General features: G+C 34.0%; 16 protein-coding genes and 1 non-coding gene across 47 annotated transcripts in view; 10 read left to right on the forward strand and 7 right to left on the reverse strand.

The window, feature by feature from the left end:
* The first annotated feature begins 1,814 nt into the window (after positions 1-1,814).
* Positions 1,815-3,239, forward strand: Cox5a (Cytochrome c oxidase subunit 5A). The gene is made up of 2 exons (XM_070301824.1): positions 1,815-2,120; positions 2,834-3,239. The coding sequence occupies exons 1-2, from the start codon at positions 1,919-1,921 to the stop codon at positions 3,082-3,084; spliced, it is 453 nt and encodes a 150-aa protein (XP_070157925.1). The 5' UTR covers positions 1,815-1,918; the 3' UTR covers positions 3,085-3,239.
* A 432-nt stretch (positions 3,240-3,671) lies between these two features.
* Ewg (DNA-binding protein Ewg) lies at positions 3,672-16,541 on the reverse strand. Of its 4 annotated transcripts, none has more exons than XM_070301760.1 (8): positions 16,455-16,541; positions 14,697-14,964; positions 12,841-12,965; positions 12,142-12,567; positions 11,516-11,821; positions 10,525-10,665; positions 9,291-9,438; positions 3,672-6,394 (listed from the first exon to the last, which is right to left on the reverse strand). In XM_070301760.1, exons 2-8 carry the CDS (start codon positions 14,848-14,850, stop codon positions 6,063-6,065), a joined length of 1,632 nt encoding a protein of 543 aa, XP_070157861.1. In that variant the 5' UTR covers positions 14,851-14,964; positions 16,455-16,541; the 3' UTR covers positions 3,672-6,062. The 4 variants fall into 4 exon arrangements, with proteins under 4 accessions (XP_070157861.1, XP_070157843.1, XP_070157871.1 ...); XM_070301742.1 differs by having other exon boundaries at positions 15,986-16,499; XM_070301770.1 differs by having other exon boundaries at positions 11,618-11,821; positions 15,986-16,495.
* On the forward strand, positions 15,885-24,449 carry Coq7 (ubiquinone biosynthesis protein COQ7, mitochondrial). 3 transcript variants are annotated; one of them, XR_011447376.1, is made up of 8 exons: positions 15,885-16,766; positions 18,301-18,455; positions 18,538-18,998; positions 19,072-19,559; positions 20,496-20,959; positions 21,133-21,391; positions 21,462-21,748; positions 23,547-24,449. XR_011447376.1 is itself a non-coding variant. In XM_070301806.1 (3 exons), the coding sequence occupies exons 2-3, from the start codon at positions 18,305-18,307 to the stop codon at positions 18,969-18,971; spliced, it is 585 nt and encodes a 194-aa protein (XP_070157907.1). In that variant the 5' UTR covers positions 15,887-16,766; positions 18,301-18,304; the 3' UTR covers positions 18,972-19,058. The 3 variants fall into 3 exon arrangements, 1 of the variants encoding a protein (XP_070157907.1); XR_011447375.1 differs by having other exon boundaries at positions 15,886-16,766; positions 19,069-19,559; XM_070301806.1 differs by lacking the exons at positions 19,072-19,559; positions 20,496-20,959; positions 21,133-21,391; positions 21,462-21,748; positions 23,547-24,449 and having other exon boundaries at positions 15,887-16,766; positions 18,538-19,058.
* Positions 17,345-24,100, reverse strand: Shf (WNT inhibitory factor 1). Of its 2 annotated transcripts, XM_070301782.1 has the most exons (6): positions 23,619-24,100; positions 23,134-23,376; positions 21,695-21,832; positions 19,405-19,557; positions 18,134-18,229; positions 17,348-18,031 (listed from the first exon to the last, which is right to left on the reverse strand). In XM_070301782.1, exons 1-6 carry the CDS (start codon positions 23,770-23,772, stop codon positions 17,805-17,807), a joined length of 1,011 nt encoding a protein of 336 aa, XP_070157883.1. In that variant the 5' UTR covers positions 23,773-24,100; the 3' UTR covers positions 17,348-17,804. The 2 variants fall into 2 exon arrangements, with proteins under 2 accessions (XP_070157893.1, XP_070157883.1); XM_070301792.1 differs by lacking the exon at positions 21,695-21,832 and having other exon boundaries at positions 17,345-18,031.
* Positions 24,450-31,412: 6,963 nt separating the features above from the next.
* On the reverse strand, positions 31,413-40,153 carry Nrg (Neuroglian). Of its 5 annotated transcripts, XM_070301852.1 has the most exons (14): positions 39,904-40,153; positions 38,882-38,957; positions 38,729-38,752; positions 37,818-37,950; positions 35,630-37,045; positions 35,076-35,536; positions 34,555-34,911; positions 34,192-34,447; positions 33,779-34,099; positions 33,473-33,692; positions 33,198-33,354; positions 32,844-33,116; positions 32,216-32,308; positions 31,864-31,953 (listed from the first exon to the last, which is right to left on the reverse strand). In XM_070301852.1, the coding sequence occupies exons 2-13, from the start codon at positions 38,934-38,936 to the stop codon at positions 32,217-32,219; spliced, it is 3,765 nt and encodes a 1,254-aa protein (XP_070157953.1). In that variant the 5' UTR covers positions 38,937-38,957; positions 39,904-40,153; the 3' UTR covers positions 31,864-31,953; position 32,216. The 5 variants fall into 5 exon arrangements, with proteins under 5 accessions (XP_070157939.1, XP_070157947.1, XP_070157959.1 ...); XM_070301838.1 differs by lacking the exon at positions 32,216-32,308 and having other exon boundaries at positions 31,413-31,953; XM_070301846.1 differs by lacking the exons at positions 32,216-32,308; positions 39,904-40,153 and adding an exon at positions 39,578-39,882 and having other exon boundaries at positions 31,413-31,953.
* A 1,161-nt stretch (positions 40,154-41,314) lies between these two features.
* LOC138936450 (scm-like with four MBT domains protein 1) lies at positions 41,315-46,324 on the reverse strand. Of its 5 annotated transcripts, none has more exons than XM_070301878.1 (8): positions 46,213-46,322; positions 46,042-46,103; positions 44,744-45,156; positions 44,564-44,653; positions 43,874-44,385; positions 42,803-43,653; positions 41,648-42,300; positions 41,315-41,544 (listed from the first exon to the last, which is right to left on the reverse strand). In XM_070301878.1, the coding sequence occupies exons 2-8, from the start codon at positions 46,085-46,087 to the stop codon at positions 41,374-41,376; spliced, it is 2,736 nt and encodes a 911-aa protein (XP_070157979.1). In that variant the 5' UTR covers positions 46,088-46,103; positions 46,213-46,322; the 3' UTR covers positions 41,315-41,373. The 5 variants fall into 5 exon arrangements, with proteins under 5 accessions (XP_070157979.1, XP_070158003.1, XP_070157986.1 ...); XM_070301902.1 differs by having other exon boundaries at positions 42,803-43,171; positions 43,295-43,653; positions 46,042-46,322; XM_070301885.1 differs by having other exon boundaries at positions 41,648-42,297; positions 46,042-46,324.
* A 541-nt stretch (positions 46,325-46,865) lies between these two features.
* On the forward strand, positions 46,866-66,661 carry Lerp (lysosomal enzyme receptor protein). 4 transcript variants are annotated; one of them, XM_070301962.1, is made up of 16 exons: positions 46,866-47,397; positions 47,669-47,888; positions 47,970-48,121; positions 48,417-48,688; positions 49,227-49,383; positions 49,488-49,639; positions 49,733-49,848; positions 49,938-50,179; positions 50,272-50,478; positions 50,593-50,736; positions 51,119-51,292; positions 51,579-51,756; positions 51,844-51,914; positions 65,760-65,895; positions 66,215-66,363; positions 66,440-66,661. In XM_070301962.1, exons 1-16 carry the CDS (start codon positions 47,341-47,343, stop codon positions 66,530-66,532), a joined length of 2,520 nt encoding a protein of 839 aa, XP_070158063.1. In that variant the 5' UTR covers positions 46,866-47,340; the 3' UTR covers positions 66,533-66,661. The 4 variants fall into 4 exon arrangements, with proteins under 4 accessions (XP_070158063.1, XP_070158069.1, XP_070158066.1 ...); XM_070301968.1 differs by having other exon boundaries at positions 65,760-65,886; XM_070301965.1 differs by having other exon boundaries at positions 49,233-49,383.
* Tl (toll like receptor) lies at positions 53,573-64,420 on the reverse strand. Of its 4 annotated transcripts, none has more exons than XM_070301923.1 (7): positions 62,793-63,630; positions 60,101-60,179; positions 58,773-59,001; positions 57,147-58,144; positions 56,740-57,058; positions 55,952-56,551; positions 53,573-55,740 (listed from the first exon to the last, which is right to left on the reverse strand). In XM_070301923.1, exons 3-7 carry the CDS (start codon positions 58,959-58,961, stop codon positions 54,607-54,609), a joined length of 3,240 nt encoding a protein of 1,079 aa, XP_070158024.1. In that variant the 5' UTR covers positions 58,962-59,001; positions 60,101-60,179; positions 62,793-63,630; the 3' UTR covers positions 53,573-54,606. The 4 variants fall into 4 exon arrangements, with proteins under 4 accessions (XP_070158024.1, XP_070158029.1, XP_070158017.1 ...); XM_070301928.1 differs by lacking the exon at positions 62,793-63,630 and adding an exon at positions 62,120-62,511; XM_070301916.1 differs by lacking the exon at positions 62,793-63,630 and adding an exon at positions 61,378-62,511.
* Positions 66,662-66,887: 226 nt separating the features above from the next.
* LOC138936500 (thioester-containing protein 1 allele R1) lies at positions 66,888-81,302 on the reverse strand. Of its 3 annotated transcripts, none has more exons than XM_070301945.1 (27): positions 81,209-81,302; positions 77,729-77,816; positions 77,206-77,398; positions 76,874-77,098; positions 76,486-76,736; positions 76,002-76,160; positions 75,611-75,782; positions 75,328-75,519; positions 75,149-75,250; positions 74,932-75,065; positions 74,592-74,712; positions 74,351-74,494; positions 74,112-74,231; positions 73,974-74,028; positions 71,661-71,880; positions 70,889-71,006; positions 70,510-70,696; positions 70,196-70,356; positions 69,977-70,115; positions 69,655-69,773; positions 69,443-69,582; positions 69,092-69,311; positions 68,598-68,975; positions 68,154-68,482; positions 67,692-67,863; positions 67,439-67,541; positions 66,888-67,311 (listed from the first exon to the last, which is right to left on the reverse strand). In XM_070301945.1, exons 2-27 carry the CDS (start codon positions 77,797-77,799, stop codon positions 67,106-67,108), a joined length of 4,431 nt encoding a protein of 1,476 aa, XP_070158046.1. In that variant the 5' UTR covers positions 77,800-77,816; positions 81,209-81,302; the 3' UTR covers positions 66,888-67,105. The 3 variants fall into 3 exon arrangements, with proteins under 3 accessions (XP_070158046.1, XP_070158040.1, XP_070158055.1); XM_070301939.1 differs by lacking the exon at positions 81,209-81,302 and adding an exon at positions 80,485-80,690; XM_070301954.1 differs by lacking the exons at positions 71,661-71,880; positions 81,209-81,302 and adding exons at positions 73,560-73,695; positions 80,485-80,690.
* Positions 81,303-84,075: 2,773 nt separating this feature from the next.
* On the forward strand, positions 84,076-89,972 carry Trf2 (TATA box binding protein-related factor 2). Its single transcript, XM_070305947.1, has 5 exons — positions 84,076-84,213; positions 86,057-86,345; positions 86,906-87,156; positions 87,399-87,493; positions 87,857-89,972. Exons 2-5 carry the CDS (start codon positions 86,064-86,066, stop codon positions 88,093-88,095), a joined length of 867 nt encoding a protein of 288 aa, XP_070162048.1. The 5' UTR covers positions 84,076-84,213; positions 86,057-86,063; the 3' UTR covers positions 88,096-89,972.
* A 2,396-nt stretch (positions 89,973-92,368) lies between these two features.
* Positions 92,369-96,370, reverse strand: LOC138937666 (centromere protein I). The gene is made up of 15 exons (XM_070304157.1): positions 96,194-96,370; positions 95,889-96,014; positions 95,604-95,753; positions 95,342-95,430; positions 95,042-95,172; positions 94,780-94,960; positions 94,572-94,684; positions 94,307-94,461; positions 93,960-94,160; positions 93,789-93,895; positions 93,349-93,537; positions 93,131-93,255; positions 92,947-93,064; positions 92,718-92,888; positions 92,369-92,437 (listed from the first exon to the last, which is right to left on the reverse strand). The coding sequence occupies exons 1-15, from the start codon at positions 96,246-96,248 to the stop codon at positions 92,369-92,371; spliced, it is 1,980 nt and encodes a 659-aa protein (XP_070160258.1). The 5' UTR covers positions 96,249-96,370.
* Positions 96,371-97,300: 930 nt separating this feature from the next.
* On the forward strand, positions 97,301-106,740 carry Ap-1sigma (AP-1 complex subunit sigma-2). Of its 2 annotated transcripts, none has more exons than XM_070302000.1 (5): positions 97,301-97,592; positions 97,671-97,849; positions 97,958-98,066; positions 98,180-98,317; positions 104,226-106,740. In XM_070302000.1, exons 1-5 carry the CDS (start codon positions 97,590-97,592, stop codon positions 104,268-104,270), a joined length of 474 nt encoding a protein of 157 aa, XP_070158101.1. In that variant the 5' UTR covers positions 97,301-97,589; the 3' UTR covers positions 104,271-106,740. The 2 variants fall into 2 exon arrangements, with proteins under 2 accessions (XP_070158101.1, XP_070158091.1); XM_070301990.1 differs by lacking the exon at positions 104,226-106,740 and adding an exon at positions 102,432-103,432 and having other exon boundaries at positions 97,304-97,592.
* A 4,297-nt stretch (positions 106,741-111,037) lies between these two features.
* Positions 111,038-129,093, forward strand: LOC138936542 (diacylglycerol kinase theta). 3 transcript variants are annotated; one of them, XM_070302012.1, is made up of 18 exons: positions 111,038-111,857; positions 117,302-117,381; positions 117,688-117,793; positions 117,943-118,163; positions 118,413-118,584; positions 120,832-120,975; positions 122,537-122,668; positions 122,757-122,891; positions 122,996-123,113; positions 123,231-123,418; positions 123,530-123,742; positions 123,827-123,961; positions 124,123-124,297; positions 124,406-124,725; positions 124,815-125,121; positions 125,201-125,360; positions 125,473-125,580; positions 126,707-129,093. In XM_070302012.1, exons 1-18 carry the CDS (start codon positions 111,722-111,724, stop codon positions 126,818-126,820), a joined length of 2,964 nt encoding a protein of 987 aa, XP_070158113.1. In that variant the 5' UTR covers positions 111,038-111,721; the 3' UTR covers positions 126,821-129,093. The 3 variants fall into 3 exon arrangements, with proteins under 3 accessions (XP_070158113.1, XP_070158129.1, XP_070158121.1); XM_070302028.1 differs by having other exon boundaries at positions 111,039-111,857; positions 124,833-125,121; XM_070302020.1 differs by lacking the exon at positions 126,707-129,093 and adding an exon at positions 126,001-126,562 and having other exon boundaries at positions 111,039-111,857.
* Positions 129,094-130,748: 1,655 nt separating this feature from the next.
* On the forward strand, positions 130,749-132,738 carry Dnaaf6 (Dynein axonemal assembly factor 6). The gene is made up of 3 exons (XM_070302137.1): positions 130,749-130,863; positions 132,008-132,216; positions 132,607-132,738. The coding sequence occupies exons 1-3, from the start codon at positions 130,749-130,751 to the stop codon at positions 132,736-132,738; spliced, it is 456 nt and encodes a 151-aa protein (XP_070158238.1).
* Positions 132,739-133,075: 337 nt separating this feature from the next.
* Positions 133,076-209,099, forward strand: LOC138936567 (cysteine-rich secretory protein 1). Of its 6 annotated transcripts, none has more exons than XM_070302083.1 (7): positions 160,115-160,443; positions 161,397-162,098; positions 192,064-192,161; positions 193,196-193,332; positions 198,856-199,001; positions 199,897-200,103; positions 206,304-209,099. In XM_070302083.1, exons 3-7 carry the CDS (start codon positions 192,080-192,082, stop codon positions 206,557-206,559), a joined length of 828 nt encoding a protein of 275 aa, XP_070158184.1. In that variant the 5' UTR covers positions 160,115-160,443; positions 161,397-162,098; positions 192,064-192,079; the 3' UTR covers positions 206,560-209,099. The 6 variants fall into 6 exon arrangements, with proteins under 6 accessions (XP_070158211.1, XP_070158226.1, XP_070158184.1 ...); XM_070302101.1 differs by having other exon boundaries at positions 161,434-162,098; XM_070302093.1 differs by having other exon boundaries at positions 161,446-162,098.
* On the forward strand, positions 136,365-136,437 carry Trnat-ugu (transfer RNA threonine (anticodon UGU)). Its single transcript has one exon. It is a non-coding gene; the product is annotated as a tRNA-Thr (tRNA).
* A 65,527-nt stretch (positions 209,100-274,626) lies between the features above and the next one.
* Positions 274,627-288,358, forward strand: part of Phlpp (PH domain leucine-rich repeat protein phosphatase) — a 65,371-nt gene continuing 51,639 nt past the window's right edge. Inside the window, exon 1 of the mRNA XM_070302044.1 lies at positions 274,627-276,354. Coding sequence (XP_070158145.1) covers positions 274,627-276,354 — 1,728 coding nt within the window. The remainder of the gene's footprint in view (positions 276,355-288,358) is intronic.

Below are 288,358 nucleotides of genomic sequence, written 5' to 3' on the forward strand. Positions count from 1 at the left end.
TAATAAGTAAATTTACTAGATTATTTTAGTTAAATTTATTTAATTAATGACTTACGCACTGCGAGACAAGAGAATAGTTTGGATCATATACTATCAACAAAGACATAAAGACATTAAATGATTTATTTTTTATAGATAGTATATGATAATATCTATTTTGTCTCTATTTAGTAAATGAAAGGCACCAATGTATGGTAATATTTACAAAATATATACTTAACTGGGAGAGAGCACTTATTTAATTGTATATACCTGTGTTATTACGGGTATCTTTAATTAGAAAAATTAAAGATTTATCGCCGCTAGGATATGCGATGTTCTTCAAATGTAATTGCGAAATATTTTTAGAAGAAAAATGCCTTTTTTATAGATGCGACGGAACTTTCCGATATTATTATTTATTTTTTCGATGTTAATGAAAAATATATACATATATACATATTTATATATGTATGTATGCATGTATGTATGTATGTATGTATGTATGAGGATGTGTATGTATGTGTATGTATATGTATACGTAATGCGCAATGTGTATGTGACTACGAGCGATATACCGAATCTCTGTGTGTGAGACCTATTTATTATTTATTTTTATAATAATAATATTCCTCGGTGTTTTTCGCACGCGGATATGCGTGTGCGAAGCGGTGCTTGTACGATTTCGCGCACGAATCTGATGTTGACTTGTAAAAATACTTTTATTTATGTCTTATATAAGTGAGAATAGAACAACGTTGCGTACGCGGCGTACAATGATGGTACTTAATTTAATAGAGTATCCTATTCCTATTCTGATTCATACCTCTGATGTGTTGTGTATAAATCTGTGTAATATATATATGTATATATATATATATATATATATATATATATATATATATATATATATATATATATATATATATAGTACTAGTGACCAATAGTCACGCATACATGCGACACGCATCGTCACGTAAGGTGTGACACGCGCGAAATTATGTACAATATATTAAGCGAGAAGTATTTCTTTAAGTCAAGTCAATTTTTGTATACATATGCGAGTACTCGAGATGCGTATTTAAAGCGGCCTGCGAGACGGCTTTTATATACTTTGTATAAAGTTGTATTCTATAAGTTCGCAGAAGGGAAAAAAATAGTCAATATACCTCTAATATACGTATAAATTGCACCATGACTATTACTACAAACATAGTAAGGATCTAATTATTTTTGATGTAATGAATTTTTTTTGTAACTGCGACCCTCTACTTGTATGATTTATAATCCAATTTTTGTAAATACAATAACATTGTAAGAAAAATCTTTGTATATTTTTATACATACCTTAAAAATGTTCAAACTGTACTAAAAAACATGTTGGCCTTCACTTCTCATAAACTCACTAAAAAAGTTTCATTAAGATAAATATCTCTTATCTTTGCAACTAATTATAAACATGTTACAAATTAATTATAAAAACATTTTTATTTCAATATTTTGGAATTTTTAATAAAGAAAGCTCGATTTTGTCAAGAATTTATTATAGAAAAAAGATACTTCTGTATAAATTACAAAAATATATAAATAATGTTTCATCGATTTGTACTCATTTAAAAAAAAATCTATTATTTTAAATATTACGATAGAGAGAAAGAAAAACTTAAATAGATATATTCTAATACGTATTTCTTGAGAAACTCTGAGAAGGAAGATAAGATTTCTCTGAAATCGCTGTCTGTATTGCAATTTCTTGGACAAATGCAATACTTGAAATGATTCGAATTTAAAAGCACGCGCCGGAAGTCGCGCCATTTATGCTGCGAACGACTCGGCACGTTCATCGACTTCCGTCCTGACCGGTTTACGCAACAGATCGAGACGGACGGTATCGAAGAGGAAGAAATTTTTGTCGGGCGAAGAGAAAATCCTCGAAAGGATGTTGCGCGTCGTAGCGTCACGCGTGGCTTCGGCGATGGTGCCCAGAGTGACGGCCACCAGCCTCGTCGGTGTACAGAGCACTAGGGCATCCCACGGTCCCAAGGAGACCGATGAGGAGTTCGATCAGCGATATGTCAACTTCTTCAGCCGCAACGACATCGATCACTGGGAAATTCGAAAGGCCATGAATGATATGGCTGGTAAGCTCGTGTCATCGATTAACGTTCCTTCGTAAATCGGCCAAAATGACATTTCTCTAATTATATTTGAACTAACTGAGACTTGATACTTAGTCTGTTTTTGTCGTGACAAAAATACTAGAAATGAATGAAAAGACGTCAATTCCTCTTAATTGCACTGCGTTATACTTCTTAAGTGGAATCTGCAATGAATGTCTTTTAAACAGCTTCTTTTTGATCGATTCCAAAACTGTTTTTTCTTAGATTTAGAGGGAGATCATCATTCATTGTACTTTTTCATTAAGTTTTCAATTAAAACGCAGTTAAAATTTATTTGGAGTTGCTTGAAGAATATGACTTTCACCTATTTTCTCCCAAGTTTTATTTTGCTATAAGCTCTTTATTTTCAATCATAAATTATATCTAAAACTCTGACCATTTTTATTGAAAAATAGATTTATTCTAAATTGATCGATCAATTCATGTTACCAAATTTGCTTATGATTATTGAAATACCTAATTTAGAAGAAAAAATAGAAAAGATAAAAGTTTAAAGAAGCATAGAAAGTGTAGCTACAATAGAAAGAACAAAATTAAAATATCAGTAACAAATCGCCATCCTTAATTATCTATATTATGAAATATAAGTGTGTTTATATTTTTATACTGTCTCGTTTTCTTGTTAATACATACAGATTGTAAAATATGTGCTAACAATTATATATTTGATTTAGGTATGGATAATGTGCCAGAACCGATCATTATATGCGCAGCATTGAAAGCTTGCAGAAGATTAAATGATTTTGCGCTCGCCGTAAGATTCCTAGAATCTATAAAAGATAAAGCTGGATCACATGCCGACAAGGTTTATCCTTACATTCTTCAAGAGATCAGACCCGTTTTGGACGAACTAGGCATCAGTACGCCCGAGGAGCTAGGTTACGACAAGCCGGAATTAGCCTGCGAATCCGTATACCATATGTAACAGGTTACAAATTATATTATAAATATTAGTATTTATATATTCTCTTAGCTGCTGCTTCTGGTGCATATGATAAAGAATAATTATCGGCAAGACAGAACTTTCCATGTATCTGCATTATCAGCAGCGTTGTTAAATAAAAAACACGATTGTCATAATTATAGTCTATTGTTCATTAAAAATTAAACGTGATTAATTATATTATACATAGAACTTGTCACAATTTAATTTAAGACTTGGTTGCAAAAATATATGATAATATTAAAAATATTTAAATTGCAACAAATAGTGATCATCTATTTTTGGTAAAGAAAAATCTGTACTAAATTGCTTCAAGACATTGTTGTTCAAATCACAAATTTCGAGACGTTCTATGGATTATTTAAAGATTGTCGGATTCGCCTTTTTTTTCCGGACGTCACATATGTTGCATTGTAAACGCGATTGAGTTGTATACAATTGTATTGGCCAATATTATTCATTAATCTCAATATTAAGTAATTAATTTGGAGGCAAAATTGAAATCATGATACGATAACATATTTACAAATTATATGACATGGAGATTGGAATAATATAGCAGAAAAGAGTCATGTACACATACGTCTATAATTATCTAAAGTCGTAATACATATTTTTTTTGTTTCTTGAATGACATTTAACTTAATTTATGCTCCGTGTGTGCTTTGTTACAAACAACAGAGGGAAAATATAACATGTTTATCTTACATATACATGGATACTGATATATTACATCATTAATATAGTGGCTTTGAATCTTAAAAAAACAACGCAACAATTAGTATCTAATCATGATACGTTTTTAATATAGTATTTATTTCTAATCTCAACTCTATTTCTCCCTATAATGTTATAAAAATCTCTTTGGTATTATTACACACGATTTTGAGAGCAGTTTGTTGTTTCAATGTTACGATCTTTAAGATAAATGGTCATTATGTAGTTTCCCAACTCAATTTACAATTTACACAATCAACATATACAATACATACTTATATAATGTATGTTATATACAACAGAAAAAAATGGAAAAGTAAAAAGAGTATAAAAAAGTATATATCATAATAGAGGAAACAAAATTATTACAAAAAGAGATGGTTCTAACTTTTGTCACCGCAACATTGAAACAAGATTGCACGCAAAAAATACACCTTTCATCGCTTTAGATACATTATATAAAAATGGATTGATGATTTAAATATCATATGTGACACAGTCCGACTATTTAATGTAAAATAGAATCCTTACTTTTGATTACCTTCAAGTGAATCGAAGGATAATATATATGTATATGAATCCTGGTTTTTACAATCGCATATTCTGTTTTAGAAAATTAGTACATACATACATTCGATCGTAATTTCGATAATTTTCAAGAGATTGACATTAAAATAATCCTTCATAGCAATATAATTTACTACCTTTTTTTTTATCGCGTTGATAAAAATCATACGATTTTACGATTGCCCTTATCGATTATGCTAATTAAAGCGAGTAGTAATAGTAGAAGTAGTAAGTGGTGCAATATAAGATTCTTGTAAAATAAGATTATGGACACACGCTTCTCTCGCGTTGGTGCGTATTGAAATTTCAAATCCATTAATATCCTGGTTTTTTTTTTGTTTTTTTTCCCCCGAAAAAACATACATCTTACATCCTATTTGTACCCGTCAGAAATGCTTAACTTTTTTTTTTTTCATTATCTCTACTATCGATTCTTTATGTATATATTACATATACAGGAGCTGTTTTTATTTATCTTGACCATCTGGACCCTCATTGCTTTTAACACGGTGCGAAAATTTTTTCGCACCATTTACAGAAAAGCAACAGATGTACTCCAAGCGTTCGAGATAAATAAAATTCTGTATATTGTTACATAACTCTGCGATAGAAAAAGAAAATGACCGGAATTTTCTGATGATCATACAATTCAAACACATATTACAGTTCGAAATATATCTCGAATTCAATTTGAGATCTGTTCTTTATAGGTGAACTGGCTGCACTAGTCAGAATTTATCTTTCTCCTTCCATGTAGAGAGAAAAAGAAAAACTATAAACTAATGCTATTAGTGCAAATAGTTCAGCTATAAAGAACTTTAATAGCTCCAATTACTCAAACAAATTGATCACGCGATTCGTTAAATCTGTGTCTGATAGCAATTTTTTCATTCACTTGTAAACATAGTCTCGATGTTCATAGACTCATAAACAATCAATTTTTTTGAAATCGAATTGCATGATTTTTCTCGTTTATTTAGACAACAAATATTTGTAAATAAAAAAAGCTTCATGCCTTTGTTAAATTTTGAAGTCAATTATTTTGTGCTAATGTGAAAATCGAAGAAAAGAAAAACTAAACATATTTTCTTTACTGCGCTATTATGGAAGCGGAGGAGCTTTCATGCTTGCCATGGTATAATTATCGAAAATAATTAAAAATATATGTCTTTGGCGTGTATATCAACCTGATTCTAAGACTAGACGAAAATATATGCTTGCGCAATACCGGAAAGCACGTTTGATGACTTTCGGTAGAAAAAACAATGAAAGATAGATAATGTCGCAAATTATTTGCGAAAACAGAGACAGGGCATTCGCCCAGTGCGATGCGATAGACATCTTTGAAAATTAATACTACATCTGAAAAATTGAATTGCAAGTGACCCTCAAGCATTTACGATGAATCTCGAGTACAAATACTCTAGACTAATCTTAATCAATATTACGCACTTGTCCATTCTCACTTTCGGATATAATCGCTGTACGCAGTCAGAGCAAGACACACTACACAAGTACAGTGACTCAAAGAGAAAAAAAGAACACAACACCAATCCATTACTAATTCTCTCACACTTTTATCTTTCTTCCCCGTGTATCACCGTGGTACACGCGCATACGTGCGCGGGTGATATGGAGCGATTTCGGATTAACTAGATTACACTTAAAACACGAGTTTATTCCGGGCTAGATACAGTTTGTTGTTGTTGGCTATCCTCGTCCTTAACAACCTCAGCTTGCATAGCCTTCGTCAAAACATTGGCGTCCTTCAACGATATTACTTGAAGGACTTGATGCTCTCCGGCGGCGTTTATCATAGTCATAGGATGACCCTGTATAGTGACAGCCTCAATGGTGGTGTCGCCGTTACCTGGCTCTACCTTGGGTACCTGTACCATCGGCGTTACCACTTGCATCGTTCCGTCGCTTTGAATGTTGGCCACCATAGTTTGATACATACTGGCGGACACTGGCACAGTGATCACTCCCGAGACTGAGACAGGATATCCTGAAACAAACACGCAGTTAACGTTCGCGTACTATCTGTGACCTGGAACGCGCAGTGATTTATATTGCACAAATTGTAAAAGAGAATAAAAAGAAAAAATGATAAACAAGTATCTCAATTATACTCACAATGCGACAAGAAGCTGTTTGCAAAGCACTAAAATCGAACCAACGATTGAATCTGTGCGTGATTAAAAATTATGTTGTTCGCACTACGAATTTTTTATATTCGGAACAATTTTAGTATCTATAGTAACAATTAAACTACTACTTCATTTTATACAATCGAACATGTATTGCATTATTTTAACCCTTAATTGATACATCCTATCTTTTTTCTTTAACTGATCTTGCGTCATCTCTTTTATTGTGGTAATTTTATTTGCGAAACGAAAAGAATATTAAAACGGAATTACTTATACTGCTATCGAGATGGAAGTATAGATGATATTATAGGTTTTACAGATTAGAGGATAAGGGAAATGACAATCTACTATGTATCAGTTAAGAGTTGAAACTTGAAAAAAAATCATAGAAGCAGAATCATATATGTTACGTATATATCGAACAATTTGAAGACGTAAAAATAATACCATTTAATCAATGTGGCATGTGTTAAAAGAGAGAAACAGATTTAATATTGGATACTTAATTTAATCCTATAATCTGATAATTCCCTCTTTGTCACCTTTTAACTTATATATTATAATAAAGAAATATAGTTAACGCTCTATCTAAGAAAACTAAGACGTTTATAAGGGGCAGCATAAGTGTTTAAGCTGTTTGCAAAAAAAAAAAAAAAACCTAAAATTTCAGGTGTCACATGAAAAATCTCGTAAAGCACATAAATGCCAACACGACAGACACATTATTTATTACAAGCAACTTAAACACAGAGACTGCTAAGATGTATAAAAAATAATAAAACATCAACAAAAGATACTCTATGTACAGCAAGTTTATTTTTCTTCATTTAATTGAAGTCGGTAAACCAATCTTCAGTGATAATGATAAATATAATAGTCGTAGAACAGTTTCTTCCATTATTGTGGCATCTTTTAGTCTTTCATTTTTAGCCATTTATTAAGTTGAAAATTTTAAGAATCCAATAGCGAAAGATATGTCTTTTCTTTAAGTGATTATCTGCAAATCATTTTTTTTTTTATTTGAATCGTTATTAAACTTTCTGCAGGAGAGTTCTTTGACATATATAGCTACTATAATAATTTCTTTTATGTACAAATGTGTGTTATACATGCATTATGTGTAATACATACAGAGTGGCCTATTTTATACAGGGTATATTTGAAATGATGCACTAAACTTTAGAAGCGTATTCTAGAGGTCAAAATAAGACTTTCTTTTCTTATAAATATGGGTCTGCAAACCTCTAGAATATGCTCTTAAAGTTTAATGCATCATTCAGATACACCCTGTATAATGCATTGATATTGTTCGAAAATCAGGACTTTCATCAAAAAATGTTTCATACAAAAGTTTTGTGATTTTGAGGAGGATATAAAATAATGCTATTGGTTTGATCTTGGATGAATATCATGAGATTATTTCAAGGTTATCTTTATTTTTTAAATGAAACTATTATTTATTTATATAAAAAATGAAGATGATTTTGAAAAAATCTTCATCCAAGATCAAACTAAAGGCAACATTTTATATCTCCCTTAAAATCATAAAACTTTTGTATGAAACATTTTTCAATGGAAGTCTTGGTTTTTGAAAAATATCAATACATATATTGCACATATACAAGGTGGGGCATTTATATTGAGACATCTCTAAATATCTAAAAAATAAAACAAGATAGAAAGAAATGTTTCAGACGAAAGTTGTTCAGTTCTAAGGGGGTCATAAGATGGTGCCATTAGTTTGACCTTGGGTGAAGGCACTTAGGAGATTTCAATGTCAATCTTGTTTTTTTAAATGGAAACATCCCAATTTTTTTACATAAATCGATTCCTTGCAATATTCTGTATAAAAAGTTATAGGGATATGATATCCAAAAGTTTAATAGTTTACGAGATATTTTATACTTTATTTTATTATTTTATTTCGACATAATTTTACATAAACTATGAAATATCTCATAAAATTATTTATTTTGCAATAATGTTCCTTTAATATTTTAAGCTCAAAAAATGAGACAATCAATTGGTGTAAAGAAAATAAAACAAGATTGACATTGAAATCTCCGAAACCTCTCCACTCAAGGTCAAACTAATGGCACCATCTTATAACCCCTTATGAACCGAACAACTTTTGTCTGAAATATTTCTTTCTATCTTGCTTTATTTTTTAGATATTTAGATGTCTCAATATAAATGCCCCATCCTGTATATACATATATATGTATATATATATATATACACACACACAAGAAAAACTTAATATATCTACATGCATATTACATATAAATAAATGCTATTCTTTTAAAATTGAGAAAATTCAAAATAAAGTAGCATAAAATAGCATAAAGTAACGCATAAATATGTCAAATAAATGATGTAATCTAAATCACATGTCAAAGTGCAGATATTTTTCTTTAATTAATATTTGAATACGGTTATTTTGTGAATCACATATAAATGCGCTTTTTGGATTCTTAAAGAACAAGATTTTAAATAAAGCGCTGTGCGTAGCTCCATTTATATAAAATTGCTATGTATATATAATACAAGGCAAATACATAAACTCTATTCCACATCATCCTACTCCGTAATACAAAGTAGTACAACACATATAGACATGATTACCGATTGGAGCATAGCAGACAGCATGCAAAGTAACAAAAAAAAAAAAGAAAAAAAAAGAGGAAACGCATTACTGCTCGATCATCTCCTGGCCGGCGACGGTGCAGAGCCTATAAAAAACTGTTTTACCGTGTCCATCTTCTCCAGTGAGGATGATTTGACCATCTTGACCTAATGTCGCTTCTGTAACTGTATTCAGATCAACGGCCACACTAGCACCATCCGTACTACCGGCTACTTCTGCTAATGCTTGCACTTCTCCTTGACTTGTATGGATCTAAATGCAATCGTAAACGAGATATATTTGTACTTGTATATTATGTGTGATTAATAATGCAAAAAAAAGATTTTATTCTATTTTTTTTTAAATTATACAACATATTAAGAATGTTATGAATTTTCTTGTTTCTAATCTAATTTTCACAAAAAGATAATTTTCTAAAAAATAATAGAACCCAATAAAATGTATATTTCAAAAACAATTTGGAATGTTTAAAATTATATATTTTATAAAATAAAATATTATATTAATATGCCTGCTATAATTCCATTTTCCTTTATATTATCTGAATTTTGATTTGTATTCTTAGAATGAAGGTAATCTAGAAATAAAAAATTGAAAAATTCCTTATAAATATCATGTTTAATATTTATATTGATTTCTCGTACTTCCATCTGTATTTGGTTCATATATAGCGGCCTTTACTTTTATATATATAAGATTTTTATATATTATATCTAGACTGCTAACGTAGTTATGTTTCATATGGTGGCATATGAAACAAGGACAGCTATTTACAATTGGATGTGTGTGAGTGTGTGTGTAGTGTAGTGTAATGTATATGTGAGTAAGTGTAAAAATATAAATGTGTATTTAATTCAACTTTTGTGTGTGTGTGTGTGTGTGTTCTGCCCAATTGTAAATGGCTGCCCTGGCTTCATTTGTCACATTGCTGTTAACAGGCTAGGTATAATATACATATAGAAGTTTGTGTGAGATACATTTATATATGAAGAACATATGATAAGAACAAGTGAGATTGATGTCTGATATTATTTTGTTTTGTTTTCTTAAAGGTCATATCAATATTAAGCTTTCTTTTAACGATGACAGTAATCAAACTTCAAATTGTTGGTGTAGAGAATATAATTATATGTGATTAAACAATTCAGATTATTGTATCTTTATGACATTTTTTACTCAAAGTGATTTCCCAAACAATTTATCAAAGTTTTTTACACTTGTCCCAAAACATCCTATAGACATTTTCAAGAATTCCTTAGAAATTAATGTTGTAGAATTTATAAGACATGCTATATGAAGTTTGACATAGATATCTGTGAGTTCCTAGAGAATACTTACAGTAGCGACTCCTTGAACTTGGGCTGTTGTACCATCAGGTAAAGTAATGATCGGTGTACTAGGATCCACTTGTATAATTGAAACTGTACCATCAGGATTTGTTATTGTCTGCAATACAGTTGTCGGATATTGGGCTGTCATCTGTTAAACAATTATAGATTAAATTATTAAATTCAATGTTATATCAGAGTTTCATTCCAAAATTTCGCGGATTATCAATCTAGCAGAAGCCAAGGTGACGAAGAAGTGAAGTATCGAAATTGAGCACAACAGATGTGTAAAAAATAACACCTTCAATATAAAATAACATAAGAATTGATCTTAATTCTATTTTTCTAATAAGAAAAACACAAATTATATGAAAAATACTTTTCTAAATACTATCTGAAATTTTGAAATGAATAGACTTTGCTATATAGATACATTATTTCGTATTTTCAGAATGACAATGAGTTGAGAACTCTGCTTTTTGAAGCAGGATTTTGGAATGCAACTTTATGTTGAAGAATATTGTTGAACATTAATTCTAATTACAGTTTAATTATAATTTGAATTACAAATAAATTCATTCTCTATTAAATATTCCACAATAGATAATTATATGAAAATTAAAATATTTTAACATATATCCCCTTTAATTATAACATTCAATAAATAGAGTAACAGAAAAAGCAATTACAACTCAAATAAGGGAAACCAAACACAAAGTGGAAATCAGAACGATATCGTTTTCTCATAAAGCATACATGTTCAAAATTATATGAATTCATTCTTTCTCCTTGAGACATAGATTATATAGAAACAACATGAATGAAAACCAAATTTCGAAAGATTAGAGATCAAGGTAAGAAAAATATTAGTGTTTTTAAATACCAAAATAAGAATGTTATACACAAAATTGAAATTGAATAACCAGTAATCGAGATATTGTTTCATGCAATGCTATTTTAAATTCTATTTTTATTTCTTTATTTACTCCATCCACTCCCACCTGAGTGGCAGTGGCAAGAGTTGTGGGAGACGCGGCAATGATTTGTGCTGGCGAAGAGTTTCCCTTAGATGAATCCGTGCTGTTGAGGCGAACAACTCCCACCGTCTGTTGCTGTTGCGACTGTCCTCCTCCACTTTGCCCTTGACTCGATGAATGTGACGGATGCGACGAGGAATGAGGCGTCGCTTGTTGTATCAGAACATTAGACTTATCATCTTCTTCACTAAATGCCGGCAGAAGATCTTCCCTTCCGTGGAATTTATAACAATTTATTACAATCTGCCGTAGTGCGTGAGTCCACGAGATCTAAAATTAATCGAAACAATAGATTATATTGAATAGATTGTATGATTGATTAAATTTCATTAAATCCTTATCAAAAATACATATGAAATAAATAAAGAATAAAATAGAATAAGAGGGATAAAGAATAAAATAAAAATATTATTAAGAAATAGAGATGTATTTCTTGAATCAAATTTTAATTTTTTCTCTAAAAAATAATGATTGACATTTATTTTCGTTTAATAAATAATCAAATAAATCTAGCAATATTTCAATTATTTAATTAAAGCAGTGATATCATATGGAGATAATCAAAACTGTTCTTATTGGTTTTCACGCACCTTCTGCTTTTCGTCCTCAGATCGCGCGTCCATCCGGACATTAGCCCAAGGTAATTCCTTGGGCCACCATGGTGGTCGTGTACTGTCTCTTCCCCAACCAGGTTTGCCTCTGCCAGTGGAATACTTTAGCATCAACGGAATAAAGGCTCTGAGTTGTGCCTGCGTCATTTTTTCTACCGGAGTTGGTATACCGTCGATTATCAACGGCGGTAATTCATATAGTGTTGGATCCTCTTGCAAGGGTGGCGGTGCTTGTTGTGCAAGGGCGTTCTCAAGTTCCTCCATGATAACGTTCCTTAGATTTTTTACTACATCTTCTAACGGTTTTGCTCCAAATACTTTGTAACTACTATTTGGTTTACCCGGTGTAGCCACTAGCACTACTGCCTGTTGTCCAACTCGCGTTGCAAATTCGTCAATGGTTTGCTGCAATAATTCATAGCAATAATATGTAAAATTATAAAATATGTTACACACATATACACACACACACACACACATATATATTAATTTATGATATGTATATATATAAATCAGAAAATATGATACATATTATAAATATATTAGCTTTTTTTATGAAGGGTCGAATCTTTATAAGACAGTATTTTATAAAAATCCTAGTCTTTTTGTAAAAAGACTTTATATAGAGCCTACAATATATATATATATGATCTAAAATAATATCCATATTATACTTACTCTAAGTTTTCTTAAAAGCCTATTTTGTTGTCTTTTTCTGATGCTGGGATTAGTTTCGAAACTGTGAGGTCGTTTCCGCTTTTTGGCTGATACAATGGCAGCAGCTGCAGCGACGCCGACTGGTCCTAAAGATTTTTTAATGCGGGAGAAACGTTTCAATTGTTACAGTTCTATGCCTTTTAATATGTCAATATAATCAAAAAGGAAAAAAAAAAAAAAGTTTTTCAAAAATATCTTTTCATTACTAATATAAAAACAAAAAAATATATTTATATAAAATGAAAAAGTTTATTTCAACAAATTACATTGACATATTAAAAGTAAAAGTGTATCTCTAACATAATCGAACAAAAATGCGTGAGCAAAAATGAAATAAAACGTGTTTGAAAAATCATAGAGAAATTGTGATTTAAAAAATAATTGCAACATAAAAATAATTGTCATTAAGAGAAAAAAGTTTTGAAAATCTATCTTAGCAAATAACAAAGAAAGAATGAAGTATCAAGAAAAAATGGAATTTTGTAGATGTATAAAAAAATCTTATATAGGATATTTCACATTGAGTCAGAAAAAGAAAATATACAGAATAAAAAAAAATATAGAAAAATATAGAATTACATTCACAGTTGAAACTTGAGATGGAAACACAATATGATGAACATAATTTGTCTAGATTGCCTCATTTTTTGAATTGAACTTAAACTATTTCCATTCTCATAATACATAATTAACACTTACAAAACATTGATGTATAAACTCGCATTAATCGCTTTTACAGTATCAGAAAAATATGGCATTAATATATGATTTTTCTATAGTATAGTTAATTTTTGAAAATTAAACTTAAATTGTTTCCAATCTTATAATACATTATTAACATTTACAAAACTTTGATGTATAAACTCGCATTAATCGCTTTTATATAAGAAAAATATGTATATAATATATAAAAATATGATTTTTCTATAGTATAGTTAATCAATCTGCTTCATTTTGAAATGAGAAAGAAGAATTGAAGATGATATTTTGATTTTCAAAATTTTTAAACTTCCATGATAAAACCACAAGTTTGTTTCAACCAGTGACGATGAATATAATCTATAATCAGTGTTGATAATGTAAAGCAAGAGTGTAATGTAAAGATACAGCACACAAACATTGTAAAATATAAATAAAAGCAATTGACAAATTATTTATATATTAATTATAAATAAATAATATTAGTAAAACTATGAAATATAGCATTGGGACAATATACATGCTTTACAAGCACATAATTTTTACTAGAAAGTTTTATTATAACTATCAAAATCTCGCTTTGAAAAAAATAATATTCAAATACAAGTCTTAAGTGCATAAATTTATAGAAGCGATTATATTTATTTAACATCTGATAAGTCTGATATGCAAGAGATAAGAGATTGTAATATTATGTTAAGTTACAAAAGAGATCTATGAGAGAGAAAAAGAATTTATCTTGAAAAAGATTAATGTAAAAAGATTTTATACAAATATATGTATTATTATGTATATATTATTATGAGACAATAAGTTCGATATTTTAATACATATACATATATAAAGGCATATATTATAATATATAAAGGCATTGTTTTTCCTTCTTGTATAGAGGCTATCTTTAATTGTACACAACAAAAGCTTCAACCCTTCTTACTTGAAGTTCACTGATCTTGATACGGAATATTACCCATAATGCTAAACGATGCCTCGAGGACATCCTGCTAATTGTGCTTGATTTGTAAATAAAAGTGATTAGGAATAGATCGATCACTGAGCAAAATCAAAAACTGAAAAAGCAAAAAATGAGAAATCACCATCAATGTTTTTTTGCCAACCTGCTGCAGCGAGCTGGGCTGTGACGTCATCGCCCATAGCAGCCGAAAGAAGATCTCCTTCCTCGTAAGTCTCTGACCCGCTACTAGGCTCATCATCGTCGTCGTCCGAGATTCTGTCCATTGTGCCAGTCTCTGCGCTAGGCAGAGACACCATCTTCTTCTCCTCGTCACCCGTTTTGGTATCTTGTATATTGAAATCACTCGTGATAGAGGAAGTCGTCGCGTCGTCTCGATTTGGCAGTTTCAATTTCCTTTACATCACCTTAGCCTGATATGTAACAGAACATCGTTCTTTTTTAAAAATTCTTATATAGTAGTCGTTGAAATACAGCAAAATTTTATTTGTTAGAACATTGGAGCTATTATTTACAAATATTATTCCATGCATGAGATGTACACGCGTTTCACATTACGGGAAAACGTCGCGTGTTTGGAGCATCGGTGAGCAAAATAAAAGCACGTGTATTCAGTTTCGGAGAAAAATATGAAGAAGTATAATTCTTTTGAGCATATATAAATATAAATATATACATATACATTATATATACATATATATATATATGTATGTATGTATGTATGTATATATGTATGTATATATGTATATACTACATATATACACATATATATGTATATATACATTTTGCACAACTGACGAGAGAACATCTGTTCCTGTCTGCCGTGAGCGACGAGACACCACTCGCGCGGAAGACTTTCGCCGCGATGCATCCTCCTGACGACGCGACTCCTAGGTAGCGCGTGTGCACCCTGTATGCGGCTCTCACGAATATCGTCGGCACGTTTGATGCTACACAAAACATAGTTGATCGGCGACAATTGCAGCAACGACGACTGCAACGGTAGCGGTGGCGGTGGCGGTGGCGGCGGCGGTCGCAACGGCAGTGTGGCGGCTGCCGCGTCTCTCCTCCTCCTCCTCCTCCACCTCCTCCACCTCCTCGTGACATCTCGCACGCAAAGTTGACAGACGGACAGGCGACAACAAGACAACGCGCGATAAAGAACGCGCGCGTATAAGAGGCGGCGAGAAAGAGAAAAAGAGAGAGAGAGAAAGATAGAGCGAAGAACGCAACGGGACAACGAGGCGGAGAGGGAGACGCGGGGATATGCGCGTTTATTCGGACCGATACTTTGGGGGGGCAATGAAAATGCGCAGGGCACACGCAAAAGAGACCACCACCTCCGGGTAGCCGCGGAGCTGCTCACGACGGCTGCTCGGTAACGCGGTAACGCGATGGAGCAGGCCCAGTGAAAATCGCGAGTTGCGTACGCACCTTGGTGTGTCCCGCGGAGTGGATGGATGGATGGAGATCAGGGAGGGCTCTCTCACACGTCAGGGAGAGAGCTCTCTTGGCGGGGAGGCAGCGTGCCTCGGCTACGCTCTCGCACCACGCCCCGCGCTCGCGCTTATCATCACCGTGGCCGGTCACCACACACCGCACACGCCGACGCGTCTACCTCAGGATGCGTGATGACAACGCGCGACAACGTTAGCCGCCATGGCCGGTATTCGGCGGCGGGCGTATCGATCGGTACCGAGCGGGCCTCCATCACCACCACCACACAACACGAACGGCGGCCACGGACCGGCCATCTTGGGCGAGCCTGCGCGATGCAGGCCCGCCCGAGCAGACGATGCGAAATTGCCCGGATTTCGGGAACGTCGCAGACGCCGCGCACGGCCCACCCCGACCGTCGGATTCTCGGCAGCCAAATTTGCGCGGCCACCGCGCCAGCACTCACCGTTTCCCCGTTGAAGATCCGCTAAACGCCAGCAGCGATCCGAGAGAACGCCAACGCCATATACATATATACAAGACTGAAGTAGCACGATTGGCGGGAATCGCTGGGGCACGCGTCATGGCGGACGGCGTACCGTCGCCGCCATTGGTCGGCGGGACATGTGACGCACGACTCGATGTAATGTCGGACAACATAACCTGTCTGCGCCCTGGCTGTGTATGCGATAGTGTCATCGCCCGAGAGAGAAACCAAACGATCGTTCGCCATCTCCGATATTTGATGACAATCCGATGATCGTAATTATTATCCAAGGTTCGAGACATTTATTCACGCTTTGCGGGCGTCTCAAATCAACGAGCACATCGCAATCATCCTTATCGCTATATTTGCCATTGTCGTATCAAATGCAAAGTTGACGAAGCTATCGATTTTTTTTTTCAATTTCTTTTCACATTTTTCTCAGAAAAATTTATCGCCGATTTTATTTTATAAGTATGGGAAATTATTTCATTAATTTCCCACTATTCTTTTCTTTTTTAATTTTGTTTTCGCTCTGTAAAAAAAAAAAAAAAATTGGAGTTCGCAAGTGATGAAATTAAGATAAAAAGATTGACCTTAGATCTTAGCCTAATTAGTATGCAAGAGATTATTTTGAAATGAGATTTATGCTACTGTCAGTATGATTCATATAAATGCGAAAATGATCAGAGTCGCTTCAACATTAATTCATTTTTTTTTTTAGAATTTATAATAAAATCCATTTTTGTATTTTCATCTATATATCCTAAAACATACACAGAGAAAAACAGCGTAGCTGTCAAGAAAAGAAGTCCATCACAGATACTATTACAATGCTGAACTATTTTATAATCATACTTTCTGACATGCTTCAGAAACACATTTTTTTTTTTTACAATTACACATCTACAATATATAACTAAACACAAAAATATATAACTAAACATATAATAATGTTATATAAAATATATATAGCATAAAGCAGCTTTACATATCACATCTCTGGAACAAAGTAAATCAGAAATTATAAATTTTACATGCATTAGTGACCAATTGAAATTTCTTGGGATCTAAATCTCGTGAGGCTTTTTTTTTGCACATACATTTGTACCTCGTCATTGTTTTAAATGAACAAGATTCTATAAATCATTCTTTAAATCATTTTAATATCACGATATTCTTTCTCTATCGATGCATAGGCGATTGATTCTTCGTATATATGTAATTAAGAATACATAAACATAATTTATCATAAGTCTGGAGATTTAGAATGAGACATTATTTTGAAAGTATTTAGTTAGTATAAAAAATAGCAAAGTATTTTATCAGTTTCTAAGCCCATGGTTTGTTCTTGTTACATAACTTTCCAAACCAACCAGGATCACAGAGACATGTGTTATCCGGTTGACAGGTTCCATTTCTACATGGTCTCGTACACGTCGATCGTTGCGGCGAACGTCTGCCAATTTCGCAATGGTTACCTTTAAAACCCTTTTGACATCTACAAATATTATTGCCCTTGCATTTACCTCCGTTCAAACAAGGGATGACACATTTGGCTGAAAAAACAAAGAGATATATGAATAAAATTTTTTTCATTCATTAGATTTTACGCATAGCAATAGTAAAGATTTCTCAAAGTGTACACTACTTGTACTCACAGAACTCGCAGTGTAAACCAAAATAACCTTTCGTACATTCGCAGACATCCTTTTGCACACATTTTCCTCCATTCAAGCATTTCTCCCTGCAGATACCTGAAATTTTAATTAATGTAGTCAGTTTTGATAACCCAAATACTTATTAAATTTTAATCCAAATTTTACAGAAAAATGTTACACATCAGAGGAGTGGGAATACGAATGGCCAGCACATCAGCAGCCACGAGCGCATCTGGGAAAGTATTGGATTCGATACTAAGGGTCGATCATGCTGGCGAATTGGGAGCGGATAGAATATACGCCGGACAAATGGCCGTATTAGGTATAATCGTTCCGAACGCACAAGAGAGATATAGATGTAAATTGAAATTCTGACGGAGAATTTTATATGCGAATATCTATAGGCAAGACGACAGTCGGACCGACGATACAACACATGTGGGATCAAGAGAAACGACATCGCGCCAAGTTTGAGGAACTAATTCGCAAATATCGAGTTAGACCCACTGCTCTTACTCCGCTGTGGAATATCGCCGGCTTCGCCCTGGGTGCCGGTACTGCACTCATAGGCGAGAGAGCCGCCATGGCGTGCACTGTGGCGGTGGAGACCGTGATCGTCGAGCACTACAACGATCAGCTACGCACGTTGATGGAGAACAAGGACGGGAACGTAGACGAGGAGATACTCGAGACCATCAAAAAGTTTCGCGATGAGGAACAGGAGCATCATGACACGGGTATAAATCACGGTGCCGAACAAGCGCCTTTCTACCAAGCTCTGACGAATATGATCAAGTGTGGCTGTAAGACAGCCATATCCATTTCCAAGGTGATATGAACCCGTTCACCGTTAAAGAATACCATTGTATGTGTAGATATTGTAATTTATAATTAAGGTAAGGATGTAATAAATTATCGACTCGAATTTTTTATAGCAGATGTGACAAGTTAATTTCACGGTGTCCTAATGATTGAAACATGTTTCAATCACTGATCTCTTTTCATGGACATGAATAGTTGATCTTCCTTTGAAATAATTTCAGGGGAATCTATTAGATTTTTTTGAATTTTATATATATAATATAAGATATTACAAAGAAGATATATAATTTCAAACTAAATAGAGGAAACAGACGTGAAAAAATCTTTTCTGCAATGTAATTTCAAGTAAATCTTTATGGATCTAATAAAATTAGTCACATGTACTAGGATGACAAAAGATTTACTTGTATAAGTGGCGTATTTATGTTAGTTTGTACAATTTGTTATACCTCCTTCACAGTAGGGTCCTTGATATCCTGGTGGACACGAGCACACACCCGGTGCCGTGCAGTTACCACCATTCATACACTTTGGATAACAGAGCGCTTTGTTACAATGAGGTGGTCCTAGATAACCGTCCGGACAAGGACCAGGATTAGGCTCTGTAAGAAATAACATCAAAATTTAAAAAAATATATATTGCTGTAGCGCACACACACGGGCGCGCGCGCGCACGTATTCAACAATTCAAATCTCTGTATAAATTCCATTAAAAACAAAGAATACTTCAATAATTGATGTCGAATACGATTTCGTTAATCCGATAAGATAAGATTGTTGCATGCAATCTCACACATGCAGATTTAATCGGATTCTTTTTTCAAAATCGTGCGATAAGCCACGAATTTTAGATCATAATATGATATATGTTTATTTAATGACTAGATATAAAAGCGAAAATTCAAAATCTATATAATCTTATTTTATTACTCGTAAATGAATATTCTTAATGATGAGAAAAAGAGAAATCCTTTAAGGAGAATACTCATTTAGCTTAATAGAATATATAATACATTCGCGAAAAAAGAAAATAATGACGCAAATTGAGAAAAAAAATGATTTCAATCTATATTTTTTAATATTAGTTTTGAAAATATTGCATGAGATGATTAAAATAAAGCATATATTTTATCTTATTTTTGTGACACACGCAAACCGTGATTTTTAAATCTTATTTTAAACATAGTCAACAACTTCGGTCAATATAAAAGATAATTATTGGTGTTTGCACATTTGACATGCTGTGCTCCGAATTATCAATGTATTATCACAAGAGCGATTATATATCGAGTATCGTATTCCGCCTATCTGAATTCGAGTAAATCAAAATAATGGCCTGTCATGTGGATCATTATATTTGCTGTGTTTTATTATTTCTTTTTATATTTTCACAAGATCCGTATGATAAACTCGATCAATCATTTTGATCGCATGCACATGCCGTAAATAAATCCCTTTCGGGAATTTTAATATTTTATCAACACCTTTATGTAAAATTTTTTAATATAATGTATATTTGACTTGATGATTGGCAATTTAGAATGCACATAGATCGAGAGAGCTGAGGATAATGCCAAGAAGGCCGAGTGGACTCGCATGTTCTTTAAGTAGGCAATTAGGCACTTAATTCATGATTCGCGGGCGAACAATGACTCGAGAAAGCGGAGAGCCAGCTAACGCTTAACGAAGTGCCGAGTAAAACGAAAAATGGATGCTAATGTAGAAGACATACAAGCACAAAGACGGTTGAATCTGGAATATATAAATATTAATATATTTGGGTGAAAAGATAAACTAAAGCGAGTAATCTTTGATCGTCATATGACAATTAATATTTCCCAAATTGCGAAAGTTGTGTGTCTCCTGAACATAACATCAGCGCAATATTTGCGTTATTTAATTGGAATTGAATTAATAAAGTAATTACAAACAAAGAATTGTACGTTTTAAGACATCGTTAATAGAATCTAGAACGAGTGGTTCATGTCTTCTGTTATACAAGAGGTAAGCTTCGCAAAAGCGGTTTACATATCTAATCTGCGATGGGTCCAAAACCATTGCGCGGTATGGCGCATCTGAGTTTGTGAAATACACTTAAAAACTTTAGAAAGAATTTGTTAAAAAAACATTTTAGAGAATTTTCTTTTCTCTTTTATAATACTAATCTTTTTTTACAGCTCAAGAATAAACATAAAAATAGCACACACACAACATTCAAGTATTTGAAAAAAATGTAAACCAAAAATGAATCGATTCGCTACTCCTTTCGATATTTTACCTGCGTTGGCATTAGACCAAGACCTCGTCACAATGTTCGAGGTTCCAAGAGCGATCTTTTAACGACTTAACAACCGTAAATCTCTCCGACACGCCATGGAGCGAAGATTCGACGCGCCTACTTTACACAATTATCGGACCCATCGCTGTGGTCAACAGGTAGGCAGATAGATGGGTAAGGGTATCGTTTTCTTATAAGATATCAAAATGAACGTTCACACGACTACAGGTACATGCAATAGCTATCGAAGAAGAGAGGCAATCGAATATGTGCGAACCGAATTTTACGTGCGCGTAAAACGACACGTAGCTTCGTCGTTTTCGGACACGTCCGACCATCCCTCTTCAAGCAACTAATCAAAAGAGCATGCGGCAACAAATTAGGCTGATGAATTACTGCTGATACAGAACTGTATGTGCGAGCGAAGAGGTGGTGATCGTGGGCGCGACTGTCGCACTCACCGCGCACGCTGCATTCTTTTCTTAAACGGAAACGTAGCGGCGTCCCGTTCAGAGGTATCCCGTTGCGCGACTCGATCATTAGACCGATCCCGAATTGCGCTATACCCTTGCCGGCGCAAGGTAGCAAAATACTGAACTCTGCAACGGACAAAAAAAGATTCATTATTGACGTGTTCGTGTATGTTTTAATTCACGCATGCACACGCTCGATTATTTATATCCAATCTGTACAAAGCGATTTATTTATAATTCGTGAATAGCGTGGATGGAAGATTCGTCAAATTCAATCAATCAGATTTCTATATATCATTCACGAATCGCGAATTACGAATCACAAATTGCGAATACGCGCATAGTCTGGCGCTAGCTTAAAAGAACAAAAGTATTGTACATTCTGTTTACATAACACAGAGATAATACATATGTCGCAGGTTTTATCGATCAAGTTATTCCAGCGTGTTCACAACGAAAAGTAATAACGATGTGAAATAATAATGGATCGACAATTTATCTAATCTGTTTATTATGAAGCATTTAGTATTCGAAATTGTCAAAAATAACTCGTACATGTCAGAATTTCAGATTAAATTTGAAACGAAAGATTTTTAAAACTAGAAGAGAATGCGAAATATATATATATCCGTGCAAACAAGTAAAATATTTTCGTCTGTTAAATATTGGAAGATTTCACGCGCTGCGCAACGAGACATCTTCACCTTTGGCTATGTAAATAAGGACTGTCGACGCGGTATTTCTTATGCTACGCCATAAGAGAGATTAAAGTTAATGAAATATTTATAATTTTTTTTATAAAGCAAATTCATATTGCTGTTATTTTAGAAAATTGTGAAACGTCAATAATACATTCTTAAATACAAATATTATTAGCTAAAAATATCTCGCTGCGCGATAAGAGCTAAATGTGCATCATATATAAAATCGAATATTCAACTCGAATCAAATATACTTCAACTGACGAACGCGAAAATGCTATTAAGCACAAACGCTACATTTCGTAGACAAACGCTTGACCGCAATTTCCACAATTATTCAAACCTTAAATCATTCTATTTCAAGGATTATTACCTCTGGAATGAAAAATCGCAGATGATTCTTTCGGTTAAGCTTTCATGAATCTTTTGCAATATTTCGTTTGCAAATTTCAATGTTTGTCACGAAATTCTGACGATATACATAGCATAGGAAAATATATATATATATATATATAGTATATATATATATATATATATATATAATTTTTCTTAAAATTTTTTATTATACATAAAATATATCGCGTGCATAAATTCTTACGCGTTATTTATATTTGCTTATATTTGCTTCATATTTCATACATGCAAATAAATATTTTTTTTTCACTTTAGTTACAACTTTAGTTACAAAAATATAAATTAAAAATATATATTTTAAATTTCTGTTACCTTTCGGTCTCTTGGGCACCCGTCCTTGCGTTTCAATCGTAATTGATGGAGTTTTCAAGATGCTTTCGTCAAACGATTTCAAGCGAAAAAAATTGTAATAATACTTTTTAGCCCCGGCCTTCCACGTAAAGTTTACATGCGATACCTCGCTTGGAATTATCGGCAATTTACTCTCAAATTCTGGATCCAACAGAGGACTGAGCACTCTACCCTCCGCAATAGCGTATATTTCCATTGCCAGTCCTAGATCATAAAAATGCAATTTTTTTTGTACATTGTGACATGTTTATTAATTTTATTATTAAAAAACAGCACGGAGGGGGGGGGAAGAAAAGTTATTTTATATGAGTAGTATTTAATTTTTCGACGGTATATTGCACTATTGAGCTTCATTGAAGATACATATATTTCAGGTATCGCGACGAGTCACCTGACAGAAAGATAATTGCAAAGGGAGAAGAGATGATCGCTCGAATAACGTGTACCGCTGAATATCTTGGTTTGCTGCTGGTCGATCCAGAGAGATATATCGGACTTTTGCGCGCCGTTCCCGGAGCGATGCTTGTGCCGGGCGAGCGCGTCGTCCAGGAGTAGAACGAGCGCCGTCGCCGCGGCCAGGATGGCCGCAGCCGATCGCATAATAATCGTCCTCGACGAGTGCCGCTCAGTGCCACCGCCAGGTGTTGCACGCACGACACCGGTATGAGGAGGAAGAAGAAGAAGAAGACCGCCCTTTTCCCGTGGCAGTCGTAAAAGAAATAAAAAAAGACAAAATACACAGGTAGATAGGTAACGCAGAGGGCAACGTTTCCCCGATTGCTTATCTCCTGCGAAAGCGGAACTCGCGTGCCGTCCGTTCGACGTGTGTGAAATCCCAGATTTCACGCCGTCACCGCGGACGTCACCTGCGGTGCGGAGAAGATCCTCTCCTATCCCTCCCCCCCCCCTCTCCCCGATGTAAGGTGATTTCAACGCGCGGTTGTCCACCCCCTCGATCGATAAGGCAGCAAAGGGAAGGAAGATGATCGCTCGAAGATGATCCCTCGCGTGCGTGCGTGCGTGCGTACACGCTTCGCGTACGGTGCGATGCGTGTGAACCGCGTCGCTCCAGCAGACTGACTGGCTGACTGACTGACTCTCAATGAGAGGGAGGCCGAGAGACCCCTCTGTGAAGAGCGAGATAGAGATCTCGCAGACGGACTCGGGGGCACGCCGGGGAGAGCGAGCTCGAACGTGCCGCCAGAATAAGGCTGCGTGCACAATGCCCTCGCAGAAAAGAGCATCACTTCGGTTTTTTACACACACTAATGTACGATGTACGCTTTTCATTTTTGTTACCATCTTGAAAAAAATAAGCCTTGAAAAATTTTAATTTACGCATATTAATGTATAAGTTAATTCTTAATTTTACTAAATCTTTAGAAGTTCATCTCTCGGCTAATATTTTCTTGTTAGTTAATATATAAGAATTAACTTCTATAAAGAATTAGTGGATTAATTCATATAGAATTTTGAATTATAATATGTAATTAAATGATATAACGCAAGAACGAGGCAAGAATTGTTGTAGAATATATCGAATTCCTAATATTGTGAATTGGGCATCCACAACGTCGCGGAGATAAAAATTCTCGCCGTTTATTTCAATTCACGTATTAATTTTTTCTAATAAATAAATCATTTTTAAATTGTGCTTTGAAATTGGAAACTTAACTTTATTAGAGTTGAAAAAGTACATAGGAATCAAAATTGAAATATATTAGTAAAAAAAAGTGAAAAGAGATCTTGACGGAGAGAATCAGTTTTTTAAAGTTTGGTTTAATTGCTGGTCTTCCGCGCCGTCTCTTCCATTATTCTCTATCTCGCTTTATCTCTCTCTTTTGTGTTCTCTTCCTCTCTTCCATTCTTTATATCTCGCCGACAATTGAATTTGACTTCCGCGTAAATTCATCATATATCGCATTTGCATTCTACATTTGACTCACACATTATAGATATATGTAAGTCGCTATAAATATATTTTCTTATTTATAAAATTCGCTTAAACTTAAATATATAGAGAAAACACTAAATGTACAAAGAGAAAAAAAATCTATCCTTCTTCTTGAAAGAGAAAAAATTGGGAGAGAGCATCTTATTAATATAAAATATCAATTTTACTTTACGGATGTTTCTTCTTTCAACTTTACTTTTTATTTTTGTTCTCGCATGATGCATTCATGATGTTATCACAAACTCATGATTTACAAGGCTCTATATATGTACGAAAGATCAATGACGAAGCGGAAGAGTTCGCCGGCTTTGATAATAAAATTCGCGTTCATCGATAATCGGAAATAACTGAATTAAATTCTATTTCTAGACGGATCTACCGAATCGCCAATAGACTCTCCTTTAAGAAGCTTCAATGAATAACCAATAGTAACCGTTGTATTGGTGTCGCGGAACGGGCTACCTCCAACAAGTGGTCCATTGTTATTCTACGTAGCTGAAAGAGGTTTCCGTCTTCCTCCTATTTTATCCTTCTTCTTCCGGTACGCGCAGAGTACGACCGTGACCATGTTGTGAATGGTCATAAATTCTTAAACGCACGCTCAGAAACAACGATGGAAGATTGCGAGACGTTGTATGAAATGAAAAACGAAGGAAAATATCTCGTACGGTATCTCTTATACAAGTACATTTCTTCGATCGATTTTATCTTTGTAAATTGTTTTTTATAATTGTTGCAGAATGAGCTGTATGAATGAGAAAAACCTAACACTGACTCTTACATTAATCGTGATTCTTTGAAATCAGAAGATCATAGGAGTTTAGGATCTCATTCTCTCTGCGAAGAAAAGGAATTAAAAATTTTATCGAATAAGAAATTCGTGTGGCGATTCTCCACGTATATACGGTTCTTTCGGTGCAACTCCGCCTGCCAACAGCGAATTCAATTAGGATTGCGCGGCGATCGTACAAAAACATTCGATCAGGAATAAACCGGCATCCTGCCTGCCTCGCGGACGCTCTTTTACAACTCGTCTCGCTTTCCCGTTCGTCGACCATATATATATATATATATATAACGCGTACGGGTTGGCGTTATCGATTATACGTTTTATCGTCGGAGACTCTCCGCAACAGATATTTCCGATAGGATGCGCAAACAATTTTCGTACATGTCATAGAGTGAACCTCGTTCAGCGCATTTTCTTCGTGAAAATTCTTTGATCGCAATTTTATCTTGTAATGTCTCTGCATCTTCTCGAAAGATAAATCTCATAATAATTTTCTCTAAATTCTCGATTGTATGTGATCTGAAACCGAGTAAGCAATTTTAAACCAGAGAATGTGAGAGTTGTATATATACAAAATATTTCTATACAAATAGAATATTTTTGTCTCGCTAGTTTAAGATGCAACTTTCACTATTTTCGAATGTACAATACCCGGGGATTTTCAAGATTTGAATATTCTTATTTTTGTACAGAGACTCGAGCGATCGAAGAATTGCCATTCGATGCATGCGCGGATCGCAGTTATATTTCTGCGGACGGCCCCGATTGCATCTCCCTTTATTCTCCCTCGATCTTTTATTCGTCTGTGGCGCAAACCGCGACGAGGGAGAGAAAGAAAAGATCCAGAGTAGCTCGCAGAAGATCGAAAGAACACAGACGCAAAAAAACCCGTCTGGCATAATCACATTATCGGTCACATCTTGCTCGATTTCTGCGTTCGCAGAATAGTTAGCGAACTTATCCAGGACGAGCTTCTGTTTAGAGAAAACAACATAATTATTCTTGAAAATAATTTTAGGCAAACCGATATATATATATATATATATATATATATATATATATATATATATATATATATATATATTATCATTTTTATAAAAATTAATAAAATAAATGATGTATTTTTTATACATAGAATATACGCATTATTTTTAATCTTTTACATTCTCCTTTGAATAGGATTTTAAATTATTTTGTAGAAATTAATATATAATAAACTAAATATTATATTTTGTTATATTAAATTGTGTATTAAAGACTTTATTGCCGGATGAAAATGACGAATGAGGAGAATTGTTATCATGATTGGATTTATTGAATGTAAAAATGGATGGTATGATACCTATAATGTAAGAATTGATGGATGGATCCGAACTACAATGATCCTCTTTGTAGATTTCCTCTTCGTTTATTCTTTTCTTCTTTTTTTTTTTTAATTTCATTGACATGAGTTATACGGGCAAATGTCAAGATGCGCATCGATGCGCGTATTGTGAATGAGAGAGTAAACTTAAAAGATATAATTATATTCGCATATATAATATAGTGATCTCCGATTTTGGTATCTCGTTGCTTTCACGAAGAGATGAGAAGATCTCTCTACAGGGTGATCCATCCAATCGCGCGATATTTGACAGCTCACTTGTGTGTTGTGGACGAAAGATGTTTGCACGACGAAAGTTAGGCCAGTTTTGTGCCTTCTTATATCAATGCGCAACTTTTTCTACGTAAGCAATTTTCTCTTCGAGATACATTCTAGTCGACTTAAATTCGAAGCGTTATCAAAGCTGGATGGAGCGCCCTGTGTGCGCGTATTTTTAGAACTCTGCGGTCTTTTAAATCTCGTAGAAAAATTATGTCTAAAATTGTGACGGCCGATGCAATGGAAATGCGTTCTCTATAACTGCATGTGTAATAAAACGGCGAAAAAAACACATCGGCACGTTATTTAGTAAATATCAAGATAATATATAATAAAGAACTCGCACGACGATAAACGGGTACACGTTAATATACGTCATTGAGATTCATCATCTCTACATCATTGATTCGTTTTACGGCGAACGATGATCTTACGACGTAATGCTTTTAAGTAACTTAAATTATATCGAAAGAGATTTGGAAGTACGTTAATGCGAACGTTATCAACGACTATAATACTATCTTCTCGCGCCTATCATTTAAAAATAGGATATATAATCTCGATATAAAATATAATATCGCGATCAATTAAGTTAATCGAGAATGAACACTTCATACATTAAGAAATAATTGAGATTCCAAACGAGAGAATGTCGCCGTAAAAAGAGTCAAGACTCTATAATATTTTTGGGAATAACGTGTGCGCGCTCGTTATACAATGAACACTCTTGAGTAGTAAATCACGAATCATTTCTTCCTTCATCGACACAATCTAATATCAAGCAGAGTAGTAATAGATGTTCCCTCGCTCTCCATCCCGAAGGAGACACGAGATGACGAGATACGTAAAATCGATGCAACGCATGCATCCGTTATCGACACGAAATCGCATATAAAGAAATGCAAATGTTTTTTTTTATACAAAGTACAAAATTATAAAAAAAATAAAGAAGAGAAATACAAATATTACAATGAAGAGCTGCTCGTGCGAAAGTATTTGGAAGTTTTTATACATGTATATACGTATAACATTATAGATTAACGAATCTAAATAGTTTATAATGTGCAAAACGAATGAGCCTTGTTACATCCCGCGATAAAAATGGAGAGGCTAGCGCAATAGAAAAATACTCTAAAAATGCGCTCTCGTGGTATGTGTTTTTGTGTATGTGTCTTGTGACTTGGACATCGAGATTACCAAGATAACTCTAGAATTTCATTGTCAATTTCGTCATGGTTATTGCTTGCGCGATCATATATCAAGATATTGATCCGAGAAAATCTTATGTGTCTATCTATTGTATATAATTGCGGTTTCGACAGTAAGTTTAAAGATTGTACAATTGCACCCTCACAATTATATCGACGATATTAGATTGTCTCATACTGTTAATATCGCAACCTTTTGCTTATGTACGTATAAAGCTATAGCTATAAATCAGGATTGAGTAAATTCGCAAATGATTACTTCACAAATAACGGATTGAATATGACGTTGTTTATCGCAGTACGCAGTCTTTAGCATCGTCACACAACCGTCTACAAGATTCATGCTCTCTATCTAATTAAGATTTCTTTTTGTTTTCAACATCAATAAATGAATAACATCATAACGGATGTACAATAATACGAAAACGCTCGTATATTATTACGCGATGTAAGCTAATATTGTGTAATTAGAAGAAAAAGTCTTAATCATCATGTGACGTCCAAGTCACTTGTACAGGATGTTCGGCAAAAAAGACCGTAACAAATATATTTTTAATCACATTAGGGAGAAAGATACTTTTGCATCCGGTATGTAAAAGGATATCTCTTATAAGAATTCGCGTCATGAAGAAAGACACGGGCTAGTCCTGTCTGATATCAGGTAATGATATATCATTGATATATCAAAAGTACTATAATTTGTGATTCTTTGCGTATCATACGTATCATAAATATTATACACTTTGTACCTATCTTTGTTTCGTTTTATCTTTGTACCTGACATATTTGCTCGCGACACTTTTGCAGACAACCTGTACACCGCATTTGACTACATTAACTTAACATTCATCTAAATCAATTTTTTGTACAAATTGTACTTAAAGGTTTAAACAAATTTTAACATCCCATACACTAAGTAATAATAATTATAGTTGCTCTGCTGTGATCGTCGCATCCTTTAAAAAATTACTAATAATAATAATTCATAATTAATATATATATATATATATATCTATATAATATCTCTTTCTCTTTCCTTTTCCTCTTTCTTTCTCTATATATATATTTATATATTTAATATCTTTATATATATATTAAATAATCATGTAGCATTAGCTTATAATTACTGGATAATAAAATTATCAAAAAAGCAAAAAAAGTAAACTTTCTCATAAAAATAAAAGGGTTTTCGAAGCATATTTCACATACAAAAGCAACAATTACTTATAGAGGCCTTGTGATTTTTGTTATCTACTTATATAGTGCATATACAATCTTTCCTCCAATATTACTTTATCCTTTACTATATCCTTCGCGTATGTCCTCACTTGTTTGCGCATATATATATGTAAATATATATGTATATGTGTTTGTTAATAATGAGAATGTAAGTGCATGACAACTGTAGAGATTATATTATTCGTTCGTTTAGATTTGGCCCTTTTTCGGCAGAGTAAAAATTGATCGCAGCTAAAGGTTCTTAGAATAACCGTTCATTAGAAGATTAGAAGATTAAAGTTAAAATCAGTCGAAGCCAGATTGCGACACTATTTTTTACATTGTTCGTCATTTTCAAGATTGCATGTAAATGTATAATAATATTATTCACTATATTCATATACTGTACGTTTTCTCGTTTCCAAATTTAGATATAATTTTAATTTATTCATTACAAAAACTTCAGGTATTATGTTCTTTTTATATAAGTTATATAGCTCATATTCACTTTATTTGTATATAAGATGATAAAAATTTTCTACTTACACTGTGCACCAATTTCATAATAAAGCTTTATTCGAATAAAAGCATTTATCGCAAAGATTTCGATTAATATGTTCCGTTTAAAGCATGAATGTCACTTTTAGGTTTAAAAAAAAATAATTAATTTCAGTATTATAAATATTTTTCAATATAGGCACTAAGATTTAATACTTGGTGAATACATTTCGATATATATATATAGTCACTCGAATATAATATACTACTAGAATAAAAGAATTTCTGTGTTAAAAATAGATTTTATTGACTATCGATATAAGTATTTAACTTTTCTAAAAGCGAAAAATATTTTCTGTTTATACTTATACATTTATTCCTAATACTTCTGTATATGTGAAAATGTTATATTTTTTTATTGTATTCATCTAAATTATTTCAATATTGTTAAATCTCTCTTTATGGACACAATTCAAATGAACATTACAAAATAGTTTTGAAGAGCAATTCGATAATTTAGCAGAAAAAAATTCCAATATGTGACAAAACCATTAGTAAATATATAGGTAAAACATCAAATTATTTGGAAAGCGCAAATACTTGTATCGGATAAGCAATAATGTTTACTCTTAGCAGAACCAATTTCCAAATCGTTTTTCCAATTGCAACACTTGACGCTATGTTAAAAGATATAAATACGTCGATAAATTTAGAAATCAACGCGCGTCATGTTGCGAAATATTGGATACTACATGCAGTCTTAAAAGTATTTCACAAGTCTGGAACAATTCGTATATCTTGTTACCAATCGACGTGTCCAATTCAATCTGGCTCTGTCAAATATTACGATCAATGCTAGAATAGTTTCTACGATACTATTTCCATAAATAGCTTGCACGCTATGAACATCTACAGTTTCCGGGTTTTATAATTAAAATAGAAATATGTTCTCTTTTGTGATGCATACACATATCAGCATTTTTGAGAATGGAATGAAGAAGAGAATAATAATCGTAACAAAAATTGATTCATTCTTACTACATATTCAAAAATGTTAAATGAAAAAAAGAGTTCGGAATGTTTTTTAATATTTCAGAAACTTAAAACCGTATCCGATTATTGCGCATCGAAAATCTACGGATATTCCGAACACGAGTGTAAAAAATAGTCACGGTTTCTTCTATGAAAATCATAAAACCCAAAACCTCAGAAACTAATTGGCAGTATAGTGTTGGACATTGCGCCCAGCGCAAGGTGCATAGCAGAGCTGCTGCAATAGCCAAGGATCGGGCAGATCCTTAACCGTAACGAGAAAACGTTTTTTTCTTTTTTCTTTTTTATGCGACTTTGATTAACAGTTGCGGATGTTACACATATGTGGCCATATTACCAGTCGGAATTGATGGTGTTTCCTCTGGCCTACCTTTAGGTCCGTATTGTCCGATGAAGGATCCATCTTCAGTGAAGCGGCCTAGAACAAAAACGAATTCCAAACTTTGTAGTAATTTTTATATTACTCTTATACGAAAAATATAGAAAAGATATAAACCTATGTGCATGTGTGCATATTAAGATTTTTTTGCTTTAAAATGACTAATGGCTGGTGCTCTAGAAATATTAGCATACAACTTTGTAAAATACTAAATGTGTCAAAAGTCCAACATTTATTTTTACTTCAAAGCTTAGATGCAATGGTTTAAGCATTAAAATAAACATGTTTGTGTCAAACTTACCTTAGACTAGAGTGGCAAATGCTTGTGAATTTGGTTCCTGCTTACGATGTCGGCCATATTGACCAATGAAAGAACCATCTTCGTTCATACCCTCTGTATTGATTTAAGCAAAACGTGTAAAGCAAATAAAATGTATAATAAAATATAAATTGAATATAACAAATTGAAAATAAAAGTTTAAGACAAAAACATATATATTAAAAAATGAATATAATCAGCTTATGCAATTGCAATTGCAAAATGAAATATATAAAAGAGAAAAGCATGATATAAAAAAAATTTCGTGACCATAATCTCAGCTGTGCTCACGTGAGAGATTGTTATTTCGTGCTATTTTTATATGAAAATATTCAAAAATTTGATGCATCTGTCTATATCACAATAAGATTTCAGTAATACATACCTATGCTATTTTGTTATTATTATAATAATATGTATGCAAATAAATCTAAGCAATCATCATATTGAATAATTGAAAAATTCGTGCATAACAAATATACTTTTAATTATATATCATCATCATCATATATATATATATATATATATATATGCCACAAAGATTTTTCTAATGCTCTAGATATTTCTGAGACTCCTTCATTGTGCAAGCCGTGTAAAATTCTATAATCACCTGTATCACCATCGCCGTACTCCGCCATGGAGTCTGTGTCGGATTCAGGATGTTTACCATCCTGATGAGAAGACGATGCCAAGGACGCACGTCCACCAGCCGATTTCGTATCCAATGGTTGTGAATACTCGTGGAATCCGCCTTCCTCGGGGTAATCGCCGCGTCCAGCGGCCAATTCTCGCTCGTGCACCGCATACTTTCCACCTCTGTTTCGTTTGATTACGCAAACGATTATCAGCACTAGTAGAAGGATAGCGATCGCCAGCATCATTCCTGTCGGGAAATTCGTAGTGGTCTTTAACATACGCCAGTTTTGCTAAAGTCAAATCCGATAATACACCAGAGATGCATTACCTATAAACCAGCCAGCCGTCGCGACATTCTCCTTCGGTTGAATAATGGGACCTTCGCTGCTCGTCTCTACCTCTTGAGTAGCGCTTTCGGTCATGTAATCTCCATCGACAGCAACAATCGACATCACGTAGACTTCACTGCTTTGAAGACCGCGAACCTGCGTGAATTAATCATTTTTTGTTAAATACGTACAATTTTTAATTTAACTTTATTTATTATTTCTTTTTTTTTTTTGCAATAAAGATTGTCATCATTATTTTACTCTGTAAACTTACCTCGATAGACTTCGACAGAAATTCCGGATCAGTCATCAAAGATATCGTTTCACCCTTAAGCTTATACTTAACAAAAAAATGACTGCCCGGATTGCCGTTCAGATTCGGTAGCCAAATCACTCTAACGTTTGAATATCCATTTTCCACTGGTACAGTTTCCCATGTAAAATATGGGACGTCAGGTCGTTGAGACGTTCGTGTCTTTTGTTCAATAAAATAGCTGCAAACATATATTAAAATTATGAGTATAATATTTATCGTCTTGTAGAAATGTTATTAGTATTTCTGTGTTCTTATAGAACTTACTCATTGCCTTCGCCAATTCTGGTTGTGGCACGTATGTGAACGCGATATATCGTGTCAGGCGCTAACCCAGCTAATTTGGCAGTTGTCGCTTCTGGATTCATAACATGTGGTTTCCTCTCGAGTAGAGTTCCTAATTTCGTACCATTCACAACTTGATAATAAATCCTATATCCGGTTAAAATGCCGTTTGGCTCCGCAGGTCGCGTCCACACGAGAAATAGAGCGCTGGATCCCATGGGAAATGCTTCTAAACTGAGGACTGTTCCTGGCACTCCTTCTGGTGTGTCAAAGGTCAAAGTCTCAGACGCAGGACCAGCGTATCTGTATATCCCACAAATACGTTATTATAATGAAATAGAACCATACGACATCAATAATTATCGAATACGTATATATTCAAAGTTTTTCATTACCTGCCATTGTAAGCGAGTATCCTCACATTATTCTTGCTGTACGGAACAAACTTTGTGACCAATGCATGAGTTTTGTTGCCGCGAATGTCAATCTCGCGCATTCCCTTTTCGCCATCCTTATCTGTCCACGTCTGAATCTTGTATCCCTGCAGCTCGCCTCTCACCGATTCTTCCGGTACCGGGCTCCACGACAACTGAGCAGTCGTGCTCGACTTTACTTGATTCAGTGTAAAATTACCTGGCGCTTGCAGGGGTACTGAAATGAAGCAATTTAACGATATTATATCGTATAATTATCGACTGCTAAATATAGCAATTTTAATGTTAATTGATAATAAAATAATTTTTCATTGTGGATTGTACCATCTTCTCCGGAATATCCGGTAACTTCTTCGGCCGTAGCTTTACTCTCTCCTCTCTCGTTTATCGCGATGACTTTAATCTTGTATCTCTGATATGTAGGTTGATTCTCCACAACCAGATTGTTTTTTCTCCAATCGTTTATATCTTGTATAGTCCACCTTTCGCCTGGTATATCTCTTCTATAATACACTCGATACATAAATCTTGGAGCATTGTGCTCTATTTGCGGCATGGTCGTCCACGAAATAACCAAATTTTGCGGTGTGATGCCTTTGCCCATGACATTATCCGGATTTTTATAAGGGACATCTGCTAAAGTGGTACAAATGTCGCTGTGCGGTGATGGTAAAGATGGACCTATTATAAATACCAATATATCAAAGTTTCTATTCTCTTTCATTTAAAAGCAAAATAAAAAGTTACGTAATAACATATAAAAATTAGCGACTAATTTAACGCATTGAATTATATCATTGCAATAGACATAACTTTTTAGTTTTCAAGAGTGATTAAAGTCTTACCTATCTTATTCCACGCGAGAACACGGAATGTGTAATTGGCCCACGGTGACATAGGCACTGAATATCTCTGCTCGGTGGCGGCAACAAAATCTTTGGATATCTCCCAAGTATCCGGCGCAAAGCTAGTGTTATATTGAATAGTGTAGCGCAGAATAGGTGCTCTGTTATCGCCCATAGGTATCCATTGAACGATGGCTTCCGTAGACATGCACGTGACACCGATTAACCTCGGTGCATTAGGTACATCCTGAACTATCAGCGTCGCCTGCGCTCTCGCTTCGTCCAAATCGGTGTGCGCGACGCAAGTATAAGTACCGGAATCCAATTCGGTCGTCTTTGTGATCATCAGAGAGTAATCGGAGCTCCGTATGAATCTCGGTTCCATTTCGAAATCTATCGGTTCACCGTTGCTTAGCCAGTCTATGATCAGAGGTAGACTGGGATCAGTAACAGCATTGCACCTAAACAAACACAAAAAAGAAAGATCAAAAACGAGATTCTTAATTTTGTATAATTTCAGGATTATAAATTTATTTATGAGATTTTTCTTTTACCTAAATGTGGCAGTGGCGCCCGCTGCGACTTCGTAATCCTCCGGCTCGTCCGTTATTTTAGTGTGCTCCTTCACAACCAATTCGGCGGACGCTTTCACTTCGCCAAATTTATTGGAGGCGTGACACGTATAAGTACCCGCGTCCAAGAATATCACGTTCTCAATCTCCAAATCACCCGTGTCCAAAGTCTTGTAACGACCACCAGTCAACTCCTGTCCGTTCCTTATCCATTTGACCTCGGGTTTGGGCGCGCCGAAAACGCGACATGTGATCCGCACAGTCTTACCATCGACTGTGCTCATGTCCGTGGGCGGTTGCGTGATGTCCGGATCGAGCGCCAACACGTTTACGTATACATCTTTGTAAACGTATCCCAATGAGTTGGTGGCGTTACATCCATAATTACCCGTGTCTTTCTTCACAAGCTTTTCGATGACGATAGAATTTGATGTAACTCGCCGCCTGCTGTTCGGCGGAGCCTCGGATATCGGTTTGCCGTTGTGTATCCATTTGATCTCAGGAACGGGCACTCCGCTAGCCTCGCATCTAATTTCCACGGTCTCGTCCTCCGCGGCGTTCACGAATTCCGGCTCGACCGTGAAATACGGGACGGCCATCACGTTCAAATTTATCGAATACGACTGGGCAGCGCCTACTCCGTTCGACGCCTCGCAAGTATACGTTCCCTCATCTTCGAAATTGACGTGCTTTATGACAAGAGACTTGCCGTAGTTACCTTGAGTTATTCTGTCGCTCGGGCTGATCAGTTCGCCGTTTTTGCTCCAAACGATCTGAGGCAAGGGTGTTCCACCGAATATACAATACATTTCTACTTTCTTGCCGCGCAAAGCGACCTCGTTTTTCCTACTGACATATTGTCTCTCGGGAGGATACTTGTTCTGGCCGGCGGACGCGCCTGTAGAAACTACATATAGCAAAACCTTATTGCCTAATTTGTATTCGTTTCTGAACACAGATGTGGCGGCACAGGCATAGTAAAAGTCATCCGAGGCATCACCCCTGGTAACATTGCTGAACCAGAGATTACCCTCCGGATCTAGAGTCATTCTCGAGTTATTGATCGACTTGATACCACCAGCAATATCCTGAATTAGCCAATAAACGTTTGGCTTAGGCCAGCCGTCGGGTGGTTGGCAGGTAAGTTTGAAAGGAGAACCCTCATTCGCGCTTACAGTTGTCGGATTTTCGTCCTTGAAAGAATTCAATTCAGCCTTTCGAACAAACACCGAGTTCGACGTGGCTATACCCCATTCGTTCTCCGCAAAGCATTGATACTGCCCTAAATCTTCATCTCTTGGTCTTGAGATCACTAAGGTGCCTCTACCAGGTTGTTGAGAAATGCGATCGTCATACGCCGGCCATTCAAAGTCTTTCCCATTTTTAATCCAACGATATCTATAATACAATAGTAAATATATAATATATATATAATACTTATGTATAATGTATATAAGTATATTAGATTGTATATTAATATATTTAAATAATATATATAAGTAATATTACACTGTGTATTATACTTGTATATATATATATATATATATATATATATATATATATATATATATATATATATATATATATATCATACAAAAATTACAACACTCAATATATTATGCATAAAAAAAAAAAAGTTACATAATAATGAGTATACTTGTATTCATATCATCAAATATCAAAGCACAAAATCAATTTTACAGTGCACAATAATAAATGTTTGACATTAAAGTTTTTTAAATTTATTTGTTTTCACGAATTTATTTTAAAAACTCTACATAAAAAACTCTGTTCACGTTCCTATACAAGACAGATATCTGTGTATTAGTGACGATTATTTCATACATCCTAAAGCTATGAGATCATCTTTGTAATTAATATCGGCCGGTTCTACCGACTGCACGAGATGAATAAGCTTGATTGCTATAAGTGCAATAAAACTTTATGAGTGAGAGATGTCTCCAAAGTACATTTTCCGTTCTTGAGAAACTTAGCGAGACTGTCAGGACATATTTACATAATAGTCATTTCCTTGATGATATCTTATTAAGCATTGTCTAATAGTGTCAGAAAACAATATGCTCAACTAGTGACATAGAGATATGTAATAAAAAGATTTGTTCTCTATATGTGTAACAAATAAGCTTTGAGAAAAGAAATAGATACATACGTTGGAGCTGGTTCACCCTCTGCTTCGCATTCAATTAAAAATGGTTTATCATTTTCGTTGATTTTTGCCTGGACCACTTGAAACAACTGCTCATCTGTTGGTGGCTGTTTAGATATCCGTGGCGGCGATTGAACTAATAATCGAAAAATGTGTTAGAGCAATCATGCCATTGGAAAAAAGATAAACTAGTAAAAAAGTTAAATAACATGTATAATGGTAATACAAATATAATCTAAAAAGAACAATAAAACACAAACAACAAAATACATTTATATTACTTATATTTAATACAATGACTTTGCTATGATGAATGATCCTAATGATTTTTAACTTTAGCTTAATTGTAGTAAGGAGCAACTGTAATTTACAGTATAAATTGTTTGAAATTAAGTAATATATATATTATGATAATAAAGTATAGAGAAAATAAAAGATCACGCACAGATACAAAGGAGGAAAAACAGAATATTAATATTCTTCAAAGTATATGTACAAAAATACACATACAGATACTTATTCAAAATAAAAAGTTAGTAAATAATTGTAACTGTAGAAATAATTCTACAGTTTGCGTGTGTATAAAAATGAAAATTATAGCCTATACAAAATACAATCATAATAATAAAATTCACAAAGAGAAAATTTATAAAACATTATTATACAATATCATTCTTTCTCTCATATGTTTTGGCAGTCAGAACAATCTGTACACAAATATGATTAAGTGTATGAATGTACATATATTATGAAGAGTGTAGATAAATACATGTAGATATGTGAGTGTATAAAAGCATAGCATCCCTATATAGAGAAAATTGTTTTGCGCAAAAATATTTTGCATAAATAAAAATTACTCTTATGTAACAGAAAACACAATTATTTATAATAATTTTTATAACAGTGTCTTTCACCTTCTACATAATCCGGGACACGTACTATAATTAGAAATTAAATGTTGCAATTTTAATGGCAAAATTTATTGCAATACCATAGAGTTTATATTATATTAACAACAATTTAAAAAAGTAACTTTAATAAATAAATACAATATAATTTCAACTCACTTATAGCTGATGCCCCCAGCACCAGTATGGAAATAACGTACACAGTGAGCTTCATGGTCGCAGCGTACTTAGAAAGCTAAAAAAAAAAAAAGAACAATTTTTGTTTATATTAAAGATAAATAAAAATCATTAAGAGAAGAAACGTATTGTGCTAAAAATTATTTTCTAAGCGATCAAATTTTTCCGATTTTACTAAAAACAATAATCGATCAAATGTTATACATGCCCTATAATATTCGCTAATGAATGTAATACTCGACGAAAGCGGCAACATAGTATAAGAATTCTTTTTAATTAATTACGCATCAATCCACGGTTATATACCCCGTACACTTTTGATATTGCGGTAAATAGAAAATTGCACACACGTACACATACTCACACATACCCATATATACATGATAATATATAACGCGCGCGTGCGCTTAGGCATATGTATATACTGCCGCAAAATCGAAGCTGACCCAATTATATCTGAAATTTTCAAATTTGCCGGGATGTTGTTATGAAACAACAGTTGCTAATAGAGACGCGTTAAAAATGGGCGTGTACCCGCGCCGCAAAAATTAAAAAAAAAAAAAAGTCGATATACGATACGTTTCCCACATATGTTTGTTACAATAGGCATGAGCCGATTGTCAATACCATCGAGGGGAATGACCTTAACGTTGGGAAAATACAAAGAAATTCGTCAACCTCCGTATTAAAATTCGTCTCGCCGACTAAAGCATCGATGACGGGACTCGTTCACTCGATGATCTCACTCGCTTTCCTTCGTCGCGGATCTCGCGGGACTCGTTTCGTTCGTCCTTTGAAACGGCCGTCCTTCGAAATTTTCACGATGAATCTTACGACGACGTAGGGCGCATCGTTTCGTCACGAGAGAATGCCGGATCTCTCTCTCTCTCTCTCGACGATACACGACAAAATGTTGCGGCAAAAAACGGAAAGGCAGGGGCAGCAAAAAGCGGGCACACCCGCAAGATTGCATTGATCGTCCAACGCCGTCGGTATCCACCTACCTGTCTCTCTTTCTCTCTCTCTCTCTTGTTCGTTTCCACGCCTGTCGTCGCTTTTCGTCAATCTCGTCTTGCCAACAACGAGATTGAGGCCGGTGATCGCTGATTGATATAATCGCGGATTCACCGAGATCTCGGGCGGCGCGTCACAGTATCCAGCACATCGTCATCACCACTAAGCCATCATCGAAAAACTGCGGAAACCACTGACTAACTCGGATACGTAACTCGCCGTACGGTATCGTGTTGTTGTGCGCGTGATGTCTTGCATATGGTATATGTATGTGTTGGGTAGAAGCATCGAATATATATATCGTTGGGACGCTATCCTATCTATATCAACGCTAGATACTGTAATGCTATCTTACTTATCAGCTGGAAGGATAACTTGTGGATGAGAGATCAATGTTTTATCATTAGAGATATTAAAGATCGACCGATGGTTAAAATTTCGTGATTATCTATGCGGCAATAATTATCAATTATATATATATATTTCGACTTGACTAAAAATTAATCAAGTATAGTGTTTCAACTTGGATATTAAATTACTGTTTTATATAATAAAATTGGAACAACTCTAATTATACTTGTTGTTGCGACCATAATAGTTTAAACGGAAATGGCCAATATAGCCGCGTAAACATATATATATGACATGTGAATAAAATATGTATTAAAAATATTTTATTATTATACTAAAGAGAGATTTTTGTCAGCGATACAATTTTGTAATCCGAATATTAATATATTTTTATATAAAAAATAAGATAAGATTTGCGAACTGCAGACTCATTATCTTTTTTTTCAAACTTTTGGCAATACTTTTTTTCTGTTTCATAATAAGGAGTAAATAAATATAAATATATTAATTTTATACACATACACAAATAATCTTATTTGCAATTTGTTTAACTTTTGTTTATCCCATGGGCTTCAAAAAACCGAGTTCGCTTGTTTTTCAGCAGTACAGAATGACAATAAAAATTAATAAAGTATTCTTCAATTTATAATTGAAAAGTCTTGAATGCTATTTTTAAAAACAAATTTAACAATATTATAAATTTAACATTACAAGTTTAAAAATAGCATTCAAGACTTTTCAATTATAAATTGAAGAATTATATATGTATAGTCAGGATAAATAATTAACGAATTTAAAAATAGCGTTCAAGACTTTTCAATCATAAATTGAAGAATACTTTATTAATTTTTATTGTCATTCTGTACTGCTGAAAAACAAACGAACTTGGCTTTTTGAAGCCCATGGAATAAAAAAAGTTAAACAAATTGCAAATAAGATTATTTGTGTATCCATATAAAATTAATATATTTATATTTATTTACTCCCTCTTATTATGAAAAAAAAAAAATATATATATATATATATATGTATAATACATAATGTGCAACATGAAGAAAAAAGCAAAATTTATTATACAGAAGATAATTACAGGTTTTATTGCTAATCGATTAAACAACTTGATATTGATCAGGCTTTACGTCATGAATATGTCGTAGGAGAAACGTAACTTTAACTTGTTCAACATGTCGACATAATTTCATAGCTAAACTCGTCCTTAATTTCATATGCTGAGTAAGAGAAGGAAGATTCAGCAGCAAAAATGCAAGACCATCAATTTCCTACAATTAACAGAGAATGATTTTATCATCAAATATATAAGTTATAATTAAATAATTAAAAGAAACTTTAATTTCTAGAATTAAAATATGCATAGATACTTACTTCTTCTTTGACACGATATGCGAGATCTTTACAGTCGTTAGTTTTTCTAAGATATCGAAACACATCGTCTACACTCCAATATAACGGATTCGAATCCAGCTTACGAGTCTTCGGTCGCCGTTGCGTCTTTTGCATTCTTACGTATTCAGCATCTGCCTCAGAGCAATCAGATTCTATGCTCGTGTCCCAATCTCTTTTAATTCCTCTAGTGACTCCAGAGTTTTGATTAAATCTCGTCATATGTTGCTTAGAGTTTAAATTAGGAGGACTGGACAATTCTCTGTCTTTTATTTTTCTGTCATTAAACGAACTACCAGAATCTTCCGAAGCATTGCTAGAAGGTATTTCAGTCTTAAAATCATCCGACTTGTCAGATTTCTCCAGACCTTTCTGTATCATGATATCTATTTCCGAAAGTGGTTGTCTTCCGTCGAATACCTCGTGAATATGACTCTCCGAGACATGTTTCGCCAGATCTAACGACATAAATGGCATCTCATCTTCCTGATCGTATTCTTCCTGAGCCTCCTTGTGTTTGTTTGCCCATCTGCCGCGACGTTTTCTACGTTTCCTACCCCAAGGTTTCGGCTTTTGCACCATAATACTTGTGTAACCTTTCGGTTTTCCTCTCTTTCCAGTCCCAACCGTTGCTGCTAAAAACACGAAGATATCGATAGAAACGCGCGTTCATATTAATTAATAATTATGGTATAAATACAACAATTATATACAGGGTGTACCTAAAATGATGCACTAAACTTTAGGAGCATATTCTAGAGGTCAAAATAAGACTTTTTTCTTATGAATATGGGTCTGCAAATGAACCCCTCTCCGAGTTTGGCAAATTAATGTTTTCATAATATATGTTTTTATTTTAGTGGCTTACTTTACTTCATGATTTACTAGGCTATACCAAATTTCAATCTTCTGCTATTTTTTTTCTGAAATACATCCAATTTTTAATTTTTTCCCCAAACTTTAGAGGCCTCTAGCTCGGAGGAGGGTTCATTTGCGGACCCATGTTCATAGGAAAAAAAGTCTTATTTTAACCTTAGAATATGCTCCTAAAATTTAGTGCATTATTTCAGATACACTCTATATACATAATTCAGGTACACTCTATACATATAATTTCTTTAGGATACTATTACTTACTATATTTTGTTTTCGATGTTTTATAACACTCATCCGGACATTCATTTTCTGGTATGTGCAACGGACCAAATAAATTTGGGCATACCATTAATTTTTTGCAAATACTTCTGCAAAAATCCGTTACCATGTCTCCTGATGTGACAATGGCCACACTCGCGCGATATGTGTTATTTTTGTGCTTCGCCTTTAAAACTTCTAAATGATATCCGGGATCTGGTTTAGAATCGCATTGCAGAACCTTCAAAATTCTAGCGCTTCTATATCCAACAGATACTATCATTGATAAAACTTCTCGCATGACCAATATAACTGGTCCAGGTCCTACTGATTTTGGAAGAGTCGCCAATTTTCCTTTCGAGATCATCGGGCCTGTGAAACATCGATAATTAAAATATATCTTCGGACACCAGAGCGAAGACCGTGGTTCGGATATCGGTATGTCCAAAGGATTGGCTTTCTTTTCCTCCTTTATAAATATTTCTAATTTCTTACAAATCTCAATGTAATTGTGCGGAGGTTTCAATGGATAGTGATTAGATTCACACCATCCTACAGGAAATATTTGCAAGGAATGCATGTCAACTATATGATCTGGCCGCAAATATTCATAATTATCTAATTTTATCCACAACAGATCGTCAATGATTTTAGTAATGTGGGCGGCGCATATTATATGTTCATGTTCCGGATCAACAGCCTCCAATCTCATTCCACATTCAAAACCCGCTTCAACGGCGCTCGCACGTTTGCTGAATAAATTTTCAGATGCTGCACTAGTGTGAAACGTTTCCAGATAGTCATTCCAATCAAAGTTTTCAGTCTTTGAAGTCCAACCTTGTGGATGAGTAATCCTGCAACAAATCAAAATTAAGAAAACTACAATATATATATTAAGATAAAAAAGAATTATACAGAAAGATATTTCGAAAAATATATTTTATATCTTCTATACATAATTATAAATAATGATACTTATATAGAATTATAAAATTATAATATAGTTATAATTACAGATTTATAGTATCATAAATGATTAAAAAGATATATTTGTACTATTTAGGTGATATTTACATGATATTGTGTTTTTGTGCCCACCCAATTGGAAATATGTACGGATGTTCTGCAGTACATAACCATCCATTGTTCTCTGAATTACTGGTCACAAATGTATCATCTGATTTATCTGAGTGTTCAATATGCACATCAATATTTACAAGAAAATATATATCGTCAAATACTTTTGTTACAGTAGCAGGGCAGATCTTTGTTCGATCTACTGGATGCAGAGCTTCTACTTTCATTCCAATTTTAAAGCTGTGTTTTGAATGATCTATATTATTATTAAATAATTTTTTCAGTAGTTCGCAATCTTTTGGTTTAGATTCCAACAAATCTTTCCATTCTTCATAAGTGTACAAGTCGACTATTGAACCAGGCGGTTCTAAGAACCAAGTGGAATTTGATTGAGATGCAAATCCATATGAATGTAAACGTTCGGATGTACAAAATATCCAAAAGTCTTCATGAAAAGAACCTGGTGTATCATATCTTAATAAAAGACGTCCTCCAACGTTTTCAATAATCTGTAAAAAAAATATAATGTTTATAAACATTACAACACATAAAAATAATTACTTTACTGTGTGTGGGTTTCTCTTATTTCATAAAAATTTATGTTATATGTGTGCATGTTATTTTTGTACTGTATTTTATAATATAGATTTAAATCTCTCTCCTTTCAGAAATTTTTGCAATTCTTACCGTAGCTACCCATAACTTATATGGATGCAAGACATCACTTATCTCAATTTTCATGCTTTGTTTTATTTTGTCTGTCATACTTAAGCCATCCTATGTAGAAAAAAGATGAGAGGATCATTATATTAAATTATTAATTATTTTAAAATAAAAAATTGTGTGAAAATATATTTAGTGTTTTACCCCTGTTAACATCTCTGATGGAAGTGTACGCGCTGTTGTTAAAAAATCACGCAGCTTGTCTATGCAATCTGGTGATTTCTCCAGTATAATGTCAGGTGGTTCTAATTTTTTATTATTTTTCTCACTCCAGCCAAGTTCATGACCAGCTTCTTTTGTAAGATTAAACCAAAATTCTAATGATCTATCATCACCGCCAAAATAACGCAACCGTAACAAAGGTCCACAAGCCATGACAATAGAGGCTACCCAGTATGATAATTCTTCTTGGCCATTTTTTTTCTGTATTGGTACCTCTAGTGACATACCTATCTCAATACTGTTTTGCAATGTCAATTCCACATGAGGGAACATAATTTGTGGAACTTCCACACTGTCTGTGGCATCAAGATAATCTTGCCAAACAAACCCATATTCTAAAATGTAAAATTTAATTCAATATAAACAATTTTCAATTAATTCAAAAAATTGATATAGCAAGTTATAATTTTTATTTTATCTTGACAAATCTTTTATTCTGACAGAAAAATTTGTTATGAAAAAATGTCTATTAAATAAATATATACTATAAAAAAAGAAAATATTTATTATTATATATTATTTATTAAGTAATACTAAAAATAAAAGAAAAATATATAAAACAATAATTTTATTTATATTTATCTTAATATAACAGCAATTTAAAAAAATAATTTTTTAAGAATTACTTTTTTATATACAAATAACATTTATTTTAATATGTTACCAAATTATTATTGTTAAAAATTATAGATTGTCATAAATAAGAATATTTGATTTACCGAATTATTATTTTTTTTTTATTCAATATTACAATGACGCGCAAAACGCCATCTTCTATATTATTAATAGAGAAGAGAATAATATGTAATATATATATATATATATATATATATATATATGTAGAAAGAGAGAAATGTATTTCTAAACATATAAAAACATAAGATTATATGAAATCAATGCATTATACACTTTATTAATTAATAATTAATTATCATAGCGTAGAATTCTTTCAGAATATGTAAATATATATATAATAAGCATATAATTTATCTCTTGAAAGTTCGTTTGAAAACGCGTTGAACTACCATGTTGTCTATATATATATATATATCTACCTTTATCAGAAACAATAGCGTTTAAGTTAACCGTGTAAAAAGAATATATGCGATAATTTTATACTCTTGCAATAGAATTCTGAAAGAACAACCATTTCGCATGCTGCGTGCGCGCATTCTGTATAAGCAAAATTTATAAAACGAACAAATTATTAAAATTTTTACCTCCATCCTGCGATTTTTCCTGCACTCGATTCTCGTACGCTTCCATAATTTATTTACATCACCTAATACACGAACGTGAAATAAATAATGAAATTATATTAATGGATCTTTAGCGGAGGGCACGCGATTTGCGTGCAAAAATAAATTGATTAAATCTATAATCGAAGTTACCCCTACGATTCTCCATGCGCAAATAAGCCCAAGTTTGCTAGCGAATTCGGTGCAATGATCCCAAATTATCGGACGCATGCGCGTCTTTCTATACACGCATGTGTACGCGCACGTGACCGTTTTCATAGACTCCATAAAATTTTGTGATCTTTTTTGTTACTATATTCATGCTGTTATTAAGTTTATTTTACTTTACACATTCTTGTTATATAATATGTTATTAATGTTAGTTTATAAAATTTCTCTTATTTAAGGAGAATAAAGTTCTGTATATATATATATATAAATATGTATACCCAGATTTTTTTTAAAGCGTTTAAAATAATTTATTTCTCGCGTTAGCGTTTATATAAATTATTATTGATTTGACGATTATACTAGTGGGGACTTATACACAGGCAAACTTGCGGTAGCCGCATAAATACGTAAGCCAAAAGAAATTGACCAATCATGTGGCTAATGTAAAGGATGCCATATCGTTACGTTTTCGTGCTAGATGTGTGATTGGTTCATGATTTCTCTGTGCACAGGTGCATTATATATCTGTCAAGGTATGGTGTGTGTGTGTGTGTATGTGTGTGTATGTGTGTGTGTATGTGTGTGTGTATGTGTGTGTGTATGTGTGTGTGTATGTGTGTGTGTATGTATGGTGTGGATGGTGTATGTAGTTAGTGAACAGGCCCTAAAATGCCCTAAAAAGGCTGCTATATATAGTTATCTTAGTATGAAGATACATGCAAGAACTTTGATGAATAAAATCGAATCCAATACAATATTTGACCAAATAATGTTATCACGTTATTTTTGGTGCACATAATTACATGATCGATGAGTTAGCGAAAAAGCAGCGCAAGTGGGGAGATTCTCAGTTTAGGGAAAAAACAGCTGATTTAAGATAACGGAAATCTTAGAATAGAGAATCTCAAAATAGAGAAATTGTTTTTACAATGGTAGCACGATAAAAAGAGACATGGCACCTTTCCCTCTCTGTCGCGTTTTTGCTGTTACTATCGCATGTGATACGAATCCTTGTCACTAGGAATTATCGATGATATTTTCATCGTCTTCATTCACTTTATGTCGCGTAGATATCGATCATATAATGGGAAAAACCTGATTTTGTAAACAATGTCAAAATTCAACGGATTACTCTTTCTTTACTCTTTATCGGCTGTTATCACTTCAGTACGTAATATTTTAATCGTTTATTTTTTAAATACATTCTTTTCCTCGCTATTATTTATTTTTATGCATTTTGATAAAGGTAAACAATTTCTATAATTTATTATTCAGAAATATATAATATATATTTGTTATTGATTAAATTATCTGTCAACTTTCCCTATCTATATTTTTAAATTTAAAAAGCCGCATTATATTCTTTATTCCCCTTTTAATAAGACTCTCAATTAAATTGTTGTCAAGTAAAAAATGATTAATTGTGTATACCTTACAGGCTTTAACAAATTCAACTTTTTGTGAAGTTCCTGAACATAGTTTAAGTCTTGTATATAAATTAACAAAATTATCATCAAACAAAGAAGATATCATTATCAAACATGATTATCCAAATGAAACAATACGTATGCAATTATGTTCTCCATTGATAAAAAAATGCAACAATCAAGATGGATATGCAATATGTTTAATAAAAAATAACACAGAAAAGGGAATAGGTAGTTTTGTTAAAAGTTTATATCTTATTTATTGTATTACATTATGAGTTTAAAAGCATTTGATTTTATTTATATAAACAGGAAAATTTCCTCCGAAAGTTCTTAATAACTCTGGCAAAATATTATTTAACTTTATCGGTGATAACTGTTTACTTGAAAAATATACAGTGAAAATTATTATGCAATGTGATTATGCTGCAGAAAATAATTCGTATCCTGAATTATTTCCACATGTAAGTAGTTAATTTCTTTTCTAGATATGATAGAGAAAGTACAAATATGCTCATTGAACTATATAATATACTGGAAAGTGCATAAGTAAGGATTCTGCTCAATGATTTTAAACTGAGAGGAATGATGTTGTTTCTGTTTCTATATTAGAGAGCAAAATGAAATGTTACAGAGATAGAAAACAAATCAGCCGTTAGAGATTGGTTATATTTATGATGATTCTTCTTCTAGTATGTTATATAATTCAATGATTGTAATATATAAAAATGAAATATATGATAATGAAAATATTTCTAGGAGGACGGAAAATGTAATTTATTCATGGTATGGAAGACGGCGTTAGCTTGTGCACAAAAATTCCAAACAAATTGTACAGTTGTCAATAATGGTTATCATTACGATTTAAGTTCTTTAACAAGGTCTTCAGATAATTATGTTATTCATATAAGCAATGAGAAGCAGTCACGTAAAATAGTGTTAAATGTCTGTCAATCTATAATACATCAATATGGTGCTATGTGTCCAATTAAGTCGGGCGCTTGTCTGGACGATCCTGAGAAACCAAATAGGTAGATTTAATCTGCAAATATTTAATTTTTTATTAAAATTAAATATAATGGATATATATATAACCCACTCCAATATACAGAGTGTCCGATAATAATTGCATCACCTTTCGCATGCAGGTAGAGCAGATTAAGACGAGTAGGAAAGTCCTCTACCGTTTTGCGATTTTCGCTTTAATTAATTTTTAAAAATTGGCCAATCTGCATGGGTATAAGTGCGCGGCGAGGAAAAATAGCTCAATTACATGGTTGTTCAGTGCGTGACGTTGAGACCAATAAGTATTTAATTATGTATTGTGCCTAGTAATTGCATAACAGTGGCAGTCTCTTCTTGCTGCGTGTTTATATATTTGTGCGAATTGGCCGAATTTTTAAATTAATTTTAATAATTGCAAAAATCGCAAAACGGTAGAGGACTTTTCTACTCGAACACTCTGTATAATCATGTTGTATTATACACAAATGTATAACTTTTTGATACAACAGCACAATGTAGTTAATCTTTTTTCAAAGAATAGTCGTTTGGAGTTCTGTATTGGAGTTTCAGGTATTCGAGTTTAGGAGAAGTACAAAAACCTCTTTTCTTCAAGGATGGATATTTACAAATAGAATATCAAGATGGTGCGCTGTGTGCCAAAAATATTAAGACTCCACATGTTAAAACAACTATCAAATTTATGTGTCATTTGGAAGCCAAAGTATAATAATAGATATTATATACAAATATAATATACACACACAAAATATAGTACATATATTAATGAAATACATTTGAAAATATTGAAATATTGTTATCATACAGGAGACTATTCCAGAATATATTGGAGGAAGCGATGATTGCCATTATCAATTAGTATGGTATACTGCTGCAGCGTGCAGTATTGAGTCTCTACATAACTACAGTGTCGAAACAGCAGGCAATTGCTCTGTTACGAATCCACTCACGAATTTTATGTAAGAATTCGATTCCTCGATCTTATGCGCGATTAATATTCATAAATCTATAATATATTTATATGATTTGACTGTATATCTTATACATGACAGATATAATATGCAGTCATTGATGAACAGAGACTATACCGTCGTAAATACAAACGGTATAAAATACAAATTCAGAGTATGCGAAGCACTTACAGATAACACATGTGGAACTGGAACAGGTACTATATATTGCTATTACTAATCGCGTATTTTATGATTTTATGATGAATCTAAATTTCTCTCACCAAATTATTATTCTTACATACAGGAATATGCAATTCAAAATACAATACATCATTGGGTCAAGCTAACACAAATTTGATATGGCAGCAGGGTGGCCCTTATTTAAATTATACTAATGGTAAATTATGCGATAATGGACTGCATCATTATACAGTTATCGGATTTTTCTGCGGTCCGGAAGGGTTGCCCAATCAGCCGTTGCTTATGGAAGAGTATCCTTGTCAGACCGTTATACATTGGAACATAGATCTAGCTTGTGAAAAAAGAGTAAGCATATTTATGTGTTGCATATTTAAGTCTGTTATATAATATTTTTATTTTGTTTTTTTTTACATAATGGAGAATTTCTTTCTGTCTAGATTAAATGTGCAACTAATAATGACGATGAAATTAACTTAACTCCTCTTATACAATCTACAAATAATTACATTGTAAAAGCCAACGGTACTGAATTCCATATAAATATATGCCGACCGCTAGTCCCCACTCGAGGTCTTACATGTGTACATGGTAGCGCTGCTTGTAAAGTTTCAGTAAATTCAAAGAATGAATATACCAATGAAACCGTGAGTACAAATATGATATATTTAAATAGTTATCACAATATTGTAATTAAAATATAATGTAAATATTTTTATAACAGTATTTCAATTGCTTTTATTAAAATAATGATTTAACAGAGTTTGGGATTTCCTGAGGATAGCCCCACATTAAATAAAGATCTACAAATAATATTACGTTATATTGGTGGATCACAGTGTCCAGAGAATCCAGTTAAATCGATATCTTCAAATTTCACATTTATTTGTGATAATAATAATCAGGTAACAATATATATAGAATATATACAGATTTGCTTAATCTTAATCTTTTAATTAGAAAATTTTTTGATATGAAATTAATTATTATTAAAAAATTAATATCTTTATAACTAAATTCTCTGAACTAAATTATGTAAAGTCTATTTGATAAGATAATAGTTTTAATTTAACTATTTCTTCAAAATTTACTTCTCAGAAGGTCTCTTATTAGTTTCTTTATAATTTTTGGTGCACTGATATTTTAACTATAAAGAAATCAAACTTAATATAATAAAGAAATATTATTAAGATTAAAATCAACAAAGTTCAAAGAAATATATTATATTTATATCCATAATAGTGAAATTTTAAAAACAATATTTTGCTAAAGTTTTTATATTTTTAGGGACTTCCAGTATACAAAACTTATGTTAATTGTACTTATGTGTTTGAATGGAATACTAGTATAGCATGTGGAGCTGTGATAGGAGGCTGGACGCTACCCTGTATTATAAAGGATGGTTTTCTATCATATGAATATGATCTTTCTTTGTTATATAAAAAAGAACAGATATATTATGTGAGTTTACAAAAAAAATTTCAAAACATTTTGAATATAGTATATTGTTTATGTAATTAAGTACATTATTCAATTAAATTTTTTTTTTACTAATATAAGGTCAACTTTATACTTACTATATACATTCAATTATTTCAAATATTTCAATTGTTTAATCTCCTAAATTTTTAATGTTGCCTTATTTGTGCATGCAAAAAAGAAATATATGTATGCATATATATAGTGTCTACTAATGATGACAACATAGGCTAGCAAATATTATCAGAAATAAAATTATAAATCGTAGGTGAAAGGCAAACAAGGCAAGGAATACAGTATAAATATTTGTGGTGGAGAAAAATATTGTAACGGATTCGCTGTATGTAACAGAGGCAATGGTTATGGATCACTGAAAAGTGTGGTTTTTGATTACAGTCGAAATGACGTAAAGCTCAAATATTCAAATGGCAGTAAATGTAACAACAGTAAGTTATCGATTATTTCGTTTTTCATTAAAGTATTCGTAATTCATTTTTCAATTGTATATGTAAATGTATTTTATATTCTAATAGGTTCCTACACATCTGAAGTAAGATTTATATGTAACGATTCCATAGGCATTGGTGTACCAAAACTATTGCTGGTAAGTGAAAATTATTCAGAATTTTTATTCAGTATGCAATATTCTCCAGTAAAAAATAAGAGTAATTTTTCAGAGATAACGCTATAAGATACACTTAAGAAAAAATAAAGATTCTCTTTCAGGAAAGAATTCTCCGTAGGAAAGAATTTCTTTCCTACATGATGAACACATATATCAAAAAATAAATTTTTATTTCGCATTTATTTTTCCACATAATCTTAGATTGTTTATTTGTTCTAATGTAATACGAGTTTTAAAATTGTTTCTGATAAAAACTCGTAAGCAATTTTAACGGATCGATTTACACAGCAATCAGTGAGTAAAAGTTGTTTGATTCAACATTCATTGATAGCATTTACTCTATAATGAAATTACATTTTCATTATATACTCTTCCATTAAAACTTTTTCTAGCTTTATTGATTTTTACTGACCAATCGTGAAATAAAATTATTACTACTTTTTTTTTAAGTATATCTTACTTTTGAAATTTTTTTGTGGTAATGGTTATACGAACATATGATGTTCAACATCTATCAAACAACTCAGATTCAATTATTCTCTAGTGAGAACATCCATTATATTATTTCTCACACTATAAGTTTGCTATCTTTAAAATCTAATATCTTTGCAATAAGTTCTCAAATTATAAATTTACACATAGACTACGTTGCGATATTCACTGCCAGTACTGAAAATCTATAGTGTATGCGACGTAAATTATAGATTTTCAATACTGGCAGCGAATATCGGAACACAGTCATATATACAATATATATACATGCATACATCATAAATACATACATACATATATATATACATTATAAAAGCATTTCGTCATGTACCCTGCATATATATTTTCAGATAATGAATTTTTCCTAAAGTATCAATGCATATTAGAATTGCAACGAATATTAGGTAACTATTCGGTATTCTGCAACATTTTTACTATTCGGCCGAATACCGAATAATTTTAAATGTAAAACTGGAAGGAAATAGTAACTAATAGATTGTTGCCAACTCAGCCGCGGATACGTAGTTTTAATATGGTCGAATATCTAACTTATTTATTTATATATCTAATAAAGTAAAATAAAACACATTTATTGTTACATAATGTATTTATCCGGGGTAGCGCGGTCAGGAATGCCGTTGCATTGTTTTCGAATAGTTTATGTTGAGTCGTTGGCACTAAAACCGTGTCTAATATTCGCCGAATATTCAGTTATTCGGCACATGATCTTGCCTAATATTCGGTATTCGCTATTCAGTTGAATATACTGTTCGTTGCATCTCTAGTGCATATATATGATATAAGACGCTACGTTCTATCATACAAAGAATAAAAAAATAATAAAATAAAGAATTATAATAAATTATACATATATAATCCTTAATTAGCATGTCTTTTGCATGTTTTTTAACATGCTAATCTTTTAGCATGCTAATCTTGCACAAACTTTTAATTACTTTAAAGTTCGTGAAAATGATGGAAAATATTATTGATAGTTACAATTAGATATTTCGTAAGAACAAATGCATAAACAGTAGTGTATATCAAATTCGTCCAAGAATAGGTATATGAGAGGATATTTAAAAAAAGCAAGGAATTTTATATTATATAAACATTCCTATTAATGCATGATATTTGCATAATGCATGACATGGAAAATATTTTGTAAAGAAAAATTACTTACAAATTAATTATTCTTTTGTTTGTCAGGTACTGTCTTAGTAACTTAAATTATATACAGGTTGTTCTCTCTATATCATTACTGCATCAGTATTTAACAATTTTATCAAAGAATCTGTTAAGGATTGGTACAGTAATGGAGATATGTGGAAAATTTTATATATAATAACTATTATATAAAAAATTATATACACATATAAATTCTTTATGCTCACTAATGCTATTGCACTATATATAAGTGTATTTGATATCTAAATAAGATGCATCATAATACGTCAAATAGAGTCACTGAGTATTTTCTTATACAAGCTATTTTTCAAAATTTAAAAGATATACTGAAAACTTATAATATATATTACATGATAGAATATCGCATATTAAAGTTAACACATCTATAACAGATATGATATTATATTATATGATAAAATATTAACAATAATATTTATAATATATATCGTGTTAAAAAAGCCAATTTATAACAATTTGCAATCATGATTTGGAATTTTACATAGCGTGCACAAAAGTTTAAATCCAAGTACACACATTCAAATACATTTCTCGAAAGGTATTTGAAGAGCTGGCAGAATAATATAATGTTTACAATAATATGCTTAAAATATATATAGAACATAATATTTTATATGAATTATTTAAGTGAGCTTCTTATTCCTGAAAATTAATATTAATAATTATATCAGGAATTGATAAAAAATATGTATTACATATTATGCTAACATTTATATATATGTAGGTTCATCCTAACATCAGTCAGTTATTTGTTATATTTATCTTGTTTTCTTTCTTTTCTCTTGTTTCTGTCTCTTGTTGTATCAAGTTTGTAATCTTAATCATTTCATCTGAAGATTCTAGATTAAGATCAAGTTTTCTTTCAGAGAAAAAAAATTCTCAAGACAATCTGGGAACATCGACACTGCGTCTATCATAGACAAAACTATAAATATGATCGTTCGTCATTATATCTTAAATTTTTATCCTTGTATCAAACAATGCACTCTTTATTATCAATCATAGGATCATGTTTGATTAAATGTTCTGGTGTAAGAATTATTGTTCCATTTAACTTACACGAGTCTTGCGGAAACTCGTTCGAAGGTAACTTTTCTTCCAGCTTCTTGTCGCATACGAATGTTTTAAATGTATCAGCGGGTGGCGTAGTGTTGGGAGGAGTTTCGGGAATCCCGATCGGATACATAAGTTCTTTTTTATCTCCGTTTGCTTGAATACACAGTTGATGATTCTCAAAGATTTTTCTTCCGACCATGCTACTCTTCCTAGGTAATTTGATTTGATGCGGTAACGCGTATCTCAATTTATCCCAGAACCAAGGATCTCCCCATTTGACGTAAGTATTCATACTTATGTATGCCTTCAATTCTGGATCCAAGTCATCCGTAGGACCGATATCGCCGTACAGGATCAATATAACTCGCGCTCGACCTTCGCTCAATGCCTGACTATGAGCGGCTCGAAACTCCATCCTTCCCCAGACACTCTCGAGAAAATTCGGCGACAATACCACTATCGTTCGTTTCGAATCCTCCACAGATCTAGCGATATTCGCTGGTATCCACTCGCCCGCCAACCAATCCCGATAATGAAGACACAGTTTAAATGGCGTCGGGCCGTTTTCCAATTTCGACACTAGTTCATTCACCACAAAGTCTTGATCCTTGTGCGAGTAGCTTACAAACGCATCGTATAATTTCTCTTTATCCAATTCCTCTTCCGTTACGAACCACAAACACCATTGATGCGCGAATAGCCACACTTTGATCTGTTGTTCATATTTGTAATAGAATAGTCCCGAGATGCCAATAAGCAACCCGATCAAAGCAATCGCTACGCTGATGCCCATAATCGCTGTATTGTCAAACGGACAAAATTCGATTGTGGTCATCTCTGATATGGTCTTATCTTTCCCGGGACACTTCACTTTATGTAGATTAGGTATATCCACGAGTTTCGTTTGAATGAAATTTAGAAAGTCCTTAGTGTTGCAATCGCATATCCATGGATTTTCGTGTAACGTCAAGTTTAAATTCTTAGAGTTTTTCAAGAACTTTAACACATCAGGATGTATTGTTGACATGTTGTTATTGTGTAGTTCCAAGACCTGAAACAGAGATTTCAATCGTACATCTTAATCGTATAAAACATAATATAATATTTTTTTATTACTTTATGTATACACAATGATCCGAAAAAATGTCAAAATTGATTTCTGCGAATCTTTATATTCTTTTTGTATTTTATATATCCTTGAATTTTCTGATACTTTTTTTATGATTCTTTGTTAATAAAATGTTGTGTAGAGATTTACACACCTGTATTGTATTGGGCAATTCGTCTAAGAAAATCTCAGAGATATTGTTGTGAGATAAAATAAGTTTCTTCATTGATTCACGTTTTAAATTTTTCAAATCCGGCATTCGCGTAAATTGATTATTCGCGAAATTCAATTCGAGTTGCCAAAAATCGCCAGGATTTTTTATATCGCTCGGAACACTAGTTAAATTTCTATGAGAGCAGTTGAATATAAATACGTTGCCATCTGGCTTTACGTGACAGTCGCATATTTTGGGGCACTCGAAATTTGTATCATTTACCGTGCACATTAATGATTCAGATTTTAACTTCTTAACGAGCACGTCCTTCAGCTCCTCTGGACTTTGACAAGTTAAATTTCCAGGTATTATGTGGAAATAATTTTGAACATTGGAATGCATTTTGCCTTCGATATATCGTAAAAAGTCATACAGTTCGCAATCGCAACTTAACGGATTGTTCTCCACTAATATTATCGTATCATGAAAAGCATGTTGAAATTCTGCGATTTGTTCGGCACTACGCAAGAATATGTGCTGTATTTTATTGTAAGTTAAATCCACTTTGATATCGGTTGATAAAAATTGCAAATCTTCACTCTGCAATTAAAAAAGAAAAAAATCAAAGATGTGTATGTATATTATTGTTTTCGAAAATCAGTTTATAACTTTGTCAATTACATTTTTACCGCTTTCAAAATTGTGTGTGTGTGTGTGTAGAGAAAGAGGGGAAGGGGGGGGGGTAGATATGCGCATACGTGTATGTATGCTTTCCCCAAAACACTTACTTCTATAGAGGATATATTATTATATCTGAGATCCAATATTCGAAGTTCCAAATTACTCCACGTCCAATCACTGAATATTTCCGAAATATTGTTATTGGCTAAATATAATTCCTTTAAATTGATGCAATAATGAAAAGGTGACTTGATTCCATATTCATCATGATACTCGAAAAAAGTAGATCGTAACGTAAGACGATTGTTGGAAAATTTAGCAATCTTCAGTTGTTCTAAAGAAGTAAAACTATAGTCGGAAATGGTCATCACTTGATTTTCTTCTATATTTAATTCTTCCAATGCATACAATCCGTCGAATACATGGCTGCAACATTAAAAAGAATTGACATTGATAAAAATATAGAAAATATAAAAACATTTATTGTTTGTATAGTAACAGTATATAAACGTACTTGGAAATAAAAGTGATGCGATTTTTTGATAAATCCAATTTTATCAATTGCTTGGTATTCAAGAAAATATAATCAGGCAATTCTTCAAGATCATTGAAATTCAATTTCAATTCTTGCAATTCTTTCAAATCTCGGAATATTAGTACGGGTAAGAATTTAAGATAATTTCGGCTTAAAGTGATATTGGTCAGTGAAAAAGATCCCCAGAAAAGATCTTCCTGTAATATGGTAAATCCATTCTTGATCAGATTCAACACCTTTAGTTCTGTTAAATTAGCGAAAAATTCATTTGGCAAAGTCATATTTTTTTTGTTGTCAGACATAGTGAAGGTATGTAGTTTCATGTTATTTCGTAGCAGATTCCTTGGTAAATGTGTAAAATTATTCCGAGATAAGTTGAGAATCTCGAGATTCTTCAGCTTCGCAAATATGTCTTCCGGTAAACTGATCATGTTATTCCAATTAAGATCGAGTGTTTTGAGAGCGACAAGATCATCAAAAATTCCCGATTGTAGTTTCGTTAAACGATTTTTCCACAAACTGAGAAATGTCAGATTTTTCAGATTCCCAAATGTGCCTAATTCTATCGATTGCAAATCATTATCGGACAATTCGAGCCACTGCAATTGAGGGGTATGATCGAAAATTCCATTGATCAAGTGTAAATTGTTTTCGCGCAAGTTGAGCCCTGTCAAGTTAGTCAGATCGGCCAACAGATCCTTGTCTACATAGGACACATTATTGCTCGATAAAACCAAAGACTTTAGATTCTCGAAACCGGCTAGATGTTGCTTTTTCAGAGTGAAGCTCAAGTTCTTGTACGATTGGAAGCTCAATTTCTCAATGCCAGTAGCTCCTAACATTTTTGTGATTTCACCCAAACTTCTGTTGTTCGGTAAATCGCACATTTGAAAGAACACTGATTTCATTTCATTTTCCGTTTGGGACGTCACATCCAAATAGAAATCTGTCCATTCCGGCGAGTTGATACAATTGATCTATGTGAAAAAAATATGTTAACATAAACTAATTTAATTTATTATATTTATTTCTTATTTATAAGATTATATAATAGCATGAAAGATGTAAAGAGAGAGAGAGAGAGAGAGAGAGAGAGAGAGAGAGAGAGAGAGGGGGGAGAAGAGTGGGAGAGAGAGGGAAGAGAAAGAAATACCTAAAGAAAAACATATCGATTTTATATATAGGTTTTAAAATTTTCTGAGCTTTTAGTATAAATGATGTCATAGAAAGTTTCAAAGAAAAGTATACATGGAAATAAAATAGAATCTTAGAAAATGTTATATATATCTCGTAACTGATATGAAATATTTGAAAGGCTATTAATTTTTTAATTATCTAAATAGATTTCTAAAAATATAAATTTATATTTTTGAAGAAAATTATTTCATTAAATTTATTGAAAGAAAGAATTGTGATATAATAGAAAGTTCAGATTCTGCTATACCATATACTATTGTTATAGTTGAAAATCAGTTAACATGTTATATACCAAATTTATCATTCTTTTACAATTTTGTGTTCTTGAGTATAAATTTTAATTGTTGACAGTATGATGATATCTTTGCAGCTATGTCTAGACAAATGTAAAATTAGATAGATACGTACCTTTATATACTGGTTCGGTTGTATATTTACAATGAAATAGGAGTCGTTCCCCATTAAACAGTTTAACTCGAAAGCGCCATCGAAATTCAAGTCACAGATGCATGTCGTATTTGTTGGGCAATGAAAGGCGGAGGAACTGCTTATAGCGATAATCAAAATCACGAGATATGTCTCACGACGGGTGATCATTTTCCAAGATGTATCGTAATTCTCTCCCTTAGCTTGACACCTGTTTAAACAAGCAAAAAAGAATACATTTTTATTACATTATTATATGTAATGCTCTTTTATTTCTCACATATTTCTAAGTCGTGAATGTTAAGAACAATATTGTGAAAATCGGAAGTATCGTGGCTTAGATAAATGTAACACTTCCTCTTTTCGAGATAAGCCTATTGCAACTCTGGCTATATATTTTTATGTATCACACACAATATCGTATCACATAAATCGTATTCATAAATAAAATATGAATTTTTACAAATACGTCTGAATATATATATTTTTATATCTCTAATTGTAAGAGAAAAATCTATCTTCTTTAATAACGAGAGGAATGTTGATCATTTATAATTATTAGTCTATAAAAACTGTGACGTGATTTCGAAAATTGTTACAATAATATTAAAACAAATATTACAATTTTTTATTTCAACTAGTCTCTGAAATTAAAATATTATATGATATTGGATGATTTTTGGACATCTTATAACAATGTTGTAATGCCTTGTAATTTTATTACAAACCGTAAATATCAAAGGAAACCAAAATATGCGTACGCATCATCGCGTCTGTTTTACATTGTCTTTACATATAATAATTTAATTAAATAATTAATAAGAATTTTTAAAATATTTCGTAATAAAACAGATTGATAACATAATAAATCTTAATACAATTCGTGGAATCTCATTCCTTGATGAATTACGAGATACATAATTGCAAACGGAAACTATTATGACCAAAGTCTAGTTCACGATTCTTAGTATTGTAATTTAGCATCTCGATTTGTTTTTTCGATGATGTACATGTGCTTTTTGCATTCTATATGTATTGCCTGACGGAAAAGAAATCTTTTTCCAAATTTAATACAATAATTATTAGATCGATATAAGAAAAATTTGTTGCAGAAAATTGAAAATAGAATTACGCAATTTTGAAATAATTTTTATTAAAATCTCACATTATATTCTCGATACATATTTTTATTTTATCTAAAAATAATGTTTTTTCATATTTTTCTCTTTTCAAAAATTGTGAAATTTTATGTAAATCAGATCTCTTCTTTTGTTTAGAAAATAAGGAAAAAAATGTATTCAGATACCTACTTGTTGGAACATGGTGTACTACCGCAATATATAATTTATTTTTAATTCATAGTAAAATAATCGTCTCTCGTATGTCTCTCTGTTGAGGATGAAAAAACATCAGTATTATGACATACTTCTTAGAATTGCCGTAATATATAATTTATTTTCAATTCGTGATAGTCATACAATTGCCAACATCTTAATCATTTATTTGTTCATATTTTTTATTTTGTTAAAAAAAGAACATTAACATTATGATCTCTATAATATTGATTGAGCAAACTTACGCTCACGTAAACATTCACGTTAAACTCGCAGAATAATATCCATCAAATAGCTGTTTTAAAACATACGTGGAAAGTTATCATGACAATTAATTTATTTTTGAAGCTCGGAACTCTCTCGGAGAAAGTATGTGTCATAACAATATATCTCAAAACTCTTAATCTTGATTTTGATAAGAGATTTTTTGAACTTTAGAGATTGTGTGTTTTTTTTTTTTTTTTTACATCGTCAAAATATTTGTAATTTCCGAAAGATCAAAAATAATAGGCATTTCGTGTAAACTAAATTCACGAAAAGCAATTAAATAACAAAATCTTTATTTATTCATTTAAATACAAATGAATAAATTTGATTTTTTAGTTTTAAAAAATTTCGCAATTATATTAAAGTATTTCCTAGTGTGCATGATATATTAATTAAAAACTTCTATAATAAAAAATAGTCTATTCCAATTTTTTTTTTAAATAAAGAAAAAGATCTATTATATTCTATAAAAAATATATATTCATACAGATAAAGTAAATGTAAAAGATTTGGCTTATCATCGAACGATTTTTAAAAGACACGCAATCAAAACAAAATGCGGCTTAACAAACGTGATCTTAAATAGTTTTTGGGTTGAAACTAATTAAAATTAAAAACATTGGCAATTTTAATTTCATAAATATATATATATATAAATACATTAATAAATACTATGCTACCGCCTGGCTATCACATTGAATATGATACGTTATCAATGATTGATTTCTATAATGTCTCATTCACAAAAACTATTCTACGAAATATTTTCAATCGCAGTTTCTTTCCTTATATCATTATATTATCATATTTTCCTTATAGATACGTAATATCAACTATTATTATGCGAATACATAATTGTGCGACTGGTGACATGTTATCGTAATTGAAAAAAAATCTAATTAGCTGATATATCACTGATAATATATGTGATAACCGATGAGATATTAACACCTGTTAAATTGCATGCATGCAAACAAATGACATACTCAAAGATTTTATCCATTAAATTCCGATGGTTCCTTTCGCAAAATTACATTCTTGACAAAATCTTCTGGGTGACTTTATTTTTACAATTAATTTAACACTTGCTCAATTCTGCGAAATATTGTACTTTCATTTCCGAGAATAATCAAGAATGTCAATAGCGCAACAATTGCAACGGTATGCAGAAGCGACAATTATTAAAACTGACAATATAGGCTTTATTGGCTTAATTTTTACTTTACCGGATACGATACATACGTGAAAGTATGAAGCAAAAGATTCCTCGCCCTTTGTCACAAATATTTATTAATAAAACTATTCACGATTTCGATACACTTCTTTCGCATACCTAGAAAGAAGTTTTCCAATTTTTTTTTTTTTTTTAAATAATCAAATTTCAGTGACCTTGTTTCAAATTTAATAAAAAAGAAAAAGAAAAGAAGTGATTTATGTCCGCGCTAAATAAATCAATCTGATGTATATTTCCGCAAACTTGTAAGTTTCCGTAGTATACGCCTGTTGCAGTTTCCACGTCAAAAGTGATATCATGTTAATGATAACACATGATCTTTGCATATCGATGTTTCTCAACTTCCTTTTTATGCGCATTTTCCGCGTCATATATAGTTATCTCAACACGAATCTATCTCTAAACGTAAAATTTTTTTACAGGCGTAATTTTCTCTTATATTATATAATTTTGTTTTTTCCGTGATTGTAAATTGCTTGAAATATATATCTCACATTTTAATTAATTCTCATTAATATCAATGTGAAGAAAATCGATAGACATGTCAATCCAATGTTCATAGGCAGTGTAATTATATCTCGATTTTGCGATACGCGATGGCCCCTCTCCATCATTTTTCGCTTTTATCGTCCGTTCGTGTGAAATCCTGATGAATCTTAATTATGCTCGCATTATGTAAATAGCATTGGAAATTTGTTGCCATATAAACGTTTCGTAAAATCACACATCGGGCCTTTCCCGACACGCGTCAATAATCAGCGTAAATTACGCTGCTAAATTATGAGCTTTGGAAACGCGGAAACTTTGTCGATTCATTATCAACGAATATCGCGATAGTAAAAGAAAACAAATAGAGTTGTGCAAATTAGAAACTTGCACATTGCTTCCTCATTATTTTATTTTACAAAGCTTAAGCTACTTTAAGCATGCGGTTTTTGCAATTTTTCCTTCCTCATAGAGGAAGCTTTGTGAACGAAATAAAAAGATAAAGAAGCAATATGCTATTTTCTAATTTACACACTTTTTTTTTTTATATAATCGTTATAGATTATACGTGTAAAAAAATTTATTCCGACATCTCAAATTTTTTGAAAGTTACAGCGCGTACAGACATTTCTCAAAAAATTCAAAATTTTATAAAAAATGAATCCTTTCACAGATACTTACCAAATTCAGTACCAACCATCCTTTAATAATACTCTATTCGTGTAAAAAAATTTAATCCGATATCTCAAATTTTCTGAAACTTACAGCGCGTACAGATATTTCTCAAAAAATTCAAAATTTTATAAAAAATGCACCCTTTCACCGATACTCACCAAATTCAATAGCAACCATCCTTTAATAATATTTTATTCATCTAAAAAAATTTAACCTGATATCTCAAAATTTGCGAAAGTTACAATGTATACAGACATTTCTCAAAAAAAATTAAAAATTTTATAAAAAATGAACCTTTTCATCGATTCTCACTTCAAATTCAATACCAATCATCCTTGAATGATACTTTATCCACGTAAAAAAAAATTTAACCCGATATCTCAAAAATTGCGGAAGTTAGAGATTGTACAATATATTGCGTACATACACACATACATACATAGATACATTTCTTAGGAATATGATTTTTCGACGTTTTGGGACATTCTAAACACATTGGCATAGAAAACTCGAAAAAAAAAAAAAATGTTGTCACGAAAACAAAGCTTCCTCTATGAGGAAGCAAAAAAGAAGAAAAACGTGGCACATCCTGCTCCGCGTCGCTCAACTACAATATGACTACGACGACGATTAATGAAACGAGTTTACGATGTATGGATCGTCCTTGACGATCCTCTGTGAACGAGTGTTTACGTCACAGAACAGGGCCCGATTCACTCGATGCTCCTAAGCCAGCAAAAATTTTACGGACAAGTTTTCAAGATCTTTTTGTGTTTTGATTTTCAATATATGTATTATATGTTAGTAAAAATGAACTTGCTTTATCATGCTACGGGGAAAAGTTCCGTATTACCTTCTTTTGCATTTTAGAATTCGTAGCTAATAATACACGAGACAAGATAGGGAAAACACATTTTCGCGTCACGTATATGTAAATTCGCGAGAAATTTAAAAGATATATAAAGAAAAAAATTAATTAATTAATGATACGATGTAGGAAGTTTAGAAAACACAATAAATATACGAGCGTCTGTTGAAAAACGCGGATTTATCGATTCATAGATCTACAGAATCAATATATGGCCAGCCAAAATTACGATCAATTTATTAACAAGATACTTTTTATTTTTCAAACGCTACCGCTACTAAATAGATGTTTTTAAACTAAATAGATGTTTTTAAACTAAATAGATGTTTTTAAACTAAATCCGATCCTGTGTGCACGATACGATCATCCGCGAGGCGGTGCCTGAACCGGTTCGTGGAAATGACGTCTATACGCCGTTTACTTACCCGATTTGCAATATGGTAGTTGATGCGTTACTGGACGATCATTTGCGAGTCTCGCTCTGTTCACCTTGATTCCTCTTTTATCGGAAGACAACGGTGATTAATTATTAATAACGATATCACACACACGCGCACTTCTCATATCGCAACACGTGATTTTTCGTACAACGTTTGTAATTAATAGACACTTTGTTTATTTTAATTGCACTTTGTTCCCTTCTTTAGATGTGGTTCGTCTTAAACGTAGAAGGCGTAAAAGAAAACTTAAGCTAACGACGAATGTAATTTTAACGTACAAACTCACAGATCCGTCAAGCCAATCGTACGACCGCGCAGTCCGACATAGCCCGACTGACTGATTATGAGCGATCGACCGATTGTGAGATCGTGACCTCCCCTCTTTTCATCTTCCCACTTCTCACTCTTTCTCCTTTCCACTCTATCTTCCTCTCTATCTGCCTCTTTCTCTCTCTCTCTCTCTCTCTCTATCTTTCTCCAGAGTCTCTCATTCATTCACTTACCCGTACATTTCTTTTCCTTCTGTTAATCAACATTCTGCTTATCATTAGAAACAGAGGAAAAAATTGTGTGTGTATATATACATATATATATAGAATAAAATCACGCGAACCATACGCCAAATTTTAAATAAATATTATAAAATTATATTTGTATATACAACAAGGATCTTTTTCTTTTTCAAATATTTCATATCGCTTATTACGTTTTATGCTTTTCTGTTTTAAATAAACTTGATTTTGTATACGCTTATATCCGATTACCATTTATCTGTTGGACAAGAAGGCGAAATATTTTCGATCGTATCTTAATGATATTTATATGCACGCTTGATAAAAATAGTGATGATGGAAGAGGAAAAGTATTTTGGAATATTTTTAATATTGCTCCTATCATGGAAATCTTGTATATATAATACATGATATCAATGAAAGAGAGAGGGGCATTTCTTTATAAAATATTCAGATTTCGGATATTGAAGTCTTATTATATTTTTTTTCTGTTTTCCGTAAAATGTAAAAAATCACCAAAATCATCTTTTTATATTTCTTGAAGACTGATAATGGATATAATTTATTAAAAATTTTTAATAATACCCTAGATTCTTATCCTCTCTGTCAAAATGATATATTTTTATTTCTTATTTATTACGGTTGACATCAAAATGAGATTAATTATATGTTTCATAATATTAATTTGACCTTCAATTAAAAAATTTAAAATTAAACAAAAAGAAAGATCTTCAAAATGTGAAATTATTTTACCCAATTTACATTAGATATTAAAGTATTATTAGTTAAAAATGCTATATTGCGTGTGTATACATAAAATGTGAAACATATAAGATTAATCCTTTACAGTTCTTCACATCTTACATCTTTAAATTCAAGAAATATTTTAGTATTCTGCTTTTTGTTAATTTGCCTTGCATACAACTTTCACAGTTGAAATATCCATTATGGCGTAAAATATACATTTGTTCACGAGACAGAGATGGATTGAAATAATATTATCAAAGCTTATAATTTGTCACGGGGGATTAAGCGATAATCTACGGATGGTTGTCGGATGTACAGCCAAATAAAATTTACACATGCAGATATTGTTAATCCGTATCTTTTTCTTTCAATGTCATTTTTATTTTTATTTTTTTGTAACTTATAGGAATCGCAGTGTAGCGCGGAATTTGAATGGCACACCGAAGTGATCTGTGCGAAACATGCCAATTCTCGAGACGTGGATCGAGAAGAAGTAACTTCCTCCGGAATTCTCTTGGTCTCTTCTAGTCACGGTAAACACGGTAATACATTTTGATGGCATCAGATTACAGATGCGACATTGATGACGAATTTGACAAGACAGATTGAGGAAAATAAGATAAGATTCTGGATAATTGAAAGTCACAGACGCTAAATAAAGTGACAAATACATAAAGGGAAACCAAAGTCAATTATTCTTTCTACTTTACTTTAAGAAGACATTTGGCGAGCTTGTTTTTATAGTGAAACTAGTAGCAATACATTTTTGTCAAATAAAATTATTTTACTTTACCCAGTTTTTCTTATTTGTCTTAATCTATCTTGCTGCAACGATTGTACAAATCATATTCTTGCTTACAGCTGGAGCGATAGCTGGCATAGTGCTAACTGTGATCGCGGTGCTGGCCGCTTTAATTTATTTCCGAAATCCGGAGAAAAGAGCGTGCTTTCGTTCGTGGATAAATCTACTTAGTTTCAGAAGAGGTGCAGGCCGTGTCCAGTATTGTAGAGTACGTTCATTTCCTTCTATCTTTTTATGAGCTTTTTATGAACTGCCGCGTATATTTTACATTTTTATTATCGTAGGTCGATACGACTGAGGAGGCTAGACTTTTGTTCGACGCTTCCGATCCCACGCAGTGTCAAACGGATAGCGATGATGATCTTTTGCATGCATAGCGAAATAATGTTATAATTTTTGTTCTAAAATTATAGATTTTACCGAATTATAATAATTTATTTTCAATATTCTTCTGTAAATCGTCGAATATAAATCGTCTTGAAAATCATATGGGACAAAGTATGAAATTAATACATTCTATTAATAATATTTATGTTATAAATTCCTACCATCTCCTTTTCTTTTTTTATATGTTATGATAAAAAGGATATCATGGGTAATAATTATTTTTTACAATAGTAATTAATAGCTATCCGTTCGTAGTATCTAAGTCGGAAACATAAATAAATATTTTATATGAGCAACGGCATATTTGGAGGAATCCATGATGTGAAAAATAACCTCTTTCCCTAATAACAAGAAACATTATTAGGTTTTATTATAAACATAATATTATCAAATAATTAAATCTTACGTTAGTTTGATTTGGATATTCCATAAAAATGGATTATAATTTATATTCTGTATAACAAGTACTTTGGTCGCAACTTATACAGCTCCTTCACGTTAGTTTGTTATTAGAGATTTAAGGTGTATAGTAAAATAATTATTCTCACGCGATAACAACATAATTACAAATACTTATGAAGCAGTAAGTAAAACGAAAAGAACGTGAGTTGTAAATATACACAAGTATAAATATGAGACGCAGCGGATACTGTAGCATTATCTTTCTGTTTGCCAGGTGTTGAGACACATATATCTTCACAATCTTCATCCTCGCATAGATCACACAAAGTTGTTTTTCTAGCCTCATAAAATACTCTTGCTCTTCTCGCTACATAAAAAAATAGAAATATATTTTTTATAATCTCTATTTTTTTTTGTCTCTTATATATTATTTTTATCTTAAAATATCTTTTAAATATTTTTTTAAAATTAAAGAGCTTAAATGATATACTTACATGAATCATAATAATCATATATAGAAACGGGAACTGGTTTCTGCTTAGCTACTTTATGCGTTCTAAACGCGGATACAGTAGGGCAATACTCTTCTTTGATCATCTATGATAAAATAAATAATTGCCTTTTTAGATTTTTCATATATTTTAATATTGTATTTCTCATCATATTCTTAACTATTAAAATAGCAAACTATTAAAATAATTTATGGCAATTATAGTTATTGTTGACAAGCTGCGATATAGATTTTACCTTGTCGAAATATAAAATCACCACTGTGTCACCATTTTTAGTTTCCACACGTTTTACATGCGATGATATTTCTAGACTCGGTAGAGAATCTCTGTCAACGGTGAAGCCGGAAGGTAGACTTACTTCCATAACGGCCATATTGCTCTCGTTTGCTTCTTTGGTTGGAACAAATCTGACGATGAAGAATTTGATAATAATTTTCGAATAATAGAATCGTGTAAAAAAGAATTAGGAAAATAAATATATTGTACTTATCTATCTTTTTATTTTTCGATTAAATTAAATTAAATTATAAATTTCCGTATGTGCATATCTTTCACTTGGGAATCAAAAAATTAAAAATAATTATCTTCTTCCGTACGACGATTAGAATATCAAGTATACTTAAAAACGCTGATACCTTTCTTTCTTTACTATCGGTAATAAAATTGATAAATTTGTAAGACAATATGGTAGACATACCCCGAGCATATAGACAGTTGTAAATGATTGGGGTTGGAGTTTTTATCCACTTGAGGATCCAACGTAAATAATGGCCATGCCCCAGTCACGTTTACATTATATTGATAGGAAACTTGTACCAGCACGAAACCTTTTCCGGATGCCGTTATATTGATGAACCGTGTTTTCGTGGGTAGTATCTGTTTTTGAAGTATCATAGAATTGCCGCTATTTATATTCATGTATCCTTGACCGTCTCTCCCGTATTTAAATGCGATTCGAACCGAGCTCGTATCCTTTGACAACTTTTCAGCGAGCTTCGCTAATGCTTGAAGTCCAATCACGGTGTCCTAGATTATTTCAGATATAATTTCGAACAAATTTTTGTTTAATTACCCAACATATTGAACAGATATTAAAGATAATAACATTTTGCGTTCACGCACTTTGAATAATTGTACTTACTTGCGTCGAGGCAAAACCTCCTTCTGTGTTTCTTTGTTTGACGAGCCATTTCATAACGGGAATTGCGTCAGCGACCAGATTACGTCTGAGATACGAGAGTAAAGCATAAGATGTCATTTCGACGTCGACGGAACGCGGTAAAGAGTAATGCGGATTTTTGTCGTCTTTTGGAATAGCTTTGCTCCACCATTTGATACCCTGTTTTGTCATAGCCATCGATTCCAGGAAATTAAACGCGGACGTCTCGTATGGATGCTTCGCCAAATTTAAAGCATAGGCACATAAGCTCAATGCATACGTGTCATTTAATCCTTCCATGTTACGAACGATGTAGTCGACGGCTTTGTTTATCGTATTACGATATTTCTCTACAGAATCCTGCGTCGACACATTTAGTTTAGTTTTAATCATCGCAAAAATGTAATTTTTATTTTAAATACAATAATAATATTAAAGAGAAAAAACGATATTGTATGTATAATGATCGCATTTACCTCGTTTTCAAGGAAAGCGATAAGCGTGTACGCCGTTAGAGCGAGTCCCTTTGCAGCTCCACCCTGCATATCACGATGGCTGACTTTTCCCACTTCGGGGAAGGAGCCGTTCAGTGCTTGATTATTCGACAACCACTCCAAGGCTTCATTTATGATCCTAGCCTCGACCGTTATGTATTCCGCCGCCTGCTTGAAAGATTTCACTACGAAGGCTGTAAGCCTGGTGAATGGAATAATTTTATGTATGAAATGATTTACATTATTAATTCTTAAGATATAAAGATTTAAATATCTCGATGTATACAGATACAAATTGTTAAAGAATATGCAATAATCTTATCGCGCACGTACCATGTACTTCCGCTAGTATCCGACATACCGAACGCGCTGAAAGAGCCATCGGTATGTCTATAAGTTAATTCTTGCTGATAGCCAGTGTCCAGGTATTTTAAAGCTTTGCTTTGCACAGCTGGTGTTAATTGGTTTGTATTCTGTGGAAAAGAGAATTTTTTAAATTACATGTTGGTGTATGTATCATGTAACAAAAAAGATTATCTTAATACCTTCAGATAATTTAAAACGACGATATTCGGTACGAAATTCAGCATATTCTGCTCGCCACAACCAAATGGCATTTTTATTAAGTTTGCCAAGTTCGGGATACTGGGACCCAAGATATCACCTAATGAATAATAAAATTGAACAATTTTCTTTTTAAAATAAATCTTGTACAAGTATATCATAAGTCGTAGATATTGTACGCATCACGTTAATAAGTATATATTTTTGGATATAGAAAAGCCTAAAAGAAATTAAAGAGAAAGAGAGCGGGAGGACATCGATTTAATTTTTAATTTGAACATATGATTCAAGAAGCATTATTACCGACTGCAGAAATTTGTATGTTTTCGGAGCCCAAAACTGCATTATTAGGTATATTGATGGTAACGTTTGCACCTGCGTTTTCCACATTTCTCAAATCCAGGAATACCGCTTCGTTCTTGTATTGCGTTTCCCCCTCAGCCTTGAAGCATAATGATTATGCCTTTATGTATTGTCGTAAGTAATCGCGCGAAAGTAAAAAATTGAAATAAACGTAATTACATTGACGAGTAACTTATGTTCGACACTATCACCAGCCAAAACGCTGTTAGCGGTCGCCTTTATAGTGATGTATCCTAGTTCCCTTGGAATAATCATGAACGATACACTCGAGCCAGAATTAGCTTTCACATCCACCTTCTTCTTACGATACAATTCCAATTCTGAAAAAACGTTAATAAACATAAAAATTCACTCATATAAACTTATCATGATTCAACTATAAAACTATAATATATATATTGCAGTTAAATCTATATATATATAGTGCAATTTATATATAGATTATTATATTATTATCTCTGTCGTGCACTCACTCGGTACATCGTGGACTTCATTAGAAATCTCCGCAAAGTCAAATTGTCCCTCATTAGTTAGCAGAACCTCAGCTGTCAGGTCTTTATTCATATAATTGAACACTACAATCTGTATTCCTACGATTTCTCCCCGAATTACCGAATACGGCAAATCCATGGATATAAAGAATGGTCTGAAGACTTTCAGCTAATAGACAGACAACGAACGATATTTTAAAATAATAGCGTTATAATTATGGCAACCATCGATCTTTTCCCCTTTTCTTAATAATTTCTTTTTTGTTATAATATGTTATTTAGACTATTTTTCTATGAATGCAGACATGATGAATTCAATCTTGAAATTTTTCGAACATAGATTTTATAGATAAGTAAGAACCTTTCTGGGTTCTTCTATAAGGCCTAATCCATGTGCATCGTTCAGGGAAAATGCGGTCAATACCCATGATGTAATGGAATCCGGTACGTTTCGTCGTAATTCAGCTTTTCCCTGATACCTACAAAAGTGTACATATACTTAATTCTTTCATAATCGAGAAGAGATATTTAAATCAATAGTGTATATCCTACAGTTCTCAAATATAATGAATAAACTATAGTAAATAAGATATATATAAACACGATAATAAATGAAGTGTGCAAATAATAATACATGTACAATAAATAAACATTGTAAACTGATTCTCATCTCTGATAAATTTTTCAAACAGTGATAAAAGCGAAATTACGTGTCGCATATTTCAAACAAAGCAACAATATGTACGATACAAGCAAGTTGATATAAAATAAAAAATCGTGTTGTAAATTCTTAAATTTGTATCCTTCACCTTTATGAATGTATAGATACATTCTATAGATACATTCTATATGAGTAGAAAACATTATGTTACAAACAAGAATCGATTGTTCGCTTGTGAATGGCATGATATAAAAGACATCGTTCTTTCAAGACCTGATGTATATAGAGGAAGCTTTGTGTATATAACATTTACAATTTACGTTCTTAAGGAAATATAAAGTCACATCTTTACCTTGATCAACTTTCACGTAGCGATAACTATTGTATTAGCGATTTTCTTTTCATTACATCCTGTATATACGCGTATACATAGGCGTGCATAAAACGCTAAAAAAGTATACGAGATAAATACCCTGAAGAGAAGTTTGCAAAAAGCCAGGTGTTTAAGATGTCATGCATTAGGAATACACGGGGCTTATTCCAGACAGGGTTTGGGATGCGAGAGAAGGCGTAAGGACCTGCCAGCGGCGGTCTGGTCGCTAATCTGTGCGTGACAGGTGGACCAAGATCTGGTCGAAGCGTGGACACCCCATGAGTTGAGCCCGTTATTCTACCCTTGAGAATCTCTGGTCCTGCAATCCAATTCTGTGTATCGTATTACAACGGCCCCTGGGAATTGGAGTACTCAAATACTCAAATACGATCAACACAACTATCTAATCTCAGTAGCATAATTATCGAGAGAGTTTACCTTCACATACAATGCTTCAGAACTGCTACCACTTTTTTGGCTACAGAAAGATTTATCATTTAACTTTTAACAAATCAAAATACCTTCTTAATTAATTGAATAAAGTAAGTTTGTTTTCTGCTATTATAATACTTTTTTAATATTCAATTTTTATATTACAAGAATCACAAACATATCTCATGCATATGAAATTAAAGTTTCCTTTAAACTTGAATAAAAAAGAAAGTTTTATCATTTATTTCCATATTTGTAAAGTTTATTTCTCGACATTCTGTTGATCTTATTAATTCAAAAGCAATTAGCCCTGATATTAACATAAATTGATGTTTTTTTTAGTTTGATTTGTGATTTTAATGAAATAGAGTGGCAATTCTGGAACATTTTTTTCAATGTCATTAAAAGACATTATTAATGGGTTATTCCATGTCATACGATTCGTCAGAAAAATGTTTTAAATTTGATAAAATCGATTTCTATACTATAAAAGTTGATAGACATAAACTTCTGCGATTTTAGTATTTCAATTATCCTATTTGGATGCAAATATGCGCAAATTTTTCTGAAAATGAAAAAAACCAAAGTTTCAGAATATGAATGATAACGGTCCAGCTGAAATAACCCTAATGCATGAAAAAATAAATTTTTAACGAAAGATCAAATTGTAGGTTTGTACAGGACACAATTCTGTAAGATAAATGATATAGATGTTTCCACCTCCCCCCCTCCACGCACTCTACCAGATCTGTATCTGTTATATTTAATATTTGGATTCGCATCCATTTCCGAAAGTTTTATTAGTTGTATTGTAAGACTCACGTAAATTGTAACAAAACTATTCTGTCATTGAAATATATTATATAAAAAAATTATTAAAGAGAGAATTAAACGTTCATCCAATAAAATCAAACAATTGGCGGATAGACGGAGAATCAAGTATAACTTCAAATTATATTCGCGAAATAGATATATAAATTTAAGATAAAATATATTAAACGATACTTTAATTTAAATATTGGATTTGAATCGTATTTAAATAATATATACATATTTAGAGAGTGTTCCCAAATCCGAAATAAACACCGTGGTTATGACAAAGACCCTGAATAATTAAAATTTTTACCCATCACCATGAGTTATCCAATGCCATTTTCCGCCGCAACAAATTCGATATGCAATTTTAATGCGCTAAGCGTTTTAGTTTTTTTAGTTATTTCGTATTGTATACTTTCCAGTAGATACTAATATTTTTTGAAAAGTACATATGTATATGAGTGCAGACTGAAAGAGAGAAAGAAAGAGATGTCAAGTTTACTATCAAGAAGAGAAAATCGCCACAGATTAAAACATCAGATAATTAGAAACAATTAGACACATAAGACATTAAAGAAATATCTATATTACGAAAAGGTATAGAACAATGTTTTTTTGTTACTAATCAATGCAACTAAAAGAAAATATCCAAATAAATATAATTAATCGCTTACTAAATTTGTATAGAGACGTATAGAAGTAAAAAGGGAATTTCTTATGCATGATAATTTATTATGTCATTGGCATTACCCAGCGTCAAGCGTTTGCCAAAGCCAAGTTTCAGAGAAATTCTTGCGAACTTTGACCTTCTCGGGCGGTAATGCAGCTGGGCCTGAGAATTCCGCAGCAGATGCATATACTTCATCCAAATTAGCTCTGTAGTATACTACACACATATAAGCTCGGTTAAAAAAATATATCTATGTTATATCTGTGCGCGAGACTGAAAAAAACGAATCGATAATAATAAAAGAAAATATAAATCAAAAACAGAGAGAATGTTATTCTCATGCTATATTACAAATAAGAATGATTCCTAGCTATATATATTCTATATGAGATGATTTAAAGATATTTGTATATATTTGAAGAACGTGCGCGTTACATTAATATTTTACTGGATACAGTGTCAACTCGAAATATATTTTGCGTTTTAATACTTACGCGCAGGAAAGTTCTCGTGGACGTATCCATTTGTGAGAATTACCACACCAGTTTTCTGATAGAGATATCATTATTTTAATTTGTATAACATCAGATAATAATGATCAATAAATATCTCAAAAATAATATATATTTTACTTGAAACACGTCATCTGCCGTTCCTGAGCCGGGTCTCCAGAGAGGACGATCGAAAAACGAATCTGTATATGGTGATGCTTTCACTCTGTCATATGACTGCAGTTCTTTGTATACTTGCTCCTGCGATACAATTGGCGAATTAGTTCGTTATGTTGTCAAGAGATAAAAACGCGTAAGAAATATGCGTGAAATTTACTTAATTAATTACTTAAGATGTTACAGTATTGCATTCTACATACGTAAGAGATATCGTTTCCCGATTTCAACAGGATGGATTTCTGATCGACACCTAACAATCCGATAAAGGAATTTGGTTTCGTTGATATCATAAGATTAACGCTTTCCCCAGGCATGACTTCGCCAGGTGTTACTTTAAGATCGACCTGTACATCACAAAATTCTACCGTTATTCATATCTACGAATTCTTTAATATAACCCACCAATACATAAACGTTTTAAGAATAATTATGATGACTTACGAAATTTTGAAGTAATCCAGTGAGTTCAACATCCAATGAATCCGCTATTATTTCTCCGTCCGTTCGCACGTAATATACAATTATATGCGCGGTAGGTGCCATGACGTATGTTGCCAAAAATCTGAAAGATGTTTTTGTATTATATAAGATATCGTCGACATTAACTGATTCTGAGTTTTAAAAAATACAGACTAAAGATTCAAGTAAATTGCGATCTGGATGTTCAAAATAGAAACATTCCCTTTCAAAATTATTAATCATAAATTCAAGATAAAATTAGTTTAGAGACATAAAAATTCGAATGATTCAAAAGAGATCTAAGATTTTCCTATACACTTACTTGAAAGATGTTGTGTACTTATCTTGCACGTAGATTGATCCCGCATCTAGAATGTCACCGCGACCGAGTACCTCGTAACTTATGTATTTCAACGGAGTGGTAGAATTTACTTCAATCTCAATATAATTGTTCACCTTGCAAATTATAAAATATCGTGAGATGAGAATTATAGCCGAAAGAGAATTTTGTATATGTAATAGACTTAAAATATATATACCATTGGCTTTTCCGTTTTTAGGACTGCTTGGATGTATTCGTTGCTGACAGATGTGGCTTGATTAGTCGTGGGAAACCATTCGTGAAGATTTAGATACTGTGCCTACATAAACAATCAGATTGTATATTTGTAGATAATGTAAAGATAGAGAAAAGAAGACTCGAGATTAATAACTTTACCTCTATGTTTAGAGGAAAACTATTATTATCGCTCGCCTTGGGTGGATATAAATCTAAATGTATCATGCCGTTCTGATCCAACATTCTTGTAATATTTAAATATCTCGATCGATCGTACGTATATCCATACGCTATCAGGACATCGTTCTTAGTGTCCTGTACTGGCGATCCGTCGTGATTCGTTAATTTTAACTGCAAAATAATAGTACGTACGTATAAAAAAAAATGCGTTTTAACTTGAACATTCACAACGATTAAATGTGCTATAATAAGACATGCTTACGAAAGCGGTATATTTTAATCCCGGTTTGAAGTATTCCGACGTTTTTATTAATTCCATTGTATACTTGTGTTTATGTAATGTAATTTGTATCGAGGCATTTTGTCTCCTGGTAGTTAACGCCTCCTCTACTACTACATCGATCATGACAGGTCTTTCGTATTCGTCGGTCAATCTATATAAAATAATATATATAATGTATATATTCAAGAATATCAGTCGCGTAATTTGCGTAACGCATCTTGCAACACTACGATAGAAAAGTTTGTGAATAACTAACGTTAGTGATAAAAATCTGATCCGACTTTTTATTCCAAGCAGTAATTTTTAAATGCTATAATATTTTCAGGATGTGCATGGGAATGACATGTGCATACGTTAATGCAATATTTACCTCAATTCAGACAAAATGTCGAAATCAACTGTAACTTTCCCATCGATCGGTACCACTTTTCTTACGGGTTGTTGGAATATCGGTTGAATAACACCAGAAAAAATATCTGGGTAAACTGTTATCGTAGCCTCGCCTTTTACCGATTTTTCATAGGTATACCTAAATTAGGTGCACTTACAAATGAATATCTTTGGTCAAATTTTTCATACAGATATTAGTATAAGTCTAGAAAGTTTTTGTGTATATGATTTAAATAGAATCATTTAAGTCAAAAGGGAAAGTCAAATTATTTTAGTGTTATTGATCTTTGTTTAATATCTCGTAAGATAGCACATTTTCAAAGTCTATGTACCGCTGAAAAAATGTAGAGCACACAAGATCGAATGATTTTGTTATTAATTAAGGGACGATTAAAAAGGTAAAATTTGCGATATATTTTGTCTCTTCTGTAAATCGTCTATTTTGCTAGAAAGCAATAGCTTACCTCGCGTGAACAGTCGCCATTATTTTTGATTCCTTGAATTGCACATGTTTCGGCGAATCAATTGTCACTTCAAAGTTGGGCAGGATGTACTCCGCGACTTCAAATTCCTTTTCAAACGTCTGATCGCCCACATTGGCAATAATCTTCCAGTTGCCCAATACCGGTGATTGCGACAGCTCCAATTCACTACTAAAGATCCCGTGAGCCACCGACGGTCGATTCCATTGCTTGATACGATTTCCATCGCCGTCCTGTAGCAATTTTTTTCCTTAATGTCTCGCTGTATATATCCTCGACAAATCATTTTACTATGTCTTGTGAACATTAGGGTGTTTATATGTGGATATACATGATTTTTTTGTACGAGAGCATTAAACTCATTACTCACAATGATATACACATCCGTCGGTCCAACAATACTTGGCCTCAACCTCGAATCCAATATTATACAGCGAAACATAACTTTGTGACCGGGTTTATAAATCGCCCGATCGGTCTGGATGAAAACGGAGTAACTTTTATGCACATATTCAATGTCTGTCGACTTATAAAAATTGGTACCCGACAAGCCACGTGCTGTAAGTTTGTATTTTCCCGGCGTGGTCTCGCCGATCTGACAAAACGTAAACAGAATAAACAACATATGAATAACAAGTTAAGAGACAGGACAACAAAAAATTTATACAATTTTTTATATAAGTGTACTCTCGCAATACATACATCCAATCGTAAGATTTTAGTGGAGTAAGGCTCGACGACTACTGTTCGAGATATGTTGAATATCCTTCCTGCATCGAGATCTCCAGTTAACTCGACATATATCGTTGATGGTGTCGATACGCTGGTAACACTTGCCGCTACATGATACTCTGAATCAGGACGTACCACTTTCGGAGCAATAATCGTGTAGTATCTTTAAGGAAAACAAGAATCTTATAAAAATCAATCAAAGCGTAAAGCGATATTAAAACGCGTATTAAATTCTGTAATTTGGGACAGAATTCAGGATACAACGTTCTAATAATTGTTCAAATTGAATTGATTATTTAAAATAGTGTATCCATTGATACCATTGTTATTATTATTATTATTATTATTATTATTATTATTATCGTTGATATGGTAAACTATCTGCTGAATGTATAAGAATTTATCTCCATAAATTGTATATATATATATATATATATATATATATATATATATATATTGCAAACATATCTATATAAATATATATTATACTTACGATTCTCTTTCGACGGCTACACTTGAGATTATTCCCGATAGCACTAGAATGCCCAGCCACGCATATTCCATGTTCTAAAGATGAAGATCTATGATGTGAAAAAATATCAGTTGTAACTAAAGTAATCAATAAAGTATCTGCCTAGAGAGAATAAACGTATAATCATTCGATTAATAAAAAAATTAAAAAAGAAAATTTACAAGAAACTTTTTATATAATATCAATGCACGAAAGATCTGTTATTTATACATAATTAATTCAAACCTTTCTTGCAAATAAGAAATTAAATTTAAAAAAAATTTCTCTCTTGAAAGCAATGTAACATAAAATAGTAGTAGATTGTAAAATAATGTATGATTTTTGTTATTTGTAAAATTGCGACGAAGTTGTGAGATTTCGCAATAATAGTCAATCAATCACAACATTTTTCTTCAAACATGTATTACAGGAATGATAACTTGATGAAAGACAAACGACGATAGACGCGAATAAACATTATAAAGAAAATTCAAGAATGTTACTAAACGTCGCGAGTAATTAGACGTACGTAAGTGACATAATGCACATAGGTGTCAGTAATTATGTTGCCGTACAATTTCCCTTCTTTTACGAAATCATATATTTCCTTATTGGGTTTCTCGGCAATTTATCGCGACATCCATCATCATTAATTTTGAACAAGAATAAGATAATTACTTGTTTAGAGAGAAAAAAGAGACTTTTTTTTTTTTTTAATAACGAATAGAAATAACATTATATTCTCGATATCTCTACGAACAGCTTAGATCGTGACGTAAGATGAGAAGCTGAATAATTTCGACAAAATATATACACGGAAATTTTTCTTACATCCGTGTATTGCATAATAACTTAATGAAGTCGTGATTTTATTCGGTAAAACAGATTTACAAAGTATTTTTCTATCCAATATATTTCGTAAAAATATAAAACTGCTCACATTATTTAGAAATAGAACAGATATGTTGTAGCATTAATAAATTAAATTTCTAAAATTTTTCAATTATAAATTTATAAATTAAATTTAGAAATTAAAAAGAAATTTCATAAACTAGTTTTAATTTTATAGCTTTAATTATGTTTTCTTGCGCATCATAAGTTTGCTGTTATACTTGGTAATACTTTATCTCTTGTCAGTATTGCCGTCTCTTGAGATATAAATTGAAAAATATTACTCATTTAAATTAAATACGTTTAATTGGAAAAGAGAAGAGTTTAGAGAGAAAAAAAACTTCGTTTATTTTCAGTCTTTTAAATTTGCAAAGAAAAATGTGAATACGCAATGTATTAAATATTGTGAACGAATGAGATCGTATTAACGCTGAGACTCGTAATATTAGAAGGATTCACATGTGAAACGCAAAGTGTTTCGCTTTTTTTGCGAACAAACAGTCATTATAAAAGGTACTTTGTACCATTATACTTTGCAGCAGTTTTAATCTCATATCAAGAATAAAAATATTATATATATGTAAAAAGATATATACACGTCATTAAAATAAATTTTATTTTAAAAACATGTATACCAAAATATATCAATTATAGATAATCGATCAATATTTTTTTATCAAGTTATACTACATAAAAAATATTCTTAAAACGATATCATAAGAATAAAAGCGCAACAAAACATTAAAAAAAAAAAATGCTTTCTACTTTTAATACAAAATAAAATTTGTTTAGATGTATCATTATTTAAAAGAAGACTTTTATATTCAATTGTATGTTTTTATTGAGTTATCAACATTTGAAAATTATAATTACTATCATTCCTAGAAATTTAAAATTGTGCTAAATAAATAGATATGCTATAGTTTCAATATAATATTCTATTTGTCGTATATTATTTTTAACGATGATTTTTCATTAGCAAAAAGATTAAGGCAATAATAATTTTAAAATAATACAAGCAATTAAAAGATATTTCGCGAACGAAATTTAAAGAAAAAGTTATATATATAAATGAATATAATAATATTACATTTCTCAGCTGAAAATTCATAAAATTAGAGAGTTTATTATAATTTTAGTTCGAGGCCTAGTTTCAAAGACATATGAATGGTGAATAGGAAAGTTACAATAATGATGATCTCTCTCGACACTAGGAAGAATCGACCTCACGCATTGATCAATGAATCTGTCGTTGAAATATAATGCGCGGGAAGTGGGACACCCTGTATACGATAATAGAGCGAAATCCTAGACAAGAAAGTACACATTCATAGAGAACTACTCTGTTTTTACACATGATCTTTATAGCTGAACTGGCTGCACTAGTTCAAAGTTTATTTTTCTCTTCTTTTAATGTGGAGAGAAAAAGATAAACTTTGAACTAGTGCAGCCAGTTCAGCTATAAAGAACAGGCTTATAATTTTTTTTCCAAATTCGGAAACTTAAATGAATTTCAATTGCAACCTGCCGTACAAAGTCTCGTCGATTAAATTTGTCACCTACACATACAGTTGGATCTACAAATTGCTGGCTGGCAAAAGTATCGCGATCGATTCTACGATTTTGGAACGACTTTCACCGTGTGGGATCCAGGGCAGTCGCTAGGAACGACGGTACAAATCAAATCCCGGCGAATCATCGAGAATGATCCCGAATCTCACTTTGTTTCTTTATTACATATCTCATAATCAGTAACATCGCTCCGAAAAGGCATTCCACTTGCGAAAATGACAGGAAGGTCGCGCGTCATCGCGCGAAATAAATTCGTGACTCTCTCGATGACTCACCCAGGTCAGAGAAAAGACGAAAGGATGAAAATCGTCCGGCGATGATCGCGAATCGGACGATCACGTTATCCGCAAACACTGTCGTTGTTTGCCCGTTTCCGGGCGATGCGAAAAGAGAACTCGCAGCGAGGAGGACGCGTAAAAAAAATCAGATGAACTGAGCAGAGGCACGTTTGCTTAACGGCGCAACAGTTAAGCAAGCACTGACGGCCACTACCAATCATGGCTGCAAGAAACCGGGCAGTGCAGGTTTCCCTTCCGCCCCCACCGTCTTCGTCGCGCGTGCCCTGGTCACATCTTTACCGTTAAGCGAAAATAACGCGATAATACCTCGCTTCATAGACTTGTCTTCTTATCTCTGAAAGAGATCTTCATATCTAAGAATGCAATTTGGAGAATCTAGCAGTGATACTGATGCCAAAAAGAATGTTACGTATTTGGGTTGAAGTCAAATTTCGGAGTTATCTCGTAGAAAATATCGCATACAACCAGTTTTCAGAGCAAACATGATCTCTTTTCGAGTTTCTTCTTTTAAAAGCACGAGGATCGTGTAACGTCTGTATGAATTAATTCGATCGTAAATTTTTTTTATGGATAAGAATAATTCTCCCCCGCAAACGATACGGATATCTATAAAATTATACATGACAAATGAAGGATAATTGAAAAGAGAATTATCTACGCTGCAGATGATTCAATTCAATAATTTTCGATGTATACATACTTTTGCCTCGTTAAGAATAAGAATCCTTGATAGCGTTAATACGGCTCTATACAGTTTAAAATTCGAATGATGGAAACGGAATTTCCCAGTGGACGAACGGATATGGGCACGATTGATCTTACATTTTCTGATGCCTGTGACGACATTTGACGTAATTTTAATATCATCAGGCAGCACCTGCCGCTCGTGGTGACTTTAATGCGTGTCCCGCTTTTAGCGAGAGCAGACGAGGCCACCGTACAAGTAATATAGGCCTGCAGAAATATTCCGTATTTGTCGGCGATCTCTTACATAGCTGTGAAAAATACTTTATTATTTCCGTAGTTACAGCAAGTAGAATATGTGATGTATTTTCGTATATACATACTTCATTATAATCCAAAGCCATATAGCATCTCATGTGAATTTTTCTAATTATTATAATAATTATGTACACGCATAACATCGAATACTATTGGAAAAGAATAAACGTTGTCCCATGCAAAAAATCTGAAAAATATAATAAATTTTTGAAAAATATTTTACAATTTACAAGATATTTCGCGATAAACAATGAAATTATTAGAGATTACGAATAAAAAAGAATAACATCTATAAATAACAAGTAAAATCTATCGATATCAAATCATAACAATATATTAATAACCGGATCATATCATCACCGATATATGTCGTAATGTGTTCAAGTTACCGTTAATATACTGTATAATTCTTTCTGATCTTTAAAATAGAATAGAAGCTGCTCAAAAAATGATGCAATTAAATATCCAGCCATCGTAAAAAATTTGGCGCTACTTTTACCGTTGCAGTGAGTTTTATTTGTGACCAATCCGAGTAAATTCTGCATTCGTTATCTTGAAAGATATATCTTGTCAAAGAAGAAATAATCGTGTGTTTTTCTTTTTTTTTTTTGTTATTTGAGTTGAATCAGCCGTGACGTACAGACGGTGATAGAAATGACTTAACACACAATTTAAACGCACGTCAGTAGCGAGATTTTCTAACGTCTTATGCGGCGTCTGCAATAGAGATTTTAAGCCCTAAGTCTTAAGAAATTGACCAATCACAGTCAAGTATGAAAAGAATACTCGACTGTGATTGGTCAATTTCTTAAGGTTTAGGACTTAAAATCTCTATTGTAGACGCCGCATTAACGACAATTATCATCGTCATTAGCGAGCGATAGCCTATGAGAGTTGCGCTTTTCACCAGGATTGTCCTTGTCATTGGCTGTTGCTGGTTAACGATACCGAAAATTGTCGATAGAAAGTTATTAAATCCCGCTACAGGACATGGAAAAAAAAATATATATATATATATGCTTTGATATATGTATGATTTCATGTATTAATAGGCATTCCTGTTATCTCGATGCCAAGCTCGATATCAAGATGCATTGAATTTTCAGTTAAAAATAATCAACATATAATTATTTTTAACCACAGTCAATAATAATTATTTTCCATAATTTTCTCACTATTTGAATTTTAATATTAAAATAATTACGCATGTACAAAATTATTTTAGTTAATTTATCGAAAAGCGTTAAAAAAGGACTTAAAGATCATACAGTGTGCTTATTAAAAATATGCTTATTAATCAACATATATACATGTCAAAAGATTAATATATACTGTCTGTGAGATAGAAAAAATTTTCCGTTTTAATAATACTTTCTTGCTTCTTTAGAATGTACCTAACTTTATGCGATAAAGCAAACATGTATATATATATATGGGCGACAGTGTATGTCGACGATACAAAACTATACGTCAAATAGACATTAATTAATATATACAATAGAATCACGCTTTATTCTGACGAATTTTTGGATGCTATATTATATTTTGAATAGCTGTCATATAGATTTCTATTTTGCAAGTGCAAAATATAATATTTGTCATACCTGGCATCCTTCCCTTGCGCTGCTTTCTCTATAATGTATATTTCCGCGAGATCACGTGACAATGCGCAGAGCGAGGAAACGAACGAAAAAATGCGGGCATTCCTTCTGCGCATGCGTTAGAATGGAATTGGCATCCCGACAATTCGAATATACCCATACAACACAGAACATTGCAGCAATATTGCAGCAACATTGCAACATTGCCGCAATGTTGCTGCAATGTTCTGTGCTGTATGGGTATATAGACAAATTCTACTGTATATACATGATAGTGGACAGGAAGATCGCGAGATTTCTCTTTTCAATAAATTTCAAAGTGTAACAAAATGACGATATAATCTGCACTTACGATTGTCACTCATAGAGTTCCGCAACATATTGGAGAGTAAACCTTCAAGAGTGGAGGAATGATACAATTCGCTGATTGATCGATATTATTATCGCAATTAAAAACATTGGTTTTATATGTACTTTACTGGAAGAATTGGAAGAAAAATATATTGTATATTCCGCAATCATTTCCAATTTTACAATTTAAATTCATAAATGAAAACAAAACATTTCCTGAAAACTGCGTATCGCTATATCATTTTTATTGTTAAATATCTGATGAAAAATGTTTTTAGTTCGGATGTAATTAATATATGATCGGTTATAAAGAAAGAAATAAAAAATATTGAAAATTCTATCATTGAAGGAAATTAAAGAGAAAAATACCCTATGAAAGAATTCAAATAGCCAATCGGTGCGGCTGACAAACCGTCTCGTCGCAAGAATGCACGAATGAGCCTCGCGCGACTGAGATTGTCCAGCGCGGCGATTGGATCTCGCGAGAAATCTTTCTTTCGACGACGACCAATCAAATATCTCTATTAGGATTCGTATCGAAATATTCGGTCTCTCCATCTACGTTCCGTGAGCGATTCCGCGGTCGACCAGTCGCTCGCTCGGTTCGCCAGTAGTCGCCAGTCTAGCGAATATGGCTGAGAACAATGGCAATGATCGTTGAGGTAGATTTGCGTTCTGCTGCTGTGTCAACTTGTCAACAGAGACGGTATCTCTGATCCGGGACAAATCGCGCCCGACCGCTTGGCGTAGCGTAAGTACCGTTCCCAAGTGCTATTCCCCGGAATACGGAATCTACGAAACGTATTATATATCCACCCCCTCGTCTTTCTCGTAGAACATTCTCGGGAGTGCACGTTCTCGCGGCGGTGTCGTTCCTCTTTAGCACCGCGCTGTCAATATTCGCGCTACCTTTGAAAACATGACGCCGACTAATCGTCGACGGGGTTACATCGCGTCCTCGGGAGGTTAAAAATCGCGCCCCTTTGCGAGTAACCGTCCCCCCACGTGCGAATACAATCGAGAGTTCTGTCCAGCGTCTCTCGATCCTTATCCCGATCATTCTCCGTCTCTCTTAAAAAGTCCACGAATATTCGATCACCCGCGTTTATCTTTCATCGCGATCGCCAATTTAAACGACATACTCGAATCACGCGTGATAATTCCGTTAGCTTGCAACAATTACATTTGCATCATCATGTATTCCGTACTTACGAATCGAACTCTCGACTTACGAAGGCGTCGTTAATGGATGTTATTTCTATTATTTCGCGGTGATCTTGTCGATTATTGAAATCGAATTCTGTTTTATAATCTGTAATTTGTAAGCACGAGAGAATCGCAACTTTATATGAATCAGAGATCATTATCAGATCATCATTAGCTATATCGTTAACGATTGTCGTATCTCGGTCTCGTCTGTGATGAGATTGTGAATCGGCCCACGTGCGAATACAACTAGCAAGATTCTGGTTCATTCTTAGTCCCCTTTTTCCTATGTTTCAATTATATCTCTAGTTTTACATGTAGTGTAATTTAAATTATATTTCGCACTTACAGAATAAAAATCTATATTGCAATGATTATTAAAAGTTATTGAGTATAGTTGATAATAGAGTTGGGTCTTGTGTATGATTATATGTATATAGGACAATCCACAAAGCTTGTTTCTTATTTAAATTTATGTTAAATTTAGTGACTTTTTTTAAAGAAAAATAAAAATTGAAGCGTGAATAGCTTTTGATTGGATTTCACGAGATTGAATATGGAGAACTGTTTAATTATGTGTGAAACAATTTTTAGAGATATAAATCAAATTTATTATTTGCTCAATTTTTTACACATCAAGTATGAGGTGTGACTTGAGAATGTCTTAATAAAGTATCAGAAATTTTAAAGTTAACATATTAAAATTAAACCTTATATATATATAGAGAGAGAGAGAGAAAAAGATCATACATCTTTTTCTCTGTTTCTGGTCATATATGGGTCATAATGTCTTGTCGCAGTTTTAGCTATCTTAAATTGCTTGAAAGAATCTATACAAATTTATATATATATATTCCTTGACATCTCTGTAGAAGATAAACATATAATAAAAGTTAAAAAATAGATTTCAAACATTTTTTTTTATCGGTTAAAACTTTTGGGATATTCTATTGTTAAAATATCGAAGATCAAAATGACCCATATGTAATTCTTCAAGAGTTAATATCAAATATGCAGATTAATGGATATTTTTTTGAATTTATAAAACTGCATATTAATTACATGATATTAGTTACATTTGACATTGTTATTTATTTTTAGCTTAAGATTATATAGACTATTGTAATATATTGTAGAATTTCTTTCTTTTTTTTTTCAAATATTAAATTCAATTAATATTTTGAGATCTGCATAACAGATAATATTTGTTCTCTCTTGGGTTATCAAATTTCGTTCATGTATTAATACAATATAAATACTTGAATTATAACTAATAATTGCAAGATGTGTCCATATGCAAATATATTTCAAATATTAAGTTTGATAAAATTTAAATAGATGTAATAATATAAAGGATATATCTTAAAGATTGATCTCATATGTTATAGGTATATTATGGCAACTGCTATTCAAGAGAATGGCATGAAACCATTAACCAATAAATCGTTAAATCATGTAGAGGATGTTAATAACTTGGACAATGCAGAAGAAAAGGACAATAGATTGTTTGATGGACAACTTCAACCATATATGGATCATGCCGAAGCTCATGAAGAACCTCCTGAGCTTGATATTGTTATTAATAATGTAGTTTGTAGTTTTAGTGTAAGGTGTCATCTAAACTTGCGAGAAATAGCACTTAATGGATCCAATGTTGAATACAGAAGAGAAAATGGGGTATGTTATCTGTATATTTATATCTTTTCAATAAAATAGTTATTGTTACATTATATAATATTAGAAATTAATATATTAGAACTTTCAAGCTAGGAAGGGGGAGGAAGGGAAACATGATTGTTAAATAAAAGTTGTAGAGTTTTTAATGGAACATTTATTACTATACAATGGTATAACTCAAGAAACTTTTTCTTGTACAGATTTCATTAAACATTCTGTAAACATTGGTTTTTTTGTTTTTGTATAAATAATTTTGTCATTCTTTAAAAATTATTGTAATTACTTTTCACAATTTTTTGTCTCCCCTTGTAACTCTTTTCTTTTTTAAGAATTTTACATTTGCATATTTTAAAGTTACTGTTTCCTACAATATTTTAGGTCTTTAAATAATTATGTACATCATATTTCTTTTAAAATAATTGTATATATTTATTCTTTCTTCTACCTTTTTATTATTATTGCTTTTCTCTACTTATAGGCATAATAGTTTACTTGTAGACATAATACACTTAGAATTGATAAAATATGTGCATAAATTTTGTTGTATACAATATTTCTAGATGATAACAATGAAATTAAGGAGACCATACACTACAGCATCTATCTGGTCATCTGGCAAAGTAACTTGCACTGGTGCAACCAGTGAAATTCAAGCGAAAATTGCAGCACGTAGATTCGCTCGTTCCCTTCAAAAACTTGGATTCAAAGTAAGATTTAATAACTATAGAGTGGTGAACGTATTAGGTACTTGTTGTATGCCATTTGCAATCAAGATAACATCATTTTCGGTGTATCACAAAGAGAGTGCAGAGTAAGTATGCAGAAATTTCATTAACTAATAATCGTATTATGATTATAAGAGAAAATTGTCTTGTTTAAACCAATTATTTAATTTATTAATATACATTATAAATGTTTTCCAAAATATAAATATAGAATATAACTCATGTGTGTAACTTATTATTAATTTTAATAATTATAATTTATGTTAACAATTGCATACAAGTTTGTAAATATACAACAATAGTGTAAATATTTTTATATACTGTACAGTTACGAGCCAGAATTACATCCTGGTGTTACATATAAGCTAAAGGAACCAAAAGCTACTTTGAAGATATTTTCTACGGGAAGTGTCACTGTAACAGGTCTGTATTCATTAGAAATGTTTTATTGTGCTATAGAGAAATATACATTGTGGTTTTTAATATCCCATTTTCTATTTTGCACTTTATTGTATCATAAAATGATATTAGAAATATAGAAAAAGTTATACGAAATTTTTGTTGCAATATGTGTCAAAATAAATCAATATAATTTCTTGTTTCTAATGTTGGAATGCTGCGTATGAATAGATTAAGAGCTCTTTAATTAAGTTAAAAGAATTATAGCATCAAATATATTCTGAAAAGCTAAGCATTACATTTATACATGTCTATATGATATATTAATATAATCAACAAAATCAAACTTACTATATAATAACAAATTATATATTACATACATTACAGCACCTAATGTTGCTGCAGTTCAAGCGGCAATTGAACATATTTATCCACTAGTCTATGAGTTTCGCAAGGAGCGATCACCAGAGGACGAACTTGCGTTAACAACGAAAAAACGCAAGTTAAACTCGAATAAAAAGAAATTGGACGAATTCTTAGAAGATGAACCGGATTTTTCATATGAAAGTATGGTTTCCGATGCAGAAGATGCGGTCGACGAAGATAGTGATGGAAGTTGGGACTGATCTGTTTTATTTTATCGCCGTACTGTTAACTGTTATATATATCGTTCTTTTGATAATAAATGCATATACACTGCTCTATGTACAAAAGTGTTATTGCTAAAAGTGAAGTGAAGCATAAATTCGTTTTCATAGTGCAAGAACTGCAAGTGTGTGAGTGTCAAGGACGAAATAGATATGCATATATATACTTGTGTGTACAGATATACAGAGAAACATAATTATCAAGTACACATCAAATTGATCATTATCCTAAAGACGATGCTCTGAATATTTACTTTTGTTAGCAATATAAAGTATAAATACAGATATAAATATATACGTAATACATATATAAGGTATTACACAAATGTAAATATGAATATGTATTTATGTTTGTATTTGTACACTTATATAAGTCGTATATAGAGATGTATCTTCAATATCTATACATATATGTATAGAGTCTAGAAAACAATTTTTAATTATAAAATTGATTAAATTTTTGGAGTTTATTTATATCATTAGACAAAACTCATATATGCTTCTTTGGACAAATGTGATTGATACAGGTTTTAAGGAAAAAAACAAAAGTGCATATATACACACACATATGTATAAACATATAATGTATATATATATGTGTGTGTGTGTGTATGTCAAATATAACCTGTACACATTTGTGTTTCCATTTTTATTTTATTAATTCTCATGTGTAATTATAACTAGTTTTGCTTAATTAATATATTGTGCCAAAGATAGATATTCAAAATTTAAAACAAAGTTATTAAGATAGAATCTATGGTTGATGACTTTATCTGTTATAACGATTAGCTTTCCTAATACTTGTAATTAAATATGTATCCATTTTTACTTTCGTGATCCACATATTTTATAGGGTGTATTCTATTGATCAAAGTCATTTTATTTTATGTCATGATTCAAATATTACGGTCTATTCCATAAAATATTGTAACATACATAGAAAATACATTATTTTCTGGTTATAACATCAGATTTTTACCAAAGTGAGAGTTATAAAAGATCACGAATCTCTTTCTCGAGCGAGTAAGTTTGATGCTGAAAACTAAAATAGCCAACTTCATAAAATATCGCTCTATATCGCTTATTTTTTCATTCTTGTTTCATGCTGCTGCAGAATAATCATTGGCAAGATTTTTGAGACAATTCCTCGAAAATAAACAAGTTTATGTTTGAATGTCAAAACAACGATCTTATAACCAGGAAATACTAATTCTGTGCTACCAACAGCTCGTTTTCGCTCAAATTCTGTTATTCAAGTGAAAAGCTTATATATTCTATAGCTTATAATCTATATACACATATTCATAAATTCTTACATTTATATAATACTTCTTGGTATGTTTTAAATATACATAAATATTTTTTATGTTTATATTCGTAAATTTTTTTTAGATAGAGAAATTGGGTAGAAAACACATCTATATAATATTTATATATCTATACAATATCTATATACTATCTATATATGTATAATATATTGTATAGATACTGTGGGGTAGAGAAGTTATTTCTCACATAAGCTACATCATGCAATGTAAATACGCATCGTCCACATTTATTAAAATACTTTATAAATTGTAGGTAAATCTCCCCTTTCTCTTATATAAAATTATATATTAATAGCATAAGAATATGGTGATGATAAAAAAGTTTAATCTTAGTAAATATGATTTGTTTTTAGGTAAAAGTAATTCCAAAAAAATATTTCCGACAAATATGAATTAAATTTCTGTTTCATCATTATATGTATTATAATAAATTTTCATGTATTTTTGTATTTTTAGAAAGATAAAACATATCATTATAAACAGTATCAATGCGTTTTATACGAAATAGGCAAGAAAATATCAATGTATTTTTTTTGGGCGAATACGGGCTGTTTTGTATCTACAAAGTAGTACATAGTGTTTACATCTGTAAACACTAATATCAAATTTTGTTTTACATGTCTATTATTTAAAAAATATCGAGAAAATAAGAAGAAAAACGAGTCTTTTTCTGGTTTGCAGTATTCATAAATTCAAATGCATATATTATAATATTTCTTTTATTTACGTAAATTTAGTCCTAAGAAAATGAAACTAAACTGACATTAACTTAGAATTGTATAACAAAGAAGCCTTTTCGTAGAAATTATGCAGAAATTTATGTCAGTGTTATATGATATATATTTCCTCCTAAAACTAAATTTTAAACATACGAAATATGAATATACTGTGTTCAATGCGAGAGTTTATTTTTGACTTATATCGACAAGAATTGCATATTCTAGAATTTGCAACAAAGACATAATGCAATAGGATACATTAGACTTAATTATCAGTTTTTTTTTTTATCTAGATACACATAGACATCTTGTAAGAGTATTTATTTATCACTTATAGTATCCTTATGACGAGATAAATGCATTTGAATCACATGTCATTTTTATAATTATTAGAGAATTTCCCCCAAATTTGAAATATCTCTTATATGACAAAATATTGAATTAATTTTGTTCATTTATAAAACATTTAAATTGCGAAAAGAAATATTTTTTGCAAACCAAATACATTGTATTTTTAGAATTCAGTTTTTATAAATATGTATATTGAATACATTGTGCGAAATATTACATAAATTGAAGATATAGTATAAAGTGTATTATCTTTCTCACATACTTCGCAATATTATACATACATACACACTTGTACAAAATTTAATCTTTTATTTGCAATATGCAATTAATTGAGAAAAAGCAATATACTGATTCATAAAAATATATATAGAAAAAAATTATCAAAAATTTATGTAATTTATTAATAATGTGAAAAGTTTAATGTGACTATCATATAAGTGTATCCTTATCACACTTTAAGTATAACAGGATACGATATGGTATGGCCGATATTTTGCAAACTTATTAAATCATGATTAATAATCTGTTCGTGCCATAACGTCTATACATTTGTTAAAATTAGTTGAAGCAGAGTTTCGTCACAATCTTTGTAATGTAGATATTGTTTTTACACTGAACAAATTTTTTACGGTTTAAGCTAAAGTCACTGCCCATAGTGTATTCAATCCGAAAATGTAAGACTTGATCCACTAATGAGTACGTGACACAAATTAGTACATTTTGTTTACATTATTGGACACAAAATACTGTTCTTTGCATTACTAATCATAGAAATTAAAACTTAAGCGAATAAAAATGTTGGACGATAAGACGTATTGTCGAAGTGTAATGGCAAAATAAATTTTATCATATATTTAATTTCCGAGATTATCTCATAGAAATGTTTTTTCTTTTGCTACACATTTAACTTTTATATTAATATCCAATAAAATATAGCATCAGCTTGTTTATGTGGTTTTATCTACATACTTTCATCTAACACTTATCAATTTATGCTAAAAAAAATAGTGAGAAATATCTTGAACTTAAAAAGAGAGAGAGAGAGAGAGAGAGAGAGAGAGAGAAGGAATTATATCAAAAGTAGAAACTCTATGTGTGTGTTGATATAACCCTTATAAAATTTTTTTTTAAATTAATATTTTTTGTACATTTGATAATATTAATATATATATATATATATATATATATATATGTTATAATTATATATAGAGCCTGGAGAGGAGCCTTAAAAATCTTAATAATATCCTCCTTTTTATCTGAATTATTTATAATTTAACAAATTGAATATTTTTCTTTTATAAGAATTATCAAAAACTATTTCGGATAGCTTCTATTCAAATATAAATTTTTAATTATGTTAGATATGATAAAGACTCGAATAATAATACACATTATCTCTCTTTTACAATACAATATGTATAATTAATAATTTTATTATTATAGCAAGTTTGTTTTTATTGTTGCAAACATTTGCAGTATGTCAGCAATTTGACAATAGATTTAATTAATACATTATAGCAAGTTAACATCTTTTTATAAATTTTTATTATGGCAAGAAAGTTCTCAATTATGTACTTTATTATAATGATGTATACTTCTTTTTCGTTTGCAAATGGTTATTAATCACCTTCTCGTTGGAAATCATCATTGATTGACGATTCGACGATCTTCTTTAAAGTCCTTATATCATTAAAATATTTTGGATCAGGCCGTCTCAATAACATATGCTCTTTAATTATCTTTAGACATTTACTTACTTTGTGATTGCTAATTTGTTCTATTAAAATCTTATGTGTATGTACAAATTATAAAGAATACAATGTATTTCTTCCCTTTTTACAAGAATTTATAATATCAATCATTAAATGCAGCAAGAAATTCATTTACTGCAGGGTAATAATATAAAGCCATAATTATAGCATCCTAAAAAAAAAAAAAAAAGATGGATAAATTGTCCAGAATAAGTACGTATGAGAAAAATATTTGATAAAAAAATCTGTTTTAAAAATTAATATATAAACAATGCATAACTATGCAATTATCGTTTCTTGTCAAATACACCAAAACTTCTTTATATTATATCTGCAGAATATAATGTGTCGAAAATACAGAGTTTTAAACTTTTTTTATGATATTTTATACTAATTTACACGATAAACATGCGCGAGTTAAAATTTAATAGTCAAATATTTAAAAGACATACCTCCTTTGTACTTATATTTAGGCCTGTTTTACTTATTATATATCTATAGGATAACACAGCATAATGGTTAACAATATTCAGTAAAATATCTAAATCACAATCTCCCAAATCCTTAATTACTTTGTTTGAAAGATTCTTCAGAAGAATACCATCTTTTCGGGCGCTAAAAGGCTGTTAAAAAAAATGCTATTTATTTATATTTATCTAGATACATTTAGCACATACATACCTCATCATACCATAATGCTCTATGAATATCATTTGCATAGGTAGATATAATACGAATCCTTTCCTGATACATGTCTGATGGCATGATTTGGTACAAGCGCATTCTCATTTGGCGATACCTGTAATATAATTCAAATAGCAGTAATAAAGAGCATAATTAACTTGAAAATAAAAGAAATTAATACCTTAATAATAATCTACAAACTCTTGACAAAAAAGCGCAACTTTTTGCAATAAATGCTCCATAGATAACTGCTGGTGGTGGCAATGTCCACGTTAACATGTGACTACGGCTTTCCAATGTACAAATCTTTGAAGACATGAAAGAAATAGGAATGATTGATAAAACATTTATCGATTAAATATTAGAATTAAATTACTTGTAGTTTAAACTTTTATATACCTCTTCATAAAATGCCAAAGCTTCTGATAAAAAGATAACATTAAAATTGTGTATATTTAATCCATAAACAATAAGATTTTCGGATACTGTTGTAAGTACTGATATAATTTCTGCTAAATCTTCTAATGGACCTTGTCGTAAAAAGTACGATGCATTCCGATATTGTTCTTCAAGCCCTTGTTTAACAAACTGTAATGAATAATTTTCTTATTGATATTAAAAATATCTATTTAGGTATCTAAATTATTAATCCAAGTTTTTATTCCATTTTTGGCAAAAACAGTTACCTATTGTATATTTCTGAAAGTTACAATGTGTGTTTATGTATAATTCTTATGTATTTGTTGCATCCTAATATTTTGTGTGTGCGTGCGCGCGCGCGCGCATAAAATATATAATGGAAATGTTATACAGATTGTAGAGATGTTATAAATTCTTACCAAGTTTGTAATTAGTTTTTGTAGGCATTTAATTATTTCACATTTCATAGATAAACTTGATGCATAAAATATATTCTGTACATGTATCAGAATGTTCTCTCGTAAATCTAAAATAATTAAATGTAATATTTCCAGCAAAACAATAATTAGATAAAACACCTTTATAGTTACCAGCCACTGATATAGAAGTCATCCATTGCAACAAATTAAGTAATTGTGGCAGATGCTCTCCTGTATTATAATATAAATATTCATCGAAAAACAGTTTAACTACAAGTATTTCTTCCTGCATATATCGAGAAAATTCGATTGTCATAGAAAGAAGTTTATCCATTTCTTCCTTGGAAAATTTTCCATTTTCTAATATAAATGCTAAAATATTAAGATAGCAATTCTTTTTATATTACATTTTATGTTTGATATATAGTTATATGTGACAGATTAAAATAATTAAATAAGAAATAATGTTTTTATTTTTACAATTAAAAAAAAATCTAAGATTTGCATATATGGTATACCTCTTGTTAATGTATTATACAGATTGTATGAAAATCTGCTTTGATACTGAAAGTCTGCATATGTAAGAAGATGATAACCAGCCATATTTGCTAAGAGTGAGACAGCATTACATGGCAATTCAACATTTTGATGATATTTTCCCAATTCATCTATGCTGAAATATGTAATATAATAATGTTTATATATGTATATGTATTACATATGTTATTAATATATATTAAAATGAGCGAGTAATATATGTTATTTCAGATGTATTGTGCTCACCTACTTATATCAAAAATCGATTTTGCATCCTTATCTTTAAAAATACTTGAACCAATATGAAAATAACCAACAGAAGGCAACAGTGGCTTTTGTCTTTTTTGAACTTTCACATTCTATATGCAGAATAAGTTTTATATTTATATAATTTATTTATAATATGAATCAAAGATATTATATTATATTTGCAGTACATAAATATTTTTTATACCTGCATCACATTCCAATTAAAATGAGTTTGAGTGCTTCGGCAAGATTGTTGGATCTCCACTCGATCTCTAGCATCTTCCAATGCTAATCGTATAAATTCAGGAATAGGTTTCCACACACTTTCTATATTCACTGATTGTATCTTTTCAGGAACTAATTCTGGCTTATATGACTTAAATAAGCTAAGAATATGTTATGAAACATATTTTATATATATTATTTCCCATTTTATTAAGCATAGATATTCTGTCAATTATACTTACGAAAGTAATGCAATAATATGTTTTGGAGGCTTAGAATATTTTTTTTGAAGGCTTAATAATCTTAAAACATCTCTGCGAGAAACATCCTCTGGTTTCGTTAATACATAAATAAGACGTGCTATATGACGTTCCTAAAAATTCTTTATATTATTTAATATATTTATATTAATTTAATTATTTATCTTATAGAAACAAAAGAAATTTATGCTAATAGCAATAATGATATTTTAAGACTGTAATTTTAAAAATTTATTAAATATAAGATATATATTTATATATGTAAAAAAAGACATATATTACCAGTTTCTCTTTCTTGAACATTGTATGAAAGAAGACATCATAATATATATTAATTACTTTTCTATCTATTAATTCATAATCCCATAAACCTAAAAATCAACATTTTTAAAAATATACTTTTATATATATATATATATATATATATGTATGTAGTTACAATAAATAATATATGAAATAAAATATTCTTATAATGTAAATAGTTTTAGAATAAGAAATAAATCATTTTCAACTCTTTGTATAACAATAATACAATTATACATACCTAAAACCCATTGTATAACAATGATACAGACAGTGAGTGGTAGCTCATCCAATGATGATAAGCACCAAGCAATTATAGACTTTGCTATTTCCTCAGGCAATTTATATTTTGGAATTAAACATCTTATTAATGATACCCATTTAACTGCACCTAACATCAAAGAGTTTAATATTTATTTTATATATATATGCAATGCTTGATTGCACCAAGCCTCTTACATTTATAAAATATACTGTAATGTTAATATACATATATATACTTATTATATATTAATAATGTACTAACGTAAATCTGTGTGTATAATAACATTTGCCAGTTTACTGAGAACATCATCATCCAATCCTCTTGTGATAGCTTCTTCTTGTAAAATGTTAAGAAACAAATTAAATTCTGGAAATCGTAGACCTTTCGCTAAAGGAAAGATAAAATAAGAAATAAAAAAGAATTATAAATTAAACAAACATATATAAAATAACTTTTAAAATCCTGATACAAATATATTCAAGAAAATTATTCCAAATATTCAAAGTTGTATAATCAAAAAGAGAAAAATACATATACAATATAAATAGGTTTATATAGATGCTTACATTTGAGGCCTTTTATAAATTTTAAACAGGTCTGTCTCGTCTCACTTTCCTCCATCCCGAAAAGATCATGAATAAAACTCCGCAAAAAAATACAGTAAAAAAACTGAATCACTTATATTTTTTTGTTAAAAGGCGCTTTAAAACTTTACATTATATGGCACATATTAAACTCCTGAATCCCTTGGCGGTTTTAGTAGTTAAGAGCATGGAACAAGAGTCGATAAGAGTGAGGGGCAAACTCTGTATCAGACTATATACGAAGATTGAGATTGAAGATTGAAAATTGACCAATCAGAAGAAAGAAATTTTAGTTCTTTTTGTTCTGATTGGTTAACGCGATGAGTCTAGCTATTATTGAACTCGAAAGCGACTATTTTCAGGCGAGAATCTGTTGGCTAGCTTCATGTAGATTATGACCGTTACATTTTCAAATGTCGCTAATTTATTCGGTGAGTTTCTTTTAGTTGCGAAACGAGTAAAACATTTCCTGCGCTGACAATATATCTTTCTCTTATTGGAGCAAATATTCAAGATATATGTATTCTTTTCTTTCATGCAAATATCAGCGTGAGTATTCCAATGCATTAAAAGCGATATATATTATACTTTCAAATTGTATATATAATAATTTGTGATAGATCTTTTCTGTGTGAAAACTGATATATGCGATAGTTTTTATTTTTCATATAAGAATATTATATAAGAAAAATAAAATACTCCAATCAAAAATATACATTTGTAACGAAACATAGACATTTATTTTATACAACATTCCTTGCCAAACTCATATATCTTTGCCGATTGTGAACTTTCGTTTTGTAGAATTACTTTTAATACTGTAAATTTTTGATATTTTTCATATATATATATAATTTTTTTTATGAAAGGATATATTAAAGTGATATTGCAAAGAAACTAAATTTGAAATAGCTAAGAATGAAAGAAGAATTTGATTATATCATCTAGCTCAAATAGATTTTACACATGCTTGATTCTTTTGATTTTGATACACTTTGTATAAAATCATCGAATGCATGAGCGTAAAACGCGTTTCAGAGGACGCGTTTCATTTAACGCCCGCGACGCTCACAGTGATCATTTCATCCTTGGTGTTCACCGAAAGTTAAACAAAGACAGATGATGCTCGCGAGCGTATAGTGGAACGCGTCCAGAATTGCAATCGCTCCCCGATCCAATATCCAATATGTCGTTGTAACCATTTATTCGTAAAGTTCGATTCTCGAGGGGGACAAATCCAGATTGGTGTGACTCTTGAAAAGTGCGCATAATTCGTATAAACTCGTACGAATGCCGTCGATCGTTATTTAATTGGTGCTGAATCGTGAAAGATAAATAACTGTGGGACGCGAGGGAGAAACGATAAAATCGAGACAGCATGGTAAGTTTTGTTCGCTAAATAAATGTATGGAAGGATAATAGATACAGAATCGTGTGACGATCATTAACGGTGTTGCAGATGCAATTTATGTTACTGTTCAGCCGGCAAGGAAAGCTTCGCTTACAAAAGTGGTATGTCGCTCATCCGGATAAACTGAAAAAGAAGATCACGCGCGAGCTAATAACTACGATACTCGCACGAAAGCCAAAAATGTCAAGTTTCTTAGAATGGAAGGACGTTAAAGTCGTCTACAAGAGGTACGTAATTGTGTACAATCGATAATCGCCGATTCAATCTGAAATCTTGCATTTCGCGATGGATGAATACACAATTCTTTTTGACGAGAAAAATTTTTTCACTCGCAGATATGCAAGCTTGTACTTTTGTTGCGCAATTGAGCAAAATGATAATGAATTGCTAACATTGGAAATTATACATCGATATGTTGAATTATTGGATAAGTATTTTGGCAGTGTGAGTATATTTATTAAGATAAATTTAAAATGTATTTTTATATAGAGTGTGCGTTGTATTGTAATTTGTTATAAAAATGTAAAATTTTAATGGGATGATAATGATATTATTAGGTATGCGAGTTGGACATAATTTTCAATTTCGAAAAGGCATACTTTATCTTAGACGAATTACTTGTCGGTGGAGAGATTCAAGAAACTAGCAAAAAAAATGTATTGAAAGCCATTGCTGCTCAGGATCTGCTACAGGAGGTTAGTTACGGGGATGTACCCCTTGAATTGTAATACATTTTAATTTATTAATGGCACAAGGTTGTACACATACATGCATACATACACCTACACAGACAATTTTCTTTTATAGCCATTTTTGGCTGTAAAAGGGAGATTTTCAGATCGTTTTATCTTGACATATTGCTATTTCCATTTAACATATTTAGAACTCATTTAACAGAATTATATCCAGATGGAAAGAGTACAAATAAGAATTTTGCATATTTATAATCAATATTTATTAATTACAAATTAAAGCGATCTCTATTGCTCCCTTTCTTGCTAGTCATATGTCGTTTTTATTAAACGATTATGATATTGCAAGAATCAAGCATGTATAAAATCTATTTGAGCTAGGTGAGATACAATCAAACTCTCCTTTCATTCCTAGCTTTTTCAAATTTAGTTTCTTTGCAATATTAGTTTAATATATCCTTTTATAATATATATATATATATGAAAAATATCAAGAGAATTTACAGTCTTAAAGCAATTCTATTTGATATATAGTCATACTCTCTTAGCCATTATCTATCATATTTTAAAATTTATTTAACACCTAGTAATAATAGATTTGTTAAGATATAGAAATGAACAATTTTACAGGACATGCATGAAGGCATTCAAAGATATTAATAATTGCCTTTAAATAATTCGAATTTTCTACTTGCTTTAATCTTGCCTGTCTTCTTGCATATACAATTATATATAATAATGTATATACTAGACTTTTTTATATAACGTTATATCAGCTTTATGTTTTGTTGACAATTCTCTGTGTCGTTGTATTATTGGATGTTGCACAATGTGATCAAACAATATGTTAGCTCTCACATTGATATAATCTTATATGTATATATATACATATATATATGAAGAATGTTATTGCTTGTATATATGATATGTATATATTCATTATTCACACTATGTTTACGAGTTATTTCACAGCTCTTTTGTATACAAAATATGACAGAACCAGATAATTTTCTTTCTCCTTATGTGTCATCTCTTGTGTCAGTTATTGCAAACGTCACTATGCATTGAAACAGTTTCAAAATTAATAATTTCTCAATCAATCTCTGTTTTTTTTTTTTTTGTTTTTTTGTTTAACTTTATTGCGCGCGAATGCTTCTGTTCCAAATATAACATTCAAATATTCTATATGTCCTAACTGTCCTATCTTTTATAAAGCATGAGCAATATTTGTAATGTGAAATGTTACATATTGGTAGAAAATTGTAAGATATAACAAGCTTAAAATGTTAAATATTAAATATTTTCATAGACAATTTTTGAAATGCTTACACATTTCTTGTTTAATTTTTATAAAGGAGCATATATATAGTACTTTCCTCCTAAATTCAATTTTTATTATTGGCAATGATTAAATGTCTATGCATAATAGCATTTATATAGTCTGGGTACTATTTGATAATATTGTTGCGTAATTTATGTACAACCAAAAAAGAAATAATTTTAAAATAGACATTTTCTCAAAGTCTGCATTTATACTAGTAAATACATAAGAAAAATTTGGACCCATCTAAATTATTTAGTTTTCAATAATGATAGTTTAAATGAAAAAAAAAAGGTACAAATAAAAGTATCTTTATTATCTGTTGAACAACATTTTTATCCAATTGAAGGCACAATATATATTTTATAAGATATATGCATTAGGTAAAGCTTACTTATCTGTCTTGTCGAAAGATAGATGTAATTTCAAACTTATTTTTAATCTGTGTACGACTACACATATGAAATTACTCTTTATATATTGGAGCTTTGTTCAGATATTAATAAATTTGAAATTTTAGTAGAGCAGATTATTACGGAATAAAATTAGTAGATTAAAGATATATTTACTCGCATATCTTGAATTGGTGATGCAAATTTTATTCATTCTGATATTGGAGAATTTTTAAAACATTTGTAATTATCGATTTGTATATTGCATTAATAGCATATATTATTTTTTATGTATAATATGCCATATTTAAAAATGATTTGATAAGAATAATATGAAGTGTCATTATTATTTATTCTAGTCTATTGTTAGATTCTTTGGACAGAAAATTGTTTCTTTATAGAAAAATAGATATAATACCGTACATAAATTTTTACAGCTCAAAAAATATTTTAAAAATAATACAATTTTTTTACGAGATGAAAATTAAGAAGTTAGATATTTTTACACTTTTTTATGCCTTTATATGCAACAATATTTGCTATTTCTTTTATGAATGATATACATTTTTTATGAATGCTACATACATACATATATATATATATATATATATATATATATATATATATATATATATATATATATATATATAATTGTATCACACACATATATATAATATTTTTAAATATTTTAATATTTTACATAATATTAAACATGTTTAAACATTATTAATATGTCAAGAATTTGACAACCTTGGCAGAATTTTTTTATTTTGTATATAAAAATATGTATTATATTTTTATTAACTTAATCGTTTTATCAAATTACAATATAAAGAATTGTTGTTTAAAATTCAAACGTTAAATTAAAATTATCACGATATAGGAACGATTATAGGAAATGTTGATTGAATGAAAAGATTCATTAATAATAATTCATATTAATATAAACATGTAAATATTTGTAAAAAAAAAAGAATCAAGCAAATTTTTAATAACACATAACACTTTCATATTATTTTTTCTTTGTAACATATTTTATGTAGGAAAAATGATATAGAAGGGTCCATATAAGATGCTCATAATATATAGTGCATAATATTTTATTATTGTATTGTATAAGTTATTTTTACACAATATTTAAATCGCGTGCCCAAAAATTTGAGTGCCCACTTTATGTCTTTGTATGTATGATTTAAAAGTTTTAAAGTATGTGCATGATATGATATTGGACACAATGACGTTAAATATTTTAAAAGTGAATGAAAAATTGTTACTAATAATCAGATTGCGAAATTGTTTAATTTACTGCTCGAGCATCGGTGACAGTCGCTATGCTGACAGGCGTAGACAGGAAGCAAAAAAAATATCAAATGCAATAGAGAGAAGATATTCGTCCTTCGCATAACGGCTCTCGTCGAAAACCGAGTGGATGAAAGCTCATTCGTGATCTTCTATTAACTGCCATATGATTATATGTTTATTTGGATTCGTACAAAAGCATGGCACCAATGCAATGATTTCTGCACTAAGTACCTTTTGTAGTAAATATAAGAGAATGATGTTAACGTATTATTGCCATATTAATATCTTAAATTTATTCAGTGTATTCAGATTTAGAATAATCAATTATTCCATAGATATGATTATGTGCGACACACAGCACTAGAAGTAGAATAAATGAGAAGTGTATTACTACGTATATATTGCCGTTTACAGAGTGTTGATATGTATATGTGCGTGTATGCCTTCGAAATCTAATAAATACTTTTTAACAATTGTATTCACTTTGTAATATTTGTCTCGTATATTTTCCAAATGATGTATCATTTAGCTTTATTCTTTTCATGAAAATATTGAATTTCAAGAGTTTCATGTAGTTTCATAAATGACGTCATCAACTTTCTTATGCAAAAAAAAATATTTGAATATAATTTGCCATTATTAAAGATATATTTAAAATTATCAGAAAAAATTGTACTTTTACTAAAAGAGTTTGCAGTTTATAGCAGCTATATATATAATTCAGGAAAATTATTTTATATATAGGCTTTTAAAAACGAAATAAGACATCAAAAATTTTAAATAAATACGTGTAAATGACAATAGATTATTATTAACAAAATCTTTTTATTACCACTATAATATCATTCCTCAAGTTTTTAACATGTGGCTAATAGAATACTATAAGATTTTTGTGTGTGTAAAGAGAGAGAGAGCGATGTGATTGTACACGAATATATGATTGAATATATTTGTAATATCTGTAACCCTCCCCCCCCCCCCCTTTAAATATTTGTATATAATATTATATTGTACAATGTCATATATGTTAAGTCCATGGTAGATAGAGACAAAGTAGAAATTTAGCGAAGACTAGTTAGTTTTTCTTTGTTTGTTGTGGAAGGACGAAGCTGTGGAAGGTGCTCTACGGGAGATAGGGCTTTTATAGGTACCCTATTGTTTGCATGAGCTTCACGGACAAAGTATCGACCCACATGATCGACCGAAAAACCAGAAAAGGCTTATCCGCTGCATGATGCCATTACAACTCTACTATAAAATATATAACTAAATATATTTATAAAATTTCAAGTCAACTTTATACTAGTCATATGCAGGACGTTTGAGGCATCGTGCATTTTCTTTCGACTATAAACTTTTTGACGATAAGTTTATCTTTTTGCATGATAAAAATTCAATTTGTGGATTGATAAAAAAAAATCGAAAAAAATTTGTTTTATTTAAAGCTGTTGATTGTCAATATGAAATATATATAATATCGTGGCAATTGAAACTCTGTCTCTGATCAAAGTACATACAGGTTTAAATCAAATAAAGTATAAAGTTACATTAATCTATTTAGAAGCTTGACAATCCATTTAAAGAAAACGCGAAAAATTGACTATTTACTTATGATTCCCAAATTTATTACCTGGAGCAAATAGTATACTCCTCTTACAGTTAGTTAATTTATTAACTTCTAATGCTTATAATCGAGAGAAAATGTGCACGATACTTGGAGCATTCTCTGTATATGTTAATATATTTTTATATCGAGAAAAGAAAGTCGTCTCTTGCGTGTAAAACAAAATGTTATGTTACTAACCAAAGGCTGATCTATAGTTTTTAAACCTTAATCATAACTTTTAAGATACATCTTGATAAATAAGCGACGACAGTTACCCCAACGTACTTTAATCCTCAACTGTGGCAATAAAATTATTCTGTATTTTCGTAAGTTATTTTTATGAAAGCGTTGTACACACATATGCAATATTGAAGTGCGTCAGTATTTAGGCGATTATTACATATAGAATATATATTTCTTACGTATCTCTATCTATCTACTTAAAAACACTATTTTAATTCTAACAAACAATTCGAAACATATATATATATATATATATATATATATATATATATATATATATATATGTATGTATGTACACGCTCATATATTAAGCATCGTCAATTTTTAACGTATTAATGTATAATTAATTATACATTAAGTGTAAGTCTAGTAATAAATATATAAATAATCGTACGAAATTTTTACATTGTAATTGGAAACGTGCGCGTATACAATACCTTGTCTGTTATTAGTCTATGTTATCAGTTAAACAAACATAAATCTCAGATGGAGATAACACACTCGACTCGAACATCTCAAGAGTTTTCGTTGTCGAAGTTAATTTATTAAGAAACATATATATTCGCGAAACAATTTTTTGTTAGCTATTTTTTTTTTTTTGAGGTGGATATTTCTTGTTTTATAAGCTGTCTCGCGCGGTGTGAGCATATTGAGCCGAATATCGCATCCATCCTTGTCCCATCTCACATGGAGGATATTTCGCAATTTGACACGTTGCATGTAAAATAGGCAATTTTTTATTGGCGCTTAAGATTTCAATCGAAGCAATAAATAAACATGTGCTTTGTGTGCTCACGCGAGTAAAGTCACTTGGTTATATGAAAAGGGTTCAGTTCACCATTTGAAGCTGCATCAAGAAGAGAATTTTATTATGCAGTAGGTACGTGTACGTTTATATATACATATATATAAATATATCCTCATTCTATCTTTTTTCGTAATATGTTTATAAAGTGCAGCATCAAAGTAATTGATCCCTGTTCATATTATTTATTAGAGATTCTCGAGTATGATTTCGATGAACTTATTCTCTTGTATGTGTTACAGGAGGAGACTCCTCAGGGATTCTTCGAGGATCATGGATTGGGATAATATTCTTTAAAAAACAATACTTTGGCGTATTTTGTCGTAAGTTTATACATTCCCACATATATGTTTTATTCCATTTCATATTTACATTATGCGATTCATATTGGTTGTTTTAAGAAATGCAGAGTTTAGAAAAAGGCTATATATATATATATATTTTGCGTGCAGATACACAAGTTTATTATTTTAACAATTGTGTCAGCAATATAAATCCAAGAGAGGTTTTAATATTTTTTTAGTTAGGAATTTCTTTGATGATTTCAAGTAGTTATATCTCTCTAAAGCGACACCACATAATTGTTGTACACGGTTTGAAAATTTGTAGGCTCTATTTATTGAATGAGAAAACGAATATTTTGATGAGATTATCAACATTTTCAAATTTTTTTCCTTTCTTAATATCCCATTTTTTGTTCCTCTTCTTGCACGTAATAGGAGATAATTTTTATGAAAATTCTATATAATGTTATGAGGAGATAAAATTACATATTATTACATAAAATATAACGTTTTCATATCAAGTGTTTTTGAGACATAATTTATTTATACATAATCACTCTTGTTACGAGATACAAAATGTATTGTTAATTAAATATCGTATATTCTGTATTACATAATATATCGTTAATGAAATCCCAGATGTGTTTCCTTAAATTTGAAATATAGATATGTTACTATAAGAGTGTCTGCATACATTTTTAACCAATATTAGAAAAAGAAATTGGATATATGTAATCTATAATAATAAGGATATACTCTAGTTGAAATTAAAAAGTAGACTGTGACGGAGAGAAAGATGGGAATCGGTAGTTAACGTATATTCTTTAAGGATGATAAAGACTCCTTATTAGCGAATGTTAAAGTTCGTCAAGCATTAATAGTCTTGAAAGAGATTAAAAAACTTAAATTCACAAAAATAGTATTAAAATGCAATGACAATGAAAACTATAAATTTAACTAATATAAATTACGTTAGCTGTAATCTGGCTTAAACTGAATAAATTTCTCTCTGTATACGATTTAACTCTGCTAATCTATTCGCGTTATTATTACGCGGTCATCTGTATCAGTTTACAGAGTTACACAACATATTTTTCAATGCAGTATTTCAATATAATAGTTCAGATATTTTTTTAAATGTTTGTCGAATGAACGGAACCGTTCAACAGTGCGATCTTATAGGCTGTCGATCTTAAATCGCTTAAATTTATCAGCTCGGATTAAATTTATTGATTAAAATTTTTCGCTAAAAAAGATTGCATGTCTACTACCGACTCTTGTTTTTTCTTCTTTTTTTTTTTAACGCGCGGATTCAAGATCGTTAAGAAGTATTAATATTTTGTAGGAAAATTATAATAATGTAGCTGTGTATTGTTTTTAATTCTTAACTATGTATAACGAAATCTTATGTAAGTTTTAACATGCAATCGTTTGCATTTATCAGTTATTCATTTGTAAAGGAAAATCAAGATCGTTTCGATTTACATTTTAGGAGAGATTCCATTTTTCTCGTAAATTCTTTGCTTTTTTTTCTCTTGCTCCTTCTATATATATAACGCTTATGAATTTTTGTCCCGTCAGAGAACGCACGGACAATGCCACTCTATTTGTGTGCTTCTATTTCAGTTTTCGTAAAAACTCTTGCACAGCCGAATATCTTGAATCTATCACATTATATTGCTCCACATGTCTCATATCCTACCATTAATATAATAATAAATATATATATTTATTATGTTTTGTTATGATGAATGATTTTATGTATAATTTTTTTTATAATTTCACTAGATATGCGACTTTTCGCGGCACACGCACACAATTAAGGGTTAAAGAATATATTTTATTATCTTATGATTAGCATTTATTTTAATATAATTATATAATATCGCATACGGGTGTGATGGCGATACAAGTTTTGAACAAACTTTAGTTAGGTTCAGTTACTTGGAAGTGGTTTATTAGAAAATTTTAATGCAACGTATATATATATATATATATATATATATATATATATATATATATATATATATATATCCCTCTCCTCCCTCCTGTATTCTTATTAAAAAGTTACATCTTATCATCTCGTGTATTTTTATGATGCTTGAAGCATGTATATGTATAGGAAAATGTAAGAGTTATCGATTTTTCAATACAGTTGTTGAAATTAAACGAGATATTTTGTAACATAAATATTTTCACCGTTGTAAAATGTGTAATTGAGGTATACAAATATGTATAAATTGAAGATCTCGATTTGTGCGTTCAAAGTACTTTTCATATTAAAAATCAGACAATAAGTTAAGCGTATTTCTAAATATTCGTCTGTGTGTAACATTTATATACGATATATGTTATCATATATACATATAAATACCCTATACATATCGGATAACATGATGAATATTGAACCTATTGAACTTATATTCAAATCCCGCTAAGGTATTCAATAAATAACTGCGTTTTCTAAATGTTTAAATAAATTTTCATTTAAAATAAGTTATTAATAAGTATTTCTCTTTAAATAAATGATATATATATCTTTTTTATTCAATCTCTCTTTTACATATACATTATATATATATATATATATATATTAAAATAATTTTTGTTTTGTTATCGTAATATAAAAATTGAATTTAAAAGAGAGAGAGAAGAGTATAATATTCTTATGTGATATAAAAAATACTTTGAGATATATTATACCCATCTGTTACAACTTAAGCGGGATGTGTTATATATACAATACATATAAGTATATGGATGTCGACAGTAAGATAAGGCGTTTAATACGTGATAATACATTGAAAACTATTCTCAATTTAATTCTATTTTACATCGTATCTTTTATTTTTCATTTATATAATCGTCAAAGCATCCTTACGCAACAATCTAATATGCTCATTAGACTGCAACTAACAAGGGACATTATTCTCTTGCACTTTGTAATTACATAATTGATCTGCGTAATACAATCGTAAATGTCACATTCGATTGCATTTAAGCTTTTGAATTATATGAAGCGACACACACACACACAACGTGTACATATTTTATTGGAAGCGAATCAAAAATAGTTAATAAGTTTATATCTGTTGCTCTGTATTCATTCGTCCTTAATACGCGCTGATGTTTGATGAAAAACGATAGGACTGTAGAATAAGACTTTATCGATGTTAAGAATGTGAAATATGTATTATGTTAAGAACAAATGTTGCATTGACACAAAAGACGATGCTTTATGCTCCGTCCACAAAAAATAAAATCTATAAAAACAGACGATACATTAATTGTCTGTATTATTATCATTATCGAATAATCTCGCGAAACTATTTTCGTTCAAAAATAAAATGCACGAATATTTCTCTGGAAAATGCATTAAAGATTGAAATTTGACTAATTAAAACAAAAGAAGATAAAATTTTTTGGTCCTCTCTGAAAATTTCAATTTTCAATCTTAATCTTCGATGCATAGTCTGATAGGATTTAATGCGTTTTTATCATACTTTTGATTACGTTTAATTTTATATTATAATATTTAAAAGAGAGGGGGAAGGCATATTTTTTTTTTTCCAAAATTCTTATAACAGAATTGAAAGGCAAAAAGAGGAGAGCAGGCCGGCACGCACCTCCCGTCGTCGAAATTAATGATATCTCAGAGTTATTTGTTTACGCGTTTTTTTTTTTCCCGTGATGTCATTAATAAGGACCCGAAGTGGGCCGAAACGTATAATTAATTTTATATTATAATAATAATTTATATCAGCTTCACGTCAAAAAAAAGGACTCCACAATTTTTCCTACTCACATTCATCCATCCATATTTCCCTAGACTTCCATGCTAAAAACCTATATATTGCCTTATACTAATATAAATACTATTTACTAATTAACATATTAACCTAAATCCAACATAAACATAAAGCATATACCATCTTTGATTAAATTTCTATTATATACGTATTAAAATCGTTTAACAAAATAATATTCAATTTTTACGCTATAATTAGTGCGTCCGGGTTCATATTGGCCTTTCCTTTCTCTTCTTATTGATATTTATTATTCGAGCCACCTTTAATTTATTAATTTTATTATTTATTTTAACGATGACGTTTCTAACACGCGCGTCGCGCGTATATATATATATATATAAATATGTATATAATTTAGATGCGTGCCCATGATTGTAACGGTATAGTTTATAATAATGAATATAGTTGGAGAGATGCAGTCACACATTTAGCGCGCCTCTCCCCCCCCCCCCGTCTCTTCCCGCGCGCGCGTGCAGTTATTGAAATTTAAACCCCGTTTCATTCACGTTTGATCGCACAATAGAACCGCGCGCGGCGAGATATAACTTCATAATGTCCATCAATGTAGCCATGTGCGGCAGACGTTTTAATGAATACAACGGACGTGACAGCGATGTGAAAATGCGTGCCACTCCCCCTCCCTTCCTCCTCCTCCTCCCCCTCTTCTCTTCCCTCGCGCGCGCGCGCGGGCGTGTGTGTGTGTGTGTGTTTCCGTTATTGAAAAATCCCGCGTCCGCCGCAACTCCCGCGATTCGCATTGTAACGCCGTATATGCAATATCGCATATCCCAGGACGTGTGTATCACGAATGCGCCCCGATGTATAATAGTACAATGCGACGACGGGCGTCGCGACGATAATAGGCAGCGTCCATTATCGAGAGGACAACGACGATTAAATGGAACGCCTCGCTCTCCGCATCGCTAAGTTTGTATTTGTATACCTATGTTACACCGCGTCGCCTTTTTATTTATTTACGATTTATCCGCACGTTAAGAAAGATCGGAAGCGACGAGGCGGGATTATATATATAGGCGAAGGTATCTGAAACTCGGAAGAGTATCCGCGTTTAAAGGATAACGAATGAAAATGTAAATCGATAAAGTCGTACGACGTCGCGAGTGACCGAGATCTGGTATTATTATTATTATTATTATTATTTCAGCATTTTTTGAGACTGCATCCCCTCGCGCTCCATCTGATAATCAAATAATGCATCGCGAGATTTGAATAAAAATGCCTGAAAGATCAGAGGGAATTTTGAGGAAATTTTTTTGCAGGATTTGAGTAGACACTTGATATAAAAAAAAAAAAAATAAATAAATTTGCAACACAATACGAAATTGTAGACAAACGCGTGTTGAAAAGAGAGAGTGACTTTCGGGAAGAACAACGAGATTCGAGGGCCTGGATTATCGATCTAACTCCGATTATATACTCTGTCATCGTGAATATCGGTTTTAAATCGTAGCAAAAACGCGCACATTGTAACGCGAGGGGACTTTATAAAAAAGAGCATCTGTATATATATAAAAAAAAATATATATATATATATATATAGAGTGTTGGCGGCATTCGAACGCGTTGCGCGAGAAAGAGGGAGGAGGAAGAGAGGAGAAGGACGGGGAGATGGGGATGGCGCGTCGGCGCGCCGAGGCGGAAAGCGACGTCGACGTCGCGTCGGCTCGTCTCACTGACGTCGACGCCATCGCCGTCGTCGTACTGTCGTCGACGTCGGGCATCGTCCCGATCGCGTGCGTTAATTTCACGTTCGATTAACGGGGTTAACGCGACGATCGCGATACACGTACGACGTACGATGGCGCGCGAACGCGTGAAGCAATAACGATCCGCGTTAATACGCGTACACGCGTACACGCGTACGTCGCGTCGCGTCGCGTCGCGTCGTCGGCGACAGCGGAGACGCGCGCCGATCATCGGGATATCAATCGGAGATATCGTTCGCGAGCGATGCGATCGAGAATCGCGTCCTCGAAACAAACGTACGAACGTTTAACTTTCGTCCGGTAAAAGGACGAGGGGAAAAATATTGGATCCGCGTGACAACTCGTGCTCCTCGCGTAAGCGACGTCATCGTTGGAAGCGACGTCGAACGTCGCGGACATTTGGACTTTGGTTCAAGCCGACGAAATACGAGTGACAGAAAGAGAGAGAGAGAGAGAGACAGAGAGATAGGTCGGAAATAGATATTGAAAATTATAGACGTAACGAAGAGACGTTGGAGCGTCGCGAGAAACGACGACAAAATACGCCCCTCGCCATCGTCAGTGCTGGAGAAAGACTCTTTCGTCCCTGTAGAAATTTCATTTCTCGCGGATTTGAAAATTCCCCCGGATTCGCGCGTGTATCGTTTCTTTCGAAACACGTACGTCCTCGACGATTATAGACGGAGGCAGTGGAAAGATATTTCGAGAAGAAAAAAAAAAAATCGTTAAATATAAAAACGGCCCTACTTTCCTCGGGGTAACGAAGCGTCGCGCAATTTATGTTTATACGTGAGAACATAATCGGCAAAAGAGAAAGAGAGGAAAGAGGAGAGGAGAGAAGAGGAGAGAAGAGGAGAGGAGAGGAGAGGAGAGGAGAGGAGAGCACGCCCTTGACAGCTTCTTCGCGCTCGAAAGAGGGCGGCTCGGATGATTCGGCCCCCGTATGACGCCCCACTTAGGCCGCTAGGGCAGCGCATCCGCCACTGGCCGGTGGCGGTGACGAATAGGGGCTGATGTCAGTGCGGCCACTCGGCGGCGTTCGCTCGTATCAGCAGCAACGGCAACAGCAGCAGCAGCAGCAGTGGCGGCAGTGGCGGCGACTCGTCGGATGCGCGAACGCGATACCGCACGCATCGGCGTCGTACCGTAAACGAGATCGTGAACGGGATAGCCGACGACGAAGACGAGGAGGAGGAGGAAGAGGAGGAGGAGGAGGAGGAGGAGGACAACGACGACAAGAGCATCGGTGTCGGTATCAGTATCAGCGGCGGCAGCGACGACGACAAGAGCAGGAGGAGGAGGAGGAGGAGCAGCGGCAACGACGACGACGAGGACGACGACGGTGATGCTCGGCGACGGCCGCGAGATATTGGCGACGATCGGCGGTGGATCGGCGGCGACGTTTCACGACGGCGACGACGCATCTGGCCCGCGCGATCGTGGCTGCTGCCGGCGCGTCGCCCGTCCCGAGGCGCAGCTCGTGGAATAATGCGCGTTAGGCGCGACGACGTTAGCACGACGACGACGACGAGGCGCCGCGTTACGACGGGACGACGACGACGGTACGACGGTGCGATCGGTGCGATCCGTGCGATCCGTGCGACGTGCTGCGGCCAGCTACGACCACGACGATTACTACAATTACTACTACTACCACCACCGCTACTATTACTACTACTACCACCACCATCATCGCCATCGCCATCGCCATCGCCATCACCATCGCCATCACCATCGCCATCGCCATCGCCATCGCCATCACCACCATCGCACCAGCTGCAGCAGCGCAATTATGTACGGTTCCGAGATCACGTAGTGTCGGGCGTGTAATTATGTTGTTGTCATCGTCGCGCGGCGCGCCCTGCGTAGCTTCACGGTGAAAATCTGGCGTGAACGGTTCCGCGGTGGAACGGGGAATATGGCGTCGGTCTCGGCCGAGACTCCAGCCAGCCATGGGCACAGCTTCAGTAAGAAAACGTTTCACAAACCGACGTACTGCCATAGCTGCACGGACATGCTCTGGGGCCTCATACAGCAGGGGTACATCTGCGAAGGTAAGATCGCTTCGCGCAATTTTCAAATCAATCGTCCCAATCGTCAGGAGCGTCGATAGAGAGAGAGAGAGAGAGAGAGAGAGTGTGAATGAGGTGGGGGGGGGGCAGGGGGGAAGAGGACAGAGAACGTTTATTACGCTCTCTGGGAGTCTGGGATAGATCTCTTCGAGCGCCACTCGGACTAGATATGGATTAGAATTTGAAATATAAATGTAAGAAAAGAGAGAGAGAGAGAGAGAGAGTCCATTGGGCGGACAAAAGTAGAAAAAGTAAGAAAGAAACATTAGAGACGATAGCTCTTCTCATCTTCGTCTCGTTCACGTCCGGAGGATGCGCACAGCTCCATCGAGGGAGCGGAACATGCTCCGGAAATATTCTTCGTCCCCGATTTGTCTCTTTGTTCAGTCGGGCGCGCTACGAAAGAAAGAAAGAAAGGATGGAAGGAAAGAAAAACACCGAGGACAATGGATCCTCGCTTGGGGAGCTTTAAAATTTTTAAAGCGAGCGCTTTCGAAAAGACGAGACCGTAAAGTCGATCGATATGCATGCCCGCCGCTTCCCGTAACGGAAAGATACCCGCCATCAGAAAATCTCTTAGAAATCTCGCGCTCTGCGTGTCATCGCGATTCGGAATGATGAATGACAGACGCCGCGGCGCGTCGGACGGTTTTATTCGATCGGGTGTCATCGGGGTGCCCGCGTTCTCCAGCGCGACAGAGCCTCGTCGAGTCTCTCTTCTCTCCGGGCGTTTCAGCGCCTTTCGCGAACACGCGCCAGCCGCGAGTAGGTGCAACAGAGAAACAGACGGCCAGATAGATAAATAGAGTATGAGAGAGAGAGAGAGAGAGATTTGTGTCGTGAAAAACAGAAAGAGAAACCTGGAAAGGGGGCGAGGGGGGAGGGATGGGCTGGAGGGTGGGAGACGGCGGCGTACGCAGATCGCAGAGGGCGCGAGCGCGAACGCGCGCCCACCTTTCACGAGCATTGATCGCGCGGGGTGGGATAGTATGGCTGAAAGACCACGGATAAGGTTGCCGGAGTAGAGGGTTCGCGGAGGGGTGCTAGAGAGAGAAAGGGCGGGGGGGGGGGATGGTAGTGGCGAGGGAGAGAGACGAACGCGGACGCTCGGCGGCGAAGAGGGCTGCTCCGTGGTGGGGGGCGAGAGCTCGCTGACGGGTAAAGAGGCGGTAAAGGATCTTCGTTGTAACGCGAGCAGAAACGAGCCCTAGAGTGTCCGAGCTGTCGCACGCTCTTTCGGAATGTTCGACGAGGAGAACTGCCTTAGATGTATCGAGCGTCGTTCGGGAAGGAGGAAGGGGTTGGGAAGGGGAGGCGGGAGGGGGAGGGAAGGGGGAGAGAGAAAGGAAACAAAAACGTAGCAGAGTTTAGATAATTTTGTGTCATATCTCGCCTGAAAGATGATGAATCCAATTGCGGGGACTGTGTATGACCGTATACAAGATATGAGCGTGCGCTGTTAGATATATTTAGCGTTAAAAAAAAAAAAAAAAAAAAAAAACCGCGTAATAAGAGTAAAAATATTCATTACAAACTGATGGCCTTTATAGTCGCAAAAAAAAAAAAGTACAAGACATTAATAAGGATAAAAAAGATTTCAACGGCCGCGCCGCTCACACGTTAAATGCAGTTCGTAAAAAATCCTGCGCACACAAAGTGATCACTGTACCTATCGCTATATACTTTATTTAAAAATAATCGAAATGAAATAACGTAAGTGTTACGTTATTTCATTTCGAATATTTGTCGTTACATGTTTGAAAGTCAATTATAAATGATATCGCATCTTTTTAATGTTAATTAACGCGAACGGAATCTTAGACTTTGTATAACTAATTCCATTTCTCAAGTTCTGACAAATATATATATAAAAAAAAAAAAAAATTTTTGTTATGCGAAAACTGGCCGATCACTTTTCTATTTCACAATCGGTCAACGGATTTCAATCAATATTTCTTGATATAAAACTTTCAAACATTATTATCTACAAATTAAAAAGAAAAATATATATTTTCAAAAAATCTTTTACATTTACGAGAAATTTATTATTATGAAGGAAAATTTGCAATTTTATCGTATAACGAAAAAATTGGCTACTCATATATTTAGATCATCATATTTAGACATTCAGACCATTATTATTTTGATTTAATTGTCAGATTGTGTTTTTTTTTTTTCCCCGAGAGAGATGTATCAGAAATTCCCTAAAATCTTTAGGGAATGCCAGAGATCTCCACTATATAAAAATTGTATTAATGCAATGCTAATTTTATAGTAGTGAAAGATAAAGTGTTATATTTCTAAAGCCATTGTTAAACCTTGCTAGAATGTATTGATCGCTTTTGTCGGTTGCTTTAAATAAAGTTGTTGTTTTTATGTCTGCAAATTATATTTATATTATTTTGTATGTTTACACGTATAAATCCAATCTTTCTCTCCCCCCTCCCCCCCCCTCTCTCTCTCTCTCTCTCTCTCTTTCTGTGAGATAGGATTCTAATAATTCTCTTTATAAACTTAATTGAAATTAACAATTTAATCCTCGTGCTTATTTTTTTCATCTCATGTTCAAGATTTGACTCTTTTCATATAATTAATTTTGTATCTTATTAGGCATCTATTGAACAATCATGATAAATTAATACTTGGATATTTTTTTTTTTTTTTTTTTTTTTTTTGTAAGACGTTAATCTATTATATAAAATTATATAAAATTTGGAAAGCGATGAATTTTAAAGAGCAGAAATATTATTTGTGAAATATACACTTGCCTCTGTGAAACATAAATATCAGAAGAATGAACATTTTTTTTTAAATAACGGTGTCAACCGTCATATATGTGACTTGGGAATAGCATGTCTACATTGAATTTACTACTATCATATAAATAGTAAATAACAGCAATTTATTTATTTAGTTTACTTATTTTTGTCAGGTTTTTTTTTTCCTTCCTTCCTCCAAGATTTTCCCTAACATTATAGATAGAGAAATATGAGGTAATATATAAATTAATTTAACAATAAGCGCATTTGTTAATCATATGTAATTCGGTATCAAACCTTGGAGCTTATCTCATATAGCAGAAATACTGATAGACTTACATAAATCCGAGAAAATAAAAAAAAATAAAGAAATAAGTTTAATCATTTATCCAGAGATATATCAGATTCTTCTTCATTTATTATACGTACAAATAATATTTTGATCAAATATCAAAGTCTATTGTAAGTTGTATCGAAGTACAACTTACTGGTATCAAATAACCTATGTACGTAGAAAACGAATTTGTACGTTTTACAAATCGATAGATTATAAATAATATTGGTTATTAATATTTTTTGTATTTTCTCACATAATTTTTTAATAGTTTAATTGCTTGATATTATTTTTGATAATACGTATATAAATACGTTACATTTATCAGATAATACATTCTACACAAAACAGGCTTTCTTTCGTATCAAAATATATCCTCTTTGTTCTGTTCTTCTCGATAATCTCTCCTTTCTATAAGACGATAAAAATTAATTGCAAAAGTACAGCGAGTGCTGTCATTATTATCAAAAGAATCGGACGTGACCATTAGGGACAGGGCATTAAATACACAATTGATTTTAGACACGAGAGTTTAAAGTGTCATATGTGTTACAATTTCATTATATTATGTTAGCTTATGGTATATGTTTTTATCGTTGAAAAATATCTCGATGGAGGAAATATTTTACAATATTGCACATACCAATGTGCACTTTCGTTTTAATTTTATACATAGAAAAACTGAGGAAGAGACAAGATTGTAACAGACGATTAATATTGTAATAGATGAGATCTCACTCTCTACGAAATTATTGTGATATTTTTTTCGTAGTATTGAAAATTATTTAATTGTATCACATACATATATAGTATTGGCTAAAACAATTAATTGATTTATTATGCTGCTATGACTAAAATTGTTACAACTACGACAACCAAAACTGATCGGAAAAAAAGATATTGTACATATAAATGCCGAAGAAGCCGAAAAATAATCGCCGGAGTGAATATCAACACGTGTATACTTCAGATACACGCGATTACCGAAAGATTGATGGAATATATAGATTCCTCTTTTTTTCCCGAGATCAAACGTTGATTTTTTTTTTAAAGCATGCTTGTCTAATGCATTTCTCATCTTTATAGCTTAATTTTTAAACGATTCTCAATTCTTATCTAGATCACATCGACAACATCGATGGATTTACGTGAGAAGTAGACTTCTTTTATCTATGATTTTTTCGCATTTATAACAAGATAATTATTTTTTTTCTTTTCTTCCCGAGAGAAAAAGGAAGATGAAGAATAAACATGATAAAGCTCGCGGTTTCTACATTCGTTAAATACTAATCGCGCGCGTGTTTGATGGGAAAAAAATGGCGTGTTTTTTACATTAAATATTTTATTGTTGTCTATCTTTTTGCGCGTGCGTATTTTTATATCTGGATTTAATAAAAATATAAACGCCATAAGTGCTTTAACATTCATTAGGGAGACCGAGTCCGTTTCTTGAACTGATACTTCGTGTATCTTTTGTATGGTTGAGGAAAGCATAGCGTTTGAAACAATATTTAAATGGATAAACAAATTTCTTTTCTTTTTTCAACGACAATAACGAATACCCCTTTTCGATTTAAACTACCCACTCGAGGAGTTAAAGTTAAACCCGGCATTCGTGGTCGATCGTCGATGGTGGCTGATGGCGCCTTCTTAACGAAGCGGATGCACAGTACTATTTCGGGCCGTACCTGCGCGTCGATGCGACAAATTTCCCACATCTTGCCTGATTAGCGTCGCAAGAGCGCGATAGAGCTCGATCATTACCGTCCTTGCAAAGAATACGACACTTATCGCGTCACCCTGCGTCCTTTTAACGGATTATGATATGTAAATGATGATGTTTCAGTCGAATCGCGATTATTTTCGTCAATTCTAATTGTGATATATTTAATATTAATATCAATATTAATATTAATATTGAGATCATCATTATATTAAATCTAAATTTATAAATGGTCTTCATATATTGAGAATCAAATATTTCCTGAAATAAAAAAAAAGAACATCAATTTAAAAAAAAAAAATGTAGATAATAAATTAGAAAGAATACCATTTTATGTAATAGAAACTATTTGAAAGATTTTATTTTTTGTTTGGCTTCTGTAGAAATTTGATAAACTATTGCATGTATATTTGTGTGAGTCGCAATTAACGGTGAAAATATTAAATAAAAATTTTTATACTAAGAAGCTGCCTTTGATCCTCGACGTTTTTACTTACATCGTGAAAGATCAGAAAATTTCGTTATAAATTACGACATGAGTGGCTGATATTGATTTACATTATGGTACATATATTTTTTTTTTTTTTTTTAAATCCTTTATTTGTTGCAGTGTGTAACTTCGTGGTGCACGACCGCTGTCTCAAGGCCGTCGTCTCTCCCTGCTCCAGCATCGCGGCAAGCCTGATTAAGGTAGAATAATAATCAACGCACGATTAACCGTTTATACGCGTAAAAATATAACATCTATATTTACCGATTTTGTTTCATTTATGTGACAATAAAAACGCAATCTTGTCTTCTAGGGATATCACGAAATAATTAAAAGTATTGCACTAAAATAATTTAGCGTAAATTTAAAAATTAAGAAGCTAGATAATCATAGAGTTCACAAGAAACGATACTTGCTTGACACTGCAGAGATTCTTTTTTATCTCGGAGTCTTATATCTGTTACGATAATATAAGATTAATAGAGCATATTTTTATTATGTTATAGAACCCGGTCGCACACTGTTGGTCCGAACAAGTACATCATAAAAGAAAATTCTGCAACGTCTGTCGGAAACGTTTGGATGATAATAATCCATCCATACACTGCGAAAGTGAGTTGAAATTTGTGCCTAATTGTGGAATTTTGAATCGTTTTATTAACTAATTATATGATGCCTTTAATAAATATCATCTTTGTAAATTTATATGAAGATCCTAAAAAAATAATATGCTAATTGTAAATGCGCTCGTTTGCCGGTAGTATGCGAGTACTTCGTGCACATAGAATGCCAAGATTTCGCGGTGGCAGACTGCAAGGAGAATGCCACGTACTTGCCTGGGAAGGACCTGTCAGCAGTGAAACACACTCATCACTGGCGGGAAGGCAATCTTCCGAGTAGCTCTAAATGCGCTGTATGCAAGAAGAGTTGTTTTACTGTCGAGTGCCTTGCCGGGTTTCGTTGCGAGTGGTGCGGCATGACGGTAAAAAAAGATGATTTATATTTCATATGTTGCTTTTTGCTTTTGTTTCGTTAAGGGAATTACTATAATAGAGTATAGAGTGAAACATTGAAGTACAATGCAAATACATTTAATTTTTAAAACGAAATACACGAAAGCAAATTACATTCTTGTATAAATAGAGACAAAAGCATATTCCATTAGTATGACTTTAAAGATTGTCCGTTAAAGTATAAATACTTAATGATAAATTTTGATTTCGTCTCTCAGTCGCACGCGTATTGTTACAAGAATATCCCCCAAGAATGCACCTTTGGTAACTTGGAACCAATTTACCTGCCACCACATGCAGTTAGTATTCCGCGTACCGAAGTTCCCATGGAAGCCATCATTGGAGTACAAGTGCGTCGTAAAGAAGTGCCGACCCGTGAGTATTCTTGCCGTAAGTGTCTGTCGTGTAATTACAGTGTGCGTGTTAACAGGTAATTAGAATAATAGAATGAGGAATTGAGCTTTATTACAAAATTTGTATTGCAAAGATACGCAAATATTTTATTATAATTGGTTTTACCAGAAATATAATTCGTATATTAAAACGATATTCTTCTTAAAAAGACAAAAAGATAGGAGACTAAAGTGAAACTGTTACAGCGACCTGTTTTACTAAAACAGATTTAATAACATGGTCGCGTATAAAAGTGTCAATACTGACATAAATGAAACTGTATCTGTAATTTGTATGATAAAGAAAAAGAAAACAATGATAATTGATTGAATGATAATTACCAATGCACGCATTTATCTATAGATATATAGCATAATTATATAGTTTTGTGTGTATATACGTGTATATGTCACATTAAATATACTATTTTCTTAAATTTATGTTTCTCTACGAGTAATATCGATGTATCAGACTCAGATAACACATAATGGCAAAGATGTGAGAGCTTCGCTCAAAATGTATCTATTTAATTGAATATTTCACACGTTAATTATTGCATTCTTCATTTGCACCGTGAGTTTCATTGTTGATTAGCGCTTTATAAAAATTCCTTCAATCGATCTCATTCTTGCATTACAGTATTACCTATTAACACAGTCGATTATTTTCACACTTGTATAAATCAAACATGTATGAAATTTTATATCTATTTTTACTATGCATATAGCACACACACACCCTTGTATACGTATGCAAATTGTGCACCAATGATTGGTAGCAAAAAATATTGTACATCTACATACTAAAGTTTAAAAGAGAATGTATCGAAACATTTCTTTTATTCATATATATATTCGTAGAAGTATACTCTTATAAAAGATATAACCAATTTTTGGAACATAAATTTTTTTGCATGAGTTTTATTTTAGCACTCATTCATACATATACGCGTGTATAAATACCGTCGGTTTTGTAAACATATATCTGTTCTTCCTTCTTTTCAGAGCATGCAACGTGCGTTGACTTTCTTCGATATGTGAAACGAGAAAGACCCTATCTGTATTCTAAAGGATTAAACTTTCATATTGTTTCACTTTATCATAAATCAAAATATATGTATATTTACGTGAAATATTATTAGCCAAAGATTTTATCATTGATTTAATATATTTTTAAATATATATATATATATATATATTATTTCTAGTATTTCACATATAAATATGTGTATGTATCGTATTTTTACATTTGCTATTTGCAGTTTCTTACACTCTCAGCTTTCCATATATTTTTTCAAATATGATGGTCCATTCTTATCAAAACTATCAAATGATAAAAAAATCTTGATTTCTTTTATAGAATAAAATAAAATACTTTCTTACAAAATGCATTTCTGTGGTTTACAACAATCTTTGTATGTCGTCGATATGTCTTAAACTCAATTTATACACAGTGTCGGCTGGATGCAGGGAAATTAGAAATAAACTTTTGGATTATATAAAGTGTGTGACTGGTGCTACTTATAATCATTACAACACTCACAATTCTATATTCAATCATTTGTAGTATCAAATATATCACGTGAGAATTTGTTGGAAAAATTGTATGTTATCATTACCGTCTATCATCATTATACAGTAGTTGAAGAGTTGTAAATTTGTATGGGTCTAGAGGATTATATGACGTATACATTTTATGTGAATCTTAAGCTGCGTAAATAAATTTGTTAATTGTACTGAAATCATAATCTTCTTAACATTGAAGCTACATCTCAGTCAGTTTAATTACGCGCGTATTCTATTTAAAATACATTCGTAAACTATATGGCTTTTGTGGCTGGTTGCTCTTATTAATCGCTAATTTCAATGTTGCTTTTAATAGGCGTCAAATATTTTAATAGATTCAGCATCTTTTTTTCTAGAGCTTAATTAGATTATTATTAATTAGAAAAATATTGATGTTTACAAAATATCTTCACGAGGAAAATATAAAAGAAGTTGAAAGAATAGTGATTTTTTTTTTTTTTTTTAATTAGAAGCCTCGGACGTTATTCGACATGGTAGAAAGCAAAAAAACGCGTCTTTTCGTCTAACGTAATTATAAGTAAATTTGATAGTATAAAAAAGAAGATAGTTTTGCCATAGTTATGAACGTACCTAAGAGGAGAAAAAGAGAAATTTGGTAGAGTTGAAAAATTGTGGTAATCGGTTAAAATATTCGGTCTACCTTTGCTTCTATGTGAAGATAACATCGGAGAGCAATTCGATTTCGCTGAGAGTGAGCAAAATGGGGCTGCAGGCCGCCTAGCCGAAGCTTTGAGGCGCCTTTCGCTAGTTTTGCCACGTAGCTGCCATGGAAATTGTCATGCTTCCCCTCCTTATGTTCGAGGTATCTAGAATATTATCATCCTCAGACATTCATCTGTGTGAATGTATTCAATTCTAAAATGTACTTGTATCGTACAAAACTGAGAGAAATTGAAATATATATGCTGTAGTGCTATCGTTACTCTCGCTGTTATTATCTCTCTATCTCTACATGTAATCACTTATTTAACACTTACGACTGAGAGAAAGCGCTATATTAAAAGACACAATGGTATTTATTTATACATTTTTTTAAGTTTGCCTAACAGCAATGCAGATATTTAGCTTTGAGCTTCTATCATTTTTTTTCTGTTTTTGACATTAATATCAAATTCATTTTACTGCTACATTATAGGGGAATATACACAATACACATTCTCTCTATATGAGCCTATAAAGTATAACGTAATATATAAATCTTTAATCTTATACTTGTTACATATTCGTTTTTAAATTATATGTATATGGCCAATATATATAAAGATAAATACATAATTTTGTAAAAATTAGGCGAGCATTTTTCTCGATAGGCGATTCCTTCTAGAGTAAGATTATTCTCCATCTTTCGTATTGTTTCTTTCAATTCAAGTGATACAATATTAATGAATAATATTATACTAGGAATTTAATCTTAAGAAATAGGAAACAATGACATATTTTTTAAAAGCATAAATATATCGCATAGCGGATATATATATATATATATATATATATATATATATATATATATATATATATATATATATATATATAAAATAGTTTGTCACGCGACATGCATTTATATAAATATCATGGTGCACCAACGTTTTTTTATGGATGTTATTTTGTTCCTGTTTACGTTTTAGCATGTATGTATGTCTCGCTTCAGTGCATGCACTGTCATTCAGCCCACTGGATGCTATGAGATTCCATGATGCTTATCACTCTACTATGCAGTGAAATGAAGTTCAAGAATACTACTGACTAATTCTTCCTATCGTGTGTGTGTTCTACAAACCTATCGTAAATATTCGATGGTAAGAGTTGCGTAATTTATTCTTGAATGATAAACAGAGTTGTTATACAATGTTGTGCTCTCTGTGTTTTATAAATTTGTTTTTAAATTCTCATTCATTACACTCTTCTTAAAATACCTAATTCAAATGGAATATTTTTATATGACAAATTTGTGATTTGTTTTTTAAAATCTATATTCATATAGAAAACTGGCAATTTTTAATATAATTAATAATAAGAAACAATAATAAATAATAAATGTATATAATCTAAAGATGAAATTGTTTTACTTATTGAATGATTAAAAATTGCGCAATTTAAATTCTATGTTGTCGTTTTTAATATATAATATTTTATAACTCTTTTTTGAAAAAAAGATTAAAAAGAAATCAAAGAGAGATACCATTAATGTTATCTGAGTAATGAAGAAATAAATGTTTAAACGTCAGAGTTTAGACAGCGCGGAAGAAGATGTATTATACATTTAGATTGTGTGTTTCATTTAGGTATCATATCGCGTGCGTAATTTGTTATTCCAAATATATTTTCCAACATTCGAAATACGTGATTTTTTTCTGTGTTCACAGCGCGGAGCACGTCAGAAGAATTTGGTAGCGACGCGAGGTATCGTGATAATGGAGAACCGACACAGGGCGCAGCGCATGGCCGTGATCCACGATCTCCTAAAGAGAAAGAAGACAAAGAAAGAGGTGACGAAGGTATTTCAATACAACTTCCGATTAACGGTTTCGGGATTTCCTCGCCTATAATCTCCATGAATCTACTCTTTTTTTCCTTACATTACAGAGATGATTAAGGTGTACGACGGCAACAGCTCCTTGAGGCGAAGAATATTTCGAGTGATTCCGATACCCAGGCAGGCTACGACAGAGCAGGTTCTCACATTGGCATTGCGCGCATTTCACATCACAAAAGATCCTAGTATGCACACATATGAAAAATCTTATATTATAATGAACATACGAATCTTTTATTAAGCTTGCTAATCAAACCAATGTATATATATTTTTTTCCGGAATATTCAGGTAACTTTTACTTAACCGACCTGTATGCTGCGGAGGAAACTGAGCTGTGTGACCCAACACCTGTTTTAAATTTAAATCGCCAAGAAGGCAAACGTCCGGCTGTGTTCTTACGATTTAAGTAAGTTTATACTACATTTATCTAAATATATAGAGTTTTATTTTTTGTTACTAGGTTAATTATATCTATAAGAAAAGCAAAAAAGAATTTTGATGCAATATTATAACATGATTTCAGAAATAACGACAGTGGGGAAGTACGAGTTTATCCCGGCAAATTGCAGGTATCAGAGTCATTCTGTATAGTACCTGTTACCGAAGCAACAACTGTTGCAGACTTAATAAACCAGGCACTTGAGAAGTTTGGTTTACAAAATTTTAATTGCGATGACTATAGGTGCAGTGAAATTCTTTTAGACCGTGGCGGTACGTTTTTATTTAAGTCCGAGATCTACAATTTATTATTCGAATATTCTTTAAGATTCTATGTTGTAAATGTTATCGCACGAGATATAAAGAGAATTTTGTATGTATCAGTAACGGAAAGAGTTTTGTCTTGGGATGAAAGACCTTGGGATATCGTTAAGAAGCTGGGAAAAGATTCTATTAGGCAAATGGAACTAATGCGGTTCTATCTACAATTAAAACAAGACCCCCATGGACCCAACTTGGCTTTATTTGTGGGCAACTTGCCACCAAATCTTTCTGAAAGAAGTTATGAGAATATGTTGATAGAATTTTTAGGAAAAGGTTGGTGTGTGACTTGAAAAAAAGAAAATTTATATGTATATATAGAATAAATAATTTATATATGGCTTTTTCTGAACTTTTTAGAAAATAGGTTTTCATTAATTGGCCCAATTTATTATGAATATGGTTCGATGGTTATTATATACGAAGACTCGAATAAAGCAGTCAGAGCATTATATGCGTTGCGAGAGTCAAAATACGAAGACAAGCATCTTCTAGGTATTTACGACATATATTTTTATATAGCTTTTATATTTGATGACAAATTTTGGATGCACATATACATAAACACATTTAAAATCTTTTTTTATTTACTTGTCAGCTTTAATGAGATATATATTGGAATATTTGCTCAATCTGGTTCTGTTTTCTTCTATCAGTAATGCTTTTACCGAGTATCGAGCCAAGTATGGTACCATCGGGTGTTCAACCGCTGCTCGTGTTTGTAAATGTAAAATCTGGCGGCTGTCAAGGGCTCCAGCTAATTTCTAGTTTTCGTAAACTATTAAATCCCTATCAAGTGTTTGATCTCGATAACGGCGGACCTCTCCCCGGGTAAGCGGATCGTAGCTTTAAAGATATGAATGCAAATAGTGTATCGATTCTCATTACACAATTTCACGAAAATGGTTGCTGGAAATAAACGCGTTCCTTATGTTGCAGGCTTTACGTTTTTCGCCACATAAAAGACTATAAGATATTAGTTTGCGGTGGTGATGGAACGATAGGCTGGGTATTACAATGTTTAGATAATGTGGGTCAGGATAGCGAGTGTTCTTCTCCCGCTTGCGCTATTGTACCTTTGGGAACGGGAAACGATCTTGCGCGTGTACTATGTTGGGGTTCAGGATACACGGGCGACGAGGATCCGTTAAACTTATTGCGAGACGTTATCGATGCGGAAGAAATAATATTGGATAGATGGACCGTAGTTTTTCATCCAGAAGAGAAAGAACAGACTCAAGTAGTTTGTAATGCTGCAGGTGAGAAATAAGACTTCTTTCTTTCAACATATCGGAAACAAACTTCATAATTTGAATAAGAAAAAAAATTTCGCATTATCGGCAAGTAGTGTCGTATTATGTTACAGGCGCTGGTTCAACAAGCGAAGACAATACGCAAATATATGTAATGAATAATTATTTTGGCATCGGCGTCGATGCAGATTTATGTCTTGACTTTCACAACGCGAGAGAGGAAAACCCTAATAAGTTCAAAAGCAGATTACGAAATAAAGGTGTATATGTAACTATGGGTCTACGTAAGATGGTCAGACGTAAGCCGTGCAAAGATTTACATAAAGAAATTCGGTTAGAAGTAGATGGTAAATTGGTTGAATTACCGCAAGTGGAGGGAATAATTATTCTGAACATTTTAAGGTAATTCCCCCCCCCCCTTTATATATATATATATAGAAAAAATGCGATAGTTTAAACGACACTTTCGTTTTTTCTTTAGTTGGGGTTCTGGTGCTAATCCTTGGGGACCAGATACCAAAGAAGATCAATTTTATACACCAAATCACTGGGATGGTATGTTAGAGGTTGTCGGAGTTACAGGCGTTATGCATCTTGGACAAATACAATCGGGTCTACGTACGGCTATGAGAATAGCGCAGGTGAAATAAAATAATTAATTAATAATATAAAGATTTTACTTCCTCTTTCTTCCTATTTTTTATAGAATATGTTAATTTATTCTTATTCGTGTCGTTTTATTTTAATTTCTAGGGCGGACACATAAAAATTCACTTAAACTCAGATATACCTGTACAAGTAGACGGTGAACCGTGGGTTCAGAGTCCCGGAGACATTGTAGTCTTGAAGTCAGCGCTCAAGGTAATATTTTGACATGAGATCTTATAAAATTGCCCTCTTCCCCTCATAATTCTACAAAAATAACGAACAGAATGTAACATATAATCATTTTTGATTGACCCAATGCGAGACATTATCGATATTAGTACACGCGATAATCTTTCCATTCTTAAAATCAAAAGAATGAGTGATGTGATTGCATATCTTACTCTGTTTGGATTTAAGTAGAATAATGGGATAAACATTTTTATGGCACGTACATTTTTTTCAACAGGAGCATCCGTATGTATTAGTTTGTAGTATCTTTTGTTTTACATTATATAATACTCTATGTATTTTCTCTGTAAAAGCGTAACCTCTGATTGCTGATACCTATCAGCGCATGCTCTCCTCCCCTAATTGCACTCGACTAATATCTCCTTGTTCCTTTGTTCACTTCAGGCTACCATGTTGAAGAAAAGTAAGATCAAGCGTCGCAATACCGAACCGTCGATTCTACCTGCTAATGGGGAGGGGGGCAAGAGCACGGACGAGTAATCCAACCATACCACAGCTCACAACCGCTCGAATGTTTAATCGAGTATTTCGTTGAAGATACGCGACATCTCTCAACCTAGATTCCTCGACGCGCATAAGCAGCGCGAGAGAGGAGTCTCGGTGTGACAAACCGTGCCGTCTATCTTTATAAAGCGATTCCACCTAAAACAAAAAAAAACAAAAACAAAAGAAAACAGAAAAAGAAAGATCCGGTCCCTCCTCGTTGATGCATGTAAAACCGATCAACTCCGTAACACCTTGTCGATGCCTCGATCCAATGCAGCTAGCTCGAGCTTGTGTCGTAATGTGTGGATTTAGACGCATTCTATCGGATAGTAGTTAGTTAGTTTTGCGAGAGTAAAAATTTTTCTTTTTTTTTTCTATACGTATAAATTGTTGATCCTGAGTTCGCAATCTCTCTCTCTCTCTCTCTCTCTCTCTCTCTCTCTCTCTATATATATATATATATATATATATATATATATATATATATATATATATATTTCTACCTCTATTTCTATTTCTATACTTCTATTTTGTCAGCGATATTTTGATTGACATTTTGATCGATTGCTCCATTGTGCGCTCCCTTGATCCTGTCCCTTCCTAGGCTACGATGCTGAAGAAGACTAAGGGTAAAATGAAGCGGCGTAATACAGAATCCAGTATGCAATTGGCGCTTCAGGCTGCACCGTCGAGCGATCCGGACGAAGATATCTTCTGAGTGAATAAACATTCAAAGTGAAAGTGATTCGAACATGCTGCGGTAACGGCAAGAGCACGTAGCCATATATCGAAAGAACTCGATCGATTAGCGTACGTAATAAAATAAAATCGGCCTCGAAATCGTCCGACAGCAGTTGCGCTGCACGAACTTAAAACATAAGTACTTACTTACAATGCAAGAAGAAAACACGCTGGTAAAAGAAGAGTGGTAAGGGACAGGTAAATAAGGTTTTCGAATACACTTGACATACACACATACACACACACATACATATATGCAGCATTAAATCCATTATTGATTCAATAATGTTTCTTAATGTTTATTCTTACATTAATAATGAAACTAGATCTCATTTTTAAATGTTAATAATTATAGCACTGTACGCATAGCTTATCAATCAATATTTTTTTAGTAAAATTATAATAGATTTTAATACATAATAACGCACACACACACACACACACACACACAAAACATACACGCATATTAAACAGTATTGAAAGAAGTTACACGCGCGTATGCGAGCGTAGCTTATGACGACGTTAATTTATATTTACTTTCCAAGCTTGATAGTGTCGAAGAGAAATGGGAGTCGTAATGTATATTACGTTTCATATGGTATTTTACCAGTCTAATACAGTATTACGATACGATACGAAACGTGTATCGCGGGACATAAAACGCAAGCAAGTCAGTTGTTAATAATATATTATATATATAGAATATTTATGATTATATATATATATATAAATATTAATATATTTACATAATATTGTATTAGTATTATACGATATTAAGTTGTGATAATTGTTATGTACGTCTGACTGTTGGGCAGTCTGGATTTCGCTGAGAACCAGTGGCAGTCAGAGTTCTCTAGAATACGATTAATAAGAGGAGATAAATTAATGTAACTTTCGTAACGATAAGAGAGAGACCGCATCGCGGGCTAAGCGCTTTGCCGATCCGCCTCTATACGTGCGAGAAGATATATGTATCCGCGATACGCGCGACATGGTGTCGAAAGAGTCGGATTGGCAATGTACTGACTTGACAAAGCTCCAGGTAACGAAGTTTTTGACCGTGGTGCATACACCGGCAACATACATTCCACACTATAACATGGCAAAAGAATGCGAAGGGAAAAAAAGAGTACGGAGAGAAAGAGAAATGTATATTTATAAACTATGCCAAAGAGAAAAAGCTCTTGTAACATGCTAACGTGTACTTAAAATCGTCGGAACGTGTTGTTCGTACTTGAGCATTCGTAATTAACGAGCGACGATTAGGACAGGACCATGCGAGAGTCCAAAGCGATAGTTGTTCTCAAGCTCCCAAGGTTCCGAATCCCTTGGCGCGCCTCGACTCGACGAGTGCTATGCATTGATAACGAACGATCCTTGATTAAGCACACGACGTAAGCACAACACAAACACACACTCAGATGTACTTTTACCTTATTTCGCTCTCTTGAACATACAAATGAAAGGGTGTGTGGAGGTGGGGTGGGGCGGGGGGGGGGGGTTACGTTCACGTTGGACATTCGTGCTGGCATCGTACGATTTGAAAGAAAAGGGGGAAAAAACCACAACTTCGGTGCCAAACAATTGTATATAACATTATAAAAGTAGGAACTTAAAAAAAATAAGACGGATTGCGCGCCAGTTAATCGCGATGGCATTTAATGCGATAGATGAAAAAGAGAGGAAAGTAGTAAATGTGGGGCGAGGGTGTACTTTCTTAACGTTAAGAGTATCTTCGGAAGGGAGAAAGAGCAGACTCTTTTTGAATTACGTACGTTGCATTGTTTCGCGTAAACGTTATAAAAAAAAGACAGCGCGTACCTTTGATACGTGAGAGTAATCAAAGGAGGACGATATAGGACTCTTAGTACGCTTTTAGTACGCGCTGTGAACTTAGTTAATTATCTACCTAGACCTCTCTTGGATGTGTCTTCGATTATGAAAATGATTATCAAAAATTTAATCACAACACACACTGGCAACCAAATTTAAACGGAGACCATCATGCCCGGATGATTGATCAGGCCTCCATATATTATATGTCACAACCTGCCAATGATGTATACAGGCTCGGTTATTCGTGTTATATCCGGTGTATCGACATGAATAATCACATCTATGGCAGATTGGAGAGATAACATTTGTTAATCTGACCAAACTATAGTATATTTGCTGTTGCTATAAAAAAAATAGAAAAACAATAAGCTATGAACAATCTACGTATAATAAATCAATGTATGTGCTACAAAACCGGTTGTTTTTTTATTTTTACTTATAGAGATATCCTTCTTACATTTATCCTTATTATTATTTATATATGTAATACTCTTGTGGACGATTTAACTTATTATTTTATTATATCATTGACATTTTGATTTACATTTATATATATAATTTTTGTCATTTCTTATTAAATAAAAAATCTGCGATTTATATCACAAGTTTCTAAATATTGGCTAAAAAAATAATCTGTGATGATAATATATATATAAAGTTTAGATTGATTTTTGAAAGAAAGATCTGGAGTATTTTTTATTATATTTTTTATTATATTTATCTTGATTCTCTAAGGATGGAGTAATTTACGCATAAATTGCACTTACAAGATACTTAGATCATTATTGATGAACAATAGGTTTAATTCATATATTGTATCATAAGAATTTTTCATATAAAATTCTAATCAAATAAATTAAAATTAAATTGTATACTAAATAATAAAAATTAATAGAAATAAACTTAACTGAAGAAGATTTTAATTATTGCATCTTTTATCACAGAATTTTATTACACATTTGACATTTTTTTAAAATCTCGAGTTTTAAATAATTAATAAATAAGATTCAAAATTATTAAAGTTTTTATAAAAATATTAACTGAAGAATTTCAATTCATACAAGAAATACAATATATATATATATTGTATTATCTCGGTGCTCGATGTAAAATGAAGATTTTTTTATCACTCTGGAAACGACCAATAATAGCATTTTTTGCGGGACGCTCTCTCTCTCTCTCTCTCTCTCTCTCTCTCTCTCTCTCTCTCTCTCTCTCACCTTAGTATGGATACAAACCAAATGGTGATTTTAGCGGCAGTTGAAAAAACAACTGTGACTGCATAGTTTCGCATAATCTATAATGAGCGTAGATGGCGATACTAAACGAGGATTGGTAACATAGATGTAGGAAATATTACGTTGGTATGCGTTCCAGAGATCACTTTCCTCTCTGTTTTACAACGGATATTTCATAAAAAGTTATTATATAAATTCGATTGCTGTTGCATAAGCGCGAAGCGCTACGTTGGACAAATGTAAGTTTTAAATAATCGATTTATTTCGGAACTGCTTGTTTATTTTGAGACTCATTATTAACGAAAAAGGGAAGAGAGGGGTAAAATAATTTATCTTCACTCTCGCAAAGACGGTGTAATCTCGCGGGATTTACACTTGGATATCAAACATATGCGATAATGATTATATATAATGCTTTCGTTATACCTTTTCTATCCATTTATATTTTTTTAATTCGTATATGCTTTTCTTTCTCTTTTTATATTGTTTTATTAAAGAGTTCTGTGATTTTTAATCTTTTCTAATTTGAAAACTCTCCCTCTCTCTCTCTCTCTCTCTCTCTCTCTTTTGTTGACATATTGCAGGAAGCTTCGACAATTTTATTTCCATCTCCGTGATATGATGACTGAAATAGAATTCTATATAAGAGTTTATGTTAATTTAATAATAAACAGCTGTCTTCCTTGTTCTGCTCGCGATATGTCCAGCGCGCAATTTTTCAATCGGATTAGTTCAAATTAACCGCCATTATATTATCGGAAAACTGTAAATGCGTTGCCATAGTGACGGCAGTTTGTTATTGCCTCCATAGTGAATCTGCGACGCGTCGGGATGGACGGTTGTTTTACTCCGAGGGATTTACAGGCGTTACAGAATTTAATCTGCCCGCCCAAGGATGATTCCGATGTCGAGGACGATTTACCGCAAGCGGGCGCGAGAAAGTTAGGTAGGTTTACGCTTACAAAACCGATTGATTGTATGGAGGTAAAGGGAAATTTCGTTATTGCAACGCGCCGGCCAATTTCCCGCGAGCAATTTCAAGCTAAACTCGCTCCCGCTGAGATTTCGTTGCTTTTAATCTAATGTATTGTTCGGGATATTATTTCTGGTCGAAAATAAAGAGAGTTGCGATTGTGTGCAATATATTAATTGGCGTACAAAACAGGAAACATAATATGTACGTGCGCGCGCGCATGTTCGTATATAGGGTGTTTTAAAACTAGATGTCCTTTTAATAACAAATTCTCCGTTCGATTTAGAAACTATTTTTCTTTAGTGCAAAATGTTACATAATTGAAAAAATTAATAAATAAGGCGGAATTAAAAGCTTAACAAAAAATTACTTCTTTTAAATTGAATTTATTTTAATAGACTTTTAATTTTAGGCTTAGAAAGATATATGATGGAAAAAAAAATGGAAACTTGAAAGAAGTTATGATTTCTCTCGATATTTTCGCTAACAATAAGTAAAAAAATCGATTCTCAATTGGCCAGAGAATTTGCTATTAAAAGAACATCCGGAGATATTTTGGGACATCCTATATTTCGACATTTGACAATTATTCGAGGTAATCACGGATCTGAAATTCGCCGATTCGCAAAGGAGTTAATGAAAATAAAATAAAATAAATAAAATAGAAGAAAGAATTTTTTAAATGGGTTTGTTTTAAATAGATATTGCAAGATTGGTGGTATTGAACATATAATATACTGTATTGATTATGCGAGTTTTTATACGTCTTTCGATTTCTTATTCATAAATCGACGTTATTATGGATAATAATACTTTATGAAAGAATACACGTAACACAGCAATGTAACAATCTGTTGTATAAATACTGTCAATAATTAATTCTAATAAGATTCGTTGCGCTAAGATGTCTGCTACGTAATACTACATAATTATAAATCATTTAATTATATCTCCGTTTTGAATTATATTTAAATAATTTACACTCGCATTTTGCATTTCAAAGTAATATTTCATGTATATTTTACTCGTTATTCTCAAGATAACATAATCATTACTCGTCCATTGTTCAGGAGATAGAATGACAATTAACTGATTAAAAATGAAATATCTGTTTAAGGACCGGGCGATATCGGAGCCTCGAGTGATCCTTTCGAGGATGTTGTGGTAACAGGACCACATGCGCCGCTTAAAGGCGCCGGCGACGATATTTGGCATCCCTCGGAAGCGCTTAATACTCGAAATGCGCAGGATTATGATCCGAGACAGGTGCCCGAATATGAGATAAAGTTCAAACAAGCAGTGACAGCGGAGGATGTTTATCTGGGAGTAAGTTACATCCCCTTTCTTTCTTTTTTTATAATATAGAGAAAATACATTTCGAATAAAATTATCAGCATTCGCGTTTGGCAGAGCTCGCATACGCGCTATAGCTTGTATTTTCAAATAGTTATTCTATTCTGATTTTTATTTATGTAATAATCTATTATTTTTTTTTAATTTAAACATTACCACATAATACACATACATAAAAATAAATTAAATATGAAGCGGATAATCAATCTTTATTTTTAAAGAAATATGGAACTTAACTATTTCTCGATTATTCCTTCTCAAATCGAAGCTTTGCGTGAAACGCGAATACAATTTATCCCGATTGACACATTTCGTGTAAATCGCACGGCAAGCGGTCTTGAAGACGGACGAATTGTTATTTAGATGAGCTTTAAAACGCCAAGTACGGCATCCTGCGAATGGCTGTCGGTGCTGGTGAAATTGCCCCAGGAAACGCGAGAAAATGTGGAGCTCTCCGTGGAATCCGAAGCGATCGACGTACGCAGCTCAAGGTGAGACGGAAAATTTATCGCTGTAAGTTGTGTGATAGAAAGAGAGCGAAATTCTCGTACATCGCGTCGGAGTCCGATCTGGCATTGACTTTGACAGGCATGCGCGTGCTTCTACTTTCTTTGACAATTTTACGAGAGGCCGTAAATCTATTTGTTCGACGCGCGTAAAACTAAGTCGCAATTCTATCATAGATATCGGCTGCACCTACCGACGCCGCATCCGGTGAATCCCAACGCATCTTCCGCTAAATGGCACAATGACACTTCTACTCTGGAGATCACCCTGAGGCTCGCGCGCGAACTGGATAACGTAAACTTTTGATTCTGGATTGTTTTTAAATCGCCGGTTCGACCTATCAAAGTAAGTTAATACAATTTTATTATCCTTGAAGATGTTTTAAATTGAACGATTAAATTTTGATGACAGATTTTGTTCTAACACGCAAGTTTGAAATAAATTTATCTTTAGCATTGCTCGCGACAGACAATTCTTTTCTTCATCTCGCAATATATATATATTTGCTATTAATCCTGAAATTATAATGTATCCAACTAAACTAAACATCTTGGTTTCAACGAAGCGTAAGATTTTCTTATTTATTTTAATATATCTGATTTTATATGCTTAATCTGCAAGAAAACCTTCATTTTCAATTGCTTCCAATTAAAAAATATTGCTGTCATATCACAAATATCTTGATATATCAGCAAATATAAATTCAAAATATCTTGAAGCGTATTTTGAAATTTTTATTCAAGTTTCTTTTAAATTGTGAATATCACATGTTTAAAGCATCAAGTATACCCACGGATATATACGATAATCCAATATAAATTTTCCTACGAACTGTACTATCATAAATATGTACAACTGTTATAAAAATCTACACAGCTAAATTATTTTCGTGACATGTGATCTCCGTTATATGAGCGCGTTTTATAATGCATGAAAGGAGAGAGAGAGAGAGAGAGAGAGAGAGAGAGAGAGAGAGAGAGAGAGAGAGAGAGAGAGAGAGAGAGAGAGAGAGAGAGAGAGAGAGAGAGATGAGATCTTCGGTTTATCGGGAGATAGTTTATCATATAAATCCCGTTATATCCTGATAGATTTTTCTTGCAAACTTGCGCCACATGGTAGCGAGTAATCGACAACAAAATTGTATTTGCATTTTGTGTAATGCTGCGTCCTTGATTACGCCACGATCGTGCGCTCGTTACGCGATGTTAATTTCCCTGCGAATAGCAAATTGCGCTTATAATTGTCGCGGATCGTTCATCATGCGCCAGTAGTTATATCGTCGGTCCATCATGCAAGAAAAGCGACAGTAATATTGAATATGCAGAATATGGATGAATAACTAAATAGGATTGGTCGGACCAATCGCGTTGTAAAATAATATTATTTGAGCTATAATATTTGAGGAGGGATATTTATGTGGGTCTGATAGCAAAGTTATTTTAAAAAAATCGTATGGTTGATACGAAAGAATATGCTTTGTAACTTTTTTATTTTTCTTAAGAAGGCGGAAGAATTTTAATTATATTGTGTATACTCTGAGTATTATGATTTTGACTTATTCTAGGAAAAATGGGTGAAAAATGCTATTTGCATATATATATTTGTTAATTATAATTAATTAGTTAATAGAATCAGATAAAACGTGCATTTTCACACACAATTTCTTGTTTTCGAATATATCTAAAAAATTATACTTTCAGTAACGGAACTGTTTGCGCTTATATTTTAGTTTCAAGTGTTTATTTCTATAAGCGAAATTATGTGTGATTAAGAAATACATAGTATACATGTGGAAGCAAATATCTTGGTATTAAACTCGATTATTGATTTCTCGGGCATATTCCGAATACATGTTTGTCTTTTTAGCAATTTTGCTGCATTGTATACACATTACGTTGCAATATTAAACATTATGAATTATAAGTTATACTAATGTATAAAATATACGTCGATGACGGATAGATTCGTCTGTTATCTGGTCGTGACAGCATGATAAGAGATATTTTGACAAGCTCGAGTTTCGAAACGCAAAACTTTGCGGTTAAAGGACAGGATTACGAGAATGTAATACGTGAATAATACGTGCTTTATAACTTGAGGCGAAACGAACGTTTTTCCACGGTTTTAAGAGTACTTTTCTCTTCCTTTTTTCTCGTAGAACATAAATCCACAGAATGAGTTAAAATAATCGCACTTTTTTATGCTGCTTTTTTTTTTAAATGTAATATATTTTTCTACATATATCGCGTGAGATATATCAAATTAGCGCGCTCTGTACATGATTCTCGCGAGTCGACGAACGGCATGATCCGTTCCTAATTAGCCTTGTCAGAACTTAATTAGTCTTTGATCATAGTTCGTTAGCTTCTTGCCTGCGTTTTAATTTCCGGTGGGTAAAGTTTTTAATTTTGAAACGGGGAACTTAGTTATTATTATTGAATAATATTTCATTTTGTTCAGCATTTTTTGCAGAAAGAATTCTCCGATAGGCGCGTTGTATTTCTACGGATAAAAAAATTACAGCGCCGTCAGAAATTATCCTGCGAATAGAGAGAGAGAGAGAGAGAGAGAGAGAGAGAGAGAGAGAGAGAGAGAGAGAAAGCGCGCACCTTTTTTGCATCTAAAAACTTTTTCTTCTGTAAAAAATCGAAGATATTCTATAATCTCCGATAAATCGCTTTTCGATCTTTTTTATTGCATTTTGGGAAAAAGCTAGTGACATTTGTGAAAATAGCGTTTACAGTATATAATAATAATATTCAATAATAATAATAACAATAAAGGAATTTTTACAAATTTGATTCAGGCGAGACTAATATGATATTTTACTTTATTTTTGTCATAAAGTTTACTCGAGTATTGCAAAGGAAACTGGATGTTTATCAAACTGAAAAAGTTGTAACTGCAAAGTAAACTCATGATTTTAATCATAAAAAGCGACATCTCAGCAGATACGAGGTTCTATGGCAAAAATGCAAAATACTGAAAAATATATAAAATATGAAGCGCCGAATATGCAAATGCATGGTGATAATACATGCGAATATGTCGTTACAAATATGCATTATTAAATAAATAATTAAATAATATGCATTTATTTAATATTTAATCAAATGTGTGTGGCAAGGCATCAATGAAAATAAGAATCAAAAGCATTGAGATATACATTAGTAGAATCTTTTTAATTTAGAAAAATTTGAATAGCTACTGTATTGTAAAATAAATCCTTGCTATATGACCTTTTTATATAAACGATTTTCTCTTTGTCGCGATATATTTTACATTTTTTGCAGCAAACTTTAAAATAATCCATATTGTTTTAATGCTAATTTTATGTATGTTTTTATTTATTAAAAAATATTTGAAAGACAAAGAAAATTTAAAATTAAAATATGTGAAAAGTAAAGTGGAAATATGTATTTTTTTATCTCTCTTTTAGATACTTTACATGAAAAAAAATTTTTTTTTTTTTTGTTTAAATTCGATATTCTGATATAAAATATAAAATAAGGCAGCATTTAATATTGCTATTAAAATATTTTTTTTTTTTTGCTTAATGCATTAAATATGATTAATTCAGTATTACTTCCAGTATATTGAAGGAGTCGACAGAAGCCTCCATAGCTCAGGGGTTAGAGCACTGGTCTTGTAAACCAGGGGTCGAGAGTTCAAATCTCTCTGGGGGCAGAGTTTTTGTTTTTGATATTTTTGTATTTTTATATTCATTTTTTGATACTATTTAAAATAATAATTTTTTTTATAATCTTTTTTCATATTATATATATTTATATAAAATATCACAGAATTTTCTACATAGAATTATATTAAAGTCTTATAATCACACATATTATATTTGTTAAAATTTCAGAAAAAGCTAAGCAAGCATGTATAATCTTTTTTGTGTTGTATGTGTCTACAAAAATTTAGTTAAACAAATAATATTTTAAAACATTATATATATATTGTATGCATCACATTAAGAATCATAAATTTAATATAATATTATAAAATATCATAAATTTATAATATATATATCGCTGTTTAAAATTATCCGCAGTCTAAAGATTTAATTTTTTTAATTAAAATTTATTTTTAATACGATTAACGTAATTTCTGTGGCATTTAATTAAAGTGGGAGGAGTTCGTTTCTAATCCGTTAATTCATAAAACAGGATTTCTCTATCGATTTAAGGAATTGCCACGCGGTGTCGACGTTAACGGTTATTAAGAAACTTTACTTGTTCACTTCTATGAGTTATATCGTTTGCGTAGTAGTGTTTTAATATACATACATATATATGCAAAGAATGCATAATTAAAGGTTGTATCCTCAATTACAGATTCTCTATTCTTTGATTTTTCACGTATACATATACACACACATAACATATATTTATAATATTGTTAGCAACAATGTTTTAATTATTATTTTGCAATTATTTTCCAGCTCCTCGCAGTTTTTTACAATACAATAAAATTAAATTCAATAAATCAAATTCTACAGATACAAGTATATAATAAAATTGACTTTTGACGGTAGATTTCTAAGCAACTTTTAATAAAATATTAATTGAAAATCTGATTATCATAATACCAAAATATTTAACATTAAAAAATTGCGCTAAATGATAGTCGTTAATGAAATTTCTTTGCTAAGAAAAATATTTCTTACAAAAGGTTTCGTTACAAAGTTATCGAGATATTTATAATTTGGAGGAATTATACGAGTTTTAGTATGTTCTTTATAGATATAAGGAGAGTTATATGTTGATCAGCTCTGCGGAGTACATAAGGGATATTATATACTTTCGGAAAGTTTCTCAATTCAACATCAAGCCATTGCGGCTATCGAGCGCCTCGAGTCTTTTGGTCGACATGTACAATACAAACGGTAGTATAACGCGGTATTGTTCTAGAACTTGGAATTTGCATAAGATTGTTACGACAAGTTTTCGCACGAATGTTGTAGACTTCTTATATTGAAAAGAGATCGCGAGACTAATAGATCGAGTTCTTTTTAATTAATCAGTTTTTATACGATACAATGAAACATTGTGTTTGGTAGGTTCTTTTTTTCAACAATTATAGAATTATAATAACAATTTTATAACACATTGATAACAATATTTTTTTCTTTTGCTTCTCGATTAAGCCGGAAATTTTACAAAGTGGAATAAATTTAAAAAACGAGATAAGAGCGGTACTATTTATCTATACGACGAACGTTTGTATGTAATATAACTTCGCATCTCCGTGATAAATTCTCAAGATGCGTTGGGACTGGCGTATTGCATTCGGGCCGATTATTTTTCCATTTACATCGCGGACAACATTAGCCATTCTCTTACGCCTTCGTCCCGGGATACCGTACATTCAAGAAAAACGGGAGGGAAAAGCCGTAATGGTCTCTGCCTTTCCCTTCCCCGAAACATCATCCCGAAAAATTTCAACAATCCCATACACGTAGAGGTCTCGTAATAACTGTCTGTATGCACCACCGTATGGAACGCATTCGGCTAGGAACGAAATTGAAAAGCCCATGAGCCTGCCAAGTGTATACTGGTTGAGCTGATACGATATCCGGATATTCGCGCCGATATCGAGGGCGAAATTTATTCGACGCTGTAAAATGAGACGGAAACGGGAAAACTGATTCTGTAACAGACTGCACTCTATTTTTTTTTTTTTTCGAGGGAATATACACATCCTCGTTGCAGTCATCTTGATGCTCGATAAAAAAATTTTGAAACTTTTATATTTTGAAACTTCTCCATATTGCCAATTTTATAAACTTTTGGAAAACATACTTTTCGCATCTCATTAGAAACTGATAATATTTATCTTTAATTTTTGAAAGAACTCTTAACTACTTGAACAACAAATAAAACGATTGAAATCTCGCAAAAACGAGAGAATATTTTAAACATATATTGAAACTTTTGACTCTTCGTTATGCTTATATTGCATATTCATACGTCATATCGAGAAATCGTATGATTTTTTTTTTGTGCACCATATGTCGAAATAAATTAGTTCTTTTTTTGCCATCGCATTATTCGTGCTCGATCGAATAAATTGGTAAAATGTAACGGAGATTCTATTCCGTTTCAATGACAAATGGCAGAAAAATTTAATCTACATGTGTCTTACGTTTCTATGCGAAATGGACAGTTGATTAAGATTTATGGCTATCTATTAATTCATGAAACGAGAAAATAGCGAGTACATTTTACAGGCGGAATACGAGATGCATATGGCGCGTGGGAAAAAAGTTATTTATTTCGACACATACTGCAAAAATAAATCGTGTATATTTTTTTCTCGTTTCTGACGTCATAACCCAAACCCGGTTGGAGTGATGATTTAGGAGCCTTAAATCTTAAATATTAAATATTAGTTAAAATGCATGTCTATGTATTTTACATTTTTTTTTAAATTATGTGTCCGTTATCATAAAAAAAAAAATACTTATACATATATTTTGCTATACATAATTTATTTTAAATAATTTATACTCATTTGTTGCTTGCGTTATCATATGAAAATAAATTGAAAACACCTTTCTATATTTTGCAATTATTTCACGCATTTGCACGCTTATATATTCTTCAGAAAATTATTTTTCATCGCTCATTATCATATTTAAAAAGTGTAAAATATTTGAATTGAAATGGTAGAAGCTTATAGTATTATGAAGATAGAAACACAATATATAAATATATATCATCTTAAACTCGGAAATAATATCTTGCATGATTTACGAAAAGGATTTACATACGATATGTGTTTTGTTAAAATTTAATTAGCACGAAACAAACAGTATTTCACTTTAATTTCAAATATGAAGCTGTAGAATATCTTGACGCCAAATGCAAATAAGCAGTCGCAGAATGCAAATCAAGAATAAAGAGAAGAAGAGCTGGACAAAAGTAGCTGGAGTATCATTTTGATTCTTTTCTCTACGTCAGAGTACATTGAATAATCTAAATAAACCGCACGCCGAGCAATGTTGGATTCATTGTAGAAAATATTAATTTTTTTTTTTTTTTTTTTTATGGGAAGTATCTGAGAAAAATTCGAAATCCAAATTGTATTTTCGCTATTGTGAAATGAGAAAAGCGTAACGATATGATTTAATTATAAAACAAAATATATAATAAATGTGTCAGATAAAATACGTAGTGAAATCGATAAGATCTCTAATACATATATAAAAATAAGAATTCTGTTTCTCTTTTTCTCCCTCTTTTCAAACCAGATCTGTATATTTTTCGCAATTAAAATACATCTTTAAATAAGAATTTTCAAAATTCATATTTCGCTGCAAAAATTTTTTAACTCTAAACTTTTGCATACACAGTGTTTATATTTGCGTACATAATGTTGCGTTATACAATAACTTATAACCTTGGATTCTACACGCTGTTGGCGGTCAGTACGCTACGCATTCTCACAATCTTAATTAACCTTCTTCAATTTTCTTATTATATCTTAGATCAAAGATAACTTCAAATGAAAATTGCGCAATTCATCCCATTTAATACCGCGTGATACGCACTTAGACTTCACCGTCTCTGTCTCGGCGCATATTTTGCTTCCGTTCTTGTCTTTTAATTAATTTTTAATCTCTCCGCGCTCTTGTGTATAATCTTCTTATTTAAAGAATCAGTTTTAACTTCTCTCGCGAGAGAATCTGTAATTGAAAGGATGTGTAATTTCGTATTTGGTAAGAGAGACTCGCATTAATAATTTCGCCATTATTTTTGGATATCAAAATATAAAATTTTCCGAAATTTTAATGAAAACACGATAGCGTAAGTTTTTCTGCGCTACGCAGTTTTTCTGGCTTGCTGTTCGATAGAAGACGACGAAGATTCGAAATCCACGGATCGGGATCGGAGAGCCACGCGCGCGGAACGATTTTTATCCCTCGATGGTGCATTAGGTTGGAACGAGGGGCGTTTGTTGATTTTCCTCGTCGAAAACGACGACGATTTGTTCGCAAACATTTGGTTTCCCGAAGCTCGGCCCTCGCGCGTATCCGACTGTCCGCATTTTTCTCTCCTCGTCATTCTATTCTTCTCCCTACGTTCTTCTCAAAAACGATCGAGTCAAATAATTTCGCCGAATATAAAACACATATATACATTTTATATCTTAGACTATGAGTATCGTACATCTGATCCTGAGGGTCTCGTACATTTTAGAATTTTTTTCGATGAAACAGAGAAATCTACTGAAGCATACATAATGGTATTTTATTTTGCGTTTGATTCAATAGAATCTCTGTTTCATCTCGAAAAATTCTAAAATGTACGAAAACGATCTTCACGTAAACCGCAGTTTACGGAATAATATTTTATTATATATATATATATATATATATATATATATATATATATATATATATATATACATAATGATTAAATATCAAGGATTAATTGAAAAGCTTTGGTCAAAGTTTAACAGATTTTCAACAATTTTATAATATGAATTATTTTATTTCCAATAATTTGCATTTCTTTTATCTTTTTCAGAAATATATATGAAGATTTTTTTTTATAATATTGCAAAAGAATATATAATATATATTGTTTAAAAATTTAATTTGATAATAATAACACAATTTAACCTCTTACTAAAATCGTTTAGACAAACGAGAAAGGAAAAAAATGAAATCATAATAAATTTCCAATTGTTTTAAGCAATCGCTGATATCAAATAGAATAAATTTCAATTAAGAAGTATTTCAATTAAGAAAAATGAGACGAGGCATCAAATGTTTCATTGGAGACAGAAATTATCTTTTTTTAAATTTAAATCTTATCAATTTCACGAGTTTGTGTACTTTTTCGGACATATTGTCTATATTGTCGAATGATATGAATAACGAATTGAGGGACGAAGTTCTGTACTACTTTGACACGTAAGTAACGTAACGTGGTTTCACTAGGATGCGTTTGCCTTCGTGGCCCAGTTTGCCGGGGAATATAAAGGCACTTGTGCAACGCGTTGGTACTGATACACGACAGGAAATTGCAGCGAGCTTCGACACGGTGTCGTTTATAACTGGGGAATAAGCGTCGAAGACGCGACGGTTAACTCGTCGCGACGCGGTTTAATGACCGGTCTGGCGTATTCCTTCATTTCCGTACTTCAATTTATACTCGAATTTAGGCGTAATGGCAGAACGATGTTATGATAAACTGTATTCCAATTGTGTATCATTGAACTCAAGGATGTACCACTAGTTCTCCTCCATTAGTTTTCGGGAAATAAAAATTAAATCAAGAAAAGTTATAATTCCCCCCTTTTTTTTTAAATTTTATATGTTAATGGTTAAATAGGCTTTTTGATATTTCTTGTAATATAATACATTATAAATATTTTTTCAAACTTTCCGGATATTTATGAAGAATTATTTATAATGTACCAAAAAAAATATGAGAAAAGTACGTTTTATATATGTTTATCTCTCTATGTATTTATTTCATAATTAATCAATATTTCTCACATAAAAATATACACGTAAGTAGCTGAGATTTTTCATACTCGATACGTGTATATAACTTCTGTTATTGAGCTTGAGGTTTTAAATTTTCCAATATTTATTAGGATAAAAATTGCAGAATAATGGCTTTGTTATCAGAGATAATATATTACTGTGCTTTTATGCTTTAAAGGATTTTATACATTAATTTCAAATAATAATTCATTTTATATTCTATATTTCATCTTCGCTATAAATTGTTCTCTCAATAATTTGGACCTCTCATATAATCATGGACTAGTGTTTGTACAATTTATGCAAACGCAGCAAGCTACGTTGGTTATTTGTGCGAAATAATTATAATTTTGCTGTATATTTTTATCAGTTTAACGAATCAATATTTTTTGTGCATCATATTATTCTCTCACGCACGATATTTCGAAAAAAAAGAAAAAAGAAAAAAAAACAATTTTAATAAAAAAATTAAGTCATTTTACAGTCTCAAGCCAATATTACATTTGTCGTACGACAAATTTTTTATTCATTAGCTAATTTCTAGAGACTGAAGAAATTTTATATTTTGCTTAAAAAATTTGTTGCACGACAAATGTAATATTACCCTCACTCTGTACTTTCCGTGATTTTGAGAAAAGAGAAAGAATTGCCATCGCAGTTTAGAGACCAATGAAATAAACTCAACTACACGCGACAGAAACTTCATAAAACTCACGAGTTCTGACTCACGATTCTCTCGCAAAATTTTGTCAACAAGGCAAATTCTCCTCCAAGGATTAAGTAACTCGCGTCGGAATTAACGTCGACGGCGTTGTGCAGGAGCGCGAAAAAAAAAGCTCGACAGGGAAGGGGTTGAAAAAGTTTCAACCTCCCCCAGAGAGATTTGCGCCTTCGACTTCTGGTTTACAAGACCAGTGCTTTAACCTCTGAGCTATGAAGGTATTTGACATTCTTTTTCTGTTGTTTTTTTCTTACTTGTTTTTTAATGTGCTCGGTCTTCTACAGGATGTCTCCGAAATCGAGTGTATTTATAAAAAAACATATTAAAAAAAAAATTTTCGAAACTTCGAGATATCTTATACGTGAGCAGAGTATTTCAGAAATATATACAAATTAATAACCAAGCACTCTCTTTGTGATTAGAGAATGAAAATTAAATGAGAATGAAACTTGATTAATGAAACTATTAGTTTACTCCATATAATTAAAACTTTTTCTCGTCGTATGAAATCTGATCCTAGTTTAAATTATGAATAATTGAAATGGATAATTGACAAGCAATTATTGTTAACTATAGAAAATGTTAGAGACCATGACATCGATAAATATGAAGACCGAAGTTATTTATAAAAATTGCGCGTCGCACAATGAAAAGTTTCTAGAGAATGCGCACTTACCCCGTAACCCAATTTATCTCTAACCCTCTCCATTAAATGGCTCGTAAAATTCACGACGGGATCCTTGAGGAACTACCGAGATCTCAATGGGCCATTGTGAAATGTCCCTCGCTTTTAGAAACAAGCACGCTGGGAGAACGCGCCGAGTTACATCTTTTTTTTTTTTTTTTTTTTCTTCCATCTGGGTAGAGTAACAACTCGACGCGGTAGATACTAGTTAACTTTTATCCCCCAACGCGCGTAGAGTTACACTATGAGTTCTCTCCTTAGCTTTTTTTCGCGTTTCTTCTCTTTCGGTCTTCTTGCATCCGCCATTTTATACGTCGTTCTTTATAATCTGATACTCAAACAACACATACCATACGTATGGTTGACGTCATCTTTTCTTCAGAACTTTTATAAAAAGTATCAAAGTTTTTTTATACGGTAGCTGTGGTATTTATCGCTTCTTCGTTTAGTATCTATCAAATCTATTTTTACGATGTACGATAAATTATTAAGCTTCTCCGCAATTCGATATTTCGTTGATGATTTTTTTTTTTTTTTTTTTTGACGTAAAAAACAAAGGAGGGTTTCAAGCAAATTCTTTAGAAATCTTACGTGTATTTTGAATCTTTTTCTTTCTCTGTTAACGATCCGCGCCATTATCTTGAAAAATGCGAGCATGCTGTCCGAAGTGCCACGTGATACCGGCGCCCATGTTGGGAAAACTGTGCCCAGGTCTTAAAAGTTAATTGCAACGGCGGTCAGGCAAAGTAGCGGCAGATGTCCCGGATGTGAGATTTTCCTCGCCGAGATCCGGGGTGAGGGGGGAGGGTGGAGTAACTCGTGCAATTTCAGCAGGAAGCATGGGAGTTGGGTGTATTCCTCTAATGTGCCCATCACGGATATCGTTTCGTCGCGACAAAGAAGGAAGGGGAAATCCATTGACATTCATCCTCGGCCGAAAGAGCAAATCGATAACCATTTAAAGAACGCAATTATAAATAATAACGAGCGTCAGCGGTGGTTCAAGAGTGGAGAAAATGCCAACTCGCATTGCATTGTTATTTCGGATACACTTTTGCGTATATATCGCTTAATCTTGTTCAAGTTGATAAAAATAAAATTGTCACGTTTTCAGAATCAAGGGGTAAACATTTTTTTTACAGATTGATTAGAACGTATTAATTTTTTACTAGCGTCAGAAAATGTGCGCGAAATAGGAAGAGCTTATTTTGGCAAGCAGATTATAATAATCATCTCTATGCAAAAAAAAAAATGTACGCATATATAAGGGTAAAAAAAGAGATTTTTAGATATAAAAAATAAATTCCTGTGTTTTATGTATAACACTCATTTCTCTCTCTCTCTCTCTCTCTTTCTTTTATAAAGAGAGAAATATAAAATGAGTATTGATCGTAAGAGTACCAATATTTTGACTATATTCATGTAAAAAATATGCTTCCGGGGAGATTTTTGCAACTTCTCTAGAGCCGTGGAAGAAATTTCTTGAAGGAATCACGACATTTTCTCAGAATGTATCTTCTTAAACTGTTACTTTTAAACAGATTTGCTAATACGAGAGAGTAAATCCTACGGATACACAATGCTTCTCCTTTCGATCCGTAAATTTTCCCGTTACTTACACGTAAATACCAAGCATCGCGCACGCACGCACACAACAACACGTATCCCTTACTTTGCGCTTAACTTCGTGAACCAGTTCGCCCCGTAATCCCTCGGGAGCGCATAAGGAAGGTCGGCGTAGGACAGGTCGGGTTCACTATACAGCGAAGGAAAATTCCCACGAGCACGGCTCTCGTGTGTAGAATACCGAACGATAATTAGCTATCGATTTCCACGTGCCGCGAGAGTGTGTCGACGATAATCGACTTCGTCTATCTCAGCTGTTTGACCCTGCCGTCGTCGACTATATATCCGGTATAGTCCCATCGTACTCTTCTACCCGGTACTCGTGAATTCCTAACCCAGTTCCATTGATCGCGGCAAAGTGCCTCGACGACGAGAACGCGCGCGCGCGTCTCGTATGACAAATAGAAGGGTCTCTTTCCTATAAAAATAGCCATTCAAAATAAAGTTTTCGAAACGACATTCAACGCGATCTTCCGTAATGGAAAGTTTTTCAAGCGAGCGATTTTTACAAGGAAAATGACGTCTTTAAATGGAAAACGTGTATAACGACGACGTTCGTCGGTTAATTTAAATTCTGGTAAACTCATCTCAGAATGAGAGAGATAGAGTGAGAAAGATAAATTCTTGTTCCGAAAGATTGGATTATTAAAATTGGCAGGAGAGAGAGAGAGAGAGAGAGAGAGAAATCAATAGCGGATTTGATATCTGATTGTGATTGAGATCGACTAAAAATCCTTTCGTCCACAAAAATGTAATATATGAATTACATTTACATCAATCGGCTAATGGAGAGAGATGAATTTTGTCTATGTATGTATGTATGTGTGTGTATGTAAATGTGTGACAGAAGAACCAGAAGAAAAAATTTAAAAAAAACTGATAATGCAAAAGATGATGTTTCGTAAAAATAAAATAATTATAGATATATAGAACACGTGTATACATATTGCAAAAATAAATAATATAAAGTTTTCTCAACGCAGTTTTCTTTTAGCTTTCGCTTTCTCATATGCTGTTATGCGTATTCTTTCTATGATCTTTCATATTTTATCTTTATATAGGCGGATTCTCTTCTTATCTTAGATATTTCTCGTGAAAAAATTTCTCTCCTTAGAAAATATTAGCATTAAAAATTACAACTAGTTTTTCAAACAAACGATGCACTTTGAAGATGTATTGTATGTTAAAATGAGATGCCCGACTCTACATTATCGATATATATATATATATATATTTTTTTTTTTTCTAGTGTACTAATAATTTTACACTTAATATTGTGTAAATACACTTGACATAAAAACAGAAGTACGTTAATATCGTTTTTATACTGCACGCTATCGCTTTCTCTCTTCTTTAGGAAAAATTCTTAAAATAATTCCTTTCATATCACACTTTCGTGTTTCTATGCGAACCTCTCATATAATATTTTCTCTCTCAGAGTAGACGGTACATATCGATGGATCGCGTAATAATGTCGACTTTGCGATGCGAAATGTTCTGTATCTGGGCCGGATGGTGCAGCATGAACATAGGACAAGGATTTAGCCCTCACGAGGTGCCCGGGAAAGAAGCCATCCGTTAAAGTTTATATTCCACACTCGACGCTTCCTTCCCCGGCACCACCGGAACTGCGGTGTTCTTGACGATATACGTACGGTCGCCATAAGTCAAGTACCGTACCAAGAGAGGAGAAGGAGGGAGAGGGAGAGAGAGAGAGAGAAAGAGCAACCCAACTACATATTTTCCACCTCGTGCATTTCAGGAACTCGTTCGGTCCTTTTTTTTGAACGAGAGCACAGATAAAGCGATCGAATGATGGGATCGTTAAGGTTTAACGAAATATCGCGTATCTCTGTTGCAAAATATTCTATTTATATCTTTGTTGCTTGTATGAGGTATACAAAATATTGTTGCATAATATTTTGTAGTTTTAGAATAATTCATTCATCATTTAAGATAGTACAAGTGAAAATATATAATGTAGGGCGAAAAAAAAAATATTATTAATAACTTTTATAATATTATTAATAAATTTTAATTATTAATTAATCCAAAACACACAGTGAACGAGAGAGGTCTTTTTATATAACAAAATTTTAAATCTTCATTATATGACACGAAGTGTATCTGGGTTTTTTTTTTTTTCTAAAAATATTTCTGTTATAATTTTGTAAAATTTGCCTGGCTCGTTGATTATTCAAGATTCGGGTTATTAATTATTGAAGCAGCGATAAATGCATCAGTGATAATTATCTATTATATAATAATTATGTCTTTATTAATAATAGACGCTACTATTAAACGATCAAAAGATCAGGAATTGTATTGGAACTGTAAAATCACGTGAAACTTTTTGTGAAACTCTTTTTCACGTACTTCGAGAGATTTTCATTCGCATTTTGTCGCGATTTATCCGCTTGTCGGGAAGAAAATCGAGCTTTTTCTTTGTCGGTCGTTCTAACGGACTCTCTCCGGAAGAGGACAATGGAACGTAAATTCCCCGCACCCTTTCCCTATTTCGTTCGAAAGCAAATGAACTCCGATTATATCCGGTTACGCGTTTGCCGAAAGCCACAGATGAAATGGAGAGAGAAAGCGTAGAACGATTTAATTAAAATCGTGCTTTTAGAATTGCGCTTTCTTCTGCCATAATGGGGGAACGCTTAGCAACTTGAAGAAGAATGGTCGAGCGCAGAGGAGACAATTAGCGTTCGTCCGTTCGATCTGTTTGTGTGCGTCTGACAGTATCGCTGCTTCAACAATGTGCAGCAGTAAGGTATAATTAGCGTATTGGCAAAGATAATTCCGAATAGAGATAGCAGTTTTTGTCTTAAATCGCGGAATTTACGTGCGGACATAACGTTTCCTGTACAAGCGCCCTTGGAAATCATCGGAATTATTTAACGAGATGCTTGAAAAAAAAAAAAAAAAAAAAAAAAAAAAAATTTAAATTCTTTTCTACAAGCATTTTTTCATACTAATATAAGAAAAATTTATTCTATGTAACGCTGTTTTTTTTAACTTACATTGAAGCTACAGATCGGCGAGGCGCTCTCCGCGGCGCGTCCCTTTCGAAGGATTTACTCCTGGCAAGAGCGATATGTACCAGGTATATAAATATGAAACCGGAATTTTTGTATAGAAAATACACGTTTATTGTATGAAAATGATAGAAAATATTTTATTCGAAGTATTGCCCATTGCTAGCTATACATTTTTCCTATCTCTCTGTGGAGAGATGACAATTTGTGGATGCCACGCCAAAAAAACTGTTGCTCCTTTGAGGCAAATCAGTCATCGAGCCATTTTCGTACATTTTCGTAAGAAGTGAAGTGGTGCTCAGCAAGTGCGTGTCCCATCGATGCAAATAAGTAGTAATCGGATGGAGCCAAGTCTGGTGAGTAAGCCGCATGCGAAAGTATTTCCCAACTAAACGTCTCAATCGTTTCCTTGACCGGTTTTGCTGTGTGTGATGGTGCATTATCGTGAAGCAAAATCACTTTGTGTTGCCTTTTTTGATATTCTTGTCGTTTTTCACGCAAAGCTTGATTCAAATCGATCATTTGTTGTCGGTAGCGTTCAGTATTAACGGTTTTGCCAGGTTTTAGCAGCAAGTCGCTGTCTTCAAACTTTTTCGGTGGTCTTCCACGTTCTTCGTTTCTCACGTCAAAATCGCCACTTTTGACTTTTTTAAACCACTCAAAGCACTGTGATTTACCAAGAGCATGCTCACCGTAAGCTTCGACAAGCATTCGATGCGATTCTGCAGCAGTTTTCTTCAAATAGTAACAGAAAATCAATGCTGTCCGCAAATCGTAGTTTCCAGGCACAAAATTCGACATGTTCAACGCTATTAAAAACTATGCTGTTGTATGAAACTTGTATTGTTGTGAGTTGAAAATCTTTATCAGATGTCAAAAGAAGAAAATGGCGCCAATGACGCGGTTTGACGGTAACTGCATTGACAGTTAGGGCCATCTACGGGCAAATTCCGGTTTCATATTTATATACCTGGTAAGTAACGAGAGTGCACGTTAACAAGAAGGACGAGGATACAATTGTGCATTCGATCGTGCAGCGAGTGTATAAATCCTACGGTACGGTGCGAACAGTCCGACAGGAGAGTATCGTGAGAGCAAGGGAAGCTCAGGTCGGGCGAGAGGGCAGGATAATTGTCGTAAACCCCTTATCTGGAGCAGGGATCCCGAGGAAAGAGCAGACTCTGAATTATCTGAATTATCCTGCGCACAAGCACAAGAGAATATATATATATATATACTCTCTCGTTGTGCTTCTTTCCCCCCCTCTCTCTCTCTCTCTCTTTCTTCCTTGTTCGACATTTTCATCACGAATGCCGTTTTGCTATTCATGTTGCTTCGCGTTAATTTCGGTGTAATTGTAGAATGTAACGAGGATATTGACTTTGCCATTTCAACGTTTGTTCCGATCAGCGCTCGTGACTGGATACGAAGATTGTCTATTTTTCTCGTAGATATCCCATAGATCTGTTGACGCGCGAATAATAGATACAAGAAAAACAATAATAATCCGCAAAACAAATATTCAACTTGGAGAGTTAAAAGGGTATTTTATCGAGAGTAATAAATCGTAGACGCTCAGCCGTAATAAAAATATATTTCATTGATAAATATAATACACTTATATAAAAATATGTATGTTATTAAAATATAGATATTTTTCCAATAAAAATACAAGAAGGGAATTTATTCCGGTGCGCTTAATTAAAAGCGCTTAATTATAACTAAATTTAAATTTATTTTTATTATCAATTACTTATCAAAATGTGAGAATTATTGTTTCTATCCTATATTCTTCGAAATACAAGGTGCTTGATATTCATTTTTTCTACATCTGTGCATTCCTTGATCACTTTAATGTCGATTCTGTCTTATAGTAAAGACGAGATATCAATAATTGACTTTACAAAAATTCGTTTAGTTTCGTAAATTTCTAATTTCACAGATTCTCGCGTATTCTCGCGTTACCCGTTAAATTCTTGATTTATTATTCATGAATGCACAGTTTCTACACAGGACGTGGGTTTTAATACTACATACAACGCGAAAAATTCGCCCTCATATAAATAATATTTTTCACATTTATCATGGTGACAAAGAGTTTCGCTGTGGAAATACTGATTTTTATATCCTTTAGGTACAGCCGGTCGAGTATAGCACTGTTAAGAGAAACATTTCCTATAACTCTACGAGGTTAAAAGGAATATTTATATTCTCAAAGTACTGTTCGTTTCCGTACGTGAGTTATAAATCATTCCGTGCTTTTCTTCTCGATCCTATTCACCGATTTTATTCTTCATACAAGATGTCTCCGAGTAACCGCACTTTTCTCTCGATATAATAGACGCCAAATAAAATTTTCTTAAGAATAATCACACTTCAAAAATTGCGAAATATTGATCAAGAATCGCGCGGATATATAAGAAATTGTGATGAATGTCTAACATTGTCTCGTATTTAGAAAGATATAAAAAAAAAAAAACAACTTAATTTTTTTTAAAATAAATAATAATCTCTAATAAAGATGAATTTTACCTTAGTTAAACGCTTTTAACTAGTATGATTAAACACTTTTAATTAGGTGCTTGGGAATAAATCCGCTCTCGTTATATTTTATTAAGAAAAACAAAATGTATATTTTAATGACATATTTTATTTTATGCATGACATCTCTATGAACCAGATATATCAGTATTTTTGCTGAGATTATATATTTATATATAAATAAGAATGCTCTTCATCTTTGTTGAGCTTGTGGAATTATTAAGATTAAGTTGATCGATGTCACGAGAATCTCAGATGATTCTTCTGAATGACGCAGGGATGATGTATCGCGATCGATCAGAGATTCAGCTGTTTCTCAAAGATTCTATCGCTGCATCTTCTCAGATATATTTCCTTCAAATGATTTCCGCAACAGTCTCTCATTAGAATGATACGCAGTTCCACAAAGTAGAACACTCTCTATGACACTTAGCGTTTACAAGTGTATTGTAAATATGTGTCTAACACATTTACACGCGTATTACGTCGTATAGCAGTTGCGGTAGAGGCAACGTTCGTGTTGTCAATTTGCATCATTTGCTCCTAGAAAGAGAAAGAAAGAGAGAGAGAGAGAGAGAGAGAGAGAGAGAGATTTGAATCAAATGAGTTTCTTTATAAAATTAAAAATTATTATAATGTTGCGTTTTTCTCTTTTTTTTTTTTCTTTATTGACATTTTCAAAAGTCTATCATTTTACATTATACAGGCCAGATGTCTTTCGTGAATTATTTTATAGAATTATTGTACGATTTTACAGAAACTCGGTGTTGTAATATTATACAATAAAATTTTACGTTCCACGAAGATTCCTAATTCCATAAATTTCCAATTTCATCAATTCTTCACAGATCCCTGATTCCGCAAGGGCACTCTTCACGGATTCGCGGTTTCCTCGGTAATTCACATCTTCGATTAAATCTAAAACTTCACAAATCCTTGATTTTCCGAATCGATAGCTCGCCAGATGCTTCGTTTCGTAGAATATTGCCTCGGCGAATTATCGACACGCGGACCAGGTATAGGGAAAAAGAGAAAATATTACGGAACGAGATCAAAGTTTCGACTTGGCTTTCCCGATATATAGTTGCTATCCTTAACTAATTTTAACTTTGAAGGAAATTTCGTGTCCGATCCTTCGCGTAGGAACTGTGGAACCTTAGTCCGCCCCGGACTATATGGGAATCGTTTCAAACCAACACAGGTATACTTCTCAGGCTCAATCGTTAATCAAACTATCCGCGGAAATACAATAATCCACGAAGTGATAAACTGAATAAACTGAATTAATCGAGAGTCCTCTTTGATCAAAGTCTGACTTCGGACAATCGAAAGATCGAGCTTGGATCGACAGAGAACTGTTATTTGGTAATATTGTTATACAATTCTAAGTCGGAAAAATCACGAAATTTAAGAATACAATATTATAAACTTTTTTAATAGAATAATAACGTTAGTCGAAAAGAAGCTTGAAAAAAAAAAATTTTTCATGCGGAGTTTGGGATTGCGTAAAAAAATATTGGAATTCTTTCCTCCTACATTTATAAAGAAACGATATAATCGTGGGAATAAGAGCGTTGCATTGTTTACACTTTTCTACATATTCTTCAAGCGTGATAAAGTTTCGTGTTTTCGTGCTCGCTACACATGACACATGGACGTCGTTCATCTACTTCTCATTTCCAGTAACGCGATTTTTATAACAAAGTAATTTTCACGTTGCAACATTTATCGATCAGCGGATCCTTTATTACGCGTAAACACGCGAAATTCGCGAACCTATCCGTCAGCCGCGCAATTTATCGATGATCGATCGCGAAAACGCAAATGATATCGAGCCATCTCTCTGTTTTACGTATCTCACGTAATTAGACGAGAGCGATAAAACAAAGATTTTACCGTATTAAACGCGCGCGATACGAGCGGAGAACGGACCCGTTTTAATAATCAACGTATGAGAGAAAACAGCGCGCGTTTAATATTAATTCGAAAAATCTCTCTGGAAAAGGGGGAAGAACTTTTTCCTTCCCGCGAATCAAAGGATATTTCTCTCTCTCTCTCTCTCTCTCTCTATTTTTCCTTCTTTCTCAGCGCAAGGGCCGCAGGTAAAATGTGGATTGAACAAACGGCGGTGTAACATTCGTTTTATGCCGGCAATTAACGTTTTATTACCAACACTAGCGCGTGCACGCGCGTACTTTAATGCAAGAGCGTTTAACATGAGATGCTCGGGTAATACTCGAATATCGCACGCTTGTATACACGCACGAATGTATACATACGCACGCACACATACATATATACACCGCGACCCGACGTAATAAAATTTATATTGCGCTCTGACTTTCCTAGCATATTCTTTTTTATAAAATTATATCGCTGTAACGTTTGTAGAAATCGCTTACGCTTATATAAATGACGCGGATAAATGATATACACATGGATAGAAAAATAAGCGGCGCGTGGTTGTGTAATGATATTAATCAATATAAACATACACATACACGAAAATGTCATATCGACGCATATTTCAGAATCACGAGAGTCTTCCGTTATTCTAAAGTGCACATATATTTCTACGCCCGTGCATTTGTTCCCTTCCTGCATGTGCCGCGTTCCTGTCACTCAAAATGAATGAATGGAAAAAAAAAAAAAAAAAAAAAAAATTATATCGGAAATTGTCAATTTTTAACATATAAAAGTATCTTTATTTTATGATGTATTCTCATCTCATATATTTCACGACTATAAACTATAAAAAGTACTCTTTAATTTTTGTTAATATTTTAAAAAGACACTTAAACGTCGAAAAAATATCTATCGCCGAAACGAAATTACTCTGCAATAGAAGACGGCTCACGCAAAGTATTCATCGTTGTATCGCGTACGTGCGAAGACAAGGCGACAAGAAAATGTCAGACGATTATTATCTCACATTTACAAGTTTCAGCTACAACGTGTTGTTGCATAATAGCGATCAATTACAATTATGATCGTGCTCGCGCGAATAACTTCGCGACGACTCGCAACGAGACGATAATACGACGACAATTGTCGCGTGTATGGGGATTGTTTACGTTTAATCAAGTCGGTATTTTCATTTCCCTACTACGCGGATGCGGTTCGAGAGAAGCGTGCTCTTAACGAAGACGTTATTATCGCGAGCCTTCGAGACTGATTGCTCGTCAATAGGAGGGTTGACTCCTCCCAAAGACTATAAAAGACAAGCCCGGTCGCGGATCGATCGTCAGTATACAGCCGCGCCTTTTTATTGTCGCGGTGCCGAGGAAACGTGCAGTTTCGCGTGCGTAAAAAAAACAAAAAAAAGAAAAAAGCTGTCCACACCGGCTTGTCGCATCTGGCTCGCAGTACTGTTGGTGGCTTTTTTAGAGTGTGTGACGCTTGAAGGGTGAGTTTCTGTATCCATGTAGAGTAACATTTCGCCGTTATTTGCCGTTCGGTTAATGCCCGACATTATTGAAATGAGAAAAATGCGGCTGAATTGATGAGTTTTTCGAATAATGGGAATATTATTGCGCGATATTCTCCGATTTTTCTCTCCTCCGTCTACTTATAATACTTGATTTACGTACCTTAATGAAGCCGCATTGAAACGACGCGAATTCTATGTAATTTTTATATTTAATTTCTGTAATTTTTTCGCTCTTTACATTATGATATAAACTATGTTTTATACACTGTTTATATTATAATGAAGTGATATTGCGAAGGAGTCGAGATATTTAATTCGGGAACATTATCCGCGATGTCCGACGTTTTTTAATTCTGCGCCGATAGGAAACGTATATTATAATACTGTTGATAGACTTTTATATGAATGCTAAAATGTTACATGCGTGGATTTTATATTAAAATTTGTATTATCGTCGAGAATAATATTCGAGAACGAATAAAACGAATAAATGTATAACGTTTATAAGTAAGGCAAGTATATATAAAAAGAAATGTAAATATCTACATAAAAATTAAAATTAATTGCTATATAAAAACATAAATATAATATAATATATTTTATCTGCAATATACATAGAAATTAGCGCAAATAATATGCATCTTTTCAACTATACGGCGAAATTGATGATGATTCCTGCGAAACAGGTTTCTCCGTCGGAATCGCTAAACAAAGAGAAAAATAATGAAAAACGAGAGAATGTAGCAGTACCGATGTTTCTCTGGGGTTGCGAATAGTCGGACGAGCACGACGCGAAAGCATGAAAACGGGGCTTTAACGAGGTGGCGGGAGGGTGGCGCGCGACGTAGAGACACGTAAAGGTGCAAGGAACCGTGTGCACAAAAACCTCCGATGTACGGGCGTATATAACAGTACGAAACAGTACTGTTCGTGTAACACTGCTGCCGGGCATTGCTGAATAAAATCGTGGATCCGATACGGGAGATGCAGCGAGATCGGCAAAACCGTTTGACGCAGTTTCCGACGAAACTTCGATGAGACTGCCCTCGAATGCAAGGCTTCCCCCCTTCCCTCTCATCCACGTTAGCTATCCTAATTAACTCAGCATTTAATTATCCCGCTGCGATTTAATGGTATTGAAAAATTTCGCACGATAAATATTGTATAACCGATACTTTGCCGAGAAAAATTCATTTATCTATTTTCTACTCGTAGCGCGAATAAAAATGTTCTTCGCGAGAACCGTAATATAAATTTCTGAAATAATCATTTCCGTGATTACTGATCGTTGGTTAAAGATAATGATTACACGACGAAAGAATCTCATTTTACTCATTAATTATGCGTACACATGATTTATCGTTCGATTATCATGAAAAAACTATTATTCATATGTAACTTGACAAGATCTTGATGTTATATTCATTCGATAGAATGAGTTTTTGCAGAAAATCCGTTACGAATTAAAGATGATTATTCAATAATCCAATCAAATCGTTAATTCTTACTTGATTACGGTCATTTTCACATGCACGCTGCGTCTACGGGGGGGAGTAATATTTATTACGTGTGAAAAAGATCCACACATAATGTACACGCATCATTTCTGTATATTCTCTGCCTCTGATATGACGCGATAAAATGTAAAATATTCTCCTTGCGCGACAATCAACCTCGCGAGATAATTTTGTGATGAGTTTGGCGATTTAATTATTTCGCTATGTAACGAGCGCCAATATTCGTAAAACTTTGTAGGAAAATCTCTCTCGACAATGAAAGTTTTTCGAAATTCTCCCATGTCTCCCTTTGTACGGTTAAACAATCGAGACGTACCATTCGCGTGCAACACATCACGATGAATTTAAACTTTATTTATCTCGATTCCATTTTCGTTATTACGAAAAATACACCTATCGTCGGACAGTGAAATATAATTATAGGTGCGCTAAGATAATTGCCTTTCCTTTTAACGGCACATTTCTTGATGAACTCGGAGTTGATTTCTTTTTAGATGAGAATTCTTGGTTTCTCGTTCGCAAATATATATATATATATACAGGATGGCCCCGAACGTTCCAGCCAGACTTTGAGATCTTATAGGAAATTTAATTCTGAATAAAAAAATTTCCTATAAACATGGGTCGAAAAATGCTTCCTTAAAAAGTTATCGCTGAAAAACCTGCGATGCGAAGGAAGAGCAAAAAGTGAAAAGAAAATGAAATAAAAGGAAAATGAAACTTAATAAATTTCTTGGAAAAAAAAACGATAAAAATAAAAAATAAAAATCTTTTTCTTTTATGAAAATAAAATAAATTTTTTTAAACTAAAATAGCACGTAATAGTAGAAAATGAATAAAGACGTGAAAAAACTAACTGTTCTCGAAATGTCCTTCCCCCCCCTCCCCCCCTAGATCCAATACACTTTCGGCATCGAGTAATGACCGATCTAGTCGCTTTACGGATTTCCTCCTGATTCAACTTTAATCGATCTAACGATAAGTAACAAAAGCACTTTTTGTACATTTGAAACTGATTATATTAAAATCTATGGAACGTACAACAATCATTTTGATCTCATTTGAAAGATAATTTAATTTTCTACAACTTTTGTCTGGGTACTTTTTGTTAAAAGACGCACATTTTCCATGATATTTGAAAAAATGTGTAAAATAATCACGATTTCAGAGGTTTTTGCGCGATAACTTCTTAAGAATGCATTTTTCGACCCATGTTTATAGAAAATTTTTTGTTCAGAATTAAATTTCCTATAAGATCTCAATGTCTGGCTGGAACACTGGCGGGGCCACCCTGTATATAGTTCCTTTTATTCTGAACTTGGTTACGTGGTTTGAGTTGTACACTCTAATTTATTATTGTCAATACACGTAGTAGCAGACAGCGTTTGTTTATAAATTTCAGTATATATATATATATATATAGGTTTAATTAATTATCAAGATATTTAATAATGAAACGTGAAACGTTTTATTTGATTTATGAAGAGATCTCCTCTGTTGAGCAATTTTGCCGAGCCAGACTTCATTCTTGATTCATTAACGAATAAATTACTTAGAAAAAATGTTTGAGCGTGTTACATGAATGAATGATCAGAAATAAGATATTTATACATTTCTCTCGCTTAAGTTTTTTAAGACGCAGAAAATATACGGAATACAATTTAAATAGTTTCGAGGAATAAGCACGTTGCATGTAACTTTTTTTCTTTCAAAGTTATCTCGTTTTTTTAATAGATTACCCATTGCTTTATTCCTTGCGTGTTGGTAGTTTTATCGAGAAGAGTTCATCGTATATCATAATGTCATAATATCAGCTTGAATAAAGCGTGAGCTCAAAAATTTTAAAAATCAGACAAGGAAAATTTGAAAATACAAAATTACTTACCTAGTTTGAACATTGCAATATATTAAAAGTATCTAAATCCATTTAAATTTATGTTTTCCGTACTCTTTCGCGTTTTCAAATCTACGAGAAAGAAGGAAGATAACACGAAAGTGTCTCGTTTCCATTGGCTCATTTCGTATAGGGCCACGCGTAGCGAAAATATTACGCCTGTATAAATCGTGCGTGTGACTATTCGGACACTTCGTAGTCGCACGCTCGCGTCACTCGTTGCACGAGAAAATGTATTTAGCCGGTGATGAGCAGCTGCAAGTTTTAATTAGGTTGTTAGCTCGCTCTTCCGGTATCCTGGTGCGCGAGAGCACTCGCGGAACTGGGATTTCTTTATCAAGCCGCCCGCTCGCACTCGCGCGCGGCGGTGCGCCATGAAAGAAGATGATGCATATGCACGAGTGCGTTTTACAGAGAGATAGAGAGAGAGGAGGAGAGAATAGTTGATTAGCCCTTTTTCTAACACGCGTCCCGGAAATGTTGCCTTTATTAAACAAGATGAAGATCCAGCCTCTCATCGTATTGAATTCCGATTTCTCTGTCTTCTTTTTTTACTTTTGGTATATATTCGTGCAATAAATTAGGTCGCGGAGGCATTAATTAAATAATTGTATATTTATATTATTTAGAGAATTAGCCTCTAATCCGGTTTCGCTTAGATCGCAATAATGAAAACTCGAAAGATACTAGGACGCTATTGTTTCTATCATCACTCGAATCATTCTCTACATAGGTATAGATTGCGTCACGTGTGCGTTTAAGGAGACTTTTTCGTCCTTTCTTCGGATAAACAAACTTATCCATCGGATCTGCTCGAGAAAAAGTAAAAAAGAATGTCTCTTCACCCGAGTGTCCTCTCTATACTGGCCATGTGTCGGTATCGTTTTCGTTATATTTGGGGTCGATGGAGGACAATGCGGGTTCTACGAGGTTGATCCCGTATCGCTGTTACGAGATCGGTGTTAGTTCAACTCGTATTCGCGCATCATAAACATTTTCCTTTCTGTTGTGCGCGTCATGTAAATAAAGTCTGACATGGACGGATGTTGTAGGACACGGAACATCGATATTTCCCTCCTCCTCCATCCCGTTCTCATATTCATGAGCTATAAAACTGCACCTGCGGGTTGACCTATAAAAATTGCAGTAATTGATCTACAAACGACAGACTACGAGTAGCCGGTAGTTTAGTTTCTCTCGATAATTATTACAGTTGCTGCCTTTTAATTTTCTTAAAATTCAAGCACGGGTTATTTAACCAATTTAGAGTCGTTTCTTTTCCATATTTCGTACTCTTCCTTTTTTATAATCTTTAATTTATTAAAATAAATTTTAATTCGTTTAGAAGAAACGTTTCTTGTCTTTACAAAATCTTATCCTCGATAAAGAAAATAATATGGAATAAATGACCTCGTTAACATCGTTATCTTTATATTTTCATTTATTATAAAATGTTAAATGTATTTTCAATTTTATCTCTTAGCTTATAAATCTTTGATAGAGATAAAAGTATCGTACACTATTTTATTACACAAAACATTTATTTTATCTGTCGCAAATTATGTGTCATAATTGTCATATAATTGACAATGTCGTATCATAAATTATTATAATAAGCTATTTAAAATTTAAAATATATATTTATCAAGTTCATGAATGTTAATTTGTATCGATATCCTGTCATAAAATATTAATCTCACATTAATTTTAAACTCCACTACAAAAATATTTTAAAATTATTCGTCAATACGTATTTTATTAATTTATTTCTACCGTATTTCCACCTCAAAATTTACAAATCTTTCTCTAAACTGTATTTTCGAATAAAGAAAAACATACGATCAATTTATTTTCCTTGCTAAATTTCCGAGCCTTTTTAATCTGAGAGTAATGTAAACAACAATATATTTTTATCATAATTTAATAAATAAGAAATATGTGAAAAACATTACAAATTAATTGACTAGGGGATATCACGTAATTATAGTAATAATTTTTACAATTTTAACTCTCCAATAACTCACGTTATATTTTTGTGACAAATAAACAATTATGCAAAATAATCTAGAAGTATAATAAATAGGATATTTTAAAACCATCACAATTTCTTTGGTATTTTGATAAAAAAAAAGAAAAAAAAAGAACTAAACTCTTCAAATAAATCAAAGAATTTGTCGTTAAAAATATATCCGATGGTTTTGGGACATTCCGTATAGAGACGTATAGATCACATGTTTAAAATTATTGCCTATTAATAATATAATAACGCATTATATTTTTCTGACAAATAAACAATTATGTGAAATTATCTAGAAGTAATAAATAGGATGTTTTAAAACCACCAAGTACTTTAACAATAGATTTTTTGGCATTTTGAAAAAAAAAAGAAAAAAAATTGTCTCTTCAAATAGATCAAAGAATTTGGGAGTCTCGGCAACGTTGCGCTAATATCGCTAAAGCGCTATTAACGTTTTCGGTCGTTGCGCGTATCATCTCACTTGTGCCCTCGTGCCCCTTTCGAGGGTATATGTGTGATCGAACTTCCTCTCCGCCGCAAGTTCCGCCGCTTGCAGCGGTGCCCGGCTTTGGCAGGAGAGCTTGCGCCAGTTCGCAGGCAGCAGAGAGCCGCGCGCCGCGGTACGGAACACTCCGAGACAGGTTCTCGTCGCGCGCCGGCCGCAGTACCGTCCTACGGTTTGTGCAAGAACGACTGTTGTTCCGCATCTTGCCATGGTACCCGACTCATTCGCCGTCTCGACGATTTCCATCTGAATTCTTTTTTTTCCCGATTTTTTTTCTTCGCGCCATCTGACTCGCATCTCGACGTCGAGAGATCCTCAGGTCTCGTTCGTCCTCTCGATCCAGAAACATTCACGCGCGAGCGGTGAACGATTGATATATTCGTCATAAATTGTGGGACAAAAACGATGTGATCGCGAGGCACTCGATCTCGAAACAGACATGTTTTCCGAAAGATCCTCGAAAGATAGACAGGATGTTTGATAAAGACGCGAAGGGGTTGGAACGCTGACGCTGCACGCGATATCACTGGGTGACATCGTTAAGAAACATAGGCGCGATACGGTGATTGAGGTGATATCGATACGAGCACAGTCGCGGTAGAAATATGTGACGATCGTGTTTGTGTGCCTCTGATTTTCTCTGTTCGGAGTTTTGAAACATTCCCTTGAAAAGGGTCGAGTCTCTTCTTACGCGATAGACTTTGAAGAATCCGCGACTAGATACCCATTCGCTCCAATTTCCGTGTTAATTTTGCAAGAGTTTTCGTGTTAATTATCCGAAATTGTACGCGAATCGAATAGCTTTTAATCGTTGTATTAGTTTTCTTTTTTACCCGTGTTAATATTTTCACAATTAATGATTTCATTATTAAAGTCGATGCGCATGCGTCGCAAGATTTAAAGATAGTCGCAAAATTAGATTTCTCTTCGCATTAAACGTTCGGAATTTTTTAATAATTCATTCTTATTTCTACCTACGATTACATTTTATCCTTGTATTATAATTCGTTCATCGATTATCAATCTATTTAGCAATATCTGCGATCAAAGGGGGATTTATTTTTGAAATAATATTATTCAAACATTTTAATTTTTTTATCAATTAATTATTAAGATAATTATTATCGTTATTAATTTTATATTTCCGGATTGTTGAGTCTTTAGAGATTTTAACACAGCTGTTATTCTTGCGATTTAAAAGGCGCATTTTAAGTTTAAGACAAGATCCCAAGTACCGAAAGACTTATGTGTGACAATAGAGAAAGTACTAAAGGTTCAGCGATCACATAGGTTCGCTTCGCTGTGTTTAGCGAGGAGAATTTCGAGAGAGAGTGAAATAATTATTCGGACTTGAATGCGATTTGTTTTTCGTTGCGAGGTGAAAATATCAGTGAAAAAGAAACTACGTGACATGCGTTTTATTCAACATGAAATATCAACTACGACGATACAAGTAATAATATATAAGCGACGACACACGCATACAATCGAAATAGTAACAAGCACTACGGCAAATTAAGTCGCGATATTAAATAAACTATAGATGTTCGAGTGTTATTCTCCTACGAGAGAGAACGATAAAAAACTGACACGATACGGACCTTTGTGCGTGAATTATTAACTGTGAATAAGAGAGATCCAATTTTTGCGCATGTGTGCGTATGCGGACATGTGTGATACGCGATTATACGCGACGGAGTACGGCGTTTTGCAATGAGATCGGACAAGTCAACGTGGGATTTAAGCGTCGCTAATTATCCTTGGAACTATCGTATAATTGTCGCTAATTAATCGGCGCGATCCTTCGTGCATCTCACCTCTGTGCTGGATTCTCTAGCGTGAATTTCACGCTTCCGTCGTCGCGAGGTGAGTCGAATCTGCGCAAATATCCTCCAACAACATAACTGAGTACACATATTTTCCACTTGCTTATACGTAACACTAATCACATAAGATATTCGACAAACACGTTTGAAATTGTGTCCGAATTTTGAACTAAGATAAATCGCTCTTGGGGCATCTCTATACAATAACTCAATTTTCACGATTCTAAATCAATCTTTTCCCTCGATAGAAAAAGCGATAATAAATAAATAAAATAATAAGAACCGAGAATACGTGATATACGCAAATTTTTATATCGAATCTAAACAAGTCGATACTACTTTCTCAGAATGAGAATCCCAAAATCATCAAATATTCTTCCAACGCAAATTCTTTGATTAATCTCGAAGTGCTTTTTTTTTTTTTTTTTTTTTTCTTAACGAAAATGTCAAGGCGTTAATAATTTTCAAATTATAAGCGGTTGAAAATGATTTCTCTCGCAAATCAAAATTTGCAGTGCCAAAAAAAAATAACAAAACTTCTTTCTTCAGTTATAATCTCAAATAAAGTTTAATAGAATTTTAATTTAAGGTTTAGTTATACAAAGAATATTAGATACACGATAAAAGAAAATTGGCAACTTGCATAATAAATGATGACGTCTCAACACTCGGTCGGAAAAAAATCGAAATTCTTAATCGGCCAAAAAAATCTAACATTAAAACAATATTCGATTAGTTTTGGAATATTTTATCACGACTCGAAATATAGGCGTGGAACGTCTTTTCGCGTGCTCAAATGTAAAACTATGAAAAAATCTTAGTGTTTAGAATTAACTGTCGACAATTGCGCTATTTTTCTGCTCCGAGCGTTTACGTTCGCATTTTACGTCTACTAATGTAACGAGGGATATTTTCGTAAATGCGCTCGCGCGTAGTTTACATCACCTGTTATTGGCCCAGAAATTATTTTGGACTCTCTCCGTCTGCGTCCTGCCTAATCTCAATGAGACTTTCCTAGTCGTCAGAATCCGCGAAACTTCTTTTCGAGCGGTTTCTTTGTTTATGATTATACGATTATGCGCCACGCGTACAAAACTAACTCGTGTCTGGTTTATGTTCGATGCAGGCACAAGAAGGTAATACGCTTCGCTATATATATATAAAATATAATAATATCAAGAACTATCGGTGAATAATGGATCAAGAAAGATAAATTAAATGTTGGTTTTATTCCGATTTCTCTCTTTTGCGACCGCTTTCTTCTATTATTGGATTTTGTATCTCTCTTGAGAGGAATATAAGCCGACAAATATTTCTTAATATTTCCACAATTTTGTATTTATGAAAAATTGAAAAAGTGAAAATAATTATATCAGAAGATTTATAAATTTCTCGCGACACGATAGGGGATTAACTTCCATAGATGATTTTCGTGATTACACCTCTGTCACATATCATTTCCATCACGCTGAATGGAAACATCGTTGATTTTAATCTTTTTTTATATCTTTTTTAATATTTCAAAAACGTGCTTCAACAATATTTTTGCACATATTTTTATACATGCCTTTCATCTTACGCGAAGCTTTGGAAAATATTTTCAAGAGAATCTTCGAAAAACTTTTGAAATCCTCAAAATATCACTGGAAGAAGAGAAAGAAAGAGAAAAGAGCAGGAACATTTTCATACCGCGATATAGCATAAAAACTGCCGATTTAGCAGCTGTTGGTATATTTTATTTGCATTGCATTGTTCTCAGGAAAATGCGTTATCGTCGCGGTGAAAAAGTTTAAACAGACCGGAATGTATTTTGTTTGTCTATATGCGAGCGGAGGAAAATATTTCTCGTTTAGTAGCCGCGTTTATCAGCCGCCTGCATATTCTATGTTTACATAAGGATTGGCTGGTTTTATATTGATAAATCCATTTTATACTCTACCGTAAATTATTATATTTTCTAGTTTTTTAATTATTCTTATTTCTATATTTTCTGCTATTATAAAATTAATCATTATAAGATAAATAAAAGTTTGTTTGTATACGGATATCTTGATTCTAATTATTCGATTTAGAGAATTTATGTTAATATATATAAATTCACACATAAAACACACGATTTTATTTATTTATTATAAATGTAATTATATGTGAAAATGAACAGATATATTTTATATTAAATGCCTGTCGTTTTAATAAATCGCGCAATGTTATCTCACACAATAATTAATATACGAAAATAAATTATTATTTATATATCGTTGAAATATAAATTAACGTTTGCTAAATATTCGTTGTGCTAGAAAATGACATCGATTTATAAGAAGAAATTTCGCTCTCCAGCTTTTCGATTACGCCGAATTTTCAATTACGTTTTCACATATAAGCATCGTTATTCCCGATTGTTATTTCACTGTTGCAAACGTATTTGCACGCGTTGACTGTTTTTGCATACTCGGGAAAAATCTCCCGTAGATTATTATATTCATTTATTCGTTGTAGCTAGCGAGGTAGCCTGCTATAAAGTAAAGTAATATTTGTTTTGTATCACACACAATGCGTTCTCGCAGTTTCTTTTTTGCGATGGTTGTGTGTTTCGCGTAGTATAATTTTACTCTGCTTGCACGAAAGAATTAAGTATGAAAGAAAAATGTAAATTATAGTTACTCGACTAAAAAACACATGTTCGCCTGGCTTTAACTTGGATTATGTAATTTTGAAATTAAGAAAGAATAAATATGTTAAGAGATATCTAAGAGATATTCGGAAAGAATTAATGATTACATCAAACATTTTTTCCCTAGTGTTATGCGTCTGTAATATCGAGATATATGAATAATGTTAATGTGCAAGTGATCATTTAAATCATGATGTGACACACATTGTATAAAATTTTTTAAATTTTTATTTTAGTGTCGTACAAAAAGTTTCTTTCAAGTTTATAATTCGAAAACTGACAAATATTTTTCAAGGCGTATAAAAAAATTAAATATGATCAATACTCTAAGAAATTTCAATCGATATTTTCAAAAATTTTTCAAATCGGTCATTTCTCATGTCAATGTATATCTAACAGGCTGATATTAGGCACAAATATATTTTCCAATTTAAATAAGCGGATTTACTTAAAAATAATTATCAAGTATGAAAATATTTTTTGTTTTCTAAAAAAGAAGTATTTATAAAAAATGATTTTTAGGTATGTAAGTTCTTAAATAAATATTATACATATAAAAATGGATAAAAATCTATTGGGAGCGGAGGTATGGATTATTTTTTAAATTTATTTAAAATCGCTAAAAAATTAACACTTTAAATCATAATTAAATTTTAAAGACGAAGCTTTTTGCGATAAGCATTGTGCGATCAAAATATAGTCAGACATATGAAAAAGAAAAAGTATTATTCAGATATACAATATTAACCCAGTGTTGAAAAAAAGGAATATAAAGATGTTTAGTTTTACTGTATAATTTTGCAAACCGTCGTAATATCCGTCCAATTAAGCCGAGCCATTTATTGAGGCTTGTATGAAGGAAAAAAGGTGTACAATCCTTTTGAGAGAGAAAGAAAGAGTTATCGACCGTTCTCTCGCAAATTGAGTTATTCGACGAATAGTTCATCCCCGAAAGCATCCTGCTTGTGCGGACTATAAGCTCGTCTCGCCATCCTCGTCGCGATATTGCGCGGTTCGCCAAGTCTCCATCGTTTCGCCGCGTAATATCCGGGCTTTATTTTCGTTGCTACTCATTTCGTGCCGAAATGAGGCACGCCGCGGAAATTAAACCCGCGAATAATGAGTTAATTTGAGCTCACGATTAGTTAACTCCACGCTACGTAAACATCCGGCGAGAGTTTCCCGCGCGGAATTGTGTCCAATTTCTCATCAACCTTTCCCAGACGGAAACGTAAAATAATACAGCGATTAAAGATCTATCATTATTCTTTTTCTTAAACTTGTCTCCGATTTTGCGCCAGTTCGACTGCGGATTTCATTTCCTTGCGCGTTAATTAGACGATGAGAAATTATTAGTATTATTATTATAAAAAAAAAAAAAAAAGGAAAAGTGATAAAGATCAAGAGAAACTGTTTTACATCATTCGGATTACATCCGATTACATTCATTTAATTCGCGTAAATTCTTCATTGTTATAAATATAGAATAGCTCAATATTATTCAATATAAAAGCTGTCAGATTGCTCGTTAGTATTTCAGGAAGCAAGTACTAGAGACAATATCTCGCGCTACACGAACCGAACTCGAGTTTACATGCGTCGAATATTTTGATACTACCTTGATTATATACTCTCTGCTTATGAATGCTTAAGTCAGTTACAAGAATGTAGAATCTTCGGTGAAGCCGCGCGATTCGCGAAACTTGTCGACAGAGTGCATTCCGAAAATTCCGCCTTGTGAAATTTCGTTTTCGCTTGGGTTCTTCTTTTCTTCTCTTTCGTGCTCATTGCGATCAAGAAGAGTTTAAAAAAAAAATGAGAAAGAAAGAAAGAGAGAGAGAGAGAGAGAGAGAGAGAGAGAGAGAGAGAGAGAGAGAGAAAGGACAGGAGGGAGAAATCATTGTTACGGCATACGCAAGGAGTTAATTAGAGTCCTGAGGTATAATCCTTTGTTCCATCCTAGTTAATGGGACTACATAGTTGTAACAGAATCCGATAAACAAAGACGTATAATGTTTGACGCGAAACTAATCGCAGAATATCGTGCTTTCGTAAAATCGTAGAATCGGTATTGTCTTATTATTGTCGTTGCTACCATATATGTACGGTCTGGAATGCAATTGGGATAATTTATTAATACGAATAAATTACGAACGATTAAATTTATGTAAAAATACATTATGTCGATCGAAAAATAATGTATACATGTATATTTATGTTTTTGATAAAATTACGCGAGAATAATTTATATTTTAACAAAATATGTATATTTAATATTAATAAATTATTTCGTGAAAATACAGATTCGAATCTATCTTAGTTAGAGTTAAGGATCTTTGATGGATTTAAAAACTTTTCCGCGAGATATCGCATATCGAGAAATTTTGTAATTTTCACTATTAAGTTTAAATTAAATTATCTAAAGTGTGTGTGTATGTGTGTGTGTGTAAAATTGAAGTGAATCGAGAAACAAAAGTTTTTTTTTTTTTTTTTTTTTTTAGATTCAATAATTCGCGAAAATTGTTTTTATTATGGAATGTTTTTGTAATTAAAGTTGACATTTTTGTGGAGAAAAAAAAAAACATTCAAATTTATAATCCGTCTCCCCCGATTGACATTGATTCATAAAATATTTTTTGATAGATATTTTATTGAAACATGACATATTATAAATCCTTAGGGAGTAGGAATTTTAAAATTATTAAACATTTACCCCTTACTTTAAGCAAAAAAAAAATCTCTAAATTCCTGAACTTATATAATAATGTTGAGAAATTAATTTCAAACTCCGTTAAAGTTTAAAAAAAAACATACATTTAATTAAGAGAATCGCGAGGGAATTATTAAAACAGAAGAATTGAAGTGCTACGATAAAGCTCTTCCAAACAAGAGCCGATAATCTTCACTTCTGAATTACCGTTTATGCAAGTTACTTTATAGCAGCGAGCACCGCACAAGAGATAGCCATAAAGACACTTTTACGACAATGTATATGAGATATACGCATCTTTTTTGTATGTTCCATACGTACGGATGTACCAGGTATATAAATATGAAACCGGAATTTTTGTATAGAAAATACACGTTTATTGTATGAAAATGATAAAAAATATTTTATTCGAAGTATTGCCCATTGCTAGCTATACATTTTTCCCATCTCTCTGACAATTTGTGGATGCCACGCCAAAAAAACTGTTGCTCCTTTGAGGCAAACTAGTCATCGAGCCATTTTCGTATATTTTCGTAAGAAGTGAAGCGCTGCTCGGCAAGTGCGTGTCCCATCGATGCAAATAAGTAGTAATCGGATGGAGCCAAGTCTGGTGAGTAGGCCGCATGCGAAAGTATTTCCCAACTAAACGCCTCAATCGTTTCCTTGACCGGTTTTGCTGTGTGCGATGGTGCATTATCATGAAGCAAAATCACTTTGTGTTGCCTTTTTTGATATTCTTGTCGTTTTTCACGCAAAGCTTGATTCAAATCGATCATTTGTTGTCGGTAGCGTTCAGTATTAACGGTTTCGCCAGGTTTTAGCAGCAATTCGCTGTCTTCAAACTTTTTCGATGGTCTTCCACGTTCTTCGTTTCTCACGTCAAAATCGCCACTTTTGAATTTTTTAAACCACTCAAAGCACTGTGATTTACCAAGAGCATGCTCACCGTAAGCTTCGACAAGCATTCGATGCGATTCTGCAGCAGTTTTCTTCAAATGGTAACAGAAAATCAATGCTGTTCGCAAATCGTAGATTCCAGCCACAAAATTCGACATGTTCAACGCTATTAAAAACTATGCTGTTGTATGAAACTTGTATTGTTGTGAGTTGAAAATCTTTATCAGATGTCAAAAGAAGAAAATGGCGCCAATGACGCGGTTTGACGGTAACTACATTGACAGCTAGGACCATCTATGGGCAAATTCCGGTTTCATATTTATATACCTGGTATGAAAGATTAAGAGAAACTGCGTTAAAGGTTGAGGCAAAACTATCGTATATAAACTATACAAACTGTTTTGAAAAATCGCAGCTTGTTCATCTTATAAAGAGGGTTAATTCCAATAACATTCGATTCATTTCTGATTCGTGAAGTTACTGTGCGATTTTGCGTCGACCACTAATCGTAACGTAAATGCTACAATAAAACCCCATAATCATCGTTTCGAAGAGGGAAAGAAACAGGAATTTTTCATCGTATTTAAAAATTGATTGTCAGTACAGCTTTCGAGAAATTAATCCTCTTTCATTATTTACAGTATTTGTAGTACTTGCTGCGGATTTTATATCGCGTTTTACGAACGTTCAACACGCTTCCAGAACACGCGAGAAGCAATATTTTTTTATCTGCTTTGCAATAGCCAGCTACCTATACCTCGTTAATCAGTCGTCTTCTTGCAAGTCAAACAATTCACGTGAGGACGGAGAACGCCGATAATTAAAGCCACGGTAGATAAATGTTAAAGAACCGGAAGCACTCACGGACCTCTTGAAATGTAGACCGGACTCTCCGCTCGTGTGTACACGTGCCTTTAATTAAAAGTTATCCACCTTCACGACCTTCGCGATGTCGATAAATAATCGTTTACTAAGGTAAACGATGACCGTTACACTTGTTACGCGTTCTTTTTAATTTGCCACTCGCGCCGTTACTTTTAATTCGCCGTCGAATTCGTCGACGTACGATGGAACGGGATGAGGAGAAGCAAGGGAGAAAATGAGAGAACTAATTCCACTTTTAATTTCTTGAAATTTCAACCTCTCCTGCCGCGTGGAGGAGGAAAGGGAGGAGCAGGAGGAGGAAGCTGTAGAATCGATTGTGCGATGCAATCTTGCTCCGTGTATCGGGAGGACCTGGCTGTAATTAAAAGAGATTTCTGGCTCCGCAAACCTGCCGTTTTTTCGCAGCAATAAAATTGCAACTGTTTCCGTACACGCCGCCACATCTATCCGTCTAACTTTTGTTCTTATCATACATACAGGCGGTTGCGAAAGAAGCGCGCCGCGCGCTTCTTTCAATTTATAGTAGATTTAAACTTGGCAAATATACTTTTTTCCTTCGAGACGGACTCTTACGTCCGGCTTAATCTCACTCACTTTAATCGAAATTTAATATAAACTTTGGAAAAATTTTTCTGAGATTAATCTATGCGAAAAATTTATGACATTTATTCTGCTCGCGCGTTCTCAGAAATACTTTCGTATTTGCATACATAAGAGCGTGTAAAATCTAATAATATATGAGTATATAAATCTACGTAGATTTTATAATATATAAACATAAGATTTTCAATTATAAAGAGGAGATATATATATGTATATTAATGTCTCGAAGATGATAATTTCCTATCTGGGTAAAATGAGTTTTGACGATATTCGTGTTACGCGATAAGTCTTGATATACGGAACATAATGACGAATGGCGGTTAATCAGAGGGCTCGATACGTCACGGAAAATTTATAAATTCGCTTCATCTCGGTGTTGGCGATATTGCGTGGATATGTTCGATGAACAAATAAACATGGTGTAAAGCGATAGTTCTCTCTGCTTCCTCGGGAGGAAGTCTACATTGCGATACGCGGAGACATGCGATGCGCGCTCGCATCCTCCTAAAGTCAGAATACGCGAGGCCGAGAAATGTACTGGTGTACTAGTTGCGCAAGTAATCTCGAGATTTGCGCGTGTATCTTACATTTTCGTAGCGCGTCGAGGATATGCGTCAAAGCGCAAAGGATATTACATTCACGCGAAACGCGGCGGGAATATCTTCCCAGTAATTTGCACAAGCACGAATTGTATTATTATGTTTATCTTCTTTCAGCTTTATTATCAAAGAGAAGATACGTGTGTCTTACGAACATAACATTAATTATACAGGGTGACAAATAAGTGACCAAACGAAAGATGAAGGTAGATTAGATTAAACTGAGTCGAAAAGTCCTGAACCAATTTTTTTTACAACGATTAATAAAGGAGTTGTTGTTCAGTAAAGTCTGATCAATCAGCGCCGATCTTTAGCCGGACGCGCGTCGGTGAATCGCGCGTCTGATAGTATGAGGTTGGCGCTGATTGGCCAGACTTTACTCCATAATAATTCCTTTATTAAGCGTTATAAAAAAAAAATGATTCAGGACTTTTCGACTCAGTTTGATCCAATCTACCTCCATCTTTCGTTTGGTCACTTACTTGTCGGACACCCTGTACAAATCTGTGATGAATAAGCATGATAGTATGCTTTGCGTAAGATATCGTAAAACCAGCGATTCTCATTATTTATTGCAATTCTTTAATTTTTTTTTTCCTTCATCATTTATCTTCGTATAAGTTTGAAATTGAAACTATATTAAAACTCCATTTGAAATTAATCGATAATATAGTCAAGTTACCTTATTGGCTGTCTAAAGTATACTTTGCGAAGAGCTTCTCTTTTTCGATTCTTTATAACTCGGAAAGAATTACGAATGCCTTGATATTTTCTGAGGAAAGGTCAACTTCGAGGAATTTGCCATTGAGGGGACATTCGGTGGTTTTGAGATATTCTGTACACATTCCATATATTTCCGTATTTTCTTTTTCTCGGAATAAATTTAATCTTTTCTCTAATCTCATCGAATCTGGAGGACATTTCAAGTAACAGCATATTTTCCGCGCCAAAACTCATTCCGTCAAAATGGAATCGATTTTTCGTATTTAATGGAGAGTTATAGAGATTTACCAGCAGCTTGTAATTTTCTGTATCTAATATCTTGACGAGCAAGTTAAATTTCTTTCGAGAATCGATACGGCTCGAATACACAGAAATGAACAAACGTAAACGTAGATCTAAATCGATATATCGTCCCCTCTCTTCTTTCCCATTGCAACTTGCTTCACTATGCGAGACTACACGTGTTCCTCGTGTACGCACATATACACATATTTGTATATGCCTGTATTTGTATGCGGAAGCGCATGAAGTGTAGCGCAGGAGCTGTCTGAGGTTTAATTAGAAACATTAATATGGATAAACTGGAAACCCCTTCGCCATCGAGAATCCCAACCCTCTCCACCTCTACCCCGAAGAATTTGCATGTTGGCCGTCCGCCGACGAACGAAGACATCCCCTTCCGTCGTATCTCCGCCATTGCCTCTCTTCCTTTTCGACAAGGCTCGGATTTAATTTAAAACCCCGTGGATTACGATGCTGGGATTCAGGCAACATCGGACGCTCATATTGGCTTAAGGAAGAAAATAACAGTGTTGCGACTACGAATTATGGGGACGAAAAAGTAAACTCTCAAATGTAATTTGATAAAAGTATCAATAGTTTGGGAGGAAAAGCGCGTTCGTGGAAATATCTCGGAAAATTTTTAAGTTTAATAAATTATATATATAATATCTATTATATATTTTTAGAATTACATATATAATTAAAATATTATATTATATAATTATATATTATATTTTATATATAGAATTTGCGATTTGTATAAACGAGACAACAAGCTATAACGATGTGGCACACTTTTATCTCGCTCGTCGGTTCGATCTCGAAAGTGCTCGAAATGCAGCTGAGGAGGGTTTAATGGAAATTCGTGGATGAGCGCCAATTCGCGCACAGATCGAGCGTAAATTCGTCTTAAAAGCCCGTTCGCGATATCCTATACGGGATCGATTCGTCGAAACGCAGACAAGACAGGATCCGTGCGAATCCCGTGTCTAATTGATCCTCGGGGAACTCGGAGAGTCGTCGCATCTGCGTCGCGTCCGCTCGAGCAATTAACCGGAATCGGCGATGCTCGTAAATGGACCGTCGCGATCCTACAATACGTCAAACGCAAAACTGTCGCGCAATCCAGCCGCGCGGACGATCCCGTCCGTCAATGCGCGATCGATTCGTCCGTTCGATGGAGCGACGAAATCCGCTTATCCGAGAGTTCACTATCGTTGGTAGTAATCGCCGGCGATATATCGTGCCTCTCTCCAGCGGGATGTAACTACGGCGTTATCTTCCCGAGAGATTTATGATGTGCGAGACGTTTATGATGCCCCGGGACCGATGGAAGCTACCGGGAATAATTTGTAGTTGCTCATATCGAGGAAAGTGTTTTACGGATGCCTTCCATCTACGAATTTTCTTTCATCAATTTCATTCAATATTTCTTTTCCAAAAATATTCAGAATCTTTTTAATCGCCAACGATCAAACGTATATAAAATTTTCTGGAGATGAAATCTTAGAAATACAAGAAGCAAAATTTTACTTTACGTCTTATTTTAATTTCAAGAGGTCCATTTGCTCTAATAGAAGATTTTGTCGAGCTTTAATTGCTAAAATAATTAATACTTGTACGTTATGATTCTCTCCAATATTCTAAAATAATTAATGTTAGATATCAAGAAACGGTATTTTAAAAAAAAAAAAGAAAAATAAAAAAAACGATGTTCCAACGACTTTTTATCAAGGGAAAATATTAGACTTCACTGACATGATTATTTTGGCAAGATGCCCGTCCCATGAAAGATTTATCCCGTGGAATAAATGCTTTCGCTTGATCCGCAGGTAGGTATCAGACAGGTATAAAAATTTATAGACGACGAAAAGAAAGAGATAACCTTACGAATCTAGAATATAATTTTGCGTTCTATTTTTTCAGTTTTATTTATACGGCTTTTAAAGATATTCCAATATTTTCGGCCGACAAATATATTTTCTTTTCTGACCTAACGAAAAAGAAATGCAACGAAAGAAAGATATATATATATATATATATAAAGAGCTCATTCTCTCTCCATGTATCGAGTGATCCAGCGGGATAACGATGAGTCCAAACGAGAGTAGAGATAACAATTCGACAGGACTTCACGGATCCGCTTAATGATTGGCTGCACTTATCTGACCTGATTTCTCAAATCGAGAGTGTACTAGAGGCAATCGTATTCTTTCGATAGCTGGAGACGGCGCTCGAACGTCGCTGCAATCGTGGCAATCAATCAGATTACTCTCTTTTCGTCTGCCAATTGTAAATGGCGTCGGATTCCACAATTGTAAAAAAAGCATTACTTACGAATCACTTACGCAAATAAGATATTAATTGTATCAAATTTTCCCGCCTTCTTATATTATTTTTCGTTTATATCTGCAGGTCTTTGAAATATTTAGATTCTTAAATATTAATATATTAACGGCAATATAATACAAAGAATATAATTAATCTAACTTTAGATTTGCATCTAAACTATCGACATTCCTAGAAGTAGTCTCATTCGATTAATTATTAAGATTTTTCGACGTTTAGATGGACGCAGGTGTTTTAAACATCACGTTTCAAAGTTTTAACACAGTCCGCAGCTGTTATGACGCGGTGAAATAGGTAACGAGCTTCGGAGTAACTTCCGGCCAGACTCCCGAGACTTTCGCGTCCCTTTCCGCGACAAGACAAACACGGCGAAAATAAGTCGCGTATCGGAGCACGTTGTGTCTCCGGGAGCGAAATCAGGGAAAAGGATCTCTCGCCAACTGTCATACAAACGTGGCAATCAATCGCATTCCCTCTTTTCGCCCGTCTCTTTGTGCAATCAGAGCGTGCTTCACGACCGGCTTACTTGGATACCGTTTCTTCCGCCAATCGTGTCTTCGCGATCTCACGACGCGACGGTGTCGGTCTCGGGATTTCCCGATCCAGGCTGGCTGGACTAGCGTCGCGATCGAGACGTGCCAAAAATGCGAATCAACGATGGATACCTCGATCCGAAAACCCATCGCGATCCGAAAGAAAAAGCGGAGAGGAAGGTTTCACTATAAAAGAATGGTCATTCGATCAAAACTAATCCACTCCCGTTTTTGCGGGATGGAAAATTATCTCCGGGATTTTGCTTGTCAGAGGAGAATCGAGACGCGCTTTATCTCTAGAGGAATTTGCGCAGGTCATCCTCAGAAGGGAAGTTCTCGGACTTTTCGACTTCACACGCTTCCTTGTGATATTTAAAGTTCCTACATCTCTCCCTGGTCTCTTTGGTCCCTGGGATAAAAATTCGACCTGTACTAAGTCGATTTTAAAAAAATCTTTATTACTTTATGACCAACAAGATATATCTGGAAATCTTAATATTTTATAAAATTACAAAAATCATGAAATATTTTGGAGAAAAAAACCGACTAGGAAATATATATATATATATATATATATATATATGGATTAAAAATATTTTCCACAAAAATGAAAAAATAATTATAATCTTTCAAAAGAGATAAAAATAGATTCACTGTAGCAATTTACTTAATGCATCCTGCATTTGCTTTCTCATTGTGTTCTAGTGCTTCTTCTTCCCGACTCTTGTGTTTATACGTATTTGGATAACCGCAAACAGCAGCGTTAATTTACCAAATTCCAGCTAGACAATGGGCAGCTCGTTTAGCATTATGGGAAGAACAATAGCACTTAGTCGACGATAAGGCTGGAAGCAACTTGTCTGTTAACCTTCTCAATTATATTGCACGTACTGTACACATATATATGAGTTGTGAAACATGATCTAAATACATGTTTATGAGAGCCTAATAAAATCTGATTATGCGTATATTTAAATCTACTAAATATTTTTTTTTTATCTGTAATAATTAATTAAACACGTCCTATATGTATTATATTAGAGAGAGAAAAAGAGAGATAATTTTTATTCAATTAGTTAATACGCTTTCAACTAGATTCCGATTAATTAGAAATTTGATAACCGCAGGTAAATAATATTAATAATAATATAATTCAATTCTATATTTTATTAAACATATTAATCAACAACATTACTCTTTATACGCATTTTATATATATTTCCGGTGAGTTATGCGCGATCCAAATAAATATCCGAATACGATAAGAAAGATAAATCTCTACTTCATTTCCACATCGCATTTTTAAATATCTAGCCGCCGTCTATATTTTTTGACGCGAACAAAATAAAAACTTATCTCTCGCGTAGGAATCATCTTTACCGCGACCGCCCTTTATTATCCCGCCAAAGGCCGTAAACGGTATTCGTGTTACACTACACCGTTACTGATACCGTTTGCATAAATGCAACATTTTGAATGTGTGTCGCGAGCCGCGAGCTACGAGCTACATCGTAATCTCGTTGTCGGCCGCATTCGAAACTCCGGGGGCATTTCCGTTCGTTTGAGCTCGCGCTGAAATGCACTTTTGATAAGAGTTCAAAGCTCGCTCTCTCGCCTTCTCATCGTTCCCAAACCACGTGAAAGGCAGACATCGTCGAACCAAGCCCAGTCCCAGCAGTTTACTTGCGCGTACTGAATGGAAAGCCGACCCCCGGATGCTATCATTCGCGACGATTGCGGGGATTTACTTCGAATGCACGACTTTTCGATGCGTTTTCATCGTCTTTACAAGCACGTTTGCGTACCTCGTCCATGTAATTTAGAATTATAATGAGAACTGGCGCGAATGTAGCTTATTTTATAAAGAGGAGTGGTGGAAGAGTATTTCAAAATTCGTCATAAAGTTGACGAGAAGAAAATCTCTGATATATTCGCGGATTTGAATAATAAATTTCTCAGATTTTGCTTCATTTTCTGCTTCTGGAAGCCGCGCGCGACACTCAAAAGTAGATATTGATTCGCGGAAGACTGAGAGATCTCGTGAGATCAAGGAACCGTGGAATTAAGAATTCCTGAAACACATCACATCCTTATGCTGCGTCGAGGATTTATGAAAGCAAGGACCACAGGAGTCAAGGATCCGTGAAGGAGCGAAGCCACCGCGAAATCAAAGATTTATAGATGAACCGCTTTTTACGCAGCTGCATTTTTCTCCTTTCGCGCCAATGTGATTTACTTCTAGGGTCTTGCGAGAAATCATTAGCCGCGCAACGAACGGCGGAATCGTCCACGTGGAACGAAATAAGGAAAATGAAAATTACTTCTTTCTCTCTCTCTCTCTCTCTCTTTCTCTCGCGTTCCGCTCCAGAAACTTTATAAACAACGCGCGAGATTTAATTATATCTCCCATCACACAGATGACCGAAGGCAACAATTCTTCGATCGGCGGCACGTCACCTTTTGTTTACACGTGATTCTTCTCTTAAAGGATCAGCTTTATTATAGAAAAATGTTTCTATTTGTAAGGTGACAGTTAAAAACGGATTCTAAAGTACGAGTAGAAATGATCACGAATCACCAACAGATATATTAGTAAAGGAACGTTATTTAATTAATAATTTTATCAACGCGATTATTTTACATACAAAGTTTTGTAAAAAGTTATTAAGAAAAAGAAAAACGAGAAATATTAATAATTAACATCTTTTTACGTTTGTTCAACGATTAATTTTATTTTCATTGTTTTAGGTCCACGTCCAATTTTGTACTTGCCGTTGTTCCGCAAAATTACACACGTATATACTCACATATTATTATATAAATATATAGTAATATAATAGTTACATTATATTAAAATTTTATAAATTTGATATAACATTTAATTGATTATTTACTGTTATTATAAAAATATGTATTTATAAAGCATTTATAACGCGTTATAGAGATATTTTCAATATCCTTCTATATATCTCATATAAAATAGATACAAAGAGAGCCAATATATGCTGTGTCGATATAAATAAAAGTTTACATAAATATAAATAAATGTTCATATATATGCTAAATCATATTTTTCTAATTTACCGCTAATCTACATCTGCTCCGATTTCATCTTCACTTCATAGCCCATTTTATTTTTTTCCTCTTTAGTTCTTTCGTCAATCTCGTACAGAGAGAAACGACGGAGTTGCCATTATTAAAATTTTCTCACCATCGATGGAATTTCAATAACGACTGTCAAAGCAGCCGTCACGTCGACCGGTGGGGGAGGGGGAGGGGGAGGGGGAGGGGAAGGGGAGGGACATTAATTCCGTTGACGACGGAAAAATTGCGCGCGTGCTGAATTGCAGTAATCCGCGAACTGTTCGCGTCACGAAAAATCACGTCGTCGCACTCGCACCGCTCTGAAACGTGCCGGTAACATCTTTGCCCCGGAGTTTTTCGTTTACAGCGTCTTTAAATGCTATCGCAAATAGAAGATACAGACGAGCGATAAAAAGTAGCGGATACCCGAGGATAGAAAAATCCGAGACGAGGCACGATCGAGCGTTATCGCACGGGGCTTGTTATCACGTAGACAAGCACCAATGAACATACAGTTCGCGATGTTTCGCTAACGTACTATAACATATTATATAAACAATGTATTTTAAAAGAGTGTGTACATCTTTTTTCGATATAATAAAATTAGAAAAATACGGTGTTAGATGACCATTTTTCACATTTGCTTGTATGGTATATAACTTGAGAGGAAATTGAATATTTCGTATATCACTCGCGGGGATTAAAGAGGAAGACGAGGATCGAGGCAAGCTTGATGCGGTACCCGGTAGTGCGAGTGCAAATTATCATTTCAATGCAAATGCTAGGCCGATATTATTATAATAAGCTTCCCGACCGACGACGTCGGTTCGCTTTTGCTCGAAAACTCGCCGGGCAAATAATAATGGAAATAAAAGCGCGCTCTCCGGACGGAGTAATAACTTTCAGTTTCCGGGAGATACCCGGGAATAGGGTCGAGCTGGAAAAAAATGGAAAGTCCTGTTGGAGAGCGAAAAAAATATGAATGGGACGCTTTTTTATTTCAACGCGATCGCTTCTCAAGGTATCGGGATAAAATTATTTTTCCAACGGCAGGCCTGTGCGCGCGCGCGCGCGTGCTGATGATTTTAATTAAGAAAGAGATTCGACAGAATTGAGTTTACAACTTCTTCGTTATCGGCGGCTTGCGTAATTGCACAAATTAATCGGGACAAATTAAATATAACATAATAATACAATTTCTTTTTGCTTTTACCTCCCTTCCCTTCTGTCATCTCCACCATTATGACGTCAAATGTCGATCGCTCGAAATTCTTTTCGCGTATCGCGAGACAACTGTGTTTAATTACGGAAGAATTACGCGAACGCGCGTGAGAGAGAATGCAAATGTAGCGAGTAGTGTATGCATCCTTCGCGAAATTATGAAACATTCTGAAACTTTTTCTCTCTCTCTCTCTCTTTCTCTCTTTTTAGTTGTCACGTTGAATATATTCCGTAGAGGATTACTTCGTAACTTTCTGCATTATATACGGGATATTCATAAATTCACTTCCATTATATCCTTTCAGTCGTAGATTCTCAGGGTAAACGATAATGAAGCTGAGTTCGACGAGCATATCGACGCGAGGCGCGCGATTTTGCACTTTCGTATACATATAAATCTTAAGCAAATGAAAAATATTCCGCCAACTATGAGGCGAAATAGGACAGGGGAATAAAAGCAGCGCGCAATAACTGTAGTGCAAAAATGGCTAACTCGTGTACACGCGTAACAATGCAGTCCCTTTGTGCCCAAGCAGTGCCCTGGGCGCTACTACCGTTTTACAAATAAATCAGAATCTATAGTCTAGCTATACGCGTTTGCGACAAACTGGAACCGTAGCGCTTTTTCCTGGATTGCCTTATTGCAATCCATGTTTACGATTACACGCGTATATTAAATAAATATATCCGCAATAAGAAGGAGGCAGTTATATGAAAGTTAGGAATGCAAGAAGCTTGTGAGACTTTGTTTTTTCTTTGTGATATAAAAAAATTAAAAGAAATAGCAGACATGAAAAGACTAGAAATTTAAATTATGTTGAAGTATCAACATAATTATATTAGAATGCGTGCGTTTATTTGAGGCGATTCTAAATAATAAATTAAAATTTTGTAATTTTTTGTTTATCTAACAGTGTGTAATTTTAATATAATTTTGCGTTGCAATATCATATGGGCGTTTTGTATTAATAAAACTGGAAGGAGAAGCCTTTTGTAGCCGTAGCGTTGTACAAAAACAGACGTGAAGAATATGGCTGGGATAAGAGCAGATTGTAATTCAACCGCATGAAACTTTCGCGAATGACAAAGGTTTCCCGGCTGGAGGGATCCCGACTTAAAAGAAGATTTTCTCAGTACAAGACCACCTATTCCGACATTCAGCGCAGATGCGGCGTGGCTAAAATACGTATATCAGACCGTATATAGAAACTTTCGTGCGTCTCCGCCAAACTCGAGATGACTTTTCACCCGTGATGACAAACTCAAATCTGGCGAGAGAGCTTTTCTCCCATAATTGACTATTCGAATATTTAACGCGATCGCGGTACGTGTAAAATTCAAGCTCAACCAAACTTTATATATATCTATGAAGGAAACTCATTACAGAGGTAACTTCTACGCGTCGTAAAAAATTCAAGTTTGGAAAATGTTTAGTTTAAAATGTTTATGGACCATTTTAATAATCGATATGAAAGTACACTCGACTAGAGTTACAATCATAGAAAAACTTTTATGATGAAAAATTCCTTAGATGACTTATTTCTCGTTACATAAAATTCTCAATTCTCTGTTATGAAACTTTACGCGCGTGAAAAACGATTCATCAGACAATCCTCTCAATATCGTAGAAAACTCGATATCGTATATAAAATAAGAAAATTCGAAAAGTAAAGATATCAATACTTAGCTTGAACTATCTTAATATTTAATGTATAACCTGACTGAAGTAAACTACAATCTGGAAAATGGATTTGGAGAGAAAACATTTTCCACGCCATGATAAAACTGTCGAGTAACTATTTTTCGTTAGAAAAAAATCTCGAAAATGGAAAAGAATGTAAAATTGACGCGCCACCATTGCGAGGAACTCGCCGAGTAATTTTCGCTGTAAAAAGTTCCAGATATATTTATGCGGCCAAAGACAAGCCAACCGCGGCGTTGTACAGTTTCTAGGATAAATTTGCGATTCACGTTACACGGTCCATAAATCACAAACGGCCGCGCGGACGGGAGGGTAGCGTGAGCGTTCGAAACGCCAAATGCGTTCGCGGGATTGTAAGTCTCTAACGCCAATCCCGCTTTCGATCGAGGAAGGGTAATATATCGCAGTTTTAATCTCCCGGGTACAATACGCCGGGCAGTACATGCCGCGATACACGCGGCCCGCAATATTGACGAATAAATACCAGAATAAACGAGCAGCTCCCGCGCCTCCATTAAAGGGCGAAATTGGAAAATTCGATGCTGAGGCCGCTTCGCGAAGGAAATCGCGGGATATCGTACAGCCGCACGCGATCGTACGGGATGTTGGCTGGGATTTTTTAAAAATTTATATCTCGCACACGTTGCACCGCGCAAGACGCTTCGAGGATCCTGCATTTTCCGTAGATTATCGACAGCCATGTTTAACGGATTATTTCAATAGCGAAATATGGAGATTAATATGACGCAGTCGGTGCTTTTGTTGGGTGCGATTCTGAGTTATATCTATCTGACAGAAGAATCAAATGAATGTCATCATCAGTTCCATCTAAATCTCCTCTTTCCTCTTTTGATTATCATCTGGTTAAAGTTACTACACCCACAGAAAAGATTTCCGGATCTAATGCTATTACTCTTCAGTCTATCATAAAATAGGATCGATATAGCGACAATCATATTTATTATTGAAAAAGGAATAGTCGGCGCGAACATCAAGTTATTCTAAATGCGAGAATATATAAGCTTAGATTTGTATATGTTACTCTTGTCTCAAGATAGTAAGGCAATCTTATTTAATTCGAGAGAGAAGAAAAGGAATTATTGATTTAATTTTAAAATTGTTTTATTTTTATACCGCATAAGATTGTGATACGATTAAATATGTGAAGAATATTTTTCGTCTCGTTATCAGAAATCCTTTCTGAGAGTGTAGATATTTGCTAGATGCTTGCCGGAATTCCTCGAGCTAATTCGATGCTGTCGATGCGAGCGATCCCGATAAATCGCGGACGGACTCAAGTTTTACGAAAACGACTCGAGGTGAATTTATTCGGCCGTTCCTGGCGACAGTATCGATTGCGAAACTTTGGAAACTACTTAAAACTTTCGTTACCATTTTTCCTCTCCTTTCAAACCCCTCTTCTTCTCGCGATTCGACTCATTTACAGTTGCAAGGGCTGCTTCTTCACGAGATACCGGACCGACTTGCGTTACATGCCTTTGAAATTTAAGCTTGTTCTTTGCTTTTAGACGACATTATTCTTTGAGGAGTATTTCTGTTGGTATTACACTGTTGGTTTCTCCACCGTAATGTCGTTAAAATTGAGGTAAACTCGCATAGAATTATTTATTAACGTTATTGTTAACGTTATTAAAGAGGAGCGATAAAATATGGAGATTCTTACAAGTGACTCGAAGAATTTCATGAATAAAAGACTGTTGAATTCGATATCAATCATTCGAGATATCTTTAGAATACTATTATATCGCGAATGGATATCCAATAATTAGAAAGAAAGCTGGTCTTTTTGAATGGGATATACTTTGCCGATAAAAATACGAGAGGTTCTGATTATTTATTCTTGATAAGTCGTTTTCTACTTTATTATATATATCTAGAGAAAGAGAGAGAATTCTATACATGATGTCGACAATAGAATGTCGAACGCCTGTCCAAATATCATTATGCTCAGTTGATGAATATAGTACACTGTATGATAAAGAACTGTGACAATTTTAGTACAAAAATGAGATAACTCCATGATTTATAAGGATCAATTTAAATATGAATACCGTGGAAAATGTATTTTGCACATTATGGATTGACCTCGTTCTCTTTCACCGAACCTTTCATTATTTATGTACGATTATAGTGTCGTGGGTTACGGAATGTCAAAGTTTAAGACGTTAAAATTAAAGGTCGAGAAGAAAGAGATAGAAAGATATAGACTCTGCAGTTTCTGATAGCTCATCATCAATACTTATGTTAGTAAATAATTATGCTTTCGCATCGTTAAAATTGGTTTGACGAAGACGTCGGTCTTTTAAAATTCATTAATATTTAACAAATAATTACAGTTTCAAATCTATTTTGCTACACACGGATTAATGAACGACGCATACAGAGATTTATTGATTATTCAGATATATGATATATATGTGATCAAAAAATATGATATGATATGTGATATGTGTATGACATATGATCAAAAAAAAAATATATAGTATATATGAGATGTGATATTCATTTTCAATTTATGTTATCATATTTTTGCACATATATCGAGTCTCTCTGCAAAATAATATGAGAATTTCCTAAATCTGCTTATTTTATTTCAATTATATCTAACTTTATATATTCATTTTACTTTATAATATACGACTACAATACTTAAATACTTTTTGCTTTATATTTATACATAAAATTTGAAATTAAATATCATTGATAATATTTGTTCTTTTCATTGTATCGTAATTTATTTTAATAATGTTTATAATGCGAAAAAGCATGCGACACTTTTATGTGATATACACTCGAATATGTAGTAATAAAAATTTGCTACGGCAATCATATCATTATCTTGATAGTAAAAAGAAGGAATCAGAAAAACTCCAGGCATCCTAATTTCGTTCTTGTTCAAATTTAGCGCAAATGCTCTAGTTTCTTTTATTGTCGTTCCAGTCTCTTACGCGAATAAAGGGAAAAAATGTGGGCAACCTAAAGATACCAGAATGCAAATTTGGAGATTCCAGAATCCGAGAATCTGGAATCATTCCAGAAGTCTAAGAAACTTTTGGATCTACATGGGAAATGCAAAAATTCCGCCGAGTCCCCGATACCCATCTTGTGTTAGACGGTACCCAAGACCGGTATCTAGCAAGTCACGACTATCAGCATATCGGACAGAAACTCCATTCCATACGAACGCTCCTCGAGTTATCCAATTACGCGGACGGATTGTTGACTTCTTTTCCCGCTCGTTTCCCTTACGATCCCTTCTCTATTGAACTTACGAATCGACGAGAACGGAAGAAAACGGGCAGCGATAAAGCGCCGATGTCGCCGATTGTGGGAGGAAGGAGCTGCAGCCCCTTGTGGATCCGGAATTACAAACTATTTGGCAAACACGGAATTCTAAGTTGAATGGCAAATTATTACAATAAAACGTATCCTACTACACCGCACTGGCGTACCATCGAGTATGTAAACAAGGACGCTATACAGTGTGTAATTTAAAATAAGGGAATAAAGTTTGGGGGCGAGCACCCTACACATTTATCCCCTTATTTTAATTACACCTTGTGTATATTACAATTGTTATATATTTATTTTAATATTTATCGATTGCGTATCATAAATTTCGAGCTTATGCATTAATGATGTATTGAAATACATATTTTATATAATTTATTTAATCGAAATCAAATCGCATAGATCGGCAAAGCAATAATATATATTTTCGGATATCGCGTTCTATGATTAACAATAAAGTTCTGTGCAAATGGCCCATATTAAAAAATTGATCTTTATCTTTAAAAATAATTCATGATAAATTTATGCGTTTCGTGATTCAACGCGATATTATCTCATTTATAATTTTTCGAAATTTCGATATAGTGTACACGTGTCAGAGATATACTCGATTTTTACTCCTTCTTTCTCTTTGTCTCTTTTCTGATCGCAGTTTAGGGACGAGCGATATCTCGGTCTATTTGCCGCGCCGCTGCGGTGAGCCTGGAGGATTTGAGATTGTATATGGGGCTTATGGGGCATTCATTCAACACCGTTTCTGCGCGCAGGGCCAACGAAACACCATTTAAGCGTTCGTGTATCGTCAGCTGGTGCGGAAATTCCTCCCACGCCTCTAATCCTCCAGTTCGTTCGCACCTGTTATTCTAAATTATGCCAGATTTATTACGTCTAAACGAATTATTTTTCTGTCGCGACAGTTAAAAGTTAATTCGAGCATCATTTCCCGCGTCTTCTCGAAAGAGAGATTTTTAACATTAAATATCTTATCGATACTCAATTCTTACCTTGATATTTCATTATTATCGGCGAATTGAATGAGTAATATAATTTTATTTAGCATTGATATTTCTAAATTTATATTTGCACAATAATAATAAAATATAATAATAAAATATACTGCCTCTCATTGTCAGCTTTTATGTTATATGACACAAAAATTATCTATACTTTAACTTTTTTTTTTTTTATGTGAAGAAAAAATTTGATTTCTATTTATTAAAAAAATCCAACGCGAAGAGGAAAAGATTGCTTCTGGCACTTTTAACGAATGTATTCCCGTATTTCTCGATAATGACTTTTCTGAAATTCACGAGAATATCCAAAGCGCGAAAAATTCTTGCAGCCGTAAAGGACAAGTATGATCGCGATCATCAAGGCAGATCGTTCTTCTTTTGCGTCGCCACCGATTCCCTCTGATAATTTCAACGTATCGTTAAATTATATTTAAAAATATAAAATGGAAAAACTTTTTATATAGACATATGTGTGATATATTTATTTATTTTTTCTGATTCGAGATCATCGAGATCTAAAAATGGATCTCATTGCTATGCGTCGCAGATACGGAACGGAAATGCAAAAATCATTGTCAATCTTGAGTGTTATAGCTTCCTTCTGGATATTCGAGGGACCGGCCGTTACAATTTGAACGGTCGGTTGACATTGATATTGACAGCCAAACATGGGCATCCAGTCGCGATGCATATACATGAGCCGATCACCGGGAAATATCTGCTCCCGTATCCGCTTTATGCAACGGCAAAACATTGCGCCCGAGTGCATCGGTGCATTGTGTCGCGTCGAACTCGTGCAAGAATCATCACGCGTTACGCGTACAGTATACGTCGCATTGCATTAAAAAGGAAATGGGACGTTGCGAATGCATTCATTCGTTAAAAATGAAAGAATCATTATGTATCGCCGGTCGCATCCGATTCAAATTCTATTTATTCTGATTTTTGAAAATAAATATGTAATGTTGTATGTGAAAAATCGCGACACCTGATGAATGAATTATTAAAGCATAAGCCGAAATGATATATTTTTGGCCTGTGATGCTACTTTTTTAGGAGAGAGAGAGAGAGAGAGAGGAAAAAATTATTTTGATTAAAAATAATATTTACACTTTAGAAAAATAGTGTGCATTTTCTCTCTCTCTCTAATCTTACATACAAATTTAATTTGTAAATTTATATTATTTTCAGAATGTCTGATTTATCTATTTATTTTTTGGGTTTATTTTTCTGTCACTCTCTCTCTCTCTCTCTCTCTCTCTCTCTTCCTATTTTTCTATATGTCATAATTAAAACTAAGTTGATAATTTATAATCCTTGATGATGTAATATCGCGTCTAAAGTAAAGCATATAAATTAGAAACTTGATCGCGCTACCTTTACGCTTGATGCATTACAAGCAACACGCCATCACTTGAAAGGCGATTTATTTTGTAACGCCTTCTATCGCCACTAACTTGTAGTGTATTTTATTTCTCTGCCTTTGCGCGGGCCATTTCGTGGTCAACATTTTCGCGTCCGGAATTAGCTTCCATATTGGTCCTCGTGGTGTCTATTGGTAATCGATCGAGTGCCCAGCCAACCACCATGAATATGCACGAGAGAGTACTTCTAGAAAAAGCTACTTCTAGTTTCAAGCCAACACGCCCCCGTCGAATGTGCCCCACTACCGGGCTGTTTGATCATCGTGTTCCGCGGCACAATGGAAATTTGCAATTTACCTCGCCGGTTTTGAGCCGGAAATCCGAGTTGGAAAATACGTGAATATAATGCCGCGAAATACTATGTATCCAATAAGAAACTCGATCACTAGCGGAATTATATTCTTCGAAAGAGAATTCTAGATCGAATTTCTCCTCCTAAGGGCAACCTTAATTCACATGATCACACGTATATAAATATATTTTAATAAATGTTAAATAACTATATTAAAAAATTAATATTAAATTAAATTAAATTTAATTTAAAAAACTATCGAATAACTATATTAAATAACTATATTATATATTTTTTTTCCATGCATGCGATGTGTTTTTAATTTCATATTATACAATTTTTCCAATTTGCAAATGATATTTTCATCTTTTTTTTCACGTTGGCGCAATATTTCCTAAACAGGGATAATACATTGGGGATATAAATTATTTTCATTCAAGAACGAAAAAAATAATATCCGCGAAATTGTTTTACAATTTTGATATTTACTACCATCAGAATAATATTTCAATATACGTTATACGATACTGCAATTTCATACGTTTTTTTGTTAAAAAAATATAATCCGTATTTGTGACGCCGAATGACGCTCGATTTATGTCCCCGTTCGTTAGCAGCGGCGACGATGTGGTGACGATACGTTTGGAGTTTAACAAAAGCTCGAGTGTACCCATTAGTGAGATACTTGGGGATTCAGTTGAATGCGAGAACCGCGTTTAATGGCGGGGAATGCGAAACTATCGATAAAGTTTCCCGTTTCCAACCGCAACGGAGAGTCAAAGAGGATCGTTCCCTCGGTCTTCTAATTCGTAATTCGACTTTCGTTCCGAGATGAGAGAGAAGCAAACGACATAACTGTATAATAACAATATTTCAATTATAATGCTCTATAAAGTATGATATTATATCATGATTATTTTAGTAAAATTGTCATAATATTTCGAAGAAATAACCAAAGTTATTACATAAAATTTAACGAACAGCATGTATACGATATCTCGATAAGAAGCAGAAGCAATTCTGTTTTTATTAATTTTCTACGCGAAAAAAAAAAATTGTTCTCGTTTTAAAATTAATTTTTTAAATTTTGTAATAAAATATACTATATATAATTCTCTGTATATTATCAATTCTATTAATTAATTTAATCGTTCGTATTCGAAAACGCGCGAATTGATTTTATATATTTACGTTCACGAATAAATGTATAAATATGAATAATTGGCGATATTATTATCATCGATCACGATTATGTCACAATTGCGTTACGTTTCGAAATATTCGCGATCGCGAGACAAGTATTGTCGAGGCTTGTCGGATTCATTAACAAACGCATTCGTTAATAGATCCCTGTTTACGATCCTGTTTTACGCCTAGGATCGTATCGTTTCGTTCGAAAATATTGGATCGTCTGACGGCCAAGGCCGGTTACTTCGCGATTGCGAATTTAATTATAAATCGGATGTTAATCTCGTAGGGCTCGCGTTGTTATTCGGACTTGATTCGAGCGAAATTAAGTGAAAATATTTATGAGCAATTTACACGCGGCCGATATTGCGCGCTGCATGTTTCACGCCGTGACAAGGGGCGCGCGTTGTCATGTCGCTATACTCCGTACGACTTTGTCGCAAAATTAAATGCGTTTGCCTCCCCCGTCGGGCTTATCCCGGTCGGAAATTTCCTCTGAATTATTGACGAGCTGCCGCTTTTGACTCTTACTGAAATACGCGACGCGGTGCCCTTTATTCCTCGACTAACACTCGCGTAATAATGTATCTTGTGATAACCGACTCCATCCTGCAATAGAACCGCGTCTCTCGGCTCTCGGCTGGTCTCGTCAATTTTTCATTATCGTTCATCTATTACTGCGAGAATTATACTTGAATAACTATTCAAGAAGAATTAATACTGATTCGTAAAACTTTCGATATTTCAATATGTAAAAATCGGTCTCGGTGTTATGGCACTTGTATGGTATTTTTTATTTTATGATATTTCAAACTCGACGATAAACTTGCACAAGCAGTGACACAATAATAAAGAAACAATAATAAAGAAATAAAAAAATAACGTAGACAGCGCGACATATAAATTGAGCAGGAAGCGAATTTCAGGCGAATGATTTCAGTAGAAACGGCGGTTGTGGTCGGACATGGCTGATCTCTCTCACTTCTACTACTAGTTTCTACATCATCTATCCGGATCGCGATGCATCAAACTCGCGATAAATGTGGAATACAAATGACGGTTCTCCGCCCTTTTAACCCTCGGGCGAGCCATAAATGTCACTTTAGCAAAAGGACAAGTGCGCTCTGTATGTCATATATGATTGCTGGAATAAAACATAGACATAGAACGCCTTACACATGACGTACGTATATGCGTGTGTATTGAGTTAAATAGAAAAATTAAATAGAGAAAGTTAAATTTATCAAATATTTATATAATATAAAATTTTTCTACGATAGCTTTAAATAGAGTTAAATTTATCAAAATTTAATATTACATAAAATTTAATTTATTTATATAATGGCATTTGTTGTTGATTGCAGCATAACAATGTCGTACAACAACATTATGAGTAAATTATAAAATTTGTAATAAATGGCAAATAACAACTTTAATTGTTACAGCTACGTAACGTATTTATTTCTTACAATACCATTTCATTTCAATATTATTTAAAAAATTCGCACTTTCACTCGTAAAATACATATATTTGTAATTATAACGTAAGAGAACAATAAATCATATATATGTATTGTATGAAATATATCATATGTATATACAATATATATATATAGAATGTTTGATAAAACTTTTGTTTCATTTATACTCGTGTAGAAAACAAAACTTGTACGTTAGTATAGTTTGATAAAAGCACCGGACATTTCTAGTAAAATTTGTTCGAAATACGAAAATTGAACGCTGAAAAATTGGAGAATTTTAGAAGCATAGAAGATAAAATAATATAAAACGATCTTAAAAGATCGCAAATTAAAAGACAATCGTTTTCACGTGATCTCCATATCGAGAGAAACTCATCGCATTCGCGTTGTTTCTCGAATACGTGCAACTAGCCAACGTTTCGATGAAATTGCGAACAGTTATTACAAGTCGGGCATCTGCACAGCCATATGTTTAGCATGTCGTGGTGAACGGTAACAGCCTGTGCCCAAATTCCGTATGCTTGGTCAGCTCGCATTAGGGTTTCCCGGAGTCCCCGGAGAAGCCGCTAGTACTCGATAGTACTTTAGCTCGATAGTACTTTACGAGGATTCCAAGTAAGATATTAATGCATCGGGGATGTTTGCCGAGTCAGCATTTATTCGGCTGAATTTTATGTATACGATCGTACAATATATTCAAAAAGCATACTTTCTCCCTCGCTCTCTCTCTCTTTCTTTTTCTCTCTTTCTCTTGCATGTATTTTTATATATTTTGCATATAATGAATCTAGAGATGTGCAGATATTTTTTGATATAATTTGTATACTTAAAAAACGAAAGTTAGACTGAAAAATATTTTCAATATTAAATTATATAAATTAATACTATAAAAAATTATATAATAATACGAGTATCATGTGTATAAAATATATATTATAAAATTATAAAATTTATAACAGATTCAATATTTACATTGTTACAATTTTAATGTACTCGTATCGTTTTCAAATCGTCAAATTGAACGAGCAAATTTACGCTTTTCCGTTTCGACTTTTAGGGTTGAGCGATCGAAATCTAATGAAGGCGAGAAATATGCCGTGGGGCATCCGTATGTATCCCCCATTATTCCCGTCGATAAAAATATATATACGGTAACTGACATGAATTATATTCTTCACATCTATAACAAGAGAATGAAATTTTTCGAAATTTATAAAGTTGCGTATATACCAGGTATATAAATATGAAACCGGAATTTTTGTATAGAAAATACACGTTTATTGTATGAAAATGATAAAAAATATTTTATTCCAAGTATTGCCCATTGCTAGCTATACATTTTTCCCATCTCTCTGACAATTTGTGGATGCCACGCCAAAAAAACTGTTGCTCCTTTGAGGCAAACCAGTCATCGAGCCATTTTCGTACATTTTCGTAAGAAGTGAAGCGCTGCTCGGCAAGTGCGTGTCCCAACGATGCAAATAAGTAGTAATCGGATGGAGCCAAGTCTGGTGAGTAAGCCGCATGCGAAAGTATTTCCCAATTAAACGCCTCAATCGTTTCCTTGACCGGTTTTGCTGTGTGTGATGGTGCATTATCATGAAGCAAAATCACTTTGTGTTGCTTTTTTTGATATTCTGGTCGTTTTTCACACAAAGCTTGATTCAAATCGATCATTTGTTATCGGTAGCGTTCAGTATTAACGGTTTCGCCAGGTTTTAGCAGCTCATAATAGACCCTTCTTCGTTTCTCACGTCAAAATCGCCACTTTTGAATTTTTTAAACCACTCAAAGCACTGTGATTTACCAAGAGCATGCTCACCGTAAGCTTCGACAAGCATTCGATGCGATTCTGCAGCAGTTTTCTTCAAATGGTAACAGAAAATCAATGCTGTCCGCAAATCATAGATTCCAGGCACAAAATTCGACATGTTCAACGCTATTAAAAACTATGCTGTTGTATGAAACTTGTATTGTTGTGAGTTGAAAATCTTTATCAGATGTCAAAAGAAGAAAATGGCGCCAATGACGCGGTTTGACGGTAACTACATTGATAGGTAGGGCCAGCTATGGGCAAATTCCGGTTTCATATTTATATACCTGGTATGTGTTAATGCTTTCCGGCGATGTTTAATAACGCAACTTCAACACTCGATTGAATGTTTAACAACGTGTTTCCGCAAGTTCCGAACAATCGACGTTCGAACGCGAAGGCAATCAAATTTTTCAACCACGAAATTTTTCGATTTAATCGAGATTCGCGTGAACAGGGCGCGGAAACTGGATATCATCGCGGGCGTTTTATTGTTGGCCGGCCAATCGATTTGTGGAAAAAATCAACGGATCTCGTTCGCTCTGTTGCGCGCGCGGACCCGAATAAACACGGTTCCAACCGTAATCCGTCTTCGTACGTGCCATTTGCCTTTGACGTTTCGCCGCCGTGAAGGGCGCGTTGTGCTATTGATGATAGCGGCGGCAGTGTTGTCCGGAGTTGATAGTGGCCGGAGAAAGGTGGGAAGGAAGGAGGAGTTGATAACGGAGCACAACCTTCCTCCCGCTCGCCGTGGACACACAGTTTCGCGGACGAGAAATAATGAAATTTGCCGTTGACGAGACGAATGGTGATTAATGAGCCGCGCACACAGGTGTGAAAATCCCCACTAGGGCTGCGCGCGTGTACATGGCACGTTGCACGGAAAAATACGAAACGAATAACGAGCGATTGTTGGGGTGGAAAAGATCAATCGAGATACAATCGTACATCGCGGATCGAAAATTATATACGGACTTTGTTTACGACTTTCGCGATCAATTTGAGATCGATTCTTCTCCAACGAAACAATCAGGCCAGAGCACTACTTCTACTTAAATTTTTTCATTAAAAAAAAAAAAAAAAAACTATTATTTATATCAATGATTAATTTATTTGTATAATTTTAATCACTTTCGACCGTTCGGTTTCTCAGCTCCTTGTATCGTTAACAATGCAAGAGGAACTCGGAATATTGAATGGGGCTCCATTTCATGTTTCAGCTTACAGGCGAAAATAATGAAGTGGCTGTGGATAATCGTCTTAGTAGCTCTGGCCCTGCCGGCTGCCGTGCCACGAAAAACCCACAGAAGCAAGCCCAGTGAGTATACATTTTTAAATAAAGTGTCGTATTTTTAAGTGTCGTATAAGCGAAAGAAAAATATTATTTTTAAAACCACTCGATTTATTATCAAATAGCTATATCTTGCCTCTTTCAAAGTATTATTCCCTCTTTCACTGATTCAGAAGATGTTTAAATTCGACTGTCACTCTTTAAATTTTATATCAGAGTTGAAGAACGTATATCGTATAATTATTCGGATATTCGATCGCGCGTTTCCCTAGCCATTATCCTATTGTGGATATCTTCGATAAGGAAAATTTTTGACGCATCGCGAGCGAACAGGAAATTCAATTCCTTGCGTAAGCCGATTCCGAAAGAGAGGCATTGCTGTTGAAAAGCACTCCAATCACAGAACTCGCATTTCCGATCAGAATCGCAAACGATAATTTCACGATAAATCGCGAATCTTTTTGGCAACCTGGAATAGTGGAGGCCAAGAAGAAAGTTATTATTTTTATATTTTTCAAAATAACTTTGTAACCTTTGAAACTTTTCTATTCTCTGTTGTTACATCCTTATCTTTTTTTATTGTTATACAGAATGGGTCGAGGAACCAAAAGGGAATAATCGAAAAAGAATTTCTTGTGCAAAATTATAGAATAAAATTTTTTCACATCAATTTTGAAATTTTGAATAATATATTAACGCTTCTTTCCTTGCGTAAGCTTAAATGATCTTTAATTAGTAGTCTCAAAAAACGTTAATACGTGTCATACTTTTCAGTTCTTTTTTAATTTTGTTGAAAACAAAGTACCTCGTATCCGCGAAAAAAATTGATTTAACTTTGATTTTTCTTTTCTTCTTGTTTGTTGGCACCACGTTTCCCTATCCGTACCCCCATTGCTTCGATTACGAGATGCACTTTGTTTCATTTTCCTTAGCCAAGATTTTCCCTCGTGTTCTTTGCAAAGGAAAATGAGCGATCTTAGAGAAGAGTGACAAGCCCGAGCTGGGCCTTGGTCGGCAACAGATGTCAGTTGTTGGAAGGATGTCTCACTTTTTGTTTTCAGCGCCACGACTGTATGGCGACAGTGTCTCCGTCGAGTTAATAAGGACCAGCAGCAGCAAGATACGGCAGAAGATCGTGGACATACACAATTACTTTCGCACGCAGGTCGAGCCAACTGCCGCCAACATGCTCGTCATGGTAAGAACTCCATTTGTATCTGTAAAAGTTCATGGAAAAGATTCTTGTCAAAATTTTATACGCTGACGTTAGATCGTTCTATGCACTATGCTTATGTAAATTTGCTTTGGGAGTATTTAATAATTCATTCGCGGAGCCTGCGAGTTACACAGATCGTCACAGATTTCTCTTTTAGTATCTTTTATGTTTGAAAAAATCCCACAAATCTATTTTTTACATATAAAAATTTATGTTTACGTAGGGAGGGAAGAAAGCTATTTATCATAAATAGATTCGTGAAGATGTCATTCGTTAAATCGCGTTTACTGCCGCGAAATCGAGCGATAAGCGTTCTGCGAAGATAGAATCCGACGTGAACGCGAGCGTGTTGTACATCGCTACAAGTGTTACTTGCGAAATACAAAATCGATCCTATCCTATTTCCGTTGATAGGCGCGATTCGGACTTCAAAGTAAAATCAGTTTCGGAAGTGGACGTTTACGGCGTTTGATCGGGACTTGTGCGTCGATAACCGCTTTTCTATAAATTTCATTTCAACGCGGCCCATCGCGATACTTCGAAAACTCTCTCTCGCGCTGCTTGTCGATACGAGAAAGAGCAAAGCTTCGACATACCTGTCATTGTTGCATCTGCTCGCGGCGGCGACGTATTTCCGCTCGTGGACGATGAAATACAGTAATACAGAGACATTTGGAGATTTTTTGCAACATGATATAAATAGAGAGACGGCTTTTCTCATAATTTTCACACATATATATATATATATTTTGCAATAGACATCATTCTTTACTTTTATTCATTTTGAACAATTTTTCTATTGCTAAGAAAAAAAATTATGCTTACATTAGCCACTTTTTTCCACTTTGAATGATTTATCTGAGATGAAAATATATTAGGTGTACAATTTTGCTTCCGCCGTTTTCCTATAGATGGCTTTAGCGGTAAGTAGTGGTCGAAATAAATAGATCATAGACGTCATGCGATAAACTTGGGCATCTGTCAACGTAACCCCATAGAAACATTAGTCGATTTGTGTCTGCGTCATAAAGTTATTCTCGATTGAAAATGTCAGTTTACGAGCCAAATTCTCGTCATTTGCGGGAGGTTTTAATTCTCTGCTTCAATATGAAGAAATCTGCGGCTGAGGCTCATCGAATGCTCTCAAATACTTATGGTGAAGCCGCTATTAGTGAAAGAACGTGTCGTGAATGGTTTCAACGCTTCAAGAACGGTGATTTTCACGTCGAAGACCGGCATAGCGGTGGAAGAGAGAAGGTTTTCGAAGATGCAGAATTGGAGGCATTACTTAATGAAGACTCGAGTCAAAGTCAAAAAGAATTGGCACGATCATTGGGAGTGACTCAACAAGCAATTTTAAAACGAATCATAAATGTATAACCAGTTTTTTACCATAAAGTCTCGAATTTCGGACAAAAACCGGCGGAAGTAAAGTTGTACATCCAATATAAAATATATTTTTAATTTTTTGTTATAATTAGGTTACTTTTAAATTTAAAGCTTTGAGAATTTTGTAGATTTTTGAGAGAATCAGCTTTCTCGGATCTTGTAGGATTTCTTCGCGTAGGATTCGGGAATGATACGAGCTAGCGGAATCTCGTTTCGCTTTCTATCGATTTTCCCAGATTTCTATCTTTCATCGTACCTTCGACAATACGTTGTCACTTTTCAAAATGGAATCCTTCCGAACTCTCTGGCTCCTGTATCTCTCTCTCTTTTTCCGGAAATAGGGATAGCCTTTCGGTTACGTTGACTTCAATATCGATACTGACAGATATTTCCGTTTGAATTTGGTTAATTTTTGATGATGATACAGTTTCAATCTCTCTTCAGTTCTACATAATATAATTTAGAAAAATGTTATATAATAAATTTGTAGTATATAATGCAGATTAAAATGAAAATATTGTCAAATATTTATATTATATTTGAGAGAGAATAAAAATAAAATATTATTTTTTTATATATAAAATATATATAGCAATACCAACATTCTTATTATTTCTGAAACAACAAAATGATGGCAATTTTCTTGACAAGCTTTATACAAGCGTTATACAATCATGGAACGAGCTTAAATCGTACAATTTGAACAATTTAGAGATCTGAATTCGTTAAATCAACTAGAAACGGGCAGTTTATTCTCTTCGTGAAATTTACACGAATAACATTTCAGGAAATAATTATCGATTGTTCGAATGGGCAGGCATTCTTCTGGAAATGCAAGTAACATGAAAAAAGAATAGATACGCAGCAAGAGAAATATAATTCAATTTTCGCCTGCAGCACAATGCGATTTAATTTTGGATTTTCGGCAACTTTGCGGTAGATAATGTGCCCGCGTTAATTGGACTGATTAAAACTAAGCGGCGAAAGCGCTCGTTATCCGTTCATTTCACAAAATATATTTTTCGCATTTTTCCGGAAAATTACCAAAACTACCGAATGGTAAATCCAGCAGCAATTATTGTTTATAACGCATGCCTCTCCTCTCTCTGTTCGGATAATGAAGCATAATAATAAAGTATGCGCTCATGTTTCGAGAGTAACAGATAATTGATAAGAGATTGTTTAGCTATAAAATATTTTGATCGTAAATAATTGCAATAAAACATGCATTTATAATAGAATTTTAATATTGAAATAGCAAATTATGCTCTGTAAAAGTTTTACATTACACATACATACGTATACGTACATCATATATGTATATACACATATAATAACACATATAAAAACATATTTATATATAAAAAGCAATCTAAATTATATAATCATATAATCGCAATCGCTTAATAAACGCTCGACGTTAGGATATTAAAAGCTATGCACACAAAATGGCAGACTTTATCAGACATTTACCTTACGTAGTGGTTTACTTGATCGGAAAACTAAATTTTCGAGGTTCGCCGTCGAGGACGGGGCAAGATCTCAATTTCCGGCCTGTATCGACGTTATTATCCGATCGATATATAAACATATATGCAAACGTGTACACTATATATCACTCGCGTCTCGTTGTTTCTCGTCGGGACATAGCGCAAGGGATGTTACAGGCGGAAACGCGACATTTTCAACGCAGAGTTAGTAATCCAATTGTAATAAATTTACGTAGAGATATGAATTAAAATCCGATTGTCTTTAGAAATAAGAAGGAAACGAAACGGTGTTACAGAGTTATAAAATATGAAGGCGAAAAGAAAAGCGTATACAAAAAAATAAAGTGACACGATTGCTATTCATAATTTTTAATGACTTTTGTTCGTAATAATAATAAATAATAATAATAATAATAAAAATATTAAATTATTTTATAATCACCAATTTTTTTCTCGAGTTTTCACTCTTATTGTTAGCAGAAATTTCCTTTTACCGAAAGATCCGATGTGCGTATTTGCGGACAGGTGTTTACGTGGTCGAACTATCTCTGAGTCTCCTCTTCATCCACTCTCGTCGTTTTCTTCGTGCCGCCCAATCTCCAGCTTGGTTATAAGTTACACGACTTCCCACTTAAATTCTTTTCCGCCGAAACTACTCCGGCGACGTCGCCGTAAAAGCTACTTTCGGCAGGTATTACGTCGTAGAGATGCGACTGTTATCCGGAGTTTCTCTGGCGAAAACCGAGGTGCGATGTATTGTTTCTCGGAGGAGAGGAGGATGATTGGGGGTAGTATTGGGAATTTCTTTCTATCGACAAATGGTAGAGCGTTTAAAAAATCCAAGCCAGATAACATTATTCTCTCCTTTTCTTTCTCTTTGTTGGAGTAAATTGTTTTTATATAAATTAACTAATTATTACATAAATAATCGCAATATTATAATTTTTTGAAAGAAATCACAATTAATTAATTCATGTGGTTTTGATTTGTTTAACGTAAATAATCATCTATTCCGATTTTTTAATATTTACGAATAAATAATTTCCGAATCATTTTTTCCGAACACACTATTTATATAAAAATTATATTGTGATGAAAAAAGATATATATATATATATGTGTGTATGTGTGTGTGACGATAAAATATAATATTAATACATGAAAGAAGATGTGTTTTTTGCAAATATATATATATAATTAAAAATGTAATTTCAAAATATATCGTGAATGCATTGTGTATCCGGTACTGATTAGAATTCAGAGTTAACTTTAAACGAGCAAGGAAGCAGTCGCCTCGAGATGCATAAATCAAGGAGCGCCTCTGATTAAGGACGCCTACTCGGGCAGCTCCCGAGTTTCTTAAGCTTAATATAGGCTCGTAGAATGCAGAGTAACTTTGGGATCGTTTTTGTGTGGTTTTTTTTTTTTTTACGTCCAGTAATGTAGTCGCAGTTATTGCGACTATACGCGCAATTCATTAAGCAGAAATAAACGCGGCTACCATCGCAGTATCAAACTTGTGTAGAGAGAAACATAAAAAAAAAAAAAGAAAAATGAAAATAGCAAAAAGATAGGAAGCGCAGCGTTTTCTCACGAGACACTTCTGGGAACGCCTCTACAAATATTATGGCTTCGAAAACGCGATATTTACATATAACGAGCAATTAAAGAGCCGCAAGAAAGTCAAGAAACTTTTAGCGCGAGTTTACTGCAAATGCAAGAAAACTTCTTCCACTCGTAAACACAGCTTGTAGTTCGTATTACGCGTATTTAATTAGATTTCAAGCTTTTCCGCAATATAACATATACAGATTCTCGCAAAACATATGTTTCTCCTTTTATGAATTCCTTAACCAAAATTTACAATCAATCATGAAATCTTTTTATAAAAAATATCGTGTATCCTTTTTACCAATTTTTAAAAATTCATCTTTAAATTATTTATTTGCAACCAATTGTGATTTTTAAGCACACTTACATAAAATTTAAATAAATATATTTATTACATCAATTTCTTACATATTAATGTAGTAAACTTCGAATTTATAATTGAGATATACATGAATTTAAACTATAAATATGTATCAATGAGAGAGAGAGAGAGAGAGAGAGAGAGAGAGGGAGAATGATAATTAATAATTATTATTCTTATACATTAATAATTTTGTTAGAGTTGCATTTTTAATATTATTAAAATATTATCGTAAAATTTTAAGATATATTCAGAATAAAAAGAATACACACACAAAATCTCGGAATTGTATAAATTCTTAAATTTTTTTTAAAAAAGATTAAAGGTTCTAATAAAGAACTTTTTAGTTTTATGCTCTTATATTTGATTATTATTTATGTAATAATTGTATTATAAAAATACAGTATAATATAACAGTTAAAAAAATACACTCGTCGAAGAGATACAATTTATGTTTCATTTCTAGCGCGATTTTATTTGCGCCAAATAGATGAATAATTTATGATTCGAAAACGCGTTGAGAAACGTTAATAGAAAAATATTTTCCCATTTTGATTTGATAGTGACGATATTTCTAGAGCATCCCGCGTACCGTGTAGCATCGTTTAGTCAGGCATGTCCGATAATGCGTGTATCTACCTTTTCTCGTTTCAGGAATGGCATTCAGGCTTAGCGAAAGCGGCGCAGAGATGGGCCGATCGTTGCCTCGGTTTGGTGCACGACAACGCGACCGGTCTTTATCTGGACGGCTTCGGTCAGAGCGGGCAAAACATCTTTATCAGCACAGGTCGTACGCTCTGGTGAGATGTTATTAAATCTTGTTTACCTCTAGTTAGCGAGCTCGCTTTGCAGCAGTGTATTTGCTCAGGTGGACTCCTGAGCGTGCGCTAGACTTTCTTCTGTGAAAATATGCAGCGGTTCATTTGCCGTTAATTAGTTAACCCCGCCGATTTCATTAAATTAAATTATATTGTTCTTCGACAGAGATTATTAGTATATTAAATTTAAAATTTAATTAAAATATAAATTAATTTTTTTTATATAAGAGAGAGATAATTTATATAGGTAATTATTATTCTTATATTAATTTTGTTAGTTGCATTTTTGACTTTGTTGAAACGAAAGATTTTAAGATATATTCAGAATCAAGATTGAAATTATAGAAATTTCTCATTTTTTTTTTTTTTTTAAAGATGCAATTAAATTATTTAATAAAGAATTTTATTTTGTATTTTTATATCTAAGTTTTATTTATTTTATATATGTCAGTGTGTGGAGTAAAATAATATCTAGATTAATGTCAAGGTTGATTTCTCGAAAAGATATCATTCGGGGGATGATCATTAATCTCGCCGTTACGAGGTACGATAAAAGAAAAATCAAATTTTACGATTTTATAAACTCGATTAAGATCATATCAAAAGACAACTATACTACTTTCGCGCTTTGAAAGCGCGAGTTGTCGCTAATAATAATTAATTCCTCGGTCTCGAGGAAGTTAGAATTAGATTACGCGCGCGTCAACGGTCCACAGTGATGGGCTGTTGGCGCAGAATCCGTAGCAGCTCGTCTAGACAAGAGCTTTACAAACATCACAATCGCCGCACGCTTTACATCGCACGCGGGTAACATCCGACCGCAACTCCGGATCGCTGATCGCGCTGAATCACGCCTCTCTCGTCGGAATGTTGCCAGGAACTTCCCTATCAGAATGTGGTACATGGAGTACAAGGACTTCAAGTATGGGCCGAATACGACGAACGAGATCCACGAGATCGGCCATTACACGCAGGTGGTGTGGGCGACGACGCATATGGTCGGATGCGGGGTGAGCCATTGCATCGGTGGTAAGGGCCCACTCGACAAGGACTTCTACATGTATGTCTGCAATTATGCTCCGAGGTAGGTATAATTGTCGAGCCTCTGATCGAGGAATCGCTAATGTTTACGCAGCGAACTTAGCGTCTTAGGAGAAAATATTTTAAGCCCTTATGTCACACGCATTTCTCGAATATAATTAAACGCGGGAAAGGTTTCCGGATATATACAGTCCATTTGCGGGCACATTCTTTAGTCAATTTTTTTCTTTACACAAATATTCACATTAATCATTTTTAAGAAATTAATAATTAATAAATAATGTAATATGGTAAAATATAATGGTAAAATTATGAAAATATGATATTAAAATTAAGATTTTTTTCATAAACTAAGCTTCGGAGATACGAATAAATAACAGAATCATATTCCTTGAGAAAATTATCTTTCTTTGATCTTAAGTAAATTTTACTTGAACAACATTTAAGTTTTCAAGGCTTAATTACGAAGTTAGATACGGACGACCCCGATCTTCGTGAAGGAAATACGGACTCGAAATTGGCCGAAGAATATGCAATTAAGCGCTAATAATAAGGCTTTCTGTGTATATATATTATTATCTTCTCTCATTATTTCGAGAATCTCAATTCATTTTGTATCTGTCGCATGTCTCACCTGTATCTGTAAATTTTTACAAAATCAGAGATTTGTTTTTTCCTATTCACGCGCGTTATAATCGTTATTTCGTTATTTAAATAAAACGCGGAGCGTTTCTACGTTTTTAATAAAATTCCTACAATCGCAACGCGTAGATTACGTCGATGGAATAGCGACGCCATGTAATTATTTTTACCGAGACGTATGCCGTTTGCCGTGGCTGTTATGATACACGGCCGTTTTCGCGACAGCAATTGCAATTGGGCCACGGGCTAGAACTTAGTTCATTAGCGTGGAATTGACGCAATAATTTGCTAGAGGGAAACGCGTATCGAACCGGTTAACCGTAAACTTGGCGAAAGTAGCACGCGCGGGCCGTCGTCAAAGCGGGTCTTACTTATGTTAGATCGACATTCGCTCGTCGAAAGGGTGAGGGTCAAAGCACCATTTGATTGTCGAAGAACCGACACAAGAGGAATAAACAAGGGAGAAGGATTGAGGAAAGATGAAAAGGAAAAGAGGAAGCTTGTTCAAAGTATCCGAACAATCCGCTCTTTGCGCAACGTTAATTAACAACGACGACCACATTTAAACAAGGACTTTGATCGCGAACCTGACAGCGGTTAGCGTTCAAGTAATTATTTTGCATCATATACACATATAGATGAAAATATTGCAAATTTTCCTTATCTCTCTTAAAGAACTAATCTTTATACGGAACAAAAAATCTCCGTCGCGTCGGAGGGATATTGGAGGAAAAAAATTAAAGAAAAAAGGATTTATTATTAAAAGAATTGCAATAATAATAAGATTGATAATGGATATATATTTATGAAAAGGCACATTTCATCATTCGATTATTGAAAATTTTTCTCCGTTGATTTCTTTCTCGAGTTAGCTATAGATACTATGTATAAGAGTATCTAGAATCTTCCTTGAGAAAATACGATCTTTCTTTCCAAATAATAAATAATATTATCAACAATAATATTATCAATAATATTATATATCAGCGTTCGGTAGGTCGAAACGTATTTTCGAGAGAAGACGATCGTCGAATATTGTGATCCTTCCTTAGACATCCCATACACGGACCTGATTATACAGCTTAACCCTTTTTCCACGAGAGCAAAAATAGCTAATGTGGTATGTTCGCAAACTCGTGGCACGTAAGCTTCCCCTAGACGCATTGAAATATGTAAATCCTATATTTTTTTATATACTACATGTGTGTGCGTGAGAGAGACATACGTACAACCCTCTCTTGCGGGAGAGAACACGCAGGAGGAACGCATATAAGGGAGGGAAAACAAGGAAAATGCTGCGACACACCGATGCGGAATATATGCAACGTCGGCGCGAATTATAGCTCGTTCGTCTTTGTCATGCCCATTGTGGCACTTAGACGGCTCTCTTTGTCACCGGTATGACATACTTTCTCAGCATACTTATGGTTTTCGTTGTGTACACGAGACTATCGGATAAAGTATATATATTTACGTACAGCGTGTTCAATGCAAAACATACATGACATACGATAAACGAATAAGAATTTTGTTCCTGACATTTTTTTTGCCGAGAAGCCACCTGCTTATCTTTGGATTTTTAATGAATATGAAATATATGAGGGATGAGAGACGCGCAAGATAGTTGAAAAAAAAAAAAAAATCTGATAAAGGAGATAACTGTTTATCGAATCGGAAAGTAACTAGTAACCGGTAAAAATCATCAATCATCACAAATTATTTTGCATCCCTTTCAATAAACGCGAAGGTGCAACATTATATGTTTGACGAAAGTTAAAAAAAATTTTTTATCTTTTCTCTTACTTTGGGGAAATCGAAAACGTTTATAAATTGTAGCGTCTTTTCATATATAACGTCTCTCTCTCTCTCTCTCTGGAAAATTTATTTCGTTTAGGGAGTAAATTATATTACGATTAGTGTACAAATTACTTTCGTGGATCTTTGCGTATCGTAAAAATATCGATCATTTGTGCGAATATTGATCTGCTGAAACAGCGGAGAATTATTAGGTGTACAACTTTGCTTCCGCCGTTTTTTTTCCAAACTTCGAGGCTTTATTGTAAAAAACTGGTTATACATTTATGATTCAAAGTATTGTCCATCGCTGGCCACTACTTTCTCCCATATTTCGGGCAGCGTACGAATCCCGCGTTGAAAAAACTGATCATCTTTTGAAGCGATCCACGAATCGATCCAATTTCTTACTTCTTCATAAGACCGGAAGTGCTGGTCAACCAGGCCATGTGCCATTGATCGAAACAAGTGATAGTCGGAGGGAGCAACGTCTGGAAAATACGGCGGGTAGGGTAGGACTTCCCATTTCAACGTTTCCAAGTATATCTTGACCACTTTTGCAACATGGGGTCGAGCATTGTCATGCTGCAAAATCACTTTATCGTGTCTCTCGTCGTATTGCGGCCGTTTGTCTTTTAATGCTCGGCTCAAACGCATTAATTGCGTTCGATAACGATCGCCTGTGATTGTTTCAGTCGATTTTAACAGTTCAAAATGCCTCCAATTCTGCATCTTCGAAAACCTTCTCTCTTCCACCGCTATGCCGGTCTTCGACGTGAAAATCACCGTTCTTGAAGCGTTGAAACCACTCACGACACGTTCTTTCACTAATAGCGGTTTCACCATAAGTATTTGAGAGCATTCGATGAGCCTCGGCCGCAGATTTCTTCATATTGAAGCAGAAAATTAAAACCTCCCGCAAATGACGAGAATTTGGCTCGTAAACTGACATTTTCAATCGAGAATAACTTTATAATGCAGACACAAATCGACTAACGTTTCTATGGGGTTATGTTGACAGATGCCCAAGTTTACTGCATGACGTCTATGATCTATTTATTTCGATCACCACTTACCGCTAAAGCAATCTATAGGAAAACGGCGGAAGCAAAGTTGTGCACCTAATATATCGACCAGATTGTTGCATTCTCGAGTAAGTCGTTCAAGTGAGTGACAATAAATAAACGATTTTCCCAGCGACATTTCACACGCGAGCGACTCTCGCAATTAGAATCCGCTTCGATGTTCGGGGAAGCGTAGGGGTGAAAGGGGGTAGGGAAAACTCGCAATTTATCGCTCCTGCAGTAGTCCGTACAAAAATGCCGGCGACCCAGTTCTGAACTAAGGATTTCTGCAAATCGCGCCACGTTATATATCCCTCTCATATATCGAACCCCCGCAAAATACGCGGAACCGATAAATTTTCCGCGAGATCCGTTCTAATGCGATCGGCGCAATGTATTCATCGGAAACTTCATATATTCTCGTTACAAGACGGAGATATTAACGAGATACGAACGCGTAGAACGATCGACGTGTGAATTTTTTCTACCGCCGACACGCGAGATACGCGTTTTCGAAATGAATAGAAAAACAGTTTTAAATCATAAATAAATGATTTCTCTCAAACAAATGATTATACATCGTATAAAATTAATACACGAGATACGTCAGAGAAAGAGAGAGAGAGATATATGGCGCATATTACATGTTATTTCTTATAAAAAAAAAAAAAAAATTGCAATTAATTTTGATTAACAAAAGTATCGTTGCATCAATAATTTCCAATCCATTATCGTATAGAGCTTTTCGGAAATTGATGACTTTCGAAAGTGAAAATTTAAAATGAAACGTTGTTTAACTAAAAATTGATTTTATTTCGAGAAACTATAAATCGAAGCTTGTGGTTAGGTGAAAATATCGGGATTTAAAAGATTACGAGAACTTATTGCCAGTCTCCCGTGACACTCTTCCTTCTTGCAAATAGGATGCTATTTCCGAATTTGACGAGGAACAACGCTATCGAGATTCAAGAATTATTGCAAAACGGAATTTTAGAACCGTGTCGCACAATCGTCGAATTTTCAGCGTCTCACAAGTAGAGCGGCTTTCAAGATCATTTCATATGCCATTTTAGACGTCGATTTCTACTTCTTGTTAAACATCGCGTATTCTCGCACGGTGTATTCGACGCCTGACCTATTTCGCGTGAAAAGCGGAACGATGGCGAAAACCGCCGCATCGGTAGCCCGGGTTCTGAATAAATAAACCGTGTCGCGTGATGCGGTCGGCCACTTTATCCTTCCTTTTATCTCGCTTCTCTCTTCCGCACACCGACTTCTATCTCGTAATTAATTTCGCGGATATACAGCATTTCCTTCCTCCCCGCCTACCTGACTAACGCAGCCTCTGCAGATGGAAAATTCGCGCTCGTGCGATCGTTTAAGACGCTCTCGTCCCGAAAAATACTTTGAATGTAAATTCGGTGGCCCATTTGCAAATTGCTCGACGGTACTTGCCAAGGCTTTTCGTTAATGCGCGCGGCTAATGGATACCGCCTAAACTATTTACGCTATGTATCTCGTAGAGAAATCAGTATTTATTTTAAGTTTCGAATATCGAGAAAGCTTTCCCGAAAAGAACGGTGACGATTTCAATGTCGGGGAAACGTGAAAAAATCCGGAATAACAAATCGGAAATTGAAATATATTTTTAAGATAGTAACAAAAATAATTGCAATAAATAAGTGTTATATTTTTGGACGAGAGCGCGCACACACAAATTAGACAGAATGAATAGTTATTTTTTGATAATTGCTTTACTAATAAAATATTTTCTCTTGAGGCGTATGATTATCGAGGATTGCTTGTCGTTTGAAATTGAGAAATTTAATCTGGCAAACTTGACCCGAACTTTCTGTTCGCCTGTAACTTTCGCGCGATTTTAATCTTTATTAAAGTTTTAATCTTTACAAAAATTAAATTTGCGACGCGTGTGAAAATTTTCTTGTTGAATGAGGACAAATCTATTTTCCCGAAATTTCTCAGGAGTCTTGATTTAATAAGAGCGCCAACTTTTTTTTAAGCTATACTTTTGATTTTTTTTTTTTTTTTTGGGGTGATTTTACGTTTCCATGTCTGCTGTAATTCAAGCAAAGTATATTTATGATAATATATACAAAGTGGCACTCTCTCACATCAACACGCATACACACGTACATACGTATTGTACATGCATTTCCGAGTAGTATAGTTCATAAATTGAATGAAATCGTTGTAAAATATTTTGTGAGCGCTACCTAAAGATGCTTATCGTCAAATTGAATAAATAAGAAACTGAGAGTCACGCGAGAACAATTTTTTAGAAAAATACACGGTCTACTCACTACCAAAAAGAAGAAACAAAAAATATTTTTCCACACTATATGTTCGCGTACACCTGTATTTGCACGTATGTATCTATATATCGAAACGAATGACAGATGAATGATGTTAAACTTTAGATCTTTGTCGCGCAATAAGATTTAGATTTAGATTTTTTTTATTTTATTTTTTATTTTTATTGTTGTGTAATTCGTGTTTACGCGATATTCAAATCACGATCGCGTCTATTTAAATCGTAATTTAAAAGTTTCGCAATTCTTTATTTAGACAAATGTGTTTTAAAATTGTCTCGTACTGATCGAAATGATTCGAAAATATTGAATTTTTTTTTAGACAAAAGAACTTTGATCGTTGTTGAGTTCGGCCTCTTTCTTCATTAAAGCCGGACACTGTCTAATAAAATCGGCGTGCTTCTGCTCCGCAGCGGGAACTATAGGGGTCGTCTGGGCCTGCCCTACGTAGCCGGTAAGCCGTGCAGCATGTGCAAGGACCACTGCACGCGGGGCAAGCTCTGCACGAACGCCTGCTACCACGTCGATCTATGGTCGAACTGCGCCGAGCTGGTCAGGACGTTGGGCTCGTGGGTGTGCGAGACGGACACCAAGGAGGGCCGCGAACGCCGGAAGTTCTGCGGCGCCACGTGCAACTGCAAGGACAAGATCTACTATCATCACGGGTAGGGACGCCCTCGTTGTACGGGTTCACGTCGCGCACGTTGCATGAATAATTTATAATCGCAAGACTAAGCTCACAGATCGTGATGGTGGTGATGGTGGTGATGGTGGTGGTGTGTGCGACGACGACGGCTAAACGGCGGCGGATCGTTTGACGGGGAAGGCGGGGATCATCGCGTTGTTTTATTGATGAGCTCGTTTGTTTAGCGATGAGACTGAAGGAAACCTTTTGAGCTTTCGTCTCTCCGTCGGGAGCGGACGGAATAAATGGGATAATATGGAAATGGATGGTAGAGGATGAAGTGATTGCGGAATTCGCCGAGTGCGCTCTCCGAATCTCTGGCATCTGGATTTTAATCGGGAGGAGGGATGAATCGAACGGATCGATAGATTCTACGCCGCAACGATTTAACGATTCCGCCGTACGATCTCTCGATTCTACATAAATACCAGAGATTCTGAGGATATAAGATTCTTACTGTATACGATTCGCGAATTCTATTTCACGGTCCTCGAGTGCTCGGGATCCACCAAGGCTTCATGAATTACCAATGAAAAAAAGTCGGCTCTGTTTATCTTTTAAGGTTTTCAACAAGTTCATCGCGTAACGTTTTTTTAACATGAAGTAAAAGATAAGTTTGCAAGCAATTAGCATATATAATATTTTTAATGCGCTAAAATATTATTTTCAATCTAACATTTATTTCGTTTATGCGTATGTTTGCTTTACATTTCGTTCAGTAAAAAAACAGATCGAGGAAGCTTGAACAGTTCGAGAAACAGATCGATTTTGTATTATAACGAGTGCTTTTATGTGCTTAACATCAGAATGAAAATGTATAAGAAAATTATTCGATCCTCCATACACATACGCACATGCCTTTGGCATTATACTCAGAAAGGGAAATAAATAATTTCGTAATTAATAAAATTCGCCATTAGACAAACTTTCAAGGAATCGAGTTTTGAAATTTTTTTTACCGCTCTTGCGTTCCATCACCAACTCTTTAGCTTTTTATAAAAATAAAGAATTTTTATTACATTATATGTGGGCAAGATAATTTTTAAAAAATAGCTTTCAAAGATATACGTATACGTATAAATAATTTCTGCAAAAAAATTCTTTGTAATGATTTTCGTGTCTTCTGCATTCTTAAATAAAAATCACAGCATCTTGTACTGACGAATTTTTAAATTTGATGATGAGAGCCATTCTTGGTATTTAAAAAAAATGCATCAGTCGATTAGATAAATGATCGGAAGATTCATAAAACCATTAGGCTAATTCGATTTTGCAAATCTGGTCGTGAAATATACAGTTGCAACGTGTGACAATTCTTGTATGGGGAAAAAAAAAACGATATAACTTTGAAATATTATAAGAATTGTAAATAAATCCATTGGGTTACACATATCGAAATTGACAATTGCTATATACGATAGATGTATCTTTAACTTTAGTTAATTGTTAAGAAAAACTGCACATGTAAAAAATTGAAATAAGCATCAAAGGAACAGTCGATGTGTTTCATGTTGTGATGTAAGGATGAAACAATCTTTTTCGTTAGTATAACTATCAATAAAATACACTGTTATTTTTATCCTATATATAGATTTAACAATAAAGCGTATACACGCACAGCGCGGTATCGAATGGGGTCGCATCGAGGTTGCAAAGTTGACTCTTTACCGCTTAAATTCTATTAGAATTAAAAATGTATTTAATCGTGTAATAAATTTAACAAATATATTTGTTTGTAGATTGAATTTTTTATAGAGATATGTTAAATAGATATATTTGATTACAATATATGCACGACCAATGTTTGTGTGTCCTTAAGTGTGTTTTAGAGAAACATAGTTCTTTCTTGTGAGAGAGAAAAAATTTGTGAGACCACATATCGTATACGGCGTTAAAAATGTATTTTTAACGCCGTGACAAATATATAATCTAATTATTATTATATTCTCTTTCTCTCTCTCTCTCTCTCTCTCTCTCTCTTGAAATTGAGAGATTTAAAAAAAAATTAAATTATTTATAAAAGTGCAAAGAAATTTAATCGAGCAACCGAAAAAAAGGTTGTAAATATTAATGAAATATTACGGATATTTACATAAATATATAATAATTTAATTGAATCTTGAAGAGGGTAATATGCATCAAACAGTTTGATGAAGAATCGTTGTCGTTATTTTTTTATAGAAAATATAGAGATATTTGTGGTATGTCGCCGAGTATATATATATACAATATATATTTATTCTATGGTAACATACACATAAAATGCGCGGTAAAGAGTTAAATATAAATGGTAAATAGAGTAAGAGATAATACTATTTGGTAAATAGTAATAAATAATACAAGTCGAGAAAGAAACGATATACGTGTGACGTATGGCGAGCGTGATCGATGATAATATTAGGTACTTAATTGTCGATAATTAAGGAGTTCGTTAAAGGGATATAACGGTAAATGTAATTAACGATAACAGCTCCAGATAAAATGTTCAAACTGTAATATCTTTTGTCCACTTACACGAATAAATATCCTGTAAATATTATATTGTCCGCGGTGTTTTTCATTATTCACTCAACCGCCGTAATCCTAATAATTCTTTCATGAGCATTTAAATAATTTGCAACTGCAATATTGGAGTAATAAAATTCATTAACAATAGACGCGTTACGCGCGGATAATCCTTGCGTATAGTATGGAAAGGTCTCGAGCGCCTCTCTTAATCCTTTCCACTCCTGATAAATTTATAAGTGTATTGTTAAATTTTGACAAGGTACATACATATTCTCGGATATAAACGCATACTGGATGCGATTACAACGTGTTTAATCGCGTGGAAATATTTATCCCTTATCGGGAAATCGAAGAATTAAGCGGAATTATGGGGTGAATAAATCGATGAGCTGTAAAGGTACATAGAGAAAAAGAGAGAAGCGGATCACACCATCCGGTTCAGGAGAAAATGCAATCGAGTTAGAGGTGAATCGAGCGAGTGATCTTTTTGCCTCAAGGGACTTGGGAATGCTTTTGGAAAAAAATGGATAGACGAAACTGTGGGAGCTATTGCGAATTTCGTCTGAGTAGTTGCGCATTGAGATTTTTTTCATGTCAAACCGTCGAAATATCGATGCGCTGTTCTCTATTCTTGCGTTAATCCACTCACCGTCGAACATAAATTCTCGAGATGCAATATATTCCGCACTTCGCTTCTGGCATTTTAAACGTCCGAAATTCCGGCGTTACATCTGAATTTGAAACGTCGAAAATTCTGGATAATGAAAAAAAAAATTACCGTGATTTTTTTTTTTTTTTTTTTTTTATGGGAGAAACAAACACTTAATTCTGATTCGAACAATCTGGCACTAAAATCGTTTCTGTCCAAGCGGGCTTTTAACAAAGGTATTACATTTCACGGAGAGTATCAAAGAATGTATTATTACCCTCATGGATCCGTTTTCAATTGGCGAAAAATCGACCGTTCGAAGCGATACAGCCATCCATTTCCGATGGTGTCAAAGGATGCGATGGAGAGAATTGTAACGGGACTCACCAAGCGGAATAATACCCGTTCGTCGCGAAATTGGGCCGATTCCGTCGAGGCTGACGGCGACGGAAAAGCCGCCGTCGCGACACGCGATTCCTTTGAACAAGCTCCGCCGGGAAAGTCGGCAGTGCCGTTAGATTGCCGATAATGTCGCCACGCGCTTTCACGTCAAAGATCGCCGATCGCACTGTCGTGAACGAGCAATTTCCTTTCTGTCCGTCCTTCGAGCGTCTTCCCTACGCGAAATTCGCGCGATCTGTCGGAGCGGAAAATTCGTTCGAATTTAATTTCGTTGAATTTAATCTTTTATATAATTTTTGGTTTCGCGTGATTCTCGTTGAGGATGTCCGAGGAATAAAAAGTGCATGCAAGTGCAACGTAAAAGAGTTTTAAACTGGTCAGTTTTATTTTATTATTTATTTTTTTTAAATCCATAATTAACCCGCCAAAAATCTTGCATGCATAATTATTATTTTGCCTCATTTTAAATATTCAATCAATCATTTTCAATCAATACTGCAGAACAAACTTTAATGTAAGAGTAAAAGAAATTAATTACTGCTGCAAGATGCCAAGACATTGATAATCAAATTATTTTACATTGAAAGCTAAAAGATTTTACGCGAATTAAACGATTTTACGATGTAATGAATAAAAAAAATTTTCCTTTTCAGTAAATTTTAATCAGATTTTACATTAACAGAAACTTTATTCAAGATTTCATTGTAGAGATATTTAATATTAAATGCAAATATTTAATCATATCTAATATTAAATATATAAATACTTAATTATCCGAAATTTTTAAAATTAATTTTACGAGACAAGTTGCATTGCAGATAATAGGAAAAAGAAAATTATTTCTGCTATAAATACACTGTCAAATTTCTTACAAATATTGCAACAATCCCATGAATTCTGATCTGTTATACAATGTGCGTTAAACAATGCAATAGGCTCATGATAAACGGTAGTGCTTGTAATTTCCCCATGGCTCCGTTAAATCGGGTCCAGTGCGCGGTTGATTTATGAATGCATTAACTATACCCGGAGCGCTATCATTAGTTGATTGATCGCCCCTAATTAGACTGTAAAGTAGCCGCTACTGTGTTCAATCCTAATTACTCAGAAATCTCACGAAAGTTTCACGTTGAAAACGATCGACGCGTTAAATATTCTTCAGATTCTATTGTACACCGAAGAATTAAACCGAAAAACAGATCATCGTCTACTATTTATCGATGGAAATGATCGCCTAAAAAATTTCCGTCAATTTATTATTAACATCGTTTTCGATGCGCGTTTCATAATTATTCTGATATTATAAAAAATATTTCTCATTTTTTTATATATTATATATTCAATTTCAATTACAATTTTTTCCTTTTTATATAATATAAAATTAACATCTCGATTCTAATTACAAAGATAAAAATTATATTTTACTTGATTTCTGCTTGCGCGTTACATCAAAGCTAATATAATAGATCGTATTTTATTTATATTTTTATACTCTATTAATCACAATAAAAGTAATGCTTTTCAATTTATATTTCAATTTATATTGTAATACGTGTTTCTGGTTCCATATTACATAACGCAATTCAATTATTCAATATGTCCAAATATCATACAAATCAATGTTTTCTTTACAATACGCATTTCCGTGTACATTTTCAATGTTTACGTATGCAAATGTTTACACCGTCGCAAATAATTGATCGGAGAATGGGGAGCATGCGATTATTTGAAATTTCACGCAATTGTGCCTGGCGTCACGATTTGTTGTGTTAATTGAATTCCTTGCGAGAAACCCGGAACGTTAAACTCTATCGAATATCTCTCGAGGATCGCGCGAGCAATCTTGTTCTTATTTCTGGCCGCTACGGAAATGCATCTATCAAGAGTCCGTTTATCGGAAGGATAGAGTGAATTTTCGAACAGGATTCTCCGTTACATTCCTACGATGCTGGAGAAAATCCCTTTGTATTATAATCCTCCAAATTCCCACACACGCATCGTAAATACAGTCTTATTCTCGCTCTCGAGAATTCATTGCTAGATTTTAGCTTTGCAGCGTCTTAAATTTATAAATAATTGATGCTACACGGAATTTTTTTTCTCACTCTATTTAATTAAAAAATGTTATATATTTTTTTTCTTCTAAACAAATCCTGATTTTTTTCTCCGCATAACCGATAGGTTATCGCAAAATGTATCAAATTTTGAATATATACAGGGTTGGGGAAAGTTACTCTATAAAAGTAACGCGTTACCGTTACCGTTACTTGAAAAGTAACGATTCGTTACTTTTCCGTTTTATATTTTTGTTTTTTGCAATGCTAAAATAAGCCATTAGATTATAGAATTATTTAATAATCAATATTAAATGCAATAATCTGTGTTACAATTAAAAACTCTAAATTAGTCTCTAAATAGCGAGCGTTTTTTTATATTAAACTTATTTAACGATTCTAATTTTTTATGTTAATATCTTTACTTTTTAATACACCTATCTTTATAGGAATTTAAATTGTAATTTACAAATTTTAATTTTGTCGAAAATTTTTATCAAACATCATTTTTAAATATTGATATTATTAAGAGTGTATCCCAATATTCACTGTCAATATTGTAAAATCTATAATTTATACGTTAGTATAGATTTTCAGTACTGGCAGTGATTGTTAGAATGCAGCCTATGGATAGAAGGCTACAAAATATTTTTTCAAAAAATACGTCTATTGAATAGATATAAGATAATAAAAACCAAAAAATAACGATAAAAGTAACGACGTTACAAGTAACGCGTTACTTCCCAACCCTGAATATATATATATATTAGATGTACAACTTTGCTTCCGCCGTTTTTTTCCCGAAATTCGAGGCTTTATTGTAAAAAACTGGTTATTGCTTGTTGAGTCACTCCCAATGATCGTGCCAATTCTTTTTGACTTTGACTCGAGTCTTCATTAAGTAATGCCTCCAATTCTGCATCTTCGAAAACCTTCTCTCTTCCACCGCTATGCCGGTCTTCGACGTGAAAATCACCGTTCTTGAAGCGTTGAAACCACTCACGACACGTTCTTTCACTAATAGCGGCTTCACCATAAGTATTTGAGAGCATTCGATGAGCCTCAGCCGCAGATTTCTTCATATTGAAGCAGAAAATTGAAACCTCCCGCAAATGACGAGAATTTGGCTCGTAAACTGACATTTTCAATCGAGAATAACTTTATGACGCAGACACAAATCGACTAATGTTTCTATGGGGTTACGTTGACAGATGCCCAAGTTTATCGCATGACGTCTATGATCTATTTATTTCGACCACTACTTACCGCTAAAGCCATCTATAGGAAAACGGCGGAAGCAAAGTTGTACACCTAATATATATATATGTACAAAATGATTATATGCTTGGAAAGAAATATCGAAATATCGAAAAAGGACGGTATATCTACAACAGCGCAAAAATATTAAGGATTGAAATCGCCGCTATCTATGATCGGACAGCGACGATGAGGGTTCATCGGGGAGCGGGAAGAGAAGGGGAGGGGGAGGCGAAAAGCGACATTCGATATTTTCGTCGTTTCGCCGACGTAATATCTCGGGCGTCAAGAAGCGGAACCGGAAACTAACCGGCTAGGACGAAGCTGACGCAGACTCTTCCAATTCAGTGCGCCTGGACCGTATCGCACCCGCCTTGTCCAACTCTTGCCCACCCCATCCCCCCCCCCACCCCTCCCAACTAACCCCGCGCGCGGGGAGATGCGCCGCATAAGGTAAGTTTCTCGACGGAAACGCGCCGTCAGCGCGAATTCGTCCCGCGGGGGCGTGAATCATCGTTTCATCGGCCATCGAGCCCTGAAAGCGAGAGCCGCGATATCGACGGGTTCCCCGCACCTAGATTATCCGAGCCATTTCACCCGATCGAGCGAAAACTCGCAGCTTTTTGGCTGCGAAAATGAGATGCGTGAAAAAAAGCTCCCCAATATTTTCGCATAAATAATTGACACATGCGGAGCTTGTCTCTCTCTCTCTCTCTCTCTCTCTCTTACTTTTAATAAAAGATATAATATAGATATATAACCAGTGTATATTAAATAATAGTATACATACACTATACTATTATTATACTTCTTTCTCTCCTTCTCTTTTCTGTATTAATTTTATATACTCATTAAATAGTAATATATATTATAGAAAATATAATATTTTTTTTAAACAGAGAAAGAGTCTTGATTCTTGTAGCAAGTATAGAATTTTAAATATATATAATAATTATATATTTTGAAAATATTATAGGGAAAAACAATTATTTGTATAAGAAACATGTGAAATTTGTAAGCAAGATGACGTAAAAATCCTTGCTATTTCATTTATTTTTGTGTGATAAGTTCTTTTAGGAAATACAAATTCTTTAATAGAACGATATAATTCTTATATCCTTGGCGTGGAATCTTTTCATTTTGCCGTGCTTCGCATTATTAGATCTTCAGATTCTAGGACAATCTTTCGCGATTTACAGTTTCAAGCGTTACGAGACAATAGACGAGAGATTGTTTTTACGGTAGCGTGAAACGGGGCGCGAATTTCCACAAACATATTGATGCGCGGGGAACGAGAAGAGAATCCGAATCCTTTGAATACAGCAAAGGAGAGGGGAAGGTGGATTGCGCGTTGATAGCCAACTTGGGAATGGCGGGGATACTCGTTTTCGGATACAGCAAATTTCACCTCGACGAGAAGGAGCGATAAAAAATGCTAAGCGCAGTGGAAAGATGTGATGCAGTCTTTCTTCTTTTTTTTTTTTTTCTTTGTTTTCCTCTCTCCCACTCCTCTTTTGCAACATTGCATTATACAGAATGTATGATAAAAGCGCGTGTAAAATTGAGTGGGGATCGGCAACGTGTAAAAAAGTTTCGCGATGGGACCTGAAAAAATTCGAGATTCCTTCGAACTGCCTTCGAACGCCGGCGGTGTTTTAGAGTCGCAAGTTTAAATTCTCAAAACTTGTTGGTACTCTGTGAAATTTCAGGATACTTGGTACTTGGATCTTCTTGCATTTTTCGCACGGATCTATGGATATTAGTTATGTCATTGAAGCATTCTCGCGTGTTATTAGTTTCTAAACGAGTCCGACTATTGTATTGTTCGCACCCTTTACGATTTTTCCTCTATCGTTTTTCATCCCTCGAATCCCGGCTCACGTCTCCCTGGATGGTACTTGTCATGGAGCGAGTTAAGGGCGCGCGTGACCGCCGATATGTCTGCGCATCCCGGCAATATTTCACGATGATGGAAACTGCCATACAACGGCAGTGACGAGCGGCATTGATTGATGAAAAGCTGTTGGAAAGTCGGCGCGCGTGAGTCTAGGAATAAAAAGCTTAGAGAGTACGCTTCGTTTACGGAAGTCGTGCCATGAAATTTCTCCAGCGCTTGCGTGACGTGGCAAATTGTAAATTGGCAAAATTCACCGAAATTAGGTCGACACCTCGCGCTAAGTTGCGACAATTTTCCTCAATACGTGCGACTCTTTCCAGGAAATTATGCGGAATGTCTCGCGGTTCTTTAACGAACAAATCCTTCTATGTCGCGTTGTTTAATTCCCTAATTGTGAATGCGAAGAGTTACACCCTAAGAAAATTCTTATATCTATATTAATGAATTGAGAAAATTCAAAATTATAAGAGATCGTCAATTTTTTAACTTTTATAATACAAATATAATTTTTTATATACTTGATAAAGACAGACAATCATATAGAAAGTATAATTTTTATTTTTCATGATTATTTCACGTGAAATTTTATATTCTTAATTCTTGACAATTATAAGTTTTTACGTCAAGGCGATAGCTGAACTTTCTTGTTTTTCTTTCCGCGTTAATTCGCCATAACGTGCCATTTGTTATTATGAAGTTTTCGCGCATTTTTGCCGAGTCAAGTAAAAGCCCAGCCTCGCATCTCGTTACTCGCGACGTTTCTTTCTTTTATTCATTAAACGCCGCTTCGCGCGTTAATTATCGGACCTTTCGCGCGGAATTTTCGCTCGATTTACTCGCCCGCGGTACTTCTTCGAGAAGGCAAATCAGGACGTGTTCAGCAATAGTTATTCTACATCTATATCGTGCAAAAATATAGTATTCAATTAATAAAACGTAGTATCTCTTCCTAGTAAAAAAAAAAAAAAAAAAAAAAATCGCATGCGAAAAAAGTTACCGGAACGCACAGAATGCATACATGTTGATATATTATAAAAAAGCGATGCGATTGCCACCTTTTACTATTGCATAAATTTGTCCTTGAATAAATTTACTCCTGTGTATATATGAGATAAGAAATTGTAAGAATTAACACACAGAGCATAGATATATTCTTTAGAATTTTTTGAAAAACTCAATCTTTTCCAAAGAAAATTTTCATACATTTTAATATATTCAATTAAAAATTTATTCAAAGTATGAAAAATTTTGAAGTATAAAATTTCGAAAAAATAATATCCTATTTATCAGAATTTTCTCCATGACTATATTTTCTTCGTTCCACTGATTTATGCATTTATCTATATTTTCTTTATTTCTAGCGGGATTTTACTCTGTTGCGTATTTCTTGTGAGATTGTAGAAAGATATATCATTAATTCTTTGCAAAGGGTTCGTTAGCTAATTAACAAATTTGCTAAATATACTCTTAATTTTTTTATGCTTCCTGTATTAATAATTTCAGTAGCAATTATTCGTTAGCAAAGATATACGAAAAATATATTTTGTTATAATGAACGGTATAGCAAAATAATACATAATTATAGCCTTCGCTATAATTACGCTACAAACGATTAAATCCTGCCCGAAACCGGAGATTAAATATTGCAAAATCTGATTTTATGAATATCAAGGAATCATAAAATATGATATAATCAAATATCGATAAATTTAAATTATGAGCAATCTATGCAACGCGATATGTGTCATCTTTTTTCTAAAATAATTTTCAAGGAACTTTAATGTAAAATTAATCTTAAAGTATGAATTTAATTTTACTTAATTACAAAGTAAGCTTGTTACAAATTCAAAACAATTCTAACGAATATATGATTTTTCTTGCAGAAAAGTCACGACGACATTATCGCCGCGCTTGTAGTTTGATGCCTCATAAAGCGGTTATTTATTCATTAATATTGATTGACCCGATTCGTTGATCAGTCCTTTTATACGCATCGCATTTATCGGACGTGCAGAATTAAAAATGAATTTGGAATTCGGTATCGAATCAGACACGCGATACTTTTTAATATAATTAACTTTTTATTTGTTGATCTCTTCTCTCTTTCTTTCTCTCGATGTAAAAAACAGCTTGCGAAATGTCAGAGAGATTTTTCGCGTTTTGCCAGGGTCACAAAATTTTACATGCCGCGTTTCATTGCCGTGATTATCAGGAAAATGTTGTCTCATACAATTATACAGGTTATATATCCCTTGAATAATGAGCCGCCCGCATTTTATCGTAATTGCGATGCTATTTTATCAAATTTTGAAACTGGATTAATAATTCAGTGCTAATTAGCGGGATGCCAGACACGTCATTCTTGTCAATCCCAGATATGTTTATTGATACGTTGCACTCTCATTTTCGATAATTTGATTAATTAATTGATTATAATTTAACCTCGTCGTCGTTTGTCAAATGCTACTCCTATTGTATACATTACCGAATAATAGTAATAATTCATAAAAATTTATACGCAATCTATATATTTTTCTCTCTTCCCTTTTTGCATTAACTCTATTAACAATATATGTCGAGTAACTCACGGATACATCTTCGCTGTGCAAATTAATATAAAAGAGAAACTGAAGATTTATTTTTCATATCCCAAAGGAAACCGGAATGCGGTGGTTGCAATTGCAACGCACCGACCATGTGCCACAACGATATTATTTTTAATGTAAGAACAACGCTAAAATATAATAGCCGCGCTACAGAAACAAGAGAAGGAGAGTGTCGGTTACGAGACATTTGTAAAAAACATTTAAAAAAAATGGAAAAGAAAATGTATGTGCGCGGAAGCACGCGCGACCGGTTTTCCGCGAGCTTCTCTAATCTGTTTCTTTTTTTCTTTTCCACTTCGCGATGAAGTAAATTTCTTTTTTCTATCCCGTCGTTAATTTCTCGCTGATAAAACGCGGTTGAATACTAAACGGAACTAACGGAACTGAAAGCGGTTAATAAATGCATCTTTTATTTTATCTCAGAATAATATATCCCAATTCTCTCCAAGAGGTATAATACGGAATTGTGACCGTGCCGTTTTTAATAAAGGGATGTCTGTATTTTTTTTTTTCTTACGGTATTAGCATAGTTTATTTTGATACGTGTTATGCGAGAGATGTAACTCATCTGAAGTGCAAAATACGTAGAATATAACGTCGATGAATCTTATGTAAATTGTAATTGTACATGAATCTGTGTAAAAAAAAATATATGTAACGTAAATAAAAAAAAATCGAACACTGTCCGAAAGATTTATTTATTTACTCAACTGTTGTTGTTTGCAACTGTGAAACGGGTAAACAGTAACAAACAGTTATACATTTTAATCGCTTTATTTATATTTCCACTATCTCGTCGCGGCAATTTACCCGCAGAATTCTTTATTCCCCGTGAAAGAAACAGCGGTCAATAGCGGTCAATAGTTTGGTAGATTCTTGGGGGAGGAAGAGAGGAGGAGGTCGTTGGTACAAGCTGGACCGGGATGTAGGGCACTGCGGCTCCTGAGATTCCTGCACGTTTTACGTTTTACGAAAGTGTAACGTGGGAGAACGTAAGGAAATGGAAAAAAAAACGAGGATCGGCGCTACCGGCTTGTTTGTTTCGCGTGCAGCAGTTTCTTTTGCTTTATCGGAGCTGCAGTTCTCCTTCTTATTGTTAGCGCAGCTCTGAGAGAGAGAGAGAGAGAGCAGCTGAAGCTGACAGCCGGATAACGTCCGCATTTATATGCCCTTACATATGTACCGCGTCTTGTACGTAATATCGGATAAATAATGCGAGCCAGATCTCTCCGTTTGTGTGTGAGCGTGCATCTTATTTAGTAGTACGCCGTATATACTTTTATATCGGCATCTTGTTTTTGTACAAAAGTATACAGAGGAATGTTTGGCTGAAAGTAATAATATAATAAAGAAACGATATAAATCTTCTCTTATCTCGAATCTCGAAACAAATTTTCCTTTGTCGAAAAAAATTTATAAATTCATATTTTCGTTTACAAATATTGAGAATAAAGAAAATTTCTTTCTAAACGATTTACGATATTGAAATGAATAAATAGATATAAACTAGTCGTTGAAATCGCGTGGGGAAAAAAAAAAAAAAAAAAGGAAAAGAATGGACAAGATTATTAGATACCGAGAAAAAAAATTGCTCAGCGTTAAACCCGTATAATTGATCGATTTTTCTCATCGCGTTTTATCTCGTACCACTCGTTAGAGAGTGCATCCTTTAGGATGATAACGCTGCCTTGGTATTTTTAATTTCGAATAACTGCGAGAGGCCAACGACGCCGGTGTGGGCCCTCTCGCTTGCCAGGATTTGTACAACAACCCTCGACTCTCGACCAGGACCTATACCGAGATAGAGAAAAAGGGAAGTAACTACACTCTATATATCGTAGAGGGAGGGTAAGTTCGCGATGGGGCGCAAGGGAGAGGAGCGTGCGCGCGGCGCGGACAATTTGCGGCAGCGACTAATTACGAGAGTCGTTACGAAAGTGCGGAATAATTCCGCGCGCGGATTTTCGTCGGATATTAAATTATTCTTTCGCCGCGCGTCCTTGATTCTCGCGCGTATAATAAAATCACACGCGGTAAGCAAGCGCGCGCCCGTAATACCTAGTTTAAATGTCGTGCATAAAAATTAAGGTTTATAGATTCTCCGTCGAAATTATTCTCTCATCGTGAAATTAATGATAGAATAGAACGGCTTCATTTTAATATTTGTTACACGCGATCTTATTCTACTTTATTCGCGCTCGCGTTCTATCTTCATTCTTTACGCTCGTCTTTATGGTACATCTCTGCGTTAATCGATAAAAATTGTCAACCAATCTTTATATTGCTCGATTTTATATATAAATACTTAAAGAATCGACGAACTTCAAAGCATATTTTTTTTCTTTTTTTTAACACCTAGAACTACCTAGAGTATTTATAATGTCCCTCGGAATAACGGGCGAGACTGTATTCAGCTTTTTTCGAAATAACCTTCGTATGTGAGTGCACCCTCCTCTGAGAAAAACTAACAGTTAACCGTGCGAGAATAGCTGAAGCCGCTTCGACCGTTCATCACCGTTCTACTTGTCGGAAAATACGTTCGCGAGGCAACGCAATTCGAGGCTGCGCGAGATCAACGAGCGGAATCGACGCGCGTCGTAAATTCGCGGACTAACGCGGCTCGACAGCTCGTTAACAGCTGACGCGTGTTAATCGAGCTCGGTTTACGCGCAATAAAGAGGCGAAATCAACTGCATGATTATTTTATTCCCCCTTTTTTTCTCATAAATATCGCTTAAACTCGTATGACGTATAATATAATAAATAAGCAAGATATTTGTGTCTCGTCTTGCTCAGCTTCGACATATAAAGTCGACATTACTGATTTTTTTTTTATTTTCTTTAAAGATAGTTCTTGAGTAATTTTTCAAGTTTTTTTCCATATTGCGGGATGAATGGAAAATTATATACTTGCTTTACGATCTTAATCGATCTCGCGATTAATCGTCGCCTTTGATCTTCGTATATTCGCGGCGTATTAGCATTCTTAATAATTGAGTTGAAATTTATCATAAAACTTGCGCAACGTATTGAAATAATAATAATCTTGGCACATTCGACTCGGATTGTTTCGTATAAACGAATCTCGAAGAAATTGCCCGAATGAGCGAATAACTTGTTTGTCCGACTTCGAATGATGATGTTCGGGCGATTATCTATTGTATTTCCGACGACTGCAATCGCGACATTCGTTGCATCGCAACGTCATTTAGCGAACGAAGACAAACTGCGCTTTCTCCGCGTCGTATAATAATTTCCAATTACCGCGAATTAACGGCGACCCATACATTTTAACGCTGTCGCGATGACCTGCGCACTCGCGAACGCGCTGTGTTTGCGCAAATTGTATTTCTAGGACACGTTGCAATATATCATCTCCCTTCCTCCCTTCCGTCTCCCCTTCTCCGTCATGTTACAAACGATGGTAATTATATACGCCGATCGTTTCGAGTCTGTATGTGTGTGCGTGTCTATATTATAGCAAAAATTTGGCAGACATATCGTATACCAATAACATATTAAATAAAAATTTAAAAAAAGATGTACGTATTTAAAAAATTTAAAAAATTAGAAGAACAATTAATCGAAAATAGCGCACGTATGTATCTTGAAACTTGAAAAATAGTGTGTTTTAACACATATATTAGGTGTACAACTTTGCTTCCGCCGTTTTTTTTCCGAAATTCGAAGCTTTATTGTAAAAAAACTGGTTATACATTTATGATTCAAAGTATTGTCCACTCCCAATGATCGTGCCAATTCTTTTTAACTTTGACTCGAGTCTTCATTGAGTAATGCATCCAATTCTGCATCTTCGAAAACCTTCTCTCGTCCACCGCTATGCCGGTCTTCGACGTGAAAATCACCGTTCTCGAAGCGTTGAAACCACTCCGGACACGTTCTTTCACTAATAGCGGCTTCACCATAAGTATTTGAGAGCATTCGATGAGCCTCCAGCCGCAGATTTCTTCATATTGAAGCAGAAAATTAAAACCTCCCGCAAATGACGAGAATTTGGCTCGTAAACTGACATTTTCAATCGAGAATAACTTTATGACGCGGACACAAATCGACTAATGTTTCTATGAGGTTATGTTGACAGATGCCCAAGTTTATCGCATGACGTCTATGATCTATTTATTTCGACCACTACTTACCGCTAAAGCCATCTATAGGAAAACGGCGGAAGCAAAGTTGTACACCTAATATAAATAATAGATGGTATATATACAATACATTTTTTTATTTGACCGAATATATTTAATTATATGTCTCGATCTTTGGATGTACAAATTTATATAAAGCTGTAAATTTTTTAAATCTTCAACGCTCTTTTTTACATCGAACATCTCGCTTTCAATCCCGCACATCGTGCGTTTTCTTCCGACAAATAATCGGTCGACGAGCGTGTGTACATTTGGATCTGTTTTATGGTACATCCCGGGTACGTACGATCGATTATTCCGGTAAATTACGTCAAACGAAGCATCTCGTCATATAATTTATCGGCGTATTACGACGGGGCGTTTAAAAATGCATTGTGCGACACGTGATATAAATATCCAGCGACGTTGTCGCTATATTAACGAGCGTTTATCGACTTTTCATGCGGCGGAGGCGTATCGGAAAGAGTGTGTTGTTTTTTTTTTCTCCATTTTTAATACGATAGCGTAATCATTAAGTGATATCTTTAATGAGTTTTGGTTTGTTTGCTGAGATTTTTATAATACTAATATTGATTGGAGAAATAAATTATTTTTATTAGACTTTAATCTTTAGCCAGCAACGATAGTTTATATATATTTGTATCGGTTAGTCGCTATATAACGGGTGAGTGGAGCAAAATATCGTCGCGATTCCTGTCACGTTGCGTCTCGCGCAAATAGTTAATTAACTTAAGTTTAATGATTTATCCGTTTCATTCGTGTAACAAAATCTATGATGAAGGACGCGTGTCGAAAATACGTTGGGAGACGAATGGGAGGGGAAGAGATACAGTTGAATTTTAAACCATCGAGGAGGAAAATGAGATTTTATACGCGTTATAAATCTTTACAGAGGGAATATTATTACTAGAATCCGTAAATCCGAAAATCTTAAAATTCACGATCCGGATGATGGATATTTTAAGAATCCGTCAGACATCTGACGAACGAAACATCCGAGCATTCGTACGATGTATAAATAAGCTCATCATAAGCTCTCGGCCGCAACGTACATATTCCATCTTTTACATCGTAATATTTTCTTCGCGGTTTACACGCTCCGTATTACTTAATGAACAATGGCGTGCGGTGTGTCTTGTCGCGCGATAAACTGGGATTAATCGCAAGGGAGCCCCTCGCCATCAGTAACATCTCTAGACTTATAACGAGCTTACTTCGGGCCATGAAATGATCCGCGGATTTCAGCATCTCTTCCCCTTAATTCATTAAAACGACCAGTGCTGAACAACCGGCTAACGAAGTGCTCCGGGGATCGTAAACCAGGAATAACCCCGCTCTCTCTCTCTCTCTCTCTCTCTCTCTCTCTCTCTCTCTTTGTTCTTTTCGTTCTTGACAGCGGATCGAATTTAGAACGAGATTTTTGCCGTTCTACGTCCTGTAATTTCAAAAAGCTTCCTCTCCTTTTTTGCTTCCTCATAGAGGAAGCTTTATTTTCGTGACAAATTTTTTTTTCGAGTTTTCTATGCCAATGTGTTTAAAATGTTTCAAAACGTCGAAGAATCATATTCCTAAAAAATGTCTGTATGTATGTGTGTATGTACGCAATATATTGTGCAACCTCTAACTTTCGCAATTTTTGAGATATCGGGTTAAATTTTTCTTTACACGGATAGAGTATCGTTCAAGGCTGGTTGGTATTGAATTTGGTGAGAATCGATATGAAAAGGTTCATTTTTTTATAAAATTTTTAATTTTATGAGAAGTGTCTGTACACGCTGTAACTTTCAAAAAAAATTCGTGATTTCGGATTAAATTTCTTTACATGTACAATCTATAACGATTATGTAAAAATAAAAAAAGTGTATAAATTTGAAAATAGCATATTGCTTCTTTATCTTTTCATTTCGTTTACAAAGCTTCCTCTATATGAGGAAGCAAAAATTGAAAAAATCCGCATGCTTAAAGCAGCTTAAACTTTGTAAAATAAAATGATGAGGAAGCAATGTGCAAGTTTCTAATTTGCACAACTCTACTTGTTTTGTACAAGCTACAACGCTTTTAGTCTAATCGTGAGACGTACAAAAGTGTTTCCAGCTCGTCGGATCTCTCGTCCATCATTCTCGCAAGCTTGAATCGATCTCGGTTATTGCTTCGTAGGCGTACCTACGGAAAAAGTTCAAAGAGTCATAATGTTCAAATTTATCTTTTTCGAATTTTTTGCTCTATTTGACACACAAGTATATATCAAGAAACGCAGTGCTGATTCTCGTAACACGTGAACCAGATTAAGATAATTGACATGAAAAATTAGTGGTCTTCCGTTGTAGGAAAGAATGTTCGCATTAACTCACATACATCTCGCTCGTTATTCATATCGATCGCAATGTAATTTTCTTGAGTTTTTTTTCTCCTGCCAAAATTGTATAAAGCTTTCCTTCGCCTTACGTCAATCATAGTGTCATTTTAGCGATTGTTATTTGCTCTCATGAATCTCTCGTGAAAACTGTCCAAACGAAGGGAAGCTCTCTCGGATACGACATCCTCTATCCATCTACTTATCCTGCCTATCTGTCTTCCCATTTCTTCCTTCTTCCTTTTGCTCCTTCGAGTACACTCTTCTTCTCTTTTCTCACTCTTTTCGTTCTTTCCCGATTTTACTAAGATCCGTGCCGTTCTTCAATGAAAGTACAGCGGTTATAAAATTAATTGTTCAGCCACGACATGTCGGTGCAATTTGTTCGGTTCATTTCTGTCTCACTTGTCAACAAGCGAAGGAAATCCACTTGCAGAAATAATATCGAGAGTACGATCCAAGAGAAAGAGAGAGAGAGATGCTCGTATAATCGAATATCAGACGGTAATATTTATTCTTGTTAGAAAAAATATAATTAATTTTTTCAAATAATGTAATAACCAAACAATTATTTTTAAGATACACAAAAAATGTATCTCGGAAAAAACATTCTGTCTTACAAACGAAATTTGCAGATAAATCTTTATATATATATATATATATGATTACATCGAAAGAATGGGATCGATTCGCGAGTCTTCGCTAAACGCATGAGACGCTCCCTAAAGCGGAACAAACGAGGGGAGGAGAATTTTCTACTCGCATAAGCGAGGAGTACGAGATAGGAGACACAATGAAAGGCAAGAATCGTCTTTTCCGAACGGACAATCAAGGCATAGTCACGAGTACGACAAAGAACGTAAGAGAACGGGAAAAGGCTATACTCAAAGCGGAATATTCGGTTGTCTTCAATAGGCGCAATGCTGGAAGGACGCTTCGTTCTTAGAATTTCCACTACTTCGCGCTACTCGCGCAAAAAAATCGGATGTAATCATGCGAAAAGAAACCAACTAGGTAAAATGTGCGGCCGAATCTGTTCTCGCTCTTACCTTGCTTAATACAAAATATCCTGGAATAGTCGTCGCTTCTATCCTTCTTGAGAGAGAGAGAGAGAGAGAGAGAGAGAACTCTATCCGCTTCTCGATCAAAATTTATAAAGCTTCGATATTAGATTATTATCGGACGCAAGTTTCTCGATACTATGTGCCTTTCTCGCAGAATACTTTGTGTTTCGGTGCGAGTTGCAAAAATATTGGGATAGTTTGCGTCTTTGTACTCTTATATTTTTTTAAACGTATGAAACACAGTGTTTTAAACTCGTGGCAACGCGGATGATTTAATCGGATTGCGCGAGATCTGAAAAATTATGTCGTAATAATCGTTTATGATTGTTACATTTAATTTACTCGCATATATATAATATACCATATATCGTCGTAATTGCGAGAAACGCGCGGGCGAAAAGCAGTAGGTGTACATAACGCTCTTAAAACGTTAGAATTTAATTTTGCCTCGCGCGTTGAATAATGTAGCGAGAGAAAGAGAGAGAGAGAGAGAGAGAGAGAGGGGGGGGGCAGAGAGAGGGAAGGAGAGAGAAATTAGTTTCGGGATTCGTCTTTTTTTGTAGAAAAAACATACGCGCGCATTAAAATCAACGCTCTATGTGCGGCACAACATAATTATTTCTTCCTCGTGTTACAGATATCTGCAAAACGATTTTACGAGCGTATGCAAAATAATTATTCGCCGTTGCATGATGTTGCCGCTGCCGCTAATATTATTCCGCACACATGACAACCGCTGGACGGAAATAAAAACCGGGCGTACAAACATCCTGCGCGATATCCTGCCGAGGTAATCTTCATTCTTATTCTTCTTTAATAATACATAATATATGATACAACAGAATTATTCGGTATTTAATTAATTTAAAAAAAAAATTAATTAAACGCATGCTTATGCTTTAATTTAAATTATTATTGTTTTCTTGTTTTAATACATAATGCAAGCAACACAATTATTAGGTGTGCACAACTTTGCTTCCGCCGTTTTCCTATAGATGACTTTAGCGGTAAGTAGTGGTCGAAATAAATAGATCATAGACGTCATGCGATAAACTTGGGCATCTGTCAACATAACCCCATAGAAACATTAGTCGATTTGTGTCCGCGTCATAAAGTTATTCTCGATTGAAAATGTCAGTTTACGAGCCAAATTCTCGTCATTTGCGGGAGGTTTTAATTTTCTGCTTCAATATGAAGAAATCTGCGGCTGGAGGCTCATCGAATGCTCTCAAATACTTATGGTGAAGCCGCTATTAGTGAAAGAACGTGTCGTGAGTGGTTTCAACGCTTCAAGAACGGTGATTTTCGAAGACCGGTATAGAGGTGGAAGAGAGAAGGTTTTCGAAGATTCAGAATTGGAGGCATTACTTAATGAAGACTCGAGTCAAAGTCAAAAAGAATTGGCACGATCATTGGGAGTGACTCAACAAGCAATAACCAGTTTTTTACAATAAAGCCTCGAATTTCGGAAAAAAACGGCGGGAGCAAAGTTGTACATCTAATATATGCGCTGTTTAATTAATTCTTCAAACATTACTCTTAAAATTGTACTTATATATTCTGATTTGAATAAAAGAATAGTTATCGCTTCTTCAAACACGATAGCTCCCTTCGTTGTTTATGATTCATATTATCGTGCATAACATTGCAGAAAGGAATTTGCGCGAATATACATTCTATATAAAATTAAAAAATTTTATATCACATATTTTATATAATTTATTACGTTTAAAATATAAATCTCTCTTTTATAAAATATCGCAAACGTTTCGTTACAAACGATTTTTAATGAAAGGCTCTTCTCTCTTTTGTATCCCGCGCATTGCAATATTTTTTATAGAAGCAGAATGTACAGTTTATTTCACGCTTTCTTGCGGAACAAGCGTAGATGCTTTTCAATATTTCTAACCGTAATCAAATGTAGTAACGGTTGATTGCGCTTTGTGTACTCGCATATGTTTGAGATTTTCGCGAGAGAAATCTTTATTTATAAACACCGACCTATATATAAACTCGCCATTCGTGTTTCTTACGATAGATCGTTTATGCATTTGATCGAGAAAACGCATAAAAATAATATATTGTAAATTAAAATTTTAATAAATGAACGTTCGGGAAAGAGTCAAAATTATATTAAAATTAAATATTATATTTTCCAAATATTCCAAATATTCCAAATATTATATTTGGAAATATTATGTTCAGACACTCAACAGTCTTGGGATATAAAGTCCAAGAGGCGTTCTGTTAAGTTAAAGTATTATAAAATTGTATCCAAACGCGATCGAATTATTTGACCGAAAATTCTTAGTCTCCCGTCCAAGAGTGCGAAACTTAATTGCGGTAACTCGTAACGGTACGTAATAGCGCTCCAAAATTAAACGAGAGAACTCGGCAACGAGGAGAGTAAAAAGATATTAAACGGGGATGTGTGTTATGGAAATAAAGCGCGACGAGAAGATCCGCTCGCAAAGTCGATTTCTCGTGTAAAAGTCGACAACTAATCTAATGGAAAGAAAACACAGAACGAGTAAAAACTCGAGTTGTATGAAGAAAGGAATAAAGCGGGCATGAAAGAGAGATAGAAATAGCGAAAGAGAGAGAGAGAGAAATTTGCCATACAATAAACAACGGACGGCCGTTCTTCTCGAAGGATATTCGAATAGAGGACGTAGCATGATAAGGATATGGAAATACAAGGAGAAAAGTGCTGCAAGTAAAACGCCGCATTTTCGTACTAAGCTTTACCTCATATAGATTCAAATAAGAGCATCAAACAAGTTCCGCGCGATGGCTACCGCAAGAAATTCTACATTCTTTATGTTCTTTCCTTTCTACTTGATTTTTATTTCTCTCCCTTTCTTTTAAGTCAAACGTGAATTATATTTAAATTGTACAAAGAATACTTTCTCGGACATCTCATTTCTGTGATATTTCGTTTCTTTTTTTTTTTGCCCTTGATTTCGTATTTATCCCAATGTATTTTGTCTCCATGTAAATCTCTCTTGTCTCCTCGAATTATTTAATCGCGAAATATTCGCATATAAATCAGAATGTACCTTTAAATCTTTGGATCTTTGGGGATTCAGACGCGCGTGAATCCTCAGTTTTATCATTCCTATTTTCTCGTTATTCGGTCATCCCTTTGTTGAGTCTCCGCAGACACCGCGTTATTATATTTTTTACACGCGTCGTAAAATTGTCACGGTCGATGCCGGGTTTTTTTCTTTTTTTCTTTTTTTTTTTTTGAACCGGGTTGAAGACGTCGTCGCTTCTTATTCTTCTATCTACAGTCTTTTGCGCGACGTTGAGATGCGATGTCGGCAACGCGTACCTCCTTAAACTACGTTTCATATACGCGAAATAGCGCTTAACACGTAAGTGCTCGTAAAATCGCGTATCGCTTTTTTACGATTCTTTGCCCGTTCAGCTTCCGGTTAACCGAGGTTTTTTCTCTTCGACTGTATCCTCACTTTTACTTCTAAACTAAATCCATGAATACCGGGAGAAAGAATACTAGCGGATATCCTAGCAAGCGGATAATATGTGCGATGTAATTTTCGTAATAGCGGTTCATTTCGATCGGTGTAATATTTATTGTATAATTTTGTAAGATGACAAGATGGGATGGGAAAGTGTAATAAGAAATTTGTTGTTTGAATATACGAGTTCGGTATACGATTCATCCACCGCCAAGTGTCGTCGATATGACAAAAAAAAAGGTGACAATTTCAAATGGCGATTCGCAAGAACTGACTGGCAATCCATCATTTTGCCCTTTCGAAAGCTTCCTCTTTCTCGATGTCAAACTTTATTCGCGACATTCAGTTTTTGACATTTTCAGAGATGACAATTCTCCACGCGCTCTCTTTGGAAAAAATTATTACTCTACGATTCCATTCGTTCTCATGTTTTATTCCCCTACATATTATTCCTGTTTTATGTTATCTATGAAACATTATTTCTCTCGTATTTCATTTACGAGATTACAAAAGCTGCTTCCTGTGCGCAAAGGAAAATTGACTCTTGAAAACAACTTAATGTAAAATTTGCGGCGAGATATTTTCTACTTCGCTGAAAATGATTGCGAGCGATCTTTTCCTTACGTCGAGTCCGCAGATCGTACGTCTCGTACGTCATCGGATCTTTCCACCGAGAAGTTTATCAAAGTGTTTGCCAATGTATTACTTATAGTATTTACAGATCGATGTAAGTTGCCTTAATCCGCGCTGCTGTACTCAAGTGGCGGATACAGCGGTTCAGGTTAAAGTCGAAGTTCCCTCGCATTAATACGTCTTGGTCAGGCTTTAGGGAACTCTCGCGGGATCCACGAAGCTTCATTACCAGCGCTAAGTTTCCGCCGAGCGTCTCCGAAATCCGAAATGCCGAATTAGCCAACTTACCCATACCGCATCAAATCTCCTCGAAATATTGCACGATCGACTCGAAAGCAAATTGCGCTCGATATAAGCCGCGTTCGAATAAAGTGCATCTGGTCGCATTAACGATAAATTTGTATCGACGAAATCAGCGAATCGAATTAATATAATATCTGACATTCCGATAAAAGAAAAATTGCTATAGGACAAGTTTATTTTTCACGTTTTCGCGTTGGATTCAAAAGAATGCTGGTAATCATTGTTCAAAATCATTGCTCGAAAAATGATTTATGATATTTTAATATACAGTGGTTTAAAAAAAAAAAAAGTTATTTTTTATATATAACATTTTCGTGAGATTTAAATCGATGATTATGACTATTCTCTAAAATATTATAGCGATACAACATTGCGTGTGGATTATTGAAATTTTCGAAATTAAATTAATATTTTCAAAGATTTTAAAAGACATCAGAGACCCAAAAAGCGATACATCCACGCTGTCGTTAAAAATTGAATTTCCTTCGATAGGATGGGCGCAGGTCGTAACGGATCGTTCGTCGCTGAGATTGCAGCTGATGAGATTTAACGGAGAGCGACGAGAACAGCGTCGACGACGACGCGGAAAATCCGAGTCGAGTGTTTTCCTCGAGAGAGCCCTTTTTTTTCCGTTATTTTTATAGCGCGCGACGCGACAATTTTCCTCGCAGTCACAACTGCGTGCGCTCGAGTTTTATCGAAGCACGTGACAGTTCCTCCCCTTCGAGAGCGATAAATAAGATCGCGGTTTACGCGGATAAGTACGTAAACGCCGTCGTGTTTCACGGCGAAACGCGATTATATCGAATGTGCACCGGCAGTCGTTTACGTTTTAACAATACACGGGTAACAACAGCAGCAGCAGCAGCAGCAGCAACGATAACAACAGCAGCAGGTTGCGTTGAAAATATTCGTTACGCGTCACCGATTAACGCGCGCGTTGGCGAACTTTTCCGCATCGAGATTTACAACGTGTCTTTTTTACTCCTTTTTTTTTTTTTTTTTTTTTTACATCGAGCACGTCTCTAAACGTCCGACATCGGCTGCGATAAATTTACACCGGCCGCAGAAATTAATGTTGACGAATACGTTCCATTTTTCATCACAAAAGATTCGTGGGAAAATTAAAAAAAGAAAAAGAGAAAGAGAAAGAGAGAAGTTACAAAATGTCTGATATACATCTCGAGAAAGGAGAAATTACCGCGATAATGTCGAATCTATAGTGTCACTTGAAAGAAGAATTGTAGAGTGCTAGGTGCTTTTTGAGACCAACGAGATCGTTATATGAGATTATGCCTGAGATCAGTGAGGCATTAACGCATACGTCCACAGTCGATAGTCGAGAAATGACAAAGCTTCTTCAATGTTCCAATTATATAAATTAAACAAATTAATTAACTATATTTAAATATCCTGAAAAGCTTTCTTAATAATAAGAAAAAAAATGTACGTATCTTTTATCTCGTCGGCGTAATATATGTTCATGTTAATAGAAGTAAAATTATTTACCCAAAATAATACAGTAAAAGATAGTGACATGTATTTTGACAACGATTACACAATCGATTTAGCCTAAAGTAGTTACGATCTTTTTCGACACTTTATTCCTTGTCTTTTAAAGAGAAAGGGATTCTGCAAGCGTAAATCTTGGAAAAGAGCTGTGTACATGAAAATTTTGCGCGATTAAATTAGTATTGTGACAAAACGTAACACACTTGCTTATTAAAAATACAAAATTTTTTTCCACGAAACATCAGTTTTTGACCAAATGTCAGTTTGGCCGTCTTTGACGATGTCGCATACAGATTCCTCTCTTTCCCGGGATAACTCTCCGCTTTCCGTTTCCGCATACACGTCGTATCCTCGAGATTCTTCGCGACGAAATCCGAGTCCGCTGAATCGAACAGTCGATAGCCCGAAAAACTCGCAAGGTAGTCGAATGTACATGTCGTCGAGTGCGATCCGAAAACGGGAACGCGTACCGAATACGAAAGAGAAGCGTGAGAAGAAAAGCGAAGAGAAGGCAATGCGAGCCACGAGGTGAAGATAAATGCAGTAATCAAAGTTTTTCCATTTTGCGGGACTCCGTTCGTCCTCGGTTCGAGGGAACGAATGAGGGCTCCTTTAGTTCCCTTCACCGCGTACGCACCAGGGAGATTATCGTCGAGTCGTTCAACCCTTTCGGAGTGCCGCTTCCCTATCACTATCGTAATAAGTTTGATCTTTCTTCTCGGTGAAAGGATTTTATTTCATCACTGTTTAGTTCTTCATCATATTTTGATACTTTTTTACCCAAATCGGAGAATTAAATCAGAGAGTCTTGGCCTACGAGAAATCATTTTGCAGCGTTAAATTTTCAAATTACACATCTTTGACTAAATTCTTGCGTTTCTGTCCTTTTTTATTTTTCATTTGATTTTTTTTTTATATCTCTCGAATTTTTAATTTTTTGGATCTTTTAGAGAATGCTTCTATTTGCGAGTGTCCTCGCAATTCTGGAAATCCTCAAGTTGCAAAAATAAAATTCATTAATCCACTAATTATATTCTCTCGGTAATAATCTCAATTCGCCAAGTGTACGATCGAGATACTTAAGTTAACCGTACTTAATATGCATTTTCAAACTTCACAAACGACACTCATCTCTTCGATGATTTCACCCCATCGCAATTTTCCCCGCGTTGCATTCTTCAAAGGAATCGCCGAGCGGAAAGGGAATCTTTCGACCCAGCTAATGTCCGCGTGTTTCGTCGTTTTCGCTTCCCCCTCGCTACAGACTCGTTCCCACCCCTTGCTCTTTCACCCTCCTTGCACTACCCGATAAATATTACGAGCAGCGCGAGTATACGTATTTCACGGGTCATAATTCGCGAAAAAAAGAACGCGCTCTCGACGGATTGTGCACCGACGTTTTACAATGGTGACGAAAAAAAAAAATGGATTACACCGCGCTTAAGTTTCGCTCTCGAGTCTTTATCCATTTCGTTTCTCGCCTATCGTCCCGGTTGAATATAAGTATCGATAGTTCCCCGATCTTATCGTCGGCCGTTCTATACATGACGCGGTCGTTTTCTGGTTTGTAAATCGTTTACCCTCGACGTGCAACCAATCGACAATACTCGGAGTCCTTTCAGAAGCACAATGTTTGATCGGCTACAATTTCTTGAAAAAAAAAAAAAGAGAACTTTCTAGTATGGAGAGAAATCGCAAAATTACTTCAAAGCTTTACTACTAATTTTTGAAGTAGATTTTAAAGTCTTTCACTTCTTGAAATATATTTACATGGATTTTCGGCCAGACAAGTAAAACGGCACGGTAAAAATTAATTATTAATATAAATAATTAATCTAGGAATTTGACAGTTTTAAGAATATTAAATCATTGAGAATTCGTAAAAACAAACTCCGAATGTCTAGATGGAATTGAAGAATAATAATTTAAGAGATGTTTATTTCATTAAACGGCCGATATCCTTGAAGGATATACGTATTCTGAGCACAGAATAGCTATATCCTTTAAGGTTGGTTCTCTCGATGGAGGGTCGATGGATCGGAATGAAGGAAGGGAATTGACTGATATTTCAATCAGGATAAGTGTCTACTGTTTTATTAGTTCTTGACTGTACACAGCCGTTCTATTAAAAATCCTGTCTTACTGCCCGATCGAAAATATCTCGAAAATTTCATCTATTCTAATCACTAGATATTTTCAACGATACTTATGAAAAAAATTAAATGCAAATAATAGTAATAAATAATATAAATTATTAATTAATTAATTATTAATAAATATGAATTATTAATTTCTATAATTATTATTATTTATTAATTATTAATTGTATAAATTATTAATTAAAAGAGTGTATCAATACTCGAATATATCATAGAAAATTATTAAAAATAACATTATTAAAAAAAGTAAAACATCAGAGTAAAACATACGTATTAATGTAATGCTTGTAATAGCCGAAATCAAAAATTTCTATCATCTAAAAATTAATACAATTGGATATTAAATAGCAATACGTCAACTCCATAAAAAGATATGTATAAACAATGACAAGTTCTCATGTTTACGTCGATACAAAAACCATAGATTCTTAATTATAGGATGGAAATTGAAAATTACGCCTTACTCCAGATCGTTATCAACAACAAATCCACATCTGAAATTCCGTCCGTATTCTCCAGCGAGAAGAGAGAATGTCGTTCTCTCGTCTTTCTGCTGTACAAACATCGCTGACCCTTCTCAATCTTCCGAAAGCAATGTTGATCCACGGTCGAGCACAGTGAAACACTCTCACGTACAAAGACTGGCCTTATATTTTCCCGCCCGTTTCGGTGCCCGAGGCCAATCGAGCCTCGAAGTATCGAAGAAGAAACCAGAATGTTAATTCTTTCAATCTCACGATATCCTCGATATACACGTTTGAACAGCCCTGCGTATACTTAAATATATTACTTGAATATATTCAGTGCAATGTAATAATTTCGCTCTGTCTAAACGCGCGACTACGTTATAAGCAGGAAGAATTCAGACTCCCAAATATGCATTATTGAGAATCGATAAGTCAAGAATGTAATATCTCGAGGATACGTAAGGAAACAACAATACTATAGCATTACGCTTGGATGGTCTTGAAGATTATGGAATGTCATAATCTTTGAAAAATTTAAATATTTAAAGATACTAAGGGACTATGTCGAAGAATTCGATAAAACGACGAAGGCACGATGTTATTATATACGACAAATATTCAAATATCTTATTTAAACAAATTGACGTTATACGAATCCCAGTACTCTCTTTAATTACCAGGATCTTTATAACAATCTCAAAACACAAACGGATTTAAGAACTCAATGATAAGATATAAGAGATATTTTTCATTTACGAAGATCGCATGTAGATTACATCGATATTATTATCATGAAATCTACGATAACAAAATCCCGATGATCGAGGGACTCGAGAATGTTAGAATATTTCTAGAGATTTATAAATCTAAAATATATGTACAAATTTTTACTGGAATGAAACTTAGAGAACGAAGAAGATATGGAGATCGCGCGTCCCTTTTACGGGGTTCAATCGGATGGAGACGCTTTCGTGCCGTTCTCATCTTCGTATTCGCACGAATTATTCGAGCTATTATCGCGCCTCGTTCGAATTTCTATTGCCCTTTTCGCACCATCGAACGGCCAGTTAAGAAGATCATCGCCAGTTTTTCCGTAGCCGAAAGGGATTCTCTCAAAGAACGGCTGTTACGAGTACAAGAAACTTTCCGAATTCGAAATTATAATATCGCGATAAATATGACAAAGATTGTTTCAGCTTCAAATTAAATCAAATTTCAATTTATCAAAAAATAGTTTAATCAAAGCTGTCAATAGATATTATTTTTTAATTCATTTTAGAGAATATTGATCTTTTTATATTTTGTTAAATAATGAATTCTTGAGGATAAATGTTACTTGAATTGAAAAGTTATGATAAAAGAGATGGAATTAAGAATTCGTAAATTCCATAAATAACGATAAATCGTTAAAAAATCTTTATATAATTATATTATATATTTCGTCTAAAAATAAATATGTATTTTAATATTTTATATATATATAGGCATTCTATATTTTTATTCACTTTGATTGTGGAAAATATGATATCGTTAGTAAATTTTGGTGGAGCGCTCGCTATGTTTTTATAAAAAAAGCTTTCTCGAAACGAATACAATCGAAGCACCGACGACCCGTCTAACTATTATGCTTCCCATGCGAATCGTACTTGAAACTTGAGAAGACTATCGAGTCCTGAAATGGCCTGGTAGAATGATCATTGCGCGAGCCGTTTCCTTAAAACGGGGGCAAACTGACCCTTCTTGCTTGTCCTCAATAACGCGAAATATCCAGTTATCAATAGCTCCTGATATTTTGAAGACATCGTAAGAATAGCGATATCCGTATCTGACACAGAAATGGAAGACGAGAAGTGAAACGCGTGCGCGCGACAGCACTTTCCTCATTTTCCTCCGATAAAATTTTTCTTTTATCCTCATTAAAAAATTTTATACTCCACGTAACGTGGTATATTAAATTTTTTTTTAAAAAGAACACCCAAAGATTAAAACGAATATTATAATATGCAGATTAATAATTTCAGAGAATTTACAAAAGGAATATACATTTCCATCGTTCCTTGCCTCTCTTTTATCAACATTTGTTAGAGTTATTTTATCTCGTTATTATTCTTGTTTTTTTTTTCTTTTTTTTTTTTCAATCGAGATCGATCAGAAACAATTTTATTCTAGATTGTCATAAAATATAATAACTGCTCGCTTGGTTTTCTTCCTTTCTCTCTCTCTCTCTCTCTCTCTTCTTTTTGATTTCACAGAATAATATGAAAGCTTGCTAGTATCACTGAGTTTTTCCAATCTCGCGAATGCAACCGCTCGTCGGTTGTAGTTCTAATGGCAAAAGACTTCGCATATCTGCACATTTTACGATCGTCTGATCCGCGCTATATTTGCGCGGACTTCTCTGTCGAATCACTCCACACGCGAGTTTCGACTACTCTACTCTTTTTACAACTATCGCACGCCGGTTCCTCGTACCGCTTCGCATCGCGAAATTGGCAGTTAAAAAGAGATCGGTTCTTGGATTCGATCTTTTTGCTTCGACCATGGACTGGCAAAGTGACCGTCGAATATTCCGTCCGTTTAAACGTAAATCACAGCTCTCTCGACTTTTCTCTCCGAGATTTCTTCTTCGAGATCGTGGTTAAAGATACGTCCGATGGTTCCGGAAAACGTGGGGTATAATATATTTCGGAAAATTTGCAATACTCGAATACTCACGTTCAGCGTTAAATGTGACAAAGTAAATTGAAATTATTACTGACAAAAATATTTTAATAATAATATTTATTAAACAATATATGTGATACGATGATTTACATATATAAATATATATCGATATAAGGGGAGGACAGACTTTTCTTTCAAAAATTTTATTCAATCGCGATGCGAGCGGACTTTAAGATTTCTCGAGAAATTTATTTTCTTATTTTTTATTCAAGCACTGCATTATACTTATGCTGAACCTGAAATAAAACGAGTTAGGCGGAGTTAGAGCCAAGTTCTACGCGGTTTCCAAGCAGATTACATACCATGATTTTTACCGCCTCCGCGCGTCGCGGGATGGACACTTAAGCGAAGGGATCATCATATCCGCGCTATCAAAATGTAGATAAGCGAGAGAGAAGTTTCATTCGATCGCAATATATCAGAAAGTTCGCAAGCCCCCTCGTACCACTCCACGTATCCTGAAAACTTTTTCGCAAACAATCTAAAACGACGTTCTAACGACTGATTGTTTTCCTAGCAATTAGGAACACATGTGTAGAGACGAGCTTGAAATTTGTCTACTAAACAACATTCGTTACGAAACTCCGAAAGTTCAGACCAGTAACTCGACTGTGTTTTCCCGTACCGGCTTAATATATAGTTGAGCGTATATAATTTTCTGCCTCCCCCCTCTCTCTCTCTCTCTCTCTCTCTAAAAAAAGAAGATCGAGGCGATAATAAATTAATACGATCAAGATTAGATTAATGAATAAAACAAATAATATATTACGCTAATCATTCTCCGTATAACTCTTTCTGAACGAATTTATGATATGTTTTTTTGTCGATTTGTGTGCAATTAATTTTTTTAATAATTGGAATACTCGGCGTACAAAACCTCGCAAACCTAGAAAAAAATAAGGACCGTCCATTATACGTGCAAGAGCTTCCAGCTTTTTATACGGTTTCTTTCATTTCATGCGTTCACTTTTTTTCTCTCTTTTCTTTGACATTTGAGGGCAAATGGCGAGGTCAATGATGTAATTACGAGATTGAAAAGGGGGCTAGAAAAGATTCCTTGTCGACGGCCTTTCGACGTTTCTTACATCTATTAGGTGTACAACTTTGCTTCCGCCGTTTTCCTATAGATGGCTTTAGCGGTAAGTAGTGGTCGAAATAAATAGATCATAGACGTCATGCGATAAACTTGGGCATCTGTCAACATAACCCCATAGAAACATTAGTCGATTTGTGTCTGCGTCATAAAGTTATTCTCGATTGAAAATGTCAGTTTACGAGCCAAATTCTCGTCATTTGCGGGAGGTTTTAATTTTCTGCTTCAATATGAAGAAATCTGCGGCTGAGGCTCATCGAATGCTCTCAAATACTTATGGTGAAGCCGCTATTAGTGAAAGAACGTGTCGTGAGTGGTTTCAACGCTTCGAGAACGGTGATTTTCACGTCGAAGACCGGCATAGCGGTGGAAGAGAGAAGGTTTTCGAAGATGCAGAATTGGAGGCATTACTTAATGAAGACTCGAGTCAAAGTCAAAAAGAATTGGCACGATCATTGGGAGTGGACAATACTTTGAATCATAAATGTATAACCAGTTTTTTACAATAAAGCTTCGAATTTCGGAAAAAAAACGGCGGAAGCAAAGTTGTACACCTAATAGTTTCTAAAATTATTAACTACTGCCGAGACTAAAGCAAGAAATAAATACACGAATTCGAAACGCATACACAATTTTAATCCCCGCTATTTATAATCTGAGAGTGGATGATGATTTTTGGGAGAAGCTCGGAATACTTTATAGATTCTTCTGTCAAATGTTCACGCGCGAAATCAGATGTTTCTCAAGTAGACAGTCGGATAGTCGCTCGATAGCGACTTTTCGCACGGAAACTTATTGAAAAGTGATCGCGGCAGCAGTCATTCGGCCGAGAACTCGATTTCAACCGGTGATGATCTCCTTAACTGACCGTTCCGCGACGCGGGAAAGTCGGCAGAATTGGCTGCTGGCCAGGAAGATAGCCGCGGAAATACAATCGGACGATCACCTTGGTGGATTCGTCCGTGGAGACGAGTCGCTGGAAAATGCACGCTTTTCTCTTTTCTTCGAAGCTATTGGACGTATAGAAGAGACCGCCGTCACGAAATTGAGAAGGGCCAATGTGGAGCGGGCTTTCGAAGACGAACGAAGACAGAAAACGAGAGAAATAAAGAAAGAAGACATCTCTTACACGAAAGAAACTGACAATCCTCTCGCAAGGATATCCCTCGCGCGATAACTTTGTTACGTTGAACGCAGCTGCGCAACCGGAAGGTCGAATTTTCTATGCATAGAATGCGCGAGAGGGGTTTCAAGATAGATACCTCGTCTGTGCAATGCCGATACGATAATTCACGAGGCTATGGAATCTTACGACGATTTTCCGTTAGATGGTAAACTTGTTATTTACATCAGTAACCGTAAGTGATCATATTTTCATAGAAATTAATTAATAATTTGATTCGATCTACGCTAAATCGATAACAACGCTTCGTCGTGTACCTACAGTTACTTACGGGAATACTAATTTCCCGGATTAATTCTGAGCGACCATCGGGGAGATTAATCGCGACGGAAACTCACAAGCCATTCTCCGCAGAATTCGATGGAAACGAGCGGATCGAGAGTCCAAACGCGCTAAATCATGCACCGGACATTGAATGGTGGGATTTTGTTGCGGTGAAACACATTATTAAGATACGTTATTACCGAGGTCAAGTTTATTACACCACCGCGGTGGCATCGCGTCGCAATAACATGCCGTACGCGAAATTTCGCACGGTTACGCACAGCATAAGCATAATTTCCGCAAAATTATGCTGCGTCGCGTGACAGCTTTTCGCATGAGAAATATACGCTCGAATCTATGGTATGGATGGATGCCTATGAACACATTTTATTAATATAGGTATTAATATATTCCTTCAGATTCTGTATGAATAATCAGGGTTGGGAAGGAACGCGTTACTTGTAACGTCGTTATCGTTACAGTTACCTTTTTTTCGGTAACGATCGTTACTTTTTTCTGTTTCTAACGGTAACGAATTAGCCGTTACTTTTTGGTTCTTTATTATCTTATATCTATTCAATAGATAGATGTATTTTTTGAAAAATATTTTCTAGCCTTCTATCATAGGTTGCATTCTGATAGTCACTGCCAGTACTGAAAATCTATAGTAACGTATAAATTATAGATTTTACAATACTGACACTAAATATTGGAATACACCCTTGATAATATCAATATTTAAAAACAATGTTTGATAAAAATTTTCGACAAAATTGAAATTTGTAAATTACAATTTAAATTCCTATAAAGATAAGTATATTAAAAAGTAAAGATATATTAACATAAAAAATTAGAATCATTAAATAAGTTTAATATAAGAAATGCTTGCTATAATAAAGACTAATTTAGAGTTATTAATTGTAACATAGATTATTACATTTAATATTGATTATTAAATAATTTTCTAATCTAATAGCTTATTTTAGCATTACAAAAAAACAAAAAATATAACGAAAAAGTAACGAATCGTTACTTTCCAAGTAACGGTAACGCGTTACTTTTATAGAGTAACGCGTTCCAATCCTGTGAATAATCATGTTTAAAATAAGTATTACGCGGCTCGAAAGCGATAAATTTTGATGAGCAAAGAAAATATAATATTAAGTTTAAATTATCAATTCTCGAAAACGCTGATATCTTTCCCATTCGAAATTTAGAATGTGACATTTAAGTATCGATATATCCCGTTATCGCCGACATAAACATTCATATCATAAACATTCTTACCAGAGAGACGCGTTTCTTGGAGCTCGCAAATTTTGAAAGAGGAAAATAAAATGAAAAATAAAGATCAAATATTTACATAACGTACTGCGATATATATATATACATCACACGACTGGACTGTAGAGAGAATTTTCATTTGCAGAATTTTATTACTGGACTGATTACTATAAAGAACGAAATAGAAAAATAAGAACCCTTCTGCGAAAAATAAAAGCAAGATTCTGGCTCGATTACGAACCACGCGTGTGGTTCGCAAAAGAGTAGTTATGATCGTCGTTAAATTTCAATATCTTCCAAGCCATATGGTTTCGCAGCGTAAGTAGATGCGCGCAATTTGCCGCTTGGAACGCCGATGTGGACGAGAAAAGTTTCGTCGATGGTCATGCGCCCCACGTTCGTGACATATTTCATGAAGCGCTTGTTGTAAAAAGAAAAAAAAATCACGCGTACATCATGTATGTCCGGTAGTGTCGTATATTGTTCTCGTAATACAGTGTTATCGTAACATTGTGTCGTTTTTTGATATTTTGCTTCATGCGTGACACGTGTAAATGCAAATTCCGATATTTAAAAAGAATTTTCACTCTCTCTCTCTCACTCTCTCTCTCTCTTTCTCTCTTCGCAATTTTAATTTTATATTTATATGTAACTTTTATATTTTTGATTTTTCTATCTTATTGTTTTTAATTTATAATATTTAAAACACGATTTTTACGACTCGTTATATAGACAGTGACGTTGATATATCAGATATTTTTTTATTAAAAATAATACGAATAATTTAATTAAATATTGCAGACTAAATTTTTGTAATTTTATAATATTTAAAAACGCGATTCGATATGCTTTGTATGTGCTACTTGGAACACATAAGAAATCAAAATGGACATCACACGCGCGATACTATTTTGAGAATCAACATTTATGTCTCAAATGAGAAAAGCTTCTCTGCTCAATATTATCTTACTTTTCTTCGAGACGAGCGTACTCTTTTATTTTCACGAATGAGTTATAACGTCGCAGGAAGGCGGCTGCTGATAAAGGCAGAGACGTGAAAATGTTTCAAATTAGAAAACACAAAAATGTGATATCTTCTCCTCTGATCTCGCCTGATGCGCAACTAGCAGAACAGGTCGTGCTACAAAATGCTTTTGGCGTGATTAAAATTCTAATTCGCGGATACCCGAAATAAGCTCTAAGGAATCCTATTCTCTCGTTAAAAGAAAAAAAGAAAGAACGAAAGTTCAGAACTTTTAATTCAGCAACCAAAATTGCATATGAAAGAATTTTACCTCTTTTTTTTTAAATAAAATAATCTAATATTCTCTTATATTCTCTAATCGACATCCGTCTTTGCAGATTGTCGGCTATCATACTTTATTGTCCGCTTTAGCACAAAATTTGTTTAATGTTATTCTCTCGCAATTGTAAAAATTTTTGCTAAACGAAATTGTAACTCTTTTAGACGGAAAAAATAACAATATATAGGAAAAATGACAGATTATCCTGCGTAAACGGCAAACAGCTGATAAAAACATGATTCGGTAAGAATTTTATGACATTTTTCGCAGCGATTAGCATATGGAGAAGATTTACGACATAAAGTACGATCGCGTCACACATGTGGCGCGCAATCCATTTTAGTTTCTAACATATTAGATGTACAACTTTGCTTCCGCCGTTTTCCTATAGCTGGCTTTAGCGGTAAGTAGTGGTCGAAATAAATAAATCATAGACGTCATGCGATAAACTTGGGCATCTGTCAACGTAACCCCATAGAAACATTAGTCGATTTGTGTCCGCGTCATAAAGTTATTCTCGATTGAAAATGTCAGTTTACGAGCCAAATTCTCGTCATTTGCGGGAGGTTTTAATTTTCTGCTTCAATATGAAGAAATCTGCGGCTGGAGGCTCATCGAATGCTCTCAAATACTTATGGTGAAGCCGCTATTAGTGAAAGAACGTGTCGTGAGTGGTTTCAACGCTTCAAGAACGGTGATTTTCACGTCGAAGACGTAGGCATAGCGGTGGAAGAGAGAAGGTTTTCGAAGATGCAGAATTCGAGGCATTACTTAATGAAGACTCGAATCAAAGTCAAAAAGAATTGATCATTGGGAATGGACAATACTTTGAATCATAAATGTATAACCAGTTTTTTACAATAAAGCCTCGAATTTCGGGAAAAAAAACGGCGGAAGCAAAGTTGTACACCTAATACTTCAAACCACACACATACGCGGTGCCACTGGCAATGAAAAGAGTCGATCGATCATACAATGTAATTAAATAATTCATCATCGCTATATATAATGTAATCGCATAATAATTAAACTAAACGGGTAAATTTTAACGTAAATTATAAAGACTCCTGTGTCTTTATTATAATTTTTAAAATGTAACAAAGTAATATCGCTGTTTTAATAGAAATATAGAGTGGAAGATTATTAATAATGTAAAAGAGAAAGAGAGAAAGATTAATAATCTCGTTAATTATATTTCTATTTGCGTATATTATCGATTATTAAATTGTAAATATACAGATTATAGACAAGCTTGTAGCTTGTTGCTCGTTAATGTTATCCATAAAAATGAAATCTTGTCGACGTTTCTTGTCGTTAATACGCTGTAATGGGAAAGGAAAAAGCCGGAAAGCCACTGTTCTTACGCACAGCTTGGAACAAAAACACGAAGTTGCAACAAATCCCCGGATAATGCTTATGACGTTGTTTGCTCTTTTCCATTCTCGTATCTACGAGAGAGAATTTATTCACACTTTTCATAATTTGCACAGCAGAAGCGACATAATCTCAAAAATCCTCTATATTATACATATATATTGTATATATTTTGATATTTAATCATTTGGATTGATGCAACAATAAAAAGATTCTTCATTCTCTCAATTGATTTTCTTAAATATGAAAAGAGATTCGATCGAAAAATAAGCTCGCGAATCAAAACATTTCCGAAAGTACTTACTTAAGAAGCATATGATCTTTTTAATATTTCATTTTTCGCATCTTCGGAAAAATTTTATTGAGTTTTCTTCTCTCATAATAAAGAGATAAATAAGCTATACTTGGTATATATGCGTGGCATTATAAATAATTATTGTGTCTTAAAAAGATCAAGATTTGAAAGTTCATTTGCAAGTTTAATTTTACTAAACTATTTCGCCATTATAGTTTCAAGAATTCCGCTGATCTCGGAAGAAAACATTGTCGTTCGTTAAGGGGAAAGCTAGCCCGCATTCCTCGCAGAATCGATTTAACATTGCTGCTCGCGAAATCTTGTGTAGCGTAATTTCGTTATCAAGAGTGATCGAAATATATCGAGAGAGAAAGAGAGAGAAACATTTCGTGACAAAACAGTTACTCATAGCCTTTTTTATCTCTCGGTGGCGAAAGGGTGGAAGCTATTTCGCTTCAACGTAGATACGTGATGCCACTGCAATATCGCCGCTGATTTCTTCTTATCTCGAAACCGCAGGTATGAGACGCGATACAGGATCACGTGTAGCACGTACGGGCCTGTAAGGATCGCTGTTGTCATCGCGCATCTTATAATCCGACCGAGGCCGAGATTAAAACACTCGGCCGGTTTTATCCGGGAGTTATGGAAAAGTTCGAACGTGTCGTGACGATTCGCGCGATACGCGATTTTCCCCATCATTTTAAGTCACATTCGCTCTGTTTCAAATCATTAAAATAGTTTAATGTTAAGCTTTATTCCATCTTTACATTTTTGTTATTTATCTGCTGGGATTAATTAGAATTCTTTTTAACGTTGATCGAAATCTCTCCGCAATGAAAATCTCGACAATATGCCCGTTAAATTTTCTTATTTTATTTCACGTGGATCTATCGCGCATTTTATTTCGTTTTCACCAACGATCCCGATTATAGCGCGAAATTACAATATTAAAAGTTTTTTGTCGAAGTAAGCGTGTTGCGAGGATTATTCTAATGTACCGTGCGAAAGACGACGACTATAAGAACGTTAAGAGTGTTCAATATATGCCGGTGATTTTATCAGTATGCTCGATGCCATTAAAATCACTTCCTCGTCGAAACTCCATAAGCGAGTCCTTTGAGCGGGTGTTAAATATTGAAGGTAAGATTCTCTATTGCAATATATCAATATATATATTCATAGAATATTCATAATCAATGAATACAATGGCGCAATAAAATATCTTATTTTAAATTAGCAAATTTTTTTTTGGTAAATTATCAATGTTATCCGTTTCTCATTTTCTCTCTGTCTCTTTCTCTCTCTCTCTCTCTCTCTCTCTCTCTCTCTCTCTCTCTCTCTCTCTCTCTCTCTTTGCGTATGTGCGAATGATAAAATCAGTAATTCCTCTATTGCGGCAGAATATTTTTACCTTTGATCTTTTCACTGCGAATATGCTTTTAATATATTTTACAAAAACAGATGGATGATAATGTAATTATAAATTTTTTTTCATCCAAATACAAAGATATAAAGTTTAAATGAAAACATCAAACAGAATGAATCGATCCAGTTAGAAACCACAAATGCTAAATGAAATTGATGTGAGATAGAAATAAAATGATTTCCAGTTCTCCAACAGTAATTAAGTTTGAAAAAAGACTCGCTTATAATACAATACATCGTGTGTACAATACATACATTATTGGATTTATTTTATTTTCATCATTATTCCCCTTCCACCGCTTAATAGCATCTCATCACGCAATTGACGAATATAATTAATAACACGCGATGTTCATTGTATCGCCTCTAATATATAATAGAAACGAACTTTTATACGTGTATATGCGTGTGTATGCGAGAGGTATTACCTTATCATTTCTTAAGGGCATGTTTTTCCTTACATTTTTAAAAGAAGCATTCTAATAATGTGTAAAATTTTTAAAAGTATAAGGGATACAACAAAAACAATATATCCATATCTTGATTACACATTACTAGAAACAAATTAATTTTTTCAGGCAGAAAATATAAATGAGGATAAAAATAAAAACATAAGACTGTTCGGAATCGTGAAAACGAATGTAACTTTTTAACGAAAGTGGAAGGAGGAAGGTGCGCGATGACATTTCTCCCGGCTTTTTCTCTTTTGTCGGTCGGAAAAATTCGTGGAGTAGCAGTCGAGAGAAAAGGGAGAAAAGGGAAAAAGGCTCGTTAGTGGCGACGAAAGTATCAGCGGTTTGCCACAGTTGTGCTAATCTCGCGGTAATCGCATTTCGCGTAATTAGCAGCTGATTCTCTCATTCGTTTTTGCCCAGCCATCTAACGCTGCTACTCGATTAGTCCTGAACTCATTGGATATACGATTGCGTATTACGCAAAAATATTTCGACGAGTCGAGCGCTATATTTTTTACCTTTGAATTTTCATACGCAAAAGTGCGCGATCGAATTTTGCAGATCGAGCAGAAAGTTCTTCCTCTCTCTCCGAGTACGAATTTATGAAATATAAATTTATAAAAGTATATACAATTTTATTCCGAAACTGTCGTCGTGAAATCGTTAAAGTTGAAGAATGTCACAGACTACCAAGATGGTGATCTTAAAACGGGGTTAGCGCGCACAGCGGAAATACCTCGCCGAAGTAGGTAATTTTAAGAGACTTCCGCAGTTTCTGCCAATCTCCATCAAGCATATAATAACGTCGGCAGAAAAGTGCGAAGAGATTAGTACGTATAATATCGTCGCCGATCAACCGGAAAATATCGGCTGAAAGACAGCGATATTACATTAATATAATAATATAATAATTTTTGTTTAAAGGCGATTATAAAGTATATCAATACTGTTATCACATGTGTAAGTACGTAATAATGATTATATGCTACAACGTAAATTTTTCAGTAACTTTGCAATATTTTTTTAATAAAATATTTGTTAATACAAAAAATTTATTATGCCGAAAAATTATTTTTCAAACTAATAATAATTAAATATGTCAAATTAATAATTTGGACATTACCTTATATAATCAATTAATTATTTTATTCTCGTACAGTAAGCTAATCGTTCGGCTAGTTTTCTTTTTTTTTTCTTTTTTTTCAAGTCATTAATGTCAAGTTAAATAAATTTAACATTGTATCTCAAGAGTAATTCAGGCATTATTTCAATATTAAAATTATTTTATGTATATCTAGTATAAAATTAAATGATATAAAATTAAATCTCTTTTTTTACTGCCAACCTTCTGCTAATTGATAGAAGTAATAAATTTGAGATTGGAGTAGTAATAAATTGTATCATTTATATTCAAATTTGTTTTTTCGTGATGGGGATGCCAGCTCGACGCATGTCTCGCTTGTCGAGCAACGCGAAAGTCAGAGAGTTATTTTCTCCATGCTGCGGAAAAATAAAAAGGAAAACACTCTCGCGAGTTTTCATAAGCGCGCAAACGACGATGTCAAACCCGTTCTGTACTTTTCAGTTTTTCGTCCTCGATGCTCTCTCGGTCATCGAACGCGGATAACAAACGCGGCCCCGCGTGATTTTTCGATGAAAGGAATGACGGGCGCGAGGAAAGCGTGTTACACGCGAACAGCATTCGTCAAACTTACACAAAAGAGCATTGAAATTATACAAGTTCGACAGTTCCAGGAACTTCGAGAACTCGTTCCGCTATTTTTGCAGCGCATCTCGCGTGTTGCGTCGAATAAATTCTCTCGTTCGCGCTACTTTATACTTTGGGAGAGATCGCTTTAATGCTTCTCTGTGTGTCTGTATATATATGTGTGTGTGTGCGTGTGTGTGTGTTCTTTCTCATTTATTAGGAAAATATTTGTACAGAACTAATTAAGAGTTTTTAATATAAACAATTATATACAAGTTTCCAGCTGCCAATCTATAAATATAATTATAACGTCGAATCTGTCTAATGGTGATAATACTTGGGGTGAGAATTTTTCGTCTTCAACGTTGAAGCGTTCGTGTGAGAACAAAAATCCGCGATATCGTAGAATCGTAAATGAAGCTTATCGCAAAAAGCGTTGCGTTTACAAACTTATGGCTTCCCGTCGACTTTGCGCGAATCAAAAATTCGCCTCTTGCTGGTCAACAAAAGCGGATTACCTATCCAAAGGAGATTTTCGTTCGAGAAGCGAGTTGATGGTCGGAACGCGAGTGCGAACGAGACGGGAAATAAAAATGAATCTCGAACGGCAACTGTAATCCGGGAAATGCGACCCGAGAAAGTAAGGACCCTTCGCGCCTTGAATTGATCCTCCCTCGCGAGAACTCACATTTCTTACTCGCGGAAGCAATGAAACAACTCAGGCGCGCAAAACCTTTTGTTTCCCCGTGCAAACAATTTGAAATATGTCAAGTTGGATTTTTTCTTTTCCCGTAAAAAGTAAGATTTTATTTTTCCAAGATTGTAAACAGTAACAATGGAGCATCTTTAATATAAAAAACTCACTGCAAAGATATTGCAAAGAGGAACTAAAAATAATATCACCATCTTTCTCTTAAAAAGAATTGGATCTATTATATATGCTAAAAATTTTTTTAAATCCAAATAAAAAGATATATCCCTAAAACGTAGAATGTTACTTATATAAAATATAAGAAAGAGATTCGTTGTATAAAGAACGTGTTAAGAGATAACATGTAGACATGTGTATAGTTATCTTGATTTTAAATTAGATTGATTTAGATTGAATATTTCTCATTACTTTTTTATTTCGCTTGCGATCCACTTTGTTTTTGCATTAATCACACTGGCAGTTTTATCTCGACAAGGAAAATACGGATAAAAAATGGATAAAAAAACGCTCCCCTCTTATATCGGTCCACATAAACTTTATTTCAAACATCGCTTCTATCTCCAATGGTAAGAGAGTGACTTTTATTGGCGAAAGTGGAACGCGCCCTACATCGGTTTCTTTCGTCGTGTAGAAATTTCGCGATCTTTCTGATAATATATTAATCTTGCTGATAATATCGTTAATTGACACCGTCAAATTTTTAGAATCGCATATCGGTTTCGCGGAGCGCAGATGCGCGTTGAGAAAATTACAAACCAACGACGGCGGCGGCTTTAGATCGTATGCATGACATTCGCGATCTCGTTATCGCGCGCACAGGGCCTCTTCGTTTTGCGAATAGCGATGACGAATGTCTTCCCATATGCAGTCCCGATGCGAATTCTCGATGCAAATGCCGCTTTTCGCCCGGGAGAACGGCGTCTAATGCATTTACCACGACGACGTTTGCGGATGCGCGCCGGGAAACGATCGCACCTGCATCTTTCATCGCGGAGACATTAGCACGGTATACGCGGTGGCGCAAAACTTTCAAGCAAAGTGAGAAGTAAGTTGAGTCGAGATTTATTCGAATCCATTACTTGTACCGGGATTATTAGGTGTACAACTTTGCTTCCGCCGTTTTTTTCCCGAAATTCGAGGCTTTATTGTAAAAAACTGGTTATACATTTATAATTCAAAGTATTGTCCATCGCTGGCCACTACTTTCTCCCTCTTTTTGACTCTGACTCGAGTCTTCATTAAGTAATGCCTCGAATTCTGCATCTTCGAAAATCTTCTCTCTTCCACCGCTATGCCGGTCTTCGACGTGAAAATCACCGTTCTCGAAGCGTTGAAACCACTCACGACACGTTCTTTCACTAATAGCGGCTTCACCATAAATATTTGGGAGCATTCGATGAGCCTCCAGCCGCAGATTTCTTCATATTGAAGCAGAAAATTAAAACCTCCCGCAAATGACGAGAATTTGGCTCGTAAACTGACATTTTCAATCGAGAATAACTTTATGACGCAGACACAAATCGACTAATGTTTCTATGGGGTTATGTTGACAGATGCCCAAGTTTATCGCATGACGTCTATGATCTATTTATTTCGACCACTACTTATCGCTAAAGCCATCTATAGGAAAACGGCGGAAGCAAAGTTGTACACCTAATAAATATCGCGACGAATTGAACGAGATCTTACGAGATCTCGTATGTGAAAAGATTTGATTCTCGATTTCTCTTATTTTTTTTTTTACGTAGAATAATTATCTTCTTTCTTCCAATTTTATCATCACAATTATGGGACATACTTGTATATATTATACGTACATCTACGTAATTAAATTTAATTTCACTAATTACATTCAACTGGACATATTTTCCGTGTAATAATATTACCTTTCAACAAGTTTCATTATCATGAGTATGGTTCCCAAAGTACCGCAGTGAAATTGCAATAGCAACCAAAGCATGGAATGCCGATAAAATTTAACACAGGCCAATTACGAATTTGTCGCGTGACATATTTTACTCTGCTGTTAATTGAATAGTGAATGCCTTTTTACGCTATCTCCCCACCCCGCTACCCTTTTCCTGTACTTTATCGCGATGCGGTGATGAATTTCGCATAATTCGCAAGTTTGCATAAAATTACGCGAAAATTAAAATCATTGAGCAAAAAAATTTTTTATCCTGGACACACTTTTTATCAAAAATTTTAAAATTAAAGGGACTTTCAAAAATTCTTGTTTATCATCCCTGATAATATCTCAATCCCTCTTCGCGCACGATAATGCAAGAATAATGTTAGCTTTTTGACTGTGACGTGAAAAAGAAACGCGATACGAGCGATAACGCAAAAATAACGACCGCTAATTTAAACAATGCAAAAATATCTATGTGTTAATATCTACAAACATCGAGGATAGAGATTCCGGATTTTTTTTTTTTTTTTTTTTTTATAGTTAACTCTTACAAAATTGGCATTATTTCTCGGGCGCTTTTGATTCCATCATTTTATTACCGCGGATATAAAATTTTACACCAATAACACCCGTATTGTTTCATGTATATTTACTTTCGAGTCACATCGCGAGCTAACGGACGGAAACGCGGACGTTGCTGCGCTGTTGCTTGGACGACGATCATGGCATAACGATTTTTCCTTACGACTTATGTGCACCAATAACCTTGATACGACCTCCTCGTTCAAAAGAGCGAATACGATAGTTTCTTGTACGAGTGTTTTACGGCAATTGCTGTATACGCTCGCGGCGAGGGGCGTTGCCGGGAATTGACGCGTGTACTTAAAATTATATACTTCTCCTCGATGACTTTCGGATGAATTTCGTGAACATTAAACGCATTCGAGATGATTTGTGCCACATTTGTTTGTTCGTTTAGTAAGAGAAACCTGACTTTGGATTTCGATAGAAGATGGAAGAAATTTTTCAAACGATCGACTACTTCGTGCAATATATCGAATTTACTAACGACAAGCATCACATGAATAATTGCAAAGAAATAAAATATTCATAAATACGTTTCCCCGATTTTTCTTCTCTTATACGACCATCTACAACAATTATTAGAAACCTTTCGTTGATTTATCGTTGTCCCTCGACTTTCGACTCCATTCATCGTCACGACTGATAAACCTTTTTCATACGCTTTTTCACTTTACTTTGGCTATTCGGCGAAATTTCCTCAAGGATCTCCTCTATTCCTATGTTATCGGTCATGGTCACTCCTCGCCATCCATCTACTTCTCATCGTTGTTTTATTTCCATCGGACTGAATACGTTAGGACCATCGAACCAATACCTTCCAAAGAACCGAACAGGCGAAAAGTCAAGTATATACGTATATGTACTTGTAGATTTTATTATATACCATTATTTCGTATAACATAAACTAACAATAAGTATATATTAGATACATACGCACAAGATTATATATAATTTCCTTTACTATTTTTGCTTCCTCATATAGAGGAAGCTTTCTTTATATTTCTTTAGAAATGTTTAATAATATTAAGCTTTCACTCGAATTCTTCTCTAAATTAAAACAATTAAAGTCTATTAAATCTTATAAAATTACAGATAAATAATTTTAAATTATCCACGCTTTAAAAAATTATAAAAGTATAAAATTTTGAACTTAAATTATCAGAATCTTCAAATTGAAATTGCTTAAAAATAAAGGTTCTGGAAAAGTTTTACGCGCGCGCGATAATTTAGAGTTCACCAATACTAAAAGGACCTGCAAAGATATATTATGTATTATAATTATATATGTATAATAATAAAATTATGATAATGTAAATTTGATTTAAATAAACAGAGAACCTAATGATATTTCCTAAAACTTTTACAAAAAATAATAAAATATTTTTTATTACGATTTAATTAGTTTTACATGCATTTCTTTAGAACTGCTTATGGTATTAGCGAATTTGAAATTTTCTCTCCAAAAAACGCGAGTTCCAGTAACAGATTAGCTATTATATGTGTATTTGCCAAAAATATAAATTTTCCATAAAATTGGATTCTCGTGAAATGTGTTTCTCAATTTTATCAGCGCGCATCGTAAGGATAAACCGAGACATAAAGATAGCTTTATATCGTTGTAAATGAAATTTGAAAAAAGAGAACTGCTTTCGTCAGACTGTCAGCTCTGCGACGGAGATGCCATTATAATCTCGTCAAGCCGTCAATGCACTATTCAGGCGATGATCCGACAGACTTCGTTTTATTATGAGCGCCGTCGAGTTATTACAGTCACAAGGAGATTATATTGACTATGTTGACCCACGGGTACGTCGAGTTTAATCTATCAGCAGGAAGATCGAGCACCTGAGAATACATATTAAACCCTTTTATGTTTATCTCGCGTTTTTTTTTTTTTTCGTCGTACACGCATTAAATAAGGCTATTACAAAATTTCATACACTACGCGAGAGATAACCGTGTAATAAAGAATAATTTTAAAATATTTGAATATTATTTATATGTTGCTATTGTAAAAGATTAGCGATTAAAGAAATGTCAAATTTTACGTCAAGTTTTTATTATTATAAAAAGGCGAATAATTCTTCACGAGTTGATCGAAGAAGGACTTTCTTAATTTATAAGATTGGAATCTAATTTTATAGATAATAATTAACGATATCGATAATTTATCGATTTGCGATACAGATCGATTCGAGTCTTTCGAGATTTATCTTATTACACGCGCATTTCAATCGCGTGTTTACAGTGTATTAAATATTGTCACGCGTGGTTACTTCAATGACATCCGACAGTTTCAATTTTATTGAAGGGCCAACGAAATTGCTCGCACTGAAAATGGTCAGTATTTTATATCGCACGGTAGTTACAAGAGAAATAGAGAAAGAGAACGGGGTTGAATCCGGATGTTCCTGTGGCATCCCGGTAGCACAACCATACGTTATATCGCATATCGATTTCGAAATTCTCCGCGATATCCTCCGGCATAGTCTCGATTGATCCCACATCGAGACCGGTGGTCTCCGAGAAACTTTTTCCAATGATTAAAACGAAGAGTTATAGCAGAATCGCCGTAAATATATTCTATATGAAAAACGTCACTGAGACTGTTTCACACAAGCTCACAGATTTATCGATAAAATAATTAATCCACGAATTTAGTCCAAGTACGTGTCTCGTTTTCCTTCTATATCCTCTTGTTTCCTTTTACTTTACCCTGATAGAAGGATTTTGAGAATCGCTAATCCTGATAGGGGATAACGTTCACTCGGATAGAAAAAAAACTTGCGCGATCAAATTCACCGTTTAATCAGACAATCTTCGGCTATTATTTTTAAAAATGCAATCGACTTTTTTCACGATATCAAAAAATATATGACAATATTAAATATTTCATGAATGAAAAATAACTGCGTTTAATTAACGACATTAAACCGAATGAAAAAAGAAACATCTCTCTCTCTCTCTCTCTCTCTCTCTCTCTCTCTCTCTCTCTCTCTCTCTTAGGCATTTCGTTATGAATTAATAAAAACATAAATAAAAAATTCTCCTTAAACACTATATAGTAATTAATTAAAAATATTGCCAAATTAATTAATTTGTCATAAAAAGATTGTAATACATAATTATGTATAAAAATTGATACACATGTCTCTCATCCGCGTACCACATGGATCCATGCGGATCTCTGACATGTACGGTCTCTTCCAACAGTTAACGGATATTTCGTACAAACGTATTCCAAGAATAGAACATAGGAAAGAGACACGACACACGCGGGAGCCATTCCGTCTCTAAGATATTCGTATTTCGGAAAGTTCATATGCGTCCCGTATGCATAATATCCGCGCATCGGTAGGATGTCTCACAAAGGGTGCGTGCTTAAGAATTCTTTCGCCGACTTTTCTTCGTGCCATTCCGACTGAATGGATTTATCTAGCGTAGTAACGCTTGTAATTACATAAAGCGATACGGTGTCATTACTTAAACATTTATAATCATATTGCATGAGATATATTTTATGCAACAATGAACGAAACTTTTGGGATTATTTTTAAACTGGTTAATAATTTTGCGAATCTCGCAACGAATTCTACTTTTGTCAGCGGCTCTTTCGCTTTTATAGAAAGTTGAAGAAATCTTTTATGGCTAAACAATATACAATGATACCACGTATTATACGCGATCCCTTCCCTCCAGACATCGGGACGATATTGCGCCTCCTAAGCTGCCCGGAACGAAAAGGAGGTCATCGCGCGCGTTTAATAATTAATCGGCTTTGCCGTAAAGAACTACGTAGACTGAAACGAGCTTTATTCGCTCGTTTCAGGTGAATCGCGACGCGGCGCGTACACAAAGCCAATGGAGTCGAGGGCGAAAGGTTGAATTTGCGATGAGCAGCCGGCTTTTGACCATGTCCCATATCGGAGTAACGAGAATATCGTAGCGCGCGACCGTCATTAGGGAAAACGTCAGGACTTCGTTTAGTCTCGACAAAAGCTCGGTATAATGATACCTATAATCTTTAGTTAGCGTAAGCCGATAAAACGAAGCATTTTGCAGATTGTAGATATCGCTTTATACGTAGCAACTTTATAGCTTTTATAGAGAAACCGAGACAAGCTCGAAAAAAGGCAGAAACTGTTTATTGACATAAGTATGCTATCTTTTTAAATAATGACACAAAAAATTCGTAATATCCGCGCATACTTTCACAAAATATCTCAAATTAATGGGATAGAAGATGCATCTTGTTAAAGAGAAAAGATGTATCAATAAGCACTTACACACATTTTCTTTATTTTTAAAAATAAACAAAAAAATGTTTACATATATTAGATCAAATTGTTTATATATATTATTATCTTACAAAACGAAAGGGCCTAGGGGAATAAGCATAAATAAAAGTTGCTCTCCCGCATATATCAAGTCTAGATTGACACCATATATGTGACTAAAAAATCCTGCAAATATCAACCTTAAAATTATATTTTTTTAAGAGTTACGGAGGAAGAAAGCAAAATCGAAAAAGTGCTTTTTCTCGAAAACGACTGAAGCGATTTTGATGAAAAAAAATATATGTTATGAACACCAATAAGATTATTTTAAGAATAAATTTAAAAAAAATTCTGACAAAAAATACGGGTAAAAGATATATTTGAATTTTTCAAAAATTTTTTTTGAGCTTATGTTTTAGAGAGTCACACCTCCAATTTAAAAAAATAAAAAAAAAACTTAAAATGTCTACTTGAACTAAATCCCAAATATAAGAGCGATAACTTACTGGAACTTGCTTTAATCTGCATATTTACATACTATTGAATTGCAAATATTCCGAGCTGAAATCTGCCATTCGCATTTTGCGTAAGAGCATCCCACTTTAATAATTACAAAATTATCATTTATTCTCTCTTGAATTTACTCTTTTAAACTACGTCATTGACCATTTATACGGAACTTTTTTGTCAAAAAAAAAAAAAAAAAAAAGTCAAGCGATACACAAACATTATTTAGGTATCTTCTTTTAAAATAAACTTTTTGCAAAGTCCGGTAAAATTTTATAAAATTTTCTCGTTCTAATTATATCTTAATTTCGATTTCTTCTTTCTCTGAACTTTTTAGGAGCTCATTAGTTCTGATCGATTTCGTGAAATCTAACTGCGATCACCATCAAAAACGAAATATATCTCGTTAGAGAGAGTCACTCGTAGAGTAGCCGTTGGCGTAACGAGAATGCGGTTAAGAAGTGATAATTAAAAGGGATATTAGTAGTATATTCGCTCGGGAATTTCACATCAAAGATTCCGACCTACTACAGTTACTTTAATCACTCCTGTAATGAAAAGGAATTTCTTAACATTCCGCGAGAAGAGGCGTGATAGTCGTTTTGGCCATTTTAATAATAAAATTAAATCGGTTTCGCCGTTCGCAGCCGTCCTGCGAAGATGATGATTTGCAAATTCGCCAAATTTGCAATTCGCTCGTTCGCGATTAAATTTTCGCGCTCTAAAGAATTTCAAAATTAATGACATAAATCAGAGAAGTATAACGCGATGTCTTTAATATTCATTTTACAACTTGCAACGAAATTTTGAGTCACCGACGTTGTGAATGCGCAAGCAAAGTTTCACGATAATTATTACATTGCGCGGACTCTCGAAGCTTTCGAGAGTCGCTTCACGATAGCCTGTCGTGAATATTAATTTTCGATCGTACTGTTATTAGTATGTGGCTGTAAGTAGAGATGTATTCCAAATCAAATATATTATAAAAGAAATTATATCGTGGATTTTCTCTTTTACACTTTTATTAAGTGTAAAAATAATCAATGTGTGTATATAGTATGCTATATCCATACATATTTTTGTAAACTAGAATATTGAAATAATTTTATTCTAATGTTATCAAAGTTATATACGCGATGTTATCGCAGATCTGGATCTTTAATATTTTACTGATTTTTTAATATGTAGATCCTTATAAAATCGTATACAGGGTGTTTTATTTTAATCTCCTCAGGCAAATATCTCAAAAACCAAGCCCGGAAGAGAAAAATGTTTCAGACGAAAGTTGTTTGGTTTCGAGGGAGCGATAAGATGGTACCATTGGTTTGACCTTGGAAAATTATTTGAAGGTCATGTGAAGGTCAATTTTAAAATCTTAAATGGAAACCCCAATTTTTTATTTAGTATTCTTGTAGCTGACATCGAGAGCTTTCCAAAACACTATAATAAAGTATTTTTTCATTAAGTACTTTTTGAGTTATTTTATATTTTAATCTGACATATTTTGATATAAAAAATAAAATACTGTATTTCGTAAAATATTCAGTTTTCGATAATCTTACCGTAATACTTTTATGTACAGAATAATGAGACAAATTAATTAGTGCCAAAAAAAAAACAAATAATTGTTTAAAATAATACATTGTAAATAATTTTCTTAAAAACAATTTTTTTTTTTTTATACAATACTAATTGATTTGTCTCATTATTCTGTACATAGAAGTTTTACGGTAAGATTATCAAAAACTAAATATTTTACGAGATATTTAATTTTTTATATCAAAATATGTCAGATTAAAATATAAAATAACTCAAAAAGTACTTAATAAAAAAATACTTTATTATAGTGTTTTGGAAAGCTCTCGATGTCAGCTACAAGAATACTAAATAAAAAATGGGGGTTTCTGTTTAAGATTTTAAAGTTGACCTTCACATGACCTTCAAATGATTTTCCAAGGTCAAATTATTGTCACCATCTTATGGCCCCCTCGAAACCAAACAACTTTTGTCTGAAACATTTTTCTCTTCCGGGCTTGGTTTTTGAGATATTTGCCTGAGGAGATTAAAATGGGACACCCTGTATAATTCGTAAGTCGTTCCACGGATAATGAAGATCTACGTAAATCTATTAGTCTAAAAATCAGTAGTTGTATATTTAGTTGTATAGATTCGCAGCGTTTTGCAGATTTTTTGATTCCACATCTCTCTCTCTCTCTCTCTCTATCCACAAATCCTTAATTCGAGATATCTTGAGTTCCACGGAGCATTAATAATATTTTTTTTTTTGAGCGTAATTAATAAATCTCTGCTCTGTTTTTAAGATTTATAAAATCAAATAGATGAGAAATATTCCTGTTATATAAAAATGGATGTGATGTATAACAAAGTATTGATAAAAAGTATCGATACATAACGGAGATAAGAAGCGAAAATAATATTTAAGAGCCGCAAGCAATCTGAGAAAGAGTGCGAAGAGAATAGCGGGGAAATATACGTTTGTTTATATCGTTGATCCTTTGTTTATCCTTCCACGCTAATTTCATTTCTCTTGGCAATGTCGGCTGACAAGTTTCTGCTTGCTCCGCGTATAAAGTTCAAGCGCAGGAAGTTTGGCGATAAATTCCGTGCAAGAAGATATCGCGGGACTCTCTCCGAAGGGGATCCGTGATTCTTAAACTCTAACGATATCGTCGGCGTCTCGCGTTAAAATTTATGTCCTGGAATCCGTGCCGAAAAGAGTACAACGAACGTTCGTATCGCGTTGCATTCTAACAAGAGAATTCTCATCTTTGCGCGACCGCAGAGGATAACGATCGTTTCGGATTCTATATATAAGATAATGCAAGAACAGTGACTCAAGCATGTTGAATCCGCTACTCTTGTCCTTTTTTTTTTTTTTAAACAATATATGTATATATAGATATATTTTATTTGAAAAGTTGTGGAATATGAAACAGCGCTTTTTCCTTTTATACGAAAATTCGTTTTATCAAATTTAGAATTTCGGAATTTGATATTTTGCGTGCGATAACACGATGCATTGGAATATAAATAAGCGAGATCTCTCCCCGCATTATGTTCATGGTTATAATATTAAAACGGGAATATGTGAAATACCCGCGAAGCGCAGAATAGAACAGTAATGTATCCCTTTTGTACATTTGTGCCATTTACATCCATCGCGCGTTTCATAAACGAGAAATGCAATCCGATGACGTAACTCGCAACCGGGCATTTATCGCGCGACCGGAAGACACATTCGCGTGTGAAAAAGCTCATAGTGAAAAGCACTTGTGGCGTAAAATACGCGGCTTTGTATAAAGCATAATTGCACTAAAATTCTATGTATATACATTTTAGAACAGAGAAAAAGTTCACTCGGTAAATATACACACACGTTCATAAACATAGAAAAAAAAAAAAAAAAAAAATATTTGACAAGATTCATTTATTCTATTTGTTCTTTGTATATCACATTTTTATACTTCGTAAAGAAGCCATTATAATTTTATATATAAAATTAAATAAAAAAATATATATATAATATTTAATGTAATATAATTATAAAAAATATAATATAATTAAATATAAAATATATAATTATAAATAGTTATATTTAGATATAATATGATAGTTTCTTTCTTTTTCGTTATTATTATTTCTCTATGATTACAAAGGGAGGGGGGGGGGGGGAAACGCTTTGCCGAAAAGATTCAAGAAATATCATAAACAGTTATATCGATTCCTATTTTAAAAAACATAAGAAATTGTATAAATCGTCGAATATGTATATTCTTTTTCAACCACGCGAAATCGTTTTTAACTGCGATTTAAAAAATCCCTGATTGATACAGATATTTAATAATTGCGCGCTGCTCCCGAAATGGAACAATATTTTGGCGTATTTTATTGCCGCAAAAGGATGCATGGCTTCACAGTATAACGTGTACAAATGCGTAAGCTCGTGCATTCCATTGTCGCGAAATGAATTCAAGCTTCGAACGGAGTTCGAAGAATCGATATATTCGAGCCGCACATTTGCTTACAAACGCGTCGATTATTATACAAAGACCGTTACTATTCGGAAAGAAATATTTTTGGTACGTCTCTTCTCTTTTTTATTATTCTTTTGAATTTAAAACATCTTTCTTAATGAATAATAGAAGTAACATTTAAAAAATTGAATTATATTAGGCGTACAAATAAGTTTCCGCCGTTTTTTATCAAAAATTGGGCATTTATTGTGAAAGAACGGAACTTAATGTTTTGAGTCACTCCCAATGTAAGTGCAAGTTCTTCTTGCGTTTGGCACGAATCTTGATCCAATAATGCTTCCAATTCCGCGTCTTCATACACTTTCGGCCTTCCGCTACGTTCTTTGTCTTCGATGTCAAATTCACCGTTCTTAAACTTTTGAAACCACTCACGACAACTTCTCTCACTTAAGGCAGCCTCACCATATGCTTCTACAAGCAATCGATACGCCTCAGCTGCAGATTTCTTCAAATTGAAGAAGTAAATCAAAAGTTCCCGCAAATGACGCTTATTCGGCTCAAAACTCGACATTTTCGCACACAAAAGAATATATTATACTGATAAAAAATCATTAATATTTTAAGGTTATGTTATTGACTGATGTCCAATCTTACGATAAGGACGTTTTACATCTGACAATTTTAACCATAACTTACTGGTGGGGCCAACTTTTGTCAAACGGCGGAAACTTATTTGTACACCTAATACAAAAATGATGCGTACACAATGTATTACTTTGTTCTGTGTTTTATATAATTCCACTATAATTATATACATATATATTTTTATATTTATATTAACTTTTTTTATTCATCAAAAGGAATATCTTTTTTACTTGAAAAATTTAACTTGAAAATTTATTTGAAAAATTTTTTTCTTTTATTTGAAAAATTAGTTCGAGTTGTATTAAAGAATCTCAATAAAGAATCTCACCGACAATGTTTTCACGAATATATACATATATATATATATATATATATATATATATGTATTTTTTATTTGCAATTGACAGAATGTATATTTTTTCGATATATTATAAATATGTATCTTTTTTTTTTTATGCATCAGAAATTTTTTGGTTTGTTACAATTTGGAAATAACAAACCAAAAAATCACAGTGTAATTTAGTTTTATTCCTTTAACGTGTATGCGTTCCAATTTGAATGTATAAATGTGGATGTTGAAATGCGTAATATATAGTTCAAGAGAGTATATAAATGTATAGTAACGTAATTCAATAGGGTGTGTATATGTATGTATTCGCGATTGCATTAGATCGAACTGAAAGGGTTAAATCGCTCGAAGCCACAAATTTTAGTGAAACATGTCAATCAGCAATTAACTCGCGTTTCCCATCAATGTAGTCTGATACTAAATGCGCACTGGATCTATTCGCTGTTATTAATTACTGACAGCACTGGTATTTGTACCAACAAATTTCAGATGAGCTTGATTTGAATGTAAAACTAATGTTTAATTATCAGGCTTCGCCAATGATGTTTTTATACAAATTCATCGGCTTCCAAGCATCATTGATACGTGGTATCGTATAACTGTATCTTTGCGAAATATTTTTAATCAAGCGACGAATTCGCTTTTGGTTTGAAATATATTATTCATTTGACAAGAGAATAATATATTTCAACCGTTAAAATAGCGAAAATTTTCCTTTCAAATCGTAAAAAAACCAAAAAATATCTGATGATGCGTAGAAAAATTGATAAATTGAATTTTTGAAATAAATAATAAATAAATTTTGAATTTTCGATAAATTGAGTTTTTGAATTATTCAAGGTAGAGACATAGTCGACTCGATTCGTTTGTGCACAGATTTTTAAATACTATTAATTTTAAATATTGCATTTAATTTAGAAACATTTTGAAAAGCAGTGAAACTATTCAATACTACCACCAAATTACTACATTGATTACTTGATACACGTATTTATATACGTATGCGAAAATTTCTGTCGCAATGTTAGATTTGCAAGAAATTAAATTATATATAGAAGAGAAATTTTTCTATTTTAGGAGGAACATGATTAATAAATATATATATATATATATATTAATAAATAAATATTCGAGGTAATTAAAATTTATCGACGAGAGTCACGTTTGCGCGCGATAAAATTCTCCTTGACTATTTGATAGTCCAATCACAATCTTTGATCTTTACATAGTAAAAATTTCATGTAATCTGTAGTCGCTGCTTTATAATCGAAATCTCGCATCGACCTTAATCAAATGCCGCGTCGACTAAGCGCCGTGTAAGCAAACGTGTCGCGCGATCTGATGTGAATATATATCCGCAAGAAATTTTAATTACAATCACGTAGCCTGTGTATTAATATTACGTGTATAATGTGCGACGCTACGTTAGACGTGCGAAGCATTTAGGATATTTGCAGTTAGTGGATGTATGTAAATGCGCGGTGCTGCGTTTGATTCGCTATCGCGTCGATTTGACGTGAAATAGCGCCAATATTATTTATGCCACTCGTGTTTTACTCGTCGAAAAACGCATCGCGCGTGTAATCGAGTTTCTGTATAATAATAATAAATCGATATAATTACAGTATTATGAACGTTATACACATTGAGGAAAAAAATACATATATACAGCAAAGTGTTTATATACGATTTCTATAAGAAAGTTTTTTTAGAAAATTATAATTCTTTAAAAAACATATTTAAAATATAAAAATATATTTTTTATAATTCTCTTGTATAATCGTATTATTGGATGCAATGTATTGTAATTTATTTAATATTAGCTATATTTTTAATAGAGAAAAATTAGTGCCATTTAAAAATAAATAAATACAGCATTCTCTTGAAAGATTAAGAGAGACGACAAAAATATTTTATCTGTACGTTACACATGCTCTGTCGAGTTATACAACTTTTATTCAGCGTTTTTTTTTTTTTTTTTTTTTTTTTTATTAAATCAATATTTATGGATTTATAAAAGTATTTCGATTTATTTGGAAAATATAGTATATTTATTATTGTACAATATATGTATAACTACTCGTCATCGCGTTAACGCAATACCATGATTGTCGTTTATTAATCGGCTTATTGTTATTATTAATTATTTTCTCATTAATTCCAATCTAAAATTAATCTCTCATTGATTGTCGGGAATAAAGCGAAACTAGTAACGTATTTTTATGGAAAGATATTGACATGATAAGCGCGTATCTTCTTTTTACGAAATCGTTAATACTCGATATCACGGCGCTTTTATTAGCGATAATGAACGTAATTAGGATCCCGCGCCATATTGGATTTCACGGATTTCATCTGACGGTGATTCGCATAAAATTAAAATCTATCGGGCAAGCGTGGGCAGCGAATATGCGACGACATTCGTTCCAATTAATTTCTAACGAGCTCTTGATTGGTAATGGAAACCTACACTTCCTATACTTCCGTTCTGGCGAGATGTAAATTCGTCATAAAAACGCTCCTTATTGATCTTTAAGGACGATGTCATCCAAATGGAAATTGAGATTGGTTGTTCGCCCCTTTTTTTTTATTATTATTATTAGAGCGTAGCTTTGATTCGCTCTCTGAGCAGTTTTTAATTAAGTATGCTTAACACATTGTGTTATGTTACTCTTAATTTCTATAGAGGAAATAATGATATATTAGAGGAATTTTATTATGTTATAATTTTTCATTATTTGTAAGTATTTATAATTTCTTATTATGGAAAAAAAAAAAAAAAATTAAATAAAAAAATCATTTTTAATCAAAATGAATTTGAAAACAATCAGAATGAATTTTGAGAGAAGTAAAATATCTTTATAGCGAAAAATCTCTCTAATAATAGATTTGCAATATCGAAAATCTTTGTTTCGAATGAAAAATCTGTATTCGGAGTTTATCGCGAATTACAAATTCTGCGGATACGAATATTTGATGCAGAATTTATACCAGAAAGCATCGTTGCGCGATAGTCCAATGAGGCGAAATGTATCCTCGAATCTGCGCAAATCTGTGGAGATAGATAAGAACGGCAGCTTCTATAGAGACTCCATTTCATTCAAATTGGCATCAAAGCGTTCAGAATACGATGCTTTGCCGAATAGAATTCCATTGTACAATGCATCATACGCGGGAACACATAGGCATCGATAGATATATCGATACGAGCAGCAACGAATCATACTTTCCACGCGGCAAATTACAGACATATGAAAACGCAGAGCGTATTTTGCTCTCTTTGCAAAACGATTTCTCTCTCTCCATTGTTTCGACTTCTTATTCATCTTCGTGATATACTATTTTTCGATAATAGTTTCGTCATCGGCAATTCATTTTTTTTCCGATATGTTTGTACCTTGGCGAACAGACAATACGAGTATCGGGTGACTGTTACTTTTATTATTGCCTATTTTAAAATAATATATATATAAAATTTTTTTTTTTCGATTGCGTGTCAAGATGAGAAATACTTTCGAAAAAAATTCATCTGTTGCATTCTCAGGTGCTACGCGAATAGATTGTATCGATTGAAACATCTCTTCGCGAAAGTAAGGAACGGTGAGCGAGATGCGCAAGAAGAAGACGAGCCGGTCAAGCATCGCGTTATGAATCCCCGTACTCGAGAATCGCGCGATATTCTCGTCGCGAGAGAAATCGTATCTTGAGCAGCGCGGCGTGTTCGCGCGGGATTAGATCCGGATTATGCTCGACTCGCAGTCGTGTAAACCAAGCGGAATCGGATTAGAACGCTATCCTCCGACAGGCATTGGACGTAGTCGGGGCATTATACATCAACGACGGATCGGACAGTGTGATCCGCGCGACAGCGCGTAAACGTCGATGGCGTCCGAGCGCGAAATTACCCTCTCATTAAATCCAGATTAGCGGAATTACGAGATCATCGGCGTGCGCGCCATTAAAATTGACGTTGAGCACGATACGCTAGCGTGATAAAACTTCGATCCGAAAGGGAAACCGACAAGCGAAATTCATTATTACGGTCATCTTACTCGTCCAACAATTCAACTCTCGCCCGCACTCGACAAAGATTCCATACAATGTTTCATTATCGGCTCGATTAATCCTTTTAACATACTAACCGGACATTATGTCACGTACCTATACGTTATCCGATGAAAATGTTTTGCGCTAGGAATTGACGTTCCCCGTGATAACACGAATATTCCGCGCACGTTGCTACGAAAATGTTCAATTTCTTCGAAGATATCAAATAATCGTTAATCGAAAGAAAAGAAAATTCCATGTGCTTGATTGTTTGCCGACGCGACACCCGGTATACGATATACGCGGAGAGGGTTGATCGGCGAGGCTTTCCGCGTCCTTTGACTCCGACTTGACATTTCTTTTGGATCCGCGCTCAGGTATTCTCGAGCCGGCGGCGCTCTTGCTATGCGCGCGACGTTGCGCGTGACGGACTACGAAAAGCAATATCCTTAGGACGTCGCCGGAATTCCTAAATTTTCAAGCGGGTTGAGAATGAAACGAATTACACGGCCGCGCCGCGAACGACGATAGGCGACAAGTATTACGTCTGTACTTATTAGGTGTACAACTTTGCTTCCGCCGTTTTCCTATAGATGGCTTTAGCCGTAAGTAGTGATCGAGATAAATTAGATCATAGACGTCATGCGATAAACTTGGGCATCTGTAAACATAACCCCATAGAAACATTAGTCGATTTGTGTCTGCATCATAAAATTATTCTCGATTGGAAATGTCAGTTTACGAGCCAAATTCTCGTCATTTGCGGGAGGTTTTAATTTTCTGCTTCAATATAAAGAAATCTGCGGCCGAGGCTCATCGAATGCTCTCAAATACTCATGGTGAAGCCGCTATCAGTGAAAGAACGTGTCGTGAGTGGTTTCAACGCTTCAAGAACGGTGATTTTCACGTCGAAGACCGGCATAGCGGTGGAAGAGAGAAGGTTTTCGAAGATGCAGAATTGGAGGCATTACTTAATGAAGACTCGAGTCAAAGTTAAAAAAAATTGGCACGATCATTGGGAGTGACTCAACAAGCAATTTCAAAACGCCTCATAAATGTATAACCAGTTTTTTACAATAAAGCCTCGAATTTCGGAACAAAAACGGCGGAAGCAAAGTTGTACACCTAATATTTTCATCCCGCGCGCGAACTATTAAGAGCCGCCGCCGATTGACATCTTAAGATCGGCGAGATGAAACGAGCTTGATAACTGATATTGCATTTAAGAAGCTGACGATAGCTTTAAAGAAAAAGATATTGGGCGTGTGCTCAATTTAATATATATTATATTTAGTTCAATTTAAGATCGTTGAAAAGGCACTAAAACGGAGTCGATCTTCGTATATCTCGAAATATATCTCATTTTTATCCCGTCATCATTGTTTATCCATGTTTAGCGACTGTTATCAGATATATATTCAAATGTATTATCATTATTGTATGATACGTAGAATTTTGGAGAACACAGCGAACAAACGTCACGGGCAAACATTATTGCGATAAATTATTTTAGTAAAGCGGCAAAGCGCAAACACACATATATTATGTCTCTGGATGAAGTTAAAATGATACGCAATGCAATATCGGGAGCAACGTCAACCTATCTTGCGCATATATGAATCTTGTTTTTGCGGAGGATTTGAGGACATTACTGTCATCGGGGATGAAAGCCTCGCGCGCCGGATATATCGGACATATCCTCGGATTTGTCAGCTCCCCGTGACATCCGCGTGATGATTGGATCTTCGAAGCAAGATTATTTATTTACTATCGTATTACAAATTAAACGGGCTTGTCTCGTCGGGGCTGTCTCGTCGAAAATGCATAATTACGCAGTTTCGATTAAACTTGCCGTCGTGTTGAACACCGGGGAAAATGTTGATAATGGTCGATAAAAGTTCAACGAGATGAAACGAGTTTTGATAAACTGCGTTTAAGAAGCTAAGAAAAGTTTGAAAAAGAGATGGAGATTGTACGCGTGCCCCCCTCGATTTAATTCAGTGATTAAATTTAATAATTCGCGAGAGACAAAGAACATGCCATTTTTCTTTCTCTCTCTTTTTTTTTTTTTTTTTTTCGTCGAAGGATTTACTCACGCCGTTTGTTATTAATTCCGGACGCAATTATGTCACGCATTTGCAAAGGCTTTCGCACGCGGAAAAATACGGCGGTTGTCATCGACGAACCGTCAGTTCTCTCGATTTACGTTTCATAATATTCCGTTTTAATTATCATAACGCCGACCGCTATTCTTTCATTTATCCCTTTTCTCGTTCCCCTCTTTTGTTTCGGTCCGAAGAGGAACCCGAGCTTCGCTTCCGCGTTCTTAATAAAAGCAGAATTGTTAAGTGGTTTGTTAAATCTGAAAAGAGATTCTCTCAGACCACTTTTTGGCTAAAGTTTGACATTAAAAGATGCGAGAGGCTACGTTTCACTTTTACAAATAATGGCGGCTTTTTATTTTTCATGATCCTTATCGATTTTCTCTCTCTCTCTCTCTCTTACTCTCTCTACAGATTTTTTATACTTACACGTTATATTGTAATTGATATATAAAAATTAAAATTATTCCTTAAAGTTAATCAGAAGCATTTACGCTTTCCTTTAATCTTGACAAATTTACAGTCAACTTTTCTTTTAAAATAAGAGAACTTGCAATTTCTACGACTATTGGAATTTTAATGATCAAACCTCAAAATCTAAGAGTATTTTATATTATTTGACTTAATTCTTTTCTACTCAACATTTCAATTTAATTGGCATTTATTTGATATTAAAATTTGTTCATTGTATATTTATTTCGCTCTTTCCAAGTTTAACCTTTTCTACAAGTTTAAAATTTTTCTTAGCAGTTTGACATGAGAAATCATTATAAACTTATATTAATACTAATTGTAAATGGACTACGAAGTCGACTAAATCCGTCGGGGTCCGCGAATATCAGGAAGAGGAATAATTTTCGAACGTCGATAAGTCATCGCCGTAAATATCGCGGTGAATCGAGGTCGACAAGTGGCCGTCGCGAGATTCTCATTAATCGGACGAAGCCGAGCGGTCGAAAAGGGACCGATAAATCACAACGTTCGTTAATCTAGCCACGGAGTTTGCCAATATTTCACGTACGATAATAGGCAAAATCGGATCGAGTCGCGGAATCGAGAGATCGGGGGGAGACAGGCTTTTGGGAGGGAGGTAGTCGCGACGATCGATTAAATATCGGTCCTGCTGTTGGTTCTCGCGGACGGATTTACCGAGGGTCGGCCGAAAGAAGGTCAAGCGGAGGAAAATCCAAGAGACGATTAGGCGATATCAAGACCGGATTGTGCAAGACCGACAGCTTTCGAATCGCGGCGAGCTGCGTTAAACGCGACGATTGAAATCGTATCGATATATAGAGCTTTGAGCTAAATACGCAACAATAAGCTTTTTTCCTATCCGATAGGTAGGTAGACGTTTCAGTTTCAGTTTTCTGCTTCGTTAAACCGGTTAAACATTGTTTAATGGAGACGGGACATGAATAACGGCGAGATTTGTACAGCGTTATCTTGCTTATTACATACAAAAAAGAAGAGAGAAATTCTGCAACGCTCGTGTTTTCGATGTGTCACAAATATTTTATTTCGTGCCAAGTATTTTATTTCGTGGTTTTTTATTTGTAGATGTAAAAATGGATATCGATGGACGGAGAAGTAGAGAGAGAGAGAGAGAGAGAGAGAGAGAAAATCTATAATATTTTGATAGTAATTAATTTTATCGCAAATCGCTATTCCAAAGGCATTACTGTCATTATTCGATCTAAAGATCTATCGATCCTTGGTCGACAAAGCGTCCGGAAATTTGCAATGAGAGCGCATGTTCTGTCGCTTGACAGAATGACAGCCAACGCTATTGTATCCCGAACAGCTTTGGGGGATGCAAGTCAAACCTCGTCCATTTAGGCTCATCAGCTTTAATTGGCTTCGTTTGTAATCACGGTATGAGAGAGGAGCGATAAGAGACGGTACAAGCTACAACCGAACAGACAATGAAGAAGGAGGGGAAGCGGGGGAAGAGGGGGAAGCGGAATAAGCCAAATAGAATCCTCGCATTGAAGGGGATTCCCAAAAAGGCATCGTGTAGACGTAAATTTAGTACGGCCATTGTTAACTTTTATCTCGGACCGCGATACAAATTCTCGCCGAAAGACAAAAGATTTTTTTTATTCAGTAACCGAGACATACATATAATCATTACGTAACATTGCGTAACAAGCGAGAAAATTTATATTCGAACATGAATGATTTAACCGCATTAATTAATACTTTTTACTTAAAAGCGGAAAACCATTTTAAATACGTAAATAACATTTTGAAGTATATATATATATGTGGTTAAGGAAGTTCAGAGAAACTCTTAGTTCGTGTTCGCGCGTAGATAATTTTACTGATATTACAGAGACTCTCTTTCTCCCTCCCTCTTTTGTTCGTGCAAAATCTTCATTTCTAAATTTCCTCGCGCGTCTGAAACTTGTTTTCGTATAAATTCTCCTTTTCTTATAGATCCGCGAAATTACTGTTGCGTATACTTTACGGATTGCAGAGGCAATAATTCTCGAGTTTGCAACTTGTAAAAGTTTTGCGGTATATATCGCAACGCGTCGTAACAACGATAGTTCTTGAATCTCACCGCGTAACTCGGGCATAGCAAGTGAATTGCAGAGTTGAAACGTTTGACTGAGACGCGTGTATGTTTTTCGGTAAGCGCGCAAACACGCGAGAGGCGCACCCAGATGCGACCGCTTCCTGGGCTGAAAGGGCGGACACGCCGCTCTGCTTCGAGAAAGGGAGCTGAAAGGGACAACGCGTGGGAATGGCCTCCTTCGTGTCGCGAGTCACGGACGAATCCGCTCAAACCGCTTTTCAGGGACAATGCGCTCCGCTCGTAAAATCCAAATATAACTGTCTTCATATCCGATGAATTTGCAAAAGCGACGATCAATTGCTAACGATAAGATTAATAATCTTTTCTGAATTTATCAAAAATCGAATATTTACATGCTTGATATCATATTATACTTAATAGGGACATCATAATGTATACTCTCTTTTACTATGCGTAATTATATCAAATTTATATATATATATATTTATTAAATCTCATATATTAATTAAATCTCACATACAAGTACATATATATAAAATTTAAATTAAATTTATTTATATAAACTACAATTTTTTATTTTTTATTTTCTCATTTCCTTTCGCTTTTATTAAAAATGTAAAAAAAAAAAATATATATATATATATATATATATATATAAGATATGTAAAATTCAAGACAAAATTTTATTTCTAATTTCATGTTATATGACATACAAAACGTTTAAAACAATAAAAATACTCTTGTATTTTTAAATTATATTCTCAGAACAAAACTATTGTGCTATTACTATTAAAAAAGAACAAGCATTACTTTTTATTATTGGAACGCATTACATTATAATTTATACATTTGACATATTATAAAAAAATTGAGATAAAAATTTGATTAATCGAAATTAGCTGATAAAAATCAGTCACGCAGATCTCCTTCAAGTTTGCAAATTTTTGATTCTACTATCTCGGGGATCTTTGAGAATGTTTGCATCTTCTTGAAATTTTATATTCAAGAATCTCGAGAGATTTTACGACCGTACCCTTCGCTGTACTTTCTGTTCGATCGTCAGCGTTTCCGCGTATAACATTCCCGAAATTCAATCATACTCTCCACCGACTGTTAACCGAGAGCGGCAACGGAAGTACGTCATTCCGCTGCCGTTGGTCGGTTTCCCCCTCGATGAGGATCGTCAGTTGGGAGAACGTCGCATCCTACTCTCTTTCTCCACGGGCTCGAAACACGTGACGCGAACACGTGGGAAGGAGAGACCGTGGCAGAGAGACCTTTCTCTCTCCTCTCCCTCCACGTAAAACACGGTTTGTCACTCTCTTTCTCTCTTCCGTTTCTATCCTCCCTGGCGGCTAACAGGTAGAAAGAGAGACAGGTGGCTCGACGATGTATTCATGATGCCGGGTGCGATACGACAATCCTGAACTCCACCGGCCAGTGTCCGTGATGACTGCCCCGTGAATCGACGTATCTGTCCGATTGTAAATTCAATGCCGAGCTTTGCCTTGTGTCTTTTGTAAAATTAATCAATGTCTCTTGTCCGCAACACAAAGATACAAATAGAATTATTATCGGTTATCGGTGATACTTGATGACAAAGGGGCAAAGTGCTTGGGTCGAAATTGTGCATTCTCTCGCAACTGCGTGGATTAATCGACGAATTTATATTGATACGGAATTTAAATAGAATCGTGGAATGGAATAGTGAGAAGATAAAGCAAATCGAAATAACGATTGTTTTTAATTTGTGTTTAATTCGCGTAAGTTGAGGAATGAAAGTGAAGTTTAATGATTTATACGTCCCGATGGATCCAGCTCCAGATGGTTTCGTGTCAACGGAGAATTAATTCTTTAATTAAATGTCAAAATAAATTAATCAAATCGACTTTTTCATTAACGTATAAACAAAAACAAAAAATACAATGTGTTTGTAAAACTTTTAATCAAGAGACTCTGTCTCTCGAACGTATGTAGATCCTTGGTTTCGCGAGAACAAAGGAATGCATTTCAAATTTACTTTACGCAGTATTAAAATAATTATGAATCAATTTTGTCAAAAGATATCTCTCTAAATGGCAAAATATTCATGTGCCATGTGTTGCGATTCCTATGTTTTTCCATGATTCTCTATATTACGTTCGATTAACACGTGGAGGATATCGGCTTCGTGTGATTTTAATGTTCCAGAATTGGAACTGTGGAAACGCTACGGGTTAATAATTCACGCTTGCGCATTTACCAAGTTCTAAATAGATCTCGAGAAAAAACATCGGTCGTGATCCGCGAACCGATTTCGGTTTCTCCTTTTCAGGCAGATAATGGATATCGATCGTGGTGCGTTCTACCGAATTCTGTTAGTTGGAAATATTTGCAGGATAATACTAGCAGGCGAGTCGATGGAAATAGTCGCAGGCACCGGCTCTGCTCACCAATCACTATCTACGATATTGTCGACAATGATTATTCTCGCTAGTTAATATTTGTTTCCGTTAACAAGATTGAACAGTCGCGACGAGCTCACAGCTTCCTATCCATAGCCGGCTAATTTTCAGTCAAAACAGCGAATTAATATCGAAATTGAAGATAGATACCCTGATAAATGTATATATCACAATCATATATTAATTAAATCTCATACAAGTATATATATATATATATATATATATATATAAATTAAATTAAATTTATTTATATAAACTACAATTTTTTATTTTTTATTTTCTCATTTCCTTTCGTTTTTATTAAAGATGTAAAAAAATGTAATTTACATTGCTGATTTAAAAAATACAGAAATGACCTGTAAGAATGACGTGAAATAATAACACTGCGACGTGATAATCTTCAGTAAAATTTTCCAATTTTAAATTTATTTTTAAATTTAAAAACAGAGATTTATAATGTTATATATAAATATATTAGGTGTACAACTTTGCTTCCGCCGTTTTCCTATAGATGGCTTTAGCGGTAAGTAGTGGTCGAAATAAATAGATCATAGACGTCATGCAATAAACTTGGGCATCTGTCAACATAACCCCATAGAAACATTAGTCGATTTGTGTCCGCGTCATAAAGTTATTCTCGATTGAAAATGTCAGTTTACGAGCCAAATTCTCGTCATTTGCGGGAGGTTTTAATTTTCTGCTTCAATATGAAGAAATCTGCGGCCGAGGCTCATCGAATGCTCTCAAATACTTATGGTGAAGCCGCTATTAGTGAAAGAACGTGTCGTGAGTGATTTCAACATTTCAAGAACGGTGATTTTCACGTCGAAGACCGGCATAGCGGTGGAAGAGAGAATGTTTTCGAAGATGCAGAATTGGAGGCATTACTTAATGAAGACTCGAGTCAAAGTCAAAAAGAATTGGCACGATCATTGGGAGTGACTTAACAAGCAATTTCAAAATGTATAACCAGTTTTTTACAATAAAGCCTCGAATTTCGGAAAAAAACGGCGGAAGCAAAGTTGTACACCTAATATATTACACATGTATTTATCTTATTTTTATAATCTTACGTTATATATGGTATTAAGATGGACAATTCTTATATAAATACTATCGTACGTTGAGATTTTGCGCGCGGGCAACGTGACAAAAATGACGCTATACACAGGAAACAGGTCTCATTTCCATTTCGTTTCACATTCGCGATCCGGCGAACTCGTCGTCGATCGACGTACAATCCGTACGCCCTTGTCGCTCAATTTATACGGGACATAACGCCGCGACACGCCCCCGGAAACTCGCATTTCGTGAGAAAGGAAGCTCGTCTTCTCCTGCAATACACGCACCCCGTTCTACAACTTACCGGCGATATAAATTTTTGCGGCGAACGCGGCGATAAACTTAAGACGAATATCTTCCCGGCCACGGGACGATAGATAAATATTTAGAAAGCGCGTCTACGTGATTCGAATAGCGCTACCAGTATAACACGTATTCGCGTCTACTTTTCTACGCCTCCCCACGGATTACTTTCACGATTATATATTTTCGCCTCGGTGTAGCGTTTGAAAGATAATTCTTCGTTGGGGGATCGAATTCTCTCATCACTGATGGCGATTTATCGTAAAAACTTTCACGGTATAAGGGATATAAATAACTGCACACGTTCCGTAGGAGATACTTAGAGATTTGGGGCAATTCAAAATCTACGTCTCTTAAAATTAATATCGAGATACACACACACACACACACACACACACATAGCAGCCTAATCTATATGTCAAAATATCCGAGGAAAAAAATGATACGACGTTATACAAAATCATCACATCGGTGTTTGTAATTTTAAACTTTCGATATTACGATCTGCAGAATAACAAAATATTTATTTACCACGTCAATTCTGCCGATATTTTTCTGATTTTCTCTTGTTATTATATCGGATTGTAATATGAAAGGAACTGCAAGATTATATAAATTAGAAAACTAAGAAATTAGGTTATCACTTTAAATATAAAAATAATATGTTTTTAATTTTATTAAACATACATTTTTAAAAGCTGCGGAATATATCGGTTTCAGAAGAAAAATTCGTAACGATAAATATAGAGATTTACTCAAAATATCAAATTTGTTTCAATTATCGATTTATTCAGCTAATATATATTAATCATTTTCAGTTGATCTCCCATGTTTTTTTGTCTAATATCATCACTTAGGTATAGATACGCTTTTATCGAAGAGCATTATGTAGGCACGGACATCAGCATTGCTGAAACGAGCGTCCAACCGTAACATTTTATATATGGCTTCCTCCTACACACATAAAAAATGATACATACACCAACAGTATCAGCATAATCATTTACTGACGATCTTTCGCGATCCTACTTCCGTCACATGGAAATTTCGCTATTTTGCAACGCATAATTGTTTACTGCAATCTCGCAAATTCCACGATGTCGGTCGTTCGTACGTGTCAATTGTTTCGCAGTTGACGCATGGGAAATACAAATATTTATATTTCATTGATTTCCATCCAACAAAATATAATATTTGTTCCATTTATTTTATGTACTATTAATAAATAAAAAAGCGCGCAAAATACTTCCTCAGAATATTATATATTTTTTTCATCATCTTATATATTGTTTATTCAAAATTTTTAACGTCAGATTTGAGAAAATCTTTAAATTTGGCCTTAATATCCCTTGCAGGGCTGCAAAATTATTAGATACGTTTAACTGTAAGGTGGACTAGGATCGTTATTTCATAAAAGTCTCGGTCTATGTTTTAATTGAACGTACCTAATATATGTCTTTTTTAAATAATACCGGCACATTGAATTTAGAATGACCCAGACAGTAAGCATTTTGTTGGGTTGGACAAAATAAGACGAGAATTTATGAGACCAAGAGTTTATATATAATTAATTGGATTAAAATTTCATATAGTAAGTTAATTTAACGAATCGCGTTTTTGTTATAAACTATTGATATTTATCGATAGTAATAAACTAATAAATAATACATTATCAACAATTTAATACAAAATTTTAAACGTTCGGGGATTTAATTTAGATAGATATCAAAATTGTATAATTCAAGTCGTGTAAAATCAATATATGGAACATTATTTTATGCAGGCAAATATCCAACAAGCGTAGCAAGGATTAAGAAATAAACTCATCATTCATTTCACTAAATCAGATAAATATCTGATGCATCAACAGCATCGACGCTTCTTGTCGATCTAGAAGCAAAAAGTACATCACACATTCTATCTGTCTGAAAACAAATTCACGGCTAAAATGCTGATCGCCAGTGTATCCAACAATCAAACAATTGCTCCATCCGTGAAACTACAACGATCCCGCCGATTGTCGTCCACCAGAGGATTAAAGCAACGAACGAGTGTCTCGAAAGACTCCTTTCCTTACCGAGATCTCGATCGTAAAATCCGTAATTCTCGATCTATGGCGGGCAATAGCATCGACGAGGAAAACGCCAAAGAAGAAAAACTATTGATAAACTGGGAGATGAACGAGAGAGTCAGTTTAAGCAGTCGTTCTAGCACTGGGTTGGCAATTCGTCCTGACAGTAGGAGAGGCATCGAGTTTAGCGAGAATTGCAAGAGGAACGTTGAAAGTAGATCGAAAATCGGTTCGGAATACTCGGAACGCGAAGTCAAGTCATCATCATCAGCGGAACCGTTGGAGCTGATGAACGTGTCCGGATTCGCCGGGTCGAATGTTGCCCGGAAGCATCGCGGCGCCTGTTCAATTGACATGACGAACGAGAACGTCCTTCGGAGCGATTCGAAATACAAGATCGGTATTCTCAGTCGTGGTACCACGACTCTGAGAAAACAAAGGCGGCAGGGCGACACGCTCGGGAAAGACAACGGCGACGCGACGAATAGATGGACCAAGGACTCCATTTCGAAACGACTAGAACTGATCCACGAGTTGAATCAGAAGATCTTGGCTAACTACGAGAGGTTTCAACAGAAATCGAAGCGTACCAAGGACGCAAAGGAACAGACCGTCATGAGCCGAGTCAAAGATAAAACTGATGCCAAAGAACACGTTTATACGGAAATCAAGAAGAGGCACAAAACGGGCTGTCGAACGAGCGATCAGATGGCTCGGGATATTCTTAAACACGATACCTGGCGAAACAAGTCTTCCGAGAAAGATAATTCTAAACGGGCGGATATCGATAAATCGACCTTTTTGAAAGATTATGACGAGAGAATCGATACCAAAGGTCGAACGGAGAAAAAGGATAAATCCGATCGAAAAATTGTTCGCGAGAATACAAACTTCAGCATGGCGGCTAAAGAAAATTTTTCGTATCAAGTAGACGAGAAAACGCATTTATCGAAATATCCAAAGTCGAAAGATAAAAAAGGACGATTGTCGGAGGAAAATTCAATTTTTTACGCAAACGAGGATATACCTTCAAAGGAAATGGAATCAGTCGCGACTGGAGATTGTCTGGAGAACTCCAAATTGTATCCCGAGAGCTGGAAACCGCGTAATGACGAAACGAAAAATGACAGTTCGGTGGAGAAGACTGAGGACGGCGTTTCGCGAAATCGATTCGAAATCGATTCGCAAAAAAATACCATCGAATCGCAAACGGGAAGCGAAGACGCCGCGACGGACGAGAAGATGTTGGAGTGTAGAATTCTCGAGAAGTTGGACAAGACGATCGACCGATTCGATAGCGAGAGAACCCGGCTATCGTCAGGAGACAGCAACGAGGAGGGGAACAGCTTCAGCACGGATTCTATACAGAGTCGAAGTCCGAAATCGGAAGAAAAATGCACGAAGGATGTCACCAGCCTCCTGCAGGATACCTTCAATTCCTCCTGGGATTCGGGAGTCGGCGTGGCGGATCTCGGCAACGGAAGCGGATGGGTGAGGATACACACCGGGATCGAGAGCAGTCTCGTCTATCTCACTTTGGACACCACGGCTAGAGACGTCTGTAGGGACATGCTGCTGGGAGACGACTTGTCTCTGTTTGTCCAGGTAAACGCCAGTTTCAAACGCGGCCGATTGTCGCCTTCAACTTGCGCGGACAGTATTTATCTCGTAAGAGAATGAAATACAAAGTGTAAACAAGATAGATGGAGATACGAGGGACGATATAATCTCAGGACAAATTCGATCTCTTTGATAAATATAGAGATTACATCTCGCGCAACTTCGTTTCTCGATTTTGTTTCAGAATATTGAAATCTGAGATCATCAAAATTACAACAATTTTAATCTATATATACCATATATATATTTTTTTATTTTTTATTTTTTTCCAACCATCCAATAAATTCAGAGAGAAATTCAAAATAATCTGTCCGGTCTAGCTTCTCAAAAGATAACGACGTACGCGCGAGTAATCAAAAGAGACTAAGACTTAAATAGCCGGCTAGCTCGATGAAAGAAGTTTTGGCTCAATGAGATCGACTACCTAAAGCCACCGCGAGTTGGAGTTAATTTTGGTTTCCGTGAAAAGGACGCTCTTTATTCTACAAACCTTTTCTCTCGGTAGCAAGGACATTCGAGTATTTCAGTAGTTTGTTACCTCATAATTGTGAATTGGCCGCAATTAATTATCGTTGCTACATATTAAACTACAATGAAATATCTAACTCTTTACGACTGCTTCGAAAAATAGCAAAACTTAAAGATCCATATTCAAAGGAAGGACAATTTTTTGTCAAAAATTTTATCTGTCTATATAAAGCTATACACGAATTTAAAAAGATATTAAATAGTATATCTATTTCATTTACATTTTATATGATAAAGTCAATAATAGCCATTATTGCAACAGCGATATTGATTAAATATTTTCACGAACCGGAAAACAAATAATACGTTTGATCGAGTTTATTGCCTTGTATAAATTAATCTTTCTCGTGTATATATACATTTTTTGTTCGATACTTCGCATTAAACATTCGCATTGAAATCTGTAATTAAAACTTTCACAGGATACACTTATCGCAGATTAATTGTTGCGCGAAACAAAACCCAGGCAAAAAAAAAAAAAATACTTATTGACAAGTGAAATTACATTTCGATTGTAAAATGTTAAATCTATACAGTAACGCGTTTAGATCATTTCCTATGGTTCCTTTATAAGCTATTCGAAAAATCCGAGATGAAAGAAAAATATATAAATTAATTTAATAACAATAACAAGCGCAATTCCCTTTTTTATTTTCTAAAAGTTATTCGTGCACATAGTATTTATCTCTATATCTATTTAATTACAAATGTGAAATAAAGAAATTATTAATTAAAACATTATTAAAATATATATATAAATAATATCATATTTCATCTTTACAATCATACAACTACAATCGCTAATACTTTTGCACGCTTGAAATATCTCTCTCTGTAATTTCAAAATATCCGGAAATACGTTATGTTATTTTATATATTAATTTTCATCATTCGTGTATAAACAATACAGAAATTTACAGTTTAATGCGCGGTAATCCATCCTATTTTGACGTATTAAATTCATTTGCGAACAGTGCTGTTACTAGGCAACGTACACTCCAGCATAGGGCGCAAAATATTAACAGGCGGCAATAATTTTTGAAGTGTCCAAAAATATATAAAAATTGACCGCTTGATCCGCGATGACCGTCCCTACTCGGGCTTGACGTCGACCGCTTTTAAAATCCCGTTTAATCGTATGACGAAAACAGAAAACAAAATTTTTCAATTGTCTTCCTTGTCTCATGTTTACAAAATATTATTAAAAAATAAGATATAAAAAATATATATTTTATTCTAACTCTTGGCACACACACACATACACAATATCAAAACAAATATAAAAATAAAATAAAAATTTAAAAATACAAAACATAAAGAAATATAAAAATGCAAAAAAAAAAAAGATGGAATTATCATGGTTCTGGATAGTGTTAAAAACAAGTATTTTTTAAACTATTTTTTATTTGCCTTTGCAGCTTTGAGCTGAAGCGCGCGAGCGAATTCCAGCACAGGAGCACCTAAAACAGTCGTAACGTTACCGTTTGCGAACTTGTTGCGAAATGAATTCGCCAATTGATCTATATTGTATGCATGGTTTTATGGATAAATGAATATCGCAATGCGCGCTATGATCCGGAGAAACATTGCAACTTGGATAATTAACCGATAAGAAATTATTATCAAGACAATACAGAGGATTGTATTAAGGATCGATAGACGCTATTATTCGGCACCTAATTCCCGTACAAGTATCGGCAGCACGTCTTTGAAATATTTTTATAAGAACAATAATCGTATTTGAGATCAAGATAAAAATAGAACGGACCGCGGTGAATGTTGCAGGAATTCAAAATCCAGCATGCAACATTCTACCTCGATGTAGCGAAACGAATCAAGCGTTACTCAAGCGGAGAATTTCTCGGGATTCGCGGAAGAAAGAGAGAGAGAGAGAGAGAAACGATTGTTATTGGCCATGGGAAGAGATCGATGCGCGAGTAAAGAAGTGCATTTCATGAAAACAAACGAAAGATTGCGCGGATCACGAAATCTCGCGGGAGACCGTTTCAGTTCGGAGTAGAAAGCGAGAAATTTTTCGATCCTCCTTGGTACGAAGGGAGTTGAAAGTAAGCGTAAGCATATCGATCGCGATCGATATACGTAGATTTTTGTTGTAATTTTTTCAATCGAATTTCAAGATACTTAAGAGAAATTTTATCTTTATAAATCGCGATATATTATACGTTTCTCGCGCGAAACTATCGCGTATAATGATGTTACAAAAGATATAATGTTCTATTAAGACACGAGAGATATTTAATCTAGAGAAATTAAATTTTTAAAATGAAATGAAGAGAGATACGGATCTTTACTTCTTCCTTTCCAAGAATAAATTCCCCGAACGTCTTATCTCTTTGAGGGGTGATCTTGAGTGGCCAGCACGCTCGCCGGATTTAGCACCCTGTGATTATTTTTTTATGGGGATATCTTAAATCCTTGGTGTATACCAATCGTCCAAAAACCCTGGATGAGCTGAAGAACAATATTCGTGCTGCTATTGTCAACATCGACGTAGACATGCTGGACAAAGTGGATCAAAACTTCCGATTTCGACTCTCCCAATGTATTGACCAGAACGGAGGCCACCTTCAAGATGTCATTTTCAAGAAGTAATTAAAAAAAAAACTTTAAATGTACCTCTATGTAAAAAAAAAAGGATTAAAATGATATCTCTAATACTTTTTGTTTTATGATTTTTTAAAATAAGGAAGTTCCCGCGCCGCACCTTGTATAATGCGGGATTTAACATGGACGAGAAGAGTATTTGGTATTCCTACCGAACGGGAGTCAATTTTCGAGAGTGGCAAATCATTTGCAGCATTGTACCATATTTCCGTCGCAGTGAATAATATGTTTCCATTTCTACGTACACGTATATTCTGTCATTGCGAAAAAATAATTTAGTTTTCTTCCAATTTTTTTTTCGTCAAAGTCAACTTCAAATGGCTCGTAGGAGTGGAAATTTCGGATCACCTTGAAGGCGCTTTAATCGATGTGATTTACGTGGGAAACCGAAAAGCCACAGGGGAAAATCGATATTCGCTAAATAGTTTGCGCGAAATAAATCTCGCGATGACGTAATCGCGCAAACTTGTCACTATTCCAAGTATTCGCGCAAACATGGATTATTCGCGGCAACCGGGATAAGATGGAGTCTTCCGTACCTCGAATTAGAGCAAAGAGTAGACGACGCACCAACCGCGGAAGAGCTCGTTCTCTCACAATGACGAGGTGTTTCGAGCTCTCGACAGACCTGACACGTCACATTCATCTGTCAGCCTATGCGGGAACAATACGCGGAGCACGAGAAGACCTGTGCTATGCTAGCCCGTTAAAGTTGCGCGTCTCGGTTTGATCGTTAGACGTTCCTCTCTCGCGACGAGGATTTAAACGGGGAGCTGACAACCATCGCAAAAGTTCTATACTTTCAAATATAATGTACCCTTATCTCCAGATTGAATAAGTTTCTTATCTAAATAAAAATCTTATTTATATAAGGCTTTTATCTCTCTCTCTCTACTGATCTCGTTGACGTTCTATTATGCTGTTTTAATCGTAGATTTTATAACAATTTAGAGTTTTTGATCAATTTTCCTTTAGCGAAAATTTGATCGTCTAGCGGACATTATTTGCCAGAATAATCTGACAAAAAGTCTTGAATTTCCGCCGGGACAAGGTACGAAATTAAAATTATACGAATAACAAGATCCTATTTAATTACAACTTCGATTTATTAAAGTCTTTTCAAAAAAATTTAAACCGAGAGAATTTAGAATTAAGGCTATTATATAATTAGATAACCATATTATAATTAAAAAAGCCAATTATGAGAAATAATTACCATAGATGTGAAAAATGACTATTTATTTAAAAAATCTGCGCGCGTACAAAAGGAATCTCATCTTTCCTGTAGCTGGAATGTAATATTGAAATTCTGTAGCTGAAACGAGATCCGGCAATTTTCAAACTTCGCGTATAAATTTTAGCAAAATGTACACTATACGTTGTGCCAATTGGAAATCGATTATTTCCCTGAATCTGTGTGTGTATAGATAAATTACGCGTGTAGATAAATTATATGAAATTCTAGCATAATTCCGATAAAGTTACGGATGATAACGGAACTTTGCGACGAAAACGATAGATTGTATAATTATTTAATGAAGATCGGGGAAACTAGCGCGCGTCTAATGCAAAGAAAGCATCCGATTAGATTCAATCTAATCTGACAGTATTAACCGATCGCTCTAACGATCATCGTTCGTCGGTTCAGATCAAGATCGCCTCGTAAGAACCTCCTTTTACCTTTAAGTTTCTAAAAGGATACGACGGACTCTTTTACTGAAATCGCGATTCGTTGCTTCCATTTTATGAACGTCACATTCACGAACGGGCGCGTTTAACGAGCGTCGTTTTACGAGCAATGTTGTTTAAGAATCGTTGTTTTATACCGTCCATGTGCGTGTTTTTTTTTTTTTTTTTTTTTCGTGTATCAATGAGAGAATAGAAAGAGCGAAAAGGAGAGAGAATCAAGGGATGAAAAGTGCGAGGAATGTTTGATGGGCGGCGATAAAACGCCCGGGCGTTTCGTCAAAATACACTTTGTATTCTCGGTTGCGAGAGATGCTTTCTTTATGATTTTCTGATGCTACATATAAGTAGAGCGAGATGTTATAAGATGGAATTTTTTTTATCGAGTTCAACAGGCGGGTTCGATAAAATTTTACGCGAAATAAATTGGTTGCTTTGTGGTAGTGCTTTTTTATATTCTTTTATCTCGTTTATTGCGATATCAAAGTTGTTTTTGTTCATGTATTGTATAATCTTTGAATCTCTCTCTCTCTCTCTCTCTCTCTCTCTCTCTCTCTCTCTCTCTCTCTCTCTCTCTTTAGATCGGGATAGATTATTACTTTTGGATTCTTAAATTACTAAGGATCTTTTCATTTAATTATGAAAATATGGAAAATTTCATATTTTCATTTTTCAGGAACTTGATTTTTCTTTTCATATATTCCATCCTTGAGATTCTTCTCCTAAAAATTTTTACGTTCTTGAATTAATTGATATACACAATGGGCAACTAGTCTATAATGTTTTTAAACAATTGAAATATTTTTTCCGTCCAATATAGTTATAAAGAATTGATAGATTAATAATATAAACTTTTATTCTCTAAGCCGCACGTATTCTACGTTTACATTCATCGCGGGTAGCGCTTATACAAAGCGTTAAGAAAACGATTATTTATACTTTTCAGAAAATAAAAACCGAGCCATACAAGAAATATGAACCTTCTCGTAATCCTCTTACGTTATGAAAGGATAAATCTGTATTACGTTACTTGAAATCGCGATGAGAAAACGAACGAGAAATAGGTAGGTATATGCAATTTGTATTTTTAATTAAAATCAGACTGCCAGTCGCATAAATCCGACGAAGGGGGGGGGGGGTGAAGGGGAGAAGCGGGGCGAGAATAAAATTGTCAATCATAACGACATCGGGAATTGTCTTTTGTTAAGCGAGAACAAATTTTTACGCGCCGTTGCCTAATTTAATTAAAGTCGCTCGCCGAGGTATACACACGTTCACACACGTATACAGAATACACGCACAGAGAAGATGATAATAATAAGCGGATCAACGGTAAAAAAAAAAAAAAAAAAAAAAATCCTTGCATATTCTAAAGTAAGCAAAAATGCGTAAAAATACATACATCCAAGATTGGGAAGTAACGCGTTACTTGTAACGTCGTTACCGTTACAGTTATTTTTTTTTCTGTAACAATCGTTACTTTTTTCTGTTTGTAACGGTAACGAATTAGCCGTTACTTTTATCGTTATTTTTTAGGTCTTTATTATCTTATATATCTATTCAATAGATAGATGTATTTTTTGAAAAATATTTTCTAGCCTTCTATCATAGGCTGCATTCTGATAGTCACTGCCAGTACTGAAAATCTATAGTAACGTAAATTATAGATTTTACAATATTGGCAATAAATATTGGGAGATACACTCTTAATAATATCAATATTTCTCTTATCAATATTTAAAAACAATGTTTGATAAAAATTTTTGACAAAATTAAAATTTGTAAATTACAATTTAAATTCCTATAAAGATAAGTGTATTAAAAAGTAATGATAATAACATAGGAAATTAGAATCATTAAATAAGTTTAATATAAAAAAACGCTTGCTATATATAGAGACTAATTTAAAGTTTTTAATTGTAACATAGATTATTACATTTAATATTGTTTATTAAATAATTTTATAATCTAATAGCTTGTTTTTTGGACGAAGGATAAATGAGCAAAGTAATTGAACAAAGTAATTAATATAATAACAACAGTGACAAAAGTATTCTATCAATTGGTTTTTTTTATAGAAAATTTGCCTTCATAGATTCTCGAAACTCGTTTCTTCCGAGGTTGAAGGAATCGCTCGAACGTGCGCGTTTTCGCGAGTTGACACATTGAAGAAGCTAATTCTATTTACCTATACGCGCGAGCGCTTTGACTGAGACCGTCGTTTTTCCGCGTTTAATCCAGCGTAGACGGGTTAAAGTCACCCGATTATGTAAACGAATCTACCGGAGGGTACCTGCCATACGACGCCGTACGCTGCAACGGCAGGTGTTTGCCAGTTTACGTTATGCGTGCACGTATATAGGGGAGAAGTCAGGTCAGATAACCAAACAGGTGTCTAATTAAGAAAAAAATAAACGAGTTCAAAAATCCTTTGATTATTTATTATATTGTAATTCTGTATTTAAAAGGTTCGCCGATCACTAGTAATAGCTTAGCGAATTAAAAGAAAATTATTTACCATGTATTTTTTTAAACAATAATTTTTTTTTTCCACTAATTGATTTGTCTCATTATTCCGTACATAAAAGTATTACGGTAAGATTATCGAAAACTGAATATTTTACGAAATATTTTATTTTTTATATCAGAATATGTCAGATTATAAAATATAAAATATCTCAAAAAGTACTTGATGAAAAAATACTTGATTACACTGTTTTGAAAAGTTCTCGAGATAAGTTAGAAAAGTATATAATGAAAAATAGGGAGTCCCATTAAAAAAATTCAAAGTGATTTTTATATGACCTTGACGGTGCTATTCAAGGTCATACTAATATTATTACATAACGCGCCACTTGGAGCTCTACAATTTTTGCATGAAACATTTTTCACGAAAATGCGTTGTTTCCTAAAAAAACTGCTGATACGGGCGCCCTGTTACACCCTGTATACATATATGTATAATCTGGTGTTAAATGATCCTTTTGGTGAAAAATTCCGCAACTTGAAAATTTATTTCTAATTAAACCTGATGATAAATTAATGGCCCGAATATTTATGTGTGCAGGTACAAAGTAAACATTTAAAAAAATAATTGCTAAAGAATTATTTGAAAAACACGCTTTAACTTTTTAAATTATATTATTTTTAAATAATATAAAATAATAAAAAATTAATGAAAAGTATGTGTTTTGACATAATTATATTTCACATCATTGAAACGGGAAAAAGATAATTTGAACATAAAATTAAATACATCATAAATGATTTGAACATAATTAAATTCATATAGGAGGCAAATTATATGTACGTATTCAAGATCGTCACCATATATAATTTACAATTTTATATAAAATCGATAAGATCTTGCAATAATATATGAATTGTGTAAAGCATTATTATATATACTCTATTTCTGCTTTTAATTTGTCAGATTTACGGATTTTTCACCTGACAACAAATTTAAAGCAAACTAATTTTCACATTTTGAAATTGACAAAATTAACATCGCGGTGAAACACGAAATCGCCGCATACATGTTCAGCGTACGCTTATAATGAATTTTGTTAATTGCATATGGGTCTCTAGAGAAATAGATGTATCTCGGTTTGCGTTTGCGCGGGCCGATAAATAAAATATCGATTCTATCGAATCAGAATAAAATAACTTGCCGATGCTAACCGAAATTTCAAATCGGAAAATATGCGCATCATCGGTGAGATTTTGCGCATTCGTTCCGACATTTGTTACTTTAAATTTATACACGCAGCGTGATATATCATTTTTATCTATTTCGAATCTATAAATTTTCGAGAATATTTAATTTTGATGAGACTCGTTTGTATGGTAATATAAATATCCGAGAAAGATGTTTGCATTAAAAAGCAATCAATTATTAGCTAATAATAATAAAAATTAATGATTTATAAGATAGAAATTATAGTGGAAAACACGTTACGACATAAATTGATGACGTTTTAAAATACAAAATGGGATGAAAATCTCAACAAGTCAGTATTGCTGTGAAATTTCGCGAAAACTTGTGTCATCAAGGTTCAGCGATTCACGTTATAAATAAACATCACGTTTTGCTAATCCGAGACTCATGAGTAATCAGGCTTGGGCAAAATGGCTACTGATGTCGGAGGGAATGGATGGAGGGCGGCCAACAGGGAATCGGGGAATGAATTTCGGGGCTGAGCTTGCCTGAGCTTCCAATTTAACTTTAATTTACGCGAGTGCTGCTGGCTGCAAGTTCACACGAAAATTCATACCCGACTAGTCGCGACGGGGTGGTCGTCTCCATTTTTATCTCCCCTTATCCCCCGTACCCCTCCTCTGCAATGTTACTTATGAGTCCCTAAATCGTAACAAATGAGAGTTTTAAGGAAGCGTCCGATTCTCGTAGCCATCGCTGTTAGACGGATTGATAGAATTTTTTATAGCCACTTTGACACTAAAGGGCACGTTAATTAATAATGGCGTGTGAAATATGCAGTTTGTATTCGCATATATTTCGCGCTGTACAATGTATCATTCCCCTTTAGAGAAAAGTCGAAGTAAGTAAGCAGAATGTAAAGAATGAAAGAGGAAAATTTTTTGTATATTTATATATTAGGTGTACAACTTTGCTTCCGCCGTTTTCCTATAGATGGCTTTAGCGGTAAGTAGTGGTCGAAATAAATAGATCATAGACGTCATGCGATAAACTTGGGCATCTGTCAACATAACCCCATAGAAACATTAGTCGATTTGTGTCTGCGTCATAAAGTTATTCTCGATTGAAAATGTCAGTTTACGAGCCAAATTCTCGTCATTTGCGGGAGGTTTTAATTTTCTGCTTCAATATGAAGAAATCTGCGGCTGAGGCTCATCGAATGCTCTCAAATACTTATGGTGAAGTCGCTATTAGTGAAAGAACGTGTCGTGAGTAGTTTCAACGCTTCAAGAACGGTGATTTTCACGTCGAAGACCGGCATAGCGGTGGAAGAGAGAAGGTTTTTGAAGATGCAGAATTGGAGGCATTACTTAATGAAGACTCGAGTCAAAGTCAAAAAGAATTGGCACGATCATTGGGAGTGGACAATACTTTGAATCATAAATGTATAACCAGTTTTTTACAATAAAGCCTCGAATTTCAGAAAAAAAACGGCGGAAGCAAAGTTGTACACCTAATATATATATAATTTTATATTTTATTATATATAAGATATACTTTATATAATAACATATAATAATAATAATAATAATAATAATAATAATATATAATTAATATATTTTTAATAGATATAAATATATCAGTGGCTTGGAGAAAATTGAAAGAGTAACGAGCGAAAGAAGAGTTTATTCCTAATGGAAATAACGTTACTTACATAATCTCACGACGACGATGTTCAGAACGCGAAACTTTACACTTGGTTAATCAGCCACAACTACGAAAGAGATCGGATGTATAAGCATCCCTTGAGGATACCTCGTAACTTGATATCGTGGCAATCCTTTATCACGGTAATTAAACGTAGAACATGTGTGACGTGATGTGAAAAGAAGAAAGAAGCAATAAACTTCGAGCACTCTGATAAACGCGATTTTCATTACATTGTCGTTACAGTATAAAGCGGAATATATTATAAATTTAAAACTCTTATATTCGACGACCGATTCACTTTCCGATTAACTCAACTTATTCTATTAACTCTCCATTTTAACAGGAACTACTTACTTTTATCTCAAATCATTATTCTTTTCTCGGGGCACAAGAGTTTGACTTTAATCAGAATCCCTCGCAATTCAACCTCATTTAATGTGTAGCTGGTAATATATCTTGCCATAACGCAATGTAATTTGATTAGGAATACTTTTAAAATCTTTTCAAATACTCCTGCACATATACATAGTACAGTCTAAAGATTAACGTTTAATATAATTAGAACCGGGAAAATATGGTTTTTTCACCCAAAAAAACAAAAAAAAAAGTTGGTATTTATATTTACATTTATTTTTCCAAAATATTAAACATCAAGAATAATTGTACCATATAATTTCATCTCTCTTAAATTGTACTATATTATTTGAAAAATTCCAACTCCATTTTTTTAAATATCTTCAATATTTTATATCATGAATCGTCGATATATTTTAATGTAGCGCGAAAGCAGAAAGACATCGCGTCTGAGGTTCAAAGAAGTAAGCTCGTTGCTTCTTGGTTCAGAGCACGAGTCAAGAGACTGGATTGCCGCCGACTCGGTGACAGCAATTAATTTCTAAACCCGCGAACGTGGCGAGAAAGTCGAAAATTTCTCGCCAGGAGCGAGACGTTCCGAGCGCAGGAATATGATTATTCGCATGGTGCAAAAGTGTTCGAGCCTTAATTATACTCTCTTCATTAATAAAGAGACGCCCTTTCGTGCCGAGAGGAGAGTATTATCCCTCTTTCTCTCATTTCGCCGTCTACGAGATGAACATTTCTCGAATGATCCTCCCTACTTTTTTTTTTCACAGCATTCATTTCGAATAATCCCGACCGTGGTTTTATATGTTGATAACAAAAGATCAGTCGAAATCAGTCGATTATCGCACAGATACTCGACATTCAAGCACTTCTCTAACACGTATAACGATATGCATGAAAACAATTTCGTTGGCGATTCTATGCCGATTCCATCTCTTTTTTATCTCTTACGTTTATTCTTATAAAGCCACAATGCTAAAAACGTTTAATTAGTATTGAACGTCAGATGACGATCTATAACTAAAATTTCCATAATATGAATATTAAATTTAATTTACGATCGAAATTTTCATAATATCGATATTATATATGTAGGCATTATTTCACAATAAAAAGAATTTTCAAAAAATTTGGTATTGGAGCGTTAGAAATACATTTTTAAATTGTGAATAATAAACAAAATAAAAATTGATAGATTGGTTTAATTAGTAAAAATCAATATAACATCATTAAGTGACGTGTACATGGTGTAACAGAGCGCCCGTATCAGCAATTTTTCGAGGAAACAACGCATTTACGTGACAAATGTTTCGTGCAAAAGTTGTAAAGCTCTAAATGGCGCATAATATTAAAAAAAAATACATTGTAAATAATTTTCTTAAAAACAATTATTTTTTTATACTAATTGATTTGTCTCAT

Source organism: Polyergus mexicanus, unplaced genomic scaffold, assembly GCF_030449975.1.
Source record: "Polyergus mexicanus isolate NDT 795.1 unplaced genomic scaffold, iyPolMexi1.0 SCAF_1, whole genome shotgun sequence".
Lineage (NCBI taxonomy): Eukaryota > Metazoa > Arthropoda > Insecta > Hymenoptera > Formicidae > Polyergus > Polyergus mexicanus.

Bases quoted from the DNA above. Each gene is read 5' to 3' on its own strand.
- Lerp (XM_070301962.1), top strand. From the start codon at position 47,341: ATGTCAAAATTCAACGGATTACTCTTTCTTTACTCTTTATCGGCTGTT. The intron at 49,849-49,937 runs GTACTATATATT...TCTTACATACAG, and splicing joins CACATGTGGAACTGGAACAG to GAATATGCAATTCAAAATAC. The intron at 50,479-50,592 runs GTGAGTACAAAT...ATGATTTAACAG, and splicing joins ATGAATATACCAATGAAACC to AGTTTGGGATTTCCTGAGGA.
- Ewg (XM_070301760.1), bottom strand. From the start codon at position 14,850: ATGGTGTCTCTGCCTAGCGCAGAGACTGGCACAATGGACAGAATCTCG. The intron at 12,568-12,840 runs GTAAGTATAATA...GAATTATTGCAG, and splicing joins GGCTTTTAAGAAAACTTAGA to CAAACCATTGACGAATTTGC. The intron at 10,666-11,515 runs GTGGGAGTGGAT...ATTGTTTAACAG, and splicing joins CTCTTGCCACTGCCACTCAG to ATGACAGCCCAATATCCGAC.
- LOC138936500 (XM_070301945.1), bottom strand. From the start codon at position 77,799: ATGGAATATGCGTGGCTGGGCATTCTAGTGCTATCGGGAATAATCTCA. The intron at 70,357-70,509 runs GTGAGTGCACGA...ACGTTTTTTCAG, and splicing joins TGAAGTCCACGATGTACCGA to AATTGGAATTGTATCGTAAG. The intron at 67,542-67,691 runs GTAAAATCTATA...ATTTTATCATAG, and splicing joins TGATTTTATATTTCGACAAG to ATGATCAAAGAAGAGTATTG.
- Coq7 (XM_070301806.1), top strand. From the start codon at position 18,305: ATGTTACACATCAGAGGAGTGGGAATACGAATGGCCAGCACATCAGCA. The intron at 18,456-18,537 runs GTATAATCGTTC...GAATATCTATAG, and splicing joins CGGACAAATGGCCGTATTAG to GCAAGACGACAGTCGGACCG.
- Nrg (XM_070301838.1), bottom strand. From the start codon at position 38,936: ATGAAGCTCACTGTGTACGTTATTTCCATACTGGTGCTGGGGGCATCA. The intron at 37,046-37,817 runs GTATGTATCTAT...ATTGTATTATAG, and splicing joins GAGGGTGAACCAGCTCCAAC to ATATCGTTGGATTAAAAATG. The intron at 34,100-34,191 runs GTAATGAAAAAC...TGGGATATACAG, and splicing joins ATACTCGCTTACAATGGCAG to ATACGCTGGTCCTGCGTCTG.
- LOC138936542 (XM_070302012.1), top strand. From the start codon at position 111,722: ATGGCGTCGGTCTCGGCCGAGACTCCAGCCAGCCATGGGCACAGCTTC. The intron at 118,585-120,831 runs GTAAGTGTCTGT...TTCTATGTGAAG, and splicing joins GACCCGTGAGTATTCTTGCC to ATAACATCGGAGAGCAATTC. The intron at 124,298-124,405 runs GTAAGCGGATCG...CTTATGTTGCAG, and splicing joins AACGGCGGACCTCTCCCCGG to GCTTTACGTTTTTCGCCACA.
- Dnaaf6 (XM_070302137.1), top strand. From the start codon at position 130,749: ATGGACGGTTGTTTTACTCCGAGGGATTTACAGGCGTTACAGAATTTA. The intron at 130,864-132,007 runs GTAGGTTTACGC...TATCTGTTTAAG, and splicing joins AGCGGGCGCGAGAAAGTTAG to GACCGGGCGATATCGGAGCC. The intron at 132,217-132,606 runs GTAAGTTACATC...ATTGTTATTTAG, and splicing joins CGGAGGATGTTTATCTGGGA to ATGAGCTTTAAAACGCCAAG.
- Shf (XM_070301782.1), bottom strand. From the start codon at position 23,772: ATGCGATCGGCTGCGGCCATCCTGGCCGCGGCGACGGCGCTCGTTCTA. The intron at 19,558-21,694 runs GTGAGTGCGACA...TATTTCTTACAG, and splicing joins AAAAGAATGCAGCGTGCGCG to AGCCTAATCCTGGTCCTTGT. The intron at 18,032-18,133 runs GTGAGTACAAGT...TTGTTTTTTCAG, and splicing joins TGGTTTACACTGCGAGTTCT to CCAAATGTGTCATCCCTTGT.
- Trf2 (XM_070305947.1), top strand. From the start codon at position 86,064: ATGGCAACTGCTATTCAAGAGAATGGCATGAAACCATTAACCAATAAA. The intron at 86,346-86,905 runs GTATGTTATCTG...CAATATTTCTAG, and splicing joins AATACAGAAGAGAAAATGGG to ATGATAACAATGAAATTAAG. The intron at 87,494-87,856 runs GTCTGTATTCAT...CATACATTACAG, and splicing joins GGGAAGTGTCACTGTAACAG to CACCTAATGTTGCTGCAGTT.
- Cox5a (XM_070301824.1), top strand. From the start codon at position 1,919: ATGTTGCGCGTCGTAGCGTCACGCGTGGCTTCGGCGATGGTGCCCAGA. The intron at 2,121-2,833 runs GTAAGCTCGTGT...TATTTGATTTAG, and splicing joins GGCCATGAATGATATGGCTG to GTATGGATAATGTGCCAGAA.
- LOC138937666 (XM_070304157.1), bottom strand. From the start codon at position 96,248: ATGGAGGAAAGTGAGACGAGACAGACCTGTTTAAAATTTATAAAAGGC. The intron at 93,065-93,130 runs GTATTAATTTCT...ATTATATTACAG, and splicing joins GTTTGTAGATTATTATTAAG to GTATCGCCAAATGAGAATGC. The intron at 92,889-92,946 runs GTATGTATGTGC...TTTTTTTAACAG, and splicing joins GAGCATTATGGTATGATGAG to CCTTTTAGCGCCCGAAAAGA.
- LOC138936450 (XM_070301878.1), bottom strand. From the start codon at position 46,087: ATGGAAGCGTACGAGAATCGAGTGCAGGAAAAATCGCAGGATGGAG. The intron at 45,157-46,041 runs GTAAAAATTTTA...TTTACATTTTAG, and splicing joins GGAAAAATCGCAGGATGGAG to AATATGGGTTTGTTTGGCAA. The intron at 42,301-42,802 runs GTAAGTAATAGT...TCGTGTTTTTAG, and splicing joins AACATCGAAAACAAAATATA to CAGCAACGGTTGGGACTGGA.
- LOC138936567 (XM_070302110.1), top strand. From the start codon at position 192,080: ATGAAGTGGCTGTGGATAATCGTCTTAGTAGCTCTGGCCCTGCCGGCT. The intron at 192,162-193,195 runs GTGAGTATACAT...TTTTGTTTTCAG, and splicing joins AACCCACAGAAGCAAGCCCA to CGCCACGACTGTATGGCGAC. The intron at 199,002-199,896 runs GTGAGATGTTAT...GAATGTTGCCAG, and splicing joins AGCACAGGTCGTACGCTCTG to GAACTTCCCTATCAGAATGT.
- Tl (XM_070301911.1), bottom strand. From the start codon at position 58,961: ATGATCACCCGTCGTGAGACATATCTCGTGATTTTGATTATCGCTATA. The intron at 57,059-57,146 runs GTACGTTTATAT...TTAATGTTGCAG, and splicing joins CGCATCACTTTTATTTCCAA to CCATGTATTCGACGGATTGT. The intron at 55,741-55,951 runs GTGTGTAAATCT...TCTCTGTTTCAG, and splicing joins AATTGCCCAATACAATACAG to GTCTTGGAACTACACAATAA.
- Ap-1sigma (XM_070302000.1), top strand. The intron at 97,850-97,957 runs GTACGTAATTGT...TTTCACTCGCAG, and splicing joins GTTAAAGTCGTCTACAAGAG to ATATGCAAGCTTGTACTTTT. The intron at 98,067-98,179 runs GTGAGTATATTT...TGATATTATTAG, and splicing joins TGGATAAGTATTTTGGCAGT to GTATGCGAGTTGGACATAAT.